Here is a 253,637-nt window from a genome sequence, read left to right as displayed (position 1 = left end):
TCCTCCCATTCATTTCTCTGCAGCCAGAGTATGTGTTCTAAAGAATAAAAATAAAAAAGCAATAAAATTCTGTATTGGCTTCTTGGTGGGAATGCTGTTGGCACTAAACTGTTATATCTGCAGGCAGCAGCCCTCACACCTTAGTGTGATAAATCCTTACAGTCCCCCGGCTGCATTCCTGCCCTTCACCACCTATTGCCTTAAGTTAGAAAACAGGGCAGAGGGGAAGACACTAAAAATTACAAAGCTAAGGAAACAGTCAGATAAAAAGGAAAGGAAAAAACAGCAAAGATTTGTGGGTCTAAAATAGATAGGAGCAGGCTGATAAAGCAAGCATAGTATATTTACTTTCAAGACTATTATAGCAGCATTTCATAAACAAATCAACCAGTTTTCAACCCATTCATACAAAACACAGGGAACATTAGGTGAGAAAGGCTGTCACATTAATCATTTTGTTGAACCACTGTCCTACTCACTGATCCATTAAAAAAGGATTACGAGACCCTGATGATATTCAGAAGCGACTTCAAAGGCAGACACTAATGAGGTAATACCCATTTGATATCCCACAGCATCACCATGAGTTAATCAGAGGTGTGAAACTCTAAAGAAAGGCTTCTAAGTGTTTCATTTACATTCTATAAGCAGCGTGAACACAATGGCCTCTGTTTCATGTGCTCCTTTGATAAATGCCATTAAGTTCAAACAGACAGTCATTAATGAGGTCTTTGATTGTTCTTTCCTAATTGATCTTTATCACTGTTTGATTATGAACCTTTGTAGACTTTCACTCATCAAGAAAGCTTTATGTATGGGTGTTATCCCTCAAATGCACATCAGCTTTGCAGTTTGATTAGATTGTACAACACAAAAAAAGCTCAGAGATACTTTCACTTTTTTCCCCCATTTACAATCCCCTCAGCTTTACGTTAAGCTATAGCATATTTTCCAACAGGGACATGTGAAACCTTCCCTAGCTTGAACTGATGTTTGAAACAGGGGCAGTGGTGAGAGAGTTAGGGCCTTGGGGGGAAAGAGCTCAAATTAGATTAACTAAATTCACAAAGACTGTCCTCAGCCCCTCCTGCATGGCTACACACATCCCTACCCACACCTCCAACCCCAAGCCCCCATTCTCACGGCCGAAAGGTTTCCAAAGGGCCTTCAGGCAGGCCAGGGGCGACCAAATCCCTGTGCTCTTTACTGGATTAAAGATGGCTGCCCCACTGGGGGAGAGGGACTGTTATTTCAGAAGCTGAGCACATCTGTAAACATCTTAAATCCATGTAGACATAAAAGGTTATCAGGCATGGTTTCTGTGGCAATAACATCTACAGCCAAATACAGTCCCATTCATATTTTAAGAGAGGAAGAATCTGATCATCTCAAACACAATATTCATTCAAAATAACCACCGTTGATCTCCATTTTCACTTCCATTTCCACTGATGGACACAACGGCAACAAAAGCAGGGGTAGAGGGAGGTCTATAAAATGGCCTCATCTTATGAATGACTGAATGACCTGCAGGGGGGCCAGTGGTTCTCTGCTAACCCCTTTTTTACCCTCCCTCTCTCCATCTCCAATTCACAAGGATTTCACCAAGCATGGACATCCAATACTAATATTATACTGAAGAGCAGCCATTTCCTCCAATTTTATGATTTCATGTCATATTCTTGTCTCTTGTTCAAGCTTTACTCTTAAACTGAATCTAAGAGTCCTCTGACCTCATGCTCATGCCCCCCTTTTCTTTCTGCTTTCCTGCTTCTACTGATCAGTTGGGCTGGCAGGTGCAGGCAGAGGCCAGTGTTGGGGAGCTCCTCGGTTCACTAGCCACATTCTCTATGGCTGAATGAGATACATAGGGGTGTCATAGCTGGGATCCTTCCTGTGTGCCAATATAGACAACTGAAGCTAACGCTAGGGAATACAGCCACAATAGGGGGGTATCACTGTCCTATGCTATGCAGCACTTTAGATAAATCACATAGGTACTGCAAATCTGACACCTCAAAGTAATGTTGTTGTGTAGACTTTTGCAAGATAACTGGCATGATAAAGACAAAAAGACATGCAAAATTCTGTTGCAGTGCTGTCTAGTCTTGTTACATCTAAACAGGATTTGTTTCATAAGATTTAACCAAACACCAAATGTACACAGAAGCACTAGGCCTAGTCTCTTTAAAGGCTCCTATTGATTGTTCCAATAAACATCAAGGCTGACACCTTTACTTGAAAATCCACTGTTAAGCAGCTAACAGGTAGTGCTGCAGACTAATGGAATACACTAACACACAATGAACCCATTTACAGTAGCCTGAGATCACATGGTAGATAATATTAATAGGATTTAGAGGTCTTTCTGTGATGACATTCACTGTTTAAATAGAACTGCTATCTCTTTGGCAGATGTTTATAGGATAGTTAACTGCCACATAGCTGTGTTACAAGATAAGGGTTTGTTTTGATCATCAGTTGGTATGTTGTTAGTCGGAGAAAAAGGTAAATGCATCCACATAACTGCCAGGGATGGCAGGCAATCATGAAGGCTAATATCTTCGCAATCCATAACTTGTTCAACAAATCTCCCGGTCCATCCTTACAAATATTACAATACAGTTCTGTCTTGAGCACAGCAATAACTTACTCTGGCATTTCCAAACTCAAATCCATTTTTTGTTTACAGAAATGATAACTAAAAAGAATAACTGCACACACCAAATCACACAGACCACCCACAGAGCCAATTTCAAGCAGGATTAGGACCTTCCAAGAACTTCTACAAAGTTCAGAACAAATCGCGAGACAAACCAATCCTATCACTCCCCTAATCTGGTGAATCACAGGAAGACAGAAGATTTGAAACAGCCTTAAGGTTCAGTAAATGGGTAAAATGGCTGGGAACCAGCGCTGCAGGCTATGAAGATATGAGATAGTGAAGAGATGCTATCGTTCTCCCTGGGACCAAGTAAGATAAAACATTCTGACAAGTAAGACAATAGCAGTCATGTAGTGACCAGGTTCCACAGACAAAGCCCCAGGGTTAGGGTTAGGGAACTTTATTGTTTTATTCCCCTTGTAGTTTTTTGGTATGCATTTACAAAATATGTTGCCATCTTTTGTCAGACGAAGAATAGTATGTACATGTGAGTCAAATATTACAAAAGGCATCAGCTGGAGTGGGATAATAGGGAAAATTATATGTGGAAGATACATTTCCACAACCACAAGTTTAAGCGCTATTCTTTTTTTCTTGTTTATGAAGTCCCACCAATATATATATATGTGCATTAGTAGCATGCGTATCATTGACCCCTCAAGAGGAGTTCCTGAGTAGCCACAAATCAACAGTTTCTGTGCCATCATCAATACTGTATTGAACAAATAATAATTTCCCTTCATACCCTCTGACTCCAGACTACAGTCTCCTGGGTAACAAAAAATGTGCATGAAAAGTGTTTGTTTACATTGACATTCTCTGTGAAAAACAGGCCAACTCTTTGTTAACATCTAAAAACTTTGTCTCCTGAAAGACACTGAAAGAAAGCACTAATTGTCATCATAAGGCCAGTGTCTAGCTCTTTCCTGTTTCTGAGGAGCTTTTGCAAGTCTCATCCTCACGGTGTGGTGATCCATTTCCGGAAGCCTGACTTACTAATCCTCTCTGGCGAGAACGGGAGAGGCAGGCACAAGAAGAAAAGGGAAAAGCGGTACATGGGAAGAAAGGGTTATGTATGCCACAACGTTAAAAAAAACTGATTGAAATAATCCCATAAAGCATGCCGCCAGTGGCCTGTTGAGAGGGAAAAATCAGGGTTTGTACTGGGCAGATAGGCCGTTCAATTATCCCCTTAGAGGCCTTAACTTGCCCCAGGCTACGATAAGGACAGAACTTTTATATGTCAGCAGAATGTGGCAACAACAAGGCAGACCAGGTTACAGCTGAACTGTAGCTTCATGATATATTGCTGCACAACTCTGCCATGAAAAGCCAACACTAAAACAAATGAAAAAGCCAAAATAAAGGCGCAAAAGGAATAAATTGACAAGCTAAGACATTTACTGCAGCCCTGGTGTCCACATGGCAAACATGGCACACATGCTAGTTTAAAAAAAATACAAACTGTTTTCTGTGGCCACTGAGATGAAAACACAGGGATGTGGCTGTGGCTTTTAACAGGGTGTTTGTTGGGTTCCTGGGCAAGGGGAAGCAGTGAGGCTCCATGTGATTTGTGATTCGCACGAGGGTGGGAAGAGAAGCCTTTTAATCTGTGCCCTGGACTCTGCTTCCTCTCGCTAGGAGAAAATCAGAAACATGAACGGCTGAACCACTGGGCTGTTTATGACCCACTGTAGGGCCACACAGCGCAAGAGATCATTTGTATGAGAATAGGTACAAGGACAGGACTGTCCCATTCACTTAGCTTCCTCATCCAGCTTCTTTTATACTGCTGGGCCTTCTCATAATAACTCTAATCATTACTCTCTTGACTACTTTATTTGAAAATGATTCATTTATTTCCACACCATTATTAGGAAGCCAACCTATAGATTTTTAGAAAACACACAGAAGAGCAGCTTTCAGGAGAGGCCAAAGGAGTCTGAAACAGGTGCAAATTCCAGTAATGCCTGCATGTATTTGGGCACTATTGTTTCTTTATAAAACTGGGCCAAGTGGCACATAGAAGGTGATGGCCAGCATAGATGTCTGACAGCTAGACCTGCTTTCATTCCCCATAGAGAGGGGGTGTGTATGTGAGGCAGACAGAAAGTGCAGTATTAATCTTTTTTTATATATTTAAAAAATAATTACTATGGCTTATTATCATTCAGTTGTAACACAGGTTTATATTTCACATATTTCCCTGAAGTGTGAAGTCTGAAAACATGTACTGGACAGACCAATCCAAAGGAGAATTCAGAGTCTGGGCTGTGTGGGTGGGTGAGCACCCATTTGAAGAAAACTCCCAATAATCCAATTAAGCACATAATTTCCTTTAGTATACAGGAACTGAATCAACTGTCAGAAAGCAGTCAAGTCAGAAAAAGTGAAAAGTGAAAAGAGTGTGGACTGAAGAAGGGTAAGAAAAGGCTTTTCTGTGTCCTGTTCAGCTCCTGCACTGAACAAAATGCAAACAAAGCTTTGGAGAAAGAGGCTTTAGATCTCTGCAAACATAGTGGGGCCTCCCATGCTCCACTTTGTAACTGTCCTGCTTGGCTGGCGATCAGTTCTCTTGTCCAGGGCCAGTTTTTAGTAGGGATCCCTTGACCAAGGGCCAAGCTGCCTCTCACAATGTGTGAGGGTAAGTGCACACGTGCTTGAATATGTATGAGAGGGCTGGAAGGGCTTGTCGACTGTTCACCATTCTATAATTGGATTTAAACTCAGACAGTAAGATAAACAGCAATATGAGAATGCTAATACCGATGTGGATTGATGTGTATTGATGTGAGATACAGCATGTAATTTAAGTAGTCTAAATCTTACCTTCAATCTTTTTTTCAAGTGAGTTTTCTGCTTCAAGAATGACATAGATATAAAGCAGATTCAGGGGAATAGAGTCCAGCAAAGAGGGGCATTAGAGGGAAGGAAAAACAGCACAGGAATTCAGAATATCCTCCTAGTAAGTGCTTATCTTCCCTGTTGAGGCAAGGAATCTCAGGCACCATGACAAAGCCGAGAAAGACTACATGGGTATGATTTTGTGATATTTCACTCAATAAAGAACTCTTATTTATGTGTCTCTTCTATTTACGGTACTTCTATCTATTTAAGATGCATACATCTACAGTCTACAATCACAGCTACAAGGGCTAACACACATCAAATATTACAGTGAATAATAAATGAAGGAAGTAAAGGAAGAAAGGAAAGGAGAGTAACAAGCAGGAAGTAACAAAAGCAGTATATAAAAAAAAAGGAGGACTGCCTCAATTTGTATAAGCCAGGCTTAAACTGTGCTTTACTTTGCAAGACTTAATATCCTAAGAAGAACCCTTCTTAATTCCTCATTCTTCATTTCCTGTAAGAATGTTGGGCCAGATGGTCAAAGGATCCAGAGTACAATTGTTCTGAGCTGGTGTAGAGAAGGACAAAGTTGGTGGGAGGTAGACAGAATTGTGTTATTACATGTCCAGCTTCTAATGCCTATAAATCTCTACTTCTGTTTTTGTAAGTAAAAAAGGATATATAGCATTCCGTATAGCAGAACAGTCACTGGCACACTGCCCCAGAGATATAATTGACAAAATACAAGAAATCTCACTTTTCTAATTCAGCAGCTGAACTCAATACACAAGTTCAATCTAAATTCCTGCAAAATTGGAAAAATAGGGTTCTCTTTTATATGGTGATCAACGTGTTTAGCTTAGTGTCGGACATGCTGAAAGCATACACATAGGAAAGAAAGGGATAAAACATGTTGAAGGCTTTATGGGCCCCTTGCCACGTATTGTACAACACTTGAGCTCATGGTGAAATCAAAACATACACTGACTGAATTAAAAATAGTCATAAATATTATAGCCTATGGCTTAGATAAACATGCTTTGGAAATAAAAAAAATGAAAAAGAACAGCTGTGGAAACGTTTTCTGCACTTGTCTAATCCCTTCCAGGCATGTTAGAGACCAGCAGATATAAAGTGACAGGTTTACAGTAGGCAATAAAGGCAAGTATTCCTCTAATCTAATACTTAATGCTAAAAACCAGCAAGTAATCAGTAAAAAAAAACTTTATTGCTCTTATTACATTCAAAATTCGCCTACAGTACTGTATTTAATAATCCTTGCTTATTAGTGCATTACGTGATAGATAGCATCTACACCATTTAACTAAGTACGATAGCTTAAGCATAACTGTCATGCCATGGATTGCAAATATGACAGCACAATGCCTGATGTGTGATGAGGAGGAAGCGCAGCTCCAAGTCAATTGAGCAGTTGCCTGGCTTTTCACAACAGGTACGAATATGTCTCTGTGCCTGCCAAAAAAGCAAAACTCAGCTCTACAGAGTGATTTTTTTTCTTGGACGACAATCATATGAAGGTCCACATCTTAAGTGCCTGTAGTAATGAGTCATAATCCAGTTGGCTCAATTCATGTTTGGCAGCTGATCTTTCTTTGTTTGTTTTGGGACAACAGATGATGAGAATGCTGAATAGGTAATGTAACAGGGCTCTAGAGTGCAACCACATTTCTCAATGGTGCAACCAAAACAAATCTGAGGTTGCACCAGTACGACCAGCCATTAGAATAAAAAAATATTGTGGTTCAACAACACACACATTAAACCCATATCATGGTCTAAACCAAGCAGAGATAGCGAAGGGTGGGACCCCCTGTGTGTGTTTGCTCAAAAATGCGTCTGCAGCAGTCAGACTGAGACCTTCTGCCAGAAATCCATAAGAAGAAGAAGAAGAACACGGACATGTGGCACAGAGAGCTAAATGCTGTGTGCTAAATGTTACATACACAAAGAGAACAGATAAATCTGTTTGTGTTTCCGAGGTGGCAAGAACATGGACATTTCAGCCTGGACATTTCATACTTCACGAGAAACATGAAGAACTCCTCATATGGCCTTCACTTCAATACTGTACATTAGAAATGTGTTGAAGAAAACAAAATATAAATCTAAATCACAAATATTAAATAAAGGTGTAAAAAATTTTAATGATTGGCAGATGAGCTAAGTGAGGATCAACAACCTGAAAACAAGAGAGAGAGAGAGAAAGCAATCGGTGAAATGAAGAATATATTACCCTCGAATCTTCATTGTGGATTTCTGACATGCAGACTTGACTAGTTTGCCAATAATTTACATGAGTACATTTTAAACATGTTTTTAAATGTAATTCTGTTCATTAAACAAGGTCCAAATCTATTTTAGGATGATAGGTGATTATTTTAGTCCTGAAACGGATAATAATTTTTGGACCTTAGCATTTCTAAAAAATTTTGGCTACGGCCCTGCTCAAATAAACAGTGGATTTAACCACAGATGATGAGAGAAGGTGAAAAGATACATCTGTTTTAAAAAATATTTTTTCAAGACAGATGTTAAGTTAAGGCCTGATCCATCTGGAAATATATGGACAGCGAATTTAAAAGAACGAACAAATTGCGGTTCTAAGTGTGATACTGGTGCAACTAAGAACAAAAGTTAGGCGCACCAGTGCCACCAGTGCAAAAATTTAGTCTAGAGCCCTGTGTGATAAAACCAATCTCAAACAGCAGTACCATTTCTGTGAATGGACAGGAAAGGAAATTTCATTACGTTTGGGGAAAAATAGAATTTCCAGGAGATCTGTGGTAAAAGGGTCCAGATCATTTATCATAATATGATTTTTTTATATCTAGTATAGCATATCATTTATAAAGCCAAATTTACTTGCGGCACAATAGGAAAACAAAACAAATGTAGGTACTCATGAGACACTGGATTTAAATCTCCTGTCTAAACCCACTGACAGGTAAGGTGTTCAGTGGCAAGCAAACTGGAATCGCCTGTCAAAAAAGTCAAGGCCTTTTAAAAGGAGATGCATAACCTAGCCACATACTGCAAACTTATTGACAAATCAGGTTATATCGTTTTGTTTTTTTGGAAGCTGTGTAGTTCCCATTTGGGGGAAAGAGTAACTCAGCTCAACCACAAATATGTAGAGTCAAAAAGTGTGACAGAAACTGCCTATAAAATGTGCTCTGTGCACTTTCCACATCACATCAAGTTTGCCATATGAACCCCATGCTCTTGGCATCTTCTTTCATGACATTACACAATGGTGTTCCATGTCAAACAGCTAGTTGGTCCTCTCGCATCACCAGCCAAATCACAACCTCAAGTTTTATATCCAAGTCAAAGAAAACTAGGCTGCTGGCACCACAGATGTAGAAAACCGAATCAACAGGAAGTCAAAGGGCTTTCACTTCAATTTCTTTGCTGCCACAATTAAGACTTCATAAATATATCCCAGAATATAAAACACCTAAAACTGAGCCCTTTTGCACTGCATGTGACTGACAAGGTCGCAGCACTCCAAATTGCTCGCAGGCACACAGCAGGCAAATAGAGCACTTGGCTGAGATGTGTGTGTGGTGCCAGTGTGCTGTACACAAGCCAAACTTTTTGAGTCAATTGTCAAGGGCATGCAAGTCTTAGCCCTGAAAGCCATCTGGAAAGGAGCAGAAATGCCACTATTTACAGCTAAAAATAGAATACATAAGGGCCACAATCGGAGTGATAATCCCTCAACAATGTAGTGGCTTTGTGGCATTAATGCTCTATAGTTATAGACTCAGTGGACTCATCCTATTCTACCTAACTGTCACACCGATGTTCTCAGATAAACTGACCCCCTGTGAAAGAGCATTGGATGGACCATATGATCTTTGACCTGGGTTGGAGGAGTCAGAGGGATTAGGGTATGACACTTAACTCATGGACTCTTACTAAAACCTTCTTGTCTTAAGAGTCCTCTTTAGCACAAATTGAGTGGAGAGAAATGCTACAGTTGGGTGTTCTTCAATCTGAAGTAGTGAAAGAAATCAATGTGGGACCAACAGGTCAAGTTCAAAATATTGTTTTAAGATTTAACGTTAAAGAACTGAAATGTACAAATGTACAAATTTGTGGGACTGCAAAAGTAAAACAGCTACTCCTCATCTCTCCAGATGTCCATTTGTTCTGCTAAAGTGACAATAAAAGAAACAGCTGAGAGGCTGAGAGCCTTACATGGCAACCCTTCTGCCTTCCAAATCTAGCTCTGTACACAGATACATGGCAACACTCTTCTTTTTTAAAGTAGTGCTTCTGAAGCTGATTCTTATTACTAAATGGCTTTTCTCCCCATGGCATTGTGTTTGCTCCTTCTTGCTTGACATGGGGGCAATATATTAAAATGTATGAGCCTGCATCCTGCCCTGTTCAAACAGAGCCAAGCTGGGTTTGCCCAGACCACAAAAGACAGGAACACATGCACACGTGCACTAACACACACACATACACGTTGGGAGAGTCAACTCCTGTCATTGTTTATTAGTAGGAGTGCCAAATATCCATGCTGGCAGATTGTCTGAGGTGAATTGAGCCAAAAGTGCCCATTACATTATTAACAGCAAGAGAGAGAGAAACCAAGCCGCCGATCCACATTCAAAACAGTGCCAAAATCTACGGTTAAAGATTTTTTGCTACTGCTTTTTGCTTTCTCCTATGTTTTATTACTTACCATACCTGGTTTCCCCTCAGCTTTCACATTTGGTACCAAAATACATTTGAACTTGATGTAAAATCCACTCAGAATAAAAATAATGAAATGATTTGTTCTTATCCTCCAAACACACAGAAAAACTTGAGGAAAGCTTCTGTATATGCTAACATGTTATCTCCCTGAGGGAGGGAAACATGCTCAGACTTAATGTGAAACAACATGCATAAAAGCCACATATTCTCTTAGGGTTAGAAACAGCAGCAATACCTATAACAACTATAACAAATTCCCTACAAATAGGGCCTCACACATGAAAAGAATCAGCCACTCTTTGTATTAAGGACAGTGTGAGAAGGTTCTAACTTAATCTTTGCAAATGTGCTCCAGAGACTATCTGGAGCTGCTTTTTTATCCGACATCAGCATCAGCTCTGGGCTCAGTCTTAAACACATACCAATCATTATTGGCAAGTTTGTTCTGGCCATCCATTGGATAGCAGAAGGTTATCAGATATCAGCCCTCACTGCAGTATGACTCAAACCCCAAGGCAGTCTTTTTCTCTCAAAAAAAAGTCTTGCTATAGACTCATCTATAGCATTTTATTCACCTCTTATACAAAAACAAATTCATTCATTTTTACAGTAGAGGAAAAAAATGAGTAAAGCAAAGACAAACACTGTACAGCCAATTCTGAAGTAAAAAAGATCTAGTTAAACATTTGTCATTTCCTATAGTCCTATAGTCAGATGTAACATAATGGTTAACCCTTAAGTTTTGAAGACATTATTCTCTTTGGCAATTGCTGGCACGTTGTGGGCTTTATGCATGGGAGTTGAGGGGTCCTTCAGTAAAGGGAAGCGCAGGTTAAGCTCAGACTGCAAATAAATCAACCTCTACACACATCCTCCTCTAACCCCTTTCCTTTTCTCCAAGACCTCCCACTTTCCTTGAGCCCAGCAGGGCCACAAGCTGCTTTATTAAAACAACACTAAATCATCTTCACCACTGGTCTAGAAAAACAACCTGGCAAAAGAACAACACGTGAAAATGACAATCTATATAAAACACAGAAATGGATGCTTTCTACAGTCTGTGATATTGTTTTCTATTTAACATTTTATTTTGTCCATACCAAAAATTGAAAAACACTGATGGCCAGGGACAATTTAATGACAACCAAAAGCCAGTGTGGCAACTTACGAAAGCGTCTCAAGTGAGATATCGCTTGTTTAAAGACCATGTCATTTTGTTTTCTTTGTGCTTTACAATGACAGAAATCAACCATGTGAGAAAGGCACAATGTAGTAACACACTCAGCCAACAATAGAAGACTTTTCTAAGGCATTTGCATATAATGTCAAAACATTATATGCATGGACAAAGATCCCATCCACACGGTGGATAAGCATGGATTCCAGCAGCTTTTTCTAGTATGGCAGCAAAAATGGTATTACAGAAGTTTTTAAAGCTACTGGTAAACACAACCAAATTTCTAAAACTGTGACATCCCTAGAGTCAACTGCTAGCAAACATGGCCCCTAAGATATTAGAAGTAATATAACCACTGACCTTTTATGCATCATGCTGCACAAAAATGCAAAGCTGATACTACATAACTGAAAGATGTCTGGGGGATAAAAACACCAAACTAATTTTTTCCTCTCATGGTTATCCAAAGCACATGCAACAGTTGCTGTAGGCGACTTAAGACTTAGCAGTATTTTCATGGGTCATAGACAAAAAGGGTTTGCAGGCCTATTTGCGGTAGGACCACACATAGAAAATTATAATGTATAATATATCAGAATGAAATATATTTCATATCTGGAACAAACAAGAATACCTCATGATAAATACAGTTTCAAATCATGCCCTTGCTTTATTGCTTTGACAGAGCAAATCATCTAGACTACATAAAGACCACTTTGATGCTTAAATCATTTATACTAAACATGTTTCTCTTCCACCAATGACGTCTCATCTAGAATTAGCATCAGTCCAAATATATTTTCAAAAGATGCAACATGACTATCTGATTATTTTGCAACAATAAAAAAAGCTTTTTTTCCATACCTGTGATTTAGGCCTGTATCGTGAGAACTAGTATGCCTGCAATAACAGTGACAAAGGACAACTATAATGTAGCAAGTTTAACAAGTATAAGTTAATCTACAAACATCTGTTCTTTGAAATCATGTAAAATCTTTTTGTTTTTCTTTTCTGTTTTGTTCCTCTTTTATAAACTTCAACTATATATTTTCTTGATTTGAGGTTACATGCGTAAAGCTTTTGCAGACCGTAATCCTGAAATAAATTAAAAGACCATGCAGTCTGTGGTCAGCTGGTTACCAGAATTTCCTAAAAACTGGGCCACATCAGGACTCAAACTAGAAAATACATCAAATGATCAGGATCATTAATATTAATTTTCAAATATTTATTGCATGTATTCTCTCTATATTTATGATCTTGTTTAGTTTGTGTGCATGTATGGTATCTGTTAAACTGGTGGGGTTGAGCACCAATGTGGCATTGATTGTTTGCAACTCTAAGCCCTCCCGGTAAGCCATCTCTGTCACCCAAGATCCCTCCCAATGAGAAGCAGACCTGACAAGGCATCAGTTGTGGTGAAACGGCTCTTAGTGATTTTGTTCTTAACCCGGAGCTTGTTTTGAAATCTCCAGGGGGTACTGGAAAATGAAATGCAAGTCCTGCAGAACCCACCTCCCACCTACTGCCCTGGGTAGCTGTCTGCAGTCTGTGGTGGGGAAGCACATCTCATTAGCTAAATTGACCATGTCTCATCCCTCACTACCTTCTATTCACATCAAGAAAAAATAAAACTAGGTGCCATGTGGGATCGTAAGAATTTTCTGAACTTTTTTCACACCCTTGGTATCTTGGAGGAGTGGAGACAGTGAGAAAGTGTACAGCACATTCTGATGAGTCATATGATATACCTCTGGCACAAATCTTCTCACAGGGGTAGCACACAAGCTCACTATATTAAGCATCAAATTTTCAAGGATTTGGAGAGAGGCAAATTGTCCAGATGGCCCTAACTCAGCAGTAGCCATATTAGCTTTCAAAATGTCCAGCCTCAACCCTGAGTTGCCATTTACCTGAGGCAGCAGGGCACTTCCCTTTTGATTTCTGCACCATTGCTCTGATCTGTCAAGCAGAAAAATAACCAGAGGCTACTTCAAAGGCCAAGTCTCCTCACAGTGACTGCATCCTAAATGCTACTGCCTTCATGGAAGGAGCCAAAGCTAAAAGGCGTCTTTATATGAAAATTGGTTTCATTAGGATAACTGGAATCCTTTGAGGGTCAGTGGAAAAAAGAAAACACATGTTGACAAGCACAAACGTCTGCACCTTCTTATAAACATCAACCTCAATCCGTTTCACAATGTGAGTATGACAGCCCCACACCTCGACACACACTCACATTTACTCATACAGAACACATTTACTTAAAACTGGAAAAGTCTTAAAAAACGTTGAGGTGTTGAGCGTCTTTCCAAACAACAAGACCCTGTTCTTTCACCAGTAGCTGCCATTTGTGGTTTCTGTGTTGGTGAAAGCAGACCCTGTGCACTAACATTTTATCTTAAGAGGTGTTTTACAGTGTCCAGAGGGAGCCTGAGAGGAAAAGGATCCATTTATTTTTGCCTAAAGTGAAGGAACATACACCAGCAAAATCATTAATTACCCTGCAACTAGAACCATCATTCATACAATGTTTACCTAAACTTAAATCCCAATGTAAAAAATATGTTAAGAAGTACATTAAAAGGTCTAAATAGTAAAAGCAAAACAAAATCTAACAAATAGCCAAAAGCAGAATATTTTAGAGATCAAAGGAGCAATTCACCATTCATGATCTAATTTTAATAGCCCTTCATTTCAGTAATTTCTCAACACCTAAGTTAGAATGTGTTTCTAAACATTAGTAAATAAGTAAATAAGTAAAGTGCTTATTCACACCCTTCAGGATCATCTGGGGAAAAAAGCTTCCCAGCTGTAACTTGGCTGCAATAACACACTCAAACCCTGTCAAGTCAACTGATATCAAGAGCATGGAAATTATTAGATATCATATATAAGAGCAGAAGGGAGAGCTCCAAGAGGGAGGCATTTTATCACGGTCCAGGCTCAGGACCTGCTGTGGTTGTTCTCCTTCAAGGTTAGGAGTGGGGTAACGCAGTCTCATCAACCAGTTCCTTATTTGGCTGGGGATCAAACCCTTGGGAGGGTGCAGTAATTTCTATGGATGGCTTTGTAGAGCAGTGTTTCAGTGCGGTTTTGTTCAGCTCTGGAAAGTATTGCAAGTTCTATATAACATGGAATTCCTACAGAATACAGATATAAAGTTGCTAGCTAAAAAGGATTTCAGCTCACAGCAGCAGGTCTTGTAGATAATACATTTCAGTTAGGCTTATGCTCGATCATAGCTCACTGGACTCCATGTGGCTTGGTTTTAAGAAAAAGTTGAGGCAAAAAAGTCATCTGTCTCGGCCTCCCTGGATGTATTTTGGAGGATGGTTGAGTTATACGAGTTTGGCTCGTGTTACCTGGCTCTGCCGGAGCTGACCTGAGCAGGACCTACAGATTAAGGAACCATATGGGAGCTGCAATCTGAGCCCAGGAGAGGAGGAACGCAGCAGGACCCGGCCAGGACACCATTTTTACTTATTTACAATGATGCATGGAGTAAGCACACATACACATCCGGCCCAACTGGGGTTCAGACACACTTAAAGCAGCCCTGTAAAGGGGAATGCCTACCAAAATGACAACACATATCTGCCCTTCCTTGAAACAGAACCATTCTACCACACAAACCACAGTCTATGGCTATAATGTCATCAAGCTGCTCAGCTCCAGTGACAGACACAAATTAATTATTTGGCTCACAGGCTGATTTAATAAATTCAGTGGGGTTTCATTTTATTGTAATTCATCTAATTTCTCTCTTTTCAGTTTCTTTTCACTAGAACATGACATTGTTTAGCTATAGATAGGCTGCAATTCTCATCCTGCATGGTTTATTGTTTTCACTGAACAATGTAAGCTATACAGGCAAAAGGAAATCCCCCTTGAAACAGAAGTTGGCACGAGGCAGAAAGAGGTTATACTAAACACAACAAAAGGACAAAAGAGGATTTAGCTCCAACCAGTCATTTTCTTATATTTAAAGAGGCCCAATCCATACATCATACAGAGAGGATGCTGACCTACACCACTGTAAAGTGAAGCAATCTACGCTTGAGTCTTTCCCAACGGTCCAATGAATTCTGCACCTCATTCATTTATATTCAGAGGTCAGCAGAAGGAAAAGCCTCAGATTTGTAAAACAATACCCTTTTTTTAACTCATCTGCTGCACTTTATAACAATATGCTTATAATAAAGACGAAGGCTGATGCAGCCAAATTATGACAAGTGGCCATACATGACATCCGCAAGCCCAGATGTGAAGTACAGTAAGGATGAGATTGCTTTGCTTGTTTTCTTGCCCTTTGATCCACAATATATGGGCATCTGCTAGAAATCAAACCAGGATATTAGCCAGCCACCAAACACTGTCCACCTGTATTTATGCAATGCAGAGGATTTAGGCCGATTCATCTTTAATAAACCATTTCAAGACTTATTCACTGCCATTACGCAACCTTGTTTTGACTTGCTTATGTTCTTTTCAAAGTCATTTAATAGACTTCTAATGCAACAGTTCCCTTCTAAAGCTCAAAAGGCTCCTATTGTGGCAGTCTTAATCATTGTGTTATACAAAGCAACCAGCCAGAGCACCAGAGTAAGGCCTGGTTTCCATCTGAGAAAACAATAATGGCTCCTAATGCCATCCTCTGGACCTATGCCCTGTCAGTCATCACACACTGATAGATCAATTTATAGTAATTACTCTCATTTTTTAAGAAGACTTTCATGTCTTGTGTGAAAAAGGTCCATTCCATACAGCTAATGTCAAAGCCAGCAACCACTTGAACTTCATGGATGTTTGGGAATGATATGAAAGCAGAGTTAAGATCACACAGAACAGACACAATGGGACACAACCACATGGAAAGCATTCAAACTTATAATTTTTTAACTCTCCTTTTCATAGCAAAGGGGCTTCCATCAAGAATCTGCCCACCCATTAACAGCCTACATAAGGCAGACAACCCTCCATTAACAGCCGTGGACTTGTCTTGAAGTGATCAGAGTCCATCTTCCCTATTAAGTGCTTGCTTTAATGACAGCTCCATGCTCCACACTTCGCAGTAAGCATAGGCCTCACAGCTGTTGCACTTAACAAGCTCACCAAAAACATGAAATCAGCATACCATCTGCTACTTCCGTCTCCTCTAGATCATTAATCAAACTCCCCATCACCACATTGATGCTGAAGATGTTCCCACTACATCATTAGGAGCACAAGGGCCCGCTTTGTTTTATATATGACGTCATTCTGTATAAGCAGCTGAACTTGAATGTGTAAGATGTGGTGAGTACTTGGTTTATCACGAATGAACACATGAATCATTTTGACAATTACTTTAAAAGTAATGACATTTATATTCCTTTTTCATCACATATCATTGAAAAAAAGAGACTTAAAGCATACCAAACATCAATCACAACACACAGCCACAAAGACTATTATATATGGCAGCGTATTTAAAAAATGATGTCATCAGTTTTCCCTATAGTAATGAAAGTCACCAGACAAATCATTAGTTTTCTTCAGTAAGATTTTGACATGCACAAAAACTGAAATCTGATTTGGGGCAATTCAGGTGTTACATGTGTTCTGCATTGCAATATTACATTGACCTGTAAAATACATGCTATTTAGATGTTTAGACAGACACAACTGTTCATATGTCTCAAAGATTGAATACCAAGAAAACAACCTCACATTATTTTAACTGAAAAAGATAGATTTTGTTACTTTGAATGAGAGAATATGAACATGGGACACATTTTTTCCCTTACAAAATGACCACTACTTGTCAAAAGCAATGAATCAACAACAAACTCTTCATCCCACTGCTTCTTTGAACATGTCATCTAAAGCCAATGCGGCAAGACCACCCTGCTACCCCACTATAGTAAGCCGGAAAATGAATTCGGTAACAAAAAGTGATGTTACTAATTAAGTGACTTTTGCTTAAATAAACTGGAATTCCACACATTGGAAATCTATCCAAACTTACTGTATTTAAGTCTGAATCCAACTCTATGTTATCTATTGATTTATGGCCATGAGATCCTAGGATAAGTAGCAACCTTGTTCTGCCAATAGCTGAAAGGAAGGGGGTCTCTATGGGCCTCAGCTAAAGGGGCTTAATGTCAAAAAACCACTCTACCTCCCCCTTATTCATGTGAAAACCACCCCCTGGGTTAGGAAGTGTGAAGTTATGAAGGAAAAAGAAGGCCAGCATTGTTAAGAAAAACAAAACGTGCTTCTTTTCCCCATGTCAAGGATTCCTCTGCCTGAATTACTATCTGGTTTTTGGTCATTAATTGGATATAACTGGAAATTTGCCGGTCAACTATTTCTAGTTGAGTATCTGTGCTTCCCAGCACAGAATGGGCTTCTTTTCTGACTCACATTTAGACATTCACTCTGAAAAACACCAGCTGGGACCTATACTATAGACCTCCTTCTTGTGTCTCAGAGAAGATGTATAACTTTTAAAGATGTCTTTGTGTTGGTAATACAATTTCATTTTAGAACTGCTTAATGCTTTTTTCCATGTCACAAGCCCCCACTTCTATTTTAATATTAACTTGGAAGCTTTGCACTGTAATCTGAACCAACATGCAAGAACTGAAAATGGATTATTAAGGACACAAATTATCTTTCACTACTTTAATTTTTTTGTCCTATTTTATTACCCCCCTCTGGAAGCCATTCTGGAAAATCTCTAGCTGTGTCTAGCACCAATGCTGACAGCTAACAGCTGCTAATGTTGTCAGTTTTAAGTTATAAATGGATTTTATAGATATCAGACAAAACAGTTCGTTGGCAGAAACGTGCCTAAATTTAAAAAACAAAAAAAAAATCACAATTGGTCAAAACTATAGGTGTTGGAATCAGTGTAGTTGTGGTGAAAAGGATTGAACACTGGATACTTAGCAGGCAGCAGAAGTGTACATCTAACATAATGGGATGTTGTTGTTACTGGAGATGACAGCTGCTTAACAGATTCTAACATGGCTAAAATATGTATTAAAATGGATACCAAAACAAAATCCTTAATTAATGTTTGCTACAATGAGCGATATCTGTGTGTGTATATGTGGTCTTTGTGTTGATTGGGGGCTCAGAAACTGTCATGTGCTATTAAATGAAACATCTGTGATGATATGTTTCTGTTTGATGACCCACTCAACTCCTCTGTATATTCTCCAACGCCAGAAAAATGCTGCTACATGAACCTTCATTAACACTTAAACTTACACATTTGTCATCATCAGTACATTATCTGTTACCAGGACACGTTTGTTTAGAATTCCTCACTGAGAGCCAGCTTATCTCACTTTGTAGAAGTTTAAGTGTACTTTTGTGGCTGTCCTGCTTCAAGCTGTTTTATTAGAGAGTTCCCGATGTTGTCTTTATGCAGTCAAACTTTTAACACCACTTTTGCTGTGGTTGTGCAACTGAGCCTTTAAAAAGTGAGAGCCAGCCTTGATAATAATCCTACATCTAAAAGTGCATCTTGGTGAACTTGTGGTGTTATCTGTTCATTTAGTTATTTACCAGCTCAGTGTCTCCTTAGGGTACATTGTTAAACTCTAAATTAATGTATTTTGTAGTAGTTGTAGTTTTCACATTTTGGAGACTGATGGAATCTGATGAAAAATAGATTTATCCAATATTATCCCAAAACAGTACTTTACTTTTCCTAAATACATTCCTCTACTGTATATCCACATAAAAGCAGTTATTGTATATATCCATGTAAAGAGGTGAGAACAGAAAGCCACAAATCCCAAGCAATAACCTACAGCAGGAGGATGACGGCAGCCGATAGGCCGTACACTAAAAGGCTGTGTAAAGAACAACATCAATGAAAAACACCTGTTGCTCCAGGTTTGAAGCAAGACCGCAACTTATGAATAAAGTGGTGTTACTGGGAGCACTTCTCAGAATTGTGGTGTAAACTGGAAACTACACCACTGCCATCTGCCATCTGAAAAGATCATTTTCCCTTTCTTCCTGTTCTTAGAATTTATTGCTTCTGTGACAATATGCACACTGTTTAATAAGCCCTGCAGAAACATCTGGATTCACCGCCTGTCTAGCTGAGGTCACCATGAGCTGTGTCATTCATTCCCACTGTTTATTCATAATGGCACAGATGCATTTTGTGCAGTAGGGAAAATTATCATCCAAACAGACTTTGGATTTGTCTTTTATATTACTCCATGTACAGTGTTTTCATTTAGTGGATTACTCTATTAAATGGACACTTGGACCAGAGTGGTCACTTGACCTACGGTAATTGTAACAAAGGCTATTGGAAAACAGCATTGTGTGAGTTTGAATTATATACAAATGACATATCACTTGCATTATTTATACAAGTGTGTCAATAAGTTCAGAATGAAATTAGAACTATGTTACTAATTAACTGCAAGCCATGAAGAGAGCTTATGTCATGCACATATTCTTTTAATGGATGACTAATATTCTCCACTGTAATAATGGGATTGTGCTGTCAAGCAGTATAAGTTGAGAAAAATTAGAATGACAAAGAAAGACAATCATTAAAGCCGATCAATAATCTCTGTTATGTTAGCTCACGTAACTGATCTGAAGTGAAGTTAACCAGAGATGAGACTGAAACTCAAACGATTTATCACAACTGGAGGACATCAGAAAGTTCAGGCTTAACCTTGGAACTTTTCATGTAGAGACTGGACCAGCCAACTAAACATCAAACAAATGTAGCAAACATTTGTTGGAGTCTGTCAATAAATCAGCTAACTTCAGAAAAAAAAACTCTCCCTGGAGCACTGCCTGCCATTCCTATATTTATTTAGACCCAAAGAGCCATGATAATCTGACAAATAAATAAAACTGATGGAAAACTGAACACACCTGTTAATATGTACCCCCTCACCCCTGACAGTTAACATGGCTCAGCCTCAAATATCCCATACATAATTGCTGGCTAAGAGAGAACAGGCGTTGGCGTTTGCACTTTGAAATGTTTATTTTTGTAGTGTTTGGATACAAAAGGGCTAAAAGACTGCTGGTTTTATGAGCTACACATTTACACGAGTAAGATAGATTTGGACAGGCAATGAGAAAGAGGAATGGGGCTGTGGAGCAAGAATCACAATGCCAGAGAGGAAAAGGAAAAAATAATACTTTTGTACTGGCATCAAAGTTGAGGTTCTCTTCATTATGAGTCCTCTATGTCTTGTCCTGAAAAAATATATTTAATTTTTTAAAAGGCACTTTACTGACCTGTCATGGTGACCATATTTTTCCCTCTTTAATGACTTCATGACAGAATATGGATGACTCAATCCATCTACTATCAATGGCAAAGTTGTACATGTACTTAAAAAGTTTGAGTCTTGGCCCTCCCTTTTGATCTAGGCATTAATACCTTGCTACTATTGGGTGGTTATAGAGAAAAATCCATCCATTTATTACAGTGAAGCCTAATGACTTTCTCTGATACTTCTGCTCTAGTCCCATCACCTCATGTTGATTACCTTTGTTGTGCTATACATCACTTACCACCTTCCCATTTTCATCTCTTATGCTTTCTCTCTCCTACATTCTGCCTCCCTCTAATCCTTTATTTTGCTATCCTTCCAGATGCTCACTGGTGTCATAGGTGCTTCATAAACTATTCTCTCCTTTCAGACATCACTCTGCTTCTTTCCTTCAATCTCTTATACTACCCCTTCTGCTCTATCAGCAATCAAACCTCACTCAAACCATCCCACCCATCGATATCCGTGTATCAGGACTTGCTGAGGCAGCATGTTTTCTTTAGGAAATGACTCATAAATTAGCAGAGCTCCCAGACTGGCTGTGAAAGAGCCTGACAGGCGTACACAGGGGTCCTTGATTAGTGTGGCTGGGAGAAAGGCCAGACAGGCAAAGACTGGCGGACCCATTTAGGACCATCACTGACTTGAAAGAGGAAAGGAAAACATATTGATCACAGGCAGCGGCTGGGTCATTCTTAACAGCTGGGGGAAAGAGATGCCTGGGCCATCTCCAGACTAGGAGAAGAGCTCATATGCAAAAGAACATTTTTTAAAGATTTATTTAAATGATGTCACATGAGAATTTTTTTTAGTCTATGCAACAAAAAACCAATGCAATGTTATCATACTAGAAAACTCTAGTAAGTACAATTAAAAATGGGGAAACTCACTAATTAAACATTTCAGTATTAAATGGAAAGATTAGCACAACTTTTACATAAAGTTTAAAAAACTTTTTAAAAACACTCAGGTTGAAAAAGCCCACCCACTTAAAAAATTAAAACCATAAATCAAGTCGTAGACACAAATAGAAAAGTTTTAAACTCTCTGCACTTTGAGCACAACACTAACATTTAACAGGGTCATTTGCTTGCTTTCCATCTGTATTACAACAATTTTAAATAAATGCTAAAAAGCAACACAGATAATCACAGATAAACTAATTTTCAGATGTTATGACAGAAATTAATATAAAAAAATACAAGGATAATATCAGTAAGATGCTACATACTATCACTTCTTCTCCTTGATTCAACAAATCATACTTACCCTCATTTCACCCTCATTCATATAATCAAGTGTGAAACACACTTTCTGTACTGTACTGGATCATTAAGTTCTTTTTCTGGCAGACATCTAGGTTGAGAACAGGCAGGCTAATAAATGTTATTCAATTACGTCTTTGAACTCAGACACTTAAAAAGGAAACGACAGCCCACAAAGAAGAACTCCAATAACTCCAGTCATCTCCTGATCTTATCAGCAAGTCTCAGCCCCTCTACTAGTGTATGCAGTCACACAGCCAAAGGACATTACAGATATAGTCATATGCACCTGGGTGTTTAGGCTTTTCTCCTAGACATGCATGCAAGTTTTAAGGATTTTACACATTGCCTCAAAGGTGTACATCCTTTTAGCACAATAGTGGTTGTGTAAACTTGCGGTTGGATGGTGGATAATTAAGACCACTGAAGTATTTTCCACATTCTCACGACAACAGCTTGAGTAATTAAAACGTTTCATAGGGCTGAAGACAGAGTCTACAATGTGAAGGCATGAATATGATGAATATATAAACACACACAGAAGAAACCTTAACAATGATGTCAAACATCCATCAACCTCTGCTGACAGTACAGGTCAATCAAGGAGTGTAAAGGACACAACACCTAACAAAAACAACCTATGAATGCTCAATGAAGGTCCTGCCACTTTCCACTACAACAGACAAGGGGATTTCAGTTGTAAGAGGAATTTAGGTTTATGGGCACTCCCCAAGGATCCATAGGGGCATAACAGTTTATTTTAGCACATTCTCTAAGGGTAACTTCAAACCTACTGTTCAGACAGACATAAATCCAATGTGAGTACATAGTGGCCCAAAAAACAAACAACACATTTAGTGCAGGAAATTTAAGTGCGACACATCCATGGGTCAATCAGTGCAACAGAATGTCATCCATCTTTATGCCCATACTTTACAGAGAACAAAACACTTAAACATTCCTGGCTGTTCAACAAGACATTCAAAACTTCAAGTCAAGCATGTTTCTCACATTATTAAATGAGGCATTTTTTCCAAGAATGCCCTTTAGAGCAGACAGCAATAAAGAAAGATGCAGAAACGTCTGACCCTTAGAACACAGAGCTATATTCAGTCTGATTTAAATGAGTATTGGCCAGGTGACGTCTAGCATTTGGGACAAATTCCCTTAAAGCCAACAACAGCAGGAGCTCTGTTGGAGCTGTGGCATGGATAGAAGTCTGGATGGCTGTGCACTCCATTCCTAGCAGGATGAAACACAGGGGAAAAGAACAGGAAAGCCCCGAGGAGAGTCGTGGCCTGACCATTTTCTCACAGTCAATGAGCTGAAGAGCAGCTGTCCTTCACCTACTCCTCACTCTCTCAGCCATGTCTGATCTGTTTTCAGCTGCCCACAACCTGACACAACAGACTGGTACATTAGCATTTTATAGTCTGGGTTGTAAGGAAGGTACAAGAGAAAACAAGGTAGAAGGTGGAGAAGAGGGCAGGAAAAAGGAAGCGGGGGCTTTAACTAAGACACAATGACAGTGATTGTCATCCACACTGTTGTAAAAGTGTAGCTCATCGTAAACAAGTACAAATGGATACTGAAGAAAACATTACTGCAAAGGACATTGCAGCTGAACATCTAAAAGGTCAAGGTGAATATTATTTGGGGAAAGTGAAACAATATATGTAGGGTAAAAGCTACAGATGGACTAACTGGACGTAGACTGCCAAGGAAACAATTCCTAAGACATTAGAAACACCTAACCGGTCCCAGCACCTGTTAAATGAGGTCACCACTATTAAAGACACGTTTCAGCAGAAATTAAATCCATTAAAAGACCAGAAAAAAAGAATGCCTAGCAGTAAAATGGTAAACAAAATGCTCACCAAAGTAAATTAATTAACAAAAGATGGCAGATAAGGCCAGTACACATTTACTAACATAACTGTTTTCAATTCAGACTGTAAAAAACACACAAATCTGGTACCATATAAAAACAGTTACATCAGAAGAATGCATTGCACCCTCAAGCGAAATCTAAGCACCCAAATGACAGTATATACAGTGAACTCCTAAGATAAAGTAATTGGCAAAATATCTTGAGAGCTGTGGGAAAGAAAACTGAGTTGAGCTGTGGGAGGAAAGTCTCCGTGGCAGAATCTCCCTCAACTATCAAACAAAGATAAGCAGAACATGCTGATTAAAAAAAAAAGATGGCGTAACAGATTTACTTCTCCATCAAAACTGAGAAGACACAGGTACACTTTGTAAAACCAAGCAAGCATGGTGTGAGCAACAGTGTTATTATCTCAAAGCAGGAACTTATTGGTTCTGTAAAAGAAGTAAGACATTTCTTTTAAACATCATTTACAACATTATTTTCTTTTTTTGCCATGGTAAAAGCAAAAAATCTTGATGATTTTTTTGTTGATGAGCAGTGGTATGCAAGAAAACACAAAGAACCACTATTAGACTGTAAATTACAGAAATAATATCACCTGAGTGTTAAGTCATCAAGTTAGATGTTAACTTTAAACATCTAAATGTTAAATGGTTTTACGGGGGTTTTGTCACTGATAAAAACAGTGGTGTTTTTGCATTATGACCTTAACATAAAACAACAACCTTAAAGGTAGGGTAGGAGATTTCCTTCTGATGCACTTTTTGTTAAATTAGTGTAACTTCTCTTTACAATCCGATAGCAACCAATTAGTTCAGCAGTTTCACTTTAAAACGAAGAATATTAATCATCTGTGGAAGCTATAAAACGCTAAAAACATCAGCCAATCCTACGAGGTGCCCCTGCGTGGAGTATTGGCTGGTTGTCACTCTCTTCCTGCTCTGCGCACACCACAAGGTTTGAAAACCAGAAGAAGAAGAAGACGCTCGTGTTATGAATGCTGAATGCTCTGTTATGTGCTGAAGCTTGTAGCATACTCCACAAGGTGTCGAGGTGGCAGGAACAGGAGCAAAGTTCATTTCGGTCCGGACTTTTCATTCTACACTAGAAACGTGTGTGTCTAGTGCATGCATCTTTGACCTGAGATGTTGAATTCTGGACATAAAAACAAATTTATATACGGAATAAATGAAATATTTAACATATCTTTAAAGATAATTTAAACAAATGTCTGAATACTGGCCTTATGATCATTGCATGTTTACCTTCCCATACAAATCATCAGTTAAACTTGGCCTTGTGATCACAAAACAGTGTCTACAAGAGGGGATCTAAAAACAGCTGTCATATATATTTGTATGAAACATAGAAAATGAGATACAAGAGTTTTACAGGAAACAAACCAAACACGCCAACAATGTGCAAGAGCTCTCTTAATCAGCGACAGTAAGTTTATTTTAACAGAGAGACAGTGTAGATAAAAAGACTGATTCGGAGTGCTGCTTTGTTAACACTAGTGAGAAAATGTTTCTACAGCTGTTAGAACTTGTCATTTAATTACAAATGTGTAAAAATAAATAAAAACATAAAATCTATTCCATTACATTCAAAATATTTCCCTAGATTACCACTGGCTCTTAAAATCCACAAATGAAGTCAGTGCCTATTTTTCTAAGGCTTGTTCAGTAAACAGAAAATGAGTTTTTAAATTCTAGTTCAATACATCGTAATTTTTTAAAGCAGCTTATCAAAGCTTATCAAATATTATAAAAAAAAGGTGCAATATATCTTTTGAAACTAACAAAAACAGCAGTTAAACTAGGACCCCACTTCCTTTTCCATTGCTACCACCTGTGAATACAGCTCAAATATTTTGTCCTCATTAACACACATACACAGTTAGAAAATGTCATACTTATTAACACACACACACCAAGCCACACACACAGACAGAGAGAACTCTCAGCCGATCTGAGGAGGTGGTGTTTGTATAAATCCAAGAGGACAAGTCCCTGTTGATCCAACCACACCCACTGGTTTCCTCTATGAAAGGCCTGGAAGGTAAATAACAGCAGGACAGAGATCATTCTGACTGCAGCACTCCTTGACTGCGAAAGTAAACACACACAACCATCAACCCAGGAAGCTGTGCAGCTATCCACTCTCTCATCCTCTGACAGTCTCATCACCTTCCCCCGCACAATCTGACTTCCTCCATTTCGCAAGCCTTATAAACAAATGCATCAAACGCTAACATTGCATAACCCCATTAGCAGTAAAAGCCAAATGGCACCCCAAGGCACACATTCACTTGTCACTTGTCCACATAGTGGAGAAATGTGTAATTGCTTCATCCCCTCCGACTTAAGCAGCCGCAAATTTGCTTATCATTTAATATATCTGTCAGTGAATTTTTCCCTCCTTGCCCTCATTCCCTTCTTCTCCTACACTTTCTTGGCCAACAGGTCCTTCCATCTGTTAGCCAGCTGGTGGAAGGAGAGGATGGGGGGGAAAGGGAGGGGCCTGCTCCACCCGTATTTTTGCTACTCTCAACAGAGTAACTTTCTCCCACTGACTGTAATGACTCTTCTGCGGGTCTCATTAGGGCCTGACCCAGCACTGGGTTCACCTCCCTGCATGATGTCACATCCAGGCCACAGACACCTCAATGTGACAGAATTACAGAGCACTGTACAACAGATCCATTACATACTATTGATCTATATTTCAGCGTAATTTTTGCTTCGTTTGACATGAAATACCTTTGTAAATAAATTAAACTTAAACAGAACACATGGAGTTTGTCAGCAGGCTCTCTGTAAAGGAAAGAGAGCTCATACAAGTACAAGCTAATTATTTTGGTGACTTGGCTCTCATACAAGCATCAGTCTCGATTAGCCTCTACCACAACCCCAAAGCAGATCTAGCTGAATGGAGGCCATTGAGCAAAGCCTGTGTGTCAAAACGTGTCACTCATCAATCATTTCTTCCTCCTCCTCCTCCTCCTCCTCCTCACTCTCCCCTCTACCACGCTCTGACAGACAGGTTCAGGGCAGGTCTGGGGTTGACAACATGTAACCTGACCCTGCCCAGTTCCCTCTTGCTCTCTAATGATCTTGGCTCACTCCCATTTCCAATGTTGGTTTAACCCAACATTAATGTCCCCGTTCTGTGCTTCTGAAACAAAGTTCTGTTCCACCAGGTGTAATGAATGTCTAGCCTCTGTCACCTTTGTTGTCAAAAGTAGCTTTTAAGAAGTACCATCTTAAAAAAAGAACAACATTTGTACATCTGTATTCACATGTTACAACATGCAAAAGACATGTGAGACCAACACTGTTAATAACCTGGCAATCCTCAACTTTTAAAAGGTGTGCATTTAATTTTTTTCTTTAACTTAGAAGCATCTTACAGTCTTCATGCATAAAATAATGAAATGAAGGTATAATCAACTGATGAGGATCAGGGCTTGAATGCGGAACACATTTTCTCTATGTGTACCTGAGTAGAGGATAGGGGTTGTTATGAACAGCCTCCTTGCTGTCAGTAGCAGGGAAAGACATAGTTACCCAGTAAAACAAACTATGGCCCATGCTCAAGGCCTAAGAGGCTAAATGTACTAAAAAAAGAGAAGCAGAAATAAAAGTGAGAACTAGCAAATGGAAACTTTCTTAACATCCCTTGAGATTTCTATAAGGCCAAACCTCCTGTCAGTTACTCACTCAGTCCAACAACGAAATTAGAAAGCATTGTAGATCTGTAGTTTCATGAAAACTTTATTGACCTTTCACCCCTGGTTGTCCTACACCTGTCAGCAAGTCACAACTGGATGTGGGTCCTCCACAACATACCCACCCCCATTTCAACCCTCACTCTAGGGCAAAATAGAGCCTCCAGGCCAGTACCTGCCACTGTGCCTTTTCAATGCAGCAGGTGGACTGGTCCAACCCACTGCCCAGAAATGAATAAATCAGCAAAAATGGTCACACATGTTAAGACCCGGCATTGCTGATGTCCCTCTTTCTCAACCCTCTCTCTCCAGCTGCTGCCATGTTTGTCTGTCAGCTGTTGTTGTATTCAGTTTAAGTGCTGTTCTGACCCCCCCAAAAAATATATATAAGACATACAGGCGATGCTTCTCGTCTGTAGCAAATGTATTTGCAGACAATAAATAAATAAATCAGTTTCTGCAGTACCTCTCTTATTAGAGCAAATTCATATCTTCAATACAGGGTGCTAAAGTGGCATCCAGCATTAATCTGAGGGCTGCGTTTCCTGGATCTAATTCCTGTCATGAATGTCTTTGTTTTCTTTAAAAAATGTCCTGCCGTTCTGTGAATCACTCTGGTACTGCAGTGAAAAGCAGAAGTACTGTGCATGGAGAGAAACAAACCCAGATGATTTTCTTAAGACCAGGCTTTGAAGTTTTATGGTACTGCAGCTCTTCAGAGGCTCAGAGGGCAAATCCCAGACTTGCCTGAGTTGCATCACATAACTATAGTACAGACGACCATTCCTATCAATTTACCACATGCTCTGGACATACTAATGAACTTAATGACCATGTGTTTCTAAAAATGTGCTTTCTGGCCTAAAGTTATTAGGGATAAAACAACTAGGGACAGCACTCACTACACACTGACCTCACCTCAACAAACCCCCCGGCTTTCACAGCCTGTCTCTCACATCCTATTCAGATCTTCTTGGTGAAAGTCTTAACTCTTCTCTCATTCAATAAGATGCCTGTCCATTCCAGCTGAGGTTTCCATGTCTGTCCAAACACAGAGAGGCTAGGTCAGATGAAAAGTCCAACAGAGAGAAATCCCATCTGTGTCCCCATCCATTCTGCAGGTCTGGACATGAGCAAACAGCATGCTTTCACCACCCTGGCAACCCTCTTTTCTTCCACACTGGCAAAGCATTGGACTCTACACACACACGAATCAAAGTTCTTGACATCAGACCCAACACCCTCTCACAAACGGAGACAAAATCATTTTAGTAGTCACACACAGAACAAGACTTCCTGCCTCTTTGTTACACTGGAAGCAAAGCTGCAAAACCGGCAGCTGGAGATACCAACAGGAGAAAACCCCAGTTTCTGAACAGCCGAGAGATCTATAGACCCTTTTACTTTGAAAAGCATTCTGTTTAAATGGCAAGCCTTCAACTATGAGGATATATTTGATGTTTGCATATGGTAATCATTGTCTAGACCTAAAGCCTTGGCTTATTAAAAAAAAAGGTTAAAACACTTTAATGCGGTTTTTAAAATAAAATATTTTAGATCTGCAGATAAACATTAATGCAAGTAATAAGGATCTAAAACTAATATATTTTTACCTTTAATATTCCTTGTGTAACTATAAGTGTTTTGTTAAGAGGGAAATGGGGCTTTGAAAATGCTGCCAAGCTATTGTTTATCCAAAGCTCAACTTCATTATGGGAAAAAAACCTAAATATATTTTCATATCCTGAATTCTGACCAATTCAAAATGTAATGAGACAGGTGCATAATTTGTCAGCGGTCATTACACTGGACGATTGTTTTTAAATTCAAAGGCTGCCTCCTGCTCAGTTCAAAGACTCGTTTCTCTTTCAATTATATGTCACACAGACACAGAGCAATGCGATGGGAAAGTTCAGTCCTCAATTGGCGAGTTTGCTTGGACAGATTGGACAAATATTTCTTTTGTGTGGCTGTATCCTCGCCTCAGTTCAGCCCTGACAGCCACAGAAGAGGGAGTGAACAATTTAAACTGCACTATATTATGGGCCGGGTGGCAGTTCTATCCAAGACACATGGTTGTCTCACCAGCTGTCTGTCTGTTTACACTTCACCACTAGCCTTAGGTATCAATTAGGTTTATGGGGAAAAGGAGGCTAATAGTATAGCACAGGCAGAATTCAGATTTTTACCTATACTTTTCATGTAGTGGAGTTTTTACCCCCCAAGAGAACAACATAAACTGGAGAATGAATGCCAAGTGACATCCAAAGTACAAACAATCATTTCAACAACATGCTCTATTGAAAAAGAAAATCATTTAAGGTTATTTATAGGACACATAAACTGAAAGCACCAATTTTAGTGTGGAAGATTATTGTTTTTGACATCAGCTAAAAAGACACTAAGGTTTAAATGGCTAGTCCAGTTAAATATTTCCACTCCTAGAACAAACCCATGAATCCACTTTTCATTCCAAACCAAACTCTAGACACAGTAAGACAACTTCAGATGGCCTTTGCACCATATGGGGCCTTCTAAAGAGTCAAAGGCTCTGTAATAGCACACCAACTGCAAGGACAAACAGCAGCCCAGACCACATGTTCCTGTAAATCAAACCCCGACTGCTCATCTATGTCAACATGTGACATGCAGCACAAAAGGGCAGGTGATATCATTATTATCATGTCAAAGACCCTTTCAGCAAAGCAGACAGACATGAATACTCTAGCCTGAGGAATGCTGAAAACAGTGTAGATATGCATGTGTTCCCTGAGCAATGTCAACACATTCACACCTGTGAAATGCAAGTTCAATTCCAGTCTTCTTGTCATTATTTTTCAAAAGACCAACACACTGATTATGCTTTTTTGGCAGATTATGTCAACAAGCATCATGGGTATTTGGACCAAATGAACAACATTACATTTACTGTAGATTTTGGTAAGTGCACGTCATTTATTAAACAATTTAGATGGTCCAAAGTACCACTGTCCTAAAAGCCAAATTGACCTTTACTAGTACCAACTGCAGAGGTATACTTAGTTTGCCATATTCAGCAACATCATCTGTGCCCTCTTGTGGAGGCATGGTACAGTTCACATTCCTCACACTTTCTTGCATTTCCCTGTCGATCTGAGGTAAAAAGACCACAGTTGCTGGCAAGATACACTGATCAACAGTCATTCTAACCCCCTTTCTCTGTTCTCTAGTTGCACTTCTCCCTTAAAAAAGTGCCAAGCCCTTCTCAGCTTCGTGGAAATATATCAGAGTAACTAGTATCAGCCCCAAACCCCTCAATGTTTGGCCTTAACTTGAAAGACTATTAAACTTCACCGTGCTATATTGAGTCCAACTATGAGCTAATGCGTCATTGACATCATGGAGGAACACTAAAATTGCTCAGTTATCAGGATTTCTCTTCATTCATTCACTGCCCCTTCTTTAAAATGAGCCAAACACTGACATGAAAATTAAAAGCAATTTAAAGGCGAAATGTACATCTTCTGCCCCACTGACTATTAGGCAAGAGACAAAGGATAATTCAGTGTGCTGATCCTGTAATGGGAACCATTTAAAGTCATCGCCTAATCTTGAAACAATCTTCTTGTAATAAAACAGTTTATGGCTCATATTCAGTGCTGGGACTGAATAATTTGATAACTGCCTCTTTGAGGTTGTAAACTTAAGAGGTCTTAAATAAATGGATCATCAGACATTGGTTAAGAGACAGATGGTCAAAGTTTATAAATTATGGTGCACGCAGAACTCTAATACATGCTTTTATAAAAGCTCATAACCTGTGTTATATTCATTCTGTCTACCTAGTCATAATGTTTTTACTCATTCGTTGCTTTGGATTCCAAAAAAAAAACAGTTGTCCTCTTATCCAATAAATCCACTTTATTTTTATGTTCGCTCTTGTGCTGACAGCAATGAGATCATTTACTATTAAGTTTGCATGCATTGCCTACACTACAGTACATATTGTATAGGTCACTCTTATGGCTTACAAAAAACAAAAATCACAAAAGAGCACTTTCTTCCCCCCACCCATCCCCTGACTGTATAGGAGACAGTGTTGCTGCGGTACAGATCCAAAGCAAGTTGTTGAGGTAGCCTAAGTACGGTTTCATCTTCTAACAAAATTTAGTCAACTCTATGGTTCAAATGACTAACCGAGGTTTCAAAGGTACTCAGTTTGGACCAATATAAATGGCTGTAAAGCAAACCATTTAAGAATTGGATTTAAGCGTAGTCCCCAGTGTGGATGCAGTGCAAAAAATAAACAGCCGGTACAGACAACCAATCATTCTTTGCTCAAAATCATAAAAAAGAAACCCAGAAAATGGAAAGTATTTTGTGCAGCCAGAGCAAAAACACTTATGACTCACTCACAGAATGTTACTGTGAAGAGTGCAGGGAATTCATCTACTTTGTATCTTGATACTCTCAAGCAAATCATGACAAACTCCATCACAATAAATGTGACTTGTTAATGTTCCAGTCCAACCAAACCTAAGCTAAGATATCATGACCCCTGAATAATTCCACATCACATTGCATTGCTGGGAAATTGACATCAGACTCTTGGCAGGATTAGACTTTGATGAGGGGAAACAGCGTCATCCTGGTGATTGGGAAGAAAGAATACTAAACACATCCAATGTTAGTCACTCTGTAACAATTAATCAGTCCTTTGCCATTTCCCTGCTATGACCTCACAAGCCAGTGCTGATGCTAACTTAGACATATATGGGCAAAAAGAAAACCAACTTGTACACTATTTGCCTACTTGGGGACATGATACCCTAGGAGAGAGATAGCAGAGTAAATAGGACAGGAGAAAAGGAGCAGCAGGTGTGAAGCAGCTGAAAGCTGTCAAACTTCCCCTGGCATTACAACAGACATTCTCTGGCCTCCTGTGGTCAGAGATCCATCTGAGATTACTGAATGTAGTCGATCACATGGCTACTCCCCTCCCAACTGGCCAGAAACAGCATCATTCAGTTCTACTCCACCCCTTTCCTGAATATTGTGCCGTGGAGAGCTGATAAAATAACATGAACACTACAAAAGTGTACTTATTGCCAAATAAAATGATTTAATATTATTTTTGCTGTGTATCCAGTTAATAGACAAAGAGGTTTTCTGGAACTTGAGATTGTTTGAGAATTCATTAGAGAAAGGATGGAAAGTTTATGTCATTATATTACAGGTTTCAGAACTTATTTTAAAACAAATAACTCTTGTCAGGCAAAGGGCCTTCAAATGTTGTACAGCAGTGTTACTTTTATACAAGCTACACACGTGTCAAAAGCGTAAACAAATGTTTACAAAAAACACTCAATCCTCTTTCTATTTAACGTCATACCATTTCTTACCTCTGACAATTTATGTGTTCATTCTCAAATCTAACGTTCTAATTATTTATGTCCTCTCCTCAGCAAGGGAGAACACTAACATGACAATGGTTTGACTCCAATATGAATCCAATTACAACCATCTGGTGGAAGAACTAGTGCTTCTGATCATGTTTGATTCACAATGGCAAAACATAATGATGTGTAAATGTTCAAATACCATTTTATCCCCTTCCAAAATTAATTCTGAGGCCTGAAATTTGTTAGAGCACTGAGTGGTACATTTTAAAACAAGACCACAAAAAAGTTCAAGATATTTAAAAACTCAAATAGTTGTTGTGCTTTCCCCCCTCATTGTATACCCATCACTGCCTTGCTGATGCACAATATTGAGAGATTTTGAGCATTTTCCTAGCTCGGGCTAATATTTCACTGCCAGAAATGCATTCTTTCTGAAATAGAAACCCAGAAAGCAGTCAAGAAGATATGATTTCTGAAAGTGGAACATTAGTTGGGGATAGAACTATGCAATATTTTATGCTGGAAAAGTGGCATTACATCAGTGCATAGACTGGTGTAGTCGCCAATACCTGATCCAGCCTTTCAGACAATATCAGTCACGTAGAAACAACCAGCATACAGGCAAAATGTACTAATAAATATTTTCTATACAGCAAGAAAGTGAATGAACCTGAAACTATAAAGGTGATTCGAGCAAATAAGGCTAGAGTTAGACACGCACCAATGGAGCCACACACCAGCAGCCTCCAGTAAAAGGCTTTGATAAATCAGATAAACACAAAAATGTTTGTCCTGCAGCCAATTAGAATAAGGCAGTATGACAACATGTAATAAATCACAGCTCGAATATAAAAGACCATGAACAGACTCAATAAATACAGTGCAACTTTATATGTCAATGAAAACACAAAGGAGCAGGTATCAGGAGGGACTGTTGCTGCTTTTGGAAAACAGGTTAGCGAAACAAAACCCAAGTATAACTGAAGCAGTGTAGGTGTTTCACATCACCCTGAGGGGAGCTCTGGTGGATGATCATACAAAGCAGTTTGACAACACACACAATCAAGTTAACTGCAATTGTGTGCCTCTGCCAATATTTTGTTTCAGTCCACTCCAGACGCAGATAAAAACATCCACTCAAGCAAATGCAAATATTTTCAACACATGGTGCATCACCAGACCGAGATTAAATCCCTGCACACAGATTCCCTGGATGCAGAGACAGACAGAGAGACAGTTTAGATGAGTCATCTGATCCAGGTCTAAGCCTCACCCACCGCAAGGCTGACCAATGTGTAACACACACACAGAGCTCAGCCTTTGAAAAGATCCCCAAGCGTCTGGAACACTGACCCCATCGTGGTCAGGGGGGAAGAAGCATAAATTAGTCTGAGAGAAAGAAAAGGGAGATAGATAGATACAGACAAGACAGCTCAGACTAACCCTCTCACACACAGGTCTCAGGCCTGAAAGTGCAGAAGAGTGTCAAGGCTCTGGCATTCTCTCGAGTCTGTGACTCCTACAGAGGTTTGACAGCAAATCACACAATCAGCCAGAGATCACAACAGGATTTCTGTTTATCTATCCGCTGTGTAATTCCTCTGCGTTTTCTTTGAAACAACATTAAACGTATGATGTTCCAATGGATCGTACAAGAATTTGTGAATCCCAGTGGTCCTTTCAAACACTGCACACCAAAGGAGATGAGTCACTTCCATGTCATTTGTCATAAAAATTTAGACTGACACCTTGATCTGTTTGGAAAAAACATTAACTTTACAGCAAATGTCTGTATTACTATAATTTGCAGCAGTAAAAGGGAAGGCCAATAAGCTGCCACAGCAAACAGCTGAAAATGTTAGGAAAACTACTGAGCTAGAAACAACATCACACTTGTTTAATACAGACAGTATGTCCTTCAACACTGCAGAAGTCCAGCCAAACCTAACAGTCTCAACTATCCACACAACAATGATGGATATCCTCTGGTGTACAAAGCTGGGGTAAGAATGGTCAGAGACTATTTCCACTCAGCTGCCTGAGGTACAAAAATTGAATACTGAGTTGATTTAAGATGCGCTCTAAAAACAAAAGGCTATAGTTATCTTACATTTAGCGCTGGATTTTCATATTAAAAGACTGGCTTCATGAAGCCTTAACCACAGCAAAGGCTGATGCCCATCGTGGTTTATAGCAATACACAGGCCAAGCCAAACCTAGGCTCCTTAAGGTATACAACATGTGAGAAGGTTATTTAAAAACACAAATTACATCAAGCAGCGAACTAAATAATGTTGTTCAACTTACCTTCACTTCGTCTTGATGTTGAACGTTGATGTCTTATAAAGCTAATCCTTTTTCTTCGCAGCTACAGAGCTAAGCCAGGAAACGTCTGTTTCGTCAAACAAAATTAGATCAGATAAACGCACTTCGGTTGTTTAACTAATCCGTTGTGAGAAGATTTCGTGAAACAAATACTGCAAGGAAAGAAAACGCGTGTCCTGCTCGTTAACAGGTTTAATCTGGCAAACTAAGCTAACCCTAATTAAAAACGTAATTAACCAAAGAAGAAGAAAGGAAGGGGAGGAGGAGGAGAAGAAGAAGAAGAAGAAGAAGAAACGGAAGAAGAAATCTATTTGCAGTGTTTATGTCCTTCCCCTATATTTTTGTGACAGGTTTACTATAGAAAAATAATAATAAATAAAAAAAACGTAGATCCTACGTATTGTAAAATAAGCAGCTGTAAAAACAACAACAGTGATATTTGACCATTTTTTTGACAATTTTTCTTAGTACGTTCACGTATATATATATATATATATATATATATATATATATATATATATATATATATACATGAAATTCACATTAGCCTTTTTATGTTTTCCATTAATCATCAGCCCCCTGAATACTATGAGGTTAACAAAATACATTCCTGAGATTGGGGGTAATCGTACACCCATGTTCCATTGGTGCAGAACAGTTCAATGGTGGCAGTGAACACAAAGTAGTCAGTGCTGTCATCAAGATGTGAGCTAAAAATCTGCTCTGCTAACAATGACACGGGCCAGACTTTTACTGTTTATTTTGCTGCAACTAGAAAAGTTTATTACTACAAATTTTTTGGGAAATAACATAGAGTCAAAAATCCTACCTTGGCCTCAGTTGACAGCACCGAGCAACAACTTTCAATGTTGATGACAGACTTTAAGAAATAAACAGTTTTAAAACTGATTTCATTAGTTCAGTGAGAACAGGCTGTTCACTTTTGTATAACAGAAAATCAAAAAAAATCCAGATTGTTGATTATGTCTTAAAATACAGTTGCCATAAAAAGCAGCCACAGAAAACCTCCCTGGTGGGTGAAATATGGAGCCTCTCCATAATTATACATGTGTAGTGTTACTGTAGTCATTTGTTTAGATATCTTTGTCTTCATATGGAAGTAAGAGAGTCTTGAATGATCTGGAGAGGCTGGCTGCAAAATATGGTAGTTATTTACAATTGTGGAGCCTACACCCAACCCCAGTGTATCACTCACACACACACTGCTTTTCCACATATAGCACATTCTCACAAACACTAGGCAACAAATGATGATGACTTTACATGCCTTCAAAGCATACCTCCCATCCACCATAGATTTATTTATGCTGTATGTCAGGATAAATCCCAGTCTGTTCAGTCTGTAAATTAAGACCTGGGTCAGTCTGCTGACCATTGATGGTGGTCCGGATCTCCCAGTAAGTACAGTGCCGCTATTCCTGGGTGGCCCTTACAGTTGCTTTGAATGGGGCTTGGTGTATAAAGCACAGTCGCATGAAGATACTGTGAGGGGAGCAGGGGGGTTGATACACCAGAGACATGGTATTAATGATATGAAACGCAATCTCTCTGATTCTTAACATAACATATGTAACTGATATTGTGCAGCTTTGAATAAATGATTATACATGTGCAGCAAAAAAATATTAACATTCTCAATCATCTTTCAAAATAAAGCTCTATAGCTAAAATCTGACACACGACACTATGCTGACAAAGAAATGTCAAGTGTAAGTGTCCTAGCATTTCATCCTAATAGCCTGTGACATACAAAGTCATTTGCAGATGCAAACGGGGGATAAAAAGCATCACAGTGCTGCCTTTGTGTGACATCTGTGACAGTAATTAAAGTCTTCATCGCCCAGGCTGTCTTTCCTTATTCCACGCCTCCTCATGCCTCTGTGTTGGGCTGACATAACAAATCAAAGACTGGAGGGGACATATAAACTCAAAGAAAATATTGATATTTAAATAGAGTTAACATGCTGGTGATCTGTGGTGCAAGAACAGATTGAAATCCAACATGGTGAAAATATGAAATATGAAAATGGTCATATTCAGCATGAGATATTGTCCTGCTTCTGACAGGAAAATATTGTTTATAGTGCTATAAAGATCATATCAAGGCACCACTGTGGCTCAATTATGCCATGTCCTTGAATTCTTCCACAGATCTTTGAAAACCACATCCTTTTCCAGTGATACGGGGGACATTAATCCACATTCCAGTTTTACAGGATGGAGTTTGAAGTGATTAGTCTTTTCACACATCCTTTTACAGGAATCAGCCTCAGAGAAATGAGACTGGAGATCTGCATAGTTTGTTGACCACATCCCCAGGGACAGTCGAAAAAGCTGGCACAGCTGAGTGTGCCTTACCACAAAACTCAGCGGGGTTTGAAAGGAGGGATCAAACTGTGACACACACGCATCAATGTCGCGTGTGTCTCTGGAGTTGACGTCCTCTGCGTAACACTCAGACAACCACAGTTTAACCAACACATGCCCAGGCAAACACACATAGGAGCAGCGCAGTCATGGTTAGAACAGATTTTGATGTGTCTGTCATCACTTCAGTGAGAGAAAGAATCACAAAGTGAAACGGCTCATATATGTCTGGGATAGGCTGGATCAAACCAGAACCAGTGTGTTATGAGTGGCAGGGATTTCTGAAATGAGCACATGCTGGGTTGTCATTCTGTAAAATCGGGCAGGATAATTCTATTCTATAACTTCGTTCCTCAAATGGCCACATGAGGATGGCTCCAAGATCAATCCCAAGTGACGACCTCCAGAGCTGAATGAATCCCATGTGAAAGTGTCAAAAGCTGCACTTTTTCTCACAGTCTGGAGACACTGACTCCAAAAGCAAGTCAGTCCCAGTCGACAAAATTTTATAGCAGAAATAAACATGTTTACAACCTGGTACAAAAATGCCTTTAATCTTTGTTGGTCTCAAGTTGCTTGTGACAATTGTGTGTGTGTGAAGCGGCTAATAATTCTCTTGTTTTAATTATCTTATGACTTGCTTCTTAGACTGCCTGCTACTTAGATTAACCAGGAGTTTAGGCAGACTCTGACGCTGCAAACATGGCGACGGTCACAGCCTCCCACAAGGACTCACTCTCCATAGAGCTCTATGTGAAGTCCACCAGAAATAAACACGCAGTTCTAACTTGTGCACGAGTTAGTGAGAAGTGGGTGCTTTCTCAGGTTGCCTAAGCTACAACAAAATTTGGGAAATGTATGAAATGGTCCATCTGTGTTTACATTTATTTTTGTGAGGCTATGAATACAACTAAGAAAAATGTCAATGTGTAAGACATTAGATAAAAAACAGAACAATAAGTGCACTGAGTCTTTTTAATGAATATAACAGCATTCCATGTTTCCCCTCCACAACTTGTATATTTGCTATCTGAAAAACACTACATCTTTTAACAGTGCATGTCCATAAACAATCTCTTTATATGCGTGTGCTACCCCCACAATGTGAATATGCACTAGTCCTAGAAAAAAGTGTCTATCAACAACAAAATGCAGTTCTTTTCAGGAGGTCAATAGCATGCTATAATGCAAACAAAAATAAATGTCATATTGCATACTCTGAAGTAATATTTTCACATTGTATCATACAGTTACAGTACAATGTCTATGAAATATCTGTGAAAAAAGTATACAATCCTTTTTTTTCCATTCATGTAAATTATAAAAATAATTGTCTGTGTACATATATTCAAAATGTCCAGTGGTTTGCATAATAGTTTGATTGGATCAGTGTCTCTGGTCTTCATCACTATAGGCCTGTGAAAGAGACAAAAACATCAGTCTCCTAGAAACCAAAATCAGACACATTTAACCGCTAATAAGAATAATAACCGAGGCAATTACTATGAAACAGCCATTTAATATTTGAACATGTCATAGACAAACATGAGGTGGAAAATGAGGCCTGCTGCTGCCCAGTGGAGGTTCCAGTGACCATATTTCACAACATAGAGGAGTTCTGGGAGAGCTGTGAGCTTTGCGTTTGGTTGCCATGGAAATACTCTGGCCTCTCTGATAGCCAAGCAGCAGCAGCAGCAGCCGTGCTCTCAGATCTCCCTCCAGACTGGCACACTGACACTGGGAACTGTGGGCACCTCCGGAACCACAAGAAGAGGAACCGCAGACGACCTCAAACCAGACAGACTTTCTCTTTCTCCCAAATGTTGATGCTGTGAGTTGACGCTGTCTGCTGCATGTAAACTCAGAACCCAAGTGACTTAATGGAACTGGGCAACAGTGTTCCCGTCTCCACACACAGGCAGCCTCCACACCAATCACATTTCAGAGCCACTGTGCCCTCCATTTAGCCTGTGACGGTAATTGAATGGACCATAAATGAAGGTGGAGGCTTGTACAGTTAAGTCACCCATTCGTAGCTATTTGGGTAACATACTGTGGCTTTCAAATGAGGTCATTGATAGACACCGAGGCTCTCTTGGTGTGAGGCAGTGCCTTACAATAGCACAAAACTTAGCATGGCTGACTTTTGGTGCTTCAGCTAACTGTTCAGAATCTCACCTGAAAACACGGATCTCTTATTGGCATCTCGTGAACCACCTGTGGAAAGAAAGAGGAAACAAAAATTAGAAATGTGTAGCTTAACAATTAGTAAAATATAAACTGCCATGAGATCTTTAACACTGGCACACTGTTTTTACAATGTCTGGCCCAAGACACAAAGACTCACAATTAGGTTAAACACCACATTTTCACACTTCAGGTATAGTATCGTATGATATGGTAGATACCTAAAACCATCACTGCCCTTAAATCAGGCGTATTGGAATGTATAATATACCGACTGTAATATGGTGAATTCCTTTCCCTGTGGAAATGTGGAACAACGTTTTTAGACATGATTAAGTGAGAAAAAGGACTTTCATCTGCGCTGCGGTATGTGTGGCCAACCCGTTGTGGAAGTTTATAGAATAACAGGAAACTCCTTATTATTTAGCTCTCAGACACATCCGCTATGATGCAGAGAAGGCGGTGAATTAGACTAATGACACAAACACTGTATTCATGGACACACATGAGCACACAAACATATGGACAGACATTTATTTATCTTGCTTGAAGACACTCAGCATTATATGTTGTTGATTTTATGTAATTTGGAAAAACTAAATATGTAAGTAGTCAACAGAAGAGTTCTGGCAACATTATTTGGACCCGTTTTCTTTTAAAATGTTACGGCACAAAGTGGGTGTTCAGTATGATCAAAAAATTACCCTGGAAAACACAAAAAGATCTGATTAGGAGGACAAAAGCGCTCACTGAAAAACAATTGTAAAGTCTTACCCTGACTAATACAATCACTCACACGCAGACACACATGAGAGTACAATCCAGATTTGAGTGAACAGTCCTGTGGGGCCTCTCTCACGCCAGAAAGTGCTTTGTCACGTCTTGTGGCTGTTGAGTCTCCTTTTCTCTGTCGGTCTCTCTCCTCTGTCTGAGCCACGTCTAATTCAATATGTGGTTCATATCCTCACTCAACATGCCATTAACCATTGCCAAGGCTCAGAGCAGGACCCCAGGGGCTATTAGGAAAAATGTATCCATTTATTGTGCAAGATACACATTTGGCAAAACAACGACCCTCCAGAGGAACTTGTCTGAAGGCTTATATTTCCATGTGACAACCATTCGCCTGCTTGATCTTTTGTTTGACTGGAATTCTTGTTGCATAACGTCAGTGAAAGCTGTCTGTTCGAGTCACACATGCACTTCATTTCAGTTTGAGTAGCTGATGATGATGCTTTGTTTGCTGAGAAAACAGGGCTAAGTTAATTTGAGAACATACATGCCACATATCCTTTTTTGGACTTATTCATAAATTAAGTTTAGAGTTTGTGTTTTTAGTATATATAGACATATAGACACAGGACCTAAACAGGACAACACCGGCCTGTCAGAGTGGTAGCTTGTCTGTATTTCTATCCAACACATTGGTCCAGGGAAAGAGGTGTTGACAGACTACCATGAAATTTGTGTTTGAAATTTGATTAGGTCATAATTTCCCTTGGACACACATGTTTTTAAACATAGTTCCCTTCATTCATACATTTACACCACAAGTCAGACCAGTCACAACAATTATTCACCACCAGCACTGCCAAAATGCCAACACCTTCTTAGGGGAGAGCTAGAGTGTGCCAAATCAGGTAAATGGGACAGATGGCAGCCATCCCTACTGTCCTGTTGGAAGAGCTCTTGTGAGATTTTTACATTAGTACTGCAGGCCCCAGTTGGTCCCTTTGCCTTCCAGATACTATTCATCAGCTTTTAGAATTTGGCTTACTTGAGAGTCACTCTGGATGTTTCCACTATATTGATTGTTCTATTTATCTGGTTTAAAAAAGTCCACCCAGGCCCCATCCATAGCTATAAAATGGCTTCAGATATCTCTCAGGAACCTACTCAAAATTCACAGATGTTGTGCTGAATACACTTCTCATCACACAACAACTTGGACATCTGCCATCATCCAGGCTCTCTCTGCCATGTCCCACTTCCTCACTATGATGTAAAAACAAGCATCTTTCACCATGGCCACCATGACCTCCTTGAGTCTGTAGCAGATGACTACATAAACAAGTGTTTTCCACACAACATCTCATGATTTAGTAATGCTATCAGTTAGCCTTATTTGTCCTTATTGGTTTAGAAGGACACATTTATGTTCCCTTGGAGATAAACCCTGTTGGTTTTGGAGACTGTATGACATTTCTGTCACCATCAGAACAGGTGTTTCCCTTTGAGAGGTCTAATTGGTGGGGCTCTAAGAATAGCAAAGATGTTTGCAAACCTTAAACTACTCTTTCTGCACATGTACGTAATGTTTTGTTAAATCTGAAGCAGCTACAGTAGTAAATTCTTACCCGAGTCTCAAAGGATCTGAGAACTTTAGCCACATGTTAACCTGTGTTAAGACAGCATAAATCTGACAGGATCTTAGTGGATCTCAGTGAATTGAGAAGTACTTAGTTTCACTCTGGCGAGCCTCCGGCTATAAGACCATACTGCCACATACATTATTCTGATTTATGGACGAGAACATTCAAGGAGGTCTGATCTAACTCTGTCTGTTCAGCCAGAGTTATATGCTGCACTGAATACTAGCCAGAACCGTTGCTACGACTGGATTTACGATGTTCAAGCAAGGACCGTTCATGTCTATCGACTGGACCTTGACAGAGATGTATCTACATGATGCCAGGAAAGGAAATCTTACATGACAACATCTCTCTCCTTAAAGAACCCCTCCAGGATTTCACCCAACGATGAAATATGGAAATTTTCATGTGGCAGGCCTTGTGCTCCATCTCACAATTTTACAAGAAATTCTTTTCTATTGCCACATTAAAGTAGAAGTAATTCACTGCGGTAAAGTGGCATTACAGTAATGAAATGAACCTCACATCTCAAAAAAAAAAAAAACATGTGGGAAGGTAAAAACATTAAGAGAGGCAGGTTTGTGAACGGAGAAGCTTTGATGGACTCCCAGCATAGGAACTAAACTGGGAATGTTTATCTCCCTCCTGTGACGGGAACCTGAATCGGCAGCAGATAAACAACCAAATGTCTAAAAAAAGGAACAAAAGGAAGGAAGACCTGGATAGATCACTCACTCTTATCCTGTTCAGGAGGTTCCAGGATGTCACTGTCTGTGTCACTGGGAATATGCCAGGGTTGTCTGATGGCCTGTAACTGCTGGTAAAACTCATCCTAAGATGGAAAATAGAGAACACAGATGATAACTTATACAGTAAGAAGGACAACAACTTAACCAGCTTGTCCATTCAGCTGTCTGTAGCCCAACATGTTGTATAATGTGCATGTCACATTCAAGGTACTGAATTCATTAAAAACACGCACACAAAGATAGATGTTCCCTCTGTCCTGTTCATAGCTCTAATGGTACCTTGACAGAAAGTTGCAATAGTCAGTAAAAAGGACCTTAAAGGACTCATCATCATTCATTCAGAAGACACAGTGTTACAAAAACTGTGCTTTATGTCTAACCAGCAATGAGTAAAGACGTCCATCTGCTTTTCTTTTTACCATCATTTAAACAACTTGCTTAGATGTGCTAATTTTAGTGTAAAAAGGCTTCATACATGGTGCCAGGTGGTCTCAATAAAAGCCAACCGGGTGCGCTGGTGTTTTGGATAATGTCACTGTAGGTGTCAACTGGCGTAACTGTCAAAGAGTACACAAAGGGACTGTAAAATTCCTGCCCACCATTAATAAAGCTTTCAAAAAAAGTCTCATATTTAACAGCGCTGCTGTTAAGTACATCATGAAAGGAGTATAAGAAAGCAAAGTTCCCCTTTTATGCCAGACTCATTTTTCCACAGTGAAATGACATCCTACTGTACAGACCTCCACGATCCTACACTAAACCCCACACGAAGTATAAGTGTGTGTGTGTGATATTGTGTGCTCTGGTGCTCTTTAATTTAAAAGGGTCTCATGTTCTATACCCAGCTTTATTTCTTGGACAGTCAGCACATAAGTTAACGCTCACCATACTAAAACATTACAGTGAAACAGGAGTTATTTTCAGGTCAGCGACCCAAATTTTATGACAGTTTTATCCAATGTTTTACACAGTGTGGTTATACTGAATCTGTTTCATTAGATAAAATTCACATGTAGAACATAATGCTGTATGTAGAGCTCAACATTAGATCATTGTCGTGAAATGGTTTGATTTGCCTGGGTTCAATGGGAAGATCTTTTCCACAGGGGTTAACTTTCTGTTACATATAATGCAACAACAGTTAGCTTAGCTTCATCTAGAGGCCGTAACAGCAGAATATATACAAAAAAAATATGTGTAAAACTATATAAAACCCTGTAAAAACCTTTACTTCTACACAATTCAAATAGAGATTTCTCAAACACGATACTGTATATTGTGTTAATTAAGGTTCTCTAGAGGCAGGAAGGCACAGCTTATACCCATGGATAGAGCACAAGGCAGCCCTTTTTTAGCTTGTTTCCAGGTTTTATCCTAAAATAAGCTTAGCTGCAGCTTTGCTTAACTGGCGGAGACCAAAAACAGATACCACTAATCCTCACATTATCCCAAATTTCATTCCTAAGCATCATTGTGTGTTTCAGTGTGAGGTCATACCTCAGATAGATAGGCCCGTAGGCTGGCACCAAGGCTGTCTGTAGTGCTTAGTCCTGGAGGGGTGAGCAGCGGTCGGGGATGTGTCGGCTGACTCGTGGGCGTCACAGGGCGGCTCCGCGACCTCCTGAAGGTCACCTCTTTATGAGATCCAGGGTTAAAACTGGAGCGTGTCAGTAAACTATTTGGGGTTATGGGCCTGCTGGGTGTTCTGGGGGTTTGAGTCCTGCTCCCTGGGTTGCTGGGAGATTGAGTCCGACCCATGATCAGTGAGGTGGACTTGGGGCTAAGCAGCGGCAGGCCCACGCCACAGGACTTGCCCGTGAGGCTGCCGGCTGGAGACTGGGGCCTGGAGATGAGGCTGGGGAGAGGCAATGTGTCGGGTAGTGTTCGGTGGCGCAGAGGGGAGTGAAGTAGACTGCTGTGTGGATTATTGGAGCTGCGAGTGGTCATCTTTCCTACTTCTGCCAGCTTGGCCAGGTCCTTTTCAACCTCTGGAGAAAGAATTGACAAAATAAAATGAACATCAAAATTTAAACACGTCGTTTGTACTGGGACTTCCAAGATTTCAAATTACGTATAGTCAAGATTATTTTGACTATTATTCAGGCGCCCTGCTGTGAGCCTGCTAACTGATGATTCACAAAATTTACTGAGCATTAAAGTGGGCGAGACTGCCTGGTTTAATCCTTCTTCTGGGCAATGATGACAATATTTATAGACCTTGTAAACTGTGGTGAATCCAGTTTCCTCTGTCAGACAAAGTCCCACGTTAATACACCGTTTACACCATATTTTTTTTTCCTCCACGTTTCTGACAAAAACACATTTGTTTTCTGTGCTGGTAGTCTGAAAAACATTTCTGTTTGTAAAAGAAGTGACACTGCCAACTTCTGGGATCAACATCTGGGTCATTTTTTCCATGTTTTATGCGTTTTGTTCCAAACTCTTGGCAATGGCTATTCAACAAACCAGTCTGGGAGTTATCATTGGAGAGGCATAATTTCAGGAATGACTCATCAGGCGCGAGTATTTCTGGAAAGCTGTATATGTGTGACGTTACAAAAATAACAAAAGGAAGCATGACAAGTATTTCACAAACCTTGACTTCCTTGTTTTTGAGCTTTGCTCCTAAACAAACAACATTTTTTCCATGCAGGAATACCAAACATGTGCTGCTACTTACTGACAAATATCCATTTAGTATGCAAAGCAGAAAACGACTGCAATACCAGCCTGCATCCAGCTCTTTGGAAGTTTGTTTGAAATGTGTTCCAGACTGTGTTGTATAGCATCCTTTGGGAATCATATAATTATTTGACATGTGATTGCTGTTTCTGTGTTCCATCTTTACAGTGAGATGGAACGCAGAACGCTCACTGCTTAGTGTCTTTCCAACATTCTGTCTGTGTTGCTTTAACCCTAACACGTTCTCCACATGCGATATTCCTAAATAACAAGAAAGAAAAATAAGCTACAGCTTGGTCTTTAAGATTTGCAAGAAAATTTACTCTGTAAGCTGTTCAGGGCCTGATTACATCAGACTTTGGCATCGGTTAGTCTGCTGTAACAGTAAAGAACCACTATAAGACCAAAAAACCGAACCAGCAAATACGTCTGGATGGCAGTGAAATAAACAAGAAAGTCCTTTCCACCCACACCAGCATGTCCACTGTGAGCAGTGTTATTATTATATGGTGCTGTAAACAGGATACATTCATTAGTACACAGTTCCCGTAAAGCCGATATTTCTGTCTCAAGTTAATTACCAGTATAATCATAAACACCACGTGTTTTGTTGTTAAAATCTTCCTCCGCTCTGTAAGTGCTTGCTTCACTTTTGATTTTATTGTAAACCGATTGCTTCCCCTCTGACTTCCAGTCCTTTCAGAGTAGCAGTTCTATTTTGAAATTCTGCACAGCTGACTGTGTTAAACACACAAACACTCCAAGCTATCACACAGACACTGATATAAAACGACAGCTCCGAGACATGAAAGACATGACATCCAAATCCAGATGGTATGAAGCTTTGATAGGTTTGGATCCAAAAAATTGAAGTAATAAGAACAGGAAAAAAAGAAAATGAGACGGAGAAAATAAGACAAGAAGAAACAGAAACAGATCTAATCTATTAAAGTCTTTGATCAAGAAGCAGTTGCACATGGTGAAAGAGTACACGGCCTCAGCACGCTATACAACCATCCAGAGCTCATGCAAGCTTTATTGGTACCTCCTCTGAAAATAAACAAGCGTGCTAATGACATATCATTTGTCTGCAGGCTTACAGCTACATACAGTGTCTGCCTAAAGAGATTAAAATATCACCAATTGTCCTTGGATAGATGAAATCAAATACAAATATGGGCAGAAATACAAATTCAGTGTTGAACTTCATTACCACTTCAGTGCAGACAGAAAAAAAATGTATCTAAAAGTAAAAAGTTGGCACCAAATCCTGGAAAGATTCATATTTCCTTTCACTTTGACGAGATATTTCTGGCTCTCTATCAGGAAACTTTTCTTTTATGTGAGCAAAAGTCTATTTATCGCCAATGCAGTGAGCTCATTTCTTTATTGTGGAAGAAGAATGATTTACATATATTTTAAAACAAGTGCATACTTAAGTGAAACTATGTTCTAACCCAAAACACAGACGAGTGATTATATAGCCATTTAATTGGGGTAACAATGTAAAATGAAAAGTGAGGCTCTGGCTCATAATGTGGAAAGTATTAGCAGCTAATAAAGGCTTGAAAGGCTGGAATTAGCTTGTTGAACAGCTTCATTGAAACGCCTGGTGGGGGTCCTCAGCCTGAGTAACCCGGCGTAACACAACTAGAAATCAATGCCATGTGAAGACCTCTGGGTTGAAAGAGTTAGCGTGTTATAAACACAAATAGTGCTATTTTAGTGCTTCCAATAAGAGACAACATGCTGTTAATGCTGATGTGCAGATGAGCCTGGCAGATAAAATAATCCACACTGGTGCACACTTTCTTTCTTTAAGGCCAATGTCCCCTAACATTTGATTATCTTCATTGTGTACTTGTTATGCAGCGGTTCCAACAGGTTTTCTGTACACCATGCTGTACATGTCAATATAAATATAACTGTGAAGTGGCCTGTAGTAAAGGTCACAGCAGCTGGGACCACTGCTGGCCAACAGATTTACATGTATTAGTGGAGCCAGTATGCTTGAAGTAACTCGTTACACAGTGTGACGCTGTCAAATGGAGTGGGAGGACATGTATAAACAAACAAGTGTGTGACTATGATGTTAAATGGCGCCATTCCCTCTGGCATCCATTCCAAACTTTCATCTGTTTCATAATGCATACTTGATCTTCTTCACGACAACAAAAGCAGTCTCTGAGTCACCCAGACGTCACATATATCAAAGATGAGCGTTGGACTACATTAACAATAATCATTTCCAAATCATTTCCACACACAAAAAACTCTTTTTATACTTTCAGTCAAAATGGCTCAGCAGAGCCAGAGAGCATTATTGATTGAACCTGCTGACCACGGGCTAAGATGAATTCCCGGCATGTGGAAATTATTTTAATTAGTTTTTCTATTTAGTCTCAACACGTTTTAGAGGAAAGATTAGTTTTTAATTAACCAAGAAAATCCTGTGGCCAAAAGCAACACATTCTTTGGCTGGGCTCTCCCCCTTCCCATTCCTCAAGTGCTATCTAAACCCCAGTTTCATTCAAGTAATTCAAAGTGTGTGTGTGTGTGTGTGTGTGTGTGTGTGTGTGTGTGTGAGCAGTGTAGACTGTGCTTTGTATGAAGAGAAAGTGTTTGATCTGACTTATTTTAAAATTCATCATTAAAGCCACAAGACAAAGTCACACACTGCGGCACAGACATATTAAACACACAAACGTACACAGAGCTGCCTACCAGCGAGCTGTTTGCCCATGTTCTCCAGCTCTTTAGAAAAGAGGGAGTCGCCCAGTAGCAGGCCCGTCTGCCCCACAGAGCTCCCACCTCTCACAGCCTTCAGATCAGCCTCCCAGACAGCCTGACGCTAGTTAGCAGGGAGAGAGAAAGTCACATTAGAAGAAAGACCCTTCAATTAACTCTTTATATAATTTTCAGCTATTGCTGGAAATATCTGAGCCATATCTGCTGGAAAAAAATAGGCAATTATTATTTTATGGGCTTTAGAAAAACACAAGAAACCACAGCAAGTGCAGATAAAAGCATGCAGCATGGAGGGCACTGTGTTAAGAGAATGTGGGGACGCTAGACAGTCAGTAGTGGTTCAGGACATTTTTCTATAACTATCAGTAAATCTATAGGAGCTTGTATGTTTAGCAAAGAACGTGGCAGCAGCAAATCTTACTCCAGCTGTTACGCAGCAATAAATCAGCCAATTTGAATAACTCCTAGTGTGCATATAAAATTTGTAATTTCTACAAAAAAAATGATGATCATATTCTGAAGCAGATGAAAGAGAAGAGATTGGCCCATTTTGCTGCTACCCATTTGTGGCCAAGATTTGAAACGAGACCTGTTAGACAGACCCAGCTTGCCAAGTCCTGTGATGGCAGCTTGCCTAATCCTTCTATTTATTTCTCTGATAGGACACAAGTGGCCAGATGATCTGTTAAGCCCATGGACTGGGTACACATGGCCTTCGAGCACAGGTGAGAAATAAAATCTGTCAGCCGTAATTCCACCTCTTGTAAGTTTGGTTTACACTAGATAAGTTATGATACCTCTGATGCCAGCACTGACATCATTTGATGTGTTAAGCAGTTAATGAGAGACAGAGCTGACTTGACAAAGTGCTGACACAGAGTGTGGCTCTGGAACATCTGGTGTTATACATATAGTGCTGTAATATTTAAAGACAATCCTGGGATAGGCAGCGTGCAGATGAACACACATCCCAGTGAATATCATTAAAATACTGCATGGCTCTCAGATATAACTGTATCATTGAAGTGAAGGATATTTTAACCTACTGTATGATAACGCAATACAATGAAAACCTGCCCTCCTGTAACCATGGCTACAAAACATCCTCGTGAAAAAGGCCACCTGTGGTCGATGATAAATGTGTCATTTATGACATTATGTGTATGCTAACACAACATCGACGTATTGTCCGTCATGCAACATATATTTAAGAACAGCTGTGAAGACACAGTTAATGTTTATTAGTCTGCATGCACAATGGATGACTAACGTCCACATCCCTGTGTGGAAGGGGGACAGTGGATGACCCAGTCACACCATTATTTTTTCATTTCAATTTCGGGGGGTGAAGTTTTGTTTGCACACACTACTTTTATTTGTTTTCTGCCTGCAGTTTTAGCCTTTTCCCAAATGTACAAGACTTGACAAGGTCAAAAAGTACCTGAGTGTGCTTTAAGTATGACCAATAAGAGAAGGTGCAGTGGCAAAGCTCTGACAACTTTTGCTGGCTTGCATTGAAGAACAGACGGTAAGCGCTTCTGACATGGCACTGAGATTATCTGTAGTGTTTCAGTGCAAAATGGCACAAAGCATTAAAAACTAAACTTTCCCAAGAGGGTGAAAATAAGCTCAATCTGGATGATGTTCAGAATGTTTGGTGTGGTCTTGACCAGGACTACCAGAGAGTTTGCATGAAACCCGAATGAGGAGGGCTTGCCTAATTGAAAAGACGACTGGTCACATCAGCCAACAGCTTGACAAAGAGGAAAATCAACCTCCAACAACTGAAACATTAACAGTTTTTAAGAGTTTTTAAGAGAAGACAACAAGTGCGATCCAGCCAACTATGTCCTCTGACTTGAATCCAACCTTTGTGTAACGTATAAGGGGTGATTGATAAATTGTCCTAATTCCAAGGAGTTTAAAAACCACCGCGTCCATGTGGACCTCCCATTGAGCCTGAGCTAACAGATGACTGCACGAAGCCCAAATACCCAAAACTGAAGTAGTACAAAAGTTCCTGCCTTTCTGCATGAACACTCAGAGCCAGTAGAGGAGCTGTGTAAAAAATGTTATTATAAAAGTATTGCAAAGGTTGGACTTACAGCGTGACATTAACTGCATTGCACAGAGGTGCATACATTCCTATTCACCATCTTAAGCCTTTAAAGATTCAAAGTGAACTCAGATGTCCAGTTTTCAAAGAGGAGGTACAGTAAATAAAGGGAGCTGCTTTCCTCTGATAAATGACAGAACATGATTCCCATGGTCTATAAGCATTGATCTCTGTGCCTGTCAGATACATGAGGCGTTCTGTGGCAGCAGAACCACAACACCGCAGGCCAGTGCTTAATTACAGCCCTCATAAAGCAGCGAGGCAGCCTCAACATTACAACTGAATCCCCTCCCCGGCTTTATTTCGCTCTCTCTTTGGTGGTATCTCCTCAAATCCAACAGAATGACATCATCTCGTCCTTCTCTGAGCTCTGGGTCTTCTCAGCTTGTGCAAACAAGGCCACCAACAGATTTTAAGTGTCCCTAACATTTTCATAATATTTACTGAAGCCTAAGTCATTATGTGTTTAAAAAGGCTGAAGCTACAATTCTGTTCGGGATATGGATTTCACATTAAAAGGTCCCATTTATATCACAGTGTTTAAAAAGAGGCAAGCCTCAGTTTATCAGAGCAACAGATTGAAGACCATCCACAGCAGAAGGCTCATCTGTCCACTGTAATCAGGACCATATATCCTGGGGAGTGGTGGGCTGTACGGTCCTCCAAACCAGGCAAACAAACAGGATACACTGTGAGGCATTCACATCCTCAGATAACATCAATAAACAAACAGGCATTACAATCAACATATGACTGTTGTTTCCTCAGGTTTGCTGAAGTCACACATAGTTACACAGGCACCTGAAAAACAACCTGTCATCATGATGGACACAAAAGACACACAAACAAGGACCTGATGACACACTGGAAAAAATGACAACAAAGCCATATCTGTCTTATCAGTATCAATGTATGACATGAGCGCAAACTTTATTCCCTCCTTTTCTTTCGATGCCTGGATTGGACGCTTTAATCCACACAGGCCAAAAAGATGACAGGATTTGTCTTTTCATCTCCAAAATAAAGAGTGGCTATGATTATTGCGATGACTTATGAGTATATTAATGTCAGTGGTGCAAAACCCAACCCTCCCACTATGACAAAACTAAAAACTAAAAAAACAAAAAAACCTTCAAGAGGAAAAGGGGGGAAGCCCCTCTGGTGGTGCTTCTGCCCAACCAACAAACATGGATCTCGTTTCTCGCAAAATTGATTCCATGTTGAGAGCAAACAAGACAGAAAGAAGGAGGATGGAAGTTAAATATTTTATAGCCTGCATGTGTGCAGCTATACGTGTGTGGTCAGCAGCAATAATCGCCACAATCTGGGGTTCTGTCCAACATTGCCCTCCACACAACAAGGCCTGTTGGAGATGTGTGCATGCAGTCATAGACCTCAAACACGGCTGGGCTGGGCTGGAGGTCTCAGTCTATACTGCAGGCATTGCAAAACACAACTGATAGACTCTTGTTGTGGTTAGGCCGGGGTTGCATCGGGACCAATACACACAGGCACACGCAAAAAAAAAATCCTTTAACTATGCAGAGAGAAATTATTGATTGATACGTTTGTGGCAAAAGGTATACAGAGATGAGTTACAGCTTTTCAGCCCTTTGAGCCATTATGCAGCGGTTAATAACATTTGTGGTATATCTGTTTTCGGTCAGTACTGTCTGAGGAAAGGGGGTTGTGCTGTCACGTGCAACCTCAGTCTCCAGAAAGCCAGGGCTGCTTTCTGGAGGTCTGTATACTGCATGATTGCTGCACTGTGTGTGTGTGGGGACAATGTTGAAAAATGCATGTGCTTAAAAAAACAACATTCCCCATCATAGTGGAGCTAGACTTTACTGTGAGAAATAAGATTGTATTATTTTGGGTAACTCACTTGATTCCTGTCGGATAATATTGGTTATGAGAGTAACACACGGTTAATGAATCCCTGTTGTTCTGGCTCTCAGCAGTATCACCTTTAATGAATTTTATGGACTTGTACAAAGGCCTCAGAGACTCACACAGCCAACCACGAACATGATATTAGGAATAGTGTCCCACAGACTGCAGTCTGACCCACTGTGAATGAATTGAAGATGAAAAAACAGAGAATCTGACAATTCTAAACACTTAAAAATAACACAGAGGTGGTGTTTAGAATATAAGCATGCAACAGTGGAGGTGTGGAGGAGCGGAGCGATGCCAAATATAAAAAGCAACTCTACCAAAAATTCTCCTGGGAACAAAAACAAACCTTCGTAGTGGTTCTGCTTTGTTTCATGCGTACATTAAAGCATTGCATCACACTAATTATCGTCCTTCCACTGTACAGATTTTATGATGGTAACACTCATAAGCTAAACTTGATTAAAACGTATCACTTAACACATACAAAGGGAAACCGTAGGAGAATTTCTTGGGGAATTTACTCTGGCGATTGCTTTAGGAAAGTATTTGTCTTTATGGGGCAATTATCACCTAAAGGAGCTGGCTCAGGCAGGGGGCCTGTCAGACTAGTAATGATAACCATTAACAGTGTTTACTTTCCAACATCGGCAGGCATTTACTGCTTTAAACCAGGGCAGTCGATATACAATACTTTGTTTATGGAGAGCTGCAAATATGCTTATAATAAAATATGGCTTTAAATTTCTAAAATCTTCTAATGAGGCTGCAACAACATTTCATATAGGAAGTTTTTTTTAAAAAACAATAAGCTGATTTTTCATGCTGTATGACATCAGCTATTGAACCCTCCTCTTAAATCAACTTGTAAAAGCGTTTTTTCCACACTATCCAGTGAGCGTGGCCCCTGTGCCCCTGGAGGACCAGTTAAACTTACAAATTGCAATCGCCTTTCAAAGAGAGCCAAACATAAGCAATTAAGCACAAAACAACCACACGGGCCATACAGTAGGTGACAGGAGATGTTTGCACTAGGAGTTTCCATATGGGACACATTAGTAGATTGTTCCAGACGAGGTTTTAACCTATGAAGATGTAAGTGTGGAGGAGAGATGTTTAATCCCTGCAGCTACATATTTCCATGTGGATGTGAGGGTCAGTGGTAAGGAGAGAGCCTATTTGTAAATCTTGTTGCAGCATTTTGATGTTGAGGATGGTGGCGATTCTATTTAGCCTAATCCATCAGACCGCCGTCTCCGGCTTTGGTCCTTCGGTCCCTTAACGTCTGCTCCCAGTTAGGGTGGAGCCTTTCTGCATCTGCTCCACACACGGAGCAATGCCTCGGCTCCAAAGTGCTTTCTTTAAAAAAAAAAAAAATAAAGAATGCTGTAAAAAAGGCTTGTCTAACACTTAGATTGGGCAATTATAAAAAAAGGTATTGGTTTTTTTTTATTTTTTTAGAGGTAATTATATAAAAGGTACCGGGGTCTTTGCTGAACACTTTTATTAACAGCATGTGAGCCTTTTTGTCTGAGTCTGGTGTGCGCCACATTAGGCCACTATAGATTTCTACCCTCAAGCATGTGAGGTTTATCACGCAATCCTCCTACCAAGGAACACTTTGTATACTCCTATAACCCATAAATATTTAGATCTATTGTATAAAGGATCTAAATCAGCCTCAATTGCTGTGTCACTAGATATTCTTTTCTTTTATTCCTTTCAGCTTCAACACAAGGGCCCCAAGAGGCAAGCAAAGTGATACAGGGAGATCGTCTAATTGAGGTATCGCTTGTTTAGCACCATCAACTGTTGTGTAAGCTGAAATGCCCACATAAAGATGGATCAGTTTAGCTTGTTCTGTTAACAAGAGGCTTGAGGTGGTTTTAGCTCCCTCTCAGACAATAGAGGCTGAGGAGGAGAGAGCGACGTGATAATTGATGGCTGTAAAGTGATCTTAATTGTTTGGTGATGGATGTAGGGAGGACACTTACAGAGCCTGACACTTGAGATAAGGCCTCGCATTCCTGCAGTCGTCCCGCCACTGTGTCCACCCCAGGCAACAGAGCTGCTCCAGACAATACAAAGGGAAAGAAGGGACAGTGTGAGGCTGCAGTGATTTACAGGTGATAAACACAGATCAAATCATCTTTTTTGAAGGTAAAGAGGTGGCATCTGATCAGTTAGAACATGTTGGCCTCATGTCTGAATGAACACCACTGGAGATTTTTCAGCTGAGGTCACAACAGCGATGTTACATGGTCGGACCTGACAACATTTACACATCGCTTTCAACAGTCTGAACTTAATGCTGCAAGATTAACAGAGAGTCACGCACAAGAGTGCGACTTAGAAAGACATCCAGGCATCAGCTGACAATCGAGGATAGAGGTGTCTGCATCCAGGAGGAGATGGAATAATGAGGACAGGTAGGATCAGTCGGTGCAGATGGAAACATGTAAACTGAGCTGTGAGGTCAGTAAAACACTTGCAGACTTTTGCATTGGCTGACTTGAATATGACCATGAATAAATTAATCCCTAAGCCCATCTTCATCAGAAAAAACTAGCAGTGGGGGTAGACTGTATAGGTACATTTATTGTCATTTGGGAATAATTCTGACATTTATGTGTGAGGATGTGTTCTCTTTGGATGCGTTGTTTCATATCTGAGAATTATTATTGAGACTTTAATCAAAACTTACTTGAGTAAATAAGATAATAAAAACTACTCTGAGTTTGAACTATGCTGTGTGCTACTTACAGGAGATGTCAGGTACAGCCTGTTCAGATATGTGAGTCCTGGGCTCCTCTTCAGATCTGCTGTCTGATAGAGTGTCCCCCTGCAACCTGGAGACAACACGTAACACATAAACATCACTGTACACACTGGCAGGGGAGTATAACAACAAACTCAGCACTACAACACTGCAGCGCATGTTTGGAAACCGAACGTTAGATAAAAAGATGAGCTGAGGTGATGGGACGAAGAGGAAAGAGGAAATGTTTGGACGGTTTATGATCAGAGACGGTAGGGTAGGAGGATCGTGGGGGTCAGTTTTCAGGCACAATCTGTATCTTTTAATCCAGATTTCTTATCCCGATGGAATAAAATCAGAAACAGTGCTTTCCTGTTCAAGGTACAATAGTAAAGCACTCAAGCGTTGGAAAAAGGAAGAAAAAAAACTGGCACACAGATTCAGCTTTCCCTTGTCTTTTATCACAACCTGTTCCAAGCACCTCTAGCTTTTTTTTAGATAGATGTGTGTTTGGACTGAACTGGAAGTGGGTCTGAAAGATTTGGCTGTAACACTATAAGACTTAACTTTCCCTGAGATAATAAATGTATACTGTGAGTGCAGGACAGAGACTGAGCAGCTTTTTCAGATAAAGGTGGCTTCACACTCTCCTACAAACTAATCAAGACTCTCTGACACACATTTATTTTAGTAAGACATAATTTTAACGACTGTAAATCATAGCACATATTAACTGTAATTACACACTAGTTGTAGCTCCAACTTCTTTTGCTTTGTGCCGTTTCCATGTCATCAGCCATTAGCTAAAGACAAAAGAAAAGCAATCCCTACACACTTTTAGAGTACAGCTGCATTTCCAGCTGTCGGGCGTCTGAGGTTCTACCTCTACAATGAGGGTAAAAGCAGCATTTTAAAGTGTATTCTATTTTTTTCCTTCTTTAATACATCCTTTTTCTTGTCTGCCTCTCTCTTTAATGGCCTTTATAAGACCATTAGAGTGCCCAAGATGACTATCATGAGGCCTTCCTCTTCTCTCAACAAAAGCTGCTTATGACCGCAAGTCCTGACTGCCATTCCCTCTGTACATTCCTGATATGAAAGCAATTAATTTAATGAGATCTACAAGCCCGAAAGAGGTTTGCGGAGATCTATTTATTTCCTAGAACCGCACTGCCAGCTCCTCCGCAGCGTGCCCCAGGATCTGGGATGCGTTTGTACAGAAAGGAGGTTTTTTTTGTGGCAGGAGGGAGGTGGATGAAATGTTGGTGTGACCACAGTCTGTAGCCCCAAAAGACAGAGACACGGCCACAACACACAGGCCACACAGCACTTTACACTTCAACACAACCAGGAGGGGAGCCAGAGGAAGCAGCGTGTTTCCTGACCTGCCAATGCTGGTTAGAAGGCGTGCTGGCTGACTGGACAGTGTCTGGACAGAAGGGAAGGAGAAAGGACAGTCGGCTGGGTAGGCTGGGGTCAGCTCATAAACCCTTTATGTATTCTTAAGAACAGTATTAATTAAACATTTAATAAAGTTCTGGAACGCTCCTGGAAATTAATAAACCCTTGCAAGAGAGGTACAGGGTTGTCACCTTCACGCTGTGGGTGTGAAAGCAGGCGTCACTTTTTCTTGGCTTTGGGTGGTACATGGTAGAGCCAAGCTGTTCAGTTGTGTTGTGTAAGACAACCAGATAGAGTGAATATATACGCTGCACATGTACATAACACACAGAATGACCGACTTCACTGGCCTGCACGTAAAAAAAAGGAGCTGAATTCTAATGTGTTTTCCCCGAGGGGTGACAGGTATGTGAGGAATGCTTGTCCAAATCGCGCCAGTGTTCACAGTTCCATGCAGAGCCAAGCAACCTTTCACTATCTTAGTGAGCATTATATAATATTGGAAAGAACCCAGTCACTTTTAAACTAAAAAAAACACTCAGGTCTCTTCTGTACAGCAGCACTGTCTGGCTTGTGTGAGGTTTAAGGGCCCTGGCACATATGTTGGAGCCAGTTTGAAGACTGGCCTCATACTGAGCCATGTCTGAAAGGTGTTTCTGGGATTCAGATTTAAACAGAGTGCTAATGAATACGGCATAAAATCTCTGCCCCTCGACAAACTGCTTCCTGTGACCTGTGCCTCTACCTGTTCACAGCTCCCTGTGTGAATGCTTGTGAGGACATGCATGCACATGTTTTATGTGTGGATCCATGAACTCCGGTCTGACCCTGATTCTGTGTTTTCAGAACAGCACAAAAGGCATACCGTGCGTGCAACACTTTTCCAGCTTACTGATCTGTTTATGGCCCTTACACTACCCAAAAAATTACTATGAAAGACCACGACTCCTTCGCCAGTAAAACTTGGGAAAGATTTGGTGGTCAGGTTAAAGAGGACGAAGCAAGAATTTGGCCTGAGCTAGAAGGAGAGAGAGAAGGAGAACAGATGTCTGACATTTCAGTCACGAAAAAAAAAACCATCACATGAGCCAAAAAAACGACTGCAGATACAGATGCTGCTTTGCTCGGCCGCTGATTCAACCACGGAACATTAGGTATAAACAATTTGCCTAAAAACATCAAGTCGATAAACTGCCAGCAAAAATCCAGCGATAGCATTCAATCCCCACTGCAGAACATTTGACAACATCCCGCAGCCTGTGTGTGGAACAAAACTGATAAGCCGCATGAATGAAAGGAGAGTAGGAAACAAACAAATTCCAAACCCCAAACAGCAGAGGCTTCACAGGCAGATGTGTGCCTGGCGTCTCATCAAGAAGATACGCGTTTATCTTTGACTGGCATCAAGGAAGAGCTTTGCCCACACCTGCCTCTGGTATCGCACCCAAAACTTACAGAAATCTGAGCACTACACTGATGCTGTGGATCAGGGGGGGGGGAACAGGAAATGTGTCAGAAGAGAAAAACTGTGATAACGAGAGGAAGGGGTGAGAATGGAGACGATTATCTGCGCTGGAGATGATTTGAGAAAACAGGCGTCAAAGGAATGAACAGAAGATATGATATAATTCTCTGCTCCTCTGACACAAAGGCAGACAGAGAGGAGGAATGAAGGGTGGAGCACTACGGCACTGTATGAGGAGTCATGACCTTGATTAAAAAAAGAACTGGATGTTGGAAAGAAGAAAAATGGATTACAACATCCACAATTTAAGTGTTGAGGAAATTCAGTTTGAATTTGTGTAAATTAAAAAAAATCATTCATTTGTGTTTTGAAAGCTTGATGATATAAATAATACTTCTACATGTTTCCAATAAATACAATAAGTTTTACATGGAGTTGTGATCAAACAGTCTCTTGTAGGCAGGGTAGTTTAAAGTTGTCTTTGGCGACCCCTGTGGTAATAAGCGGTAATAACAGGTGTGTTTGTGAGCTCACTTCCAGATCAGGCAAGAAACATGATGGATTTATACAAAGAACAGTCTGGACTCTGGCTTTCAGAGGGCAGGTGAATGGAAGAAGCATCTATTATCACAAGCTGGCTTCAACCAATCAGATCCATTCTCACAGCTGTAACCAAACTTCAAACATGCCTGCAAGCACCACTGCCAAAAGTACCAGGATTTTCTCATACATCCATTCAAGCCAGCATATTGTTTTTAACTTTTGTCCCACAAGATTCTGAGAAGTGGAGAATCGATTGATTGAAGAAACATTTAGTCAAATGAAAATCTTTCTTTTACTTCTCTACTTCTGTGAGTTTTCCAAAACCTCACATTACTTATTAAATCTTCTCTTACTTTAAAATACACAGAGAGCGTCACACAGGAGAAGGTGGAAACATTTACCTGGCACACCTAGAGCAAATGTTGAGTGTAACCTTGGCCTGTGGTTCAGGATGATAGGAGCTGCGGCCCTGGCTGAACTTACTGCCGGATGGAGCCAGTCCCGTCACGCCCTCCATCCGCAGGTCATCCAGGTCCTCTGAGGGCAGAGGGAGTGAGACACACAAACAAAGGAAGGAGAGGGAAAGTTAAAAAAAATGGAGAGAAAACAAGAGACATAATGGACAGTCATTAATCACACTTTGGTCTCTCCCTTGACAATATGATGCCCTGTGATGACAGTCTGCTAGGGAGCCAAGGAAGCACACAGTGAGTAAGTTCACAGCCTCACACGCACTGCACACACATCCTACATGCATCCATAGCCTACAGTTGATGACAGCAGCACAGGAACTGGAAGGGTACGCTAACTAGCCGAGGGTGAAGGGGAGGACAAAGAACAATGTTGTCGGCAATACAAAAAAAAAAAAAGAAAAAAGAGTGGTAAGATGGAGGGAAAAGGAGACGGAGAGCTGGAAAGTTGGGTTTCGTCTGATCTCTCACTGTGTCCTCGAGAGCGAGCAGTTGCTGAGAGCACACACACATTGACTTTCTTCCCTCTGACTCTAAAGAAGTCCATATGTATCAGACACGCTATACTCTGGCGGCCTTTCTCTGTCTTACAACCACATTTGAAGACATGGAATGCACACAAACACACAGGTGCAGAGGGCCTCATGAATGGCCACATCTGAAAGTTTTTTTTTGTTCCTTTTTATGTAACAGCATTTTGATTATTATAGGAAATATATTTTTGTTATAAAATTTCAGTTGCTCTAGAGACTCTTACCTCACTTTACAAAGCCTATTACCTCAGCTTGCTACCTTGAGTGGATAGCAGTGTGGAAGCTCACTTGCTTGGTAACATTATTATTATGTGTCTGAGCACCTGGATAATTCATCCAAACTCCTGGTGCCAATTAAAATGTTCTTTGGCTATCTTGCTATTTGCAACTTATTTTAACAGCTAGTAATATGAACTTACCACATCCATGCATTAGCACAGCGAACCTCAGCTGTGTGAGGACTTAATGATAAAAGACATCTAGTACTAAATTCTACTACTTCACTAGTTACCTCAGGTATTAATCAGTCAATGCCCTGGAGGACTGCTAACCGCAGTTCACTTAATGTCCACATGTGTCACTCTTCATACATGTTTCTGGTCCTTACTTTAAATGAACTATATTTTTGTGTTCTTTTGAGACATTTGAGGGCCATAAGCCACAGATTCATGCTACTAAATCTTCAACAATAAGACATGAACATGGTGGAGAAACAAGTGAAAAGCAGATTTATGAAAGGACAGAAGTGAAGTAGAATAACAAGAAATCAATGTTTTCTGTATCAAAGCAGAGACTTGTACGAGTTCGTTAATAAAACGAGGATCAAAGAGGAGAGTCTGAACATGCCAGACCATTCTGGTTTTGAATGCATCCTCAAGAGATAAAACACACTGCAGTGCTTTCTGTGTTACAGCTCTTTCCGTGAGAATGAACAGTGAGCGGGTGTTTTGGATTCTTACTTGGTTAACTTACTGGTCAAGCTTTTTAAATGTTGTTTAATGTTGAGACAACATTTTAAATGGTCATCATAACAATATTTGTCCCATTCATCCCAGACCAGAGGAATGTCAGAGCTTTGCCAGTGAGGGGGGGGGGGGGGGTCACCTTCAGGACATACAGTATACTCTGACTGCCATTGTTTCTCCTCTTATGCACGTAGTACAGCACATACCAGACTCCCAGTGTGTGTCTAGTTATCTGAAACCAACATTGAAACTTTTCCCTCTGGGATAATGTTACCTGGTCCCTGGTTTGGGGGAGAAAAAATGGGCCTCACACCTTGAAAGAGGAGAATGCATGACTAATCACCTGGATTAGATTGGATGACACTTGCTCATGAGAACTCTCTCCCTTCATCCATCACTGTGGCGTGGAGCCAGAAAATCTCATCTGTCTCCTGTCTCCTTTTGGTGTGAGGAAATCATCCAGATGAGAAAGCTCAACCTGCTACAGTACACTATAGCATTCTTTGTGTTTTGTATCACAAACAAGCTACGCACAAAAACGGTCAGCATGTGTGCCACACTTCTAATATTAAAAAAAGACATGGTGTCAGGGGTTACAAACGCTATACTGGGACAGTGTGTGTCTGCTATTGCCCTAAGTGAAATGTCACAACAACATTTGGATGAATTTGTATTAGAAAACCATGTCTAATATAGACAGCAACTCAATAAACTGGTTAATATAAAAAAAAAACATGGCAACAAACCAATGTAGCGTTTGCCACTTTTGCCACATATTTATAACTGAAACTCTGAAAAAAAAGACAAAAATCCATTTTATTTTTGGTTGTAATGAGCATGCTAACTTGCTAAAATAAGACATGCTAAAGTTAGGATAAGCCTAAAGCCCTACTGTCTATGCTACAGAGTGGCCTGTTGAGAATAAAGAACAGATCCTTAAATTATCTGGCACATAAAATAAATTAAATATCCATCTGTGCTGGTGCAGATCATTGTTATTATTAATAAATATTAACACTAACATTTTCGCTATTTTCTTTCAAACATGTTTGAGCAAGACTTAACCCTTTCACTGACAAATGTATACATTTAAATTAAAACTACTTTATATCAAAAACACATCCATATATCTATAAAGATGTAAACATCACATCAGCTTCAAAATCTGCATGAAGCTTTTTCGCCCCTGACTCAGTCGCCTCTATGCTAGCCGATGGAGTGTTGTTTTAGCGTTTCAAGAAGGAGACTACATTCCAGTGATACCCTAAAGCGAAGCAATATTGAATGTCCCATTCATCATGGAATGCATTGGAGGGGTGGGGACAGAGAGAGCCACCAGCGATTTGGGCAATTTTCTGGTCGTGGGAACAGCTCAATTTTGGGGTCTTCACTCTTTCCTCTTTTTCTCTTCATCCATTCCTACTTCTAACTACTACCCCTTCTTTTGGTGGCTGACTAATGTGGCATGCCGGATTTTCTTTGGGTCACAGCCTGTGATACAAATCATTGCTTGACACTTGGACACATTCACTTGTGAGACTGCAGCTTTTATGAAATACCAAAAGATTAACAGCAACCAGTTCTAAACCCTGAAAGAGAACATGACCTCAGTGTGCACAGCTGCTTGTCACCTCAACTCCTGCTTTGTCTTTGCGACATGTTTCCATCTGGGGAACATACTGTGACATAATCATGGGGAGAAAGACCTCTGTGTTTGAAGGAGGAGAAAGCTAATCTCAGACACGCACAGGTCACTCAGGTAAACAAAGGCTTTTGTCTGGAGTTCATCCTTTACTGAAAACAGATCTGACTGAATGAAATGTAACAGAAGCTCCTAGAAATAAGACACAACATTTTGTTCTGGAGCACGTTCATATGCACTTGAAGTTGTTTCTCTACAGTATATTAGGAGAAGACGTTTGCCAACAAAGTAAAAGCCGCACTGCAACATTCCAACAGCTATAAGACCCCAAACCGCCTCACTGTCTCCGCTTTATGACCAGTCGTTGCTTTAAGTGGATGTGCAGCCCTTCATCTGTGCAGCAGCAGTCTGAATCTCAGCCATGTCAGCACTGAGTACTGATCACACTCTGAACTCTCTACTGTGGAGGCAGAGGTGACAGATTTCTGTGTTGACACCACACTATCTCTGAGGAAGGCCGGCTTATGGAGTGCTAAAGTGATGAATATGTTCCTCGTGGGACGGGGATTGGGTGTTAACATTATAAATGACTCATTTAAAATACACACCAGAATTCTGAAGCATACGCTCAGAGGTCTGAGAATGACAGCATAACGTATTTATTTGTCAAGAAGGCGAGAAAGGATTTGTGGTCTGCCTGACCAATCGATTCTAAGTATGATGGTTGGTGGTTTGCAGGTCAAATGATGAGTAAAAGCAAGATACAGCACAGTTTGTAGCCTCAGACAGCTAGCCCAGATTCCATGGAGCATAGATTATCAGGAATGACAGCAATGATGTCATCACTGACAACTACTGAGCTCCATCTTCATCCTGGGAAAGCGATCTGAGAGAGCCAAATATGATGAATAGTTTTTTTTAGCCCTGCTCTGATTGGTAGCTTCATGGTTCTGTTTGGTTGCTTTGCAGCCATGTGGTCTGATTCTTTTGTGTGTAGCTGTGTTTTAAATGGTTGTCTCCATATTTACCTCATTTGTTTGTGACTAAGGTAGCAGATGCCTGCACAAAACAGAAAGACACACAACAAAACTGTGCACAAAAACTCAGAGGTGACGTGCTAATGTCAACTTTAGGCCACAGACTCATCAATCACCCCTTTAATATAACATAGGTTACATTTAAATAGGAAGGAAATACATATAATAATTACATATACCCATTTTTCAACACCAATTAATTCACACTGTAGGATATACTAACTATACTTTCAACACACATATACACAATTTCCAATGTGTATGTCTTCTTTGTGTTCACTTAGTTGAACACATATGTGCTTACCCTCCATGCTCACAATAGAGCCCATGCATGCCTCCCACACAATACCACCATGATAAGTTTACAGTGCGTCTCCCATGAGACCAGTTTACCCCAGCCTCTCAGGCCTCCGTCTAGACACAACAAATGTCTGTCCACACTCGCCCGTTTGTCAGCCCGTCACATTTTCACCAACCTGGGCACTGGGGGGCAGCCATGCGTGCTCCCCCCTGTCTAACGATGAGACACGGCAGATAAATAAAATGGGTTCTGGCATTTAGGGGTAGGTGTAGGGGGGGAAAAAAGAAATGGAAAGTATTCAAGCGATGCAATCTCAACAAAAGGCCTGAGCAATGAGGAATTCCGTGCCACAATCACTCACTCACAGTAAAGGCAGACAGGAGCACACAGATAAAGTGTTTGTGTGCTCTTCTCTCCAAGTTTCCTTGTAATTTAAAGTTGTTTAGATAGCGACGGCCTGACTGGCTCTTTGCTGCTTTTTTACAGGGCTAAAACAGTCATAATTAGAGCACCATCTTCACAGATAACTTAATATACACCTTCTCGGATGATGTGTTGACAGATGTGCGGAGAGCACTATCCCACACATGGAGAGGGGAGAGACACACTTCATCATCTCCTGCATACTACCCAGGCCATTTCATCAAGTGCTGTGAGTTATAGCGTCTCATCTGAGTGAAATAATTGAATTTTCCATTCTTTCATGAGCAGTGACGACGCCAAACCACATAACACTGGGCTCTTAATTAGTAGTCTGTACGTGACACATGCCTTGCTCCTCCCGGTGAACAGTCAAAAGCTGCACTCACACACACACAGGGACCCACATGTGTGAGCAACATACAGAGACATACAGATAAAAAGGGCTCACACATACAGTGACACTTACAGACCTCACACTTCTGCTGCCCTCACACATACAAACCAGCATTTGTGTTTCATTAGGCCTCAAGCACACCGCCGGCACTCGGCGGTTAGTCGTCACACAGACAAGCTTTGATGTGATCCGTAACAGAGACACATTTGTTTGGCTTTGTAATAAAAACAATATTCAAACGTACATTTCATAATTATGTCCCGGCTTTCAATGGCACCCTCAATCCAAACCCCCCCCTCCCTCCTCTCGCGGCTAAAAAAATGCCTGTTAGGCTCCGAGCCCTCAGCAGTAAAACTGATCAGAATCAGATGGGGACACACGTGAGGAGGGTAACATCACAGCTCCGAGGCCTGTGGAAAGTCTTATCACAGACCTCAGTGCAAACCTCCTTTTAACTCACTTTCTAACCGCAAATATTGCTAAGACTAGGACGTCACTGTAGACAGAGAGCAGCCTGATGTATTGGTGTGTTATAATGCCAGTCATTCTGCTTTTATCATTTCAAAGTGGATTTCAAAATGATGAACTTTTACTTAATAAATATACATCAAAAGAGATGTCTGCCAGAATCAAGGCTGCCATCTACAGTTCAAAAAATGAAAGTTAATCTCTCATTAAAGAATCTAGTGATCCATCATCAAGTCAAGAGCACAGAATTTGTGGAGAAACAGCGATTAAAAAAACAAACATGAGTGATGTGGTAGCCCCGTAAAGCTCAAAGTTTCTTTTGCAGATCACTGTTTCCCTGCTTGTTTGTGATAAACACCTGGATACATCACTTCACATCACTTCACGCACGCATACAACTTGACATTTTTGCATGCAAATGCACACACTTATTACACCCTGATGTCATCGAGTTCATAACTCACAGGCCTCCCAAGGCATAATCTCTGCGGCAGGAGCCAGAAATCTGTGACGTCTTCTTCAGCCGATTAACCTAAAATAACACAATGCATCTATTCACAGAAAGCCTTTATCTGTCGTGTAGATAGCAGCACTATCAACACAATCTGTTGCTTCTGTCTGGCTATGGTAGCCACAATACAACATCACTGTATCCATTCAGCTTACTTCCATGCACAGAATCACTTCATCTAAAGTGATTACGCACACACAGGGTATACACGCGCTGCCTGGTATTAAGCTCTGCATAATGACCGGCTCTAGATTTATGGTATGATCGCAGCAGTCTACTTGCCGATTGGTAATTGCTTCCAGTAATACCGCCGTAATACCACAGCAATTTGCTTCTCGATTAACGTATCCATCTGCACTGGGGAGACTTTTACAGGCGTCAAATTGGGCACAGTTACAATTTTACTGGGGACATTCTTCTCACCGTCAGAGGTGATCCTGGCCCCTTCAAACCTGTACTTCACGTAAAAGATTTGGTGTCACAACCACTTTCACTGCTGACATACATGTTCTCATCTGTCTCGCCCTCTGCTCTCACTGATGCTTTGTTTTTGTTGGTTTACACTGTTTCCAGGGCTACTGTTGTGTCTTTGGCTGTTTGGACTGGGATGAAGGAGGCAACTGGAGTGAGTGAGTGAGTGTGTGTGTGTCTGTGTGGTGGGGGTTGCTGCTGCTGGTGTCAGGGAATGCTCACCATGTCTCCTTACAGTGGCAAGCGGAGGACTGCACAGACAGAGGACTGCAGACATTTTGGTGCAGGGATATACATGTACATGATATCTCCTGCTACACCACTGTACTTTCTAGAAGCAATACTGTTGTATTATTTATCTTCTGCCATACTCTTGTGAATGCAATATCTCAGGAATGCTTTGGTGGAATTTCTTATGGCACAAATGTCTTGAGATCATTCGATTTGGGGAAAGGGGGGGGGGGGGTGTAAAAGGCAAGGTCATTGCAACCTCACAAATCACATTTTTGGCCATATTTCATATGCATGGAAATGTGAGGAGGCCCAAGAACAGAGCCAAAACATAACTGCTGCTAATGGAAAACACAGTGAAATAAAATATATTGTCTGGACATAGACATTCGTTAATACAATATATGAACACTCATTAAAGGTCCATTTATATGGACATATAAGGTGAAAGCATAGATATTGATTGGCAATTGGCAGCAGTGGCTCAGTGGTATAGCAGGGTTGTCCAATAACCGGAAGGTTGGTGGTTCAATCCCAACTCCTCCCTAGTCTCTGTCTGTGTGTCCTTGGGCAAGGCACTTTACCCGCATAGCCTCGCTGGGCTGCCTTAAGCAATTTCCCCATTGTGGGACTAATAAAGGTTTCTTAATCTTAATTTTCAATATATGTACATGGCCAAATGTTACATAGGGCTTTACATATGCTGCTTAATATATCTTAATTATGCTATATCTATAAATATTGTCCAAACACATTATACAATATCAATATTAACAATATAGATGTTTTAAATATATGGATGTTTTCTTTTCTGCATATATAATATAAACTTAGCTCTTTGTACAGGCCATCATATCACTGCATAAGAAACAAACATAGCAAAACCTAAGAACTGTTTACTTAACCTACATTTTTTTCTACCTAAAATAAAATTCTCAGTGGTGATGCTGCATGTCAGGCAGAAAAGAAAGCTACAGTCTATTTCTATTGGATCTTCCTCACAGTGTACAAGTAAAGGCTAACAGAAGTTTAAAGGCTAACAGATCCTTTTTAAAATCAATTACAGGGTGGTAAAAAAGATGGTGAAAAAAAAGGCTCACCCACTCGCATCTGACTGCACAAAAGGAAGCTATTGTCTCGCACTGCGGGAGCCTGACACAGGTATTGTAACTCATCCAGCTGTCACTGTTTTATTCTGTGTGTATCAAAGATCAGACAGAGCTTATCAAGCCTTCATCTTGTCCCTGTCAAATGCTTCACTGTCACTGTGAAGTGTGGGTAAGACTACTCTCACATCCTCCTCTCCTATTTCAGGACTCCCGCCAGAGAAGAGCCTGAAAGGGTCTGCTGGCTCACACAGGGGGGAGTCTGATGACTGCCGTGTATACTGCTGTTATCCACTGCTACGATGAACACAGTCCTCCCACAGAGACAGGCTCGAATTCATGCTAGGACTGAGAACAAAATACAACAACTTCAGATCAAGTGTTCAATTCTTTGAAGGGAATGTAAATCGACTTGTTGCATACACTTATTCACAGAAGTCGATATTGAGAATCCACAGGGTATGTCCCAGAAATGGAATGGAATACTTCCACCAAGGATGACAAGAACAGTAACTCTACAGTGGGGAACTGGCTAACTTGTCTCATTAACTCACCATAAAATAACACTGCAAGGCCAGAAACAGGGTGTTTCTCCCCACACGCTGAACTCAGCTTGCTTCTCGTTTCAGATCTGTGGTCTCGCCTCGCAGCGAACACTAGAATCTTGACATTTTCCACGGTTTTACAAGAAGATGTGAGTCATATTCATTTTCAGTATGGTTTTGACTGTGGCAAATGTTAAGCGCAGGACTAATGAAAACAACTGGGAAAACACTGTGCCATCCCTGAGAGCAGCTAGGGAATCAACGAGACTTAACCTCTAAGCTGAATTTATATTCTCTTTTTGGAGCAATCTGAATTAAACAAATCAACCTTAAGCCGTGTCTTTGGTTTTTATTTATATAATTGTATTAAATCTGGAAAACCTTGGCTAGCAGTGCTGTAAACCTTTCCAAGGGATTCTTATTATTTTCTCATGAGCTCCTTATCCAGGTACTGGCAAAAACACACCCAGTTTGGAAAGCACTTCTACAGAATGGACGTGGGTATGAGTTGCTAACAGCCTTTTTATATTCTAAGCCTGGTTTTATTACGCATCATATCCTCTCACACATGAGGAGACACTGTGCTCCTTTCCTGCCTCCCAGTGGAAAATCTGCAAAATGTTTAAGGTTCACAGAGGATCTGAACTCTCCTATCCTCGTCCTTCATGGGATTCTGACAAAGCAAACATCATGACTGATCACAGGGTGTGTTCATTTCCCACTGCTTGCATTTATGCAATGTGGATATCTCTGTAGAGCAGCAACCAGGCAGGCCTGATAAATAAATACCTGCCTGTACACCTTGAGTGACATGATCATACTATGCCTAACTAGACATTTAAATTAAAAACAACCCTATGCACACTTTTTACTAGTTTCATTTACTAGTGTTACCCACCAACACTTTAACTGTAATACTATACTTTAGCCACTAGATGTCCTCCTAAGCAAAAGCTTAAACAGTCTGTGTTCTGATACTAATAAGGTATGAACACTAAAACAAACTGCCTAGAATGTTAAAAGCTAAAAACTTATTCTTAACTGTTAACATTACAATAATAGGGAACAAACGTGTAAATGAAAATTAGAAGAACAAAGTTATTTTACTGTACAGTAGCTAGATTTAAACTGTTATACAACCAATTTCCCTGCGAGCACCCACTCTGCTGTAACCTTATTGGATCCCTGCACTGGCCCCCCTGTGCGCCTGACCAGTATCTCCTTCAGGGATCAATATACTATCACAAGATCGCCATCCATGCCAACCATCATCAACCCAAATTTCCCTGAGGGACCTTCCCAGCGGGATTAATAAAGTATATTCTATTCTATTCTATCAGTCATCATTGACATACCACAGTCATGTTTGTGCCAGGACTTTCTCTCTAAATAAGGGTCAGAAATACTCCAGTTTTCTTCCCATTTCTGAAAATGCACCGGGCCTCCACACACCAGCGAGGCGGTCAACACTGAAGCACTGGTCTCTGAAGACCGGGCCTTGACAGAGAATCAGAAATGACCTCGCTGCATTGTTACTGCCCCAGACCGGAGCGTAAAAGCCACTGAGGGAATACAGGGGATATGATCAAGGAGGGCCATCACAGACCACTAACATCCTGCTTTATGATCCTATTTATCACCATTATAGACTGCTGTCTTGGGTCAGTGGGGCTGATACAGAAGAGAGTGTGGTGTTTACATCTTGTCTTCTGAAGCTTTCCTTCACTTAGAAGCATGGAAGCAGACAGTGATTAAGTTCCACATGAACATCGATTAACTCAAGGTTACACTCTCTCTCAGGAGCAGATACTGAGCCTAATACATAATCAAACACCAGAATATCATGACAGCACATATATATTCAACAACATGGACATGTGTGTAACTGCTGTGACTTGCTGCCACACATTGATAAAGAAACGTGACCCTCTGCTTGACCCTGGTGGAAAGATCCTACTAACAAGCAGAAGTGGCTGAGTGCTGTGACAAGTTTGGAGCAGAGAGCGGAGACATACAGAGATGCTGTGTCACTGCTGGAGAAGACAGGGGCTCTGTAATTGGAGCCAATGTTAGACACAAGGAGATAAAAAGAGTGCCTAAAATGCTACAGTATACGCCTGCCATTTGTCACCTATCACCAAAGAAAGCCACACTGAGTTGTATTTGTGTTAAAGTTGAATTTACCCAGAAGAACTTTATTCTCTGAAAAAACAGCACATTTAAATATCAAACCATGTTTCTAGAAGAATCTAAATGTCGCTGCTGAATGCTGTGTGTGCATGTTTACAGTACATGCTGTATGACCACATGAAACTTTACTCCAGAGAATCAGCCTGCAGCTAACAAGTGACATAACATGTGGGGTGCTTCACCAGACCAAATGTTTCAGGCAACAAATTCAGTTTGGCATGAGGCATCACAACCTGTGACTGCACCGACAGGTTGACATGCTCTCAGACCCTCCACTGAACAAGGCTGAGACAGGGCTGCACATCAGGAACTGCTCTTCCATCTCCAGGCTGGCATGAAGGAATGTGAACACACAGATGCGTTCAGACACAGACAAAGCAAAGCAAACTTTGTGACTCTCAAGCTGTCAAAGAGAATACCTGCACTCACTAGCGGAGAGCGTCTGGCTATGCAAACAGGAAGTTACTTTTAAATGTGTTCACAAAAACTAAACTGCTGCTTTGCCACTACTTTAAATCTGACACAGGCCTGTGTATACACAACATTTTTCATCCATTTAAACTGTCTTCAATGTGTACTTTGTGAACTTTGGTACTACATAATCGACTCCTCTGTTGAAACAGTGTCTGAACATGGTGTAATAGCTAGAGAGAGTAGCTGAACTCATCATAGCACTGACACCAGGACCACTTCAGATCTCTTACCGGCCATTTGTCTCCACATGTGTCACACGTCAATCTAACCAGACACCAACTAACACTGGTTCAGCTCTACCTGAACCGTCTGCGGTCTCACCTGTACTCTTCCCTCTACAGTCATTATGACACCACTAACTCTGAAAGGTGAACAAATTCTCAGAGTGGTCTGAGGGGGAAGTGCTAACGGTCAAATTCTGCAAATGTCAGCAATCATTTTACTGAAGAATCTCCTTTTTATAAGAGCTGCACTGAATCCATTAAGTTTTGTCTTCACCTGGTTTCATGACGTCCATCACTCATATCCCAATACATAACTCTGTCCTGTTTGTTTTAACATTGAAGCACAGGTTTCTGATATAATTACCCAGAAGCTCCATGGCGTCGTCTTCATCCTCAATCTCCTCCTCTACGATAGAGTGGGCGGGGCTGTGCACCGAATCGAAGGAGTCCTGGGACAACATGGCAGCCAGGAGCTTCTTATGATGCTGCTGCTGCTCCTTTAGCCCTTTGCTCTTTGTTTCCATCTTCAGGCTGTCAGGGAGAAATGCAGAAGAAGGAAAAGGGGTTTCAAGGATGACGTTTTTTTCACCTAGACACAAAACATACAAAACTGAGTATTAATGGAACATCTTAAAACAGTGTGTGTAACAGGGAGAGAGGTCTGTCTGACTGCACGTTCTTCTTAGTGAATGAGAACAGAAGCAGAGCTGGCAAATCTCATCTGAACATTTCAAAAATCTTTTATGTGGAGTGAAGAATCTAAAGCCAAATAATCTGTGAGACTGCTGTGAAAAAGTCTTTGTGGTGTGCTCATTGAAAGTTTAATATATTATGAATGTGATGCTTTTACATTCCACAGCAGCACGAGTTTCTGGGAAATGCATTGACATAAATAGCACGTTCATAATAACTGTGCTCCTACAGTAATTACATTGTCTCATCATCTGTCAGACTTGTGCAAACTCAGGCTTTTCCAGCAAGAACAACACGCTGCCTCAGTGCTGTGCAGATATGTGACTACATTTAAAATGCATCTTTCCACAGGCTGCCTATGGTTGTGACAGACAAAAAACAGTATACAGTCACTTCAAGAGTGGGATTCACACACCTTGCTGCGTTTGAACAGCAGAGAGAAGATAAATAATTGAGGTGAGGTGAGGTGCAGAGCTACAGCTGCTCCTCAGTTAGCTGTACAGATGATTATTGAGGTTTCATACGCATGTCGTGATGCTAGTTGAAAGGGTCCCCTGGAGTTCTTGGTCAGCAGGAGAGCCAATAATCATTCATGTGTGACGTTACACTAGCTTTAACACTAGTTGCTTTTTGCCAAATAAAACAAGCTCTAAATAAAACACACTATTTTCCCATCCATACTTAAATGTTTGCAATTGCAATTTGCTTACTGCAGCAGTAATAACACAATGTGGCCTCACAGTTCTCAGGCTGTTTCCAATTAAAAAGTATAAATGGATGCCAACAAATCCAAAACTTCATAATTCTTTTCCCCAAAAGCTTTGTGTAATTCTCAGGTAATATTATAGTTCCTCCTCTAGCTTCCTATACTGTTTAAACTACAGATAAAATTATGATTCTGCATTACCTCTGTATTGGAGAAATTAATTTTCATATCCCACTGGCTGAGGGCGGGGATTATGGGGGCGGAAGAGTATTAATTTGATGCTAATCTCAGTTTAATGACTTCTATTTACAGCTAGTGGGAAAGGGTCAAAAGATGACTGATATGATTCTTCATCGCTTCCATGTGCTATTTGTGCTAATTATACCGTATCTGCCCATATGAGTGAGGGAGTTGCTTTGATTCCACACCGACAAACATGCTCCCAGAGGATGTAACAGTACAGGTGTATTAATGACTGTACTCTAGACAGGGGAGTCGAGAAAGAAAACCAATCAAGAATCCCAATTAAGCTCCTTAGTGCAGCAGCCTCTGACCTCTGACCACCAGATATCCATCAATTTATGCTTTAACAATGCTCTGGCCAAATCTGAAGGTATGCCAAAGATATGGCACTCGAAGAATGGCAGTAAATATGTGCTTGGTTATCTTGTGCTGCTACACACACTGTGTAATAGGCGCATACCTCTCATAAAACTCTCAGTATGCCTGCTGACAGCTTTGCCAGCATCAGCAATCTTTTTCACCACAGGAACAAACCTTTGGTGGTATCAACTAGTCATTAAAGACAGCAATTATAACCACAACATAAAAACAGGTGTTAGCCACCTCCCTGTCTGAATGTACGATAAGTGTTCAAGAAGGGAACATCAGACAGACACTGCATAAGAAGGTCTGATTCCCTGAGACAGACGCTGTCATAATAAACCATTTTCTTGTTGTATCTTGATTTCCCATATGCACGTATCCCTAGACTATGCAGCCAATCATACACCACCTGTCAGCTCCTCTCCTGGTCATCATAGACAGGTGGCCTGGAATGAGGTTATGGGAGCAATAAGTCTGAAAATGAAAACAAGTAAACCTACAAAACTCAGAGGAGGACGATGGACTGATTTGGCAATAAGGTCAAATATGGGGAAAAAAATCTGAGAACTGGAGTCTGAAAGTATACACGCAGCAGAGGAGATGGCCTATTAAGCCTCGGATGGGATTTTAAGGGAGGGCAGTGCTGGTTTTTGCCATCTGAGTGGTCATTTTTAGCTTCTCTGAAATATACACCTAGCCAGTGAATCTTAGCAGAGACTAAAAACATATATACTTACACATTTCCAATGCCATTATTTATAAAAAAAAAGCTCTGAGGCAGTCAAAGTGATCTGAATCTGAAGAGGAAGCAGGATCTAAGTAAATGTAATTAGGAGATAAAGTATCCAAGCTAACGAGAGGCTGGGATTATATCGGGATGCTACACTTACACAGTGGCACAAGTTTGTCACACTCAAACATAGAACACATCATTTACACACACACACACACTGGGAGCAGAGCTCATCAGTGAGCCCACACACATCCCTATCTCCCAGCTCAGGCCTCTAACTAAGTGATTTCTCCCTATAATCCACCCATACAGTAACCTAATGAGATTAACACTGTGTGTATGTCAGCTCAGGCACATGCATGATTTATGGTTTTATATTCCAACCCCCTTTAATTAGTCACATCAGCAGCTACCGTGCACACACACGCACATGCACACACACACAGACAAAGCAATATTAACTTATTCTGGTAAATCCAGGGGAGAGTTTAGAAGGATGTTTGGAGAGCGACAAATGATTTCCTGACAAATGAACAGTTCGACACATGACGCGGTTCTATTGTCAAAAGCGAAGCAATTTTTAAAATAACGAGCACCAAATTCCTTTGGCCTTGAGCGCACAGAAATGAGGTTAGCTTTAATTTGAAATTGGGTTGAAGCAGTATCATGGCAAGCATGTTTGATCGTGCCTTTGAAATGGGATTATCAAACCCATTCAGATGGGCATTCCTCAGGCAGCCGCAGTCAGAAGTCTACCTCCTCATTTTTAAAGAGCCAACAATAGCCGTGTGAAGTTTCTGAAGTCTTGAACTTTTTTTTCCTTTTTTCTTGTGTGAAAAATGATTCCCACACACTCATATATGTATGACTACATAAATATATAATGGCAATCACTAACCTCCCAGCAGGGCTGCTGTCTCCACTCCAGCACACTTCAGTTTTTGCACGGGGGACGGGGGGGTGCAGCATCTCCGCAGCCAGAGGATCTGCGTCGTCTTCCTCCCGACCGACCCACTCCCCCACCACCCGAGGGCGCAGCACTGAGTTGTAGCCCCCTAAGTTCTGAAACAGCAACACACATATAAGAGACAGAAAAGTGCAGACAGAAAAACAAAGATGCAGATTTACTTAAAAGAGCGGTGAGGGGGAGTGAAAAACTATATATTCAATGCTGTATATAAAAAATAAACATTCACTATGAAAAGCTGCACAGTGATGTCTGATTTTAACTTCACTCACAACTACAAAAGACAATGATATATCTCCTTATCTCTCCCTAAATCCAGGATAGTATCAAGTTCCTCTGTCTCTGTATGATGGTAGCAGGTTTTTAGTATTCATTCCCTGTTCGGCCCAGCAGAAAAGAAAGGAAAATCTCTGGGCTGTAAGCCCAGGATGTTGGACATGTACTGCTGCACTGAGCAAAAAAGTAAAGTCCCTGTCAAAACATATGCTGCGTTTCTCTTCCAGATCCATCATGTCCAGATCGATCTGTGCATCTCCAGCCTAGGCAGACGCTGCACCATTGTGCTGGGAGAGGACAAAGGCAGAGCTCAGACAAAGCTTTAGCGAGTAAGATGCACAGCTAAAGTAGCAGAGGGAGCAGGGGGAGAGAGATGGAGGACATGCTTACTAAAGTATCACTCTTGCATATCATTCCCATTAGACAGCAGTTCAGCTGCGCTGCTCTGTCAAGCAAGTAAAGGTATGAAACTTTCTGATAGCATGAGAACAGAAAGAGCTCTATTTCTGAGTGACTGCAGTGTCATTATGAGAATAATTACATTTCTAAAATGTGTTCATATCTACCTGGTCAAGCTCATCAGAGATGGCAATGCCTGCAGAAGAGAGAAAAATGGTTTAAAGCTCAGACAATCATCACAATCCTGACAAAGACTGCAGCTCAGCTTAGTGGCCTGCTGAAGAGATTAGCAGCTTTTTTCTTAGGATTTCCAGTGACATTTACAGAAAGGTCTAGACTTAAGTTTAGTGTGTGAGGATGTGATCCTAGCATGCACTCTGCACTCACTGCGTGAGAGGCTCTCCAGGGCCTTGCCAAGCTTCTTACTCTCCTGCAAAATGTGGTTGAGCTCATCAAAGTCCCGGCTCTCCCTCCAGTCCCAGGATGGGTACTCAACTGAGCGCGGCACTGGACATCAAAAACACACAGGTAAAAATGATGCTCTGCTGAAAGCAACATATGCATTATATAATATCATCCTGCAAATAATAATTTTTTTCTATGCTCTCTGACAGTGGTGTAACCTTTTACTGGAAATAAAACAAAAGACCTACAAGCCATTAGCCAACCACCAATAAGAAGCAGGGGACAGAAGGACGAAGAAGGAAATGAGGGATGAACAAAAAGGAGGAGAAGTTGTAATTAGTTGTGTGAATATTTTTGTTAATAAGAAAATCGATCTAATGAAAAACCGTAATTTGGATTTACAGCAAGATGAACTAAAATGGAAAAACTGGCAGAAAATTCCGGGTATTGCTTCCAAAAACCCTGAGCTCACTAGCCTGAGGCCAGGAGAGTATGTCTGTCAGTCTCTTTGATTAACAAAATAACTCAGGCAGGAAATGACCCACATACTGTACTGACAACCTGCCCATGTCCTCTAGCAGCATCCCTCAGCGTCTACATGATGGTTAATTCATATCCTGTCAGATTCAGACATTATTTATAAAAGCAAAGAGCAATATTCCCTTTATAGGCGAGGGATTACTTGTAGTTCATCCATATCTAACGTCCTAATGCTCTAACATAACAGCTGAAATTAAATCAACATGAAGAACCTCTGAAGACATGGCGAGCAGAAGACAAGCAAATGTGACGTCTAATGTCCACTCTACGGTGCCTCGACAAAACCAGAAATAATGCAATGGATTTCAGAATAAACTGCATGTATGCATGCATGAATGAAACACACATGTGCTGACAGGTGCAGAAAGTAGGCGCCGTTCTGTTTGCACACACAAATAAATAAACTCCACAGTGAATAATATTTGACAGCACTGCTGCTACAATCTGCCTCCCTCTACCCTTGTTTACCCTGTCTAAGCTGCTTGGCATTGTAACAACCGTAAACACAGAGCAAATGTCTGCCAAATACAGACTGGAGAGAAAAATTATTTTATTACTTCCAGCAAAGAGTGTCTTTCAGTCCTCGGCTCGGCTGTGTGTGTTGTGCTGCTGCAGCAAACGCCTGTGCAGTAATAGCATAGATTAGGGGTTAAAGATTCAATTCCCGCTAGATCTGCCCGTCCATCAGGACCGCCAGGTGGAAGTGAGGCCAAAACCTATTAACTCCTTAGCAAAAGCGTAGGAAGAGTCTGTGTGTTATAGGGTGGGATTCATTTTGACCAGCGTATCAGTGGACCCTGTGGCAGGTTTTCCACAGCTGTTACGTTGTTTTGCTTCACATAAAATGCACAATGATAATGAGAGGCAGTTCTTTTCATTTCTATTTTTCATGAGCTCTGCATGCTGAGACACCTGTGCATGTATTTTTAATATGATTTGCCTTTAAATGTGGCTTCTTACTGTGAATGGGCAGCTGTTAAGCTTAAGCACACCTTGATGTGCTGCTGAGTTGCATTCACTCCACTGCCTGATACACAGTTCCTCTTGATTGTGAGCAATGCTCCACACAGACTAAAATAGACTTGGTCTGGCAGTGACAGAGCACAATGTTAAATTATTGAAGCATTCTGCGGCTCTGCTTAATCCCCATTTTGACCTACCCTCAATGGCTCATACTTCATTCTAACTTCAGTTCTGTAGTAATTTATTGCAAAACTGAAAAAAATTATCTCCATCTATTTTGCATGATTACGTTTGTGGAACATTTGGTCTTCAGATTGTGTAGCAGTGCTGCAGGAAGTGTGTTAAAAAGTGCCACTTTATAATGAACTCATCTGCAGGGCTGGAAGGAGGACACTGGACTAGACACTGTGACTAACTTTAATTAGATATAATTATATCAAATTAAAAATGGAGATTAAGGTCAATGGAGCATGTAATTGGGAAACAACTATACAACAGGTATCCACACACTGCAGCTTCTTATTTTAAAGTGGATTCTGTGTCACAAAAAATCAGGATGTAGAAAAGTTTTCTAAAAGTGCTGATGGCACTAATATGAAACTTACAGGACTTGGATTCTGGTGAAGGTGGAGATATACTTGAAACAGCCAGGTCGCTCTTTGATTTTTTGGGTTTCTTCGGGTGAATCTGCCATGGTTTCTCATAGCAGCTGTAGTCCCGCCGAGTGTTTTTGCTTTCTGTTAGGAGAGACAATCACAATACATGTTCAGAACGCTGTGTATGAATGCACTTTTCTCCTAAATCTATGGCTATTCATGTCAAACTGTGGCTGTTATAAGGAGAAGAAAGGCCTAATTCTACACGCTTGTGTACCTGCTGGATTATTGTACGAACCTGGGGAGCTCTGTGCCCACAGCGCTGCAGAGCCAGAGAGAGCTCTGTGCAGCTTGCCAGGGCTGTCTTGCTTGGTCTGCAGGTGATCAATGAGAAAAGGGATTGGATGGTCTGGAGTCTCAGTTATCAATTTGGTCATCAACTCCTACAGGAGCAGAGTAAAGCAGAGAAACGTTAGATGAAAGCAGCACCACAAGAGCAGTAAGAGAGTGGAGCCGAGCCAGTGGAGTATCCACCATGCTGAACAATGCACTCAATCCAAATGAGCATTACAAAGCTTGTTTTGTAGTTAAGGTCACTATCAAGAGAACAGGCCAAAGTGATGAGATAGTCCTGCTGTCTTCACTTCAGCCTTTTACTGAAACCAGTGTTAATAACAAGTTAAAACAAACAGTACATCCAAAGTGAAGGAACAACTTCCCTTCTGTGTCAGCAATCATCAGGACAGTCAAGTCATAGGGTGAACAAGCAAAAGATGCACTGCATTATCTGTTCAAATCTAAAATACTTGGTTGTCTGTATCCAGTCGGGGTATTTCTATCTTTATGTGTGGCATGGGACACATGTATGCAGGTGTCTGTAGCAGCAGGTGTCAGCACTGTTTGCACCTAAGGTGCAATAGTCATTGAAGCAATTTACACCTTGGTATGTAAAATGGCACAAGCTGCCAGGTGTCTCTAACCAGAAGTGCTATTTGCACCAAGGTGGAAATAGTGAAGCTATTTACACCTTGGTGTGTGGCATGGTATAGGCAAATACTCAGATGTCGGTAAAAATAAGCATCTCGGTGTCCTATTCAACAGTGCTTTTTGCAACAGGCCAGTAATGATGTGGTTCTATACCTAAACAAGTAGCTTTGTTCCCTAAACCAAACTACAACTGAGAATTGAAAGAAACAAAAAAGGTCTTTTTTGTAGAGGATGCAATTCTCACCACTATGATGGGAGATTTGAACAGATACACAGACAGACACACAGAGAGAATGTAAGAGTGAAGCTGAGACACTAGCAGTAAAATTACCATAGGATCAACTAGACAGAGAAAAGCAGCCAAAAACGAAGGGAGTGTACGGAAGACGGAAAACACACGGGGAGCCACGCGGTAACAGGTGCTGGGGGTAGAGGCCATGTCTCAGTCTGCATGCTAATTTGGAATCTGTTAAACGCATGATGGGACTTCAGCAATGAATGGGCCATCATGTCCTAACAAATCATGTCCTACCTGTGAGCTATTCATAGACACGCTGTCACAGAAATGTACATGAGTAATGACACAATGAGTTAAGACTGACTCACACACCACAAGTACGCTGCAGATTTGTTCTGCAGACTACCAAAAAGTGAAGCAGTTTACAGCTGGAGGGAATGACTGTCCCTTTTGAGCTGATGGGTGGAGTGTAAACAGCATACGTCTGGTTGGTGTAGCTGTGTTTGCTGGTAGATACTCTGTGTTATGAGAATGAACTCTGTTTGACCAGTTTAAGCCAGTCGGAGCAGCTGAGGCTGACTTCAGAATGACTGCTGCAGTGGAGCAAAGCCATTAGTGGACTGCAGTGAATTGGCAGTAATGTATGGATGAAATGAGTCTGTGTGTGTGTGTGTCTGTGATCTGTGATCAGTACAAACTGTATACATGAATAAACAGAATCATGTTGGCTGGTGTAGGTTTGCCCTTGTAAACATGTATCTGCATATCTTTGTGTGTGTGTGTGTGTGTGTGTGTGTGTGTGTGTGTGTGTTTGTGTTATGGCTGGCTAGCCTTGGCTGTGTTACATGTGCTCAGAAAGCTAATCAGGTAATTGGTCAGGGGGACATTCCTGCCTGGCTCCTCTGTCTACAGCAGCAAACAGCATGTGAATGGACAAACAGGGAGCACGCTGCAATGTGCAGGTCGTCTGCCTGCAAGAGATAAAGTGATCTACAAGCTCATTAGAGGAAAGCAATGACATCTTTAAAAATGAGACTCTAACTTTAATAAAGTACTGCACCATACAACTGCAATGCTTTTCTGTGGTTTCACTTTAAAACCACTAATGATGGTACTTGTAAAAGTTGTAATTACTGCTTAGTAGCTCCTGTGGGTAATTTAACTAACCCACCAACAGGAGGTCTATAAATGAAGGCTGTAATTTGGTAGATTATACAGCAAGCAAACTTTAAGAACTCTGTTGAGTACCACAAGGGTTCACATTCCTCATAGTTCTCTGCTAGTAAGGGGAAAATGGAAGGATGTGCAGATCCTTTTTTATAGATTATTACTTACACAAATACCACAGCGAGCTGCAAAGACAGCTGTTGGAAAATGGCAGCTCATGTGGGTACATCTGCATTCTTCCTGCGTCTGTACTGTAAAACAGCCTAATGCCAACACATATCGACTGCATATCTTACAGAGTGTTTTGTTTCTAATGTGGCAGAAGCTAAAGAATGAGCCTCCTTGTACCTTTATGTCCTTCACCATCTATATAATGTCATAAAAAGTACACAATGCTAGAAGCAGATCACCACATCACACCTGCACTATGCATACACTACATTGCTCACATTAAACAGCAGAGCAAGACAACTGCATCTGACACTTTCTATGGTAAAAAGAGGCTTATATTATAAGCTATAGAAAGACATAGGCACAAATTTGGGTCAACATCTCAATATTCAAGCAGACTCGCCTACTGTGGATGATTTATGGGTTCATGGAATGATTATGCAGAAATGTTGACGTCAAACTTAGCAACACTAAGGGTGAGAGAAATTACCGTGTGATTGCTAAAGCATCTGCAGCAATGTGCAGCTTAAGCAGAAAAATTTGCATATTGACAGAAGACACTGAGATTCAAACCAGTGAGCTTGCTTTACTATCTGAGTCTCCTCAAGACATTTGGTAGGTTTCATCATGTCTATCACATGAAATGCCACCAACACACCAACAGAAGACCTCAATCATGACAAATCACTGGATCAATATGGATCCAAACATGGATCAATATGTTCTATCACTGCAGGACTATGTAGGAGGAGATTATATTGACTAGGTCTTCTTAAACTTCTTTTACCTTTGGTCACAACCTTGTCAATCACCCCTCATATGTGTGCAGGACAGATGAGGGAACCGGAGGGTTTCAGTCTCCAGCACCAGGGATCTATTAGCAGGCCAACAGGTGGGGTAAGTAACTCAGCCATGCAGTCCATATCTGTTCAGATCTGTTGTTGAGATATCTGCATGCCCCAGGCAGTCTGGTCCGGTCACGGTAATTGACAAGCTGTCAGCCAGCCAAGAGACACCCGTGTCCTTGGAAGCTCTCAAGGACTCCCTCAGGGGGACAACAACAGTCATGATACTCTGTCTGCTGCCCCAGCAACTTAAACAAACTCCTCAAATTGAAAGTGGGGGAAAAAAAAGAAGAGAGCAAACAGGTCAGGTTCTGAAAGTCAGACCTGGGTGGCAAAATGAAGGACAGAGGGAGACTTGTTTGATTGTGGCATAAAAAGGGAAAACAAAAGAACTCCAGCGGTGTAGAGAGTCAAAGACAAATCCTGAGTTCTATCTCTGGTGACAGAGAGCATCCACCTTGTTCACATGTCCTCAGCTGTATAACAAATAGTCTAGCCTCAAGGGGTTCATTCTGTTTGTGCCCTGGAAACTTAACCTTTCTGTGAAATAAAGATTCCTCCTGTGTGAATCAAAGGAGGAATCACATGAAAGCAAAGCTACAAAATAACAAGGGTGGAACGAAAAACACAGATACGGACAAAGCTCCACCAGCACTGTGATTTAAGCGACTTTGCCAGGGCTTTGCTGTTCTTTTTTTATCCACCTGTGAGCTGATGATTTTCTACCTCGGCTCCTGGTGGAGGCCTGAGCTATGTGGATGTGAGGAGACACCGAGTCTGCACTGCACAACATTTCAATCAGTGATCTCTTTTCTCAAATTTCAGTGTATCCATTCATGTATCTTTTGAATGTGTGTGTATATATATATATGGCATATAAGACTATTCATCCACAGAGAAGCTGCAGCTCTATCATAAAACCTGACATCTTTACTTCACTACTTGTCCTTTTGTGTAGCAACAGCTCCTCCAAGACTCCCAAGAGGACTCCTGTCCTGGCTGCCAGTACTAAAAGGCCACCAGCTGTCATTGATTTACCTGCTCCTCGTCAATAAAACATAGCAATACAAAGTCATCTCACAGATTATTTAAGGTGGCGTCTGTGTGTCAGTCCAATGTGCCTTCTTACACGGAAAGGAATGTGATGAGCCACCTTAGGTGAGGAGATACCACTGGAAGAGATCCAGACCTTGAATAAGCAAGCAGACAAGAACAAGAGAGATCATGCGGAAGAGAAGACCGTGGGAGAGGCAATGTCACCTGACCAGGCTGGCACTACCAGTTAATACTCATCAGAACAGATGCTTTTATCTGCCCCACTGATATGCACCCTGTACGTGCTGCTCTGTTTGCTTTACCCTTAAGTGTAGCAGCCTGTTCCTATCTATCTAAAAAATCTGAGCAGAGCACATCTGAAATACTGAAGACTCTTAGTCCTGAGACACTGTGGTCATGAGAATGGGACAGTAGTATATGTGGCATACAAAGGTGAATTTGTACTTTAAACACACGATTTCTTTACCACACACACACACACAGATAGTACCTTGTATGCAGTGTGTGCACATGAGTCTTTCTTTGCATCACATATAGTCATTTCCTCCCTCAGAACAGGGCAGCGCTCTACCACCAGTGTGTCACAGTCAGTCACACACAGCAGCCAGCCATCAGCATCACCATGCTCTAAGTGGATATGATAACTTCATTAGCATGCATCAAAGACACTGTACTCTCTGCCTTCCTCTTCCCGTACTCCCACACATAATCAGAATACAAAACATGAGTAACTGTATTCCTTTACAGTTACAGTCTAAAGAGATGGTAAGTAGAACACAGTTACATTGTTGAAATCAGTGGATTACACGATGGTACTTTTACTTGTTTATTCACTCTGATGGATAAAACAAGTCACATAATAATCATTGTCTGTTGCAGTAACAACAGCACGCACAGCGCCTTAAAGCTGCTTCACCGAGTGTCTCTAGCTTGAGCTACGGCTGTTTGGTCTCCATACTGTTGCACTGTTAACTCCATGTCTACGGTTACAGCAGACAAATTACTTTGTGAAATGGAAATGAGGCTGCAGTTTGTCCTGCTTGAAATGCTGTAAAGGGCCAGTACACCCTGTAAAGTGTTGATTGTTATCCAGCCTTAAAAGTGATTAAGGTATCCTTCCCAACACTGCAAACCTGCTTCCTGTCTACCCGCCTCACACGCTCTAAATCTTCCTCATTTTGGACATCACTCACTGTCTCACCATCTCCCAGATATCCTTGGTCTTCCTCGTTCACTCCTTCCTGTACTCCCTCAGGACTGTCTCGACCTTAGGCTGTGTGTTCAGCTGCCTGTCTTGCCATAATTACTCTAACGGTGCCTGAAGGCGGGCTGTATTAACCCCTGCATGGCCACATATCTGTCATAAGTCATCAAACTGAATACCATGTGAGAAGTTGAAGCTAGAAACTCAAAGCCAGCCAGTGTTAAAAGCCTGGTTGTCTCTGATCACAGTGTCTTTTTTTTTTTTTTTTTTTTGCATGCCTTCATGTTTTGTTAAAGGCGTTTTAAAATTAAATTTAATTAAAATGAGCAGTCTTGTGTTGAGTTATAACTATATGCCCACTAGCATACAAGCCACTGAAACTAGGACAGAAGAAGCAAAAGCACAAAACCTGTCTTGAAGATATAAGGTAATAACAACAAGCCTGCTAATTAAAAAAAACCCACTTCTTACCCTGGACTGCATATCACTGAGTATACTGGAAACACTGACCTTATTTACATGTGTTTTGAATAGTGGAATAATGAGCATGAATACAGGAACTGCTGCTGATATAAAACTACTGCATGCATTCATGCATTATTTCCTGTATTGTCTGCAACACATTGCATATACAGACCGTGCAGGATTTACAGTGAATGCAGGACAGCTGCAGCAACACTTCCATTATCTACATGGTCCATATAGTGATATGTCACACATATACAGAAATAATGTCATTTCACTGAGACAGACAGACGTGGCTCACTGCTGCTAATGTAGGTGAAAATAACCTAAACCCAATCACACCGAGGCCAATAAATTACCTCTAAAGAGAGTGGATCAATAGGTCAGACAGTGTGTGTGTGTGTGTGTGTGTGTGTGGCGTGCCTCTTTACAGGACAGCACGGCTGCACTGCTGAGACCCTGAGCACGGCACATTAGAGGAGCTACACAGCTGAGCAGGTTGTTGAGGAGCTTTTCCACGTGGATGGATGCACAGTTCACTCAGAGGGATCTACAGGGAGAAGCAAAGTCATTTAACTTTACTATAAGAGGAGAGGAGACGGTGCGGCATGATAATTTAAATTCCCACACCGAAAACCAAGATATTGGCTGCAAGCAAGTGCAGAGATTCAATACCAGTGCTCCCCTTTTTTCTCCATCGATTGCATATCTGTGCTTCTCACTGTGCAGAACTAATTGAGATCATTTGTCTGTGTTAAAGTGAACACGAAGCTGTGAGAGGCCACAGAGAGCTAAACACAGAAACAGACAACCATACAAAGTTTCATTTGTTTCATTTGTGCAAGTGAAAGACCCGATCTGTTAAACAAACTGTGCATCAGATCTGACTGTATTCCCAGCTCATCCTCAATGTTAAAGTCAATTTATATGATGAAGCGTGTGTAGCGTCAGCCTGCTGTGATTGTGTGAACAGAATACATGTTAAATGTTCTGGTTTTAAGGCAGCTCCGCTTTGTGTTTTCACAGGATCAGTCCTCAGCAGTCCTCCTCACATTACACATACTATTCACATCTGCTGAGTGGCTCCCAAAGTAGCCGGCTATGCATACATAGAATATGAGCTGATACATCAAAATGTTTTGTGTGTATCGGACTCAGAAACCAGCATCAGTTAGACTGAGCCTGAGCTACAACCAATACTTGGTTCATAAAAGATGATCTCAGACCTACGTTTGAGCAATTAGAGTCACTTAAAGAGGGGGGACAGTGGTTCCAGTTCTTTCACTGAGTGGTGTTATGATTCAACATTTGACTGTTACACCAATTCCAGTTCATTCTGGTGACATTTGTTTCATCTAGGCCGTACTTTTATGAACCATCCGCTCGCTGTTCCAACAGAGCCATTACATGACTGACAGATAACAGCAGGGAGGGACATGAGAGCGTCTGCTGATAAAGGCAAAGACTGCTCCATTTTACACCTACTGGGTCCTGTTACACAGGTTGAAATGTCAGATCCTCTGATAGAACCCAGATTAAAGAATTACACTTTCATACAGCGTCAGTGATGCTGACAAATGTCTGCAAAAAGGAGGACGTTAATGTGGCTCGTTATGTCCCACAAAAAGGACGCCTGTTTGCTTTAATTGTTAATTGATCAGAGAGATTGGAAAGAATATTGATTCACCTAAATGTTTTACAATAAATTGCAATAAAGTGCAACAATTACTTCAGCTGTTATGAAAGACTGCTTCGCTTTTAAGGGAGTGCTCTGTCACTGTTGACTCAGCTTGCTATCTCTGCAAAGCAACCATTTCATTAACAAGCGGGAAATAAAATCAATTCTCTGGCAAATCATAAGCTGTGTCTCATCAGAGGGAGTAAATGAACCCCCTACTCACTGTAACACACACTGTTTAATACTGCAGCTGTGAGGCGGGAGGGAAGGGGCTGTGCATCGATAAAAAAAGAAATGATGTTTCAAAACACGAAGTGAGAAAAGTCAGGGCGGAAAGTTCAAGAGGAGTTAGAGGAGTCATGAACGATCAAGGACAAAACCCATTCATTCTTTCTGTGGGATCACTGTGACTGTGCTGTGTGTGTGTGTGTGTGGGGGTGTGTGTGTGTGTGTGTGTGTAACTGCAACATGACTTCACTCATTAAGTCTCTCAATTACTGCTAATGGTCATCGAGCTGAATTCCCTTCTATAATAACTATATAGTGTGTTTATGAGCAGCCTATAATAGCTGCACAGAACACAGAGCTACTCTAAAGTTTGTGGCTTCTGCATAAATATGCCCCAAAACATCAGACAGTGGAAAACAAGAACACATTCAAACACAATGTGTCATTTATTTATTCAAGAAATGATCCAATATCACATTCTTTTGTTTCTTCTTTCACCATTCTGTTGTCAAAGGACTGGTGTGGTTGTTGTCTTGAGCTCACAGACACATCAGATGCGTCTTTGTTGAATTCATTGTTCCATCAATGCTGGCAGCAAACCAGGAACCTTGATACTACCACCACCATGCTTAACAGATGAGATAGGTTCATGTACTGTGAATGCAGGGTGATTCTTTCTCCCAAATTTAGGCTTCTCATTTAAGCCAAATAATTCTGCTCTAGTCTCATCTGTCCATTAAATATTATCCTAGGAGTGTTGGATCATTTTCTTAAAAAAAATAAATGAAATATTTCTGATTCATATATTTGATTGGTTTCTCTTTTTCCACTGTCAGAACTTCAATTAATCAGCTAAAGTTTTGGATCACATTTACGAGGAAATACAGCACTTTAAAATAAGAAAAAATAAGCAGCCCTCGCTAACAAATGAGAGTGGACACGGTACGCACAGGCACTTACATGTTTGGAAACCTTTGAACAGCGCTCTGCTAGCTAACTCAGATTATTGTCATTGTATGTATTTATTTGCAGAACACTGGAAAAACAGAAAGGATAAAAACGGAATTATTTCCATCTTGTTTGCTGGTTTTCAGTCTAACCTGACTGTGGTTAATCAAAGAAAAAGTGTTTTTAGACAAAGTTTCACCATCAGAGTGACTCCTGAGTTCAACTTCTGTGTGAGTTACACATTCACCCTCAGCATTTAATGTAAGCTTTTAAAACGCAGCGTATTCTGTGATGAGTCGACCTGAAAGTGCCCCTTCCAGCAGTGACTGACTGTTTACAGTTCCACATCCTGCAGTGGAATACGTCTCATTTTAATGGAGCTTTTGAATGTTAGAATCTGCACAGAGAACAGCTGTATTATTACTTCTGCTGCAGCATTTCTCTCTTTCCGATCAAAAATTACACAGAGGATCTCCGCCTCTCTCCTGGATCCTTCTAATAAAAAAAGAAACCTGTTTCTTCACAACTGAATGCACATGAATGGATTTTTCTTCGGGACGACAATAAAATGGCCAAGGTTTTTCAAGCGCAACAGTGGGGTAGCAGCAACATCATTTTCTCACGAGGAGAGTGGCAGACGCAGGAGAGTTTTCATTTACCCTGCTCTTACTGCACCTCCACCTCTGCTGCTGTCAGCTTCCCTCAAAATCTACATGGCTCCACCAAACACCACTGCGCAGAGCTCTGCAATCATCCACGTCTTTGCCGGTCAGCAGTAAATCTACAAAAGTGTGTTTAGTAACTTAAGGAATGGAGAAGATAAGCTCACTGATGGTTGGAACAAATGTGTGCTTCATCAGGACCTTTGACTAAAGCACTTTGCTTTAATCATCTTCAACTGTCACATAAAGCAGGCACAGTGTAATTGTGCACAGAGCCAGAAATAAAGCTCAGGCAGGAGGAGACAGGTGGACGAGGAAGACCGAGGGAGGAAAAACAAACAAAGAGAGCACACACACTCACTCACACACTCACACACTCAGGCCTATCACTGTTGAAGCCTGAGTGGATGCTTTGGCCTTAGAAGAAGATTTCCTGTCTTCTTCTGTGGTGTAATAAAGATATGGAGTCTCTGTCCACGGTGCTGAAATATGCTTTACATGCACTTCATGTGTGTGTGTGTGTGTGTGTGTGTGTGTGTGTGTGTGTGTGTGCTCGCTGCTTTCTCAGCACATTATGTGGAGGTGAATATACATGCTGATGGTGTTTCCAGCTGTTACACATCTAGAGAAAATGCACTTCATCTGGATGTTCCTCTGTTTGTTACACCTCACACCTGTGTGTGTGTGTGTGTGTGTGTGTGTGTGGCCCAGTCATTAACCCATTAAACAGCACACACACAGGGATGAAGTCATGCTCTCTGCTGGGTTGATGTCACCCAGAATAACCCCTGAGGAGCACACAGATCCCCGGACAGACAAACACACCGGAGGCTGTGTCCTCTGTGACAGGAGGCTCCTAACTTTCCCCCACTGTAGCCAGGCTGGGCAGACTGTCACCATCTTTAATGCAAATCACTGACAGGATGGAGTGAACACAGCAGCAGTGTTGCTGTATGGGAGCGCGGTGGGACGGTTCAGGAGGTGAGTGCATGAAAATGAACGCGTTGACATCTAACACACGAGTTACACGAAGCTGCTCCTCATTCACAGCTCACGCTGCAGATGTGCCCACAGAACTATACACAAAACGAGCCTCACGCACAGCAACGTTCCGTCACACCGGCAGACAGTAACTTCAGAGTCATCTGTGCACTCACCTCAAACAGGGGTCCGATTTTATTCCTCTCCAGATACGACTGAATTCTGGACTGTTGCGGAGACGCCATGGAGGAACGTCGCAAAAAAGCTTTTAGCGGAATGAAATCCTGAGGTGAGCCGGTGTCATTCGTCCTTCAGAAGGCGTGCTCGGCTCGGCGACAAAAAAAATAAGAAATTTTAAAAAAAATGTAAGAAAGTATGGGCTGCAATGGAGCCACGTTAAGTTGTGACAGGATTTCAAGTGCGGAGCAGGAAGCTCTGAGACCGGCTCATTGTGGAGAGAGTCAGCCCGGGACCTTCCCAGCAGCTTGTCGCCTCGCTGACTCTCCGGTGGTGTGCGTGCGTGTGCGTGTGTGTATATGTGTGTGTGGAAGCCAATGGCACCGCGGCTCTGTGACAGAGATTACAAATCTTCCTCTCACTGGCTGCCAGTGTTAACAGAGGCACGGCCACTCCCATTTATCCAGCGGGCTGAGCCCAGCCCACCGGCGTCTCCATGCGCCTGGACGCGGAGCAGTATGTCCCTGCGCACCTGAGTCAACTCATGCGCGCTGCTAATTACCCTCAAGTTCAACAAGTATTTTTTCAAAATAACTTTTAATATAACCCATAACATGTCCGCACAAACAGGAAAAGTCCAAACATGTCCATCACTCTTACCAGCTTTAATATATTTTACACACTGCATACATGAGAGCATTTTAGTGTTTTGAAGGAGATATTCTGAACAAGATCCTTCATTTATACAAACTACTGGGGCTTATTGATGCATTTCCTGTTTGTTTGCATAGCACTCTATAATAATAACTTCTAATAATAAGTGATACAGAGATGCTTTAATCCTGAGTACTGTCAATATATATATATATATATATATATAAAACAGAATTTATATCTCATAGCTCTACTTTTCAATACAAACTACTGTTAATACTGATAAATCACTGAAAACTCTTCATATGCATGGTGAGAACATCAGCACATTTCTGCTAAATATGTATATTTACACACATTTCTATGATTCACTGACATGTCAGAGCAGAGCACGAGCAAACACATGACTGGCTACAGATGCCAGATTACATCCAGTATTCTTCTATAATATTATTCAATATTATCTTTTATTGGATTTCTTATGCAAATGTTACTAATAACATGCAAATGCTAAAGTCCCTCATAAAAAAAAACAGGAATATGCAGACAGTGAAGTGATGGGATCCATTCTGAAACATAGTCTTGTTACAAAAAAAAGCAAAATATGTAGTAAGTACAACAGTGAAAAATATAAAGTATTAAAATATTATTTACACTTAAGGCAGCTACTCTGTTGGCAAATATAAAATGGGCCCTTTATTTATTTGAATCCATCAGCAGAGGGTAAACTTTGATGAGTGAGACTCCTCGGCTTCTTACTGATTGTGATGCATTATGGGTCACCATCTGGGGGTGGAGGCTGGCACAGCTTGTACAGCCTGATCATGGAAACACACATGCAACATAAAATGTAATTATACTTAACATGTAGTGCCTAATACATCATGCAGAAACACTGCTGGTGAGTTTCAGCTTTGTGCCGCAACCAAGCCAGGCCAGGGTGCAAACCACAGTCAAGTGTTCCGCTGCTTCAATAAACATAAGCAAGGTTTTACCAACACATTAATGCATAGTAGTAACCGTTTCGTTCTTCTGCACATGCAGTAAGACTGAGAATCTCCTCCTGAGTCACGAGGCACAGTGACACACTCTGCAGCAGCCATTTATGCCCCAACAATTATGACATAAACCTACAGAGAGTGCAGCAATTTTGCTGCACGACCACAATGTCTCAACACTAATCATCCTGCTACTTAATTGTATTTGTCAATTTCGCTAAAAGGTTCAAAAGGGCTGCTTGTCACACAAAACCTATATGTCACAGCCAAATGGCTGAGGCAGTCCTTGTCCTCCACTTAGAGCTACTGAGTGCAGCCACCTCCCTTCTAATGTGACTACAATGAGCATCCTGCTGCAGTCGTGCTCAAACATTAGCATGATGTTCATGCCTGCATAACTGCCCACCATTTACAAACTATACAATTTCCACTAAGAGTTTTTTGTCTGGTAAAGCTACTTATTGAGTCAATTTAAGCTATGGTCACATGGTAGAACTGAGATGTGTTTGTTTTTAAAGGAGCAGTGTGTGGGATATAGTGACAGCTACTGGTGAGAAAGCAGACTGCAACCCTTCACTTTTCAAACCTTCTGATGCTTAAATGTAATGCACGTAACCATGACGTTTGTGACCGCAGCTTTACCTCGGGACTGATGACGGCGTACGATCCCTCACTCCCAGATTCTTGGCAGAATTTTGAACTCGTGCCCCCTGAAAGACAAACAGACGTGAACAATTCATGACATCTTAGAACAGGATGAAATGAAACAGCCACAAATAACAATAACACCACAGAGAAAAGAGCTTAAACAGAGCTTAGACAGTAAGCCAAAGAACATTTGTGTCTTCCGAGTATTGAAAATCCTTTTACCCAAAGCTTGGCAAAGAAAGAAAATGACACCAAAGTGTTGAGTCTGGTGTTGTAGCTTTTGGAAAGAAAAACTTGCTGAGCAATATTAGGCAAACTCTTTGGTATTATATATGGTGCACCTACAAGACATTTAAATAAATGAATCAGGAAACAGTGGAAAGTTTTAAAGCATACTAGTTGTGTATCTCTTTGAAGATTTATATTTTCTGAATTGCGTTTTTTATGGTCATAAATTCAAAACACAAGAGGGACATATTTATAAAAACCCGCTGGGTTCAGCTATGACTGGACATCATTTTGGCCCAAACACATCTCCAGTGATGGTGTTTGTTTACTGACATAAATCCCCCTTAGGTGAGATTGCTTCTTGTCAGGCTTTGAATGAGCGGCCGTCACCTGCAGGAGAAAAGGTATAAATCCTGGGCTAAAACTCTCCTATAAATACTATGTTGTTAAGTAAATGTCACGCTGCACACGGAGGTCCTGAAACTGAAACAGCAGTTCTTCTTTTTAACGATGTATGCAAAAGAGCGCATGAAGAATAGCCTTTGTAAGGGAATAAAGGCCAGTAGTAAGGAATTTGGAAGATGAATAGGGCATCTGTGTGTGTGTGTTACACAGTTTGATTATGCCCAGTCAGGAGCATGTCTGCTCTTTGCTAATGTAGCTTCAGCGTGCTGGCTGTGCGCAAAGTCGGCAGATACACGGCTGTTGGGGGGGCAGGAAACAACTTAGGCTTCAATTTAGAGACACCAACACCTGCGCTCATAAATACACCATCTCTGTGTCCGTGCTGCACATGTAAGCAGAAACTACACAATCGAATCTTCTTTTTTTTGGAGAGGTCATCAGCATCTCCTCCTCAGCTGGCCATAAGTGCTTTAGGTGACCTCTCAGTTACAGCACTGTCGTCTCACTGTCTGCCCTGAGTTACGTCAAGAAAAGAGGATAGCATCAGCAATTATTCAATGCCTATCACAGCCATCCATCCTGATGCCTCCGGACAGAGATGTCCCCTAATGTCCCTGAAGGACACAGAGATGATCGGCTGAGTTAGGGAACAGAAGTGGAATCTGCATGATCTCTGAAACTAAATATTTCTGTGAGATATCACAAGGTAACGATGCATGCTCTCAAGAAAAAAAAGCAAACCAAAGATGTTCCAGTTTTTAGACTTTGCTTTCTGATCCTGGATCTGTCTTCCTTTTGAAGACAACATAGTTCTGAAAGTGACATACCTACATGCTAATGGAATAGTAATGGAAAAGGAACTGATGGTAAGGTTAATGCCAAGAAAACTGTTGCATGTTGTCACTGACGCCTTCTCTATTGCTCCTTAGGCTTTCCATGGAGGCATATAATAAATATGGTTCTCCAGGTGTTGGCAGGTCTTCACATGATATTAGGCTCCATGTATTCTGTCATTTTAATTGAACTTCTCTCTGCTTAAGCCTAAAAATATGTATGTAGGAAAATGTGTAAACTGGTAAGTCAGCCTCTTCTTTTAGTTTATACATTTACATAATGTATTTCTATACAGACCAAACAGTTTAAAGAATTATACATAAGTTAATAAATCGAGCTATGCTTAGCACCACTTTCTCATTCACAATCATGATTTCCAGGCAACATGGAAGCTGTGCTGATAACCTTTTTGTGAGTAAGTTTGAGGAGGAGGAGGTGTCATTCAAACCCTGTGTGATATTCATATTCATCAGATTCATCGGTTGATGTGTGAGAGCAAGGACACACACACACACAGCAGACCAGACTCCCCTCAACCCTCTATCTTTCCAAGGTGTTGTCCAGGTCAATGACGACACACGGAAACACAAAATGTGTGGTATGTTTAACTAAATCAGTAAAGCCTCATAAAAAAAAAAAAAAATCACACTCCATCCACAAGGTGAATTATTTTCCAGCTGCATACAGTAAGGTAGCACACAAGGTCATACAGTCACAGAGTCGCATCCTTCTGGCTGCCATCCCATTTCTCTAAATGCCTCTCCTCCTACAGGATCTCAGCCTCCTGACTAACCTCTCTCTGCTCTCAGCAAACAGATATACAGCCACCACTGACACAGAGAGAGGGCGGGAGCCGTAAGCCAAGACATTGTCATGGCCAGAAAATGTGTGCATACATTAAAAATCAGTCTCTTGACCCCAAATAGACACAGAGACAAACAAACAGGCTTTCAGTGAGTCTCATTACTTTCTCATTTTGGACAGATTCATATTCTGGTAGCAGTGAATGCATATCTGATAAGACGGAAATCAGATAGAGGGTGAAACAGTGTGAGAGGAGAAGACAATGAGCCAATGAATATTTTCTTTCTTTTAGACAGCAGCTCAGCAGTATTCTCACTGTGGGCTACTTTTAAAGATGGTAAATTAATAGAGAAATCAAACATCGACCGAGGATAAATTGGCACATTTGATTCAATGAAGCATACAGTGTTTGTAATGACTTTGCAGGCAGGAAATTGTACCAGATTGACAGAAATGTCACTGCAGAGCAGCCGCAGTATCAGGAAGCACTGTGGTAACACTGTGATGTGTGCAAACTCATGTACATACCTGTTTCCTCATGACATCAGTGGCCTGCATGATGCAGCGAGGGGGGAGGCCGTGGTTTCGTGCCAGCAGGATGGCCTGCTCCAGTGTCACACTCAGGGTGCAGCTGTCAATCAGAGACAAAACATTAGGTCACTAAATTGGTACCAAATGAATAAATTAGTCAAATTACCTAGCAGTGACAATAACAATAGTGTATGTATCATGGGTTCTGTCTAATTTTACTGGATTGATAATGTAGCTAACTTTGACATCCTGACATCACTCTGACACACACCAAAACATTTGGGTCTGCTTCTTTACTACACAGCTTATCTGTTTTTCTAAAAACTCATTATTAACTCTTCAGGGAGTGCAGTTAGTGTGAGCGCCCTGTTACATGTAGCTCTGACAGCCTGCCAGTCTAACAGTGGCAACTGGGTCGAGCTAACGCAGGATGTTTTGTGACGTCAAAGTTGTATCAGAAGCTGGAAAGTCATGAGGGGTGGTGAGCTTATAAACAGCTCTACCTCACCCCATTCATTTTCTCCACATGGCTTCATGGCAACAAAGCGGTCTTTGTGACAGATGGAGATTGAAAATGAGATTAAGATGGAAACAAACATAAACCGACTAAAAACAAAGACCAGCCAGACTGCTTCATCCGCACAGTAACTCAGTGGTAAACTTCACATCAGCTGTAATAAATCTCCTTTTTTGCTCCTCTTGAGATCTTGTCAATATCATCACACTCCTCCTGCATCACCTTCGCTCATCTCCTCACTAATGAACCATTTCACTTGCTACTGAAGAGTCAATCACAGCCCGCAAACATGCAGCATCAGAAAAAAATCTAGCCTCATTTTGGGCCCGGCAGAGAGGAGAGGAATGATTTGAATTTGTGGTAGGCGTCTTGTTTCCTCATCGTCAGGATTTATGCTCGCTGTAGCAGAGAGAAAAGGGGTCCAAGGACAAGTCAGTGCGTCTCCTGTGGCAGAGGTGATACATTCTCACCACCATAAGGGATGTGATGGGTGTAAAATCAGTGTTGACGTTAGCCTGTGATTCATTAGTTACAACAAACTTTGTTCCCAGGCACATACAGAGACACACTCCCTCGCCTTCACACACACACAGATGGCAGTATGTGGATAAATCCTCAGAGAGCCAGTGACGGGTGTCAAGGCTGCTGGGTGACCTTTCTATGATAACAAGCTGTACTAGAATATCGATCCAGGACCATTTCACTGCAAATTGAACTGTCCAAAGATCCAACACTGCCAAACTTGCTCTCATGGACTAACACTGCTGTAGGGTTACTATGAAATCTGAGCTGTTTGCATTATATCTCCTCCTCCTCCTCCCCCCCTCCTCTCATCGTGCGGTTTCACACTGACTGAGAACAAAAAAGAAAAACAGCAGATGTGCAACGAGGGACTTATTGCTGCCAGAAGCTGTTACTTTGACTCAATCAGATCAAGATTTAAAAGTCCCCTCGAGTTCCAGTTGCATAACTTTATGACAGCGTAACATGATGCGATGATAAAAGTAATGAACCCAACAATCATCCCCAGTATGCGCCGAAAGATATCCCAGCAGAGAATTGACAAAGATGTCCTTTCACAGGCCACCCCAGAAATATTTTAAGCACCCACTCTGAGCTTCCCACACCGATAAAGAACAGGAGGGGGGAAAGTCACCCACAGAGGATCTTTAAATATCTCTTCAGCTGGAGCAGGATGAAGAAACTGCAGAAAATCTGTGTGTGTGTGAGGCGGCACAGTTACCCTTTTCATTAGGGCTGGTGAGATAGTATCAGATGATTTATACCCATCTGTTTTATGTCGTTCCAGCCCATATCCCATTTACACTGTGTTTCTCTAGAGTCCATACTGATAAATGGGGAGAAACAAGAGAGACAGGCAGAAGATAGCAGCTGCAGAAAGGAGGAAAAGAAGCAAATACAGACAGCCATACACTAATTGTAATGTTTTTAGTCTTTGTATAAGCTGGTGGAGGAATTCCGTCTCTTTCTAGTGGTCTTTGCTGAAGAGACGGACAAATCATAAAAATTTGAAGAGGAGAGCAGCATATTGCAAACTGCTGATGCCCCCCAAAATATCATGCTCTCACTGTTATTAAAACTCATCCATCAAGCCAACTAATCCAATCAATAGTGCCTGAGAAGGCTGCCACACTGATAATGCAATTTCCACATTACTAATCGACTGGCGTTGATTCATAGGTTTTTCAATCATTCCAGATTTAGCGTGTGCTCACCGTTTGAATCCTAAAATTTTAGAATGTGAAATTATACTGAGAAAGCTGCAAAATTTCCCTTTAATCTGCATTCTGTCAATAGTAAGGAGGATATATATAAAACCTTGGCTGCCAAAGTTAATGACATGGATTGTGAGCATACTTGCATCAGCCACAGCCTTTGTGATTCACTCCCCTCTGATGCTGAGTCCAATATCCTCGTCATTCTGCAGCTTTAGTGGGTAAAACGGTGCTTAAGCTAGTTTACAAATAATACTAAGTATGGTAGGCCTTGTCACCTGCTGTGTCACAGTACACTTAGCCTGCCTGTCGAGGTGAGTTGTGGCTAGTGTGTGTAATTGGGCAGACACACACGCACACAGGCTGTGGGTTAATAAAGTAGCAGAAGTCATTGCACAGACAGGAACTTTCTATTAAAGCTCTGCCATCCAGGCAACTCCATCCGCAGCACTTTATCAAGCCATCAGTCATATGCGGTGAACGCATGAGTGCGCGCGTGCTGGTGTGTGTCAGCCTGTGCGTGTGACTGAGACAAAAAGTTATGGAAACTGTCACAGGGTGAAAAAAAGAAGGTATCAGAGAGGGGGGGGGGGCAGAGCAGAAGATGAAGATGAAAGCTGGAACTGGGGATCAGCGGTGACAAACGATCAGGATATTTCTGTCCTCGTGCATTGATGAATGGTGTCCTCAGCTGCAGGTGAATTAGGCAGGCGCATATAGAATTCATTGAGAATGGGGGTAATTGACCTGTCTCCTTCCTGTGTAAAGTGCTATGCCTACTTAAAAGTCCCTAATCTGGTCTGAGAAACAATGGGCCCTATTAGGTAGAATATCCTGCTGTTAATTAATGCAGAGAAATGTGTATTAATAGAAAATCCCTGCGGTGAGCAGTGCACGGCACGCATGAAATTGAGAGGCAGGAAGAGAGAATAAAAGCAGGAGGAAAACTGTGGTTAAAAAAAAGGTAAAGGTGAAGAGAGCGTCACTGCAAGAGGGATGAAGGAGAAAGGAAAACTGTAGAGAGAGAAAAAGATACGCACAAAGGTATAATTTAGGTGGCGTCGCTGGTGAAGAGGTACAAGTACAGTACCTGAGCCCACACACTCACCGATGAACACCGCTGTTGCACATGACAATGTGTGTGGCTCCCAGACGTGAGCAGAGCTCAGAGGCCACAGTGAGCAGGCCCACTCCAGAAGCCCCGCAGGCGGTGTTCTGACAGGCAGCAGTGCGCCGACAACTGATAAAACTTTCCATCAGGCGGTAGAGCTCATCCAGAGCATTGAGGGGACGCATTAGCTGTGAGGACACAAAGGGAGAGAGATAAAGGACTGTTTATGGACATAAAAAGAGAAAATATGCAGAACAGGAGGCGTCTGCGGCCCTCAGTCAGGTGGATTCATTGTTAGCATTTAATAATAAAAAGACTCAGAATGGGGAACGGCTTCACTGTATATTCACAGTAATGAGGTGAGCTCTTTCTAAACAGGTATCTTCTAAAACTCTTTAATATTTCATTTAATACCAGCTTGAATCTTGAATGTTCCAACAGTACTGCATGTGCATATCACAGCAGTTTTCTACTTCTTTCCATGGTGTCTTGAATGCATCATGAGGCTGGTGTGAGGCTGTTCCTACCTTATCTATGAGGGCAGCTTTGGGTGCAGAGCTGGCCGGCATGTTGGACTGATCCATGTAGAAACCCCTGAGAGAAGAAAAAAAAATAACATCACACATAAGAAGCAGAACAAAGCAGAGTGTGTATCAGTGTACTGCAGTAGGCTTTATTTAACAATCAAGGGAACGTTGTTTATTCAGTAGCTCCATTGCATTAAATTGTATCCTTGCCCCATTAGTAGCACTGGATGCCTTTCTGGGGAAAGTAGGCCACCTGCTCATTATGGAGCGCCACCATCTGACTATCAATCTTGAGAGTAACTTGGGCCCGGCTTAGCAGAAATACAGACTAAGCATCTCTTGTCCTGGGCATCACTCCAAATGCCGTTGCCTCATTCATTCATGGAGTACAGTCCAACCCTAATGTCATTTTCCTCTTCCTCCACCGGGGGCAGCACTGCACTGGTGTCCTTATGCAGACTGGAGGATGTATGCCGCAATGGGTCCCTCTGAGGTAGAGTGCCACTAGTGCAAACTCAGCAGTCTGTGACTCCATCAAATCTCAGTAATCCAGCAGTGCACTAAAAATAGGCACACTACACCACATCATAACCTCCTGTAATAAAATCACATACTCCATTACTTCTTGCCAGCAGCAGTAATAATGCACAGTCATCCATACGCTACAGTTTCTGGAGTCACAATATAATAATCAAGGGAAAATTCAGTTGTAACAGATTTGAAAGGGGAAGAAGACGTTTTACAAGAATGAGTGAAGCACATCTCATTCATCTGCATTCATTCTGCTATTAAGTGATTAAAATCAGGCCAAGGAGGCATTCATTATGAAGGTGATATTTCTGCCTGACATAATATTAATGAAATTAATTAATCAGAGCGGCGCTAACACTTCCCTGATTCAAGATTTTATGGTGATTATAAACCATCCAGGCTGAAATGAAAAGTCAGTGAGAAGACACATAGTTTGTGGAGGGGGCTATACAACATATGACTTGGCACTACAGTCCACAGAATATACTTCATTCATCCATTTCACCTCCAAATGCATGTTTTGTATTTACACACATCTACTCTGAGATATAGATGAGCAACCTGCACATTCCTACACCTTCACGTCTCCATCAGGTCTGAGTGTGTAATCCCTGACTGCCAAATTACACATTAACCTTGTGGCGTGCTCTACAAAATGACTACGAGCAGAGTTGCTAAGGGTTCATATGGAGCTAACAGCCCATGTAATTGGTTCAAGATGGCCTTATCATTCAGAAGATGCTCATGATGGACGGGGTTAACCAGTACGGAAAACACACCATTTATAAAAAGTCCTCCAGTTTAATACCAAGCAGTTTATAGCCTGGTCATCTATAGCATTTATATTGAGTTTGCGTGAGAGCAAAGTAAAGTTTGATCCAACATTCTGCTGCTGGGTCAAACAAACACAAGGTGATAAAACTCTCTGAAAGGAGTGCAAACACAAGCACAGCAAATAAAATGTATTGGAAATCAAAACCTCTTCCAGAAATAGTTCCTCCTGTTATCAGTCCACTCACCCCCATCCCGCTTATCGGTCAACTGCACAGACTTTTATCTTAAAAGTACATAATAGAATTTGTCTGTGTCGACTTTGTGTAGAACTTCATCTGCACACATTTGTTTATCTGTTTCAGACAAAACAGAAGTGCCTTACGTTGCCCTTGCACAGCTCCTTTGCAGAAGCAAGGTCACAATACCCACTGATTATCTCATCCTCCTGCTGTAAGATTTGTTCTAAAAATACCATCAACCACAGCTTGAAGGAACAGGGCAGACTCTCCTGGAGGTCTTTAATGACAAAATAATAGGAGTCAGACTACAAGTGATGTGTGGTTTAAAGAGGACCTGCATTACATCTTCTGAACTGATGACGTTTTGTCAGAACTTTGGAAACATTTCCCATGAAAAATGTGATTTTAAGGCCACACACAAAGTGCAGACACATCACAGTGTGGTTAAGCACATACATTATTGGTACAGTATAAGGTTAAATTCCACTGGGTGTCTAATATTTCTCTCAGACTGAAGTCCCTGAACTGCAGCTGCTCTGTTTTAATAGCAGGACAGCGAGGGTCTCTACAAGCTTTTGCACTAGCTTGTTACCATTTTTTTCCCCGACTGGCTTTCTCTGATATAAATGTGGAAAAATAACATTGTTTTTAAAAAGTCAAACTAACCATCTGATAACCAGTGCATACCAAAAATACTTTCCTCTGTAACAATCTTCCTCAGATTTTTGTTTTTATGAAGATGAACACAGGTACAACTACACACACACACACACACACACAAGCAGCCACTAGGTTTTCACATGAGGCTCTAATGGAGAATTTGGCTGCAAGCCAAAGATGACCTTCTCTGCATGTAGCTGCCTTTATTTTATCGGGCCAATGAGAATACTTTATTCCCTTTGTTTCTGCTTCCTTCATGACAACAGGACACTGGAGGAGTAGTCAGCTGCCGTGTCAGAGAAGAAGAAGAAGAAGAATCTGAGGCACAGATGTTTTTACAGGAGCAGTGTGGGAATGGGTACATTAGCATCACATCCTCCATTCAGAAAGTACAAAAGAAACAGAAATGATCCCTGAAATCCCAGCAGAGACAAGAGCAGTGTTCAGAATGGACCCTCTCTGGTTTCATGGATTAAACTGCACAGAATGTATGACATTATATATGACTCTGCAGAGGTGCATGCTGGTCCATGTAAATCACCCACAAGGCCACTATGAATGACACTCACTGTTATTAAATTCATCCATGAACCTGGTGACGTGTGTGGCGGAGTCAGCTGGGGGGTAATGAGGGCTTTCAGAAGCCCCCACATGCCACACAGTGATGCTGCTGCACTGACAGCATGCTGGAGGTCGTTTCCGCATCACACGCCCCCTTCCTGTTTACACAGGCAAATATTTATGACCGGCTATATGTCAACTGTTGCTTAATATAAAAGCTTGCCAGTGGATACATGCTATGGCTTGCTTTTGTTTAAATTCCATTGTTACATAATAAAATCTGTATTTTCACATGTTCATGTTGATGTATTTTAAACCACAGGTCATTAGCAATGATCAAGTTCAGGACACAAATGTCAGGTCCTTGACACCCAGAGTAGATTTGTGTTAATGGTGTCTTAATGTCAGAGCCACTTAAAGACATATTATCACTAAATCATGTCACTGAGGGACACACACACAGATGCTATACATACACAATGCAAGGTTACACAGGGGCTTAAAATGGTGAACAAATTTATGATCGCAACGCTGCAAATAAGTAGATGCAAAGTAGTCTTGGCTCCTCACAACTTAACTTGAAGAGATGAGCCAAGGTCTATTTTACAGTATCACTGAGTGCAGAGCTGTCATCATTATAGCTCTTCAATGATAGAATCAAAGAGAAGTGATAAATGGCAACAGCTCAGCCCTCCCGGCTTCATAAACAGAGGTTCAGTGCACACTAGCTGGAGCAGAACGAAGCCTCACCACCATCCTCAGAGCTCAAGTGAATTGGGACTCCCTTTAGCCACTACAAAGACTGCAGCAGTTTCTAGTGGAGAAGTACAGAGCAGAGAAAGCTCGCTTTGAAAAAAATATAAAACCAGGAATTAATTAATATCCATGCAGCTCAAATAAATCTAACATTCTGAAGGAAACAGATGCCATCATCTGAGAAATACTACTTTAACTTCTAATACTAATGCATGTCACATGGAAGAACTGAGAATGTGCTGCATTACAGTACATCAACATTGACTACACGCAGCAACAACGCCGTTTGAGCCCCGTTTTGTGGAGACACAGATTTGTGGTGTTGTTTTGATTGTTGTTGAGCTCTGTGGTGGGATTCATGTCTGCCTGCTGAACAACTTGAAGTGATGTGACACCATTTATCATCTTGTTTTCTGAGCATATATCGAGTAGGAGTCCTTAGAGAACAAACAACGACATTTACACAAAGGGAGCTGTCAGGGAGAGCCGTGTTGTTGGTTGTAGTTGTGTTTGTGTGCCTTTTTGAGCAGTAGAGGAAAGAGACCCAAGATTATTTCTGATTTAACACGTCCTGACACATAAACAGAATAAGTCAATGGCTAACAATTCCCAAAACAACATTGTTGGAGGAAACAGGAAGGATGGGAAACAGTGACCCAACTGCAGGCTTTCACTCAGGAGACTGAGCTCCCGTGTCATCATTGTGTCTTTAACTTCTGTTTTCAGTCATTGTTCGGTAAGGTTAAGACAAGTAAACTTCTTCATTAAGTTAAGGAAAATATCATATGTGTTTTCACTCTTTCTCTTAAACACATGTAACAACCAAACTTCTCCCATCTGCAACAATCTTCTCCACCATTTTCTTGGCCGAAGCAAAAGGCCACTGATTTTTTAAAAATAAATAATATTTAAATAAATATCTACCTTAAGTGTGTGGTAGAGACATGTTAAAGTGCCTTTAGCTGGTGCAAGACTGCATGAGCACAAATGACTCGGGAGGTGTGCTGATGTTAGGTGACTCTTGAGCTAACAAAGCATAAACTTCAACAGTCAGAAATAATAATATATACTGACAGTTGAACAGAGCTATACCTCCATGCTTATTGCTTATCTTTCAGCCACCACACCATCATTATATACGGCTTGTCAGTCTGTGTATAATTTTAATATCCACACAAATCATGTGTTTTATTAAAGGGACTGGAACATTTCCCCATCTCTGCCAAACACATTTTAATTAGAGACAAATGCCTAATGGCTGCAGTGCAAACTTTCAGTCTCTGTAATAAGGCAAAAGAAGTGATTTACAAAGGTTACTATCACACCTATGGCAGCAATATGACATGATACACATGTATAATTCCCTGGTTAACAATATGCCTTTGTTCTTTCACACTGCAGTATGTAGGTTGCTCTTTAAATCAATAGGAAGAGGAAAAACCAATTCCCTCCTGAAGAGTCCTGTCAATAAACTCAAAATGAGATGAAATGACAAGACGATGCAATAATCTCTGTCTCTAAATAATGCATCTACAGACTCTGTTCTGCTTCTCTGATCTGCAGTCGCCCTCATCCCTCCTTCCATCCCCCTTCCAATCTCCACTTTATCCTAAAGGGATAAAAATGTGCTCAGGTTAGGTTCTTTCTTTTCAAGATTTTTCCTCCTAACAAGAAAAAATCTTTTTTTCATCCTAAAATTTATGACTCAAAAATGCCATCCTAATTTTGCATGATGAGAAACCTGCAGGATATTTCATCAGTCTATGACTAAGGAAACTGTCACCTTGAAGCATGTCAGGAGATGCAGGAGTTTTCTACGTAAGTGCACACGTCAGCCAGGATGGTTCATGAAAGCTTGAAAACGTGGGTGCAGGTTCTGCCTCTATTGCTAACTGACATATTTGGCCAATGACTGTGTGCTCTGTGGAGTGAATTCATGAAGCACATGGGTTTACACAGATCGAGGCCAATGCAAACCCTTACAGTGGTATTATTGAGTAGAATCAGTGGATGGGCAAAGAAGAATATACTGGACAGCTTTGTCTGTAATGCTATTGGTCTACCAGTGTATGTAAGAAGAAGTGTTGATTGTCACATTACTCAAGTGTATGGGGTCTCAGGTGTTGACAACATGAAAATTCTTGAACTTTGGCGCCCTGCGGTTCATTCAGTTCAGTAATGCGTGTGCTGCGCTCTCCTCGTCTGTCAGTCAGCCTCTGGCTCTTGCCCACAGTGTGGGTTTAACCCAACACTGCCGTGGCCCTGCTCCAAGGATAACGAGGTGCCTGAGGTTGGAACGCTGCAATGGGGAGAGGAGGAGTGACATCACAGCCTGGTCTGTGGTCAGCCCAAAGACACATGGCAGCTGGCGAACGAACACTACTGGTAATGTAACATAGAGAAAGAGAGAGAGAGAGAGAGAGAGAGAGAGACCACTGACTGCTGAAAACGAACTGGGAATATTTACTTTATGACGACTGATAAAGGCAAATATACTGTTTCTCAAGTTTTGCGAGAGTTCACTGTATTATATTATATGAACAACAGCAGCATTAAGGTGCATTACTGTATCCATGTTGTTGCATACATGTCAACTCCACACCACTGTACTACACTTTATCTTCACGAGTCTTAGGTTTACAGTAAAATGATCAGCTGTTTCAGTGTCCAACAGTTCCTCGCTGCCTGCCCGTCCACATCCTTAGAGGCACCCCTAATGCTCCCCAAATCACCAGTCCCGCTCGCTCGCCTGTCTGACACATCTGCTCTGCGTTACTGCTGCAGCCGTGGCTGTCAATTCAATTAGGCTCTGTCTTTGTGTACAAGCCAAACTGTACAGAAACGCACAGCAACATGTGCTCATGTATAAAACCAAAGACTTTCCTGAATAACACGGTTAGATTAAAACCTGTTTTTGAAACCTGACAAAACTCATGTTTTAAACTGTAAAATCATCCATCTGTCCTCACTTCACAGCGCTCAGTGATTGAGTCTGAGTCTCAGCTGAAATAGCTCTTGAGTTATTATTGTAGAATCATCTCACCAGTGCTTGTTATGTTCCAGCTCTGGCCACCTGTGGACTGCAGTTATTCCTGGTCTACTTTCTTTCTCTCTACATCTTTTGTCCTATCATTGTCTTCATTCTTAGTAAAGTGTGTGCTGAATTAGGACATTTAACTATGCCGCCCCCCTTTAGTTGCAAAATTACCTCATTTTTTAAGAGCTCATGAAGTAAACATGTTGTCCCTGTTTGATCTGGTCTTCGGATACAAACATGTAATAATTTATGATTCTGTTTATATGTAATTGATTACAATGTGTATTCCTGTTTGTTGTGTTGCTGCCTGTCTTGGCCAGGATGTGAAGAAAAGCCTGCTCTCAAAGAGTTTAACCCTGTTTAACAAAAGGTTTAAAGAAGGATCAAATTTCCAGGAAGGTTGAAAAATAAGAAGAGATTCAAAGATTTGAATAATGACATTTTAGATACTGATCACCACTGTCCACAATGCAGTCTGCAAACAAAGAGTCAATAAACTGAAAGAGACACAGCAATATGTCAATCTCAAAAAAGGTTGTGGAGTCCCAGAAGACCTAACAGACAATATAATGGACACAAAGAGACAAAAGGGCAGTTAGAAATGCCATTAAATGACTGAACACAATGTGCTTTACACAAGTGTGCTTTAGGAAAGCTCAGACTATTCAATGAAAACACATTTTAAAAATATCATTCAAACCTCCACAACAGATTGTCTCTTAATAATAAGACAAAGTTTTGCAATGAGCTCCGCTGTGCAGTTAATTATCCGTGCAATCTGCAGCAGATGTTTGGTTTAAGCTGACGTGTCGACCAGTGCGACCTCCTAGATACACAACGAAGGAAACGCTCTGACTAGACCTCACACTGTTTGTGACTGATTCTATTAATCAAGATGGTTTGAGTCTGTATTTTTTAATCTTTGTATAACAGCATTTGTTATTTGTTGGTAATAAATAAAAACAAAGAACAGAGTATGGAACTGTGTGAAGATCCTGAGTGTGAGTCATGCTCTCACAGATCTGCACCCCATCACGCATCCATGACGTTAAATTAATCCAAGTTCTTATTTTAACTCTCAGAAGTGTTGTTCCACCTCATTAAAGTACCCATGCCTGGCCAATCACAGAGGGTCTCAGGTGTGCAGCAAACCAATGTCGTGTGAGATAGTCGAGTGGAGCAGCTGCACAGAGGCACTACATCAGCGCCGGTGACATGCTGTGCACCCTCATCCAATCACTGCTGCCCCTGCTGTGTGTGCTCGCAACCAATCATAAAACATTCCTGCTGTGTTTCTCTCAGCCAATCACCTTCAGGCCCTGCTGAGAGGTGAGAGCCAAGCCCGACCGAACAGGAGGTTGTCTTGATTTATATTAGATCTCAAAAACTGCCAGGATCATGCAGTCTCAAAGTAATGTCTGTGCAAATGTATCTGATATGACCTACCTCACTCTTTTATAGTACTGTTTGACCTTATCCAAAGAGGCAGCATTGATTTGGGCCTGGTATTCCTCCACGGACACGTTGTCTCTGTAGTAGTATCCCTCCATACTCTCCAGTGCTGGAAAGGGATCAATGGAAACAGAGTGAAGGATAAAGTGATGACAGCAATGTATTTTCAACTAGCTGCCAGCATCTATGATCATCCATAAAGCAGCTTTCATCTACATATGCTGACTGAACAGGGCTCAGGATACCTTGTGTAAAGAGCACGGGGTAGATTTTGATGCCTCCTCCGTTTTTCAGCCTGTAGGGAAGCTGTGAGAAGTAGAAACTCTCAAGGTAGAAGCAGACCTTCAAGGCCTGGCGGGTGCCCTCCACCTGGTATGAAATAGGCATGTCTGCCAAAGGGGAGGGGGGAGGGTGAGAAGAGAAGAGAAGAGGGGAGAGAGCATGTTTTAAAGATTTATGTAAAGGTCAAGTTAAACTGGTGAGCCTCTATTAAAAATTCTCAGTTGCTGCTACTGTGAAATGTAAGCAAAGAGTGCATACTGGCAACCAGAGGCTCCCCTTCAAACTGCTGAAAGTAGAAGGTAACCTTCTCCAGATCGATCAGGGCCACCTGAGTGTCCTCCAACATAGCCTGCTCATCAGTCTGAAGACACAGATAGCACAGAAACATCAGTTTTTTTAACAAGTAAAAGTAACACACACAGACAGCCAAAATGAAGAGGACCTAAAAGACATCATCTTGAGATAAGCTCAACACCTTGAACTGTTTTTCTGTCTGGTTTTTATTACATAATGATGTAAATGCTGCATTATCTGCTTGTATTTGAGTAATTGTTTTCTTATTGTGGTTGAAAAACTGGCCGGAGACAACAGCTGAAAATGAGCCTATAGGGCTAACCCTGGCTTGTTGATCAATAAAGCACTGCCTCTACCAAGTAAATGAAAGTTAATGAAACTGTCTGCAGTGCTGTTGCATTGTGCAGAGAGAGAAAGAGAGAGAGAGAGAGAGAGAGAGAGAGAGAGAGACAATAAGTAGCACTAAAGCGGTTTATCAATGCACCTGCTATAAGACATTTCATGTTTAACTAGTTTAATGTGAAATTTATAATGTGCCATGAAACCCCTGCAGAGTGACACATGAGTGTACATAACAGAATGTACCCTTCTGTCTTTCCTTATGCAGAGAAGAAGAATGCAGCTCTCACAGTCAAACAGCTTCTTAATGAGCAGCTCTTGTTAAATTATACATTTATACAGAAGAAGAAGGCTTTTGATGGCAATGTTAAGTAACTCTGTTGTTTAATAGATAAACAGCTTTAGATTTATAGCTGTGAAATGACTGCAGTGAGTTAAAAGTGCGACTTCAAGTACAGTACAAACACATTGAGCTATAGACTTATTGTGTGTTAACAGTTTGAAGGGATGCTCACATATCATTATGAGGAGTCTTCCACATACAAGCGCATCAGCTTGTGGCCGCACCGATAGCAGCTCAAATATTTCAGATTGTGACGTGCGCCCCCCACCCCCCCTTTTTATTCTCCTTTTTGTGTCCTTCTCTTGATCCACCGCATGCAGAGGGATAAACAGTGTAGCGCTGGAAGAGGATTAGGGCTTTTTTTTGTAAGGGCACATTTGGGATGGCCTCTGCATGTGACGGAGGGGGTACCCACTGTACTGCCAAGTGACGCCTGCTGTGTGTGGGCAAGTTTATCTCAAAGGACACCACATTAACTCTCCCCCACTCCCACCCTGACATACACAAAGTGTTCAGCACACACAAAAACACACAACCAGAGCATCCCTCAGCTATTCTCATGCTGCCTTTCATGTGGTGCCCTAAAAAGGAGTGCAGTGAGATTTCATTGGAATCACCTGCAGGTAAAGAGACACCATTTTGTTCCACAGGGACACTTGAAAGAGGGAAATATCTTTAGAGGGGCACAGAAAGCCAGAGAGAGGGGAAGAAAGACAGCTCGGCAGCAGGAAGGGAGAACAACATGTGTGATTTCCCAGGACCTGACGTAAGCCACACACCACTCTGAAAACTCTCTGCAAACACTTCTTTTGTCTCTAATTCCCAAAGAAAGGACACAGGATAAAGGTAAATCTAAAAAGCTTACTCCAAGAAATATCTTCTTCAACACAGCTATGGAAAACGCAAATAACTGAAAGTACATATTTCAGCCCTGCAGCTACTTAAGTTTTAAATATATTATAATGATTAGGAAATTATGTTAAACCTTTTGGTGGAGCCCAGAATTGTTTGGGAATAATGATGTTAAGACATTTTAAAGTACTGCAACATTATGGGCTGTAACAGTATTGTATAGCAGCTGTGGGATTTGTTTCCTAAAGGCCTAGAATTGCATGGCACAGATGAACTGCAACTGACTGCTCTGGGTGTTTGAGATACGTCCATGACTTCCCCAGACAGTAGTTCCAGCTTAGAAAGCACCAGAGAAGCTGTCTGTTACTTGACTAACAGTAGAGGGAGGTCAGCTGTGGGATCTGGCTCTGCAAATCAGCGGTACACCTCAATGATTCAGACCTCATCCATACACAGTCACTGTGGGCAGACTGTGTGTTTAACTCAGCACATTGCAGTGATTTTTTCAGTTTCCACAATGCAGGCTGGCAGTGGCATCCTGATGATTATGACTATATCAAATGAGTTTCCATTTGCTATAGCTCCCTATTGTTCTAATATGCAACTTTCTGTAATTCATATCCTTTCATATCCTGTATACAAACTACAGGAAACTACCGCCCTTACTGTTTATAATACATATGTATAGAATAATATGAAACAGTAGCTGTTTTTACTGAGTCTGTTTAAGCAGATTAGCTGAAAACTGGGCTCACCAGATTTGGGGAGAGGAGGGACTGGAAGTGGAAGAGCAGCCCAGCACTGGCAATCTGCTCCAGCCAGCGCCTGCTGGCTTCCTGAGCCTCCTGATGGTCCTGGGGGTCCGGGAGGTCCTGGTCCTGTTCTCTGCCAACACTGTGGAACTGAGAGTAGACATGCAAAAGCTATTTAGTTTACAGTGTTAAACATTTTTTATGCTGAAAAAGACATGATGTATGTGATTTACCTGGTTGAGGACAGCAAGCAGGTGCTCTGAGAACGCACACACAGCTGCAACTAGAGACTGACAGAACACCATATCTCGACGTAGCTGGATCTCAGAGTCTAGAAGGGGGGAGGGAAAGAATTAAAGGATTTGAGAATAAAAGTAAAACCAAGATAAGGAAGAAGTGCAAACAAGAAAAAGAACAGCTACAAAGAACAAAATCGAGTAAGTAAAGACTAAGTTTTTCAGACTTCAGCAAGGCGACCAACACATAAACGCGCTGGGTGTTAAATATTATATCAGGAAAAAAGGAGAACAAATGACAGGTGTGCCCGAGTGGAAAATAATTGGCTGCTATAATTTCTTGAGAAATAGGCCCTTTTAAAAAAAGCTCTGCAATCCACTGAGTTAAAAAATGAGTTCATGAACCCCTCAGAAATGAATAATGTGTCATGAGAAATGACCGCAAACTTTTTGACACCATTAACACTGCAAAGTAGTTCCTGGAGGTCTGTAAAGGAGCACAACACCAGCATCTAATGGATGCAGCATAGTGCAGAGGAATATCAACTAGAATTTACAACATTTGTTACTCCTGGTAGGGACATTGTTGCCATTTTCAATGTTGTCATGTAAAAATATGACATATTACTCTGCTTTCTTTCTATTGTACTTTCTACTTTACACTAAATTTATCTGACAGCTCAAGACAGTATATAATAATGTAATGAAACAATTCATCATATTGTTAAAGACTAAACCAGTGGTCCCAGGGTTTTCTTCAGATATCATACAAGCATCAGTGTGAGGTCATGTTCACAAACCTGTATACTGCAGCAGAACCAGGAGCAGTCGTGTCTTCACCTCTGAAAGAGACAAATAAAAGCAGCCCAGTGAAACCTGAACATCCTTGTACCAAATCCCATGGGCCATTCTCCTCAAGTCTTCAAGGTCTGACCTTTACTATAAACTCAACCCTTTAAAGCCATAAAAAGGACAATGCTGTATAACTCGTCTGCTACATCCCACCTCCAAGGCTATTTATCTTCACATATTAAAAAAAACCACAGCATCATAAAATCTGCCACAGGCAAAAATAATAACATAAATCCACATCTGTTTATAGTCATATCAGAGCTGCAGGATGCTGCTCTGCTAGAAAAACACAACATGAGGGGATAAAAAAAAAGTTTTGCACACAGGCTGAGCTGCACATTAACAATAATAAATCTGCTTATTTCTACTTTCTCAGTCGTGACCACCACCTCACCTTTCCCAGGAGTATCATGTGGCCGGCTCTCTGCCTCAGCTGTTTGTGTGTGTGCTCGGTGTCCGTGTGTACATATGAAGTGTGTCTGTACGTGTTTGTGTATTCAATCTGTGTGTCAATAAACACAAAACGCCACGCTCGACACAATGAATTGCTCTTGATGGAGAAGACAAAATTGCTCTAACTTATGAATCCTGGGACAGTTTTCAGTTTCAGAGTGACACAGGTCATTGCTGTACCTAATAAATATGATGAGGGTTACTGGAGAATTATAGCACATTTCCTGCAAAGCCAGGCTTGTTTTCTCCCATAATAAATATTGAATGTGAGGTGTATCTGTGTGTCTGTGTGTGTCGCGTGTGTGTGTGTGTGTGTGCGTGGAGCTGCTCAGGTACTGACCTTCAACATATTTGGCAATGGTTTGTGTGAGAACCTGAACGCTGCTGGGAAGGTTCCAGGGATCCTGCTTCACATGGAGGCGCAGCTTTTTGGTGCAGTTCACCTTGGGCTCCATCTCCTGCTGAAACTCTGACAGAAAGACACACACACAGGTATTATAGAGAGTTAATGCTGTATATAACTGTGCGTATATCTCCTCTGTCTACAGAGATTTATCTGAAATGATGTTTCCACTGACAGAAAAAAAAAGTTCTCATTGTTTCTCCTTCCTGTTTCTGTCTTTCCTTCACCTCCTTGTTAGCTTGACTCTAAAGTCAACTCTATTCAAAGATGTTTATTGGTATCATAAAATGTCTGATCCACTGCTGAAGCATTTCAGGCACATGAGGCTCTTTAAAGTACAACACACTTGAATTATTTAGAGATCGACTTACACTTATTCTGTCTGCTTAACTCATGTCAGCTTCTCTCTGTCTTTATCTTTCTGAATAAAATAATTGGTCTGCCAGTTCTAGAGGTAATATTTTGTCAACAAACCGAGGTCAGACCACCCACAATCTGATTATAGTATTGCCTTGTCTTTGCATTGAGAAAATCTGAGTGTGAAAGGGTGGCAATCTGATGTAAACAAGACAGAAAGACCACTGAAGTTCACTTCAGAGGAGCAGATCTGTGACAGAAGGTGGTTGTTTAGCAGGAGTTATGTGTCGTTTGTGCGTGTGTGTCTTAAGGATCAGATGCAGGAATGCTCTACTTGTTAGATAATCCTATTTGCTCTCTTATCAACAGCACACATTACTGGAGCTGAGATGCATCAGCTCTGATCAAGGCCTTACAATCCCTCCTGAGGGCATTTATGCATTAAAAACACACTCGTACACACACACACCAAACTGACAAACACAAGCAGACCTATTTTCAGTGTAAGTGCATCTGCACTCACATGAGGACAGCTGGAGATGAGAGGGGAAACCTCTGTGTGCCAAATGGATCAGAGTGTTTAGAAGCTCAGCTGATCAGAAACATACAGACAAGCCTCTCCTGCTTTTACTGCACATCACACTTCATGAAAGTCACATAAAATGGGCAAATGTTGTCATATTCGAGCTTGTAGTGCAGACCACCAGGATACAAAACAGTAGTTATCATTTCTAAAAAGTCTAGGAAACCATGCTTACATCATTTATTAAAAAAAGAAGAAAGGAAATTCTGGCTGCTCTTTTTTTGTCTATCATCAGAAATGGGTTGAGTCATCTGCACAGAGTTCCAAGGATGATGAAAGGGCACTGTAAGCTGGTTTGTATTTGTTGTGGGAAGTGATAAGGATAAATTTAGCCTTTTCCGGAAACACTGTTGACATTTCTTATAAGAGATAAAACAAAACAATACACTGTGGGTTAAACACCAAGGCCAAGAGGAGGTCAAAAGGCAAATCAACAAAGTGAAGTGAAAACGATCAGATACTGATGCAGAGCAGAAGAGCTTTTACAGGGTCACATTTTCCATTGACGGGTAAGTAGCACTACAATAACCGTAAAGCAAAGATGAGTACTTAACTAAGTGGTGCTATTTCAACACTATAATGAGAAGGGCACAGGAATAGCTGAAAGGCAAAAAAGAGGAGAGACAGGAGGGGAGGAGAAAAAGGCACATTCTGAAATCCACCTACATCATTTTCCCCATGCCTCTACATACACACATTACACAACAGGAAGTTGCAGCCCCTATGCGTAGACTGCTACAACATTGTTAATGTGTGTTCTGGTTAATGTCAGTATTCGAGCTGCTCAAATTTCTCCCTAATATTATCTTTTTTTCTGCCACTGAGCAGCCCAACAAGATCAAGGAGGCAGCGTGCATCATCTGCATTAACTCACACAGCCAACATTAGATACTTTGAAGGGAAAATGTAAGGAGGGGACAGAACATATGATATAATTAATTATAACAGATGTTTAAAGGTAAATTTTAAAACAAAAGATTGTAAAACAGCTTAAAACATTTGCAATATCTACTGACGATAGCATGCTAACAACTGTAACATTGTGTAATACCACTTTACACCACAAGATGGGATAGTGAGTCAATCTAGTCTGCCTTCAGTCCAATATAAGAGGAGAAAGTAGTAGTAGTAGAAGCCCAGAGAGCTATTTCTCTTTCATACAGTCTATAATATTTAAACTTCTATCAATCATGTTGACAGATAGGTGGTCGAAGTATGAATCAGTAAACACAAAAAGTGATGAAGCTCCTGGTAAGAGAACACAACAAAGGACAAGACTCCAGGGAGAAACAACAGTGATGCTCCTCTTTTTCTATGCTTCTAAATAAAAAAATTCACCTTTAAAAACACTCTTTTAATGAGATGTTGTGTCAGTTTTTAGTTGCAGAGACACATCAGAGTCCTGGTGTTTTACCTTGTAATCCTCTCCCGAGCGTGAAGCACTTGGTTTGCTCAAACACCCGAGCCACCACGGCTCCTCTCAGCATGCTAGTGATCGAGTCCACCTGAAGAAAACACAAAGGTCGGGCTGGTGCATTTGATACAGTTTCCAACAAAGCAAAGATCGAAGGTATGTGGAGGGGAGCAAAAACCTGCTGCATAGACACACCTGCTCCCTCTGTGTCACACACACAGCTCACAGTTTTCTGCAGTATGTAATCAAAGCTGGGGAAACAGCTCGACAATAAAAAAAAAAAAAAAAGACAGGAAGCAGCTCAAAAAGCACAGAGACAGCAAAGCATACTCCTTTAGAAAAAATGTTTCCACTGCTGATGAAACAACCTTATAAAACTCCACGTGGATGGTTTTCACATGCAATCAGCTATGGTCGATCTTTGCTCTAAGGCTTGCAGAAAGGTGAAGTGACATTAGGGCTGCTGAAATTTTCTCTTCCTGGGGACACAACTCAAAAATGTCAAAAAAAAATCTAAAAGTTTGGGCATTTTGGGTTGTATGTGAGGAAAGCCTACTTCAGGAAATCAATGTCAAAGCATCAAAATACTATTGTTACATTTTATTAGACTTGCTTGTTAGACAACATGAGTTTGAGTCAGCTTTTATAAATATGTCACATCTGTAGAGCTGTTTAGCTGACCCACCTGGCTGAACAGATGCTCCAGGAAGCTGTGCAGCTTCTTCTGCTTATCATGAGACAGCCACACACTGGAGGGCATCTCATCTCCTGCAGAGGTGTGATTACAACTTGTCAGCGTCACTCAACAGCTATTAAACACTGGTAGGCTTAGTGTGCGTGGACTGACAGCAAATGTGTGTTTATTGCATTTCTAGTGAAAGTTAATTTAGCTTATACGATACAAAGATAATATCTGACTTGACATGTATAGTAAGCCTCTTTTACACAGCTTGTGTAAATGTGTAAAGTGTGCATATGTATCTGAAGGACATGTATACTACTGAGGTTTATGTGAAGGAGATAAACTTGGTGTCCAGTGTGTTGTATTTGTGTACCTGAGTCCATCTCGTCGCTGTGAACATAGGAGCTGCAGTGACTGCTGCAGATACTGGTGAAGGAGGCGATGGAGTTTCTGTTGCTGTTACAGTCACTGAGCAAATTTAAAAACATGAGACAAGTGAATGAGGAGACTATATGGCATTACAATGTGGTACATTACCTATAGATTTGCTTTGGCCTTACCTGTATGAGTCTCTGTTGCTGATTGTGTCGTGTCCAGAGTCCTCCTGCTCGTCCCCTGCCACATTAAAACACACTTTCTTCCCATTCCGTTCACCCTTCTCCCCCTCGCTCTCTGCAGAAATGTAGGTCTCAGGAGCCCTCAGTTCTGATGCAGGAGGATGGGTGATGGAGGACAGAAGGCTGACGGAGAGAAAAAACAAGGGGTGGGATTAATTAGCAGTTAAAATGCTGGTACTGTACACACTGTACATAGCGCATGTAATAGTCTCCAACAGCCAGCTGACCGAGTGGGCCAAACAAAACTCCAACCTGTTTGTGTTGTGCTTCCGCACAACAGCTTCAGATATTAATAGGTTTAAACATGTAGCAAGGTGCAGCTGTGTCAACAAGCGGCAACTCAGCTGCTCAGATCAGCTCTCCTCTCACTATTACCGTTGGCTTGTATTCATTTACACAGCTATCAGAGGAGAAGGAAGAGGCTGGGCAGGATATTTTCACAGTTGCAGCAACACATGGTGGCATTTAAAGCCATATTGCAATAAATGTGAGGCCTTTTTTTCTCCCCTCATGCACACACTCTGACACGCGATGTCTGTTTGTATTTCAGACTAATTTTAATTTGTGTCTGCTTACATTTTCCATTGCGTCATAGCATCGGCCTTCATGACATTTCAAAGCGGATGTGGAGGGGAAGTGCTACGTCAAAATAAACTACCTGCCTCTTTCATGCGAGTCAAATGTATCTCAGTTTTATGCTTCTTTTTATGATTTTAAACACCTCTCCTCACTGTCCCTCTCTCTCCCTCTGTATTGACCTCCTTTCTGCTCATTCACAGGCTGACTAGGCCACAAAGATGCCCTCATTATGGTCCACTCCAGGAGCCACCACAATGCCCCTCCAAAGCAGAGTGGCATTCCATCGCCATGGAGAAGCTCTCCAGGCTCTGTGATTGGCCATTGGTTAATAAAGCAGTGAGCGCAGTTTGGGGCCTTTGGGGCTCAAACTATTGCAGGGAGCAAGGCAGAATAACAATGAAAGGATCAGAGAAGGGGCTTCAAACAGGAGAGAAAAACAGACAACAAGAGAACCAGAGTAGGCAAAGTACACTACTGCTTATCTTAACAAATCAGAGAAGATCTCTGGAGCGCTCACAGGAAGCTGCTCAACCCCCTTCAACACATTAAACCATTAGACTTCAATTGCTGGATGTATGAATGCATCTGCATTACAAAGCTTCACGTCAAGCAGAAAGACATTTGCATAACGCTTCGATCCGTAGTGAGATAAATATGTCAGAGGAGCCTATAGCTTCCAACCTGCAGCCAGTCTAATAACAATGTGCACAGAGTGAGGAAAAGATATGGACAGTACTTAATCCAGGAAGGGAGGAGGCCCTGATATAAAGCACGTCACCATCCATGTCCTCACACAGCTGTGAGCCTTTCTACAGTATGTGGCCCAGAGACAAAAGTTCACAGGTTGCTGCCTCAAAATGGACTCCGCAACGGCCGTCCAAGAAATTATGTAACATCATGCTGTGTCCAGTTGTTTCCTTTTCCTAAATTACTTGAGGATATTTCTAATCTACTATGAATGTTCCGTAGACTTCCTCTCTAGATGATGGGAACAGGAGAAGGTTGTGTTTGATATCATGCACAAAATAGCAACTATACTTCCAGACTTAAATCACATCCACTACAGAAAAAGAAAGAAACACAGAGAGGGAAGTGTGTGTGTAGATACAAAGACATAGAGGGAAGGACACTTCACATACAGACATAACCAGAAGGACTAAGAGAGGGAGGGAATTGTGTTTGTAGTAGGATCGATGACCCATGGCCAGTCAGTGAACAGGTTAATATGCAAACAAATCTAATGAAGAGCGCAGGCAAGGCAAGAGCAAGGCCCAGCACACCCACACAGGTCAAAGCAACACAGGCAATACAACTTATTAGTTTCAGTGCTGGGAAACTCTCACAGCTCACCCTAACAAGCTCCTTGAGTGTGTCTACATGTTTGAACAGATAGTGGATGGTAAAGGTCATTATGGCCCTGCTGGATTTGTCTCTGAATGCGGGTGGAGGCCACTGCGTTAATTGGTGCTGACAGGAGCATGACAAAATTTGTCCAGACTCAGTCATTATGAGCCCTGCTGCGGACTCTTCTCATTATTACCATGGTTAGGTGACAGCTCCACTCCATCAAGCAACTTTTAATGTCATTCTGTGAATGCTGCTGACCTAGCTGAGGAGACTGCTAATGACTAAATCAATCAGGTGATCATCTAAACATTCAGAACACACAACAAAATCTGTAAATGAAAGCTTCTACCCGCCTGTGTACTATTGCTAGTCCATGTCTGTAATCTGCATTCATTTATCAGTCAACTATTGTTGCATTTGGGCCCTGGCCTAATGACACACACCCTGCTTCATTGAGATTGTTTCATTTCCTGGTTGGTGGGGGGGAGGGCTGGAGCAATATTTCCCATTTCCTCTTCCCCTGCCTCATGTACCTGCAAACAATGAACCTTGCAACGATGCCAAACACACAGAACCATGCAGAATAAAGAGTGGGCAGGCATAAAGCACTGATCTCACAATGCATAACCTGTCTGTTACAAAAGTCTGAATAAAAATCAGCACACTCTTTAGTAGTAATGCACTGAAGAAAACCCCCACCCTCTCTCTCTCTCTCTCTCACACCCACACGGGTGCTACAGGGATGACTAAAACATATGCCCACCAAGTGTCAAATGCAGCACCGTGACCACACAGGCTGCTCAGGTTACAGCAGACAACCTGGTTTCAACTGATATCTTAAACCAAACAAGAGTGGTGGAGGGTTGTTCTCTCCATCATAAACAAAAGTCATTTGAAACACTGAACAAAAGTGCCGTCTTTAATTTGCAATTTGTTTCAAGTTCAAGCCCATTTAATGAAACAACACTCACATGGACATGGATAGTTCATGTATGTACTCACTCATGAATATGGCCGCCATGTGTCTCCATCTCCTTGACGACGGCTGTGAGTTTGTAGAGGAGTTTCTGATATGCATCCAAGGTGAGCAGATCTTCTTCTCTGAGCAGGAAACGAAGGCCATGGCCCTCTGTCCGGCCCAGGCTGTGACCTGACGGTGCCGCCATAGTCGTTATGGTGTGTTGAACATTCACCATAGGGCTCAGCTTCCCTGAACATAAACACATGAAGGAAATAGAGCACCCATAAAAAAATACTGCACCAATTCACATGCATATATACAATGATTCTATTGTGCAGGTGTTTTCTGAGCTCACCCTGCTCAGTACTGCCACGGCCTCCTTTCTCCAGAGTGTTCTTCCTGTTGTCCAGCTGTACACCAAAGGCACTGCCCAGAGAGGTTGTAGTCTTGGGGTAGGACACCTCCATCACGTTGATATGACAGTTTGTAGGGCAGAAGTCACTGCTATGGAGAGGTGACACTTTGGCCTTGGCTTGCTTAAAAGTGGGCCATGCCCTGTTCTTGAGTACCCGAGAAAACTGAAAGAACACAAAAAACGGGTCAGTTTAAATGTTTTCTTTCATGTTGCCTGTAAAGAGATCTACGATGTACAGCCATGATGAAAGGAAAGGAAAGGAAAGGAAAGGAAAGGAAAGGAAAGGAAAGGTTGCACATGCTAGACAAAGTGTCTAAAACAGGAGACTGTGTCAGCTAAATGTACTGTTTAGTTTTACATACAGTACATGACAGCTAGCCTAGAAAAAAAGGCACCCATTACTACACATTTTTAACATTCCTTCTTTTTATGTGGCAGCGCAAATATTTAAACCAAATCAAAAAGATACAAGACAGACTCATACGATTATCATTGCTCACATATGTGAAGAAATCCAGACCCCACCACAACCCTTCATCATCTGAATGGATGTGAGGAGAGTTAAAAACGCAGCATAGCAGCTCATATCTTCATGTTGTAACGTAATAAATGTGATTTGATGTGTTCCTTCAACAACCTCCAGAACTTTGAGTTTGCTGCAGAGGAATTGCAGTTATACATGTATACATGTATATATATATATATATATATATATATGTGTGTATATATATATATATATATACATATATATATATACACACCACAAACACATTTTCCACTGTAAAGAATGTTGTTTTAGATAAAATTAAGATTCCATCAGATAAGCACATGGATCCTGTATACTGAGAAATGAGTACAAATATCCTCCAGGTTGGTTTAATACTATAGAAAATGTGAGGCACATCTAGTTCCACCCAACTCTGCCATGCAAAGAAAACTCCTTAACACGCTACAAGATAGAATCTCTAAGTAAAACACGGGGAGTCGGAAGGTCTGCCTGGATCCAGAGGAGCTGATTCAGAATATCATAAACACATTTTTTCTTTTGGTTGCACTTTCTTTGAACCCTACATCACAGGGCCTGCATCCTGCCTTCGAAGTTCACAGCAGATGCAAAAAGGCAGTTTTTTTTAGCAACTAGGTCTGACAGGCAAAACAAGCTTTACATATTGTATATGTTAAATACAGACCTTAAACTAAACTGTTGCCTCAAAAGGCTGGAGAACTGAGGCTGCTGCCCCAAGTGAGCTGATACGCTCCAGATGGACAATGAGCTGACCGTCTCTGGAGACTGAGGAGTCACTTCAACATCTGTCTGACTCTGGAGGTTCAGGACCCTATGCTCAAGTTCACATCTCCTTCTAATCTCTGTCTGTCCTGTCTTCTTTTACATTTCTCGCTCTTTCTCCCATTCTTCCTCTCCTCGCCCCCCTTCCTTTCTCTCTGGGGACCTGAAGAAGAATGCTCTGCTGCACTAGGGGATATTACACAACTAAAGTCCCGGCTGTGGCTGTGCAGAGATATTTATAAGTGACTGGTAATTAATCCAAGGCCCGCTCTAATGTTGAGTCAGATCTTTTTTCTCTCCGTCTCTCACGCACACTTGCATGCACCGGGTTGCATATAGACACATGTTCACAGATGTGAATGAAAAGTGATGAAAATACTTAGCTGTAACCTAATTACAAACAAAATAATACATATTCTATACAAAGTCCGTCTTGTAAATCAATGGGAAGTGACTGTCTCTTTGCACAGCAGCCTTTTGGTGCCTGTTTGCAGTTTGTTACTGGACTGATGCACTTTCACATGTTGATGTCAATACAGTAACTCTCACACAGACCATTTACATACTCTGACCCAATGTGCACTTGCTCACCCTTGGTCTGTGTTAAAATGGATTCAGAAGGATTGCGACTCTCTCTTTGAAGAGCAGAACTGCAGTGTGGAATCAGCAAAACTGTAACAGTGGAATTTCTACACCAGCTGCATCCTGTTCCTATTACCATCAATCTACAGAGGATCTCAGACTCAATATTAATGGTTTCAAGCAGTGCAAAAGTATACATGTGCATTTCACTGTGGAGCAGAGACTGAGGCAGGCCTCCTACCTTTCTGTAGTTAGTGATGCGTCGGTTGATGTGCTCCGCCCTCTCGCCGTACATGGCACTGAAGCGTACCCGCAGCTCCTCAGGGATCACATCACAGCTGGAACTTAACCTGCTGCACATCTGCACCAGCGTGTCATCATTACGAGCCAGCACCTCCAGGATCTGGTCACAGAAAGAAAGGGGCTGGTGAAGTGATATGCAAAAAAAGAGCAACTAATTGGATGTAAATGAGTGACCAGGATCCTCAGCATTCAACAGGAAAACCAAACGATATTTAGCTGCAGGGCTGATTTCTGTGCAACATTTCATGAGCAGTAAAAATGTCCATGTGCTGCTCATGAATCCACAGAGACTGTGATACATCTGCTGCACGTATGAAGACTCTGGATTTCCAGATCTTATAGATTAGATATGAGCAGAGTCAGAGACACAAATCTCTGAGCCTTCTTAATGAGATGCCCAGTGGAGAAGGGGAGAAAGACAGGAAAGGAAGTGTAACAGCAGGAAGAGACTGAAGCACAAGACAAACCACGCTCCCCGACAGAGTTAGCGACATTAAAATTCAACATCGCACAAATCTCAGAGGACGACGGGGAATGCTGGGGCAGATGTTTATAATAACACTAAAATTACTTCCACTCTAGAGGAAGAGGAAGCTGTATATATTGAGAGGGGGACATGGTAATTTTTATTTTCATGCATGTCATTGGGTTTCATTTAGGTTGCAGCTTTTAAAGGAGCATAAATCTAGATCAGTTTTGGACATGCACCCAACTTGTGATCTTGTCTGATTTATTATAAACAAGCCAGATGATGGAAATTTGGCAGAAAGGCGCTGCAAAGTGCTTTTTTATTTTTCCACTGCACCAATGTCTGACTGAATCTTCCTTCCTCTGTGTATTTTAAATCAATAATGATCATTCTGTGAACATCACTGCTGCGATGTAAAAAGCATGCACTTAACTCGGCAGGGAACTAACAGGACTAAAATAAAGCTGTCAGTCTTAGGTAGCATGATGCCCTTCAATCTACTCAGCAGGAAAGCTGTTATCAGTGCTGAGGAACTATGAGGACAGAAATATGTTGGAATTCAGTCCAAATCTGATAGAATCTTCCAAACTTGTCATTATCTTTTTTTTCTGTTCATCTCCTGCTCCTCCTGAGAGACAGAATCTTTGTCATAGTTTGTTTATGTATTGATTGTTACAACCCATTAAGCACTTTGCTGTGCTGAGGTTGACAAGCACAGCTATTCATCATCTAAAAGGTAATAAGATGTCTCCCTTTCTTCTTTGTACTCACTGTTTATTTGGGTTAAAATCATAGATCACAGCCTAAACTACATGTTGACTTCACATACCTGATTGTCATTATGTAAACAGGAGCTGAATCAGACATAATGCAGCAATAAAGGGATTGTAATGTTTTATGTCGTTGCAAATGTGATGATGTATATAATAGACAGGCTAATGAACAGAATGGACAGCACACCTTGGCAGTGAGGCTGAAGAATCCCTTGGGTTCCACCATCTTCTCCAACACATGGCACTTAATCCCAGCTGTGCTGTCATACTCGTACACCACTCCGTACTCCAGATGGACATTATCCACCGTCAGACTTACATGGTCCTTCTTCCCATCAATGATCGCTATAGTGTTGAACTTGTCCATCACCTCTGAGGATGGAGGAAGAAGTACAAACACAGCAGATATAACATCAAAGACAAAAAGGCTGCACTGATTAAGGTCTAAGATCAGTGGTGGAATGTAACTAAGTATTTGTACTTTAAGTAAATTTAAAAGTAAGTACTTAAGACTTTCACTTTAGTAGGATTGTTGATGAGGAACTTCTACTTTTACTTGAGTACATATTTAGCTGGGTAATTATACTTTTACTTATGGACCAAGCTTCAGTACTTCCTCCACCACTGTCTGTTGTCACATGTGTTTTCATCCTCACTCTGTGCACTGCAGGAGGCCTAACTTCACCAAATCTGTACATTTTTACAGACCCTCAGCTCATAGATTTCTTCCTTCCAACCCCGACCCCAAGAAAATGATGAGCAATTCCAACAGCATTAGGTTAACCAGCACTGACTTAATACAGCTATAAATCCTGCTCCAGAGCTGTTTGCTGTGAAGGGAATTGCTTTCCTGTTTTACTTTCTCATTGGGATCCATAAATTGTCGAGGAGGGGGGGAATTAACACTTGATGAGCCAGAGGAGGTGGCTGTTCTCAGACTAACAAATTCCAGATGAGTTTGTTTGGAGCCGTGTCACACTTAAGTGAAAAAGCCTGTGCAACATCCACAGACACTGTTAGCAGAGTTCATGAGTTATTCAGGTGTAGGTAGAGTGTGTGTGAGTGTGAGTGTGTGTGTGTGTGTGTGTGTGTGTGTGTGTGTATGCACGTTTGTGTGTGGTCACCTTCTACTTTGCACTCAAAGCCATCTCCATTCTCCTCAGCTGTAGGTTTCTGGTTGGTTTTCTGGTTGTCCTCCTGTGCGCTCTCACTGCTGTTGTATACCCACTTAATTGTATCTTGCTGCATAAATAACACAATAAAGAAATCAGTTTAGGATGTCGCACAAAAGTCAATAAAAATAAGTCTAACATACACCCAAGAAAGCTCTTCTTAGTACAACTAAAGAAAAAAAGTCTTCAATCTAACAGCACATAAAGACAGGCATCTCACTAGTGATTTTATCTTAAAAACATTGGGACATAGTGGTCATGTGACCTAATCCCAGTTCAAGGTTTTGTACAATAATGAAAAACCCATGTCTGAGCCACGTCCAACACTTTTTCTGGGTCCCCTGTAAACGTTTCTCTTAGGTTATCTTCTGTGCTGCTTGGAGTGTGTTTTTGATTTTACTTGTGTTTTGAATATTTACCAATATGCTAACAAGTATTTGCAACACTTGTTAGCATAATGGTGAAGCTTTTACCTGTGGTTAACAGGTGGCATTTCTACTGCTAGAAATATGCAGATAGGACAAAATGTAGCTCAACATACAGAACTCTGTGCACGTGTGTGTGCACAAACGGAGGCAGGGTTTTTTTAGCAGCATGTTTAGCAGATTCTGCCTAGATATGGGGTATGGTGTCACAGTTGGGTTGGCAGGAGCATACAGTGAAAAGCCTTCACAAACATATGGAAACGTGGTGCTTGGTGAGACCGCTAAAGCAAACCCATGCCAATCTCATCAACCCACTCTAGCATGCCACACAACCCTCTGTGTGTGTCTGGTGTATCTGTCTGTGACTGTTCTCTCCACACCCAAGCCCACACTGGGTTTTCTGCCAAAGCTACATGCTGTGCCTGCCTACTGGTCTGTGGTCTCCTAGCGCGCACACACACACACAAATAAAGACACACAGAGAAATAGAGGGCGGTTCCTCTGAGTCCATACTTGATGTAAACCAGATCTCCAGTAGTTTTGGAACACTGTAGTGCATCATTAAGCTTCAAGTCCCAACGGGGCTCAATTATAATGACACACTACACTAATTCACACCATACACACACCCTGGGGTTTCTATTTTCACTCTTTCCCACCTTCAACAGGTGGACTGAGCTTGCTCTCTCTTCCTACACTTGCCTGTTGCCAACCCTGTCTTTTCCTTCATCTTTCTTTCTCCAAGGCTCTCACCCCCCGCCCGAGCCTTAACCACCTCCAGATCCTTTCCCACCTCTCACTCCCTCTCTGCAGTCTGCCAGTCTCCCACAACAAGCCTACCGCTGTGAGCCAGGGGTCAACGCTAGAGGAGCCAAAACTACTATTATTTCTGTGTAATGACCCAAAAGAAGGAAAGATGGAGACACAGAGAAAAAGAGAGAGAGAGAGAGAGAGAAAGCGAGATATAAAGGTAAATGGGAGCTAGGAGGTCTGACTGCTGTGTTTATTCTCACGGGTAACCAGGCCTTGTTTCCCCTCTTTTCTGCTCTTTTGCACTTCTGCGACCTCACACATTTCTTCTCCACATAAATCCATTACATAACAAGCAGTTCAGTTAACACCAGATCAAAATATCTCCACTGACTAAGAGCTCCAACCATGACAACCTTTAAACACAACAGCAAAAACTGTTTTCCTTGCAAGTATTATCCCTGGTAACACTGTTATCCACCTTGGAAAAATGCTGGTTTTGTTCTTCAGTTCTTTCACCACCTGTCTCACCTGTGTGGGTCGTCGGTACTTCCTGCACGCGGTGACATGAGCGATGACGCTGGCGTGGCTCTCCTTGCTCACATTGATGCCATTCACCTTGATGATGCACTGGCCCGGGTGGAGGCCGGCGATGGCTGCCACTGTGCCTGCCGTGAGAGAGGGAAACACAGACGGGAGGTGTCAAGGGCTACTGCACGTTAGCATGCAGGTGCAAGCTGAAGCAGGATGAACAAAAAAACAAACACAGCACATCCTAAAAGATGATTTTAACATCTTCCACATCCTGTACACAAAATTGCGTTGAACAACATTCCTTCTTTGTATTTACAAGTTTGCTTCCTGTTTTGGAGGATCCTGTGAGAGAGAGTGTGGTGCGGGGGGGGGGGGGGGGGGGGGTTGTTTATCAGGGGTAGACGAAGGTCTCTCTGAGGGATGTGACTCAGACCATAAGAGAATTTCAAGGTTTACAGATATCAGGAGGAAGTACATGGCAGACTAAATATCCCTCCCATTTGTTTTCATAGCTCCTTAAAACACATACTGCATACCTTACATTGTAATGCAAAGAATGTGCAATGATTCCCTGCCCAAGTATTTCAGGAATGAAAGTGTTCATCTGTACTGCAGTTTCTGCTGCATTAACGGAACTGTACACCACTCAGTGCACTGTCAGTGCATTCTGCTGCAGCTTAGAAGCCTCTCACACAATGTCAGAAACTAATGGATAATACAAACAAATAGCTAATTCAAACTTAGGTAAAAAACAGGGTGTATTTACAAATGGAATGCCACCACAAGTTGGAATTCAGAGACTCTATAGTGACTCTATAGTGAAAAAGCTTCCCAAATTCAAACATTACAGCAGGTTACAGCACATTTTATAGGTTTTTATATTGAAGCTGCTTAGATTGAGTCTATCACAGGTTGCAAACTGTCTGCCTCGACTCCACATGGTATTGACTGAGAGCTAGGAGGAGTCAAAGATGGAGACACAGCTGGAGTCCCCGCACTGTGCCATTCATGGCTGACACCACAGAGAGTTCTTGCATCTTGCATGGCGCACAAATGTCAACACTGTGGGGGTGCAAAGTGGAACAAGGACGGTCAGGTTTGAATAATCTGAGTCCATATAATATAATAATGAACATACTGGAAAGCCACTGAAATTAATATCATGATGAAGGTTATTTCTCACATATTCCCATCTATCACCTTCTCTTTCTCTAACTGGTATTACCTGCTCCTGCTGACCCCAGTCACCAGGGCACATCAGCTGTTATGACAATGTAAGAGATTAGACACCTCCTACATTATGAGCTTAGTCTCAGGGGATCAGAGCATCTACTTAAACACACAGCAGGTTCCCCAGGCAACCACATCATCTAGCAAACACATGCAGACACACACATGCACATACACAGGCCAGCACATTTCTACTCTTCTATCCCACTTAGATTGCTTAAAGAACAAAACAAGATTCAATTCCCCTGAGAACAGCCAGACAAGGCTATGGATTGTTTTTTGATTGGAGCCTATCTTTGTGCCAGCCCTGATAGCTGTGTCACTAAACATGCTGTGTTCCATAAGAGGAGGAGAAAGAAGCGCTCTGATGAATTCAGACCAAAAAATGTGTTTTCCTATCACACAGCAAAATTAAACCACTAGGAAAAATGCAAATAGGTACATGGAAATCACTGTGATCATGTCACGCCACGGCCAAGTCACGCACACCCCCCGCACAGACTTGTGCAGCAGCTGTTCGCCAGATGTGCCACAGAAACATGGAGAGGAGATAAGAAGCCTTTTTTTGTTGATGAAGCGGAACACTTCAAGTGTTAGAGACCGCGTTCTCTCACCTCTTCCAACAGCATGGACCACAGAGGGGCCAAATCCACGGATCTGGAAGCCCAACCCATCAGCTGAGTCTGGGATCTTTATCGTCCTGGAGACGAGAGGAAAAAGGAAATGTATCCAGCTGAGACATGCAAAAAATAAAGAGGATTGTGCCAACAGTCAGACATAATACTTACTCTCTTGGTTTGGTGCTGACCAGCACCCTGAGAGGTCCCTTGCCGTTGAAACATTGCCTGAGAAGAACCTCTACTTCAGAGAAAGGTCTGAGAAACACCAGGTCTCCATTTATGGCAAACAACTTCTTCCCAACTTCCAGGCCAGCCATCTTTCAACAGAAAATAATAGAGAAGAATAGAAAGGAGCAGATGAAAGTATTAAGTCAAACATACAGCTTTAATGTCACACTGCATCACAATGAACACTTTGGCTTTTTCAACTTTTTGGTATTAAAACACTAATATTCTACATTTCACAAAGAAAAGCATGCACACTCCTACAGGAGACAATATGGGACATCTTTCGTCTGTCAGTATACAGCTGGATCTGGTTGTGCATTTCATCGTCTCAGATTGAATATTTAAAAGAAAACACACACATTCAAAGTCAGTCTGTATGCAAGCCAGACCTTCCATGCTCCTTCGGTGCTACTTTAGAGCTGGAGGGAATTATGGGTCATGCGGCTCAAACTGATCACATTTGCCTTTAGACTGCTCTGTCCCATTTTTAACTCAGCAGATCAAAGCTGAACACCAAAGAAGGCCTCAGAAATATGGCGCCCTTCACAGCCTCACACTTAAACTTTATACCTCTGTGAAATACACAATCTATTAAATTGACAAGTATCATATGTAAAACTAATTTCACAATTCAACAGGACCAAACCATGATTTGTTTGACAACTTTTAACACCATAATTTAAGCACTGATTCTCCTTCCAAAAAAAATCTGGATCTGGTGTCTTCTCACCTCAGCTGGGGAGCCCTTTTCAACAGACTTGATGATGGGGACTCGGTTCCTCTCTTCCAGAGTAAAGCCATAGCCTCCATCACTGGGCCTTATCTGGAAAAGAACATGCCTCACATCAGCACAATCCCAAGCAGCAGACCAAGATGTTTATCCTGTTGCGTTTGTGCACACGCACACACACACAGCAGAAGAAGATACAGGTGAAGACAGATAGTCAACACTATATCTGCTCCCTGCTCTGAAAAGAATGTTTTTCTTGCTTGCTGAGGTATAAAATCGACTTTTGCAGCAGTATTACTTTTCCTTCTAACAGCTGTGTGCTTCATAATGATTTACTGTGTGTTTCCTGTGGCTACATTACAAGTTACCAATCAATAGGGAACCAAGGAGAGCTCACCAGGAGAGACTTGGAGATAACGTTTTCAACTATTTTCAGGTCATGCTTCATGGGTTTGTGTTTGGTGTTGGAACCCTCCATCTCCTCATCGGCAAAGAAACGAAAGAGTAAGGGCTCATCCTTGAACTCGCTCTTCTCCAAGACTGCAGGGGGGAGGGGGGGTGTGACAACAAAGAAATGCATAAATATGAAAAACAGTTTTATGACTAAAAAGTTTTGCCAATAGTCAATACTTGGAGACGTGTGGTGCTGTGCAGAGGCAGAGTATGTTAAATTTAGCAATAAATCTTTTTGCATTAAGTTTAAACCCATCTAAGTGTGACCGCAATAGTATAACATGCCAACTCGAGTGTTCCCATTTGCCTGCACATCCACTGTTACACCATCTGAGTGAAAGGGAGACCCCTGCTTTATGGCAAAATATCACTTCTGAATGAACCCAGTCTCAACGGCAACATTAAACATCTATGAAGGCCTCAATTTTGAAATAAAAAATAACCCTGAGGGGAAAAACAGAGTTTCCTTCTAACATTCCCTCACTTCATTCCCCTCAAGATCAGATACAGTGCCAATAGTTTTAATAGCTACATCGTCAGGCCAAAAGACTTACAGGCACGAATGGTAAAATTACCCTGCAGCCTGTGGAAGTGGAGGGAAGTTTGATGGCTGGGGTTGTTATGCTCTATAGATGTACTGGTAATTTGTAGTATGAGGCCTGAACTGTGGGTTGTTAGGAGCAGTTACATCATGGGGGTATGAGGAGAAACGCTGTGACTCATACTGTAGTGCGTATGATGTGGAGTTAAAATACAAAATCTGACTCTTGTAAACAAAGCTGTAACCATGGCTACTGTCCATTTTGCACTTTAAACAGACAAACATCCATGTGTTATCTGCCAAGTTCTCGACCCATGTCTGCACACAACATTTTATATATACATATGCACACAAATATGCATGGAGTTGTCGATGGTATGCATGAATACACACAGATATTCATTGTATTGGGAAAAAAGTTCTATTCCTGTAGTGTGTCAAAGGGATTATAAGTAGAAATGGAAAGAGAACAAGAGTGGTTGTGTTCTAAAACAGGATGCTAAATGCCAGGCTCCCTCTGCGCGGTTTCTCCAAAGTATTCAACTCTCATTTAGTCAATGATGGAGAGGATTCCATGGTTCCATTTTTTCGGCTTTGTTTAAATCCACAGTGATGAAAAGTGGCGTACCGTGATGCATGAAACCATTGTTGCACAGCTCCACCCCCAAGATCAATGCTTCCTCTCTCGTTCTGCAGTCTCCCTGCAGCAGAGGACATGAAGAAAAAAAAAAGAGTGGACAGCATGGTGTGGATAGAGTATATAAGTGTGTGTGTGTGTGTGGGTGGGGGGGGTGAGATAAAGGAGAACGGGAGACAGAACAAAGGACATTGTGTGTTTAGAGAGCAGTCAAAATGCCACATTCACACCCCTCCTTTGTTGCTGTGTCCAAAAGCCCTGAGGCCAGCAGAGCCACTCCACACTCTCTAGCTTAAACACAGCCAAAATCATGTCTAGACAGTATAGTGTGACAGCACTTGAAGTTCCACTGTAGAAGTGAAAACTATTCCTATTGAGCTACCACAGACACACACATGCACTGAAATGCTAGCATGTCTGCCATTGATTCTGCGGTGGTAAACATATACATTTCATCTCTTTGTTGTCGTCCTGAACAAGACCATCAATCTGTCAACCTCAAAGCTTCCTGTCAAAGTCAATAAGACGGAGCTCTCCAATCAATTCTACTTTTCTTTCTTCATCTCTAACTCTGCTGAGGGCCCAAAGTCTGATGGTTTCTTTTCTCTGCTGCACATCTGAAGTGACTGACCTCATATTACAACAGCCACTTCCATCTTTCTGTCAATTTGTCTGTATGTCTGAGCTCTACTATGCTCAGAGATTATTTAGAACAACATGCTGTGGATTAGGGCTTGGAAATAATAATAATAATGTAAAAGCTTAACATATAAAACAGAAAGGTTCAACCAACATGTTCAGTTATGTTACATCAGGCCTGATAAATAAACTGTTTATATCATTATGTAATGCATGTAGAGCAGTTCAATGGCTTACCTGTGCTATAAGCCAATCTATCAGCTTATTAGCCATGACCACTGACTTGTAGGTTCGTAAATGATAGTCCTTATCCCTGGATGGGAAAAAAAAGCATCAACAGAGGGATTAGAAGAACAAAATTATTGTGCTGTTTATTTTTATTTTTCACTTTAACTGTAATACACTCAGACAGTGAACATGGGGAGCAGTGATTTCTTGGTCTATTTAAACACAATGCCTAAAGAAGGACTAATAATTCCCACTGTCAGCAAGGCACGGCTGCGTTTCAAGCCCTGGCAGTTGTGTCATAAATCTGAGTGACTTTCAGATGCTTGGTGACAGAAAAACTGCATTCCTGTGAGCGAGGCTGGTAATAGCCCCAGCAGCGTTTGGCCCTGGGGTCCCCCATGTCAGTATGGTGTTGCTGTTCTCAGCGTTACCCACACAGCCGCACTTTGCCAGGCCCCGAATATGCCGTTTGAAATGGAGCCGTGACTTTCCCATGATCACAGGGGCCTCCCCGGGGACATGCAGGGCCGGGAAAGTCCAGAACCACCGTGACTTACACCACTCCACCACTTCCACCACATGCAAACACTCACTCAGACACGCACACGCCTTTCTAGCACACAAAGTCTTGTGGGCCAAGTTAAAGTCCAATCTCAGCTGTCTGGTGCTTTTGAGAATGTGAATAGGCAGGCCGCTGCCCTGTTTCCTCCACAATGAAACAATCTGTTATGTAACTCTATTTGACAGCCTGTGTTGATGAGGACAGTAGCGGTTGAGGTACAATTCCCTGTCGCGCAAAAAAAAACAAAACAAGAAGTATCCTGCATTTCCCCCTGAATGGGATACTAGAGCCAGAGACTGAGGCGTCAGCGTCTGGTGCAAAGTGAGGCTGTCAGAGTGAAAAATGGGGGGTAAACAGCGGTCCAGTGGGCAGCCATATGTCGGGGAGGAGGAAACAGCAGTTTGAGGAGTAACAGAGGGAAAGGTCAGAGAATAAAGTTTGCCTTGACATTTTGTGAGTGAGGATGAAGGCAACTGTTGTGTTTTCAAAGCACACAGAGGATGCTGAGCTTTAATCAGCGGTTCAGTCCTGTTATGTTTTTTTAGTTTGAAAATCTGACACATACATCCATAAATATTGAGCTTCTTAAGGACTTTGTCAACAATTTAGATGCTGGAATGAAATGCCAGTTTTTCCATTTATGTGAAGATAATTTGACCTTCGCAGTATTGTGTAGATTTCCAGCCACTCAAAACTGTGAGAGGAGCAGATGGATGCACACAGATTTCTTGTGAGGAAAGTGGGAGCTTAAGTAGGGTGTTACAGAAGCTGCCTGTCTGCCCCCTCCTCTGCCTCATCTCTGCCAGGAAATTCCACCTAATTAGGCAGGGGGGCTGGTTGCTCCAATTAAACGCTGGCATTCCCAGGCCCTGCGATGCATTGTAGTAAGCTCTCAGAGAGAATGCACTGCACAGATACTCTGGCTAACACCGACGCACAACAGAAGCCACTACATCAAGTGGATTGGCCTCAAACACCTGTGGACTAAATGCTGCAAACACACGCACAAATTCACCCTCCAGTCGTTTTTAGCAGCTGGATCAAACAGAAAAATGAAGGATGAGTGTGCTCCCCACCCCCTAGCAATGGCACAGTTTTATAGGTGTGAAATTAAAGCTTTTCTTCAGGCCATGTAAAATCCAGCATAAACACCCAAACTTGACGTGGTGCTTTACGGTGAAATACATTAGCAACATCAAAAACTGAAGCAGCAAATTGCACCAAAAAATATATTTTTCATGACATAAGAACAGAGTAGTCAAAAAATAGGTTTAGGTAATTAGGATACTGTAAGAAATCACTTCAGTGGCATGACATTACACTCTAATATTCATCCCAAATCACAATTTTCTACATAAACTGCTTCACAGCAGGAATAAACATGTTTTCAGGCCACCAGTCGAACAACTTGATCTGGGTTCATTTTTCTATTACTCCATAATCTCCAAAAACATAAAGAGCTTCATTATATTCGTGTGTGCCCAGCGCAGACTGAATCCACATCTGTGTTTTGAGACCAGGGCAGATAAAACCTGCCATGCTCAATCACCCAGAGGAGCCACTGCACTCTATCACAGTCTGTGCCAACCCATAGTCATAAGTCTCTTTAAAAACAATGAGCTCATAGTTCACCGTGATATTTCCCTCCTTTTGCTCTGGCCACTTTGAGGCGGAGGTATTTTTAGGCTGCAAAACCCAGATGCTCAGCTACTGGAGCCCCACCTGGTTTGGCTGCAAGGGAGTGGAAAAAAGAAAATGGCCACCTACCTGATGACAGGAGTGAAGAGGCTGTGAAGACGGCAGAAGAGCCGAACACCCTGAGGAACACATGAAAGCCAGGTTTGTTTATTACACTGATGTGTGTGTGTGTAGGATGTGATTTTAATGATGAACGTGAGACGTGAGGTACCTTGGCTATGACATCGTGCATGTCACTTCTAGGGTGGTAGGTGCCATCGTCAAAGCGAAAGCGGTACAGTACAGGCTCAGGCTTGAACTGGTGTTTGTCTGTGACTAAAAAAAAAACATAATTCAAAACATAAGGAGGTCTCACACAGGAGATATGCACTCTATAAAAGAAGCAAATACCCCCAGGGGCGCTTTATATTCACCCTGCTTTATATTTGAAAGTATAATAGGTTTAAAAACATATTCAAGTTGAGCTGGGGGTGCACGGAGAAACAAGCTTTCCAGACAAGAGGAACTCTCATACTGTGTGGTCACAGATAACACAGCAGCTCAGAGCTCCATGCTCCACTTGGTTTGGGCACTTTGTCGTTAACACCCCTCACTGTAATAACAGTCGGATCTGTTCTCACTGCTGCTGCCATGCAGGTTTCATTAAAGGTTCTCATGAAAAGATATTCTGTCATTTTTCACATGGGGACTTCTGACTGCACTGTGAAGGAGCTCAGAGGAGCTCCGAGTTATTCCCCTGTCAGGAACAGCTCTAAAGCCCAATCTCATTTCTCAGTGAGGAAGCAATAAAGCACCCCTGAGTGATTTAAGGTACAATTTGACTTGGGGCCCTACTCTTGGAGGGAAAAAAAACACATGCAGAGCAGCATGCACCATTTAGTCTGAATACACTGCGTTAGCAGGCTTAAGCCTCAAACACACTGGGTACCCCAAAGCCACAGAGCCACAACTGAGAAAAGATTACACAAACAATAAGGCAAGAAGCGATTAATATTTATAATCCCTTACCTAAACATTGTGTGAAGGGAGTGTTTAAAAGGGACACCTGCTAAGACATAAATTAGACAGCTGTGTGTGCAGTGTGAATACACAGTGAAGCTACTTGTTGAATAAGGAGCCTTCATCAGACATGCTGAGAGGTTAGGTTAGGGAATAACAGGCATTCGCATGCTCTACACACCATGCAAGACAAAGTAAATTAGACTGTGGTGGATGTTGGTTCTGAGGAAGAGGGGGCAGCACTAACCATGGTGGATGATGCCATTCTCCAGCAGAGCCTGGCCCAGGTGAACACCTTCCTCTGGGTTGCCTGTCTCACCAATTTCCATCAACCAGGATACAAACTCACTGGGGGAAAGACAAAACACAACACTGACACAACAGCACAAATGCTCACTCACAGACAACAAAACAAAAAATACACAAAGGGGGCACAATGTATGTGAATTTACCCTTGATGATCTGTGAAAAGAAAACAACTGAGACAGAAGACAGAGCTTTTATAACCTTCTGCCAATATTGTGACTCTGTCAACAAACACTACGCCGGCAAAGAGGGATGATTTATTTGCTGTGGAGGGCCATGTCTGTTAAAACAACCAGCCGGCTTTAGCTTTTGTGTTTGGTCTAGTTCAACTTTATTTATTGTAGATACACAATATAACACTATTAAACACAAAGGAACTTAGGAATGTCTCGATGGTAGATGCAAGATAAGTTTTGCTCTGCATCATTTACGGCTGGAAAGAGGAAACAAACCCAACACTGGAGCAACAAACAGTATCTGATGTTCTGATGGCACAAATGAGCTAAATGGGATAATTCTCTGCAATTTAGTGACTCAAAAAAGAGAGAAAGTAAGAGGACGCACCGAAGAGAAGAGGCAACACAGATCTGATTACATCCTTGATATCCCGTCTCTCCACAAAAGCCAAACAAACACGGCCAGCAGCACCAGTGGAAATCTGTGGAATTCGGCTTCCTTGTGTCAACGTCGAGCCAATAGGAGCATTTTTTTTTGTTTCAGAGAAACAACTGACCAAACACCCCACCTCCAAAGTTCTCTTATGCTTTTTAACCACTGGTACTTGACGTCTTTTCTTTTCACAACAGACCGCAGGGGAAAAACACAAGCCTGTAACAATGTCAGTTTGTCAGCCTCTGTATCTTAACCATGGAAGAAAAACACCCTGAAATAACAGACCGTTTCAAACAGTCTCTAATCCTAATCCCTTTTTAACACTTCACATGTAAAGTGTTATTTTGTCAATCCACTAAAAGCAATATTCCCCATCCTAACAACAGCTAAAGGAGAAGATGAAGATCAGTGGAAGTAGTTGTGTAACTGCGTAAGTGACATAATTACAGTTACTGAGACGTAAACAAGCTCTTACCCTCTGAAATAAAGAACTGCAGAAACTGCCTTAAAGGTAGGGTAGGAGATTTTAAAAACTCAGTGAGAGTCAGCCAGATTTCGAAAGTAAACACACGCCTTTCTCTCTGAGCTCACCCCGAAGCCACGCCTGCCAACCATTCTGTGACTTTGGCGATCATGCACGTACCTCTCTGGTGCGCGCAGAGCAGGAAGAGAGTGACCAGCCAATATCGTCCTGGAGGATTCGCTGATGTTTTTAGTGTTTTATAGCTTCCACAGATGATTAATAGTTTAAAAAAATGTTTAAATGTTTTAAAGTGAAACTGCCGAACTAATCGGTTGCTATTGGATTGTAAAGAGAAGTTACACTAATTTAACAAAAAGTGCATCAGAATGAAATCTCCTACCCTACCTTTAAATCAATCAATAAAAAGCAGTTAAGTAGCACATAATGGCCAACACTCCTAGAAATATGGACATCACTTTTCCCTCCTCAAACTCAAGGACAAATATCCAGTGGTAAGTTTCGCTGTGATGTCCTTCCTATCAATGAGCAGTAATTTTAAATCTACTGATGAACCTAAAATAACACAATTCTACAAAGGTAATTGCACAGTGCAAGAGTTTTGCAGCATGGTATCAGCCCAGAGCCCTCAGCAAGCTTGGTAACATAGGAGAGAGAAAATGAGGAGCCCACCACAGTTTAACTGAAGTGGAAGACAGAGCCTCAGCTATGACCAAAGGGAGTAGACCCATGGAGTGCGACAAGACAGGGTCAAATCAGCCTTGGCTGGGCCTCCTGGAGGAGGGTGTCTGATGCTAATATAACATCAGAAGATGTATAGCAACACTGCCCCATTACATCCAAACAGCCAAGCCTTGATGTAAACAAGAATCCGTCCAAAGGTCCTTTTCAATGATGACCATTTCCTCACTGACTGCTTGCTTTAACATCGGGCTTATGTCTTAAAAAGTATCAGCATATTGAATTTCTTTGAAGCGTGACAATTCACAACATGGTCTTGCATGTTAAATCATTCAATGTCAATCATCAAGTAGCACGATGGTTCATTTTAATATGTCATTCAGCAGATACTGATAGTAAAAGTGCAATATTTTGCAGTGATATAGACTAAATAAAATATAAATATGTTAATCAGTGAGTTTTAGAGGTACTCAATTTTGTTACCTTTGGACAGAGCTAGCAGGGCTGTTTCCCCTTGTTACCAGACTTTATGCTAACAACTGTCAGGCTGGCTTAATATTTACTGAGCTCATATGACAGATAAGTCTTCTCATCTACCTCTCAGCACTACAGCACATAAGTGCATTTTATATTGGCTTCTATAGGTCCCTATTGCATTACCATAATTGCATTTTAGATAATACACACAATCAGTATTAACTGGTGTATGAATACATTACAGCTCAGCACATGCAGGTAAACCAACAACATTTCTTATTTATGATCCTTTTATGCTGACAGAGCTAAAGATGCATTCAATGTGATGTCAAAGAGAACGGAGCTGAGATTAATATAACCTGACCTCCAGTCGTTTCAGAAGGCTCTCTATGTCATGAGCCAGGGTCTTGACTCATTGTCTTTTATTATATTGTTTATTTTGTTATTTAGTTTTCAGTGTTTGTCTTCTTTTCCTGCTCCTCCTCAGTCCTTCCCTCTCCTTCTGTTCCTCCCTCTTCTTTTCCTGCTCCTCCTCAGTCCTTCCCTCTCTCCTTCTGTTCCTCCCTCTTCCTTTTCTGCTCCCCCTCAGTCCTTCCCTCTCTCCTTCCTCGTCCTCTCTCTCCCTCCTGTCATCTTCTTTCTTCTCTTCTCCTCTTGTCTTTCTCTGCTCCTCCCCTCTCTCCTTCTGTTCCTCCTCCCTGATTACCTGCTCCTCCCTAATTGTGTTCACCTGTGTCGTCTCTCCTCTTTTTAAGCCCTGTGCCTTCCCTTTGTCTTTGTCAGTTCTTCCCTTGTGATTTCCCCGTGTGAACCCCTTGTGATCACCTGCCCTTCACCGTCTCATCGTCCTCCTTCTTCCTCCATGTTTTTCTGCCCTTCTTCCTCAGGTTAGGTTTTGTTTTTGACCTCCTTTCTTTTGTGTTTATTTGTACTTTTATTTTTGCATTTTTGACTGGCACTGTTTTCAGTAGCCCTCCTTAAGTTCACCTGCTCCTCTGGACATTGTTTTGTGTTTAGCTTTGAATAAAGCTCCCTTTTTGTTGAACTTAATTTTGTCTGCGTCTGGGTCCTGTAAAAGAACCTACACCTCACATAACACTCTAAGGCCTTTTCACCAACTTCAGTCACGACAAGCAGACACTAATGTCTGTCATAAGTAGAAAATACAAACACTTTGTTTTCTTTGTTTATATCCATTTTAAAATAGGGTGATAAGGTCTGACTAAGGTGGCTGTCACACACATTTTCTCTGATGAATTACACTGTTGCACAAAACAGACCACAAACAAGATTGTGCCGTTTGAAGGGGAGGAGTTCGAGACTCAGAATAGCCCACGGCCTTAAACAGAAAAATCGAAGAGAAAAAGAGGAGGCGTGGAAAGAGAATAAAGGCAAAGCATTTCACAATAGAGGGAGTGGGTTGGAGTGGAAGCCATAGGCAATGTGGTTTTCATCAGACATACGATGCTGGTTCTCATTCACCAATTACGCCTACGTGTAATCATCTCCAAACTCATCACAGACAGGGGAAGTACAGAGGAGCAGAGATGTCTTTTTACCCACAAGTGGTCATCCAGGTGTTGTATGTAGAGGGATTGGTTTACAAAGGGAGGTTCCCTGAGCTGCTTTTTCACCATACGATATCCTCAGACTCAACGAGATGACCACGTAGGACTAGAGTTTGATCCCTTTTAATCTTTTCAGCTGACAGATCTATTCCCTCTCCAGACCACAAGAGATCTGGTGTTGTCTGCATGGACCAAAGGAGAAAGTAGCTTCTCATTCCAAACCACCATACCATGTAACGTGGCCACAACTATGTCCAAATGGAGTTTTTTTCCCCTCATGCTTTTATAAATAACAGGGATTTTGAATTGACTGTTTAAGCCCAGGAGATTTTCAGTGTGATTACCAGTGAAGAATGTCTCTTAAAAAATGTAAAACAAACATGGAAAACACAAGTTATTCTAAAGTGCATAGTGGTGTTTACAAGACAAATTTGTAATGGGATTTAGAGAGTCAAGATAGGAGCACAGTATAAACAACATCCAACTTGTGAGATGTTTTATTTATAACACTTTGAATACTATATGGTGTCACCGCTCTACAAAAAGACTTCTGGCCATCACACGCTTTTCATTACCAAACAGCCAGATGTTTGCAGATTGTGTCACCTCCTTAGTCTCACAGCATCTGCTCCCCATTGGCCTACAATATGGTATGGACATTAATGCCAATAGGACATAAGAATTTAAGTTTTAATTTTCTGTGCTTTACCAGCTTAGGAGAGCAAAAGGTGCAATTTCCTATCCTGTGATTTCCTGCAAAATGCTTTGAGCTCAGTGAGAAAATGACATCATGACATCACCTTGGCAAGATTGAGAATCAGACAGTTCTGGTTGTTAATACAAGAAAGAGGCAGATACTCACGAACAGCAGTGATTGGAACCTGTACCCACAAATCACATTTTGAAGTGCATCTAAGGAGAGTTAAAGCTGGTGCACACCAGTATCAGTCTAACTTATACATTTGCATAAAAAAAACTGGCAATGTGACAGCATGACACTGAGTTATCTACATCTTACATGATGAAAGTAAAGCACAGAAATAAAGAGCATGTTGAAAACATCCCGAGGACAGGATTTGGAGCAGACATCTCTTACAGTAAATATTTTATCCAGGATAGGTAGAGTGAAGACTTAACCCTGAAAATTCAAGGACACACACACACAGCTGCCCTCTGGCATAACGGACCTTCTGCAGTAGTTACCTCATGGATTCCTAAGCTTACTGTAATCTAACATGGGCGAGGTAGAAAGCGGGCAGTCAGCTGAGCTGCACAGGGATATCTCCCCGTGATTTATGACTGCCATTCAATGGCTGATCCGTCCCCAGACACCACACCAATAATCCTTAAATAAGATTCATGGGCTAAATCTGGCTGGATTTGATTTTCCCATGACTGAGACTGCAGATATACATAACACACAGTTGCCTGAACAAAAAGACTCAGTGCTTTCTTCTTCTTAGCTGCCGTCTTAAGAAATCCATGGCAATTTAAAAATCAAAGCTGGAAAGGAGAAAGTGATCCCGGCTACAAAAACAATCAGTGCTTCACACTGTACAAGGCTCATTCTACCTATTGCACATAAAACACAAAGACATGTAAGACCTGGAAAGCACAGAAACACTAAATCTGCTTTACTTGAAAAGTTCATAGCACAGTCATCCAGTTTGCCACTCACTCACTTCCTCACAGCGCTCATACTGAGGTGACAGAGAAAAACCACAAAGGACTGAACGATCAGCCATTTCCTCACCAGACAAACCAAAGCATCAGCATCAGCGGCAGGAGGCTTACCTTCCCAGGAAGCACTTGGGGAAGGTGGTGAGCTTGCGTTTCCGGTCCTTTATGAGGTTACCCTTGGTCATGAGGTGGTAGAGCTTCTCTCCCTTCTCTGACACCATCACCCACGTATCCTGCTCCATGCCGAGCCTCAGACCTACGTAGCAGCAAGAGGGAAGGAGGGTGCAAAAAGCCTGTCAATATCTGTGCATTAACAGTCTTTGCACTTAACTTCCAGACTAGAGGCGACATCAATTACTAGCTGGTGAATGTCTCCTGATTTTGCAAGATAATTAGAAGTGCCTTTTAGCATCAGTGCTAATAATGTAAGGTGGGATTAATGTCTGACATTATAAAGTTTACCTTTTACAAATCTGAAAATGCGACATTTTAAATGTATTCAGATCATTGACATTAGTAAAAAAAAAACAACACAACAATGTACAAATACTCCATTATAATACAAGTTACAAACACATCAATTCTCAGTTTTTTAATTCAAGACAGATGCTAAGAAGAAAATAATGAGTTCCCCCTATAAACAACATGAACCATTTCTAACCCTGACGCTGATAAAACAAAGTGCCTCCTTACTTTTCCTCCGCTCCCTCTCCTTCATGATGGCCTCCAGCCACTCCTGCTTCTCCTCTGGGGTCTTGGCCATGCAGACGAACCACTTGTTCTTGGCTGTGTTGTGGATCTTCCAGCCGTTGTGCACTATGTTCCCACTGCTGTGGTAGTCAGCTGTGAGGCAGAGGAGGAGAGCACAAACAGACAGAAACAATCTTCACTCTACTAGTTTTGTAAAGTCCTCTCGTTGTGAGGGCTGGAACAATGCAAATCCACTTTTTCAACTCGTTGGGGGAGGACCATCAATCAGTGGTTGCACTGATGATGACACTGTAAACAGAGCTATTGGGAAGTCAGGGGTGGCAGTAAATAAGAGTTACTGCAATGATTCGCTTCAATGGGCATACTGTAACAAAGGGATAGCAACACTACGGCTCATACAGAAAAATATTAAACACATAATCTGATTTATTAAAAGGCACAATCTGTGTCAGTGAAGTTTAAATAAGTTTAAAACATTCAAAGCAAAAGTCAGCTTACAACAGGCTGCATCAGCTTTACACAGCAAGATGTGGCAGTGAATGCTACAATGTTAATGCCAGAAAAACATGTGTTATATGTAAAGTCTTTCTTATACAAACCTGTGGTCTATTTAAAAATCTACTTATCATCATTGCTCTCCATCTTTGTGCAATCACAGGCTCATTTTTCCCAGCTCTCTGTACCAGCCCTCATACACTCTCTATTGAGTGCTTCATTGATTATCGCTTCTCTCCTTTAATGAGATAAATGGGGGGACACAAAGGCGGAAGAGGGATTATCTATCAGCATTATTTACTACTGAGCCTTCAGAATACTCCCTCAGAGCTGATGGCTACACGTGACTCACCACCTACGCTCAGTGTTTAAACATCAAGAATCTCACAGCTGGAAGTAAACCCTTGACCGTCATTATTTCAAACGTCTCTCCAGCTGACCTCTGATTTTTCCTTCTAAGGGTGTAACAAAAAACAAACCATTACAATCATCAATTACAATCATGTCTAAAAGCATGTGCCGTGTGGTGTCCTTTATATGGAATGCCTCGAGGGCGTATTTCAACCTCAGGCAGCAAGTGTGTGCCTGGGAAAAAGCCGTGGTACTTTCATTACGTAGGAATCCAGGCTAAAATACTCCTGTCGCGCTGGATTTCAGATTGAGATCTCCTGCCTGTGGTACAGAACACCCACGAGTTTCTGCTCTGCCGCCTGCCTCGCGTGTTTATCCTCCTGCTCCCTCTCCAGACCCAAACCCATCCATCTCTCACCAAAAACACCCAATATTACTGCCCATCCTAGCTCTGCTGGAAAGGAAATGATGGCTTCTACAAATATAAATGATAATCAGCGGCTATGTGAGGCCAAGACACACAAATGTTTGAGTTCACCAAAGACCAGCAGCAGCACAGTCCCAAGGATATGTAACTATAGCTGTCTAAAAAATGTTTATAGGTAAATCTTGTTTTTCCATTGGTGATCCGTGTAGTCACACAGCTGTGCACCAGCTCCGGCCAAAGTGTGGAATATTATGGCATGTTTTTAAATGGCTGCTGCCAAGACTACAGAAAAAAGAGCATCTGAAGTAAGAAGACAGCGAATTATTAATAAATGTCAAAACCTTTTTAGAACAGGGCAATAGAGTGCCCAAAGAGAGAAAGAAAATATAATAAAGTCATGCAATGCCAGAGTGATCTTTCACAGTTCACAGGGTCTGTGGAGACTGAGGCAGTTCTGGACCTGGACTCATGTGGTGATTTAAATAACTGTAGTTATTATTAGTAGCACTTTGTGTTGAATAAACTACAATATTTAGTTTAGTTTTAAAAAGCGCCTCTGCTTCATTTAGGGGAATGTCACTGTATAAGAGATGTTACTGAATATTTTAGGTTTACAGTAGGTGCAGTGCACTGCATGCTTTGCCTTACCACACCTATACCAATACATGTTCTAAAAACAAATGAACAAAAAAAATAGGAAAAAGTGAGTGAAATGTGTCAATAAACTGCATGTTGTGTGCACGTCCTGTGGGCTCAGCACTGCTCACCTGTGCCATCATCCACATTTTCCACCTCCATCACCTCCGTGTTGATTCTCCCTCTGAACAGGTAACGAGGACCTTCAGTGGATGTCTTGCTGTTTTTTAAACGCCTGCAGCAGAGAGAGGCAACAACAATTAACAAACAAGATTTAACTGATTGTTTCAGCGTATAATTTGTCACACTCACAGTTCGCAGGCTTTTATAAGATAATAATTAACAACCAATTGTTGATCATAAATCCAAGTTCAATGAGGAATCGGATCCGAGCAACACTTTTTATTTCCTTTCGTCATTTTTATTAGTCAGTAAAGATCTGCTGCACCGCACAGATGTAAAGCATGTAAAAACAAATCGAAGCAGGTAACAGCTGGACTGGTGGTAAACAAAAGCTGCCAAACACACACAGACTGGATGTAGCAGCACTGATAGCAGCTGTACGTATACATCATGTGTGTGCTCTGTCTGCAGAAGCACAATAACTGGCAGCCAGCAAGAGTTTCCTGATTTAACCTGCACTGATCAGAGTAAAATGTCATGTTTGGTGTCTGCAAGTGAGAAAATAACACATATCCAGAGACACTGTTAATATCTCCACCTCCTCTCTTCACATGTCTGAGTTTCTAACTTTTCTTTCTGCTCCCTTGCACAAAAAACCTAACTATATTTCCCACAGTAAGCTGCTTCCTGTTTTTTTTTTTTTTTTTTTTAGAAAAAAAAAGTAAAGGAACTGCTGCTGTGAATTATTTATAAAGCTGGAGCTCTAAATGTTCTGTAGGCTGCAGAAAAAGACGGAAATTAGCATAAACAATATTTTTATTCTGTCTCTTAAGAAAATACACACCCTAATGAAAATTCAAATTCATCTTCTGCTATGTGGACTTTGTGTGTGTATAAAAGTAATGAATAAAAAGTAAAGACATTGGAGACACCTGTTTTTCTTCTTGCAATAGACCAGGAGCTTGTCAAACAAGAAGAAAATCCTCTCCTGTATGTTCCCAGCTGAAATCTTTAGCAGGACACCCTGCATCAGCATCTCCGTGCACGTGTCTGTGATATTGGAGCCCTGCAAATGGACAGAAAAACACAGAAAAGATTGTGAACGTATGTAAACATTCAACTTAATCTATTGTGTGAAACACGTTACTTCTATACCATACAGTGTTCACATACAGTGTCTGAACAGGAGGAGGGATTGCAGAGCCAAGCCTTTCCTGTTCCCTCTCTCAGGGGTCTGTAAAAACACTCCCTGCTTCCTCACAGCAGATTGCTGTGGGACTTGAAAATGCACGGCCGTTAATAGCTTCTATAGAATAACATCCCGTCCAGTCAAACTCTGTGTTGCATTGTCGCGCCTGGCCACCATATTGCTTGGAGTTCCTGCTGCAAGTGATAAAGTGTGCTGTCTTTTCCCTTTACCTTGCCTGCTCTGGGAATTTATGTACCACGTTTGATCGGCCCTTCAGAGCTAAAAATAACTCCCATGCGCACAGAGGCGGAAAATGTGCTAAGCATTTCCTCCTGCTGGAGACATCAGCGGGCCAAAACCTATCTCGCTTTTTCCCTTATTTCTCTCCTCGCCCTTTTTTTTTTTTTAATTCTTCTTCTTTTCCTTCTGCAGATAATTCCTCTCTTTTCTTCCTTTTTTATCTTCCTCTGTGTCTTTTTATTTCTTCCTACTTCTTAAAGGTCTCCCCCTCATTCAGGACCAGATGTTAAAGTAATTTGCAGCCAATGAATGTGTGCACACCAGACACTGAAAGGCCAACTTGTCTCGGTCACTTGAAAGGGTCCAATAGCAACATCACACCAGTCCAGAGTGTGAAGCTGCACTTCCTTAATGCAGGAACCAACACTTCCTCTTTGTGTGCTTTTAACAGCACCTCATGCTCCCATTTACCTGCAGGCTTTTAGTTTCTCTGTTCGTTTACTGCATTTTTCAGCTGCTTTACATACAACTCCTGTAACCCTTAATTTTTTGTTATATCCTAATTTAATCTCTCTATTTTTGTAGTCAGACATTTGGTAGACATAACAACTGCAGAACAGGATGAAGAATGAGAGGCAAAGCAGAGTGTGTCATTAATTAAGGAAAGAAAGATGAGAAAAGCTGAAGAAACTAAATAAAGCAAACTCTAAGATTTGAGTAGATTTTAAGAATACTACTTAAATCAAAGAACAGAATGTGACAGGAAACTACAACCCTCAGGTCTAAAATTAACATATTTCTATGATGCACAGTGACATAACACAGACACTAACCAACTGGCAATCACAACCCTGACAAATACTGGCAGCCGTCACCATGGTGACCGCAGCTGGCCATCGCCCTGCCTCTTCCCACGCAAGGTGAACCTGCCAGGGTGCCCCAAGGGTGGCCAGCAATGGAGCAGGTCAGAGCTAACAAGCAATCATCCTGCGCTCTCACAGTCACTCCTCGTCCCTCCATCATTCCTCAAACACCCACACAGAAAAAGAAAAAACAAAATGCAGCCATCACTCTGCTCTCTCTCTCCATTTCCCCTCTTTTTCTCTGTTTTTCTCCCCCTTAGTTCCATCTCATTTAGAGCTTCAGAGCCTGGCGTGCAGCAGTCAAAAGGTCCAGCTCCAGAGTGAGCTAATGTTTACAATTAATAAGAGTGCTGGAGGGGAAACCGCAGCGTAGCTACAGCCAGGAAGATGTCGAGTACAAGATGCCACCACACCCAACACTACGCCTCATTGTGATTGCACTATTCTTAGACTTCTAGCTATTTGTGAATGTGTGTGTATGGGTGACTAGCTAAAATGTGTACATATATTTTCTGAAATTATTATTATTGATCGTAACAGCTCTTTTGTGAATGATGGGAGTAGAGATGACATATTCCTCTTATTACATACACAACAGTTTAACGTGCAAAAACCAGAAAAAACAAAAAAGAAATTGCAGAACAGCTCTCTGAGAAAATGGTCAGAATCAGCCTCAAGAGCTTAACAAGGAAATGGTTTCAACACTAGTGGATGCTGTTCCTCTCTTCACAGCATGCTGAAGAAGTGAGCTGCTCAATTCAAATATGTCAGAAAGAGCCTATGACATCTACACTCTGGGGTCAGTCACCATCACACAGGAGACCCCTGACAACACATGACATCACCATGACAGACTGTACATATACATAACAAGTACATATGTCTCAGGAAGGTTCATTCATTTTTTCAACTGACCAATCAATGTTGATCAATGTTGTTTTAATATATGATAAGCCCTGTGCTATTACCTATATTTGTGCTGCATATTTTTATAATAAAGAAACAAACATCTGTGCCAATAACATTCAAAAACATGTTCTACCACCTTGCCCATGTTAGCATGTTGTTGTGTGTCTGTATTTAACAAGCTTTAAGTCTCTCTTTACATGAGTTAGATGAACATCCCAGCATCTTGTTGTACAATCACCACCCACTAGTAGAAGCTACTGACCCCACACTAGGGTGCCTGAAGCTCACTAATCTGAGAGGCAACCCTACACATCCAATAAGTGGAATCTACCTGATGATGATTGGATTGGTCACCCCAGAGCATGAAGGCTTTAACTATAGGTTCATCCAGGCAGAAAGAATTTGGCCATTGTGAATGCAAGGCATTGTTCCCAGAGAGTACAAGAAAGATTAAAAAGGCTACAAAAGTCCTGCCTCTTTGAATTCTTGTTTAACTGCTGGGCTAAGTGGCCTTAAATAAGTCATGACTTTCAGCTTTGGTGGAGAAAGCTTGCCTAAAGGGAGCAGCAAGAAGTCAATACAGGCATTTGATGAAAATTAGTGTAGCTGAGGCCCACCTCCCAGCCCTCGATGTGGGACTGCCATTCCTCTAAAATCTCCAACTTTTCCATCTGTCTCTTGGCTTCGTTGATGCTGGAGCACACAGCCTTCATCACCTGCAGAGACTCCTGCACCAGGGCGTAGTCGTTGTGCTTCCTAGGCGTCCTCTTCAGCAACTCCTGTACACAGAAATTATTACGACATTTTGACACTTTTCCTTTCACATCTCCCCCTGAATCATACACAGCATTTCCCGTCCACTCTACATTTCACCCACCGATGGATCTTGAGTTTAGTACTTAAAGTCTGCCACTTCATGCCACGGTCCAGTAGAAGCGATAGTAACCTCTCAGTCTATAGTCTAAACACAGTGTTTCAGCATGTCAGCTACTATAGGGCTGATTTACACTCCTCTGGATATATCTGCAGCCTGTGATGGCTATCTGTGTCACTTTACGGAGAGGAGGAGAAGGAGGCCCTGCCAGCTGGAGGACTTCAAATGGCACAGCATCAGATTACCCTCTTATTATTATAACATCTTGGTGCACATGCTGGTGGCTGTTTAGAGAACGCCTGAGTGAATTAATAGATCATAACAAGATAAATGAGATGGGACAGCTCAGATCACCAACCCAAACAAGCCTTTGAAAATGTATTTTGTTTCACTCGTGTTTCACATTGGAAAAAACCAACAACTGAGAGTGCAGCAGGTATGAATGAGCCCAGTCAAAGTGTGTGATTGTGCAGCTGGGCAGCAGAGAGGTGATGATAGGGTTTGTGTTATTCCTGCGATGTAGTGGAGTCGGGGAACTAAAGAAGAGACGCGTCAGAATTCGAGACCAGTGTTTCATTAGCAAGGGAGAGGTTGATGTGAATAGAATGGGACAGCCCTCACTAATGAATAGGTGGATGGAAAAGGGCAGAAGAAGGTGCCCTACCCAGGTGGCACATGGGTGTGGTATCTCTGTAACACATGGTTAGCACTAAACAAGACCATACTTACTCTGAGCAGCAATGGGTACTTGCAAATCCTCTGAATAGGAGCTACCAGATAACCTTCCAGTGGGACTTCTGTGTTCTTTCTCCCTCCAAGCAACATGCAGTTCTGTGAGGAGGAGAAGAAGAGGAGGAGAAGCAGAATGAGGAGAAAGAGGAGAGGAAAGAGGAGGAGGAGGAAGAGGGGAAGGATACAAGGTTTAACAAGATTAATATTAGTGAGTCTAGGCTGTGATGCTCATCATAAACTGGTAAAGTCCAGCATTATTTGTTGTGGCACATTTATCCAGTTTATCACCCTCATACAACTGATGAAGGAGACTGAGTCAATCTTGTGCATTCAAAAATCCAGCAAGCAGGATTGTGTGTCTGGCAATCAATATTTTGGGTTTTGTGAGTAAGACTGTGTTTGAAGAACAGGACTGCATGTTTGGTGAGCAGGACATCTGTTGAGTGAGACTCCCTGCTTGGAGGGCAGTGACACTGTGAGGTTAACATGCTAACATTTGCAAATATTAACCACATGTTAGCTAATTAGCACAAAGGTTGTGCTCAACAGACCAATAAAATAAACTAAGAGAAGACCTTTGGCTTCAGTTCACCAAAGTGACCTTAACCTACATGTGGTCAGTTACAAGTTAAGAGGTCATCCGGTTAGTCTTCATGTTTACCTCTCTCTCACCTGAAATTTAGATGATGTGCTGCTGAACTACAAGGTAAACAATAAAGCAGCGTTTACAGCGGTCAGTAGGCCAAAGGCTTAGTGAAGGTTAGCGGATATCCCCACCCCGGTCATTGCAGTGCCTGGGAGGTGACCTGAGGTATATTAGCTCATTGCCATGTGTAGCACAGAGAGTAACATGAGATCCAAATGGCCCTGATGGAAGGCTAGGTCACCCAGAGGTCAAGGCTATAAAGACCCCTCTAAATCAAAGTCAATTAATATCTTTGCTTCCTCTGGCTTCCAAGATTAAAGACGCACATGAACAGTAAATCAGACATAGAGATCTCACCACCACTATTCTCTGATGGTGTGTGAAGTATGTGTGCGTTTCATCCCTCCATCTCCATCAATTACACTCTAAGGAAAGGTCACGCACTTCACCACAGGATCAGCCAATCAATACAAGTAAGTCTGCCGTTGTATTCTGGTTCTACTTGGTGGGTAACTCGATTTCAAAGCTTTATTTATAGATGCCTTAAACCATAAGAGGTGATGGGATGAGGACAACTGTCAAAGGAAAAGGAGCATGGAGGGTAAGAGACCATAAATGTGGAGAGCTGTGAAGCAGCGGAGAAGAAAAGGTGGAGCTTTTTGACCTCCGTGAGCATGAGCCAGCAGGGGGATGTAGTCATCTTTTGTTCTAGAAACATGATGCTCCCCTGTGGAAGTGAAAGTTTCTGAGAGCGTCGGGACAGGAAGAGGGAGTCCGCCCACACATGGGGCAGAGTCACATCAGCTGTCAGACACTGGAACACAAAGTACAAGGTTTTTACACTGTCCAGCTGCCATGTGTGGGTGACTGTTTTCATAAGTGAGCAGTTTCCAAATTCAGTTTGGCTCACTCACACACGCACTTGATCTTGCAGACTACCTGCTCTGCAGTTTATCATGCAGATCTTATATAAGGTACAATTGTGACATTGTGTCAAAGGCATCTATGTATTGAATTAGCATGCTAACCAGATCACATAATAACACTTGATACCACAAGACGGAAGTCAGGCTCTCTGGTCTGAAGAGCTTGATAAGCAACCTTTGGTGACCAGGACTAGCAGGACAACTAACTTGCCAATTAGGATTTATTGTAAACCTAGCACAGACCTTCTATGGCCAACAACAACAGACAAGACTGGTGTCAGGAGGCCTGGTCGTTGTGGTAAGAGAAGTTTGTGTCGCTTGTCCAGATCATTGTTTTGACTCCAGACAGTATCACAAAGTCAGGGTAAAAAGTAAAAAATAGTAACTGATAGACCCCATCTATAAAAAGTTACAACCCCTTTTACTTACATATTGTACCTTTAAATGTTATAGTGAAACTTGAGGACATATGTTCTCTTCGCGTTGCCAAGAACTTGTTCGTACAGATATCTCTGAGAATTTACTGAACCTATTTCAGCATTATTTACTGTACAACACGTATCAGTTGTATGCAGGTTATAAGTTTTACTTCATGTGGAGGTTTATGGTCCCTTCTCACCAGTAAACACGTCCTGACGCTCCTGATCTTATTGAGTTCCAGCAGTAGCCTCTGGGCCTTCTCATGATTCCCGCAGTATTCATCATAAATCTGAAAGCGGCTCCTCTGCAGAGAGCCAGAGAAAAGTCAAGGTGAGAGGGATGCATGAGTGGTAAAAAAAAAACAAATTATACACACAGGAAGAAACAGGCCGAGAAAGTCAAACAGAAAAATGGAAGGAGAGAGGATGTCAAAGAAATACTTTAAGTAAGATAGGGCAAAAATAAACTTAAGAAAAAGTAAAACAGACCACAGAGATGACATATGAAATATTACATTCATTGTGGGTATATTCTTTTTTGCACATTCATCATGAAATGCATATGGTATATCCATTGTTTATGTATGTGTGTAGATCACATCCTGTCATCTGCCTTGCAGCCATATGACCGACAACTTTCCACCAAAGCTATTCATATGACATTCATCCTCCATTGTCTTTGAGGGCCAGCAGTGAGACCAGACCACACAGCCCCTAAATCACTCAGTCACTACAAAGACTTTACAGGGCTGCTAAAATAGTCCGCACTCTGAGGCTGCTGTGCCCCCGAAGACAAAGCTGGTGATGTGAAGCGACATCACTGTCACAGCAACAAGCGGGGGTGCTTACAAAAACACAACTTTATGATTAACTGCACAGTATGCTCTTCAACTTGAATCATGTTTTGTAACAAGTCTGTTTACGAACCTCCTAAACAGTTTATGTTTTGGCCATGAGACTGATTTCACTGTTGTCCAAAAGGGAAGAGTGTTTAGTCAGTATGAACAGGCCTGAACCTCAGAGGGATTTTTGATTTGTGCACTTTATAACTGTCCAACTGGCTTCAATTCCTCATGTAGTAAACTTAGATTGTGTAATTCTTTCTTGGAAGTTTAATAGCATCAACTAATCAATGCAGTAAAGGAAAGTTTGAAAAAGCTGCAGAATAGGGGAAGTGTGTCTAATTTGTTTGTTTTATCTCTATGGACTCACATGATAACTTGACTGAATTATGGTCATAAGTTTCCAATTGCTCTGAAGTATATCCCATTTATCTCAATGAGGTCACCTCATCATAATCCTGACTGAATCATCTGCACTGCAGGATCAGGATCTCCTTCACCTCTACCCACAGCAGCCGGCCATGACTGATGCAGAAGTAGCCTTAAGCCAGACAGAAGGATGGTTAGATTTATTAGACTTTGAAACCTATTACACGCCAGTGAGCAGAACGTCTCTGCATCAAAGAAATGTGATATATGGTGGAAGAGAGAGCAGTATATCAGAGTACAATCAAGCATATCACACATGTGCACGCTCACATCATGACAGATAAATGAACAACATGTGCAAGAGCTTATCATTTACAGAGGCTTGGATGACACATGATGAGTGAAGGTATTGAGAGGACATTAAACCTGCAGAAGAAGAAGTATTAATGAGGAGTTTTTCTATGTGAGTTTGTTGCCTAGTTTTGATAGACAGCTTTTTCTGAAGCAGTTATATCACACTCAGAAGAGAAGCAGCACACAGAAGATGCTGGGGTACCTTTGATGTTTAAACATGTTAATTCACCTCAGAAACATCTCAGTCATAAAATGGCAGAGAAGCTTGTAGCAGATGTGAGAAGAAACCTAAGCAAACAGCAACTCAAGTAGTCAAGTAAAAAACGTCGAATGCAGGATATAAACCTCAGTCTATAAGGTGATTTTGTGGCAACTGATTCTTTTGTTTGTGTGACAAAATTTCATATACTTAAACTGATATTGACTTTTCAGTCTGAGTCTGCAGAAGGTTGGATAGCAGCGAAACGTCTTCAAGAAAACTCTACAAGTCCAGACGCCTTGCTTCAATCTTCTCTGCGTATTATGACCTGGATGACTGAGAATCTTCATCAACAAGGTTGGATTATGTTTAGCTCGGTCCACTGCTGCTCATTGTTTTCCATCTGCTTCTCCAAACTGGTAGCGCCCCAGCCGCCTCACACAACCACACTTAAAAGAAACCACATCTCTTTAAGCACTGAGTTTTGAACAGAAGCAAACTTACAAAGTGCAAGAAGCAGCGTCCAATTTCATGGTGAGCGTGGGGGTCAGGCTGCAGCAGCTCCTCCACCATGGCCAGGAAGTCTTTGTGAACAGCCAGAATCTCCTCAATGTTGGAAAATAAAACCTGAAAGAGGGGGAGAGTAGATTGTCATCTAAACAATGTATGTTGTGTGTGACCCTCAAATCAATACTTTGGCATATGCTGCTTTTTTTGTGGTCAGTGTGGTGCTATGGTGGAATGTCTGAGGCTGCAGAATACACAATGAGGTTTCTTTGTAATGAGCATCCTGGCTTTGATATGTGAATTTCAAACATTATTAGAGATATTTTAGGGGCTAAAAAAAGCAACATATTTTTAAGATGGTTGCATGGAAACTTTGCCTTCATGTGGTGATGACTTCTGCCCTCATTTATGCTATTTTTGTGGTGATAATAAAGGAGGCTGGATGGAGCAAGAAGCTAGTTAAATAAAATCAGAGCATGAAAACCAGAAGCTTTCATGGGTGTTCCGGGGCTAAAATAATCTGGTCAAATTTGATCATTTCTACTGTGGTGGACTGGATGTCATTCAGCTGCTCAGTGACCCTCGCTATCTCTCCGTACAGCATGTTCCCAAACAAAGCATAACGCGAGAGGACCACGTCCAAAACACGGGACGTGCAGTAAATATCCACTGAATACGTGTTTACCTTCAAAAGTAAGCAAGCTGGATGAAACACTCCTCCCACTGTATGAGTGCATCCTTTATTATCCTCCAGCCGGAATCACTTATAAATAGATTATATTTACAGCTGCTTCCTGGATCGCCCACCACTTCTGTCTCCATTCAGAACTCAGCTATTTCAGGTTGAAAGAACACCCCAAGCAAAGAGTTTATTTAGTTTGCAATGTAATTTCCGAACTTTTCACGGATCAGGTTCCTGAATGAAAATAAGGTTTGTGTGCAGTGTCACAGTAAAAGTCAATTACCCTCCGTGTTTTTCCAAGTGCTAATTACACAGTCACATTCCCCGCAGGCTGCACCTCACCTTAACTGTTTCCTCTGTGATGTTCTTGTCGATTTTGGTGGCAGCATACTGGTTGAGGCGATGTAGAAACACCTGAAGCAGAGCAAAAAAAAGGAAAGGAACAGTTAACACTTTTGAACCAGGGATTTAATTACTTTTCTGGCATCTGACTGCTTCTACCTTAAACAGGGCAAATGTATCTGAGGCTTTTGTGAGCAGCTGTAACACTTTGCTGCAACAGCAAATTGGTAACCTTCTGAATGGACACCTGATATTCTCGAAACACAATCTTTGAGCTGGATGGAAAAAAAAAACACACACACAATAATTGCAGCGCATGGTATTTCAAAGGCGACGTTAAGTGGCATTGGATGTGGAGAGGCCAACAGTGTGTGAATTGAGATGGATGGAAAGTGCTGTTACTTTCTGCAGTCCCAGAGGACACCGGTTCCCAGGCTGCTTCGCCTCACAAGCCTTCAACAACCTATTTAATGCTTCAGGGCCACTTCCTGAATGCCAAATTTAAAAGGTGTGCTTCAAATGTGCTCTTTAAAACACAACTAAGGTGGGTAACCTGGGTGTTGTTTTAAGCTACATTTGTTTTCATTTTCAATGTCACACAGCTAACTTAATTTATGGCATAAATTCAGGAGGGATGCAGGCACATGTGAGATGTTACAACACATGGATTTTATTATGCAAAACACTGCAGTAAGATTCACTGAAGATAAATGAACCATAATGAAAGAAAGGTGAAGCAAAAAAAAAAAACAGCAGATTAATTTAAACTGTGTCAATCATGGAGCTAATTAGAAGACAGAGCTGTCAAACGTCTAATCAATGGCCTGTCAGAGATCACACCACTCCTCACACAAAGCCACTGCAACATGACAGACAACATAATAGCACAATACACCAGGTTCTGACACTTCAGCAGCACAAATCCTCATTTTACGCTACAGTAACGATGCAAACCAGTGACAGAAGCTCTGTAAAGTCCACACTGAAAGGCAGCGTGATGCACAAAGAAGTTACATCTGTCTTTGCAGTTAACTATGGGCATCCTGTTACTGCCCCACAGAGTGCCATAATGCCATCTGTCGTTTGGTCCAACCACACCCAGCAGGCAGCCTGACCTGGACAAAATAACACAATACAACCAAAACTGGCAAAAGCACAGTTGAGGTGTAAGTGAGCAGCTTATTCCGAGTCAGGAAAGGTGGTGGTGCTAAAATCTAAGTTGCTCTCTAATTGAAAAGCTAATGTTTAATGCAAGGAAACAATTTAAAATTACTGAAATCAGATTGTATTGACATCAAGATGCACTTCAGAAGAAACTATATGAGGGAATGCATGAATCTAGGTTTGTGGTTCGGAGGGGGGAAAAAAGAGGGCTTAAATAATCAGCTTCTTTGTTGTAGGCCAACTTCACGCTGATTACCATTCTGTAGCTGCCTTGCCTCGCAACGCTGCCACTCACAAGCATTAGCATCTGATTAGCAAGTCTAATATGTACAAACACTGAGCAGAACTCGACAGGCACCTCACATAAAGCCCAACACAGCTTACAGTATAGCACTAATTTCCATCAAAACACAGCTCCATGTCATTGATGAGAAGCGTCAAACATGCACTCATTAGTTAGTTGGATTTTAATAACGAAGAGTATTCAACGGGATATAATCTCTAGCACTAATTATACTCTACAGCTATGGGAGAGCCACACTGCAGATGCATATCAGATAGCATAATGGAGTGCAGGGACTCTAAATCTGATTGGACAGAGATAACAGATTGTGTTATCAGTCAGGAGATAACAGATTGTGTGTTTTTGTCACACAGGAGTACCAGTGTGAAATTGAAACATCTTTCATATACTTTTTTTAAAGCTAACTCTACCACACACAATTCAGTTAAGATACTATTCATGTTATTCCTAGAACTGCAGACTTGATTTGTGGAAACAAACATGTCTTCCGAAGAGACTGCCAAGACAGTCTTGTTGATGTTGTTAAGAGACTCATCCTGGATCGTCTCCACGGACAGTGAATGGGAGGCTGACTGACTGGATTTATGGACACAGTCAAAGTATACCCAGGGTGACTGTGAATACAAACTCATTTCCAGGTCCGTAGTACATTACAATACTGCATAAATGTGCAGCTCATTTGCAAACAGGCTAAATGTGCCTAGCATCTAAAGCTTGTATTGTTATTTGGTACAAGCAGAGCACATCCTGGATCTGCATTACACAGCTCAGCATCTGTTTTGTGGTTTTAGTTCCATCTAAGATGACAATACTTGCCGAATATATTCAAACTTTTTTTAAAGATAATTTCAAAATAAAGTTATGCAAACTGAAGAGGTAGGTTTTTGGCATCTACCGCGGGTGCTGTCCACGTGGTGAAAACAACAACTTGGATTCCAGAGGGGCACTTTTTTTATTCTCTGGGACTGGATGTGCTCTCTCTTGCAGGAATCCACCGTGTCTGGAGCTCCAGCCACAACTGAATCACAAGCAGACTTCAATGCATTTTAGAGCTCAACAGGACCTGTTTATGATCCATGTCATGCCTTTTGTGAACAAAGACTTTCTGGACCAAACAACAAGTCAGAGTTTCATTGGTAGAACCAGTTTGTGACTATTATTTGAAGTTCATGTGTGTGTTTTATTGCAACCATATTTGAAGATGCCTGGCAATACCCTGAGGCAAAATGATGAGCTTGCATGTCAGCCCTGATGATGCATTCTTTCCACTGACAATTCAAGGAAAATCCTCATTTCCAAAATGGCATCCATTCTCCCTCACATGTCACTCATTAAAACAACACGTCCTCACACACAAATAACAAAATAGGCTAACCAGCAGCAGTAGCCAAGACGTTTTTGGAACCCATACTTAGGTTTAGATTGCAAAACTACTTGGTTAGGTTTTGTAAAAGCTCATGATTTGGGATGTGAGCACCCTGGTGTTGCTTTTTGCACACACTTGTTCTATCCTGGATCTTGCAGCAGCATTTCAGCAAGAAAAAATGTAGCTCCCTGAGGCCCAGGTATAATCACCTGGATTGTGACTGAGAGCTAAAGGAGGGACCCATTAAAACCCCATTAAAGTTTTCATTATTGCACAAAGCAGATGGGTGTGATGAATAGATTGGTCCAATCACTGCATGGAGCTACATGGTATTAATCAACAAAAGGCCCACATGCTGTGGGCTACAAAGCAGACGGCAGAAATCATGGCTGCACTGCCTCATGCAGTACAAAAAAAAGCAATAATCAGCTATCTTTTCCTATCATACCGAAGGTGGAATAAGAAAACTGGTATCAGCTTCTTTGAACAGACTTAGTATGACTGAGCAGTCACTAACACAGAGTGGAAACTGCCTCAATTTCACATGAGTGACAGTTTACTCATAAATACTGTTTGCTGAAACAGGCTTTCTGCTCAGGAGTTTAAATTGGACTCTGTACTGTTGCTCTGTGGTGTCACAGTGAGCAAAAAGACCGGACAGAAACCAGCCTAGTTCAAGACAGTTTGTGAATGGATATTATGTAATGCTGACACTCCAGCATCTCTCCACCAGACTGGAAAGATACAATCGGAGGAAAACTGTAGCCACTCCCCCTGTATATGTTTACTTTTGTGTCAATGAAACAAATGAATCACACCAGAGGCAAAGACAGAGGCCATTCACTTCCTCAAATAAGTAAACTAGCAATGACATAACAGCAGGACAATGACTGACATTTTTGTGCTTCAAAATAAAGGCTACAGTGAATGTGAAGTGAGAGGACAAGAGAATAAATAAAATGGAGGAAAAGTCCAGCACAGCCAGGATTTCTGTGATGGGAATACTAAACCCACCCAGAGAGGAAAACGAGTGTTACACAGATCCAAGAGAACAAAACAACGCAACAAGTTGCTTCGATTAGAAATGCTGAAAAAGCTATCTAGCTGCTCCCATGCTGCAGAAATTAGTTTGAGTCAAGTACAAAGCTAGCCTCAAACATCTGTTTATGCATTCAAGCTAGAACCATTGGAAGAGTGGGCAGGAACACTGGGAAGGTTTGATGTATTACATGCAAAACAACCGCTTTAGGTCCTTGCGGATCAATTGGTTCAACTCAAAAATTAAAAGTGATGCAGCTTTGTCAAAAGAAGCACAAACATTAAACTGTATAAAACATCTGTCAGTACAATTTCAGAACTTTAGCAGATACCAGAGTCGAAGATCTTTTTCTCTACAAAAGGGCGATTGATGAGTTCTTGGCCTAAGATCGGAAAATAGAATAGAATAGAATAGAATAGAATAGAATAGAATAGAATAGAATAGAATAGAATAGAATAATTATAATAATATGTATCCCAAGCTGGGAAATTTACCTGTGCTGTTCACACTTTGTATGATTATAAAGTAAGTTTAAAGTTTTGGCTTCTCTAGTATTTCTGTTTCTGTGGTGATGGCCTCTGTTTTCTGGGAAGCAAAAGGGCTTGAACCCTTCAGGTTCAGTTTCAGTCAGGTCCAGGACAGATGAGCAACCAGCACAGGACTAAGTGTGTTTGTGAAAGGGAAATAAATCAGTTTGTTTTCCTCAAATTGACTTCTTCTACCTGTTGCTCATTATTGAAAAATGGGAGTTCACTGACAGTGTCCACCAGAACAAACTGTCTCTATAACAGAACAAATAGGTCTTTCTCCGAGCCTATTAGACAAACTGCCACTATTGTCCACAACAATTCACCAATTTGCTTTGTTGTTGTGATGAGCTGGTAAACACACACAAACATCCCTTATACAATTTGTTTCCCACTTTCTATAAAAAAAATGTAAAGTTACAGGGAATCAGTTTATCAGAATCCACCATCTGTGAAGGATTCCTCTCGTTAACAAATAAAAAAAAGATGAGACAAAGGCCATTCAAAGCCAGAGACAGACACACAAACAACAGCTTCCACATGACAAAGCCCCACTGGAGTGAATCACTAGACTGTGAAGCTTTGCTCATTAACATAACACAGTTTTGAACACTGTATGTGTGTATTTCTTTGTCACGTATCTATCCTCGGAACAGCAGAGTATAAAGTGAAGCACTGTCTGTGATAAAGGACAGCAGGTAACAGGTGCGCCAGCCGATCAGCACCCTCAGGCAAGCTCTCAAAGCACCTGAGTCTGTGAGAGAATAAGAGCTGAGACAGAAAAAAAGGCAGGCAGAATAACCAGATAGAGTGGAGGTACAGCAGGAGAGGGGGAAAAAGAGAACCTTGTTTGTCCTTCGTCTCAACGTGACATCCCTGTGGGGAGGATATGGTGCTTTTACCATACTTCCTGCACAGAGGAACTGCTTTTAAACCGGAATTCAACATTACAGGGTTAAAACGCTTGCAAAAAAGGTCGCCCATACACACACGCACACCTATACACACACACACACACACCTATGCGCACATACCAAATTCCTGGCAAAGCAAAACTGAACTTCCTCTAAGTACTGACCAGAGACAAACAGACCCTGGTGCTGAGCGCACACTGGGAGACATCCGAAAAGAGAGAAAAGGCTCTTTGTAGTGATTCCTGCCTATGAGCCAGGCCCTTCCTGGCTTCAACAGGTCCTGATGACACCTCCAAGAGTCATCCTGGGCTTCCTCCGACTACTTTTTCCAAACTGGCCTTATCCTCTCCTCCGGGAATGTATACAGGAAATAGACACTATAAATACAGCAGGGAACGTTAATATGTCCATCTTGGGAGTGGTCATTAAAGCTGATCTGCACAGCTCAATGAATATGTCTGGGGTCAATTAACAACACAGAACATAGAGCGCTGTCATTTGACCGGATCATCTGGTAAACAAAAGCCTGCTTGTCTGTGGAACACTTGTGTTGTGCAGACTGCCGTCTGTCTGTACATCTAAAAATAAATAAAATACTGCAGCAGCAGGGATTCAACAAATTGTCATATACAGTACTACTTGTGCCTGGCTTGAAAAACCAGCACAAAATACTGATTTGACTGAATGTCTAATTGGGGTGGGGTGGGGTGGGGGGGGGCACTGAAGCACTATTGCCTGTTAAACATAAAGGAAAATTCTCCTGTGATGTTTTGTGCTGTCCTTTCACTGACCCTGACCCAACATGTTCATAAACAGTTGGAAAGAAGCAATTTATCTAATGAATATGTGTGTGATGTTTGACTCCCACTGGGCTGCTGACACAGCAGTCATGTCCCTTAAACTGAATACTTGACAGGCTGCAGGGTGTTTTCAATTTCACCCATCATGCCACTACAAGTGGACAGCACCTTTAACATATTAGGACCCTTTCAGTTGTGAAATTGGATATTAGGTGGAGAAAGAGTAGCCTCCGGTAGAGGAGAGGTAGACTTTAGAGACCAAGAGCCCAATCTCCACATGCAGCCAAGCAAACCATCACCCGCTGATTTCTGGTGATTCCCAGCAGAGCTACGCACCAGCACAAGTATCGATCTCCAAGATGACCAAGCAGAGAGCCCCCACCGCCTCACAAGAATATCTTGCAGTCTCAGCCTCTCTTACACATGACAGAACCGGACACCATCAATTGAATTTGAACCCCTGCCGCTGCCAGTTTCTCCCCAACTCTCACTCTCCCCAAAGTGTGACTGCCAGCTCATACACACTACCCCCTCCTGCCAGGGTTCTGCTCATCATGGCTTCTTTTTGTCTGTGAATGGCCAGAGCAGGAGGCAACAAGCCAACATGGCAACATTACACCTCAGCATCATCATCATTATTAAAGAAAGAAAGAAAGAGAGGTCTACAGACAGAGAATTCTTAGACGCGGTTGTTATAGTTGTTAGACACAGTTGTTAGACAGTCTAACTCTCATCTATAGCAAACCCTATTCAACTGCTTCATTAAATAATTTAGAGTGAAGTGGAATTTCCCATCATGTCTGGCTGGCCAGAACTGGATGTTTATAGATTCTCAAACCCAAAATGCAGGAGACAGGAATGACTTGGAAAGTGTGAGTTTTCAAAACATGCAAGCTTGTCTAGACTTTTTAAGTGAACACTTTAGCAAAACTGAATAAATAAGATTTGAGAACATGGAGGCACAGAGCCATAGAATTATACAAATGTCTCTGACATCAAACCAAGACCTGTTTGTCCATTAATCATTTAATTGGGACTAATGAGCAACATATGAATATTAGTTTAGAAACACTGTCACTTTTTCCTACTGTGTCATTATAGCGGTGCTGCTTTAAGGGCGCACACTCTGCCCCGAAGGCACACTGAGCCAAGCAAGTGTGTTTAATATGGCAGAGCATGCCAGCTTAAACAGAGGGCCCCTTGTGATGATGACCCCTTCACACTCCATGAACGTCCTGACAAGTGTCAACCGTAGACCTGCCACTCCTCTACTTGTCGCACGTAGACGCCATGTGACCAGGCAGCTGCCGCTGGGCAAATCAAAGGCTGCCTTCTCCTCTGGGCAGAGATACAACACCACCTCTACCTCCTGAGCTAAAGACACTCAATGGATTCAGCTCAGGGTTTATTGCAGCCCTGTCGCTTGTGCAATGTTGCCAAATGGGCATCTGTACCACAGCCCTGCTTTCCCTCCCCTGATGGAGGAGACAGTGGGGGGAAGTGTATGAGTGTGTTTAAGCAGGAAACATGCAGCACAATGTAAAGACAGGGAGGTCCAGGAAGGAAGGAAATCCTGCTTAAAAAACGGCTTTGGAGAGAAAAGAACTCTCTCCAATGAAAGAGTAAGAACCTGTTAGAGGGACTGACAGTTATCAATGAACAGTCTGCAAACAGACATTCACATTATAATGAACGCTTTCCTCTAGGAACTCCACAGCTTAGCATAATGTAGAAATGCATGTTAACAAATACATCCCAGTGGTATTTGCTGCATCAAGGAAATTGCTGAATTTTTCTTTTTTAGTAATGGTGAATGGAATAAATATTGAAAGACATGCAAAACACACAGCAGCTCCCAAAGAAGCTTTGTTCAATGGGGAGATAAAGGATTATTTTCCTATTCAATGTTTTAATTGATGTGTGAATTAAGGTTTATGAAAAAAAACCTCAAACATAGTTTTGCTAACCCCTTGCAAAACCCCCACAAATGTTTATGTGTTTTGCCTTTTATGATATGTCATCAGTACTTGGCCCAACAACGCAGGAATATCAAGCACCAGCTGGCATATGCTAATTTTTAAGGATGCACAATACACATGTGGATATTCTTCAACTTTTTTTGTCTGATGGTGCTCATAGCAATATATTCATCGAATAGATGATCCAGAGCGGAGGACTCAAGTTAAGCCCCTTTTCCCTCTTTTTGCACTTCACTCATTTTCAGGTGCTGCTTGATTAGTGTTAGAAAAAAAAATCCTGCTTTTGGTTAAACAGAATCTTTTGTATCATTAAACACAGGGCAGCTTTGTGTGGTCACAGAGATGATCCTCACCATCATTCAACTTGAGGCTGACTTTAGCTTTAGGATAGTGCTGCTAAACAGGCTTTTTTCAGGGAATATATTGCACAATCCATCTCATGGTAAGCGCATAGTGCACAATTAAAAAGACAAACACTGGGCTACTCTATGTACCTTGAGAAGAAAAATGCACACACTTATAATTAGGGAAAGGAAAATTAATGCAGAAGTGACACAAACACCACAAACACACAGTATAAAATGTAGCCTGCTTGTGGCACGGTGTAAAATTAAAATGCAAGTGAGCAACTTCATCAGTTCAGGGGCCTCACAAGGGGGACAGACACCAGAGAAATAACCGACTAAATTCTCGCAGAGGAGGGCACGACTAAATCCAATTTAAAACAAGAGTCAAGGAGAAAAACTCACCTCTGTCTCCTTTCATGTCTTTTTTTCTCCACTGTCTTTTCTCTACTGTCTTACAAACACTGTGTGGAATATGACTAAATTACAACTGACCTTCATTTAATTTGCCTTCCATAAGAAAATTCTGCTCAGAGATGAGGACGCATGCTGTTCTAGTCTAAGAGGGTTCATCGTAAACTTTCATGTAGAACGACGGTACCCAATAGTAACAGTATTATGGAGTGAACACCAACTCTGAAGGGAAGGGAAGTAATTAAGAAATTAAGAAGACCTCAATCACAGACTGCTCCTCTGTGGAATCTCTTATCATAACTGCAGCCCATTATAGAGACAAACTGATGTAAGCAACCATAAATGGCCACTGGCAGGCTTTCTGCATTAACAGCGCGCCTTCAGTTCACCAGCATCATGTGAGCAGCACACATGTTGAACATGCGCTGTCATATCTGATTTTTATCAGAATCAGTACATGAAGCACACAGTGCCTCTAACAAATCCAGACAATAGCTCTTAACATGTCTGAGTCCTTCTGACCCCTCATAACATTAACAAATGTCACTTGACTTGGGTAAAACACCATTATGCATTTATTTGTTTACTGTTAATTTCAAAGCATGCAAATATACAGCATGCCTCCATGTATAACCTGATGCTAATATATATATATGCTAATATGCTAATATATTTGCTTCAGGCATTCTTTGTTTACACATTTCTGCTTGTGTTTTATTAAGGATGCACCGACCAACGTCAGAGTCGCCTGTTCCTGTTTCCATCGTGCAGGAGAGAGCTGAATGTTGGCATGACATCTACAGATTAACAGACAGAAAGGGGATAGGAACAAGAGGTCGTGCCCTCTGAGGTCATCAGCTGTCTATACGGAGGATATGGCCCCCCTCGTGCCGCCCTCACTCCTCCTCCCCCCTCCCTCTGCGCCCCAGACCTGACCTCCTTCAGCTCTCTGCTCTTCAGTCATATGTTACAGGCAAAGAAGCAAAAATCTCTTGTCCCAGCAGCCTAAGCCAAAGTGACTTTTCCAGCCAAGATGTAAACACATCCAAAGCAGGAGAGGCAGAGAGAGGGAAAAGTTGAACCTCCAAATACAAATACACACAGACAGGGTTCACTTGAACACCTGGGTTTCTGGGAGCCAGTAAATGCTCCTTCTTAGTGACTGCTTTCTCCATTAGGCCTCATTTTCCAAGTTCCTGAGGCCATTCTGAGAGTAAAGTGACTGTTTGTTTACCAATACATTTTCATCATAAAGCTCACATCAGATGACAAGCATAATCATATACAAACACACTTTGACAGATGTGCAATAAAACAGTTTTTCCAAAGGTACTAAAGAGTGTTAACAGTGACACCTGTGGCCATTAGGTGAATTTCGGATTATTGTGCATGAGTGAGCATCCCACAACAATGGTATGGCACTTTCCCACTTTCTTAAAAGTACTTAAAGCAGGTACATACAATACTTCACAATAACCCTTTTGTGCACATATATTGCAAACACTGGGAGCAACTTATTGGCAAGACCAGGGGATGGAACCACCATCCTAAACCACAGCCATTCCAGGCATCAGTTCAGTCACACACAATACAGTGTATAGACCATATTAAACTAGGTATTGATATAAAGACAATACTGAATTTAATATTTTGAAGCAACAAAGTCAGATCTATGCCACAACCTGCACAAAATGATTAATAAAAACATCTCATGCAAGGGATTAAAATGTTTTAAACATAAAACTCACATTACAAAGGCTTTTGTTGGAGAAGGAGGCAAGCAGCTAAGGGACCACTTAATGCACTGTAAAGCTCTTTGGAATATATTAACTTGTGGCACTGATCTCCCTCCAGAATCAGGACATGAAAGGTTTCCCCTATTGTAACTTCCAGCAGTCTCTCTCTGCTAAGTACTTATCGTGCGAGCAAATGGCTTTCAGTGTCTCTTTATCAATGGTGAACAATTGCTGAGTCGTCTAAGAAGAATATTTCATTTGACAGCGTGACTAAAAAAAATGCAGCGATGCAAAGAGCTCATTAGAGTGACTGTTTACATAATGTCTTAAATTGTTCCTCTCATTCAGGCATTTGTACAACTGACTGTCATTTTATTGGCTCGTAGCCATCCAAGATAAACACCAGTGTCCACCGCCGCCCACCATCTTCAGCTATAATTGTTCAAATAGGGAAGAGATATATCAGACAGCTTCCCTGGAGACTTCTTCTTGTCAGACTACTGGAACTTTAGCACATAAGAGGTAAAAGGTGGTGTTTTCATTCAAAGCATTTACACTTTCCAGCAGCTTAAAGATCTAATCTGCATATTTTCCCAGAAGAAGTTAGGCAAACAATAGCCTCATACTGTCCGGGGACAATTAGCTCTAATCATCCTTGTCCTCTGTGTTGTTTTCCACTACCTTAACAGTGAAATATGTGTGAGGTGCATTGTGTTTAGGTCCCACGGATCAACAGCAACAATCTCTGCTCCCTTACTTCAACTTTGCCTACTGACCGGAGCCTCATTGTTCTCCAGCATTTCCTAACCTCGGAGGAATTCCTCCTCCAGGAAATATGGTTTACAAGAAGAGGCACCAAGCCCAGCCGCTCACAGAGACCACCCCCTCTACCCTTCACCCTCCTGGCAATATCTACCGTCTGATCCACTCTACCCTTTTCCCTTTTACCCCTCCTGCGATGTGCAATCTACTCCTCTCCCTGCTGGTTCTGGATTATCCCACCAGGGAGTCGCACAGAGGGGGAGCCTGCTTGTCCTCCACTCTGACCTTAGGACAGACAAGAGTCTTGTGTGGTTCATAACTGGTTCTGGTTAAAGAAGCGGGGGAGGCAAGTGTGTGAGTTTGTGTGATCAGATGAAAGTCTTCAATATGACCCCTCTCCACAGTGGGGCCGTCTTTGATCATCTTCCATGATGCTCTCCTGGTTCACCCAGAAGATAAAACAGAAGATAGGGCTGACTCTTTCTCGCATCTTTATCATTATCATCATCCAGTCCCATCAGCTTTAACACACTAAACTGAGCTATCTTTCACTGCTAGATCTCATTCTGATGCTGCCATCCAGACATTCCTGGGCAGAACAGAAAGGCCTTGTAAGGATCAGTCAACTCTGAAACGAATCCCAGTTCTAGCACCACAGGGGACACAAAGGGGAAGGGGGCGGCTGGAGAGGACACATTCCCTCATGTAATCACCTCTTCCATTTCTCCAGTGATGCCACTTCTAAGAAAGGCCAGATAGAGCCCCATCCCCTCACTGATTTTTCTGTCCTCCATTGGAAACATCTGTGCAGCGGTGGAGGGGGTGGGCTGGGAAATGGCGCTCATAGTGACACAGAACACACAACCCCTCAGCCTTTTCTTCCCTGCAAAGTTCCCATCACACTGAGAGAATTTTGAAATGTGGCGGAAGCCCTCCAAACTTACAGCCCAGATTACACATCATGTTCACAACAGAGGAAGCAGCGATTTCTTGAATAAATCACAAGAAAAAAACTTTTCATATCATTGTAGATGGTGTGAAGCTTTATCCTTAGTGTGAGGCTGGAGAGGTGCTGCCAGCCTTTCATATAAGTGCACCTCTGCTGTTTTTGGCATCCTTTTTAAATGTGATGAAAAGTTGGCAGCAGCAGTATATAAATGCACTCCTTTGTAGGCGAGAAGTAATCACTGAATATGCATAACAAAAAGACACACAGATATCATCATGCAAGTTTCTCTGATGGAATTTTCATTTAATTCCTACTGACTAATTGTTAAATTAATGGATAGACAACTGATTTATTGATCGCTTTAAGAGATGCACTGTCCAACTCATTTTGGCTGATATGGATAACTTGTTAAAAAGGGCAAAATAAGAAAATAAAAACAAATGTCATCAAGAAAATGGTGAATATTAACTTCTTGGCCTGACAGTGCTCATTTGGGTTTAGTGTACAACAAATCAAATTAATTTATGTTTACATTATAACAATGTCATGTTTCTTGTGCTCTTCATAGCCCATTTGTGTGTTTTTGTTTAACTTTTAAAAGTCCTCGAAAAATATACAGCATCACAAAATCATGATGCATATATATAGTATTTTTGTGTTGTGTATCTGCATTTTTTAAGTCCATACATCTGAATGGTCTGGTGTCCTAAACTGTTTATGTGTGTGCTCATTAGACTGTGAGCCTCTAACAGGCCATGAGCAGACTGAGGAGAGGATTAAACATCACACTGGCTGTGCAGGAATTAAAAAGCTGTGCCATGCCTCCTTTGTGACTGCTCTTCCAATTTCACACTTGCACTGTGAAATGTTAATATCTCCATCAGTGGGCTGGATTCAGACAACTCTCTTAAACCTTGAGTCAGCTCACAACACTACAGCATGCAGGACGGTGGTGCAGGAGTTCTGATGCACCGTGCATACTAATAAGGCTGTTTTTGTTTATTTGTTTGCACGATAAGGCCCCGTTGTTTTTGTGCATTTTGACCATTCTCTGTGTAAAACTAGTCTCAACACTCACCGAGAGAAACTCTAGCGTCCCAACATAATCCCGTTCAGTCTTTAAAAGCTCATTTAGGACGCACACTCGTAACCGGAGCTGCTTCTCCAGGTCCTTCCCGCTTTCAGCTCTGTGCTCACTTCTGCTCTCCTCAGTCATTGTAAATATGTTTTTTAAAAAAAACGTGCTTCCTTCAACAGTTCAAAAGTTTGACTTCACACACCAGGCTTCAGCTGAGAAAGTTTGCAGCATGGTCAAAACTCAAGGAGCAACCGGTGTCTGCGCTTCAAGTCCACGAAAGGCAGAAAAACAGCATTAAAACGACGCTGCAAACACAAACGGTTACACAACGTGTGAGGCAGGTTCCTAACACAGTGTGTGACTGAGCGGCGCACAACAACTGGACACCAGCTACAAAGTTGAGTCCATGTGACTTCTTAAATCTTCATCCAAATCCTGCCTCCCTGCACTCAAGAGGACCAAAGTCAAGCTAGCTACGACACATGCGACGTCTTCCGGTTGATCTTTTCAAAATAAGACACCAACAACAGCTGTTAAAGGTGGAAAAACGCACAAATTACACAAAATCTGTCTCACAATAATGTACTTTTACACTGTTGTTATTAATATGTATTTACTACATAGTTCATTAAAAGTAATTGTTTTATTTCTAAAGCTCCATGTTGTTACTTTGAAAGGACAATTAGTTAACTTCCAATTGTGTTCAGCTACTTGATAACTCAAAATCCTGAATGGGACTGCAGTCTATCATTTTGGCACACAACAAAAATCCATATTACTTGAAATGTTAAATAAAACAACGAATTAAAAACAGCAGTTCTACTCAAGTGAAAAAATATTTTTTCTCTCTTACAGCACACCTGCTGGGGTGTGTTCCACTGCAAAAGTTATCCATGCAACATTTATCACTGGTTGTTCTCTCTTGTAAAGCACAGTAGTGGCCTAATGACATAGGCTAATGACAGACAGCCATAAACCCTTAACTTTTGTTAAAAAGTTAAAAAGTTGCAAAAAAAAATAAACAAAAAAATTATAAAGTTAAAGTTGAAAATACCCTTATCTAGAAATGTTTGGTGAAAGAAAAAGTGAGTGGGCTTGAAAGTGAAATCAAACAATGCAGATAAGAAAAAGATAAGAAAAAGCTGTGTGAAAGGAAATAAAACAAACTTTAAGCACACTGATACTGAAGTGCAACACTGTCCTTTGATTTTAGTTTCTTCACTGCCTGAGTGAAGTGAGGCAGTAGTACACAGAACACAAACACTTAGAACGTCCTCAAAGACCACACAGAGATATGCTCTTTAATAACATAACTTGAGAGAGGAGATTTACTTTGACACACATGGAGCTGCTGCCTTTGGAAGACTGTAATGCTTCATACGGAATAAAACCAAACCTTTGTAACATGTTGTTTCTATGTGACATGTTCAATTTTACATGCTATCATACACAGTTTAGTGTTTTAAGTAAGCAAGCTAAAAATTATCCTGTTAATTTAAAAGTAGTTCTAGTTCTTAAACACTCCTTGGTTTAACTAGTTAGCAACTTACCTACTTAGCTGAATTGCTAGCTGACTCCAGATTGATCCACTAGTTAGCATTGTAGCATAGCATCTATTTTCTTGAGGAAGTAGGCTGTAAAACAAACCAACCAACAACCAGCCAATGTATGATGTGTGTATGATGTGTCCAATAACACAGAGTATATAAATAATTATTTGAAAACTTTTTTTTTCTGTTTTTAATTTTTAATCAATTGACAAGAAAACTAAATATTTTATGGAACTATTAAAACACTTTTTTGTGTGTTTTTCACTGTAATATTGATCCTGTGAAATATAAAAGGTCAAAGGTGATTTTCTTAGACAAAAAATGTGGAATATTAAATATGTTTGAAAAAAAAAACAAGTAAATGATCCTGCTACGTGTTTACAAGGAATCTGTCATTAGACTGAATCCATGTCTGACACTGTAGTTAGAACAATTACACAAACATGGACGTACAAAGATGCAGACAGTGATATTTAATTAACCACACTGTGTGTTTAATTAGGGTGGTATTTCCACTAACCGGGAGGTGTGCTAACGCGGCACTGCTGAAACAGCCTCCAGAGAAGCTGGTTAAGTGTTTATACATTCAATTAGACACAGTCAGAGTCATTCTGCGCCTGGGTAAATATAAACACAATCAACACTGAAACCAGTTTCATTCTAACAGTTTGAAAGTCTTAGCAGCCCACTATAATGATTTAGGGATTGCCATGTCAACAAATGCTCAGTGTTTTGTGTGTATCTCTACATCTTCTGCATTACAGTCTGTGGAGTTCAGTGGCTCACATTTACTACAAGAGAACAGGAATACAACTGATGAACAGTGCAGTAATTTATCAGCACCAGAGGGAGTTTTTATTTTATGGAGCGGTTTTATGTTTCAATTAGAGCTCAGTGTCAGTTTTGTGAGCTGAGATGAGGACTGGCTGGTAAATCTTGATTTGTACTATACTCTGGTGCTCTAATGTGGTACTGCATGTGTGTCCCCCTGATGAGGTGGGGTGATGTACTTCTTCTTTGCTACCACCAGAGAGCAGTGTTGCTTTCCCCCCTTTTAACCTAAGATAATGATCCTACAGTGAATAAAAAAAACAGGTTTTCCATTTCATAGATTTGGATAATGGGTCTTTTTAGTAAGTGGTCCCAGAGTGACACTGGATGTACTAAATTTGGTTCCTAGTCTGAAATAATAAAGAAGCAGAAAGAATCCTTGGTGACAGATTTGGCAGACTGACTTCATTATGGTTTTATATTGGTCATCCCAGTTCAGGTAAATTTCCAGACCATCAGATTTTATTAGCCATGACTTTGGTCTGTGGAATTAACTTCTATAATTTGTGGTTTAGAGATGCCTGGGCCTTGCTGAGTGCTGCCAGGAAGTCTTCTGTTTCTGCCATATGGAAAAGGACGGTCGGGCTGATATGAGCTGTTCTTTTCTGGTTATCTGCCCTTATTAAACATAAGTGGTTAATTTACAGTAATGTGGATCAGTTCGGAGGTATTTTATCCCTTTACCTAAGTACTATTGCCAACATTTAAGTCAGTCTCATGTATTTGTGTCAGATGCATCCAAAAGTTCTCCTGTAGATTTATCCTTTAATTGGACCATTGGAAACTTATTTTAGATTTAAGGTGCAACTAAAGTTAGACAAATGTAATGATAAAATAGTGTAGTCCAAGTCGCATAAAATAGAACAAAATCTTCAACTTCTACAGTTCACTGTTTCTTATTTCCACTCATTTTATTCATTTCAGTTATTCAAATGAGTTCCTTCTATTCATGGAAAACACAGACAGAAGGAGCTGCAATATAAAGTGTGTGTGTGTGTGTGTGTGTGTGGGGGGGGGGGGGGTACTGTAGAGTGTAAATACCTGATTATCAGTGGAGAATAGAAAAACAAGGTAGCCTATTTGCCAAGGAAAGCATGTCATTTAAATTCTAAACTACAACTTTCAGAAAGCACATTCCTCTGACAGAAAACTCATTCATACCCAGCTTTAAGTTAAGTAAGTCACAATCACTGCATTGTGGTTAATTTGAACTCATTCCTATTGCAATGGTGCGCAACAGGTAGCCAAGATAAGTGGTGTAATAAAGTCCTGGCATGTGGCTAACACAGACCTGCTTGTCTGTGTATTATTCTTTGGCTCAGCTGGTTTTCCTCCTCCCCGCAAAGTTTCCAAAAAGATCAGTGTGAATGAAAAGCAGCAGACACAACAGCCCTCTTTTATCAGAGATCCCTGCAGCCATTAATAAAATGTCTTAGTATCAAGTGTTTTTGGCATGATAAAATGAAACACTGCAGCAACTCCTTATTTCCATAAAACAAATTATCAGTTTCTACCAGACAGATATTTAATCCATGGTATAATAAAGAAAGAAGGATTATCGAAGGTAAACTGTGAGGAAAGCAGATCAGATTAGAATCACTTTCCCAAATGTCCTGAGCGAAAACTGGCCAAAATACACCACGTTGACATCATGTCATCCTAAAATGTCTGCAGGGATGTGGAAGCATTTTTCATCAGGGCCGATGTACCTGCCTAAAATTACATCCTCTCCAGCCCAGGTGAGCATAAATCAACATGTGCCATGAATAAAATGCAGGGTTTTCTTCAAAGGATCCACAAATAATCACTGTGGAGAATGTCAAAATGGAGTTAAGTCCATAAATTCATGAATTTCTAAATCTAATTTAGATTGTACAATGATGCATGAAACACAGTTCAAGATTTATCACTAACTGCACTTAATAAATTCAGTGTCCAAGTCCTGTCAGTGTGTGGTACATATAAGTTACACTTTCAGCTGAATTAGTCATATTTTCTTAAAACACTATGAATCTTCATTCTGCACATTATTTATAAAACACACTGTAAATCTGAACCTTTACTGCACGTCTGATCAAATCTGAAGCGTTGTAAATTAGTGTAGGGAAGCAATTAAAAACACCCTAATTCATAAAATTACATTTCTTCCTCAGATGTTCCCAGGTTGGCCTTGTGAGTTGCTGCATAATTGTACCATTTCAAACCAAATGAGTATTTAAAAGGCCTGATTGTGTTTATTCTGGCCAATGATACAGTTTTTCTTTACAACATGAGGGTTACCTGTTGTTCTACTATATGTTTTGTGATGTGTATTGATGGGCAGAGGTGCTCGGTCAGACTTTAGTACACCCAGCACAACAGTGTGGCCCATAGTTACCCAGTGGAGTTAAGTGGTGACCAAGAAGAAGAAGAACTGCTCCCCTGGCCTGGTAGCCTTGGTAACATTTCATGCTTTATAATGTAACTGGTCCTGTTTTATTGTCTGCACACTTTAGCCAAGGTTGACTGTAATGCACAATGGTTCTATGACTCTATGCAAGTCGGTGTGCTTTGTAATCAAACGCATGGGACTCAATGGGCTGCAGATGTTAAAGCTTCATCTATGTATTTGCCTCATGATGATGAATGATTACTTAAGTACTTGGTGGTTGATCTGCAGACTGAGATCATTAATTAAAAGTAAGGCCTCGTCACTGAGATGATCTTCTTCTAAATTATTCATTCAATATGTGAGTGACAAATTGTTTCTGGCTGCCAAATGGCCCCCTCTGTGCTGCCTCTCAGGGTTTAACCCCCGCTAACCTCGCTCTTTCACTTCTCCCTCTCAGGGTCAAATGGTCATAGATGTGCACTCACAGCTCTGCAGCAGGGTCAGCTTCCATCTTTGAGATCCTGCAGAGGCCTCCATACCTCCACTTATCACCACTGCAGCCGGTGCGAACCCTGCTGTCTGACTGCGCCCTTATCAAAGAGCTCTTTCACATCCCTCTGTGCAGTTCAAGACTCTTGGAGGAAAAAAATGGTGATTTACTGGCCCTGGGTGCCAGCTTTTGACCTCAGCTCTAAAAAAGATGCTTGGTCCTTCACATCCCCACAGACCACAGCACAGAGCGGTGCCACACACACACACACCCAGGCCCGCCTTCCGGAGTTTTAAACACAACACCGCACTGACTCCTGGCGGTGCCCTCAGCCTACGTCTCCATGCCCAACGCGTCATGCTTAAATGAGCAGCCAGTGTAACAACCTTTACATGCCGGTGTTTTCACTCTGCCTAGAAGTCCCCGAATATGATATACATGGAGGGTAAAGTGAGCACTTTATGAATATGCCTCTGTGTGCAGCTGTCGCAGCACTCAGACACACTTCAGTTTCTTGGTTTTACGTTGTCTGAAAAAGAGGTCTATCAGGAAAAAACCTTTTAACCGTGGTACACATAATTCAGGGTTATGAAATTTTCCAGTGAAGAGGAGGACTTTTATACATTTAGAGACAGGACATGGTCTGAATCAACCCTTATGTGATCTAACAAAGTGCCCCTCACACAACGTATTCATTATACTTTACAACAAAGAGAAAGTACTGGACTTCTGAGATATGTGATTAGTACACAGTCAGGCTTATGGCCATTGTTTTAATGTTTTTGAGGTGTCAAAGGGTGCTAGAGTCAGGACTTAAACAGGAGAGGATCGAGAAGTTGGCATCAGTGCACACAAGAAATAAATGTATTAAAGATCTTTTGCAGAAATTTTGTTTTGATTTTTTGTTTGTTTTTATCTCATCCATGGTCAAAGGAACTAAATATCCACCTAAAAAGTAGCAGATTGTTCACTGGCATGTTGTGTGGAATCCACAATGTACTGTTGTGTTATTCCCTGAGCTGTCAGGCACCTTGTTATTTGTCTCTTGTGTGACGGTGTGGTGACCAGGAGCCATCTTCAGGGATCTCTCTGGAACTCTTGAGTTCAAATAATAAACACTATGAAGTTATTGACTTACGACTTTCAGCATGACTGCACAGAGACTTTTACTGTATGAAGCCTAGCTCTCACCTCCTTCTGTTGAACATCAATCACATCAATCTCCCTTCTAGCATGATATATCTGTGTTACAGTGATGTAACAGTACCTTCTGATCTCAGAAATAAGCAGATAAAGAGCATTCTACACACAGCTATCATTCATTGTGTCCCATAAACTCTTTGTTTGACCCCATTTCCCTTTTTTGTGTGTACTGACGCCACACCTCTGTACTGTGTCTGTTTAGAGGTGTGTTTGGGGTCTGTTGTACAGTAATCGGTGTAAAACAGGTGGCACACTGTTGACACTGGTGAGAAGTATGTGAAAAATGTGCTGCTGCCATGCAATCACAAAAGGAAAAGGCTGGCGGTTGACTTAGACATTTAATCACTGTGTTGGGTGATAAGTAGAGGATCAAACGGAGGTACGGAACGCCTAGAATAACAGGGAGAGCCATCCACAGCTCCACAGAGAAATTCCTGGTGGAGACAGGCCAAGGCACTGACAGATATGACACTGGCTTCTGGGATACAAAGGTACAAGCACAATGAAAGGAGAACATTTATCAACTTTTTTCACTGATCAGGTCAGGTTTAACTACTATTATGGCTACATGATGTATTTGACTCAATTACACCAAAGCAATGATGTCATGACACAAGGTAAGGACCTGACTCAGATGTGCCTCTTCACGTTTGGGAATGCATTAGTGCGTATTGATAGCGATTTGTTTTACGGCTTTACGCACTAATGTAAAGTTTAAAGAGACACGTCGTTTGCCATTTTGCATCTCGTGGATGTGCACACCCGTTCACACCCCCTGAGCGCACGTTGTGCACTAGGAGACGGATCCTGTTACCAACTTCGCCTACACCGGGCCACGTGACTCAGGCCCTCCTCATTTTAAAACGAGCTGCTGCTACCCTGCAATTCCCTCCAGAGCTTCAAAGAGGTGGTAAATGTTTCCCCCTGTGCCAGCTGACCGACTTTTCGCACCTTTTACTACACCACACGAGAGCGCAGCGCGACACAAAATGCCAGTCCGCTGCTGATGGTGCGCCGCGCAGACACTGCTGTAACTTTCTTCTTTTTTTTCCATTTTTATTAAGTCGGCCCGCATCCTGCGAAGTGTTTTCCGTCTTTGATCTGCTGGCCAAGGATGGCACCGGACCCCAGGAGAGCATTTCGCGCCTCTGTTTTGATGACATGTGTGATAATCTGCAGTAACGTGCTATGTCCCGTCGGTGCCTACCTCTACAACAACCGCTACGCAGGGTGAGTAACGACCCCCTCACCACCACCACCCCATTCATTTCTAGGGCCACTGGGGCTCCTGCTCACGTTTAAGGAGTCACAATCTGCCCGCAGACATTTAGCTGAGACTTGGACAAAGAAAGTCTTTGTGTTCTCCATCGTCTTCACTGATTTGGGACAGATTTCCTGTTGGAGACATAATATAATGTTTTAGTTTACTTTTATCCGTTCCAGGCTGCTCTTGTTGTCTGATGGCGTTTGGATAAGTCTGACATGTTTTGCTGCAGACAGACATCCAGATTACTCGTGATAGGCACAGATGAGGATGAGGATGCTTTTATGTAGTGCAACTTTTCATCATATTTTGATAGATGGCAGCAGCTTCCCTTCCTCTTTATGGAGCCATCTGCTTCTATGTTTTTGTCTAATATTCCTGATATTCTAATGTTATAGTATGCCTAACCAGAATGTCAGCAAACCCCTAGATACTGAAAGCAGCTCAGATTTTCACCTTGGATGTGAAATGTTGGGAGCAATGTTGAACAAGTAGGTGCTTCAGCTGGGTCACTCTGAAGCTGGACCTATACAGTAATTTGTGTAAACATGAAGAAGGCATGTAAAGATATCTGTGGTCTGTTTCAAAGGAGCTTTTGATGTTGTCAGGGGCAGAGTGAGACCACCTCTGGTGGAAACCCCCTGCTCTCTTGTTCTAAACAACATATACTTTGGGTTTATGCTAAAAAAAAGTGCACAACTTCTCAGGTTTGCAACAAAAAAATGCTAATGTGCCACGCAGTGTGTGCACACGATGCGTCCTCATAGAAGATCTGTATGCTGAAAATGGAAAAATGTCGTATGTCAAAACACTCAGCCTCTTGGTTTAAGGGCCAGATCATCTAAAACATAAATTGCTTCCATCCCAGCCAGAGTACTGCTGTGAGAGTCAACAGACTGACAACTTTAAGGGCAGCTTTAGCCTAAAGAGCAGTGCAGACGGGAGATGCAAAGGAAAATGTCTTTGCTAGGCTGATTGTGACAAAAACAGGCTGTCATCTGTGCAGTAAAAAACCCCAAATCATTGACTCTTGAGTAAAAATAAGTGCTGTTACAAGTAAATGGGCCGGCAGTCATTGAAATGAGGGTGGCTGCTCATGTAGAACCGTTTTGTTCCCCCAACCTCAGAATGGCCTGCTGCCACCTTTGTTCATGGGGGCCCAACTTCCTGTGTGACACTGTAAAAACTTGGGAGAGGAAGAGACTCAGTGAAAAAGTGGACACATAGAGAACCTGGCAGATGGGCAGACAGGTGAGGGCCTGGCAAAACAAAGAGAGCCTGTCATTAGGAGAGCGTAATGAATTATTGGCAGCGTGTCAGCTTTAGGCTGTAGCAGTATGTGAGATTCATGATGAGGATGAAGAGAGTCTTTGTTTTGTTGCAGGGCAAATATAAAATATGTGGTTTGCAGATTGAGTGAGAAACACAGTCAAGCTTCTCTGCTTACAGATTTTTGTTTTGATTATCTCCAAGATAAACATAATATGAAGAATAAAAGTGCTGTGTAATGATTTTTTAAAATGAATGATATCTAATTCAATGGCTGTGTTTTCAGTTTTTTTGCTACAGTTGGCTAGTGCGGTCTAAAGCGACACTTTGTGGACCTATAAACAAGGTGATGGAAGATGCTATTAGTCATGTTTAAAGCCAGAAATACTTTCAGAAGCTGTTTATATTAAGATCAAAGAACGTTAAGGGGGGTTGATAGCTGATTTATGCAGCTCTCATTAACATGCAACACAAGTTCAAAGTTTGAAGTCAATAACTTTTGTGTTGTTTCTACTTTGGGTAATTAAAAAATGCACTTAAGTCGCAGACGGGATGCACAATATCAGCCTTTTATCTCATCTACAAGGAGGTTTGGTTGGAAATCGGAAAAGATTATTAGCATCAAAATTAAATAAAGTCTGTAAATAAATAATCAAAATGTGTTATAAGTTGTATTTTAAATTTTCGATCATTTAGGCAATATAAAAGCTTATCATGAATCATCCATATATGATTTTATTAAGCTTAACGTAGAGGAATTTAATTTCTTTATATGTCTTTGACAAACAAAAATATTGTTAATTTCTCCAAGCTGACCAGCAGCTTAAACACATCAGAAATCATTTACAGTTTACACTGATTTGCAGTATAAAATGTGAAACAGCTGCTGCTGCTACTGTATCTGCCGCTGACTCGTTCCAGGTGCTACCTGCAGAGCTGGAAACGATGAAACATAATCCTATAATGATGAGTGTTTGACTGCAGGTTTGACCCTGTCATCTATAGGGCTCTGAAAGAGGAAACACCCATTTCACCCTCTAACGTCTTCTATTATGAGTGTCACATTCAGTCAGCAGCACAAAAGGCAGTTTCATTACGTGACTCCGTGGCCCAGATGTTTTCGACATGATGTGCACGTTGTAATAAATAAACGATCAAAGCCTTGATGCAGTGAGCTTTAATACTGTAAAAAACAAGAAGCCTCTGGGCTCTTTGTAACCTGAGATGTGATGTTTTCACAGTGATCAAGTCTTCAGGATAACTCCAAGGAATGATAAAGAGGTCCAATCAGTAAAGACAATTCTGGGTCATATGAAGGTAGGAATTATACACTCTTCACACTTAACACACACATAATTATTACTTACTACTAATTACTCCATGCCCAACGCATGGAGTAATTACTAATTACTAACTACATTAAAGTAATGATACAAAACTCCTGCATGAAAAATCATGATACAAGAAGTTTAGAAGTAAACATCACTATATGGAGCTGTAAACAGACATCTGTCCTCAGAGGTTAGAAGTAGACAGTTTGTCATAATTGTTCAGTAAGCTGATTTCGTTACCCTCATTAAACTGACTTGTTGGCTGTTCTAAAATGTCACCGTCAGGACTTATTCTGTATGAGATACTGACATACTGTTAGGACACTCGGTAATCACTTCAATAAGAAACCCCGAGAGGGACATAAGTTAAAATACAAAAGCTTTTTTTCCATTATTGAGCTGAGGGCTTGGATGCCTTACAATTTGCAAACTGTATGAACATGTACTTCAAAGATACTAAAATTATAGGGAAGACCCCTGGAGGACAAGAAGGCCTCGCATCTTTTCCCAAAACTCATTTGGAAGTAATTACCCATCAGCAGCAGGAGCATGCGTGACCTTCTTTATACGTTGTTTTAGTTTTAAATGTAAGTGTTATTGGGACTATTCTCCACTCAGCAGCAGTCAACAAACAAAAAGTAGATTATATTGGAGCAAATACACCAGTTTCCCATAAACATATGCTTTAAAAATATTTATTTGACTTCTTTTTCTTGTTATTCTTTATTATTTAATGTAATAATGGGAACAGCAAATAGAAAGCAAAGTTGACTGTCAAAGAAAAATGATACAGGCTTGTAGTTTCCTTGAAGGTTTCCTAGAAAGATCTATTGTCTGGCTTTAATGATAAGAGAAATAAAGACAAAGTTCTGAGACTTATTTGAGTTCATAATTTGCTGAGTAGTTTTTTGACTTATGTGCTTTATATAAAAAGCCTTTATAGCTTCATGTCAGCCGGGAATGGACAAAAGAGGGCAAAAGAGGACGGCGTTGTGGTCAGGATCTGGCCTGAGGGATAGGTATGGAAAGGGCAGTGGACATGGTGCTGCAAGGCCAACCAAGGCGATGGGAGCTACTGTTTGGACAGCTGTGGACATGTGTTGTTAGTAGCTTTAGTCACACTGCCATGCCTCTAGTACCAGAGGCAAAGTTTTGAGGTTCAGGCTGGCATGCTGTACACCACAGAACGAATGCAAGTGAAGCAAGAATTAAGAAACACATTTGTTCAAGTAATAATCAAAATTTGTTCCTATTGTGTTTGGATGTTAATCTGTGAATGCTTTTACATCTGCTGTTCCAAACACCTGGTGGTTGGCATGTCTCTTCATTAATAAATGCTGTGGAGGGGGGCGATGATATGTTTAGCATAGGAGAAGCAAACTGTTTGTAATAAAAGGAAATCAGAAAAAGGTACTCAAGGTTTAATGTAAATCAAAAACTACATTCCTGGGTGCACAATTGACTGAACACTGCTGACAGTTGCGCAGAAATCTTTCTAAACACAGTCACGACACGTTGGATTGTCAGAAAGATTTGACAGAAAGAATCAGAGTTGCCTCTGTAGGGTGGTCTAGGTAGGGTGGGTAGGGTCTTGTGTGGCATCTAATCAGGCTGCCAACTGTCCAGAAAATGCTTTAAGATCTGAGAACAATTTAGAGCAGGGGATCTAGCAAACTTTACTCAGGCTAAGCTGAGCAGAGAGACAGCAAAAATAGTATACACATACAGTATCACATTTCAGGTTGCGTCTTTGATTTTAAATTGTTATCTAGGAAATAAACTATACCTACGAAGACACTGTAATTCTTGAGCGAGACTTGATGAAATAACCTTCCAATAACTCCTCTTAGACAGCACTGTTTGACATTTTTTTGTTTTATATACTTGTTTTTATTAACTTGACACATGAACAATGAGATGCAGCTTCACCTCATCTGCCCTAAAATAACAGCTCTTTTATTGAACTATAACTTTTGTTGTTGTTCATGCCAGTACTACATCAACCAAAGTAACACACATTCACTTATACACACACACACACACACACACACACACATAAACAACCAAAAGATTTATAAAGCAGACAAAGAATGCATCTTTAGGGCTCATAAATACAGCTATAAAATGTTAACTTGAGAAGTTGTATTATCTGATGAGAGATTTTAAAGGGCATTTTAGACATGTGTGTTTTGGATTTGTTCGGCTAACAGAGGAGGAGCAGTACTGAAACATTTGTGGTACTTAACCATTTGGAAATGCCATAAAAGTGCAGTGGTAGACTGGAGTTTATACTCGAGGGCAACACGCATTCCAGCTTGGGTTTTCAACCCCTCTGGCTCCGAAAAAAAAAAGAGTTCAATTAATCTGCTACGCACTCTGTAAACCATTAAACCAACTGACACATTAACAAGCATGTATTTCGAAAAGGTTCATTTGGTCTTCACCTATTTATGAACTATGATAGAATTCTTTTTAGTCTGGCAGACACGTCACGTAACATCATGTGACTTCTGAGGAAGACTGCAGGAAGTAGTCGAAACATGTCAAGGTAAAACACAAGAAACACTGGTCTGACTAAAAAGAATTCTATCATAGTTCATTAACAAGCATGTGTGCCAGGCTGCATGTCTCTTCTCCCATGCAACAAATGAAAGGCAGCTGAGGATGTTCATATATGTCCACAGAAACAGGGACCACTGCATGTAGGTTCCTGCTTAAATAATACATGTTATCCATGTTTATTTAGTTAGCTAGAATGTTTGAGCCCCAGCTATCACAGGCTGATAACGAGCACTGAAAGACAGCATACTTGTTGCTAATATGAGGTCATACAGTTAAGAAAAAAGCTGAGCAGGAGCTGTTAATGGGACACATCAGTGTGTGTTTTGCCCTATTAACCCTGAAGTCATTTACCCCCCTGATTCACCTCATCACTTGTAGTAGGAGACTGGAGGGAACTGTGCATGTCTTACCAAACAAGTTCAACAAAATCACTAAAAGTTGAATGCCTTTTCAAACCTTATGGAAATATGTTTCTGTCAGTTTATTGACCCTAATTGAATGTCATTATAAGAGTCTATGCTTTTTGTTACATGTTAAATGAGCCAACAAGTCACATTAATACATTCCATAATCATAATTCCCTTGCATGATATTAAAAGTATATCTGAGGGGAAAAAAGCAAATTGCATTGATACTTAAATTACAACTGATACAGATTGTATTGGCCTATATCACAGGTATAGTGTTGTATATCATAGCTGCAATATGCCAATGTCAAAACATCATGTTATAGAGCATTATGCAGACAAACTATGCATCACAGCTGAGCAGGTTTCAACCGAGATCTACCCGCATTAGTAGCCCACATGAGATCTGCTTTTGTTTTTTAATTGTTTGTCATATGATATGCGGACCCTACTTTAAGAGGCCCTAGCTGACAGCCCACACCAAACCCAAAAGTGCATAGTGTGGCCTGCAACTAAGTCTCCCAAAAGTGAGGTGCATAAGTGCCTGAGGTTCACATATATTGCCCACATGAGGCCCAATTTGGTGATCTGTTCTCCTTGTTAATATGGTAACTAGCATTTTAAAAGCAGGATTTTTAATACCGAAAGTCTACTAGTATTGTACAAAAAAAGCTTTTTTTAAGCTAATGTTCTCTCTGTTCCTTTAGGTGGACCTTTGGCAACCTAACAGTGCTTCTCTAATCCATCAAAACGCCACAGTGGACGTTCATGTGAAACGTAACGACACACAGGGTTTACATGTGCGTTTAAAGCGGGAACACATTGATTATCAGTAAGTACAGCAACACACTGCTAGTTATCTTACCAGAGTCTCTACTATCTACTCTGACAGACATCTGTTCTCCAAAAGTTGCTGCAATTACCCAGCCTTCCCCACACATGCAGAGCTGGCTGTAGTTTGCATGCAAAAGGCCTGATGCTTCCTCAAAGCTGGGACACACACAGTACATCAGAGCCCCTTTTCTCAATCTGCTCCAAAAAAAGCAGCCCTTTCATCTCTGTGCACCATCCCTCATCAAAATTAATGCTGAAATGATGGAGTTTTATCAAAGCAGCCACAGCCACAGTTAGAACGGCTTCCATTGTCATCTCAGTCCTAAGGGAGAAATTGTAGTTCAGAGGATGACGCCATTTTTTTCCAAGCTTTATTGACAGACTGAAGATTTTGAAGATGGTTTACACTGCAGGGGACATTCTTTTGTAGACGTTTGAGGTTTTCAGGCATCAGTAATTTCATTTTATTATAGGAAATAATCAATGTTTAATGCTATGAGCTATTTATGGATTTAAATGTAGTACTATAGGTCATTGTGTCTGGCTGCAGATGTAGCTGCTATGAAAAAAGGTCTCTTTTAATCTGGGGTGGAAAGTGAAGGAAGATAGGGCTGGATTAGACATCAAATGAGTCTTTCAGCAGATAATGGTGATAATTATAGTTTCGCCTCATTTGCTGTCATTTTTTCTCTCAAAGAGTGCTGATGTGGTAACAGTGGTTTGGATATCAAAAGACATGAGAGTAACAGAGCATAATTGGTGTTCAGAATGAGTAAAGAGCAAATAAGGATTTTTAACTTCATTTAACAACCCACAGTAACACTATGGTCAATTGGCTGTAACAAATCATTTCACAAATTATCAAAAAATGTTTTGTTCTCACCAAATCTGCAGACACAAAAACATGTCATCTCTGGAGGTAAGAGTAAAAAGCTGTTGTCCCATTAACAAGTCCATGACCACATTAACACGTTCCAGTGTGATGCCACGAGTCATACAATGGTTGTCAATCTCCTGCATCATGTTTGTCTCCCTCTCTCCCTTTCACACAGGGTGTTTATCACCAATCTACAGACGGAAATTGAAAAGCAGACAGGATATCGCTCCACTCGCAAGCGGAGGTCAGAGTCTCAGTATGACTACGAGGTTTACCACTCTCTGGAAGAGGTAGATGTGAAGCCCATCATCTACCAACCTATCTGTCATTTTCCGTTGCCGTGCAATCTAATGCAGCCACAAAGTAAACAAACTTCCTCCCCAACGTCCGCTCCCAATACTCCATTCCACATGTGTCGTTCCCACATCCTCATAGTCTCACATGCAGACACACTCATTCTACTTTAGGCATTCACAGATTTGGAGTGTTTATTTTCTCAGGTCCATCAGGCTGCTGGTTCATGAATCTGTCAGACCCTGTGAAGCAGCATGAATACAACACACAGAGATCCTGAGAGCATACACTAATCTTTAGCCCGCTGAGCTTTGTTACTCTTCATCTTTTGTGGATCATTTTTTCTCTCACATTCTCTCTCCTGCCTTATTTTCTGTCTCTAAGATCCAGAGCTGGATGTTTGAGATGAACCGAACCCACCCTGACCTGGTCAACATGTTCTCTATTGGGAAGTCATATGAAGGAAGACCACTTTATGTGCTTCAGGTAGGATAGGAAGCATGAGGTACACACACTAATACCACTCCCTTAAGCTAACAGTGTTTGTGTCCTGCCAGCTAGGAAAGAGAAGTCGTCCCCAGAAGAATGCTGTGTGGATCGACTGCGGCGTTCATGCCAGAGAATGGATAGGACCTGCCTTCTGTCAGTGGTTTGTCAAAGAGGTAGTCTGGTTTTATAGTCTGCAGATTTTAATATTGCTGAAAGAGGCATGCAGCAAGCAATCTGTGATATGTGTGCTCTTAAACAAAACATCTGTCCACTTGTCATGCACAGTTATGCGAATACGTAAGAGTTTTGGAAATAGCCCAGACATTTACGCAAGTTCCATCACACCCTCAAAGTCTTAGTTAGAACTCTCTAAAAGGGAGGACGGTACCAGACCAGAGCCAGACATTAACTGCAAGAACATTTAATGGCTTGTTTTATATAACTTAGATGCCAGATGAATGGCATTGGCAGCACAAAGAGTGTCTGGAAGTTAAGAAAATTAAAGAAAAGATGGTCTATAAATTTAATTCAATGCGCTAAGGCTGACTTTAAACAATTCTTCTAGTCAGACATGTCAACAAAGTGATGTAGTGTGGAGGAGAAAATAGTTGTTTGTACATGTGCCAGCAAAAAGTAGCACATGTATGTGAGAGATTACTGAACCATATCATTCACAGTTTAATTATAAGCAACAGGGACCTATAGCATAGTTTTCTGTAAAGCAGGTACAGACTCAGGGACTGCTGAAATGCCTTCGGTAAGCTATGCTATGAGTCCAGTTGACTCCAAACTCTTGGATATACCATGACCTGGATGAATGAGACACCATTTACAGTCTTTCTGTTTTAAACAGTGTCTAGTAGAGTTTTATGTCATTGTTTCCTCCACCTCTGCAGGTGCTGGAGTATTGGCTAGGAGCTGTTCCTCATAGGTGCCCCTTTAGTTCCAGCAGTCAGTAACATGCAGCTGGAGTTAGTCTCATGTTTCCACTGTGTGGGTGAAAACACCTTTTGATGACTCAGGAAGCACTTAATCAAGAGGCTCTTACACACTACCCAATTCAAACTGGACCTATTCTTGCTCTTCACCCCCCGAGTTCTTCATTCCTCAACATTTTCCTTTCCTGTACTCCCTGGAGGTCTCGATTAACAAGACACACCCTGTTTCTTTGGGCACTGTCCTGCAGTTGGCTCGTTTTAATGAGCATCCAGCCACTCAGAAAAGTACCAGCCGCTTCTGGTCTCTTTGCAGCTTCTTGTTTGCTAAGACACTCTATGACCTCTGTCAGCTTCCTTAGCACCCGGTCATGTCGACACCTGTAATGACCTGAGCAACAGTGAAGTGTTGCAGCCACCTGGGCTTGGAGTTCTCTTGTGAAGCCCCAGTAAATTCTACAGATTAGAAATAAGAGGGAAGCAGACTTCACCAAATGTCATTATATGGGAGTCCACTAGGAGATTCATCAAAGAAGGAGGGATTGAAAAGACAAACAGCAGCAGGAAATCAGAAACAGACAGCTGGCTTTTAACAGCTATAAAAGATGCTTAAATATATGAACTGAAACAGATTTGCTGTAGTAACTGAAGGAGGCCACTGGAGGTCAGGGTCCCATCTTTGTTCAAGGCTTAAGCACATTAACCTTTGGCTGAGTCTGCTTAAGGAGCAGCTATTAGCCCAGTGCCTTCAATCCTCATTTGTAGTATTAGATGTGCATACATAGCATAATAGCAATGACATGTGACTGAAATATCAGCTACAATGAATCTACAGTAGATTTCTTTCATTACTAAGAAATATACCACATAATGTGTTGTAATTACAGGCCATCAACTCATACCAGTATGACTCTGTGATGACACGACTGCTTAACCAGCTCAATTTCTATGTCATGCCTGTCTTAAATGTGGATGGATATCGTTTCAGCTGGACCACGGTACTGTAGGTCTTTCACATGCACCTTTTTATTTATTACTTTTTACATTGTCCTTCCTTATTTTGTGGCTTAACACTGGTAACAAATGATTTATTGTTATTATTTTTTTCTGTAGGATCGGTTCTGGAGGAAGACACGATCCAAAAATCACAAGTTCCACTGCAGAGGAGTGGACGCTAATAGAAACTGGAAAGTAAAATGGTGTGGTGAGTTCATTAACACTGGACCTGCTCTGAGCTGAATCTCACATACATGCACACAAGCACACAACACAACAAGTCACTCGCTGCACTCCCTAGCCTTTTTTCTGCCTGGCTGTGGATAATGTTATCTGTGTGTAGTGACAACAATATGTGTATCTAGTAGGTGGTGGGTTCTGTTGAATCATTATCGCTCCAGGAGGGCTCTGCAAAGATTGTTGTGATGCACACAGACAGAGATGTAATGTGAGAGGAGAAGCAGATTGGAGTACGGTATATGTGCTGTTGCTCAGACACATTACCATCTCTGCATATGATGAACAGGGAACCCGGTCTCAGCAAGGACACATCCTTGACAGTACATGCAACAATTGAGAGGCAGTGGTGTTTGACTACTCTGTGCAACAATAACAACAAAACTACCTCCTAGTGTTTGTATGCATTCATCAACTGATTATGTTGCAGTTTAAGTCCTTGATCGTCTAGACTCTTATAATACATGCAATGAATGAATCAATAGAAGATTATGAGGTCTAATGAAGTTCACCTTTGACCTTTTGGACATAAAATATTTTGTCTGATTATTTGTGAAAGGTTGTGATGATTTGTGTTTAATTTTTTAGTTCTGGCTAAAATTGTGTTTTGAGAAGTCACAGAGTAAACTGACTAACAAAAACAGTTTTTTTTGTTGCCCCCCAAAAACATAAATGGAAAAAAAGTACCTCTAAATTACACTTAATACTGACAATGAGATACAGCATTAGGAGTTTATTTGAATTACATGAATGCAACGACCAAAGACGTCGACTGCTTTTCACTATTTGTCAGCCAAAAGTAATTATAACTAACTTGTTTTTCTCTGCATGATCATGACAGTGAATAATTCAACGTATTTGCGAATTATTTCACAGCCGTATTGCCTTTAGCTTCTGATAGCCTTGTCATAATTTAGCCGTGGTGACTTGCTGTAAATTGGTGGCTGTAGTCGTTTTCTCCTCAGCAATAATGCTTCTTATCGCTCTACACTTCCTGCTTGGTCACTGCTGCTGGATTGGCTCCAGAATGTGCATCACAGTGCTCAAACTCTTTCACATATAGTTTTGAAGATCTAACAGAAATATGATCAAAATAATCTGATTAGTTTGTCCATGTGTGTCAGCCAAAGCATCATGGTGTGACTGGATGATAAGGGCACTGCTCTCTTTTCTTCCTCAGAGGAGGGTGCCTCCTCTCATCCCTGTGATGACACCTATTGCGGCCCCTTCCCTGAATCTGAACCTGAAGTCAAGGCTGTTGCCAAGTTTCTACGCAAGCACAAGAAGCACATGAAAGCATACATATCCATCCATGCCTATGCACAAATGCTGCTTTACCCATATTCCTACAAGTACGCCACCATTCCCAACTTCAGCTGTGTGGTAAGGCAATAATAGACAAAACCTGCATGATGCATAACATGATATTTAATCCATTAACACTAATAATAAATCCTGTTTTAAAGCAATATATAGAACACAACCTTGTACTTTCACTTTCCAGGAGTCAGCAGCTCATAATGCAGTGACAGCCTTGTATTCTGCTTATGGGGTGAGATACAGATACGGACCTGCCTCCACAACTCTGTGTGAGTTTACAAAGTGAAGTAGGATTGACAATTTCTCATTATGTCCAATTAGTCCTTATTCACATAAAATTGGAAAGTGAAATTTAAGTTTTCTGCTGATGCAAGTTCATCATCATTTTTCCAGATGTGAGCTCGGGCAGCTCTATCGACTGGGCTTACAGGAACGGGATCCCCTACACGTTTGCGTTTGAGTTGAGGGACACGGGACACTTTGGTTTCCTCCTGCCCGAATCGCTAATTAATCCGACCTGCACCGAGACCATGAGAGCTGTGAAAGCAATCGCATCAGGTCTGCTGAAGAAGTGTAAGACAGACAGGAACAGATTTCCATATATATGAATGCAGCCTTCCATGAATGGAGCTACTAATCTTAACGCCTCATATTCCTCTGAGATCTCATATTCCTCTCGGGTGTTATCAGGTGAAGGGCAGAGAAGCATGAATTTGCTTTTTGTTTTTTTTGGAGGATGTTTACTTTATTTTCTGTTTCAGATAAGAGCTGATGGTGGTGGCTTTCTTGTGTCACAAAAAAGGGTCAGACCAGCCTGTTTACATAGAGATTACATGCAGTATCAGAGACCACGCTGTGTGGTCCATACAAACCCGGTGTCCTGAGCTTTGTTTATGTTAGAAATAATGCAGTTTTTTTACAGTAAACGGTGATCATGTGAGCACTTGTCATGATACAACAGCACTTTTTAATGTAAAAAACACCAAATATTTTAATGTCTTCCTACATGTGTGATTATTAATCAACTCTTTGATGAATATACTGCAAATTTAACCAAGTTTTTGTTTCTGATTTATTTTGATGTTAATCTTACCAAGTGCCAGATTAGATTTTAGATTTGTAGCATGTTGAGGCCTTTATAACTGCAAACTGTGTTGGTGTACATAATATGCTATCACCTGGAATCCCCTTGATTTGGACGGTACTAAAATTTGGGTGACCTGTCACTTTAGTATATAGTGTCATTACTCAGGTATGGATAGATGACAGTGTCAGAGATGTTTACTTGTGACAGGTCAAGTGCTTGATGTAATATTTTTAAAAAATGTATCATGTCTTATTAGAATAAATGTTTTATAACACAGTATATAGTTTGTTGTTGGCTTCTTGAAGCAATTGACAAGATGGATAATCAAAATTCACCCAGTTACAAAGAAAAGTCACATTTTTGATCCCTAAATGTTTTTCTTGTAGCCATGTTTGATAATAATTAAATTTGTCAAGGGGCATTTATAATAAATACCACACTGACTGATTAAATTACAGCGTTGTCTCTCCCTAAAATCATCCTCTATTTATTGTCTCTTCACAGCCAGTCTGCAGCTCTACTCTTTTTATGGATTTCAAAAATGGTGGATTTGACAAGCAACACAGTCCAAAGTGAAAGTGAACTATATGCCGCCCACAACTGCCAAATCTGTGCTGTCAAATTGCCAGATTTCCTGGATATATTTTCTGTTGGACTCTGTTAAATGTTACCCAAAGCTTTAAAAGGCACTGCTGAATGTTTCAGCTGCAGAAAGGCATTAGGAGCAAAGTAATCGTGAAAATACATAAACAGGTAAAAAAAAAAAAGCTACCAAAATTAAACTGTTCATTTCTAAATATTGCATGGGAGTGGGATTGGATTTCACTTTTTGTCTTTGTATTGTGGTGGACAGTCAAAACTAGGATTTTAGACTCAACCTTATCAAGCTCCTTCTTGTAATTGTGGGTCAAAAGCTGATCCACAATGCTCCTACACACTCACAGGCCTTATAAACACAATTTCCCCATTGTGGGACTAATAAAGGTATTCTTAATCTTAGTCTTAAACATTTATACCACAAGTAATCTCACCAACGATCAAAAAACAGAAAGCTGCTAACTTTATTAACCAGGAGCAACTTGATGTTTTTATATATTTATAAAATGAAATTCTTCAGACCCCATATTAAACATAGATGAGGATGAAACTTTGACAAAGAGAGGCCCCAGTGCAGCTGCTTTGTATGATTTATATATTTATAACGTGCCATGGGTTTAATAGGTCTGTGGGTTCATATATGACGGTGTGTGTGTGTGTGTGTGTGTGTGTGAGGCTCAGCTGTAACAGCACACTCACCTCTCTCTCTCTCTCTCTCTCTCTCTCTCTCTCTCTCCCCCTGCTGCCTCACTGCGGCCGTTCTCTAACGTACGTGACGTCGTTTCCTCTCTCCAACATGGCGCAGGAGGCAGGTCGTTTAATGGCAATCTGAGGGATTTACCCCACCTTCTGTGTTTATTTATGTTTGTCTGTTAGGGGCTCTGCGGCTGACGTTTGTAAAGGAATACATCTTCATTTCGAGGCGGCTGCAGCCCCCCCCCCTTTGGGACCAGGCACACCTCGCTCCAGATTCCGGTGCGACATGTATGAGGGCAAAAAGACGAAAAACATGTTCCTTACACGAGCTTTGGAAAAGATCCTGGCCGACAAGGAGGTGAAAAAGGCTCACCATTCACAGCTGCGCAAAGCCTGCGAGGTGGCACTGGGTAAGTTGTGTTGTCTTAGCATCAGACTGCTACTGTCTTAGACTCATTGATTTAGACACGTCATGCAGCCGTTCACTTATTAACCGGTTATCCTGCACAACAATGTCGCAGTGTTTCAGCACCACACTGTTGTTTTCTATCTAGTTCGAGCTGGCTGCTCTTGTGGTGTTATTGCACTGTAATACAACAAAACCAGGGTATTTAATTGACGTGGCAACACGGGCACCGTGGAAACGATTCCGTATAAAACACGGAAATGGTGCAGGAGGGTGGGTGTTTGCAACACTGGATAACCGATGCTGCGAAACTAGTAGCGATGTGAGAACAGGCCGGACCTCTCGCAGAAAACAAAGTTATTAAAGGCTGTGTCCTCCCTCGACATCACGCTAACACACTGCTTCACCGTATACATACATCAAATGTGAACTACATTTGTCTAAACAGTGTTATTTAACCCCATAACTGTTGGACGTTAGCGTCTCTTCCTGGAATACAGTAGCCGTGCCAAGTTAGCACAGGGAGTGTAGAAGACGTATTTGTCTTTTATTACGTCTATAATTGATTAACTTGTCTAATCACTGGTTACCTGTGCCCCTCCTCCTTTTATTACATTAAAAACTGGACCTGAAGTGGAGTTAGCATGAAGTGACAGTTGTCTGTAGCACCTTTATGCTAGTTCTCTGTCAGCTCTCGAAAATGACAAGTTGATTTCCGGTCAACTACTAAAGTAAAGTTAGTCAGTATTCACTTGGTCGACATTTTTAAACAAGTTAAGACAATTTTTATGTATTCAGAAATCAATAACTATTCAAGAATAGACTTCATTTTCTTATTACATGTTTTTCTAAATTATACCAAGGTCACCCTAACTAATAACATAATATTTGAGCTTTTATTTTGAAACAAACCTCACGTAACGTCCGGTTTCACTCTAAACACAGGTGTAGGCTTTGTGACACTGGTTTCTAGCAGGTGTATTTTTGAACGGGGGCTATAAATAATAATAATCATATATATATATATATATATATATAATAGATATTTTTAAAAAATAATCAAAAAAGTCCACACAAGTAAATTTTTATTATCATAACTATTTTTTTGTTTATATGCCATGCCAGACTTCTTATTTTTGTGCTCTGTGGTTTGGACCAAGCTCCAGTGGGAGTAATATGACACCGCCAGAGAGACAATGAGTCCGTGTTGTGGAGCAGCCAAACATCCTACCTGTCCCCATAGTGCTGCCTTTATCAACACATTCAGCTGTATTGCAAGGTTTTGCAATGGCCTTGAAGGCTAAAAACACCAGTCCTATTCATCTAGGCTTGCTCTGATGGTTTATAAAGCCAACCCACCCATACAAAGTATATGTTCCTTATTATTGCCTATTGTCAGGAGGCAAGCACTGTGTAACATGGGTTTAAAGAGAGCATGCAGGATTTGCATAGTGCCTCTTCAGTGATTCGCGCATCTCTGTCTTGTTTGAATACATGGCTACAGACTATCCTTTACAACTCTCATGCATTATTCACTACCCCATGTTTTTTTTCCAGCAGAAATGAATTAAACCAAAATCTTATCTCACTTAAGTGTCTGTAATGGTTTTAACATCATACACAGAATCTACAAAACGAGGGTCTGTACACTGAGTGCAGCGATGGTACAGTAGCGGTGGACATCAAATACGACTGGGTGACCCAGTATACTGAGTGACTTACATAATCTCCTCCAGCTCTTGGGGCTCTGAGACATCTCTGGGAGAGTGCTTGTGCCAGACTCTCCTCCTGGCTGTCACTGAAAGTCTTCCAGTTAGTCATTGTCTGTGTTTAAAAACAAGTTTTTACATCTTCCATTTACTGCACAATGTATCAGGAAACCTTTACTAGATGGGCCAGACCTTTTACCTGTATTATCAAAATGTTGGCTTCACCATTAAAGTATACCATTTCAGCTTCTCACACACTCCAAACCGCAGCAGTAACAGCGCCCTATTATCTTTGGATCACACAGTCGGCTTCTTTGAGTGGAGCTGTCTGAAAGAAAAGAACAGAAAGACTTGACAGTTAACTCAAAATATCAAAGGCCCTCCGGCTGCATCTGCCCACCACCTCTTTGAAGCGAACATAGGGTTTGGTTCATTGCCATTGAACATTGATAGTTTTGAATGATGCTAATGATGTGGATTGTTTATGAACCCAGCCGGTGTCCTCTCTGGCTTGAGATATTCTGCTAGTGAAAAACACTCATACTGTTAATCTAGCAGTCTAAATGAAGGGACCACGTACAAGCTAGCATGTTAAGAGGATAAAGGCTAGGAGTCACTTGAAGAATGGACGCCCACTGAGCACAATGCTCATTATCTCTCTCATCAGGGGGGAATGATCTGAGGGGCGGCCGCAGAGGTCAGCGCAACCTGGAAACCTGTTGTAGCTGCATACTTGGTGCCTCCTTTCAACATGTATTACCTGCGGGTGTATTATGTTCACATTTTGCCTGACTGTAAACTGTTGTTTACTCACTACCTGTAGGCGTAATAGCAGGAATGTGGTGCGGCTAGTGTATTATACTGATATAAGGCAATTGCAACACTTGATTCTCTTCATTGAACATATTTTATAGGTGCAAGATAGTTGTAAGGCCGCTGAGAGACAGACAGTGTTCCTAGTGTGATAGCGGAATGCTTTATTTTCTTTCTTTTCTGTTTGATGGTAGCTGTAGAATAGTGTGCATTTCTTCATAAAAGTCATGCATTTAGTGTGGATATAGTTGTTGAACTTTATACAGAAAGAGTTGTAGTTTGAGCAAGAGTAATAGTAATAGTTGACAAGCCTGTCAGCTTGGCCCTGCTGAAGTTAGTGCCTGTGGTGTGTTCCCTGATGGTCTGGGGGTTTGACATTCATTAAATGTGAATGTTTTGTGACACAGGGTGAATATGAGAAAGCAAATTTCAATAAAGCAGAGCTTGGGGCTATATTGACATGGTCCAATGATTCTTGGCACACTGTAATGGAAGTGTTTGTTTTCTGTAATTAATTCATTAGTCCCCATCTCCTTCTCTAATTTCAGCCACATTCTCCTTAACTCGTGTTTTTAAATGCCTGCGGTTTTTGTTGTGAAATTTGTCGACTTTTCTAGGTTGGGGTTGAGACTGGGGCTCATCAACCTACCATTAAAATAATTAACAATTCATTCAGAATTAAATTGCAGTCAATTTGTTCTATTAATTATTGTAAAAAAGTAGTGTTTCATCTGTTGGTGTATATTTCATCAAAAATACATCTGACTATAGGGTACAGATTTTATGTAATTAAGGACCAACTTTGAAGATTAAATCACTATTATGCCACCAAATAAATTAGAATAATAGTGATTTTGAGGCTTATGATTTTTTTTCTTCTGGTAGAGTTGCAGGTAAGAAAACTTCAGACTATCATGCTACATTTGTGGAGTGGACTAGGTGCAAACTGCCAACACGCTCAGAATGTCACATAGTCAGCACTTTTTGGTTCCTAGGAGAGGAGGTTTAAAAACATACTTATGCTAGGTAACACCACCATGAGCAAAAGGTAGATCTGTAAGATTGCTTGTTTAAAAAAATCTAATAAAATCACACAAAATAAACTTTTTTTTCATGATTCAGAAGTATTCCCAGGTTCAACCTAGGATTTTTGCTCCATTGTAAGATTTAATCCCTAACAGAAACCACATTGCTTGAAAGGCTCTCTAATGCCACTGTATTTGCAGCATAACTGAGGCAAAGAATTTCCCATCCAGTGATGAAATGAACCTTGAAGAAAAACTGTAAACACAGACAAAGTCAGCAGAAGTTGGCACACTGCTCTGCACAGAACCCAAGGCCACCGCCTGCATGGTCCACCTTCTCTTTTTGAGTTGGCAAGGAAGCCAGCAGGACAAATGTACCTCTGATCATTAAGAATGGTGAACACATGCTCCTCTGTGATAAGCTGCACCATGGCCACCACATGCTCAACCACGATAAGAGCCAGGTTATAAATGATTGTTAATTGAGTTTTTTACCATGACTTCCCAGAAGCCCCCACAGAACCCTCCTAAAACATAATATGCAGGAGCTGCTGCTGGGGAAAGCCTTGGTTTGCCTTCTTGCAGAATAATAAAAGCTTCTCTTCTAATTTGTTTACCTTACAGCCTTATGCCTGCATCCTTCATGTTTTTGACAGATGTCAGGCTTTCTGATTCTCACACACAGCAGTGGCACACCAGGTAACCTGCTGATGAAACCGGCAGACATTGTTGAGCGATAAGAAAGTGTAAATGACGGAGGAGATGGCAGCCGTCAGCTTTATTTTTATGCCACATTTGTTTGTCAGGGTGCTGTAAATGTTCACGGCACAAAGTGAGTTATCCTAGGGCTGTATCATTGTTCAAGTCTAGCAGGGATCTGATATGTGTGTGGAGTTCAGTTCAAGTTCTTCGAAGTGAAATAAAAAGACATCTATCTATACTATGCTTTACAGCAGAGCAAAAAAATAAATTGAAAGGCACACATGATGTGTGGCTTTATCTCTTTACCCCAGTCTGAAGGGTGGGATCTGATTATTGATTACATTTTTGATTATTTACATATTCAGATTATTTATTTTTTCAGACCTATACTTGGCAGACTATGTGACATTTGTTCTATGTGATTTTCTTTTCAATAGATGACATATTTTTTTCCACAATCAAGCCTACTGCTCCTTTTGTGCTAGAGGAAAAAAGAGAAATGAGACACTCTATGCCTGGTTTCTCTCTTGGTTCTCCCCCTTCCAGACTAAGTGCAGACACTTAAGCTGCTTGTAACCCCAAAGGTTGACTGGTATTCAGATAATGAGCAGTGGAGTAGTCAACATGGCAGGGCCAGTTCTTGCTCAGAAAGCATAAATAATCCTTTTATCTATCCTGTGGAGACTGTTTAGTATTTAGGAGGAAGAGTCTGGCATTTTTTCCACCTCACACTTTTTTAAAATGTATTTTCTTACACTGATACATCTATACATAATACATTATTTCTCTCGTTGATGCCACCTTCAGTCCTGGGACAGGTGATAAATTAATTATACCCCAAATAGAAGGGAAGACAAGTAAGAAGAGGCCCCTCTAATGTGTGTTGCTTTCAGTTTCTGTTTCATCTTGTGATGCTTGTAGTTTTATTATCTGTCTAGTATTGACAGACATGTGTGAAAAGGACTATAGGGAGGCCAGGGAAACCACACAAAGACCATGTGTTGTGTAGAATGATAAGGGAGTCACTGTTATATAGGAAAATATTTGTCATTATACATGCATTATTGTATATATCGTGGTGTCTTTTAAGAGTTCCCTAAATTAGACTGAAAGAATTGTAGTATATAATAATTTATAAACCTGTCATGATACTATAAATCAGAGTTTGGCCAAACATGTTCATCCAAAATCAACATTAGATCGTATTGTTTTAGTTAAGTGTACCCTACGCTCAGAGCCTTGAAACAACAAAAATGTGAAGTGAACAGGAACTAACTAGGTTCCACTTGCTAGGCTTCAAGTGTAGCTTCCTCCCAAATGGAATAGGTGTTAATATGGCTCCAAAAGGACAGTTGTATTTAGTTACCAACAGTTGAAAGGGTGTTGTATCTGTGACATTCTCCAGTTTGTGGAAGAAATGCCACCTCTCAAATGTCAATTGAGGTCTGAAGGGAAATTCCCGCTTATGAGCTTCAAACTTCTGTTTACTGTCTTCACAAATCCAGATTCATCCTCATCTGAACTCTGATGAAATGTGCACAATGGTGCACATTTCTTTCCAAAAAAAAGTGAGGCAGAAAATGTCGATTTTGTTTAACTTGGAAAAATTCAGCGCTTGAATCAAGTTCTACTCATTACAGCTTGTTGCCTAAGCATGCTGAGGTCCTTGGAAGAGGGCAGGTATGATTAAACAAAGGGCACATCCTTGAAAGAACTGAGGAGGATGCAGTTACCTCTGCGCAGACTGTATTTATCTTCCATCGACTCGTTATTATCTCTGGCATGTGGAAAACAGTACTGCACAGTAATAATACCCTCATTTTATAGCACAGAAAGTGCTCTTCATAATGTTAGAGCAGAAAAGTGCCAAATCATGTGTCCGCAGTGGAATTATTAAAGATGAATTCATTTCAATGACAAAGCCAACAGCTGAGTAATCAAGGCCTTGTGGAGGCAGAGTGCTTTGTGACTTTTTGGCTAGAAAATGAGAGCCTTTATTCAGCCATGGGAGTGAGACTAGTGATTAGACTGGGGCTTATGCAAGTGTGAGTGAGAGGGATGGTGGGACACACATACACACAGACATAAAGCACACATACAGGCATGCGCACACGTGATTAGGTAGCCCGGACAACCCCTGACAGTGTTTCCTTCTTACCCACCAAATGTAATTACTGCTGTGCAACCTTTCCTTTCATCCCGGACAATAGAAATGTCAGAGGGCTGACTTTTCTCAGGCTCTGCGTGGTGGTCGCAGATGCCCCATGTTTATATGCGTTTGGTTGGAGGTGGACACCTACACACTAGTTCATCCTCAGATTAGCCTATCTTATTGGCTTAGTCAGTCTTGGTCTTTATTATAATATCCGTGGACATTATCTTGTTATAAATTGTTCGCATAATTCTGTTGCTTGATAAAGGAATCCCCCAAAGATGTAATCGTGTTCGCAGCCTGGATAATGGACTCACTGTTGGACTGTGTGAAGATAAAACGTTACTTCGAACATCTTAAGCTATGATAAAGCTGCCATTTATATCCTTTTGACACCCGAGGCTCATTTTCTCATCTGCTCAGTTTATTGCTCTTATCCCGTCCTGCCACACTGCCCCTGTCTTTACCTGTGTCAGGATACAGCACTGACAGTGGTCCAGATCTGGAGACACTGTCACTGTGCCCACCATTGTTTTAAAGTAAGAGCTATCACTAAATTGAATTTTAGCTGATTGTATGGTGAGGTTTGTGCCAGCCGCGGGATTCATGCCAGATGCAGAGCAGCTCTAAACACTTTGAAATGGAAATGTTACTGCAGGAGGCGGGATGCCCTTTCTCAGTCTCCAGTTCCTGTCTCAGGTGATGGAAACTGAGTCAGAGAAGGACCTCTAACCTCACCCGTGTGTGTATGTGTAAAGATTGTTAGAAACCCAGGAAGGTTTGCAGATTTTGACTGACACAAAGGGCAGAAAATGATAACGATGCACTGAAATTGATTCACTTTTCCATCCCACTTCTTCTATTCCTTCTGTGCTACAACTTGGTTCAACCAAACACACACAAATATCCTTGTTTATATTGCACATGGACTAAAAATTGTACTGCTGAGGCGGGATCAGTTTTAAAGCCAGTCTTGTCCTTGTCCCTGCACTCACTCACTCTCTTTCTCCTCACTCTCCGTATGAACTCGCTGTCCCCTCCCAGCGAGCTGTTTTCTTGCCGCTGGTTTTGTGACGTATTGCAGAGCATCTCCAGAGAGCTGTCTGTTTATCTCTCTCCCTCCCACCAGTGTAGCTGCTGTGTGCAGGCTGTGCTGTATCTTAATTGATGAAATGTTAGCCCTCTAAGGAGATTTTTGGTGCAAGTGCATGCGCGTTGAACATGTGCACTGTTTGATTGGAGTGTGTGTGAACATCTTGCTGGCAGAATGTCTGCTTATTGAATTAGTGTTGATCCAACACCTTTACTCAGCAAAAATATTTGCCCAGGTGAGTGTATCCTTCCAGGCTCTACATGCTGCGCCTACTATAAATGATGACAGCTTTCAGAGGAGCTTAAGAGAGAGGTGTCTTCTCTTCTTTCTCATCCCTTTAATCCACTTTATTTAGCACAGGTGAGTGTTTTTACTTATAAAACAGCTACACACAGCTTTGCAAAAGAACGGCAGTGATGCATAAACAAATAAAGAGCAGCAAGTGTCCACAATGACAGTATACATCAGTGAGCAGAGCAAATAGAGCCCCCGTGGGTTTAAATACTGGTGGTTTTTGCAGACGTACCACACTGCAGATATAGATCCAAACAAACATTAACTCTCCATGTAGCCTGTAGTAGCCTTTACAAAACACTATTAAATGTTGTGATGAAGCTAAATATAGCTTTTCCTCAACAACTGGTTAATCCTCCTCAGCCTTCATGTTAAAATGCCTTAATTTACAGAAGACACACATTAACGAAGTGTGGATAAAAAGTTATGATGTGACCCCCAACCATATTATTTTATAACATCTATTGATTAATCTTATAGGCATGTGAGATCTGTTATTTATAGAATTGCAGTAAAAGTAACCAAGCTTACATTGGCCTAGCATGCTGTTGCACAGCACACATTGCAGGAAGCCAAACAGCCTCAGAGACAATAGGACCTGTGATTCCAGCATTAATGGTCCTGGTGAGTTGTCGTCCCTGTGGCGGACACTCCCAGTAAGTTTCTGTGCTGCTGCAGCTGCTGCTGCTGCTCCTTGCTGAGGAATGCTTCGTCATGGCACTCAGGCGGGGTGGTGCCCAGGCAGAGTTGGAGTTGGTCTGCGAGCAGCTCCTGGTAGCAGCGGGGGGACGGAAAGCAGGTTGTTTTGTCACGCTGCTTCATGAAGCAGTTGGACTTTGATGTGATGCAGAGTGAGAGCAGACCTGCCATTCTGCTTGTGGATGTTGTGTTTTCTAAAAATGCATCGTCGTGTGTAACTGAACCCCGTAGCATGTGTAGTATAGTGTTTATTTATTCAGTGAAGGTTTAATGAATATTCATCCACATCTTCTATCAACACTGTTTGCATTCATCCAGATTTTGTGAGTGTGTGAGCTGATATATGCACTGGCTTTACATTTGTCTAGTTCCTGATATTACCCACTGGAAAATTGGCTGGCTTTCCACTGTAGCAGCAATTCTATCTTGACTGTGATTTTCTTAAAATATTCCAGGGTTTTGAACTCCTCATTCCTTTGACTGAGGGTTCACAAATACTCCTCATGCTGATTCATCAGCCTTATCTGTTACAGTTGCATATTTGTGTCCTAATAGGCTGACTACACTATATTGTGTGGTTTATATCTAAGCCATGATCAGCTTTTGCTCTAGCTCAGTATAAGTGTGATTGAAGGGGATCACTGATAAGCCCCTTTGAAACATATATTATATAAAGCACTGCAGTAACCTGTCTCAGCTCACTGTCAAAGTCAGCGATTGAGTGTGATGTTGCTGTCTTCCTCTCTGGATCAGGCTGTGCTTATCCTAGCATCTCAGTGAGATGCTAGCACCTGAAGCTGTGCCTTTATCACTCAGAACAATATTATCCTCCTCTTCATAATGCCGTCGGCCTTACATACTGTATGCAGTAATCAGGTGTGCCATGCTTTTTGCATGTACGTGCAGAATTGGAGGTGCGCTCTGAAATTTTGACGCTGATAGGGTGGCATTTTGGTTGTTTTGCGTGATCTGACTTCAGGCTGAGGTGCTGAAGCTTGTCTCTTGTTATTGTCATCATCTCATGCATTTTTCACAGACGGTCCTGTTGCCTAGGTGTCATATGTCAGACTTTGTGTGCTGAGGGACCCAGGCTATTATGTTTGCTTTAATAAGTCTGACATCAAGACTGTGATACAGAGATGTTTGCGCAGTGCTATCTTCACTGAGATGTAATAAAATTATATATACCGGTAATATATAGTTATAGGTAGTTTCAAATATTAATCATGGTGTTACTAACTCTGTTGCACTGACTCAGCAGCTTACATGTGCATGGTGGTATGTTAATGCAGTTGTAATAATTGTAAATTACGGTAGTTTTTTTTACAAATTTCCCCATCAGCACATTGATATTGTATGTGCTACAGTGTTATTTGACATGGGGGGGGGGGATGTACCTCACTTGTGTGTGAGTCGCTGCCTGTGATCTTGCACTCTTCCTGCGCCTGCCTTTACACAGACCGGGAGACCGCATTCACTCTGAAGCAGAGTGGAGAAATGATTAGCCAGCTTTCGACTGACCTTCTATCCAGCTTAGAGACAGCTTTGGGGGGGCACTTGAATAGATGAGAACCTCGGGGTATATGGGCTCACACTAAAGTATCTAGACTGACTTGGCTCCGTTCCGGAGTATGTGCACCTCATCTTTAGAAGTCACCCTGTGCAATCATATACCAGAGAAAAGGACATTTCCACATGTAGCTGACCCACTTGTCACTTGATGATGAAAGAAAAGTGTAATGTAGTCCTAAAATGACTGTCTCCTAGTGGGATTTAGCGTGGTGCCGTTAATGTCTTACTGTCATCTACTGTTAGGATTTGGGTCAAAGTCAGGGTAAGAGGAGAAAGTACAGTAAAGATGAGAAGAATGGCTGAGTTTATAGCAGGCTCCTTATACATTGTGAATCTATAAAAGGCTTTGTGTTGAGGTCTGGTCTATAGCTCACTGAAGAGCAGGACTGCTCCCTCTATGTATTTTTTGGTCAGTGGAATAGGTGTCTTGTGTATGCTTCTTCCTTGATGGGGTTTGTATTGCAGTGCTAGTGTTTTAGTAATGGGTTTTTTTTTAAGGGGAGCTTCCTGAAAGCCACTAAGTGCCGCTGTAATCCAACAGTGTCCTGCTGAAGCATCAGCTCAGCTGTGATGATGATGGGACGATAAAAACCTGCAGTTATTATTACAAAAATAATATTTGTTATAATACATTTTTGTCTCAGTTTACACTTCAAATTGAATAGTTTTATGAGGATATTTTCAAAGTTTTACTTGTTGACCCACTAAAGTTTCTTAGTGGGCCCCTGGTCTTTTTCCTGTGGACTGATTTGATTGAAAGGTGGTGAGCTGTTTTGTTTCATCTTCATCACTGTCGTCCTGTGTGACAGCAGTGTGGAGAAGGGTTTACCCACTCCACTGAACTACTACCAAATGCTGCTGTATCTCCTTTGGATTATACCCCAGGCCCTGGAGAACACTGGCACCTTCAAGGTCAGCTGAAGCAAAGGGAGGGTTTGTTGGGTAAATAAATGACAAACGCTGCCATTTCTTGGCTCCTTAAAAAATAGCACAGAAAAGAAACTAAAATTGTACGTTGTAACAAACCATTTCATTTTTATGTATCGTTAAATATCACTAAATTAAATTGAATTATTATTATTATTATAAGGTTTGTGTGTGTCCTTGTCTGTCAGCTGCCTGCATCCATCATATGTCTGCATGTGTGTGTGTGTTTTTTTTTGGAATGTATAACAGCTGTTATCAACTTTTAATTTGTAACTCATGTGTGCACGTTACCAGGAGAATCCAGCACTTATATATTTCTTCCACCACCCACTGTTGCTATGGTTTCGGTGTTCAAATCCTGGGGTGCCATTTCCTCATCAGGGCTCCTGATGCACCACATTAATTATCTGACAGATACTTACACAGTCATTATAACAATCCCCATTCCCCGCCATCAAACTGAGTGTTTGTGCAGCCACTGCTTCCTGTCTTCTTGTTTGACCTGTGTGCACAAATGCTCCAGCAGCCGTCTGATATGAAGCTAATACTGAAAGCAGAATAGCCCAGGGTCTGCGTGTGGATATGTTTTCTTGAAAAAGACACCTTCAGGGACTATTGAGCAGGTGAGGGGCGGACTTTCATTTGACCAAATTGTGCAGCACTGGATGATATCACACTGGAATTCTTCGGGGTTCAGCTCTGTGATGCCTAGTTTTGTCTGGCAGAGAAAAATAAAAGAGCACACTGTAATGATTATTCACTTTGGGGATGAAAACTCAGGAGCTGATTGGTTGTCACGGACCTCCATGTTTGAGGGCATAACAGTGTGAGAGATGACTGATGAATATTAATGGAAGTCATGACACAATATTCATTACAATTTGTGAGTCGATTGATGAAATAATTATTTATTAAAAATGTATTGTTTTGGATACTTAATTTTCCTTTTTTGCAGCTTTGTAGAATCTCTCTGTAAACCAAATATTGTATCTTAGATGCTGAGAGTCTTAAATATTACATTACATAAATTGCATTTACTATCCATGTAAATGTTTTTTCTAAATCTACTCATGAGTCACAATAAAAACCAACACAATACACAGTATGTGATCCAAATATCTAATTGTCAAAGCCAATATGGAGAAGTTGGTATCATTATGATAAGTTAATTGCCAGTGTCTGGTATCTCTCAGCACATCCGCCTCATCTACCATCTGTGCATTTTTACTGTATCGCTCATCTCTCTGTTCTTGTTTGTGTTTGTGACAGTAAGTCTGATGTTACACAAACACTCAGTGAATCAGTCTTGTCAGCTTGAGATGTGTACATTCATTTTCATATTGAATGACGTCCCTTCAAACTCGTGAGTGGCAGCTGCCATTACAAGTCAAAGGTGCTTTAGGTTAACCTGTCATAGGGTTTAGATTCAAGGCACAGAGATGTTGAAATAACATATTTGCCGGTTATGTGCTGTTGTTTTGGGACATAGTCGCTGCACTGAAGCTGTGAGAACAACACTTGTGTATTTATAATACATAGGTTACAGCACAGATCTGAAAGATAGATGTTTTGGACCATAGATGCCTCAGTACTGTTCAGTCTGTCCCAGAATAATGACATGAAAAGATGACAAGCTGCTCAGATCTCATGTCAGATTTGGGTCTGCAGAGACGCAACAGAGCAGTATACACACACTGTCTGAGGCCAGTTGGGACTACATGTACAGTATGTGTGCACTGGACGTCCCAAATCAAAAATGACACGTCGCCTCCTATACTTATCCTCCTCTCATGGGTAGTGTGTTAAAAACATGGACCATAATATAATTCCACAGAGTGTTAAGAGCTAAAAATTTCTTTGAAAGGGCTGTTAGCCTCCCAGCAGTGAAATAATTAAGCTGTCATGGCAATACTGAGGTTTTTCCCAACCATTGTAGGCTGGTGCAATTTAGTAAAGACTTTGCCAGTTGCCTCTGTGTTTTGAAAAGCTTCCTCATTGAAGGCTCGCTTTTAATGTCTAGTATCAATTGGCTTCTCTTTCGCTCGCTCTAGCTCTATTTCTGGCTCCCTCATCCCTCCCTCTGTGTGTCTGTCTCTCTTTTTTTTCCCCCTGCTCTTCTGTGTCAGTGCTCAGCAAGTTCATACAACTGCTTTCATGCGTGGAGATCTGTGAAATAAACACAAATGTTGGCCCTGGCTCGCAGACAGAGTGATAATAATGACTGCATTTTTGGGATGGAGCCGAAGCTGAGAATGTACATTAACCAGGCTCCCTCTCTTCTGCGCGGTGTTGGGACGCGAACAAGGCCGTCACCATGACGACACAGGGGCCTTCATTCAATAAAAAGGAAACAAGCTGCACAATGAAGCAGGAGGTTGAACACTTGCACTTTTTTTGTTGTGTCCTGTGTACAAATGTGCACCTCTGTATTTACTGTAGCGTGATCCTATTGGAGAGAAACTGCTGGCTACACACTCATTCATCATCAGCTTCCTGAATAACACTATCTGATCTGACAAACAAAAACACTGCTGTTGTGAATTTATGAGTTGTTTTTAACTCCATTCTCTGTAAATAAGCCAAATCCTCTGTGCCACCAGGGCCTGATGTATTCTCTCCTCCCCATGGTGTCATTAGCTGAGTAAAATACAGCAGAATGTACTTTCCCCATGGCTCATACTTAATTTTACATGTCCTCTCTTTGTTTTTTTCTCTTGCAGAGGAAATCAAAGAGGAATCAGAAAAATTAAGGTAAGCAATTGATGAATTATGTAACACAATAAGTTAGTAAAAGGAAAAAGGATGGTGTGTGTGTGTGTGTATAGACGCAGCTTCTAGTGTGTTTTTGTTTGTGTCTCTGCGCCTGGCTTGTTCCCAACAGCCCCTTGCCTTCTCATTACAGGCAGTCTTTTGCCTCATGCTGAACTTGTTTTTTGACTCTGGATGTGTGTGTGTGTGTGTGTGTGTGTGTGTGTGTGTGCACACGCTCATGAGCGCACAGCCAAGTAACGTGGGCTTTGGAATGGAACGTAGTGCCACCTCTCTTTATCCCTGTCCTTTCTTCCGCCTGCTGAGTCATTTTTTATTTCCCTCGTACATTTTGGCCTCTCTCGCACACACTGTCCCTCCCCTCCTCATTATTTCTCTCCAGGTTCTCTCTTCTCTCCAAATTACATTTACCACTAACCAATTTCATCCAGATTTCACCCTTATAGATCAAAGACAGATAGATGTCGAGTGCAGTCACACCCATCTCACACAAATGCTGCTGCTTTTGGTTTCAACTCGGGTACCTCACAGATCTAACCTTTTTTTTCTTCTAATAGAGGTTCAGAAGTGGAGAGATATTCCACTCATGAATACAAATATGCACTTTGTAAGACTGCAGTCTCATTTAAATAATTTCTATTTGTACATTCAACTTTACTTTCTTAAAATCTCTCATTCTGGGCAGGTGCTAGTCCAAATTCAGATAAGGTTATGTTACTGCATCACTGTGCATGTCTGTACTTTGCTGTCATGTTTATGGAGGTTCACGCTGAAGTTCTGTGCTGAAGTTCTGTTTTTTTTCTTCCGCTTTTGAATTAGGCTAAAAAAGACAGGAGTTTTATTGGGTTTAGTTAGTCAGCAAACATACACATTGTCCAACTATTCCCTCAATTCTCTGACAACTGAGCAAACTTAATAATGACCTTCTGATTTGCTGAAAAGCTCTGGAGTGATGGACCTTGACAGTACACAGGGAACCGGTTAAAGTTTTGTTTCCAAGCTGAACAAATGATGCATTTATACCCCATCATAATGTCGATTTTTATTTATCTGCTTTGCCATGTCTTGCAAGACAAATTACACGCTGCTTAGCACTCATTAGCAGCTTGGAGATGTGGATGGACTAAAAACATTTTTTTTTTTACAACATTAACATTAAATTTTGTTAACAGGCTAAGTCTGACATTAGGCTGAAAATAGGAAAGAGAGAGAGAGCGAGAGAGAGAGAGAGAGCGCAGGCCAGCTGACATTAAGTAGTCCAGGAATAAGCCAGAGAAGCTCCCTGCAGTTCCATCATGCAGTAGCTGGGAGAGAGACAGACTGGGTGAGACCACAGACACGGATGATCTTTGCTGAATCACTGCTCCACTTTGGTGTTGTCCTAAAGGCTGTTAAACCAAGCAAATGTAATGTTTATTACTCAGTCCTTCTCTAAACATGTTAATTTGTGCCTGTTTCCTCTTGTGTTTCATGTCCAAGCTTCCTCTTCTCTCCTGCTTCTCTTTAGTACATTCTGCTCACTGCCTGTTTTGTCTTTAGTTCTCTTCATATCCCCCCCCTGTCTTTTACTTCACAAGGATCCTTCCTCTCTTCTTCTTTCTATGATTGTGCCCTGAGTGAGGTTGTCCCTCTAAAAAAGAGCTGAAGTCATCCTTTTTCATTGCCAAGACATAAACAATGCAACCCCTCCTTCATTCTCTCCCTCCCTTTCTCCTATTCCAGCTAGTGCAGCGTGGGTGTGGTTGTAGTGCATGGAGATGCTGTAGAGACATGGATGCTGAGGGCAGTGGTCCATATTTTATCACTGGTCTTCGATGTATCATTTGATGTAAGGTGTAGTTACTACTCATGGCCTGGGGGATGCTTTGTCAGCATGAACATGTGGCAAAGTTAGAGCCTGATTTTACAATCCTCAGGGATTACCACCCTCCCTAAGAGAGATCAAGTGAAAAATTAAAGCACAATAATAAATGCAGTGTTTTTTTTCTGAGGAACAGGATGCAGGGTTAGCATGTTTGATATCCTGTTCTAGCTGTGGAGCAAAACCATACCATTCCTAGTACTCCTTCCTGCACTGATGTTCATGTCTGGACGTCAAGGGGAGTATGAGCGTGTCAGGCCAATTTCTGAACTCTGCTTCCTTTCTAGTGACTGCAGCTGACAGACTGGATTGTGTGATCAGTGTTTCTCGCAGAGCCTCATCTCTTTTTTTTCTCTGCATTGTTCCTCCCTAGTCCACCCAGTGGAGATGGCAAATCGGGTTCCAGCACTTTACCGCCAATCAAATCAAAGACCAACTTCATTGAAGCTGACAAGTACTTCTTGCCATTCGAGCTGGCATGTCAGTCCAAATGTCCTCGCATCGTCATCACCTCGCTCGACTGTTTACAGGTCAGTTAGAATGGAGACCCCGAATGTTTGCATGAGTGTTTCTATATGGCAGCTCATTGTATGCTGTGTTCTTCTTCTTTGATAATATCTTTGGATGTCTTAGCCAAGTCGTGTTTACATGTGTGTATCTGACTTGTAGAAGCTGATAGCGTATGGCCACCTGACAGGCAGCGCCCCGGACAGCACGGCTCCGGGCAAGAAGCTCATCGACAGGATCATCGAGACCATCTGTGCTTGTTTTCAGGGGCCCCAGACAGACGAGGGCGTTCAGCTACAGATCATTAAGGTGTGCTGCTGTCCGTGTCTGAAATATCACAGTTCATTACACGGACACTTCTCCAACGTTAGAATGTTTAATTAGCCATCCCGAAAAGCAAATCACTGCATCACTTAGAGGTCAATTTATTGATACTTGACAAAAACTCTTGTAGCTGAATCAATAGCAGTTAAAAGAGGAACTGCAGCTTCTAATTTTATTTTAGTAATATATTTCTTTATCTGTATTGTTGGGTGAAAGCTTCAATACCTACAGAGCCTGTAAAAGACCATGTGTGCCGGCACATATCCGGTCATGTCTGATCTACTGTGCGTGTAGGAAATATCATTAAAAGACAAAGGTCTGAGAGCAGTTAATCTTTTTTTCTTTCCTCCAGGCTCTGTTGACCGCGGTGACCTCTCAGCACATAGAAATCCACGAGGGCACCGTGCTACAGGCTGTCCGCACGTGCTACAACATCTACCTGGCCAGCAAGAACCTCATCAACCAGACCACGGCCAAGGCCACGCTCACACAGATGCTCAACGTCATCTTTGCACGCATGGAGAACCAAGCAGTATGTGCAACCGTAATCATTCTGTTGATGCAGAGAGACAGAGAGAGACTGTGTCTGCTTCTAACAAAAGCCAGTGAAGCTATTTTTAAAAATGCCACAACAAAGTAGAGCTATGTAAAACATTGGATTTGTAATATGACATTGAAGTCAGTACTGTTTGCTGTGTGTCCAGAGGGACGTTTTAGGTGTTGCCTTCAAAAAAAAAAGAAAAGCTTGCTCTAACATCATCTTTTTCTTTTTGAATGACACTTTTCCCTCCTCCTCCTCCTCCTCCTCCTCCTCCTCACCTGCCTCCCTCCTCCCTTCCTTTTGGACACATAGCTTACAAATCACAAGCTATCTTGGTCTCTGGCCTCCAGAAAGCGTGACCGCCAGGTAAAGCGTGCAGGACTGCCGTGACTTGCCTGATCAGCACTCTTTAAACTCTTCTCTGTGTATCTGTGTTTGCGCATTAAGCCCTTTTCCTCATCCATTCATGCACTCATCTGTCCTCTTCCTTTCTGCTCCTACACTGCACAGGAGCAGGTTTACTGTGTACTTCTTCCACCATATGCTTGCTGTGGCTTTTGTTGACTTGCCTACAAATCATCTCGCTTTTCCTGCACCAGTTTGTATTTTAGTTTGTAGTCACACACACACACACACACACACACACACCTTTGTGTGGTGAATGTTTTATTGCAGGTCTCATTCTCTGACAGCTTTTTGTTATGTTTTGTATCTCTAAAGGCCTAATATAGTTCTCTTAGAACAATGAGCGACTGGTGTTGAGTCAGACAGAGGAATATAAGGCAGCAGCCGGGGGTAGAGATAGAGAGACAAGGCAGACTTTGAGGCCTATTGTTGTGTTGTCACTGCCTGTGTGCAGTGTTGTGCTGCTGCACAGGGAGATCCACTTTCTGTATCCTCCTGACTGCAGCTCAGCATGGTATGATCACACTCACACACACACACACAGTCTTAGTCTCACACGGCCTTCACTATCCGACTGAGGTGGCATTTAAATAATGAGCTTAGTTTGTTTGTGCTGTCCCCTCCAGTCGAGGTGCGTTTGTCAGGTCCTGTTACTGCTGCTCATATTCAATACTAATTGTTTCATTCAGAATGCTGCGTCACTGAATTTACTTGGTTACATTTAAATGTGACAACACCAGCAGCAGCCTCATTTCATTTGAATTGAACAGATTCTGATGGAGTTGTGGTCCTCAGAACAAGACATAATGGGTTTAATAAAAGGTAAATGCAGTTTTTGTCAAAAACAACTTTTAATGAAGAAACGTGTCCTTTGGTTAGAAACACAAACCAGTCACAGGAATTGGAGTCTGTGTTTTTTTAGATCTATGCAATGATCAGTGCTACTTCACGTTTCTGCAAGTTTCTCGGCAGCTTGTTGTGTTTTATCCTCTGCGGTTTTGCAGTGTAAAAAAAAAAACTAGCATACATCCCAGAAAAGTTTATGATGAAGAAGAAATTTTGCATTTAGAGGATTATTAGAAGGGATTATGGTCTAATAAAAGAAAGTGAAAGCAAATTCTACATGGCACTGTTCTGCTAGGCTCATGTTCAGAACAAAAACAGATACATATCTTCAATAATCCATTATTAATGTGACGAAAATGCAAAATCTACATTGGTATGATCATTGTTTGCATAGTTATTCTGAGTGGGAGACAAAAGTGTGCTGTCGATAGATCACCACACATCACTGTTGTTTCACACTGTTCATATATTCATCTGCCCCCTTTTCCTCTCTGAGTCTCACTCAATCCTTTTTTTTTTTTACCTTTTATTCTCGGCAAATCTACAAATGCACTTGGATTGCAGATGTACCATGGGCTGCTGTTAATTTAGTTTGGCTGAGAGAATTTCCACTGCCTGTACATACTCAGTTTCTTTTGGAACTTGTGTTGTTGGTGTTTGCTGTGAAACAATGTGTCTAACTGTGAAGACTATAATTTTTTCCTTGTGAAATTATTTTAAAGCATTTATTTTCCCCAAATATGACCTTGTCCAGAGGCCGTTTACTGTCTTTTAGATGGTCTTGTGACCCATTTTCTTTGGCTCATGATCTACCAAAATAAAAGCACAGCAACACCTTCCAGCACTCCTTTTGAGAGACAGTGGTAACACGTCAGCCATGACACATCAGCCAGGTCATGGCTGTGTGAGCCATTTTCCACCTTCTACCGCCAGTCGACTGAAATAGACTCAGATCACACAGCAAGCATGAATTGATTCCACCAAGTTTGCCCCATTGCTGTCTCATTACTTCTTCTCAGCACATTTCCATGAGAACACACATCTGATGTATGCTGACACTAGACTTTTTCTAATAGACTACAGGCTGTTAACGTCTTTTGTTGTCTGTTTTGATATCTGATGTTGTGGCTCTTGGGGCTCAATAAGTCCTTGGTAAATGTAGACAGGCTGATCAAACTTCTAACTGCTGATGAGTTTGTTTACATATTCTTAATCTATCTTTTTTTTTCTCCCTCTGTGCATGTGTGTGTTGCATGTGCCTGTTCTCTATGAACGCTTTTCTTTGTATCCACTGTGTATGTGTGCTTTTGTTTTTATTTGTGTGTGTGTGTATGTGTGTGTGTGTGTCCCTCCCCTGCTACAGCTGCAGGAAGCAAAACAGCTGGAGAGAGAGCGGCACCGGCAGCACTCCCCAGTCACCCAACACACTGAGCCAGACTCCCCCCAGCTCCAGACTCACATTCACCCGCCAACCAAGGGTCTGACCCAGGAGGCCAACGGGCCTGTCACCCCACCAACTCCACCCATCAACATCCCATCCACCCCATCCACCCCATCTACACCGGCCCCAGAAAGCAGCAGCAGGTCTGTGTCTGGGGAGCAGGAGGAGCAGGGAGAGCAGGGCCCTGTCTACGAGAACCCGGATCCAGAAAACGGCTCTGATTTCTGTGTGGCTGAAAATGAGCAGACCGAGGCAGACCAAGCTACAGCAGCAGCACAGAGTAAGACGGTTCACAAGGACACATCACTTACTACTCTTTGTCTTTCTCCCTCCTCTCCTGCTCCTTCTTTTATTTTAAAAAAAGTAATAGTGCACTGATTATTTACATAATATAATCATATCAGTATCAGTGTGTGTTCTCCCCCGTCATTCCTCACGTCAAATGAAAAAATATTTATACTTAGCCATGTCTCAGCTATGTTTTGCCTAGACTCTGTTGATTCATACTTGATTAATAATCACAAGAAAGTTCAAAATCACATATTTTAAACATTGCATATACGGTGCTCACCGTAAAAACACACTGCCAACACCTCCAAATATTTGTTATCAACAGAACTTGAAGATTATAGTGATTTTTTTTCAGTGACACTGCAACTATATGTGTGTTAGCCCTGAAACACAAGGTTTAAAGCAGAGCATTTAAAGTGTGTGTGTTTCTCAGGTGCAGCAGCCCAACAGCGTGCTGAGGCAGGCGAGGAGGAGGTGACTCCAAATTATGAGGAGAAAGCCCAGGAAATAGTACAGAGTATTCTGCAGGAGGTGGTCAACACTGTTGCAGGAGGTGAGAAAGTGATGTTTGTTTTTTTTAAAATTGCATTTCTTTTTGGTGGGGGCTTACAGGTTTCGACCCCAGTTTCATAAATAAGTTACTTCACTTGCGAAACACTATAATTTGAGGTCAGTCCCTGACAGTCCCTCAGATGCTGACAAAAAGAGAGCAGAGCGCTCGTTCTTTGTGTGCAGGATTTTAAAAAGGCCTCGGTTTCTCTGTGACAGCGAGTAAAGCTTTATTGACTTGTGCACACAAAAGAAATGTGCTTTGGCTTCCTTTTTCAAATATACTTTTACCCTTAGGCAGCAATTTGACAAACACGCTTTAAAGGTCAGGAGGAAGACTTGGATAGAAATGCACCCTAGTATCCTGTTGTAACCTGAAAGCTCCCCTTAGATGCAGGTTAACATGACTTGTGTTAACGTGCCTGTGTCACAGGATTATGTTGATTTGCTGGTCTGGAAGATCTGTGTTTCACTTCCTTGTCAATCCTCCTCCTCCTCCCTGCTTCATCTTCACTACAGGCCACTGCCTCGACCCGGCAAACCTCTGCTCTGACACCAAAGAGCCCGGTGGCGAGCTGGCAGAGTCAGAGCCAGCAGAAGCGGTGACAGAGGGCACCCAGAGCTCCCTGGAGGACGAGGGCACTCTGGGGAGCGACAGCGAACACGTCCACGCCAACGGTATCCCCGGCACACCCATCTCTGCCAGCTTCACCCCCTCACTGCCCGACGATAGGCTGTCTGTCTCATCCAATGACACTCAGGTGAGGAGTGAGCTATGGTCAGATTAGTATCTACAGCTGTGAAGTTAAGAGTTTTGATGTAATTTGTTTCACATTTTGTTGTTAAAAGATGTGAAAGACACTGTCACGACATACGCATCTTTGATCAAAACCAGCTCGTCTAATTAAGGTGATGTTTCCTGAAATGTCTCCTGTAATCACCTTTTATCATCCCGCGCTATATGACCTCTGCAATTATGTCTGATTGCACTCCTCAGTGCTCATGGTTAAACAAACCTAATAGATCTGGAGGCTTATAATCACAGAGGCTGGAAGATGTGAGATTGATGATGTTGTTAAGTGCTCACTTATATTTTTCTTTTCGGATGTTTTTGGTCTCTGCAGGAATCAGGAGCGGCACCAGGCCAGCCGCCAGGTGCTAAATTCTCCCACATCCTCCAGAAAGATGCCTTTCTTGTCTTTCGCTCACTCTGCAAGCTGTCAATGAAGCCGCTGTCAGACGGACCACCTGATCCAAAGTAAGAACTGTTGTTACGATTTCAGCTCAATTTTCACGATAGCCTTTTATTGTAATTAGTTATAACAAGACAAGGAAAAGCCCTGAAACAACTCATCTGAGAAGGTTTAATGGTTTAATTTTACTTAAACAGTCGTATCAAACCCTTGAATTATCACTCTGTGTGTGTGTGTGTGTGTGTTTGGAGTGCATGAATAGACATGAGTCAGTGGGTGATGTCTGCAGCTTTGATAAATGATAATAAAGGAGACAATGAGGCATCACATCAGCATTTTCTGAGTCACTTCCTGGTTTTACAGAATCCCTTTTTAACTGTTCCCCTTTTCAACCGATCAGAAACAATAAGATTGTTTTGTCTTTGATACAATGTTTGCCTAATGGAGGCATGACAGTTTTGTCCAGATAGCTGCATTTGTATCTGCTGCGTGCCTGTGAGATTTATTTGTTTACTTTCACACTTATGTAATCTCCATCCAGTGAGAGGGTATCCTCACTTTGTTCTTGCATAGCGTTGCGAGAGAAAGGTGTGTTTGTGTACGTGTGTATGTTTTGTGCCACATCAATTACCTCAGCGCTGATTTACCATGTCAGTGTTGGACAGAAACCTTTTAGCCTAACAAGGCTGTTCTGCCTGATATTTCCCCTCTCTGTCACACTTAACACATCACAGCTCACAAGCTGAAGAGTTGCATCATTATCTTACTATCAAATGTTACTTTGCATTTCCACATTAGTCCAGAAAGTACACAACTTGTCTAAAGGGATTAATATCAGCTCAGCTAAGCAGCAGCATCTCCTGAATGTGCTGAGCTGTTTGCTGTTTTTGCTCCTGAACTCTAGTTTATCTCTTACTGCCTCTTACTGCCTTTTCAACTTTTAGAACTTTTTTTATTATCTTTCTGCTGTTTGTTTATGTGCTTTGAAATCAGGATCAGAATCAGCTTTAGTGATGCTGCCGGCCCTCTTGTTGGTTCTGGAGGTGTACGGTGCCTGGAGAGAGGGCCGGGGGGGGGGTTCCTATGATCCGCTCTGCTGTTCTCACAGTCCTCTGCAGTCTGGTTTGGTTGTGTTTGGTGGTGGCTCCATACCACACTGTGATGGATGCCCAGATACAATATTATAAAAGTATCATCTTATCAGATATTATGCTCTGGAAAATAAGTGGATTCCATTTTTAGTGTTGAGTGGATGACAGAGAAACAAAAAGACTTATTGGGCTTTGATTTGGGTTTTACTGGAGCAATGGTTGCAGACAGCTTATGACACTGCATAGGAACAGCCACCTACCTTAAAGGCAGATTCATGGGTTGTGTTTTTTATTTATCATGTAGTATTTGTCGGTGTTTTCCTTTTATTATTTAGGGAGTAAATATCAGTGTGGTGCTGGTTGGACTTTCCTTTTGTTCACATAAACTATTATGCTGCCTACAAATACACATAATCTCTCTTCTCACTCACTTAAATATTAACAGTCTTGTTAATATTAACAGTCTTGTTAATATTTAAGTAATATAGTTATTGTTTTCTGTTAAAGATTATGTCTACCTGCCTCACCCAAGAACACAAGAACACCCCACACAGTATCCCATGGATGGCTTAAGGAAGATTATATCTGTTAAACGCGACAGTCTTGCCACCTTTAGTAATAAATTGTCAGATTTCTTTCCTCTGTTTTTTTTGCCTCTTGCAGCAGAGTTACATTGTTATTGTGCCACATAAATCCCACTTCTCTTGCTTGCCAAAGATGGAAGGCATTGCAGCAGAGCAGCCAAACTCAGCATATAAATCAGCTGAAAGTATGATTTCTGAGATCTAGTTTTTCTGTCTGGCTGCTGCAGGAAAGAAAAACAGTCCAGACAAGCAGAGGCTCTACACGCAGAGACACTTTGATTTAGGTTTTTTTTTTGAAGAAGGCTGGCTAAGATTTGAACTCTCTGATGCAGAGATACACTATGATGGCGGTTCACTGTGGATTATACTTTCTTTCTGGCATAACTCTGCTTGAAGGACAGATCATTTCACTAATAGGTACTTGGTGTCAGAGAGGCTTCTTTTCTTCTTATCACTGAGTCTTCATTTTATTGGACAGTGTGTTCAAAGAGTGCTGATAACTCATTTTATGTGGATGAATTTCACCTCTTTTTGCCACTTCAGTCTGACAGTAGTGATCTGATGCACACATAATTCAGTAGCATGAATATTCTACACAGACTTTACTTCTCTCCCGCCTCAGGTCTCATGAGCTACGATCGAAGGTTTTGTCCCTCCAGCTGCTGCTCTCCATCCTGCAGAACGCTGGGCCCATCTTCAAGACCAACGAGATGTTCATAAACGCCATCAAGCAGTACCTGTGTGTGGCTCTGTCAAAGAATGGCGTCTCCTCCGTGCCTGAGGTCTTCGAACTCTCATTGTCCATCTTCCTCACTCTACTGTCTCACTTCAAGACGCACCTCAAGATGCAGATAGAGGTCAGTTTTCAATATAGTAACCATGTTTCTGTGTTTAGACGTGTTATCTCACTGTGTTTCAGGTTTCGTAATTATTTTCCTAGTTTTATTTTTATTTAGACATGCTGAAGAACCTGATGAACTAGTTGGCTAAGTACATTAGTCATGGACTGCATGAGTGGACTGCATTTGTATCTCCACCCATCATTTTTCGATTTAAAAAAAGACACAGCTTCACACCTTCTCCGGCAGCTTACTGTCATTTAGAAAAACAAATGAACAACTAAAGGCTCTCTGCACAGATTTTATTGTTCAGTACGACTGGCCCTTAAAGTTTCTAACACATCTCCTCCATCTGCTCCATCTGTTCTTCTTCTTCCACTCAGGAGAGGTCATGTGGACATCTGCGTGTGTTGGTGTTGTTGCCTCACCTCTCTTATTGCTGCTGTTGTTCTCTCTCTCTACAGGTGTTCTTTAAAGAGATTTTTCTCTACATTCTTGAGACGTCCACAAGTTCCTATGACCACAAGTGGATGGTCATACAAACCCTCACTAGAATATGTGCAGGTTGGCTCCCTTGTTATGTCTCTTGTTATCATTAGAGACTCTAGTTATATATTAAATATATGTATGTATATTTTCTGTATTTTTGACCTCGTCTGTTTCGCCATTGGTTTCTTCTAGATGCCCAGAGTGTGGTGGACATTTATGTGAACTACGATTGTGACCTAAATGCTGCTAACATATTTGAACGGTTGGTCAATGACCTCTCAAAAATTGCACAGGGTCGTGCAGGTCATGAGCTTGGTACAACACCCCTACAGGTGATGTTTCTATTCTCTATTTCCATCATATAATTAAAGAATCAGTGTGTGGCAGAAATTAAATGTATAGTAAGGATAACTGTATAATATTTTTTTGGTGTGTAACTACAAATATTTAGCTTATAATGAGCTCCTCGTGTCTGTGTGGGGACCATAGTCAGTATACAACTGTGTTTGTTCGGGAGGGTTTGGCAGCATCACAGTCCACCTAAACTCCTACTACAGGCAAAGAGGTGGAGCATGAGTGTAGCTGGGCAAACACTTCATTTCTAAGCAAACACTGGCTTTATAACGAGGGCCTTTAATGTTCTCTTACACAAAAGCTGTCCTATTGGATGTGCATCTTCACCGCTCCGTAATTCATGCTAGCTCTTTATATTCTTTAGCTTACTGAGGTTGTGGTTTTTATTAAGTTGTTCAATGCATAATTGTATTTTCTGTATTATTTTGTAGGAGCTGACCCTGAGAAAAAAAGGCCTTGAATGTCTTGTGTCCATCCTGAAATGTATGGTCGAATGGAGTAAAGACCTATATGTTAACCCCAATTCCCAGACCAGCCTCGGTGAGACACTGATGCATTGTTTACACAGTTTTGTTTACACGTTTCAACCTTTCAACCTGTCAACCTTTCTTAATTATTCTGATTCTGCACTGATCAAATATTTAGACAGTAAACACCCCAGTGCCAGAATTTGCCTTTTAATTCTACTAAAAGTACACACAGGTTATTCGGTAACTGTTGGACTATTAGTCCTTCAGGTTGAATTGAAACTGTGGACTCCTGGAGGGGATTTGGGGAACTTGCAGAAAGAGATGCACATACTTGTATTCATTCTTACTACATAGAAAAGCCATTCTCTTACTCTGTTGTGTTTAAAAATGTACGAGGTGTGTGACAAAAAGTACAAGTTGTACGCAGCGTTTCCTTGGATCCGTGTTTTTTTGGCAGCAGTCCTTCATTGAGGTTAGCTGGGTTTAGTGATAAAGCTCATATCCTTCAGCGTTCATCGGTGAAGCTACCCCTCCATTCATCAGCTCAGCTCCAGAGATAATGCCCAGAGGCCAGCACGGACAGGCTGATCCTGAAGGTTCAGTCCTCCTCCCACCTCCCCTAAAAAACTAGTAACACCTCAGGCTCAACTGTGATGGAACGCCCATCGTCAGCACACAGAGTGCATCCTCTCCCTGTGTGTAGGACTGCCCCTGGGTTTTCTGCAAAACAGAGGATTTTGGTTATTTACTAAAGGAGGAGCTCAAACTTTGTGGAAGTACTAGAAAGATAAGCCCACAGGCCTGTGGAACCATCCAGAGGATGACCTCAGGCTGAGCCACAGCTCACCGGCAGAAGCAGATGTGATCACTGGCTTATTTTGCTCAAAAAATTAAGACACCTCGTTACTAATCAAGCTAGAGCATATCGTATAGCTTTTAAGTTTGTGCATTCAAATACAATATATCACGTCCACTCTTTGAATTGTTCATTGTTGTATTTTCTCCCCTGTCTGGATGACTTCAAAGCACGAGCAGGTAACAGTAGAGCAGTATGCAGTTTTTCTAGAACGTGTTGTGATGAGACTTGCTGTTTTTGTTTTCGGCACTGGTGTTGCATTAAATATAACTTAGATCCATAGATTGTAACCAAAACCATGTGTGGATTTACCTGAAGTATTAAAACAAACATTAATTCTCATGTAAAACCTTTCCCATGTCTGTACCCCCCCCCCCACCTCACTCTGCTCTGTGAGTCTAAGAATGGGAAGCACACAACCATCTCACATTACTGTCACACTGTCCTGAATGTTTTAAAGAGTTTCCAATGGGTAATCAGACGCCCCGCTCTAGCACTGTGTTACAGCATGGACTCATTCCAGCAGCAGCAGCCTTTAAAAAATGTTTCTCTTGGCTGCTTCCCCTTTGACTGTCTGGAGCTTTCTAGATGGCCCACCTCTTTCTTAGCACTCTTTACTACTGCCCTGTTTTGCACCTGCTTGGTGTGTTTGTGTGAATAAGTGTGTTTTTCTGGACTCCATTAGGCTGTGGTGTGTGAGTAGCGCCTATATTCAAACCCTCCCTGCCTAACAATAGTCATTAAGAAGGCCTCTGGGTCATTTGGTTCTGAGCTTTTTCTCTTAGTGTTGGTGAAGTTTCCCTTCTACAGTTTAGAGTTTGAAGCCTCCAGGCTGAATGTATGCCATTGCCAGAGTTTCAATTTAATACTCTCACCTTTGTGGTGGTTCCAGGGTGTTGTGTTTTTTTTACATTAACAATAGCATACATGGTTTATTCCGACTTATCTCTCATCCATTCTGGGTTTATCTCATATTGCATTTCCCTCCCCTCAGGCCAAGAGAAACCATCAGAGCAAGAGAGCACAGAGACGAAAGCCCCGGAGACCATAAACCGCTATGGGAGCATTAACTCTCTGGATTCCACCGCATCGTCTGGCATTGGAAGCTACAGCACTCAGATGTCTGGTACTGACAACCCGGAGCAGTTTGAAGTCCTCAAACAGCAGAAGGAGATCATCGAACAGGGCATTGACCTGTAAGCTGTTTCCACATCCGCAGGAATTTCACGTTTTACTCTAGTATTTTTTATTTATTGAAATAATTACGTGGTGCACCTCTTTTTTCCAGGTTCAATAAGAAACCAAAGAGGGGAATCCAGTACCTTCAGGAGCAAGGCATGCTGGGTACAACCCCTGAGGACCTCGCTCAGTTCTTACACCAGGAAGAGAGGCTTGATTCGGTAAACATGTTCTGTATTCTGACAAGACTAAAAATCACACAGTCATCACAAAATCGATGTGAAAATACACAACCTGAACTTACTGGTGACACAACTTTCCTGGATCGAATGAACACAATACTTAAAATATACAAAGGTGTCATCAGTGACATCTGTAACAGAAAAAGTGCTCTACAGAAATGTCCTCATCTTCAAATGCTTCATATCATATCAGTGCATCATAAGCAAGAAACACTGATTAGTGTTTTAGATGATTAGTGTTGTGATGTGAATGTCTGCTTTCAGTCTAATGGTGCACCCTCAGTTTTTATTTAAATAAAGAGCACTCTGCCTTGATTGGACTGCCTCAAAAGTGTGCTCTTGCAGTGGTGATTAGCCTTTAGCATCATTCATAACATCTAGTTAGAAATAAGGGCTCTCTCAGGCTCAGAGTGGATTAATGTGTTAAAATGATGCTGTGTTTTCTCATTATGAGAGAAATGTACCGACACGTATACAGTAAGCACTTTGTATGCTACGCAGTGCTGTGTTTGGACTGACCTGTGCCTTCTGCTCTCTTAGACTCAAGTGGGAGAATTCCTCGGGGACAATGATCGCTTCAATAAAGAGGTGATGTACGCCTACGTGGATCAGATGGACTTCCAGGGCAAAGACTTTGTTTCTGCGCTCAGGATGTTCCTGGAGGGATTTCGGCTCCCGGGAGAGGCTCAGAAGATTGATCGACTCATGGAGAAATTTGCGGCAAGATATCTTGAATGCAATCAGGGGTGAGTTTGTATCTGTGGGTGAAGATCCTGATATGGAAAATAGCTGGGTTGGATTCTCTAAGTCGCACAAATAAATGGACTTTTTCTACCCTCCTCTTCCAGGCAAACCCTCTTTGCCAGTGCTGACACCGCTTACGTCCTTGCTTACTCGATTATTATGTTGACAACAGACCTTCACAGTCCACAGGTAAGCAGGTGGCCTCTGGGAGCGTGTTGTGACAGCAGTCTGTCCCCTGGATATCAATGCAGCATAAATCACACGTATCCTTGTTGTTCTTTGTAAAGGTGAAGAATAAAATGACAAAAGAGCAATACATCAAGATGAACCGTGGCATCAATGACAGCAAAGACCTGCCTGAGGAATATCTGTCAGCCATCTATGACGAGATTGCCGGGAAGAAGATTGCCATGAAGGAGACGAAGGAGCTCACCATGAAATCAAACAAGCAAAGTGAGACTTTAAGAGGAAGATGTTCTATTTCTTTTTGAACTTCCAGCTTTTTGCCACCTTCAGATTCTCTAGCTTCCGTTCAAAATGAAATGTTGCATGTGCTGGTTCCTGCTCAGGTGTGGCGAGTGAGAAGCAGCGGCGTTTGCTCTACAATGTGGAGATGGAGCAGATGGCCAAGACGGCCAAAGCTCTGATGGAGGCCGTCAGCCACGTCCAAGCTCCCTTTACCAGCGCAACACATCTGGAGCACGTCAGACCCATGTTCAAGGTAACACCGGCAGGCAAACACATGCACGTCTGCACACGCACACACAAACTGGACATCTTATCTATGTAGTTATTGTTCCTCAGCTGGCATGGACGCCCTTCCTGGCTGCTTTCAGCGTGGGTCTTCAGGACTGTGACGACACTGAGGTGGCCTCGCTGTGTCTGGAAGGAATCCGCTGTGCCATCAGGATAGCATGCATCTTCTCCATACAGGTGCTGCAGTCTGAACTGAAGGATTTGTGTGTCGCAGTCTTTTCTTCCTGGCAGTGTTCTGACTGCTGGTTTTGTCTCTCTAACAGTTGGAGCGGGATGCGTATGTGCAGGCCCTGGCTCGGTTCACCCTGCTGACGGCCAGCTCCGGCATCGCAGAAATGAAACAGAAGAACATCGACACCATCAAGACCCTCATCACTGTGGCCCACACTGATGGCAACTACCTGGGCAACTCCTGGCACGAGGTCTGCTTGAGAAGCTATTGTCTTACCTCACATTTCTATTTAAACATGTGTTCTTTGTTTCTCTAAAACTCCATCGTTGTGCCTCTATTTAGATCATGAAGTGCATCAGTCAGTTGGAGCTGGCTCAGCTGATTGGCACAGGGGTGAAGGCACGCTACATCTCAGGGACAGTCCGAGGCAAAGAGGGCTTTATTGCTAGCACAAAGGAGCAGAGCAACGACGAGTACCTGGGTCTAGGTCAGAAGGAGTGTTCATATGCTTTGTGCACAGAGAGTCTAATGTCACAGCCTTGTCCTGTTGGTGAATGTAAAACCAGCCCACAAACACATGTTGGTGATGTCTGAATCCTCTTCTTTGCTCTGTAGTTGGAGGGACGGTGGATCGGAAGCAGATTGCCAGCATTCAGGAGTCCATCGGAGAGACCAGCTCTCAGAGTGTGGTGGTGGCTGTGGACAGGTATCGTCACCCTGAAATGAATGTTTTATGGGCTCTCTGTTTAGAGATTAAAAACAGTCAATAAAATGCAGCTTTTAAAGAATCAGACCTGTTTTTTCTGCTTTAGGATATTCACAGGTTCTACCAGGCTGGATGGAAATGCAATAGGTGAGTCTGGCCAGTTCAGCCACATATTCTTATTCTTTTTGCTTCAAGGACAGGTACATTCAAGCTATTTTTGATGGCAGTGAGTCACATTGCCCTGCACAAAGCAGCTTTCTCCGCTCATTGCCGACATCTTCTGTCCATTTATCAGTTGATTTTGTGCGATGGCTGTGCGCCGTGTCCATGGATGAGCTGGCCTCTCCCACACACCCACGTATGTTCAGCCTGCAGAAGATTGTGGAGATCTCCTACTACAATATGGGTCGCATCAGGCTGCAGTGGTCCAGGATCTGGGAGGTTATCGGGGACCATTTTAACAAGGTGGGTGAAGATGAGACACTGAAGTTTTTATACAGTCATAACCTTACTTTGTATTTCAACAGACAAACCTATATTTTGCTTTATTGTGAGTGGTGCTCATTATTATCTAAAGCAGACCGAACCCAGGAGTCACCCTCATTTTCCATAGTATCAAGTGCAAGAAAAAACCAGGGAATAAAATAAATAAAAAATGACTCTCCATACCTTTATGTAGGAGTTTTGATTGTTTGATGGAAATGCAAAAAAATGATTTAACACCATGCATGTTGGCTGGTCTCCACTCCTGCTATTTGTTTACTCACACTCCTACCAAGGCTGATTTGCAGTCAGCCGGCAAATCAGCCAAGTGTCTAGCTCACTAGATGTCAGTATGAGCAGCAGATGTTCAGCTAAACTACAATTCTTTTTTTTTAGTTCCACAGTAAAACATGAAGAGGCTTGCTTGGTGATGGTAACAGTGAGATTTTCTGCGTCTCTCTGTAGGTCGGCTGTAATTCCAATGAAGATGTGGCCATCTTCGCCGTGGATTCTCTCAGACAGCTGTCCATGAAGTTTCTGGAGAAGGGGGAGCTGGCTAACTTCAGATTCCAGAAAGACTTTCTGAGGCCTTTTGAGCACATCATGAAAAAGAACAGGTAAAGGAAATCATCTGAGTGCTCCTGTTAGAACTCTGAATCTACAAAGAGAGAAAGTGCACTGTGGTTGAGTTGTTACTATTTCTGGGCTGCACACATACACTGAATCAGTCCCTGAACCTCTGTTCCTTCCTCCCTTGTCTTTCTCTCCATCTCTCCTTATAGCAGTGAGTGAGCATATTGTTTAGAGACAATCAGCAAGCCAACATTTCACCTGACCCATTTCAGTCTGCTTTCATTACCGTCTTAGTGAATTCACGTAAAAAGCCTCTTTTTTTCCTGCTTGAGTCTGAATCTCTTGAGAAGAATTTAAACAGCTGTCACTTATAAATGATTCCTGTAAATGCAGCACACTTTTCATTGATATGAAATAGGAGTAGCAGTGTAAGTATAAATCCACCCACAGATTGAACAGGCTTAGTGCTTCCACAGAAAGGGATGGCAGGCTGCCACGTAAACCCTGCAGCGCAGTGTGTCCATTAGACTCACTCGTGCTGCCTTTTTCACTTCACTCTGTGTGTGTGTGTGTGTGGTAAGTAGAGGCAGAGCTTTTCTCTCATTCATAACTACAGAGCAATTAGAAATGCTCTTCACTATGGCAACTGTACTAGCCAGCACTGGAATAATCATTCTGCCTGAAAGTGGGACTGAGGATGCTATCAAGAGCTTTTAGGCTAATTAATGTAAAATCAATTTTCATTTTTTTTAATTGATTGAGTATTCTGCTTCTCTCACCCTTTTTTTTTTTCTCCTCTGTGCGTGTCTTCAGATCTCCCACCATCAGAGACATGGTGGTTCGCTGTATAGCCCAGATGGTTAACTCCCAAGCAGCAAACATCCGCTCAGGGTGGAAAAACATCTTCTCCGTCTTCCACCTGGCGGCTTCCGACCAGGACGAGAGCATCGTAGAGCTGGCCTTCCAGACCACCGGCCACATCGTCAGTAAGTCCACCACACACAGCTGTCCTAATCTCTTAGTCAGCAGATGTTGGATTTGATCTCACAGTCTTTCATCCATCTGTGTCTCTCTCCTACTTACCAGTTCTGTCGCTCTGCTTTTATCTCCCTTTGTGTGTCTCTCAGCAAATGTATTTGAAAAACACTTTGCAGCCACAATAGACTCGTTCCAGGATGCAGTCAAGTGTCTGTCAGAGTTTGCCTGCAATGCCTCGTTCCCAGACACCAGCATGGAGGCAATCCGCCTCATTCGACACTGCGCCAAATACGTCTCAGAGAGGCCACAGGTCAGCATCGTGTCTAATTGTTTTTCACGCTCAACCTCTTATTATGCACCATTACATACAGTATCCTGATTAAATAAGAGGGCAAATTATTGACTTAATGCATCAGATTAGATACTCTACACCTTCAGGCATAATGTCCAGTGCATCAAAGAAACCACAATCACTTTCTCAACCTTGACATTATAGCCAGAGAGTATCATTGCACATAATGGGCTCACACAGTATGTATAGAATTGTGTGGGCGGGAGGATTCTCTCCATTGTGGTGCTGATTGTGGCTCTTATGTCTCCGGCAGGCCTTCAAAGACTACACCAGCGATGACATGAATGTAGCGCCTGAAGACCGCGTGTGGGTGCGGGGGTGGTTCCCTATACTCTTCGAACTCTCCTGCATCATCAACAGGTGTAAATTGGATGTCAGGACCAGGTAGGCGGAGTTCACCTTTTGGCCTGGGCTTAGAGAATAGGCATCATTAACAGTCTTTTCATAAATACACAGTTAATGTAACAGAAGTTTTTCTGCTCCTCGATTCACTTAGATATTTGTCGTTTTTAAACAAGTCATCATGCCTGTGTATCCCTGCTTTTAGCCCTGTTTTTTAATAGGCTAGTGTGTTTTGCTTTAAATGCAAATAAGCTGCTGGTCACACTGATTTGTGAAAGAGGGTGCTGCCTTTTCAGCCTGTATACTAATGCAAGCATGAGACACAAAACCTACACAGTTCAGCAAATTAAAGGTACAAAGCCACGCTTATGTATGACTTTACACAGACAGTGAAATAAAAAAAAAACAAGTCAGCTACAGCATCCAGACTGACAGGTGTATATATGTGCTCATTTCCCAGGGGGCTGACAGTGATGTTTGAGGTGATGAAGACTTATGGGCACACCTTCGAAAAACACTGGTGGCAGGACCTGTTCAGAATCGTCTTCAGGATCTTTGACAACATGAAGCTGCCCGAGCAGCAGACTGAGGTATATAAATACACATGACAAGCCTTCCATCCTCTACAACAGCTGTTTTTACATCCTAACCTGTCAACAACAGTTTGTAATCTTCCAATATGAATGTTGAAATATTCTCACTGAGTTTTTGTCTTTCGCTCCTTCAGAAAGCAGAGTGGATGACCACCACCTGCAACCATGCACTTTATGCCATCTGTGATGTCTTCACCCAGTACTTTGAGTCTCTCAGCAGCGTCCTGTTGGACGACATCCTAGCTCAGCTGTACTGGTGTGTGCAGCAAGGTGAGTTCTGTCAGTGTGGCGTTAGTGTCGGGTCCAAAACTGCCCGGGTTGTGGCTGTTTATAGAAGACATGCATTTTCTGTTTTTGACACTCTTCACTTCCCTTGCCTCTCCCTTCTCCTCCTCCTCCTCGCCCTCTTCTTGTTATTTCTGCAGATAATGAGCAGCTTGCCCGTTCAGGCACTAACTGTCTAGAGAATGTGGTCATCCTGAATGGAGAGAAGTTTTCTCCAGAGACCTGGGACAAGACATGTAACTGCATGCTGGACATCTTCAAGACCACCATCCCACATGCGTAAGCTGCTGCTCTGCACACAAACTGTCTCCTCTGTATGGACCGCTAGATAAAAGCCTGGCAGTTCCAGTTCAATAATTTATCATTATTATCTCTATTTTAACATAATGCAGATATATTTATAAGCATGTGGAGGGAAACTTATTTAGCTTGCATGAATGCTGTATTAATGTATATTGAATAAATGTGTCTCTTGTTTCTAAGGCTGCTAACATGGAGACCAGCAGGATCAGAGGGAGAACATTTGACATCACAGAGTCTGTCTGACAAACAGCTGGTGAGTTTGTACTGCTTTTAAAAGGAAGTGTTTTTAATGCACTTGTGTAATTTGTGCATTCAGTACATAGGTAACTTTGCCTGCTTTGCTCCCAGGACTCCATCTCCCAGAAGTCAGTGGATATTCAGTCCCGCTCTGACGACCAGCACTCCATCAGCAGTGCTGACAGGGTCACCACGGAGAACCGTCGGCAGAGTCAGTACAGCTCAGGCTCGGGCGTGTGTGAGGACGCCTCCAGGAGCAGAACCCCAACAAGTAAGTCTGTCACCGAACCCAAAGACCGACCGCTCCTGTTTTTATCTGTGTGCGCGCTTGTTTCTGACTGATTCCCTGCATGTTCCGCAGAAGTCCAGGAGCAGCGTCTATTTGCAGCGTTGCTGATAAAGTGCGTGGTGCAGCTGGAGCTGATCCAAACCATCGATAACATTGTGTTTTTTCCTGCCACCAGTAAGAAGGAAGATGCAGAGAACTTTGCTGCTGCACAGGTACAAACAGCCGAAGTTCAGTGACAATCCTCTTTGTGTGATGAGATTTAAGTCTGTAATAATCTGCCGTTTGTCTTTTTGAAGCGAGACGCTGTGTGTGCAGCTGATGTCCCAGTGGAGACCCAGGATCAGGGCATGTACCGCTATCTGACCTCCGAGCAGCTTTTTAAGCTGCTGGACTGCCTGCTGGAGTCGCACCGATTCGCCAAGGCTTTCAACTCTAACAACGAGCAGAGGACCCTGCTGTGGAAAGCAGGTAGGAGACAAAGCCATTTTGGAGGTTGTGTCTCTGATATCTTAGTGCAGGATGGTGTTAACTTGCTGTTTTATGTGTGTTTCCAAGGCTTCAAAGGGAAGTCGAAGCCTAACTTGTTGAAGCAGGAGACCAGCAGTCTGGCATGTGGGCTGCGCATCCTGTTTCGCATGTACACAGACGAGAGTCGCCAGGACGCCTGGGAGGAGGTCCAGAGACGACTGCTCAAGTAAACAACACACTCTGCACACACACTATCACTTGTGGGAGCAGCATTACTGATGCATGTGCGGCAGCTTCCGAGCCAGTCACTGTGGACCTGAGAATGGCTCCCACTCAGGAAGCGAAGCAGAGTGTGGCCTCGGGGTGTAGTTTTCTGCTGTTACTGTGCTCGTTCTAACCCCTCTAATGACTGTTAAAGAGAGGCACAGCCTCTGTAAGAGAAGGTTGTTTAAAGTCAGTAACTAGTCAGTGATTTATTCAAAAGGCACAGCGTGGGCTCGGCTCTGCAGGATGCTGTGTGCTGTATGAATCCAAAGGAATCAGCACGCTGACAGTTCAGTCAGCACTGCTGTCATCACTGTGTTGTGTTGGGTACTGATACCCTCTTTCTCCCCCCACCTCCTCTTCTTATTGATGATGACATCAAGTTAAAGCAAAATCATTGCCTGGATCTCCAACTTGCATTCATTATTAGAGAGAGGATGAGACTGGATGCAGGTGGAGGTCAGAAATTCTAATTCACTGAGCTGCTGCAGTGTATGCCTGCAGTCTTTTTAAGCAGTCGCACACTTATTCTTAGATCCACACAAAGTACATAGTTGTGCAAGTGATTTTGGAAGGGGATTAGGTCTCAGAAAGACATCATCTTCATCACAGCCATTTTTTGCAGTTTAATCTTTTCCTGGTGAGTTAATTTATGTTTCTGAAATGTTTGTGTAGTGTGTGCAGTGAGGCTGTAGCGTACTTCTTGGCTCTGACGTCAGAAAGCCACAGAGAGGCCTGGACCAACCTGCTGCTGCTCTTCCTCACTAAGGTGCTAAAGATCAGCGATGAAAGGGTAAGGACTGGAAACCCGTCTGTGGTCTGACTGAAGCCAGTTTCCAAAGCATGTGATACAGAAATTATTGCAATTCATTTTTTTTTGTCTTATTTGGTCTTGCATACATTCTTTCCCACTTTCACCACTTGCAGTTCAAGGCCCATGCATCCAGGTACTACCCCCTCCTGTGTGAAATCATGCAGTTCGACCTGATCCCCGAGCTCCGGGCGGTACTGAGAAAGTTCTACCTGCGTATCGGCCTTGTGTTTCACATCGCACAGCTGCCTGAGCCTGAACCAGACCCTCAGCCTGCACACGCTGAGCCTGAGACAGACACAGAAGTGGGGGAGGAGGCTGGAGAGGAGGCCCAGTGATGCTGCAAGACTCCAGTGAAGCCGCTTTGCGTGTTTTCGTGCTGAACACTCGACTTAACCAGCTGATCATCAGTATCAGCCCTCTGTTACCACCCTATCACCACACACACTCACACACAGACAGCCCAGATGGAGCACTTGCTATCACGATAAAAACAGTCATGTCTTGTACCAGGTGTAGCAGAGACTCCACTGGATAAAACTACTGAAAATCAACTGACAGTCACCCATATCTCTGATCTGATCAGAAGGAATATATTTCAAAAATGTGTGCTTCTTACTGTATATTTAAAAATTAAAGAATGAATGGTTTCAGCAAACATGCAAAAAGACATATTCAGTAATGATTTTTCTGTCTGCACCGCAGATGGCTAACATTAGTATTGATAACCTCTTGGAAGAAAGTAGTTGTACAGATCTGCCGCTATGTAATATAATCTTATAACACTAGATTTCATTTATTTTGTTTATTTTTTTCTTCCTCTGGATTTGCTGCACTTGATCTCTTTTTTTGAATGCACTGGAGATTTTACTTTTGTGATAATTTATTTCCTGCAGATTGTCCTACACAGTACGATTTGTAATTAAACAGCACCGTGGAAAGCGAAGGGTTAAATTATTCCATTTTATATGTTCCTATGTTTTTAAAAAGGAGTCAGATAATAACTGGAAGAGAAGAGAGCAAAGTGATGCTAGCTGCTTTTGAGTCACTAGTCTGTTTTCATGTGAGTTTAGTTTTCACTCTGGTGTACAAAATCAAAAGTTAATAATATATTTAATGTTTTTTTTTTTCTTTCTTTGGTTTGGGGGAAGTTGTATGTATAGAAAAAATGGCAAATGTTAGCTGTGCTTTAAGTATGAATGGGATGCATTCCTGCTCATGGATGTAGAAAACAAAATGTATATGATACAGCAATGTAAAGTTTTCTATGTTGCAAAAGACTATGTACAACTTTCTGTACAATACATCATCTGGCATTCTAATCAGGTTCTAGGTCAATAAAGTTTTTGAACTTGGTTGATTTCAAATGCTATGGTGCTTATCTTTTAGTATAATGATCATCCAAGACAACATTACTATAACATAACATTAACATAACATTATTTAATTTATTTTTATTTATTTAAGACACTGTATTAATCCCAGAGGGACAAGCAGTGTCATACAATGACTAGCAAGAACACATGGCAGTGACTAGGGAGGAGTTTGGATCGAACAACCAACCTTCCGGTTACTAGTACATAACTGTTTGTTATGTACAAAAACATAACAAAACTAAATTGTTATTGACCATTATTGCATCAACCAGAGCGGCACGTCCACCTTGCCGTTTGGCGTCTCTCTGCAGCTTGACGTTCCAGGCCGCAGCCAGGGCTCTGTGGCAACGGTCTCCACGGAGACACACCTCCCCGGGGTAGAGCGCCAAGATGAGACATCCACTTCATCACCACAGAGTGCTTCTGGAGAGTACAGAGCAGCAGCTTATCCATCACACATTTCTTTGGGGAATGCTCACTCATTTTTTGATAAGGCAGCATCATTTCCACAGCTGTGATTAAGGTTTAAACAAAACATCTGTCTCACTTATCACTGACCGTGCTGCTTCTGTCTGTTGAGGAGCCTGATTTTGCGCTGTTGTTCATGTAGAAGTGCCTGTTGCTGGATGTCCAGACTTTGTCCATCAGTGGGAGGGTCAGGGAACATGGCTCTGACCTCCTCACGAGATGTGGTGTCTGACAAATAAACACAGGATGTTTCCCATCAGGTGTCTGCTCTATGGTAGCAATTAAGTGGCTTTATTCAATAAGGAATGAATAAAGACCCAAAATCAGGATGTGTAAGCAAAGCTGAACAAGGGATAATTTACATGCTCCTCCAGTGAGTCAGCCTGGCTTAAATCCATTATTTGTATGTGGACATTTTGGCGAGTGCCTTGGTTAGTTCACCACATTCTTCCTTTTCAGTTGGTTTTACAGGCTGCAGCTCTGACTGTCTTCTAGACCTCTGCATTAACTCCGTCTGGGAACCCATCCAAAGCCATTTCCTTGGTGTCGCTTTCATTATATTCACTGTTTACACTGCCTGTCACTGATGGACGCCTCCCATGACCTCGTGAGATTAAAGTTTCAGCATGGTTACTGAGTCAGAGGACTGATAAGGTTCTGGCTGGTTTTTGGATCACTTATCCTTGCATCAACACTGTGACAGAGGCAATCATGAGTGGGAATGGTTTCTTCAAAATCTGATGGCTTTGAGTGCACAAACAAAGTAAGTAATAAGGATGTTCTGGTCAACACTAATGGAAATGAGACCAAGCAAAACCACTGAAAAGTCTTACTGCAGCTTACATTATGGGTGACAGCAGAAAATACCCTCCTGAAACGCAGGATATACATTATGTATTACCTCTGTATTTAAGCTGGTTGAACTCCCTGATGTTTTCCTTGTTAGCATGTGCAGCAGCTGAGGAAGGGCTCTGTGCTGAGGACTCCTCAGAGGGAAAAGCATCCACTCTGGGCCGACTTCTATGTGAGAACAAACATGTCACTTCACATGGCTGCAGGAGGGTGTTATAGCTTGGTTTTAAACCTACACATTCATCCTGCTGTTCATCATTATCTGACTGCAATACCTGTGGGGTGGAGCGTAGTTAAAATCTAGTGTAGCTGTCTGATCCAGCTGACCATTTAGTCTATCTTGCTCTTTCCTCAGATACCTGCGCAGGTTTGACAGCTGTGTGATCAATTTCTCTTGAACATCTGAAGCAAAAAAGACAGTAACAAAGCAGTAAAAGTGTTAATTTACAACCTGATATTCCATTTTTTACATAAATATCAGTCAGGGCCATCGTACTGTGTGGCAGGAGTAGTTGTACAGCGTCTGGTGGTGATTGGTGTTGTGGTGCTGACACAGAGCGCTCCTGAGAAAAAAAGCATTTTCATTTTATTATTTTAGATTTATTAAAAAATTGTGTAAATATTTACACCCATTAATAATCGACTTAACCCTCATGCATTGTTCGCAAACACTACCCTAATGTGTTGTTCGGGGACAAAAACGTCCCCTAACTTTAACGGTTTTAAAAATATATTAGATAAATATTTTTTTGGAATTTTTTTGCATAGACCTTTTAATTAACTTCAGTTCTAATCAACAGTAGTGAAAAAATCATTTTCCCCCAGGATTTTAACCCTTTAATCACCAATTTTATAAGGGGTGGTGCTGAAGATTGAAAAAAAAACACACAAAATGGCTCATTTTTAATAGAAAAGGTGAATGTGGACTGGATTCTTTTGAACCTTTATTACAGTCTTGGTCATGTCAAACATCAGTAAAAAAATTGACTTGATTGCATTATTAGTTTTTGCACAGCACTGGATTTTCTTTTTTTCTCCCTAATGTGTTGTTCGGGGACAAAAACGTCCCCTAACTTTAACGGTTTTAAAAATATATTAGATAAATATATTTTTGAATTTTTTTTGCATAGACCTTTTCATTAACTTCAGTTCTAATCAACAGTAGTGAAAAAATCATTTTCCCCCAGGATTTTAACCCTTTAATCACCAATTTTATAAGGGGTGGTGCTGAAGATTGAAAAAAAAAAAACACAAAATGGCTCATTTTTAATAGAAAAGGTGAATGTGGACTGGATTCTTTTGAACCTTTATTACAGTCTTGGTCATGTCAAACATCAGTAAAAAAATTGACTTTATTGCATTATTAGTTTTTGCACAGCACTGGATTTTCTTTTTTTCTCCCATTTTGTCCCATAGACTTACATTATAAACACACTTTTTTGACTGCACAGCCATGGCACTACATAATCATGCATTCTTGATTGTTGGTGGTTTACCCTGTTGGTAGGAGGTAAAATTTGTGATTTTTACAGTTAACAACTTAATTACCATATTAACCCTTTACCTGCAGGCCTGTGCTCATGTAGTGTAGTTTCTGGCTTGTATATGGAGTTATAGGGAGTATTTTAGCACATAAGTGTGTGTCTACACACTGTGTGTGTATGTTAGAGAGGAAGAGAGCCATTTGCACACTGATCTTGTTGTCTGTGAGTACACACAACCACAGAGTCTTCATAGTAAACAAAAACAAAGAAAGTGTTGCTATGCACGTGTGGCCCTTTGATGTCTACAGGTGCAGACTAAACAAAACAAAAAGGCAAGTGGTCTTACATGTGACCTTGTGGTCATTTGATGGTGAGAAGAGCAGAAAGCAACATGAAGAGAGGATTCACTTGTGCACAATCTCTGGAAATGATTGTGCAGCCTGGCTCTATGAAGGGCCAGGCTGTGAAGCTGTGAAGGCTGCACAAGTAGATCCGTCACTTGTTCACAAGCGAATCCTTCATTCGTTCACAAGTGAATCCTTCACTCATGCACAGGTGAATCCTCTCTTCATGCTGCTTGCTGCTCTTGTCACCATTAAATGACCAGGAGGATGCATGCAAGTCCACTAGTGTTTTTGTTTTGTTTAGTCTGAACCTCTCAGCATCAAAGGGCCCGGCACTTACTTTTAGGGCTGCAACAAATTTACTTTACTTTACTTTACTAAACTACTTTTAATACTAATTTTAGTAGGGGACTAAACTGTAGATTAGATTTGGTTAGTCAATGATTATTTATTATGTTATCAAGTTATCTATCTATGGTGTCTATTTAGTAACATGCACATGTACGTATGGTCGTGTGGAGCGCAACACACCATGGAAAAGGGGCACTTAGACTTCACTTAGAATAATTCAGTGATCTCAACTGAGACACTAACCTAAAAGTAAAGTCACTCTACTGGAGGACGTGTTTTCCGAAAGCTAAAAAAAAAAAAAAAACAGCTATTTTACCCATCCACAACTTCAGACGCCAGAACTCCTGGATGTTTTCATTTTACATGCTTATGCATCGCCGTTGTACGTCTGAATTAGGTACACTTCACTTACTTAGTAACTTTATTTTCCTGACTTTCCTTCCCTGACAGTGTGCAAATGGCTCTCTTCCTCTCTAACATACACACACAGTGTGTAGATACACAATTATGTGCTAAAATACTCCCTATAACTCCATATACAAGCCAGAAACTACACTACATGAGCACAGGCCTGCAGGTAAAGGGTTAATATGGTAATTAAGTTGTTAACTGTAAAAATCACAAATGTTACCTCCTACCAACAGGGTAAACCACCAACAATCAAGAATGCATGATTATTTAGTGCCATGGCTGTGCAGTCAAAAAAAGTGTGTTTATAATGTAAGTCTATGGGACAAAATGGGAGAAAAAAAGAAAATCCAGTGCTGTGCAAAAACTAATAATGCAATAAAGTCAATTTTTTTACTGATGTTTGACATGACCAAGACTACAATAAAGGTTAAAAAGAATCCTGTCCACATTCACCTTTTCTATTAAAAATGAGCCATTTTGTGTTTTTTTTTTTTCAATTTTCAGCACCACCCCTTATAAAATTGGTGATTAAAGGGTTAAAATCCTGGGGGAAAATGATTTTTTCACTACTGTTGATTAGAACTGAAGTTAATTAAAAGGTCTATGCAAAAAAATTTCAAAAAAATATTTATCTAATATATTTTTAAAACCGTTAAAGTTAGGGGACGTTTTTGTCCCCGAACAACACATTAGGGGGTAAAATTTGCCCACAGTGTACCGTTGACCTATGAAAAATTTTAAAATCATATTAACAAAATTTATGTAAAATTAAGCTTATTGAGGAAAAATGATTCAATTTGTCCACATATTGACAAAGTTATGGCCAAAATAAACAGAAAAATTTCTCTCAGAGGACAAAAATGTCCCGAACAACACATGAGGGTTAAAGCCCTGGATGAGAGCTTATCTCATCTCATCTCATCTAATCTCATCGACTTACAGCCCTGGGTGAGAGCTGGCTTACAGCAGAGGAAGGCCGAGATGCTACAAGATGTGTCTGCCTCCTCTGGTGCTGGTTGAACTCCCTGATGTTTTCCTTGTTAGCATGTGCAGCAGCTGAGGAAGGGCTCTGTGCTGAGGACTCCTCAGAGGGAAAAGCATCCACTCTGGGCCGACTTCTATGTGAGAACAAACATGTCACTTCACATGGCTGCAGGAGGGTGTTATAGCTTGGTTTTAAACCTACACATTCATCCTGCTGTTCATCATTATCTGACTGCAATACCTGTGGGGTGGAGCGTAGTTAAAATCTAGTGTAGCTGTCTGATCCAGCTGACCATTTAGTTTATCTTGCTCTTTCCTCAGATACCTGCGCAGGTTTGACAGCTGTGTGATCAATTTCTCTTGAACATCTGAAGCAAAAAAGACAGTAACAAAGCAGTAAAAGTGTTAATTTACAACCTGATATTCCATTTTTTACATAAATATCAGTCAGGGCCATCGTACTGTGTGGCAGGAGTAGTTGTACAGCGTCTGGTGGTGATTGGTGTTGTGGTGCTGACACAGAGCGCTCCTGAGAAAAAAAGCATTTTCATTTTATTATTTTAGATTTATTAAAAAATTGTGTAAATATTTACACCCATTAATAATCGACTTAAAGCCCTGGATGAGAGCTTATCTCATCTCATCTCATCTAATCTCATCGACTTACAGCCCTGGGTGAGAGCTGGCTTACAGCAGAGGAAGGCCGAGATGCTACAAGATGTGTCTGCCTCCTCTGGTGGGTTGGGATGGGAGGAGACGGCTCTCTCTGTAAAATTAACGACAAAGTTGTTGAGTAAAAAAACACACTACTGAGCTTTTAACAGTCTTTTTTTCAGCATTCAAGAATTTCCTTCGGGATTAATAAAGTTTTATCTTATCTTATCTTATCTTATCTTATCTTATCTTATCTTATCTTATCTTATCTTATCTTATCTTATCTTATCTTATCGACTTACAGCCCTGGGTGAGAGCTGGTTTACAGCAGAGGAAGGCCGAGATGCTACAAGATGTGTCTGCCTCCTCTGGTGGGTTGGGATGGGAGGAGACGGCTCTCTCTGTAAAATTAACGACAAAGTTGTTGAGTAAAAAAACACACTACTGACTTTTTAACAGTCTTTTTTTCGGCATTCAAGAATTTCCTTCGGGATTAATAAAGTTTTATCTTATCTTATCTTATCTTATCTTATCTTATCTTATCTTATCTTATCTTATCTTATCTTATCTTATCTTATCTCATCTTATCTTATCGACTTACAGCCCTGGGTGAGAGCTGGCTTACAGCAGAGGAAGGCCAAGATGCTACAAGATGTTTCTGACTCCTCTGGTGGGTTGGGATGGGAGGAGACGGCTCTCTCTGTAAAATTAACGACAAAGTTGTTGAGTAAAAACACACACTACTGAGCTTTTAACAGTCTTTTCAGGCATTCAAGAATTTCCTTCGGGATTAATAAAGTTTTATCTTATCTTATCTTATCTTATCTTATCTTATCTTATCTTATCTTATCTTATCTTATCTTATCTTATCTTATCTTATTTTATCTTATCGACTTACAGCCCTGGGTGAGAGCTGGCTTACAGCAGAGGAAGGCCGAGATGCTACAAGATGTGTCTGCCTCCTCTGGTGGGTTGGGATGGGAGGAGACGGCTCTCTCTGTAAAATTAACGACAAAGTTGTTGAGTAAAAAAACACACTACTGAGCTTTTAACAGTCTTTTTTTCGGCATTCAAGAATTTCCTTCGGGATTAATAAAGTTTTATCTTATCTTATCTTATCTTATCTTATCTTATCTTATCTTATCTTATCTTATCTTATCTTATCTTATCTTATTTTATCTTATCTTATCGACTTACAGCCCTGGGTGAGAGCTGGCTTACAGCAGAGGAAGGCCGAGATGCTACAAGATGTTTCTGACTCCTCTGGTGGGTTGGGATGGGAGGAGACGGCTCTCTCTGTAAAATTAACGACAAAGTTGTTGAGTAAAAACACACACTACTGAGCTTTTAACAGTCTTTTCAGGCATTCAAGAATTTCCTTCGGGATTAATAAAGTTTTATCTTATCTTATCTTATCTTATCTTATCTTATCTTATCTTATCTTATCTTATCTTATCTTATCTTATCTTATCGACTTACAGCCCTGGGTGAGTGCTGGCTTACAGCAGAGGAAGGCCGAGATGCTACAAGATGTTTCTGACTCCTCTGGTGGGTTGGGATGGGAGGAGATGGCTCTCTCTGTAAAATTAACGACAAAGTTGTTGAGTAAAAAAACACACTACTGAGCTTTTAACAGTCTTTTTTTCAGCATTCAAGAATTTCCTTCGGGATTAATAAAGTTTTATCTTATCTTATCTTATCTTATCTTATCTTATCTTATCTTATCTTATCTTATCTTATCTTATCTTATCTTATCTTATCTTATCGACTTACAGCCCTGGGTGAGAGCTGGTTTACAGCAGAGGAAGGCCGAGATGCTACAAGATGTGTCTGCCTCCTCTGGTGGGTTGGGATGGGAGGAGACGGCTCTCTCTGTAAAATTAACGACAAAGTTGTTGAGTAAAAAAACACACTACTGACTTTTTAACAGTCTTTTTTTCGGCATTCAAGAATTTCCTTCGGGATTAATAAAGTTTTATCTTATCTTATCTTATCTTATCTTATCTTATCTTATCTTATCTTATCTTATCTTATCTTATCTTATCTTATCTTATCTCATCTTATCTTATCGACTTACAGCCCTGGGTGAGAGCTGGCTTACAGCAGAGGAAGGCCAAGATGCTACAAGATGTTTCTGACTCCTCTGGTGGGTTGGGATGGGAGGAGACGGCTCTCTCTGTAAAATTAACGACAAAGTTGTTGAGTAAAAACACACACTACTGAGCTTTTAACAGTCTTTTCAGGCATTCAAGAATTTCCTTCGGGATTAATAAAGTTTTATCTTATCTTATCTTATCTTATCTTATCTTATCTTATCTTATCTTATCTTATCTTATCTTATCTTATCTTATCTTATTTTATCTTATCGACTTACAGCCCTGGGTGAGAGCTGGCTTACAGCAGAGGAAGGCCGAGATGCTACAAGATGTGTCTGCCTCCTCTGGTGGGTTGGGATGGGAGGAGACGGCTCTCTCTGTAAAATTAACGACAAAGTTGTTGAGTAAAAAAACACACTACTGAGCTTTTAACAGTCTTTTTTTCGGCATTCAAGAATTTCCTTCGGGATTAATAAAGTTTTATCTTATCTTATCTTATCTTATCTTATCTTATCTTATCTTATCTTATCTTATCTTATCTTATCTTATTTTATCTTATCTTATCGACTTACAGCCCTGGGTGAGAGCTGGCTTACAGCAGAGGAAGGCCGAGATGCTACAAGATGTTTCTGACTCCTCTGGTGGGTTGGGATGGGAGGAGACGGCTCTCTCTGTAAAATTAACGACAAAGTTGTTGAGTAAAAACACACACTACTGAGCTTTTAACAGTCTTTTCAGGCATTCAAGAATTTCCTTCGGGATTAATAAAGTTTTATCTTATCTTATCTTATCTTATCTTATCTTATCTTATCTTATCTTATCTTATCTTATCTTATCTTATCTTATCTTATCTTATCGACTTACAGCCCTGGGTGAGAGCTGGCTTACAGCAGAGGAAGGCCGAGATGCTACAAGATGTTTCTGACTCCTCTGGTGGGTTGGGATGGGAGGAGACGGCTCTCTCTGTAAAATTAACGACAAAGTTGTTGAGTAAAAACACACACTACTGAGCTTTTAACAGTCTTTTCAGGCATTCAAGAATTTCCTTCGGGATTAATAAAGTCTTATCTTATCTTATCTTATCTTATCTTATCTTATCTTATCGACTTACAGCCCTGGGTGAGAGCTGGCTTACAGCAGAGGAAGGCCGAGATGCTACAAGATGTGTCTGCCTCCTCTGGTGGGTTGGGATGGGAGGAGACGGCTCTCTCTGTAAAATTAACGACAAAAGTTGTTGAGTAAAAAAACACACTACTGAGCTTTTAACCGTGTTTTCAGGCATTCAAGAATTTCCTTCGGGATTAATAAAGTTTTATCTTATCTTATCTTATCTTATCTTATCTTATCTTATCTTATCGACTTACAGCCCTGGGTGAGAGCTGGCTTACAGCAGAGGAAGGCCGAGATGCTACAAGATGTGTCTGCCTCCTCTGGTGGGTTGGGATGGGAGGAGACGGCTCTCTCTGTAAAATTAACGACAAAGTTGTTGAGTAAAAAAACACACTACTGAGCTTTTAACAGTCTTTTTTTCGGCATTCAAGAATTTCCTTCGGGATTAATAAAGTTTTATCTTATCTTATCTTATCTTATCTTATCTTATCTTATCTTATCTTATCTCATCTTATCTTATCTTATCTTATCTTATCTTATCGACTTACAGCCCTGGGTGAGAGCTGGCTTACAGCAGAGGAAGGCCGAGATGCTACAAGATGTTTCTGACTCCTCTGGTGGGTTGGGATGGGAGGAGACAGCTCTCTCTGTAAAATTAACGACAAAGTTGTTGAGTAAAAACACACACTACTGAGCTTTTAACAGTCTTTTCAGGCATTCAAGAATTTCCTTCGGGATTAATAAAGTTTTATCTTATCTTATCTTATCTTATTTTATCTTATCGACTTACAGCCCTGGGTGAGAGCTGGCTTACAGCAGAGGAAGGCCGAGATGCTACAAGATGTGTCTGCCTCCCCTGGTGGGTTGGGATGGGAGGAGACGGCTCTCTCTGTAAAATTAACGACAAAGTTGTTGAGTAAAAAAACACACTACTGAGCTTTTAACAGTCTTTTTTTCGGCATTCAAGAATTTCCTTCGGGATTAATAAAGTTTTATCTTATCTTATCTTATCTTATCTTATCTTATCTTATCTTATCTTATCTTATCTCATCTTATCTTATTTTATCTTATCTTATCGACTTACAACCCTGGGTGAGAGCTGGCTTACAGCAGAGGAAGGCCGAGATGCTACAAGATGTTTCTGACTCCTCTGGTGGGTTGGGATGGGAGGAGACGGCTCTCTCTGTAAAATTAACGACAAAGTTGTTGAGTAAAAACACACACTACTGAGCTTTTAACAGTCTTTTCAGGCATTCAAGAATTTCCTTCGGGATTAATAAAGTTTTATCTTATCTTATCTTATCTTATCTTATCTTATCTTATCTTATCTTATCTTATCTTATCTTATCTTATCTTATCTTATCTTATCTTATCTTATCGACTTACAGCCCTGGGTGAGAGCTGGCTTACAGCAGAGGAAGGCCGAGATGCTACAAGATGTGTCTGCCTCCTCTGGTGGGTTGGGATGGGAGGAGACGGCTCTCTCTGTAAAATTAACGACAAAAGTTGTTGAGTAAAAAAACACACTACTGAGCTTTTAACCGTGTTTTCAGGCATTCAAGAATTTCCTTCGGGATTAATAAAGTTTTATCTTATCTTATCTTATCTCATCTTATCTTATTTTATCTTATCTTATCGACTTACAACCCTGGGTGAGAGCTGGCTTACAGCAGAGGAAGGCCGAGATGCTACAAGATGTTTCTGACTCCTCTGGTGGGTTGGGATGGGAGGAGACGGCTCTCTCTGTAAAATTAACGACAAAGTTGTTGAGTAAAAACACACACTACTGAGCTTTTAACAGTCTTTTCAGGCATTCAAGAATTTCCTTCGGGATTAATAAAGTTTTATCTTATCTTATCTTATCTTATCTTATCTTATCTTATCTTATCTTATCTTATCTTATCTTATCGACTTACAGCCCTGGGTGAGAGCTGGCTTACAGCAGAGGAAGGCCGAGATGCTACAAGATGTGTCTGCCTCCTCTGGTGGGTTGGGATGGGAGGAGACGGCTCTCTCTGTAAAATTAACGACAAAAGTTGTTGAGTAAAAAAACACACTACTGAGCTTTTAACCGTGTTTTCAGGCATTCAAGAATTTCCTTCGGGATTAATAAAGTTTTATCTTATCTTATCTTATCTTATCTTATCTTATCTTATCTTATCTTATCTTATCTTATCTTATCGACTTACAGCCCTGGGTGAGAGCTGGCTTACAGCAGAGGAAGGCCGAGATGCTACAAGATGTGTCTGACTCCTCTGGTGGGTTGGGATGGGAGGAGACGGCTCTCTCTGTAAAATTAACGACAAAGTTGTTGAGTAAAAAAACACACTACTGAGCTTTTAACAGTCTTTTTTTCGGCATTCAAGAATTTCCTTCGGGATTAATAAAGTTTTATCTTATCTTATCTTATCTTATCTTATCTTATCTTATCTTATCTTATCTCATCTTATCTTATTTTATCTTATCTTATCGACTTACAGCCCTGGGTGAGTGCTGGCTTACAGCAGAGGAAGGCCGAGATGCTACAAGATGTTTCTGACTCCTCTGGTGGGTTGGGATGGGAGGAGATGGCTCTCTCTGTAAAATTAACGACAAAGTTGTTGAGTAAAAAAACACACTACTGAGCTTTTAACAGTCTTTTTTTCGGCATTCAAGAATTTCCTTCGGGATTAATAAAGTTTTATCTTATCTTATCTTATCTTATCTTATCTTATCTTATCTTATCTTATCTTATCTTATCGCCTTACAGCCCTGGGTGAGAGCTGGCTTACAGCAGAGGAAGGCCGAGATGCTACAAGATGTGTCTGCCTCCTCTGGTGGGTTGGGATGGGAGGAGACGGCTCTCTCTGTAAAATTAACGACAAAGTTGTTGAGTAAAAAAACACACTACTGAGCTTTTAACAGTCTTTTCAGGCATTCAAGAATTTCCTTCGGGATTAATAAAGTTTTATCTCATCTCATCTTATCTTATCTTATCTTATCTTATCTTATCTTATCTTATCTTATCTTATCTTATCTTATCTTATCCTCTGTCTTAAAACATTTCTCTGTCTTAAAACATTTCTTTTCAGGCATTCACAAATTTCCTTTGGGATTAAACATGGTTCATTCTCTCAGCTGTTAGGAAGGACCAATGAACTCCTCACATCCTTGTTGTTACGTTTCCTTTGCTCCTCCTCATATTCATGCTGCATTCGAGCCCTCTGCTTAGCCAGCCTTTTCTCTGCTTTCTCCTCCTCAATCTTCATACGCTGTCTCTCCTCTGCTTGTATTCTCTTCTTTTCCTCTATCTGTTTAAAATGTAACATTTTAGTCAGCCAAGGTGGGTGCAGCCAGTGGCGGTTTTGGGCACGGGCAGACCGGGCGGTCTCCCGGGGCGGCATCACACAGGGGGCGGCACGAGCAGTTGGAAAACAAAAATCATCTGCGCGGCGGTTTTCTTATGTATATCATAGATCACTGTGTGAAGAATTGGCAAATTAGCGCCCCCTGCAGCTGCAGGCGCCCGTGATGCTGAGAAGCTGCCATACAGAAGCTGTGAGAGGAGGGGTTTGCTGCGCGCTGTGTTTTTATAATGTCCATGCATGATGCGCTGCTCTGGCTCGTCTGTTTGCGAACCATTTAGCTACTGTCTGCTAACATAAGTCCATCCATCCATGACAGGCTGATTAACGTTAAACTAAAGTAAGAATACTGCTACTGTCAGCTGGTTTTATGAGTTAAATACAGGGTAAAAAGTGGGAATGATTATTTATCATCCATTCAGCCTCTCTTCACTCGATGCCCACAGCCTGGACCATCACACAGGTATCAAAATGACTAGTTGCCCAAAGTGTTACACATTACAACCTTTATGCTGCTTACTGAAATCTGAAAGCACTATCATTGCTAACAAATAATTATATTTATGTAAAAAAATGCAGTCCTATTAGTAGTACAGTGAAATATTTTTGTTTTGTATAAGCAAGGACATATGTTTGATCCAGTCCAGTTGTAGTGCTCTAGTTTACATGCCTTATATTAGTTTAATTAAAAAAAATATAGAAAATGGGGAATTTATTTTTTATACCATTTATCATCATATTATCCATTTTGCAACCTGTCATGTTTGTTTCTCACTCTCTCTCTCCTTCATCCTCTCTGTCCTGTCTCCCTCTTCTTCTCCTCCTCTCCCCGGCCGACTGGCGGCAGGAAGGTTCTGCCTTATGAGTCGGGTCCTATTCAAGGTCTCTTCCTGTTAAAAGGGAGTTTTTCCTGACACTGTTGCTCTTAAGGGGGTTCAGGCTCCGGGTTTCTGTGAAGCCCTTTTAGACAATTTCTGATTGTAAGATGCGCTATATTAATAAACCTGAATTAAACCGAATTGCAGCCTTCCCCCTTATTTAATGACCTCTGCTTTTTTTTTTGGGGGGGGGGGGGGGGGGGGATCTCGCCCGGGGAGTAATTAAATGTAGAACCGCCACTGGGTGCAGCCAATAAAACCTGCACATACATTCTTCAGCATCTTTTGCATGATCTTTTCTTGCTCTGGCCTCAGTTTCCTTTACAGACTGAGGCCACAGACCTACCTGCCGTTCCAGTTCTTCGTAGTAGCTGTCCTGCATGTGGAGCTTCTGTGTAGGTGGCTGATCACTCAAACCTGCAAGTACAGTCATAAAATATATTATGCAGCTTACAGTACAGGGAAGGAGGCAGTTTGCCAAAGCTTTGGCACACTATGACAGAAAGAACACTACCTGAGACGTGGTCTGCAGTCATTACAGAGGAAGGCCGAGATGCTACAAGATGTTTCTGCCTCCTCTGGTGGGTTGGGATGGGAGGAGACGGCTCTCTCTGTAAAATTAACGACAAAGTTGTTGAGTAAAAAAAACACGCTACTGACCTTTTAACAGTCTTTTCAGGCATTCACAAATTTCCTTTGGGATTAATAAAGTTTTATCTTATCTTACATACCTTTTTATCAAAACCTGGATTGTTCTCCTGTCTTGCTGGGGTGCTCTGAGTCTCCTCCATAGGCTTTTTTTCCTGCCTCACAGTCTTTTCCTCTGTCATAAAACGTTTCTTTTTATGCTGCAGAGGAAAACATGTGTTAAACATGGTTCATTCTCTCAGCTGTTAGGAAGGAGCAATGAACTCCTCACATCCACGTTGTTACGTTTCCTTTGCTCCTCCTCATATTCATGCTGCATTTGCTGCATCTGCTCAGCCAGCCTTTTCTCTTCTTTCTCCTCCTCAATCTTCATACGCTGTCTCTCCTCTGCTTGTATTCTCCTCTTTTCCTCTATCTGTTTAAAATGTAACATTTTAGTCAGCCAAGGTGGGTGCAGCCAATAAAACCTACACATACATACTTCAGCATCTTTTGCATGATCTTTTCTTGCTCTGGCCTCAGTTTCCTTTACAGACTGAGGCCACAGACCTACCTGCCATTGCAGTTCTTCGTAGTAGCTGTCCTGCATGTGGAGCTTCTGTGTAGGTGGCTGATCACTCAAACCTGCAAGTACAGTCCTAAAATATATTACTCAGCTTACAGTACAGGGAAGGAGGCAGTTTGCCAAAGCTTTGGCACACTATGACAGAAAGAACACTACCTGAGACGTGGTCTGCAGTCATAACTTCAGCTGCAGCAGAGGGCGCAGGATTCCTGTATGATGCCATATTGGCTCTGTGCATTAGTGTCAAATTATCTGAGGGCACAGAACCACTTACATCAACCTGAACCTTCCTGTATAAATTGTGATCCATCTTAAAGTCCACTGAAACAAAAAGCCAACTTACTAATAAGGTTCCCGTTATGGTCTTTAATGGGAGCACCTCCTCCGCCTCTCCCCCAGGGGTTGTATGTCATCCTTTCCACCTCTAGCTTTGCTTCATATTGCGCTATCTCTTCTTTTTCTATTCTTTTACGCTCCTCTCTTTCTTTGATCTAGACAAAAAGAAGTTTAAAAAGGGTTTTCTCTTTGAGACTTCTTAAACAATATTACAGGGAAAGCAGGTGGGTTTGTATGCACACCTGCTGTTTCAGGGCTTCTTGGTGGATCTGCGACTCCCTCTTCTGCTTGGACTTGTCTTCAAGAAGCTCCGGGTGAGTTGTTCTGTGCTGGTGAGTGGCTCTATAGAAGCAGACACAGACGTTAGAACAGTTAGCTGTGAGGGCCCTCTACTGGAGGAGAAAAGCATGGCACTAACTGCAAATACAAAAACATGCAAATGCAAAAAACAGGTACTAACTCTAAATGGCCACTGGTTTTGAGAAGCGGAGGCATTTTAGAAGGAACCCCTGTCTGCTGAACACCCATGTACACACCGTCTAATCAGAGAAGCACAAAAAATATTAAATTTACTGCTTAAACAGTTTATTTAAATAACTTTTAGCTGAAGAACATGGTATTTAAATGACCATTTCTAAATGAAGAATGTGATACTGTACTCTGGTTGTTTGGAGGATTAGAATCTAAGGGATTCTTGGCTCCATAGTAGTAATAAGCTGCATCATGTGGAGTATTGTAGGTGTAAGGCACAATGGGAGGAACAGGCGGAGCAGCACCAGCAACTCTGAAAAATCAAAAATGAATTGAAAGCAGAGGTGCTAATTATCTACTACATAATAATACTAGTTTTCTAATTTCATTTGTGTATAGAAACTGTGAGCTGTACCTTAGGGTGGCCACCTCTCCCAACATGTTAGAGAAGTCCTTGTGGTAGTCCTCACTAAAATCGTCCAATGAGGACACACCTTGTGCAACTGCCCTGCTGGACTCTGTCTTCTTTGGCAGCTGGGACTTTCTAAAGGGTGCTCCTTGTTCTGCAGTCTCCTTCTTGTATTTGGACCTTAAATTTGGATCCTTACCTATGGCGTCCAAACCTGCTCCACTCTTGTAAGGAGCGAGAACACTACCTGAGACGTGGTTTGCAGTCATAACTTCAGCTGCAGCAGAGGGCGCAGGATTCCTGTATGATGCCATATTGGCCCTGTGCATTAGTGTCAAATTACCTGAGGGCACAGAACCACTTACATCAACCTGAACCTTCCTGTATAAATTGTGATCCATCTTAAAGTCCACTGAAACAAAAAGCCAACTTACTAATAAGGTTCCCGTTATGGTCTTTAATGGGAGCACCTCCTCCGCCTCTCCCCCAGGGGTTGTATGTCATCCTCTCCACCTCTAGCTTAGCTTCATATTGCGCTATCTCTTCTTTTTCTATTCTTTTACGCTCCTCTCTTTCTTTGATCTAGACAAAAAGAAGTTTAAAAAAGGTTTTCTCTTTGAGACTTCTTAAACAATATTACAGGGAAAGCAGGTGGGTTTGTTCAATGCACACCTGCTGTTTCAGGGCTTCTTGGTGGATCTGCGACTCCCTCTTCTGCTTGGACTTGTCTTCAAGAAGCTCCGGGTGAGTTGTTCTGTGCTGGTGAGTGGCTCTATAGAAGCAGACACAGAAGTTAGAACAGTTAGCTGTGAGGGCCCTCTACTGGAGGAGAAAAGCATGGCATTAACTGCAAATACAAAAACATGCAAATGCAAAAAACAGGTACTAACTCTAAATGGCCACTGGTTTTGAGAAGCGGAGGCATTTTAGAAGGAACCCCTGTCTGCTGAACACCCATGTACACACCGTCTAATCAGAGAAGCACAAAAAATATTAAATTTACTGCTTAAACAGTTTATTTAAATAACTTTTAGCTGAAGAACATGGTATTTAAATGACCATTTCTAAATGAAGAATGTGATACTGTACTCTGGTTGTTTGGAGGATTAGAATCTAAGGGATTCTTGGCTCCATAGTAGTAATAAGCTGCATCATGTGGAGTATTGTAGGTGTAAGGCACAATGGGAGGAACAGGCGGAGCAGCACCAGCAACTCTGAAAAATCAAAAATGAATTGAAAGCAGAGGTGCTAATTATCTACTACATAATAATACTAGTTTTCTAATTTCATTTGTGTATAGAAACTGTGAGCTGTACCTTAGGGTGGCCACCTCTCCCAACATGTTAGAGAAGTCCTTGTGGTAGTCCTCACTAAAATCGTCCAATGAGGACACACCTTGTGCAACTGCCCTGCTGGACTCTGTCTTCTTTGGCAGCTGGGACTTTCTAAAGGGTGCTCCTTGTTCTGCAGTCTCCTTCTTGTATTTGGACCTTAAATTTGGATCCTTACCTATGGCGTCCAAACCTGCTCCACTCTTGTAAGGAGCGAGAACACTACCTGAGACGTGGTTTGCAGTCATAACTTCAGCTGCAGCAGAGGGCGCAGGATTCCTGTATGATGCCATATTGGCCCTGTGCATTAGTGTCAAATTACCTGAGGGCACAGAACCACTTACATCAACCTGAACCTTCCTGTATAAATTGTGATCCATCTTAAAGTCCACTGAAACAAAAAGCCAACTTACTAATAAGGTTCCCGTTATGGTCTTTAATGGGAGCACCTCCTCCGCCTCTCCCCCAGGGGTTGTATGTCATCCTCTCCACCTCTAGCTTAGCTTCATATTGCGCTATCTCTTCTTTTTCTATTCTTTTACGCTCCTCTCTTTCTTTGATCTAGACAAAAAGAAGTTTAAAAAAGGTTTTCTCTTTGAGACTTCTTAAACAATATTACAGGGAAAGCAGGTGGGTTTGTTCAATGCACACCTGCTGTTTCAGGGCTTCTTGGTGGATCTGCGACTCCCTCTTCTGCTTGGACTTGTCTTCAAGAAGCTCCGGGTGAGTTGTTCTGTGCTGGTGAGTGGCTCTATAGAAGCAGACACAGAAGTTAGAACAGTTAGCTGTGAGGGCCCTCTACTGGAGGAGAAAAGCATGGCATTAACTGCAAATACAAAAACATGCAAATGCAAAAAACAGGTACTAACTCTAAATGGCCACTGGTTTTGAGAAGCGGAGGCATTTTAGAAGGAACCCCTGTCTGCTGAACACCCATGTACACACCGTCTAATCAGAGAAGCACAAAAAATATTAAATTTACTGCTTAAACAGTTTATTTAAATAACTTTTAGCTGAAGAACATGGTATTTAAATGACCATTTCTAAATGAAGAATGTGATACTGTACTCTGGTTGTTTGGAGGATTAGAATCTAAGGGATTCTTGGCTCCATAGTAGTAATAAGCTGCATCATGTGGAGTATTGTAGGTGTAAGGCACAATGGGAGGAACAGGCGGAGCAGCACCAGCAACTCTGAAAAATCAAAAATGAATTGAAAGCAGAGGTGCTAATTATCTACTACATAATAATACTAGTTTTCTAATTTCATTTGTGTATAGAAACTGTGAGCTGTACCTTAGGGTGGCCACCTCTCCCAACATGTTAGAGAAGTCCTTGTGGTAGTCCTCACTAAAATCGTCCAATGAGGACACACCTTGTGCAACTGCCCTGCTGGACTCTGTCTTCTTTGGCAGCTGGGACTTTCTAAAGGGTGCTCCTTGTTCTGCAGTCTCCTTCTTGTATTTGGACCTTAAATTTGGATCCTTACCTATGGCGTCCAAACCTGCTCCACTCTTGTAAGGAGCGAGAACACTACCTGAGACGTGGTCTGCAGTCATAACTTCAGCTGCAGCAGAGGGCGCAGGATTCCTGTATGATGCCATATTGGCCCTGTGCATTAGTGTCAAATTACCTGAGGGCACAGAACCACTTACATCAACCTGAACCTTCCTGTATAAATTGTGATCCATCTTAAAGTCCACTGAAACAAAAAGCCAACTTACAAATAAGGTTCCCGTTATGGTCTTTAATGGGAGCACCTCCTCCGCCTCTCCCCCAGGGGTTGTATGTCATCCTCTCCACCTCTAGCTTAGCTTCATATTGCGCTATCTCTTCTTTTTCTATTCTTTTACGCTCCTCTCTTTCTTTGATCTAGACAAAAAGAAGTTTAAAAAAGGTTTTCTCTTTGAGACTTCTTAAACAATATTACAGGGAAAGCAGGTGGGTTTGTTCAATGCACACCTGCTGTTTCAGGGCTTCTTGGTGGATCTGCGACTCCCTCTTCTGCTTGGACTTGTCTTCAAGAAGCTCCGGGTGAGTTGTTCTGTGCTGGTGAGTGGCTCTATAGAAGCAGACACAGAAGTTAGAACAGTTAGCTGTGAGGGCCCTCTACTGGAGGAGAAAAGCATGGCACTAACTGCAAATACAAAAACATGCAAATGCAAAAAACAGGTACTAACTCTAAATGGCCACTGGTTTTGAGAAGCGGAGGCGTTTTAGAAGGAACCCCTGTCTGCTGAACACCCATGTACACACCGTCTAATCAGAGAAGCACAAAAAATATTAAATTTACTGCTTAAACAGTTTATTTAAATAACTTTTGGCTGAAGAACATGGTATTTAAATGACCATTTCTAAATGAAGAATGTGATACTGTACTCTGGTTGTTTGGAGGATTAGAATCTAAGGGATTCTTGGCTCCATAGTAGTAATAAGCTGCATCATGTGGAGTATTGTAGGTGTAAGGCACAATGGGAGGAACAGGCGGAGCAGCACCAGCAACTCTGAAAAATCAAAAATGAATTGAAAGCAGAGGTGCTAATTATCTACTACATAATAATACTAGTTTTCTAATTTCATTTGTGTATAGAAACTGTGAGCTGTACCTTAGGGTGGCCACCTCTCCCAACATGTTAGAGAAGTCCTTGTGGTAGTCGTCACTAAAATTTGGATCCTTACCTATGGCGTCCAAACCTACTCCACTCTTGTAAGGAACTTCTCGTCCCAAGCTGCCATAGTGATGATTTATAGTCCCAAACTGCATTATTCGGTCAGGCTGGAAGAGGTGAGCCAAACAGAGATCCATTAAAAGATATCAGAAGAGAAACTGCTGTTGTGCAACAAACCCTATATAATACCATCCCCATCTATGGTAGTGATACTTCTTTTAATGCAGTTGTACCCTTTTCTCAGGGTCTGTGGCTCCAGTGGCAGCAACCCCCAGTCTCTTCTCCCTGAGAAAAAAGACCACTGTTAATCAGCGCATCTCGTGTCAGCGGAAACAACCCCAATGAAAGCGATAATACAGTAAACAAAAGCTTACTTCATCTTGTTTTCCTGCTGTTCAGCAATCTGTTTCAACAAGTCCTGCTTATACCGCTCTTTCCTCATCTGAGCATCCACCTTCTCCTCTGTCGCACCTGCCATTAACAATTGTTGTCACAATTTTTTAGCAAAAGCATCCATCAATAATCCCACTATATTTCCAAAATGTTTTACCAATTATGAGGCCAGTTGCAAACTCAGTCTTTTTCTTGTTGATACCAGCTGTCTTTATGTGGTCGGCCTGCTGGAGACTATTGAACAGAAACAGAATGAGGCACTCTACAACAGTCAACCAATCACATCTCCTATGAGCCACACCCAGCTACAATTTCACATCACATGCTTCCTCACAATTTGCCTGCAAAGCTTTCTGGGTTGTAAAGCAGAGACAGTAAGTTCAATCACTTCAAATGCTCTGAAAGAATTGTGATGAGCAACAGCTTGCCTGGAGCTCTCTCTCTCTCCATCACTGCCCCACATGTTAACAACTTACTGACACTCGATCAGCTTAATGGCTCAGACCGGAAACAATGAAGGGCAACAGCATGCAAGAGAAATGCTGAAGAGCAATAATGGAGCTGAGCCGTTATCAGTAATAGTATTACAGTGTGTTGGCTCATTCAGATGAAGAACTTAATTGATTATTAGGATTTATGAGACTTTCCAAAGGATACAATTTGCATTATAATACTGTTGCCATCAAGGATAAAGCCAAAGCAAGACCAGATTACCACAGCTACCCTGAAGCTAAGATACTTCCAAGTACTATCGCTGTAGTTCTGTTTATCAACAACAACAGGAGCCTCCTCCACCTTTAATTCTGGAAAACCTCTACCAAATAAACAGACAAGACAAACCAATTCTGTGAATAAACTAGATTGTTATACATAACCTCCACTAGTAGTTTAGAATCAAACCTGTTTCTCTTCTCTTTGTACTTAGGGTTTGGGGTGGTTCTGCCCTGCCCCATCCTGAAACTGTTAATAGGCGGCTCCTCTTCGTCTGTGGTTATCTCGCCCTCTGAGCTGTAAGGATCTCTTGGCCTGTAGCGCTCCCATTGCCTTTGATGCCTAGAGACTTGATGCCCAGTCTCTGTGCTTTCCACATTGTCCAATGTCTCTGTATTAGTGGCAACTTCTCTCCTGGATGTAGGGAACTTATTTGGAGGAGGAGGTATGTTTGTGTGGTTAGTGAGGGTAATATCTGAAGCTTGAATCTGTCCAGCCTGAAGGTAAGAATGAAAGCTGTCAGGAGCTTTTTGCCTCTTAAACCTTCTGATGTGAGCTTGTTCCTGGAGGGAGTGATTGCATTCCTTCCTTCTTTCTTCTCGCAATTTCCCCTGTGCAGAAAAAAAAACATGTCTTTAAAGCAGGCAGTCACATCACTCAGCTAAAGCTTCAGTTAAAGCGCTGTATTGTTCTCTGCTGACTCCTACAGTATAATGTCACACTGAACACGTATAAACTGTACATAAAAAGTTAAAAGTGTTTTTTTTTGCCACAAAAACACACAGATCACAGAAACACCACTCAATGTTTAAAATGTTGCATTAGGCTGCTATACTTGTTCTGTGTTAGTAAGCCCATTGGCACTTGTAAACAAAAGCAGTTGCCATGAACACAAAACACTGCACAATCAACTGCACTCAGATCTGCTTTAGCAGAAGCACTTTAGTCCCACTTGGATGACCATGGAGAGTCACCTGCTTTCCGTTGTGTCACAATTAGCAGCACACACGTAAACACACTCACACACCTTCACTGATGTCCTCTCAGGAATAAGCAGGGGGAGACGCAGGGGTTGTGGGGACAGAGCCTCACCAGTTTTCAGATGTTTTTTCTGAAAAAAGAAATTACATTGAGGTCAGAAAACAACGGTTACTTAAAGAAAAATACTATAATATATAAGACAATATATGACCAGACCTTGGGAAGCTGATGCCTGTTAACTAGTTGCATTTCCTGCTGACGTTTCTCCTTCTTCCTATCGTAATCGGTGCCCAGCAAGAAACTTAAGGCCAAACCTGTAGCTGTAGATTATGCTAGACCAGACATATAAAAATGCAAACTGTTCACTAGCACATTGCCTCTGTCCGCATTAGGGTTCATTTGTTGTGTTGCTGATGCCGGAGCCATGTTTACATTGTTATTTACATCAGTAGTCCATGATTGTGAAGAACATGCACACGTGAAACACTAGTTTGGTCATTATCGATAATGCTATTGGACCTACCTTACTTGGATAAAAGTTTGGGGAGTTTTCTGCGCCCGTCACTAGTCCTGTACGTGTCTGTTTTAAAGCTCACATGTGACAAAAAAAAGTACGCGATACTCCGATATATATTATTCAGACCTTCTTTATTTTCCTGCACAAAGCGTCATTTCGTTGTCAGGAGCAACCATGACACAACCACGACGCTTTGATGTCGCCGCTACAGTGATCACGTGGTTCATGTAAGCCTCAATAGTTCCAAACAACACTGCGTGCTGCAGTTTACTTCATGGTAAATATCAAAATAAACCCCACAAAAGTGCATGCCCCGCCGTTATTTGTGTCAGTTACGCTTTTGAGTAGTGGTGTTGACCACTGAAAGTACTGCATTTATTACTTTGAAAGTGTTAAATCGGGAGGGACAGGTTAGCTTGGGTAGCTACTTACGTGAGTGGTGCTAACTTTACAGGTTCATTCATTCTGTTGTACCCAAGTACACCAAGTAGGGTGACCAGACGTCCCGGTTTAGACCCGAAGTGGGCGTGTGGGTACACTAATATGTCCCGTCCTATCATAAGGTGTTGGACTATGTTGAGGTTTTAGTATTACAGCACTGTAGGACTTGCTTTTGTGTCTGCTTTACCAACATATGTGTGTGTGTGTGTGTTTATCCAGTTGACTTATGTGCCACACATCAGAACCATGCAGATGTTAAGATGAAGCCTTACTCATGTATCAGATCTGTCAAAGAACCGACTGCAGTGTATCAATACTTAGATAAATGTTAAATAAATAATAACAAAATATCTCTTCAAGCAGCTAACGGTTTGATCACACTTGCAATTTATGTTACAGCTGATGGACTGAAATAAGGATGGCTGGTTACAAGAGATGTCCAATAAACACGTATTTATGTATATATATTTTAATAAATATTATAATATAATATATATTTATTATTGAAATGAACAATTCTGTGTGTGTGTGTGTGTGAGGTGTGTGTGTTTTAACCTGTGAGCAAGAAAATAAAGAGAAAACAATTCAACAGAATTCTTTCACTGCACTATATATATATATATATATATATATATATACAGCAGCCACTCCTTGGTTTTATTGCAGATATTGAGGGAGAACAGTTTCTCAGAGGCAAATGAGGAGATGATGAAGCAGAGGTCAGCGACTGCCAGGGACCAGTCGCATCCAAGACAGCACTTTTCCAGGGGCAGGAACCAGTCAGTCAGGGTACACGGTCTGTCAGGGCCAGTGTGGAGGACCTGCTGAAGGGACTAAGAAGGGAAAAATGTTAGAGGATGAAAGCAGAGCAAGAGGCAGCAGCTATAAACTGTTTCTTTACCTTTTGTATTGTCTATTGACTATGAAGTTACTTCACTTTGCTATTAAAGTTTGTTTTCAGTGACTTCTTATGAGTTATGTTCACATACACATTAACTTTTTAACATCAATGTGGACATTTCATGCAAACTAACTAAGCTAGCTGACCTAGCTTAACATCATTAGCTCTACATAAACAAAAATATATATATATAAAGTCTGTAGATAATGCGCAATGTTTTTTAATAGAATTAATGTTGAACCTTAATTGTACTAATGTAATTAACGTCACCTACATAACATAATAGCCATTAGCCGTTGCTGGTATAACTTAAACCTTTTACTTACAGGCTTTCACACGAAGAATTCAGCGTCATAAATTAATATTTGGTCCAGTTTTTCAAAGAAGTACCTCAGCACGACACTGACGGGGGAAGTTTTCACAGACATACCTGCCATCTTGAAATGCGCCGCTAGATGTCACTGCGTCCCCAACGAAGAGCTGACGTCTCCACAGGGATAAACCATTTTATGCATTGTCATAGGGGAGTTGTTTTTAGCAGAATACTACAACAATCTCTTCGGGTAGTAAAACGTATCATCTCATATAATATCATTTTACTGTGTGAAAATGAGAATAGCAAATGTTGAAAATTGAAATTGTGTCAACAGCATATTTATGTGGCATTAAAACACAAACGCCTCCCTTGATTCACTTGGTATCACTCACTGTCATGGCTTCCTGAGCAACTGGACGTTTGGCCCAGCTACGATATCAAAACCTTTGGAGAAATATAACATTTTTTGCGTTTACTTTTAAAGAATTTCGTGTTTTTTTTAACGAACGACGCTTTTTGCTTTCATAATTTATCATGGCAGGAAGCAGTACGGCCCAGAAAACATGGGAGCTAACTAACAACATGCAGGAAGTTCAGAGCGTTGATGAAATTTACAAGTATGACAAAAAGCAACAACAAGAAATCCTCGCTGCGAAGCCATGGACAAAGGAGTAAGTCCAAACCTGCAATGTGGGGACGACTTTTCAGATGTTGTGTGTTTGTGGTTTTCTGTTTTTCAAATCTAATTACTTTGTGTTGTGCCGGTGACATTATTGTTAGAGCATTTCTAATGAGTGTACTACCCAGCCAGTTTAGGAAAGGGTTTTCTGTTCTAATGAGGTGGTACCTGACCCAACTCAGTTAGTCAGGTTGTAGATTTAACCTGGTTACTTCATGTTCCGAGGTTTAATGTCAGTGGTGTTTGGTAAGTCATAACATTACCCACAGGGGGACGTTGTAACAACGTTTCTCAAAGACCCCGATGTAGGTCTGTAAGACTCCTCATGGAGACATGCAGCCAAACGGTGCAGTGTCGCATGTATGTCACAACGGTGTTACTGCAGCTTTGTATACAAAAATTGCATTATATGATTAAGCTATATTGGCAATGAGGTGAATAAGCTGTGAGACAGTAATAATACAGATTCCTTCGTATGACGACACAATGTGTTTATTCAACAGAAGAGCCTTCTCCTCATCAGGGTTCAGATAAAGTATTTGGTTGTCTGCCGATTGTTGCTGGTTGACACTTGTAAGATTAATACTTCATCAGCAGCAACACTCTGGAGGATGTTTTAAAGTTTGGTCGTGATTCATAATCGCCAGTGTAGTACCAGTTACAGTGTTCAGGGCCATTCAAGCTTGGCTGTAAATGATCATACATTGCTTTATGTTTGGTAATTCATCTGTTATTCATCTAAATAATCTAAAAAGAAATGTAATTATTATACTTTGATCCACAGTCACCACTATTTCAAGTACTGCAAAATCTCAGCTCTGGCCCTGTTGAAAATGGTGATGCACGCACGGTCCGGAGGAAACCTGGAGGTGATGGGCCTCATGCTGGGGAAGGTGGATGGTGAAACCATGATCATTATGGACAGCTTTGCTTTACCCGTGGAAGGCACAGAGACCAGAGTCAACGCCCAGGCAGCAGCATATGAATACATGGCTGCTTATATTGAAAATGCCAAGCAGGTTTGGATGCTTATTGTCATTTAAGGACAAAATCTTACACTAAGTATTTTTATTTCTAGATTTGAAGTGATTCACCTGCAATTTGAAGCCCGTTTTATGTAGATTGCATAATTTTTGTAATCTAGATTTGGTGTATTTCAGTTTTTTTTACTAACATCTGATGATGAATATCTGTAGTATTTAAGCAAACATAATGAACCTTGCAAATTTTTTTTGAATCATTGATAAGGTACCCACCCTTTATATGCAGCAGTGTTTTAATGTTTCTTCCATTAAATCCCTATCTCATGCATTTTGTCGAAATTTGTGTTAAAATTACAATTTACAATTTCTGTTTAAATTACCATTATAATGTAATTCTCACAAGATAACTGCTATTCAAAATAATATTTGATCAATATTGTTCTACTGCCATATCTTAAAAATTTCTTTCACTTTGCTGTACTTAAAGATGATATGGGCTTCATGCCTTGAATAACAGCTTGCGTATAATCTGTGATCGCTCAGGTTGGCCGGCTGGAGAACGCTATTGGCTGGTACCACAGTCACCCAGGCTATGGATGCTGGCTTTCAGGCATAGATGTCAGCACTCAGATGCTCAACCAGCAGTTCCAGGAGCCTTTTGTGGCCGTTGTGGTAAGAGAGGAAATGGCAACCATTTTTATTTGCTTTGTTTTCTTTGATTTTTAATTCTGCACTGTTGAAATCGTGCACTAGAATGTTTTTTTTTCCCCAAAGTATAATAATACACATTAATGGGGATGTAACTGAGAAGGGGGTGAGATTATTGATGTATGAGTTGTCGGCTGCCATTTGGTACTGATGAATATTTTGCTATTGCAACCATATATGCTATTTACACTTCATTTGGCTTAGCAGCACTTAAATGCCAGGGGCAGCATATAATTAAGTGTGCATTTTCAGTGTACTGACAGCCACAGTAAAAGGCTTCTGGTGGCCAGACTCGAGTCCTCCCTGGAGGTTTGTATGACCTCTGACTTTGTTTTCCTGTTCTACTGTATCTTGCTTCCTGCAGATCGACCCCACTCGGACTATTTCTGCAGGGAAAGTCAACCTCGGTGCCTTCAGAACGTACCCAAAGGTAAAGCAACGGCTCTTCATTTGTCTTTAAAGTAATAAAATATTTGTTGTTGAGGCATCTTGTGCACGTTATTCAAGGAAGTCATTGTTTTTAAATGTGAAACTAGAAGTTGAGATCATGTTCATTTTTTATTATTTATATTTATTAGTTGTAATGTAATGTTACAGAGAGGCTGTTTAGTTGTTTGTTTGTCAGCATTTCCTGTTTGAATTTTCAGGGTTACAAACCTCCTGATGAGGGACCATCTGAATATCAGACAATCCCTCTAAACAAGATTGAAGACTTTGGTGTTCACTGTAAACAGTAAGTAAAAATATATTACATCATATCACATAAATTGAATTATAAATATCTGTGTATATTTTCTCTTCTTGAAAATGTTGTCTACAACAGTGATGTTTTGGCCCATGTTCTTCCTTCTTTTTGTCCTGTTTAGGTATTACGCTTTGGAGGTAACCTACTTCAAGTCGTCCCTCGATAGAAAGCTCCTGGAACTCCTCTGGAACAAATATTGGGTTAATACCTTAAGTTCCTCAAGTCTCCTCACGGTATGTAGGCAACCTCAAAAATCAAAATGTTCACTTAATTGTTTGACATTTTGATTTATGGTTAATTATTACACTATAACTCATTGAGACATGTGGTCACCAGTGTGTGATGTTGTGATTAATTGCACCTTATTAGCCAAGTGTCCTTGTTTATTGATTCTAGTAATAAGCTATATGTGAACTTTTTTTAACAAAGGAGATAAGTATTAAAGTTGGATTAGAGTGTTGTAGAGGCTTCTTTCCCCTGCAGTTCCTTCTAAAGATTGAAAGCGGCCTCTCATGTGAATTCCCATTGTGATCGCAGTCACTCTGTCCCGAGCTTGACTAAACAGTCTAAATGGGCATCAGGCTTATCCAAACAGTTAGCTCTGTGGCATTCTGGATGAAGATGAATTGACTACATGTCAAGAACGAGCTGCTCCATGGGTGACAGGCTTTGTCAGTTGTTACACTGTCACCCTAGTCAGGGGGCCCCGTGTCATTGTGCTTTAATTACCTTTTCTACTATAAACACGACCTCACCTTAAGCAAACTTTACACTGACTTGTCTTCATTCACCACAACACACAGAGTCTTCCCTAGGCAGATTTGTTGCCGTTCTGCAAAAAAAATCCTCTTGTACAAAAATGTGTTGTCTAGTCTTTGTTGGCAAATTGTGCATGAATGTGTTTCTTATGTATGCATGTTGGATGGTCAGAACTCGGACTACACCACAGGCCAGGTGTTTGACCTGTCAGAGAAGCTGGAGCAGTCGGAGGCCCAGCTGGGCAGAGGCAGCTTCATGCTCGGGTTGGACACACATGACAGGAAGTCTGAGGACAAACTGGCCAAAGCAACACGAGACAGGTGGATATACACTCTTAAAACTATATTGAAATTGTAATTATTTTTGGCTTCCTTATTATTAGTGCATACCATTCTCTGCTATTATATACTAATTATATAGATACTCCTGATTTTATTTTTGTGTAAATATCTCCACAATTTGCAGTACATTCTGGCTGTGTTAACACTAATTATGACCCTATAGTTATATTATTACCAGCACTTTATTACAGTCAAGAGTAATCAGATCAATTTAACTTTAATAAGGTATTTATCAGTAATTAAGGGCAATGTAGAACATGTTATTAAACTAGTTAGAATGATGTGATTTTTATGATTACACAAACAAAAAAGCAGCAAATAGCTGGATGTGTTTTCTTCAACAGTGAATTATACATTTCTTAAGTGTGCTTAAATTGTTTTTTGTTTTATGGTAAATACATCTAAATTCTGTTTTAATCAAACTAAGCAAAATTCTGTTTTAGCAATATTGCATACTATTTATTTCTTGGTGAAGTTTGCGCCTACTAATGTTGATGTCATAGTTTTTTCAGGGTTCAATGCTAATCTGCATTTTTCACTGTGGTTTGTTTTAGCTGCAAGACAACCATAGAGGCAATTCATGGTCTGATGTCTCAAGTCATTAAGGACAAACTCTTCAATCAAATCAACACATCTGCCAATTAAACCTGAACCACAAGGCAATTAGGATTTCACCTGGTGTTCTTGTGCATGTCCGAGCACTTACTGGTCTGTGGTGTACTGTATGTTTAACTGCTAAGGTTAGCAGATTTCTCCCAGGAGTGCTTTTCTTCTATTAAATTGTTTTTCTTTTGTGTTAAAAGTAGCTAAGAAAACAGCCAAGACACATGCAAAAATAGAATAAAATGTAAAAAGTACATGTGTTGTATGTGGGTGTTTTATGCACAGCAGCATTTGGCTACTACTTAAATATCTTTTCACACGTTTGCCCTATGCAGCACAACATTTTACTAACATACCGTGGTCACATTCAACACATCATGCACCACTCAGTCAGTCAAGTGTAGCCTGTCATAGCATTACATAATGGAACAACAAACACCAGCTTCTGCACAGGCTCAGCGGCGATCGACTGCCATGTGTGGGATGTCTCTGCGGAGTCACTCCCAGCACGGTTTGGCCCTCACAGGTACACACTCTGGCAGAGTGGGCTAGCTCCTCAGGTTGTGTTGTGGCAGTGATGCAGCGCAGAAACAGAAGCCATACACACTGGAGTCTATTCACCCCATGTGTCTGCTCTCTATCGAAGCAGACACTCACCAAGCCTGCCTTTTTTTTACTGACAGCGGCTTTGGACTGGGTTTGTGTGATGTCTTTCCTTATGGTATTGTAATGGCTAAATGTATATTTTTGATGTCATGTGTTGCAGAGGAGAGAATCCCAGTGGGACAATGAAGTTGCCTGTTTTTTCTCACACACATAAGCTTTGGCACCACTTCTTATAATGATTTTCTTTTACCATTATTTCAGTCATGTTTTAAAATGGAGGCTTTTCAATGTAGTGGTTTAGGAAGAGGAAACCTATTAGATTATATTTAATGTAATTATTAAAAGTTGTTGAATGAGGGCTCTGTGCGCACCCTATTGAATAGCTCATGTTTTTGCCAGATATTTAAATGTATTACATGGATGACTGTCACAGGGCTGAGGAAGAATTTTAGGTATGCATTTCTAAAATAGTCGCACCTAATGTTTGGTCTTTAGGAATCAGTGAAACATATTGAACCAGTTGGATATGTAAATATTGTGATTATCACCAGATGGACATTTGTATGCATGACTAAAGCTGGAATAGAAAAATGTATGTAAATTCTAATCAAGTCAAATTGTGGTCAGCCAAAAATCTATTAGCAGAATTTTTTCTTATCGTTCTTTTAACATTTTCTTAATTCCAAAGTATGTTCCATATTACTATAAAAAGCCTTCACCTTTTCTGTCCATGCGGTAATGAAAGACAACGGGGTGATTAGGCACTGACTGATGTCAGTAAGTTTAAAAGATATCTAATATCTGGAGATGTTATGTTTAGTTTGGCACTGAGAGGAAGTAGGCCCACATGCACACATGTCTGATGCCATGTGTGGAGAAGTTAAATCCGGCTCAAAAAGATGGAGGCACTGCACTTCCTCTGCACCACCAGCTCCTGCATAAATGGAGGTAAGTCAGTCTCTCACAGGAAACCAAGGTCATGACATGATATAGATTAACAAT

General features: G+C 41.3%; 6 protein-coding genes across 7 annotated transcripts; 3 read left to right on the top strand and 3 right to left on the bottom strand.

Moving 5' to 3' along the window:
• Positions 1-38,811: 38,811 nt before the first annotated feature.
• Positions 38,812-88,620, bottom strand: c20h8orf34 (chromosome 20 C8orf34 homolog). Its single transcript, XM_028433232.1, has 15 exons — positions 88,310-88,620; positions 77,802-77,946; positions 77,513-77,644; positions 75,387-75,506; positions 75,167-75,195; positions 74,256-74,419; positions 70,984-71,150; positions 59,036-59,171; positions 55,231-55,316; positions 54,462-54,535; positions 48,432-48,558; positions 44,523-45,013; positions 43,012-43,108; positions 39,896-39,934; positions 38,812-39,133 (listed from the first exon to the last, which is right to left on the bottom strand). The coding sequence occupies exons 1-15, from the start codon at positions 88,376-88,378 to the stop codon at positions 39,126-39,128; spliced, it is 1,884 nt and encodes a 627-aa protein (XP_028289033.1). The 5' UTR covers positions 88,379-88,620; the 3' UTR covers positions 38,812-39,125.
• Positions 88,621-88,964: 344 nt separating this feature from the next.
• Positions 88,965-164,355, bottom strand: prex2 (phosphatidylinositol-3,4,5-trisphosphate-dependent Rac exchange factor 2). The gene is made up of 41 exons (XM_028432978.1): positions 163,953-164,355; positions 150,577-150,648; positions 149,550-149,672; positions 147,482-147,586; positions 145,288-145,389; positions 144,302-144,463; positions 141,416-141,549; positions 140,492-140,595; positions 138,434-138,583; positions 137,855-137,996; positions 132,183-132,283; positions 131,148-131,251; positions 131,006-131,055; positions 128,686-128,761; positions 127,801-127,873; positions 126,576-126,718; positions 126,179-126,271; positions 125,389-125,537; positions 125,215-125,300; positions 123,368-123,504; positions 121,614-121,731; positions 120,677-120,861; positions 119,186-119,347; positions 117,015-117,237; positions 116,701-116,908; positions 113,716-113,895; positions 113,529-113,623; positions 113,159-113,241; positions 112,474-112,564; positions 110,057-110,185; positions 109,212-109,253; positions 108,409-108,506; positions 108,179-108,325; positions 105,854-105,956; positions 105,559-105,702; positions 105,308-105,422; positions 97,304-97,370; positions 96,774-96,964; positions 93,410-93,512; positions 90,605-90,672; positions 88,965-89,782 (listed from the first exon to the last, which is right to left on the bottom strand). The coding sequence occupies exons 1-41, from the start codon at positions 164,088-164,090 to the stop codon at positions 89,737-89,739; spliced, it is 4,842 nt and encodes a 1,613-aa protein (XP_028288779.1). The 5' UTR covers positions 164,091-164,355; the 3' UTR covers positions 88,965-89,736.
• A 7,116-nt stretch (positions 164,356-171,471) lies between these two features.
• On the top strand, positions 171,472-183,851 carry cpa6 (carboxypeptidase A6). The gene is made up of 11 exons (XM_028433249.1): positions 171,472-171,627; positions 174,172-174,247; positions 177,938-178,062; positions 179,117-179,231; positions 179,620-179,721; positions 179,793-179,897; positions 181,547-181,657; positions 181,773-181,863; positions 183,073-183,275; positions 183,397-183,481; positions 183,606-183,851. The coding sequence occupies exons 1-11, from the start codon at positions 171,512-171,514 to the stop codon at positions 183,818-183,820; spliced, it is 1,344 nt and encodes a 447-aa protein (XP_028289050.1). The 5' UTR covers positions 171,472-171,511; the 3' UTR covers positions 183,821-183,851.
• A 1,828-nt stretch (positions 183,852-185,679) lies between these two features.
• On the top strand, positions 185,680-223,526 carry arfgef1 (ADP-ribosylation factor guanine nucleotide-exchange factor 1 (brefeldin A-inhibited)). Of its 2 annotated transcripts, XM_028432677.1 has the most exons (40): positions 185,879-186,002; positions 199,705-199,735; positions 201,988-202,144; positions 202,284-202,430; positions 202,798-202,977; positions 203,299-203,352; positions 205,601-205,958; positions 206,403-206,522; positions 207,038-207,279; positions 207,643-207,776; positions 210,009-210,243; positions 210,690-210,789; positions 210,907-211,046; positions 211,500-211,608; positions 213,389-213,590; positions 213,683-213,794; positions 214,356-214,561; positions 214,664-214,748; positions 214,847-215,012; positions 215,129-215,280; positions 215,364-215,492; positions 215,579-215,737; positions 215,830-215,974; positions 216,103-216,193; positions 216,300-216,340; positions 216,489-216,658; positions 217,142-217,293; positions 218,063-218,235; positions 218,377-218,537; positions 218,833-218,963; positions 219,382-219,511; positions 219,649-219,784; positions 219,940-220,078; positions 220,283-220,355; positions 220,451-220,610; positions 220,701-220,840; positions 220,925-221,096; positions 221,184-221,322; positions 222,036-222,153; positions 222,288-223,526. In XM_028432677.1, exons 1-40 carry the CDS (start codon positions 185,879-185,881, stop codon positions 222,507-222,509), a joined length of 5,835 nt encoding a protein of 1,944 aa, XP_028288478.1. In that variant the 3' UTR covers positions 222,510-223,526. The 2 variants fall into 2 exon arrangements, with proteins under 2 accessions (XP_028288479.1, XP_028288478.1); XM_028432678.1 differs by lacking the exon at positions 203,299-203,352 and having other exon boundaries at positions 185,680-186,002; positions 222,288-222,509.
• Positions 223,527-223,799: 273 nt separating this feature from the next.
• cspp1a (centrosome and spindle pole associated protein 1a) lies at positions 223,800-245,019 on the bottom strand. The gene is made up of 60 exons (XM_028433538.1): positions 245,008-245,019; positions 244,202-244,552; positions 243,502-243,649; positions 243,326-243,422; positions 243,185-243,236; positions 242,889-243,058; positions 242,662-242,786; positions 242,463-242,541; positions 242,245-242,344; positions 242,007-242,154; positions 241,579-241,915; positions 241,352-241,476; positions 241,153-241,231; positions 240,935-241,034; positions 240,697-240,844; positions 240,269-240,605; positions 240,042-240,166; positions 239,843-239,921; positions 239,625-239,724; positions 239,387-239,534; positions 238,959-239,295; positions 238,732-238,856; positions 238,533-238,611; positions 238,315-238,414; positions 238,080-238,227; positions 237,893-237,988; positions 237,725-237,795; positions 237,443-237,586; positions 237,255-237,371; positions 237,038-237,134; positions 236,870-236,940; positions 235,448-235,591; positions 235,049-235,147; positions 234,491-234,589; positions 234,218-234,316; positions 233,946-234,044; positions 233,688-233,786; positions 233,386-233,484; positions 233,092-233,190; positions 232,850-232,948; positions 232,556-232,654; positions 232,303-232,401; positions 232,056-232,154; positions 231,764-231,862; positions 231,470-231,568; positions 231,173-231,271; positions 230,869-230,967; positions 230,293-230,391; positions 229,994-230,092; positions 229,697-229,795; positions 229,398-229,496; positions 229,109-229,207; positions 228,904-228,970; positions 228,683-228,809; positions 228,398-228,575; positions 225,364-225,430; positions 225,143-225,269; positions 224,917-225,035; positions 224,106-224,243; positions 223,800-223,970 (listed from the first exon to the last, which is right to left on the bottom strand). Exons 1-60 carry the CDS (start codon positions 245,017-245,019, stop codon positions 223,804-223,806), a joined length of 7,359 nt encoding a protein of 2,452 aa, XP_028289339.1. The 3' UTR covers positions 223,800-223,803.
• Positions 245,020-247,602: 2,583 nt separating this feature from the next.
• cops5 (COP9 signalosome subunit 5) lies at positions 247,603-252,283 on the top strand. The gene is made up of 8 exons (XM_028432520.1): positions 247,603-247,882; positions 248,675-248,909; positions 249,417-249,545; positions 249,946-250,011; positions 250,229-250,314; positions 250,448-250,559; positions 251,257-251,405; positions 251,981-252,283. Exons 1-8 carry the CDS (start codon positions 247,746-247,748, stop codon positions 252,069-252,071), a joined length of 1,005 nt encoding a protein of 334 aa, XP_028288321.1. The 5' UTR covers positions 247,603-247,745; the 3' UTR covers positions 252,072-252,283.
• The last annotated feature ends 1,354 nt before the right edge of the window (positions 252,284-253,637 follow it).

The sequence above is a fragment of the Parambassis ranga genome, chromosome 20, assembly GCF_900634625.1.
Source record: "Parambassis ranga chromosome 20, fParRan2.1, whole genome shotgun sequence".
Classification (NCBI taxonomy): Eukaryota; Metazoa; Chordata; class Actinopteri; family Ambassidae; genus Parambassis; species Parambassis ranga.
This window is presented reverse-complemented; position numbering and strand designations above follow the sequence as displayed.

What these genes read in the sequence shown, in the direction of transcription:
- c20h8orf34 (XM_028433232.1), bottom strand. Translation starts at nt 88,378, where the DNA reads ATGGCGTCTCCGCAACAGTCCAGAATTCAGTCGTATCTGGAGAGGAAT. An exon ending in TCTCTGATGAGCTTGACCAG is followed by an intron (nt 74,420 to 75,166) that starts GTAGATATGAAC and finishes TTGCTGTTTCAG; the next exon opens with AACTTAGGGGGCTACAACTC. An exon ending in CATGGGCAAACAGCTCGCTG is followed by an intron (nt 45,014 to 48,431) that starts GTAGGCAGCTCT and finishes TTCTTTCTCCAG; the next exon opens with AGGTTGAAAAGGACCTGGCC.
- prex2 (XM_028432978.1), bottom strand. Translation starts at nt 164,090, where the DNA reads ATGACTGAGGAGAGCAGAAGTGAGCACAGAGCTGAAAGCGGGAAGGAC. An exon ending in CTTTGAGTGCAAAGTAGAAG is followed by an intron (nt 120,862 to 121,613) that starts GTGACCACACAC and finishes CTCCATCCTCAG; the next exon opens with AGGTGATGGACAAGTTCAAC. An exon ending in TGCTTGCTGTCCTCAACCAG is followed by an intron (nt 108,326 to 108,408) that starts GTAAATCACATA and finishes GTCTACTCTCAG; the next exon opens with TTCCACAGTGTTGGCAGAGA.
- cpa6 (XM_028433249.1), top strand. Translation starts at nt 171,512, where the DNA reads ATGGCACCGGACCCCAGGAGAGCATTTCGCGCCTCTGTTTTGATGACA. An exon ending in TACAACAACCGCTACGCAGG is followed by an intron (nt 171,628 to 174,171) that starts GTGAGTAACGAC and finishes ATGTTTTCACAG; the next exon opens with TGATCAAGTCTTCAGGATAA. An exon ending in TTTACCACTCTCTGGAAGAG is followed by an intron (nt 179,232 to 179,619) that starts GTAGATGTGAAG and finishes TCTGTCTCTAAG; the next exon opens with ATCCAGAGCTGGATGTTTGA.
- arfgef1 (XM_028432677.1), top strand. Translation starts at nt 185,879, where the DNA reads ATGTATGAGGGCAAAAAGACGAAAAACATGTTCCTTACACGAGCTTTG. An exon ending in CCAGAAAGCGTGACCGCCAG is followed by an intron (nt 203,353 to 205,600) that starts GTAAAGCGTGCA and finishes CCCCTGCTACAG; the next exon opens with CTGCAGGAAGCAAAACAGCT. An exon ending in TATCTTGAATGCAATCAGGG is followed by an intron (nt 214,562 to 214,663) that starts GTGAGTTTGTAT and finishes CTCCTCTTCCAG; the next exon opens with GCAAACCCTCTTTGCCAGTG.
- cspp1a (XM_028433538.1), bottom strand. An exon ending in GGAAACGTAACAACGTGGAT is followed by an intron (nt 237,372 to 237,442) that starts GTGAGGAGTTCA and finishes TTTCCTCTGCAG; the next exon opens with CATAAAAAGAAACGTTTTAT. An exon ending in GCCAGCTCTCACCCAGGGCT is followed by an intron (nt 234,590 to 235,048) that starts GTAAGGCGATAA and finishes TTAATTTTACAG; the next exon opens with AGAGAGCCGTCTCCTCCCAT.
- cops5 (XM_028432520.1), top strand. Translation starts at nt 247,746, where the DNA reads ATGGCAGGAAGCAGTACGGCCCAGAAAACATGGGAGCTAACTAACAAC. An exon ending in CCTTCAGAACGTACCCAAAG is followed by an intron (nt 250,012 to 250,228) that starts GTAAAGCAACGG and finishes TTGAATTTTCAG; the next exon opens with GGTTACAAACCTCCTGATGA. An exon ending in GTTCCTCAAGTCTCCTCACG is followed by an intron (nt 250,560 to 251,256) that starts GTATGTAGGCAA and finishes TTGGATGGTCAG; the next exon opens with AACTCGGACTACACCACAGG.